The sequence below is a fragment of the Caenorhabditis remanei genome, chromosome IV (genome assembly GCF_010183535.1).
Source record: "Caenorhabditis remanei strain PX506 chromosome IV, whole genome shotgun sequence".
Taxonomy (NCBI): domain Eukaryota; kingdom Metazoa; phylum Nematoda; class Chromadorea; order Rhabditida; family Rhabditidae; genus Caenorhabditis; species Caenorhabditis remanei.
Window position 1 is genome coordinate 13,848,377 of NC_071331.1, and position 206,022 is coordinate 14,054,398.

A 206,022-nucleotide genomic window follows, 5' to 3' on the forward strand; every position below is an offset into this window, starting at 1 on the left:
CACATAGATATTCTCTCCTTTAGATCATAGAAACACAATGAATAGAACTGAAATTGTCAACGAATAAAGCATCCTAAACAGAGCCCTTTTCTGAAAATTGAGAAAAAGAAAACCCCCCATTTGAAACCAAATATATATATATATATGCGGTATAGTATTGGAGCTGGCTCGTCGAGCAAAAACGAGACGAAGAAAAAGGAAAAACGAGGCGTCGAAAGAAAAGAAAAAACGGAAGCAAGAATTTGGTTTAATTAAGCAAATGGTAACATTTTACGAATTCTTTCATTCAATAGATTCTTTCTTGTGATCCATCTTTTCTGAACTTCTGACTGAAAGATGGATTTCCATTGTCTTAATTTTCACAATTCGGGTCATCGAAGATTACAAAAAGATAATCTTTTCAAGAGGAAAATAATCGAAAAACAAGACAAGTTAATGAAAATAAAGGATTACTGGTGGCTTCTTTCTTCGGTTTTTTTGTGAAAAACGGCGGAAGAAGCCAAAAAATGAGGAAGAAGAAATGAGATGAGATGGATAAGGAAAAGTAAAGTTTTTCTCTTTTTTCTCTTTCTTCTGTCGGTGAAGAGACCCCAGGGCTATATAAATTGGATTCAGAAGAGTATTGGAGGGGGCGGGACAAATAGAAAAAGACAATAAAATCTTGTTTTTGAGAGAAAAAGAGAGAAATGTAGTTTCAGATGAATTGGAGTTTTCAGACGATTCAGGTGAGTTTGTAGTTGTACTCGTGGAACGAATTGAATGGGACGAGATGATACAAACCAGCTCAGAAATCAGAAATATACGAATGAGATTTCTTGAATTTTGAGAATTGGAAAGTCAAAAGAAAGATTGGAAAAACGACGGGGAGAATGCTGAGAATGAGAAGGTTCTAAAATGTCTTCCCAATTCTATCCTATCTAAAACAAGTTTTGGTAATCAAGATTACAGTAGTCAGGCTTTGAGTGAGCAAATGTTTCATCTACGTTTAGAAGATTCTTCCGATGGAGCCACTATATTCTAATTGAGATTTCAATTCCTTTCTGAAATTAGTATAGTCTGCTTTAAAAAACTAAAAAACCTTCCTGTTTCCGGTCACATTTTCACCGAGCAACGGGGTTTCAAATTTCCAGGTCAAAAAGAGAGAGTAGAAACATACTTTCTGGTGTCTCGGAAGAAACGGAGATTTCGAAACCATTTCTGATCGTTGAATATCAAAAAGAAAAAAGAAAGCCATATTTCCACACACACACACACGTGTTTTTTGTGTTTCCAGAGATCAATTTCCAATGACTTTCGTCTTATCCTGATCCGGATATATACGTCGTCGAAAGGAAATGTCTATATTTCCTTTTTTCTTTGCAAAAAAAGAAACTGAGTGGGAAGAAGAGAATCTCGACGTCAACTATCTTCAACTTTTTTGAAGAACACTTGAAACAACTCTCCTAGTTATTTATTTTTGCAAAATAAGTAATGACGTGGAACTAATTCCAGAAGAGATCCAAAACCAATTGGGAAAAGAGGAAAGTTACTTTCCGAATTCATGAAGAAATTGGTCTTCTTTTTCTCGTTTTCTTTGTATGCCTGACTTCAGAATACTTGATTCAAAAGCTCATTGTTGAGAAAGTAATGTGATACTAGAAATAGAAAGAAGAATTCGTGAAGAAAAAGAAGAAACAGAAGACGTTTCAGAAGAAAGATACATTGGTAGAAGACGCAATTAGGGCACCTAGGATTATATGTATTCACAGTGATGATGATGAAAATGATGGAAACGTCACGAGTTTTTCTAATTTTTCCTTTTTGTTCGAGTATGAGAAATGAAGAAAAAAAGAATTGAATTCTGGAAGAAAACTGGTTTTTGGAGAGTTTTCGAAAAAAAAACGTTTTTAAGACGGATTTCGACATGATTTAGTGAAAGAACTATTAGGACAGAATTTTGAGATTTCAGATTTCGAAGAAAGAAATCCGAGCACTTTCAAAGATTGGAATTATTTTTATTCGAAAAAAAATAGTTCTTTCTGAAAAATCTTAGCATGAAATTTCTAGGAAATTGTTAGCAGGACAGAGAGGAAATTTCAAGCTTTGTGATTATGCTGATCTTCTTTTCTGAAAAAAAACTATAACTTTTTCACACGTAACACTTGAGAACCTTCTTAGAAGAGTTGTGCTCATTGAGGTGTGACGTAAAACTGGAATTGGTTGAGTGAAGATTAAAACAAGAGGAAAAAGGAAACAAATGATTGTGAGAAGTGGTCTGGGAACTCTTCCAATGGTTCCAGACGACATATGTTTTTGGTTTTTTGGAAGGATTACTCATACGAATATGAGAGATTAATCGTTTTTCCGAGGACATCGGACATTTAAAAATTGGCATTTGATTTGAAAATGTTCAGAGATTATCTTCAACTAGAGAAGATTCTGAATTTGAGAACTCGAAAGAATATTCTAGAAAGTGTTATTTTTAAAAAGTGTAAAAAAGTTGGTTACCTAAATACATTTCATTTATTTATTCAAAAAGCTCAGAGTGCTTTGAACCACGAAAATTCAAAACACATAATTTGAGACTTTTCATGTTTACCTACGCTCCGTTTTCTGCTAAACATAAATTCAGAATCTCTCTGTTTCTTCTCGTAACATCATCATCCGGAAGTGTCTTACTTGAGTTCACAAGAAGAAGAAGAAGAAGATAAATGCGACGTACTTTACTATTCAAATGAGACACGGAAATAGTGGGGGAATCCACCTTTTCCAGAAGACACGGGCGGTCTCGTCGTGAGTTTTTGATGTGAAATTGTATTTTGTTCTTTTTTCATGGAAAAAGGAAAAAAGAAGAAAAGAGGCATGTCTTGTGGTGATTCGATTAGTCACGAATCATCATGAAAGTCAACGGAAAAATAGGAAACGGAGCAGTTTTGTTTTTGAGCTGCAATAGAATAAGGTGACTAACGGATTCAGTGGATGGTGTGGGTGGATAATTAAATTTAGATTAGATTCTGTTTTATATCGACTCCGAAACACGATCTGAAATTCAAGTCACGTTGCGACATCATACAAGACAAAGTGATTTTATATTTATTAATTCTTCGATAAAATACACAACTTCTTTTTGAAGCATTCAATATTCACGCTGGAATCATCTACCCAAACTTTTAAAAATCTATCCGGCAGAATTTGAATTATCACTTTATTCTGTCCGTCACTTGTCACTCCACTGACATTTTTGACAATATCTGTTATTTCATAACCAGGTTCATCGACATAATAAACGAATCGAGATCCAATTGGTACTCCTTCAAATACCCATTTCTGAAATTATATTGAATTGGAAAGTTTACAGTAGTCGTTACCTGAACAATATGATTAATTCCATTGACTGTGATATTTGCTGGTTCTAATTCTATATCCAAAGCTTTCAAATTCATCAAAATATTATCATCTAAGTCACTTCGGCGAAGTACATGAAGTGTGTCTAGACATTTGAGCTGGAATAAATAACAATTTATAACTTCAAAATTTTCGAAATTATTCAATTCGGACCTCATTTTCAGTGCCAGCTAATGTGATATTCTTGTCGTCCATGTAAACAGTCACCGATCGGATAAAACGTGGATTCATGTGCTTCAGCCACATGGCAACTGTCTTCGAAGGCTCAGAAGGTTCGATATTTTCAGGTCGAAATGGCTTATAAACATAAAGATTTCTTGCATTGATTTTCTCCGACTCTTCCAAAAAGTTGTCATTGTACCGATAGTTTGTCTCGAAACGATCACATATCACGTTTTTTCTGAAGACGATGTTTCGAAGATACTGTTTTTCGATGCTTCGAGAGTCTGAGTTTTCTGTTATAAACCTTGGCTCACTTCTGCCAAAGTCTCTTTCAGAGCAACAACGAATGAGTGTGACGTTCTCCTGAACCCTCGATCCCATAAAACTGATTTCGGATTCATCCAGATGAAGTTGCATCACGTCCATTTCAAGATCATCTGATTCAAGAAGATTAGTTGATTCGTCGAATTTGACTACTGCAAAATCGACGGGAGCTTCTGTAGATAACGTGAACAACTTCTTTGAGCAAAGTTTCAAACTTCGTCTGAAAACTGATGACAAATGAAATAAATCGAGAAGAATGCTGACCTTTCTCGATATGACAACAGCTTGATGATTTCAAACATGATTTCTGTTGAGAAATCTTCCAGAATCATAGTTTACCTTGAAACTGTACATCTACTTTTTTTTTGGTTTTTCTGGCCATTACTTCATGCTTGAGTAGCTGGTGACAAACCGTTGAAAATTTCAAAGAGGAACAACACAGTAAAAATACATTTCATTTGACCCATTCTGGGAGATAAAACTGAAAACTACACGATGGAAACGGGAAGAAGAGTGAGAAAGCGGGGGAACAAAATAAAGCAAAAGGATAGTATTATGACAACGAGAAATTGCGCTTTAGTATTGAACAGAAGTGAATAATCAGAATTATGAAATTATTATGAATTTTATGGCGTTGAAAAATTGATGAACTTGATACTCAAATATTTAACGGAAGACAAGTCGTGACGGGGTCTGGAAATTACGAACTTTAGATTAATGATACAAAAAATTAAGGAAACAATTTTACGATATTTTCTAATACAACACAACATCTCGCAACTTACACTTCAGTTCTCAAATTTCGACGTTTATCTAAATTAATTAACATAATTTCTGTTCAGAACCCTCTGAAAGCGCTATTTTTTTCTTACCGTGGCTTCAGAATCATCAAAGAACTGGCGCTCCCAATCGAGACGATCGGCAGTTGGGTGATCCAATGAGTTGAGTGGTTGACGTTGATTGTTCAGTGAGCGATTGTTTCTACAAAAATGTTGAATTGATTTCTATAATAAAGAAGTTTTCTCTCACCCTCCACGTCCCATTGGAAGATAAGTTGCAGATGAATTTCCACCATTTCCGCCGCTCGAAGCAGACGATGCGCTTTGTCGTGACGCGGAAATTCTCCATCTGGCCGATCCAATCAATTCGGCTCTCCTGTGAAGAGGAACAATTTTTATATTAATAATTATTTTCCACCTACTTTTTCTTGTGGCTAATCACGATTTTTGCAATGAGAGCACACGCAACTCCAAACACAACGAGCGAAATGAAAGCGATCGATGTGGCTGTTGTGTGGTCGGATGGTGGTGATACCGCTAAAATGAAATTTTAATCGTTACTTCTTTTACTTTTTTGAAGAAGCATTGCTTACTCGTAATTGGATCTTCTTCGGTCTTGACCAGGAATGTAGTAGTCGTACTGATTGATACAGTACTCGTCGATGAAGCATCATCGGATAAGTTGCCCAACAGTGTTGTGTTGAGGATTTCAGTGAGATTTTGCATCTGACCGCACAATACATGTTTACATTAATGAAAGCTTTGAGAGATGTCAAATATATAATAGAGGTAATGAACCTCTTTCTATGATAACAAATTCGTTTTGAATAATATAACACACAAACAATTTCATCGAATATCAAAACATGTAAAATAAAATAAGATAAAATAGATACATACATGGTACAGATTATCGACGAAAAAGAAAAAAAGCAGCGGAGCACGAGAATAGTATTATGTTGTAAAGCACGTCTAAAGTCCGGCCGAAAATTGGTGGGGAATTCGAAAAAACAATGTAATGGGATTTTTGGTTTTTTGAAGAAATCAGGTGAAGATAATGATGACCAGCAGACGAAAGAAGCAAAGGAATTGAATTATAATTATCATCTATTTACTTCATTTCTTGTCCAATTCGATAAGTTTGTGCCTGAAAATTGTTTGATTTCAGGATAACTCTTAAAGAACACTATTACCTTATTCCAGTCCATTTTAGCGCGAGTGACTGGCAATTGACGGCGAAGCGCTTTGAATGTAGTGTCGGACATGTTGGCATAGTTCTCTTGAACAGCATTCTGATACTTCGTCTCCTCTTCAGTAATAGCGTGGATAATGTCTTTGGCGGTTTTGTCGAAATCAGCCTGGAATTATTTTTATTTTGAAAAAGCATTCGTGTCATAAAACCGCGCACAAAATATGTCAATTATCAAACTAACCGAGACGTTAACTTTGAGAACTGGCTCTTTTTCCGAGAACAACTGTACATTCCCATCTTCATAATAGTGAACTTGGGACAACACCTTTCCCTTCATCTCTTGCGAACCCGATTTTCCATCACCAACTGGTACATTCCACTCCGAACGCCATCTTCCATTGCAGAAGTTTTTCGGTTGGAATTGATGTGACTCGATGCAAATCGTGAATGCGCCATTGCGAGCGAAGACAACTCCGGTGCCGCTCTTAGCGTAATGCTCATCGATATATGTGTCAAGTTGAGTTTGAAGAGCCTGACGCCATTGCTCAGTGATTCCAGATTCAGCTGGATGCGGTTGAAGATCACTAGCCTCTTTGCGAACGTGGTCATACTTGAAGCTTTTCTTCGAGACTTCGTCGTAAAAACGTCCGTTGCCCAAATCATTGTATGGTGTGATGAGAGTCTGAAATTTAAAATGTTTGAATGAATCATAAGTTATGGTTCATTTACTTATTTAAACTTTCCTAAAAATATTTATGTATTCAAAGATATTATTATTTTCAAAAAAACTGAAATTTCTTTCCTAACCTTAATAAAAATAACTCTCACCTGTCTGGCGACTCCGTCCAACTTCACTGGCACAAACTGCCCGACATTGTACTGTGCAATGGCTGGAACACATTTGTCTTTCAGGAGATCATCGTTTTTTAGAAGCATTCGAACCGAGTTGAATACCTGCAATAGTTTGATATTAATATTTTAATATTGCGAAATAGGCACTTTAAATAGATAATTTGTATAATTGACTGATCATAAAACTTATGAATCAGATTTATTAATTACCTCATTGAATTCTCCGGGTGGTGCATGCTTGATGAAATCCGAGGCAATGCGGACCTTTTCGGCATCAGTGATCTCCGACATCCTGAGAAAGAAAACAATTATATTGATTGTTGAATATTTCAAATGAAACGACACGTCCGAATCTAAGTTTGAAAACTAATAAGTATAAAAGGCAACAAGAAACGTGGTGATTCACTTGGATGGAAAATGTAAGAGAGAGTCAGGCACAAACAACACAGCGAGCGCATCGATTTGACCATGGGGCGCGCTTTCGTCTTTCAAGCCGTCAGCCGGAAAAATTCGAGAGAATTTTCCGTGAAATTTGAGATACGCTTTTAAGTATGTTGAGTGGGAAGCTTTAAAATGTTGATATTATTGAAAAATAATACAAAATCAATTGATTAATGATCAGTATAAATAGTGTAGAATGAACATAAACAAACTTCGCAAAACTAAACAACTGGCAGCTAAAAAATATTTAGAGAAATTTCTTTATTGCAAAGAGAAGCTGCACTGGGAGAGTGTTGGAAAAATTGATTTCAAATGAAGATTTTAAAGGCGCATCCGGTTTTATTGTTCTAGGTCTCGCCACGATACAGTACTTTGATTGTAACAGTGAACAAAAATACGCAAAAACTTTTGGTTGACTACTAGAAATTAACCCAAACTTGGAGCTAAATTTTCAGACTTGTCAAAAATCGGGCCGGCCCGGGCCGGGCCTCGGGCCGGGCCGAGATTTTTCTTGACCGGGCCGGGCCGGGCCGAAATTTCTCTTGGCCCGGCCCGGCCCGGTCGGCCCGGATTCAAAAATGGGTACCCATTTTTACCAATTTTTTTTTGAAATTTTTCGAAAAAAAAGAGTAAAAATGCTTTAATTATCATACATATTCACATTTTGATTCAATTTTAAATGTTTATTCAAAAACTATACTTTTTTCAAAAAAGTTCAAAAAATTTCAAAAAATTTCCAAAAAAAAGTTGAAAAACAAGAAATTTTTTGAAAAAATGTTTCAAAACGGGCCGAGCGGGCCGGGCCGAGATTTTTCCTGATTTTGGCCCGGCCCGGCCCGGCCCGTGACAAGTCGGTAAATTTTTCAAAACTGGGTGGAGGCTCTGCAAAAACTGAATAAAGACTCAGAATCGGGAAAACTTCAGCTTCCCGCCGATATACATGGTGATATGGTTCTTTTGTGTGACTTCTAGTGAGAGCAGCAACAAAACGGAAAGCATGATTTATTTGACGACTTCTGGATTTTTTACAACAAAAATGAATGTATAAAACATAATTTTTAACAATGACAAAATGTAAAAAAATATCCGAAAAAAATAATTGCAGGACCCTTCGCCTGAATTGAATTTTCTTCCGACTAAGCTCTATTCAATGACTCAGACGATTAAAAAAAAAGTCATTTTATGATGTTTGAATTACTATCCGTATTCCATAGAAACGTTTTTATAAAAGCAAACAATTCCACTCTTTTTTCGGAAAGTGTTCGTTTCCTCTTCGCTAAGAATAGCCTAACGGATTCGATACATTCTAGTTGTTCTCATCTAAAATAACTGGGTCAAGATGATCACGATCAACTGAAAATACTATAAAAGGATTATGGAAGATGAATCACAATATTCAAGCAAACATGTTTCTCAAATTTCTTATTCTTTTAACAATTCCAAGTCTGGCATTTTCCCGTAAAATACATATTCAAGTTAGGGAAAATGTGACCCAAAGTTGTCCAAATGGTTGGTTTTTCAAAACACAATTCTGGGATTAATTCAATTTAAATTTTAGTTGATTCTGATGTAATTGATGAGAGTTCCCTGAAAATCACGATGAAAATGCTGAAAAACGAGAATCCAGAAGAAGAAGACGATGAGAAAGATGAGGTTACGATAACTGATATCAATGGAGAAACTCGTCAAATCGATTTCCCAGGATGCTATCGAGTCAAAGTCAGCTTCAAAATGCTCAGACCAATAGAGAATCCGTAAGATTTTGTTTCTAGGTTTTCATACTTCAGAAGTAATTATTCAGATACATTGAAGCATTCATGCAACTTGGTCAAAATGTCCCATGTAAATCCGAAGATACCATCCAAAATCTTCGAGGAGTGGACAGCATCTGTGCGAATGTAACGAGACCAACTCAATGGTGTCCAGAGAGTTACAACTCTCAATTGAGAGAAATGCTTGGAGGAAAGACAACTTGGTTAGATAGATTCTAATTCTATTATACTAAATAATATGAAAAATTCCAGCAAATTCTGTTCTCTCTGTGAGAATGTGAAGGAGAATGTGAAGGATAACGAAAGCAAGTTGAGTAAATTGAAGAAGTTTTTGAGTAACGAAGGAAAAGAAGAATGCTCAACTACTGATAATATTCATAGATATACTTTCAAAGTGAGATAATTTCAACATTTTTCATCAAGTGCAAATATATTTATTTCAGATGTGCACCCCAACTCAAGATGATTTGAATAAAGAAGGAACCGATACGAAGGACAAAGTAGAGGAATATTGGCAATACCTCAAACAGGTTAAAATGGATGTTCGTCCCGTGGCGTGACATTTTCCCTTATCTCGTCTTTCTGAATAATCCAGCCCTCATGTTACTGATTTACTTCTCATTCATTTCAAAGCCAAAATAGTTTGTTTCCAGGGAATCATGACTACAGTAATCCACGTGATGGACCGTAATCCAATGAAATCTGGCCGTGCAGAACAATGTCAGAAGATGTGTGAAGTTTACGGTGATTCGAGCAAGATGTCGAATTCGAATTACAAACAAACCCTGACGAAATCAATTGAGAAGCTGTGTGCCCCTGTAGACACTTATGCAGCCTGTTTGTATCATACTGTCAAGTTCGATGTGAATTCTGATTTATAATTGAATTATTGAGTGATACTTATAGTTGTAATTGAGAATTGGAGGATTGTACATACGCAAAACAATGCTAATAAAAAGATTTTATTTGTTGAAAAATTAGAAGTTTGAGGAAGTGAAAATCACAAAACAAAACACTACAATGAAAAGAGGAAGTGAGAAGTTCGGAATAATGAAAACAAGGATACGGTAGCCTTACGAACATCTTTGTTTTCGAGTTATCTGCCGAACTAGAGTTGTGTCTCAAGTTTTATTTCCAGTTTCAGTTGTCTCTGGTTACTTCTTTAACTCATAGGATTTTTAGTGTTCCTGCTCTAAAAATTTGAACAAGATTCCTCAATTTTATTGTTTTTGATGGATATTTCGGAATTCCTTGAGGAACTATTAGTCACGTTGACGTCCTCATATTCGTCGATGAATTTCAAATGTTTAATTAATCAAATATGGTCATCCTCTTCGATCCACATGTCATTTCGTCTATTGTCTGTTGTCTTTTACCAAATAATTTGTGGACATTAAGCACTCTCTCTCTCTCTCTCTCTTCGTTCGCTACGTAATCGTATCTTTCTTGTACAATATCACCCCATTTTCTATCCACCGATCAAACCACATGGACTATGAAAACGAGAGAAAAAGATCCGGCTTTTTCTTCTCTCCGCAATAACCTGTTGCCCTTTCTGCCCACCTTTTCTCTCTTCTGATCCTTTCCACGCCCCATCAAGAATTGCCATCACCATCATCATCATCATTGCAAAAAGATTCGAAAACATATTGGCGGGCATCGAATCCATACGAAACGCACACTCTCTTTTTTTCATTCGGTTTCTCTTTTCGTTTCGTTCGTCGGGAGAGAAAAAGAGAGAGATGAAAGGATGAAAAATACACGGAGAGAACTATAAATCATTCTGTTTCCAGGACGAGTGTCGGCTACTTTTATTTGCAAGAGTCTGTTCTGAGTGTTTGATTATCAGATCCAATCGTGAATTCAATCCAACATTAATTGAAAAGATAATTTTAGTATTCCATGAAATTACTCAGTTTCTGACAACCTAAATTCGAAATAAATCTCTTCTTCTCAGATGAATACAGTTCTATCTTTACTTGTACCTAAGTTCGCAACAACATTTTGCATCTCAAGTCGTCCTTCCATCTTGATACGTATTCCAAACATCTCATCTATCTTTGAATGCATCTTCAATAGATTTCTTATCTTCAACGAACTTCAACATCATCCCACGGGAATCGAATCAATTTGAAAGTCTAGATCTAGAACTACTAGTTCGGACAACTGACTCATTAAACTTCTTCTTCTTCGTCTCAGTCGAGACAAATTGGAGAGTCATAAAAACGACCAAAGAGTCTATTTGACTGTATTTAAACCAATCAAGTTTACCAAAAGTGTCAAAAGTCGAAAGATCAAAATTCCATTTGATTGTTCAGAGAGTTACAGCTGGTTGCTGAACTCTCTAGTCTCCTTATAGCTATCTTCTTTATAGAACCCATTATATCTTCATTCGTTATATCCATCTGTTGCCGCCGTCTCCCGGGGGGATCAGGCCATTTTCTATTTGCAAGTAGTTGGGTTCAAAAGCTGGAGCTGATGTCTGCCTCAAAATACGCGTAAATCTTGCCGCCTCTTCCATCTTTCTCTCTCTCTCTCTCTCTCGTTTCCCATTCCCAGTTTCTCTGTGTTCTCTGTATCTGTTTCTGCTCGCTACTGGCTGGCGGCTGCCCCTTTTTTTCCACCAAACATACGGACTTTGCCCTTTTCTCTCAATTCTCTTATTTCTCAGTTCACTCTCTCTCATACTTTCTCGTTCGGTTAGCCGCAGACCCAAGAGAAGACGGCTGCTGCTGTCGCGCAACGTCCATTGCGCAGTCCGCAACTCGATACCCTCCCACCATTTGATACAAAAAATATGAATTAAGTTGTGTTGGTCCACGTCTTTTTATCACTTATATCAATAAGCAGAAAGCAGACACACACCTAGAGAACATGATTTGATAACGATTCGTTTGCTGCCCTTCTCTGACTCACTCCAATTCTGACTCGGTGTGCACAATCTCTGTTTGATTTAATGGTCAAATATGTATGGTTTGCACTCTTTCTGTGTCATATTTACCTTTTTGAATCTTTTTTGGGCCAAATGTTTCATCTTCTTCAGCTTAGTGGCGAAAAGTGTGCATTATCCCGTGTTGCTGTTTGCACATTCTACCGTAGTCATTCTGCCTTTTCACTGAAATGGCAAGACTGTCACCCGACTGGCTGGGAAATTTTATTTAGGCCAGATGCCAAACAATTTTGGTGTCGAATATTCCTTACCACACTTCCATGATTTGTGCCCAAACTTCTCAAAAATTTAGGCCAATCTTTTGAATGCACTTTTCGTCTGCTGTCTAGCGTACACGTATTATAATTAAATACCTATGTTTTCAACTAGATTCGCATTTTGAATCAACTCTCTCGAATTTCAACTGGATAGATGTCTATTGGAAACCTGTTAAACTTTCTGGATCATAAGTCTGTGTTTCGACGTGACGGTGTGTGCACAACGCCTACCGTAAGCCTAAAAGTTTGACCGCGAACCTACATTTTTCAATTTTGAACAGAATTTTATATAGTTTTTCTGATTATCCCTCCGAATGAATATTGCATAACCGCAATCAGCGATTATTCAACGTTATCTTCCAAAAAATGATTTTCGGATTTTTTTCTCTTTTCCTTGACTAGCGTAATAGCAAAAAGTCGCCGAATGGCGGCGGACGCGCACGCAATCCTCGGCACAAACGTGATCTTGCGCAAAAATCTGGTTATATAACACACCGTGTTTCATTTTTATCAATTGCCGGGAAGAGAATAAGGAGGAGGAGACGCTAAAAACCCCGTAATACATGAACGAGATCTTCCCCACTTCGTTTTGTGACGCTTGCTTGTTTCGGGCTATTCTCACTTATTTTCGCTCCATTTTTCTAGTCTCCAGGTTTTTGCATCAAGTTTTGTGGTTTACGGTTTTTACGGTTTTGTGGTTTTCAAAATATTTTGAGGAAAATATGAGTTTTAAGAAAAACTTCAAAATTGTTCGAGCTCCAATTTACGCCACACTCGTTCCTAAATACTTCAGCAAGTTTCTTATATTGTGTCTATTGTCCACACCTATACACCGTCACACCATCAACAAATCGTTTCGTTTTTTGTATTGTTTAGTCTCCTTCCTCTCTTCTTCCTCTTGTCCTGACATAAATGTGAATTCTTGTTCGCATACATATTCTCTTGTCTTTTCTTTCTAAAAAGAAGATGCAAAATATAAAGAACATACAGCAATTACAAAGAACAACAGCAGAGGTTTCTCCCCATCAAATAACGCCCATTTTTAGTTTCTTCGATCTTTTAAAGGCCTTTTATGTTCTCCCTCTTTTCAAAACTTCTATCAAACCTTCTAGTTCGCACGTCCCCGATTCATGAAGTTCAACTCAATTACGTTTCCGACCTTCTCGTTGTCATGGAAATTTCCAGGAAATTCCACCTGTCCTTTCTCGATTTCTCTCATTCTCTTGCTCCTCCCCTTTCTTCTTCCCTTATCGCCAGTTTCCCAACTTTATATCATATAATTTTTGGCGCAATGTGTTGCCGTCATCGTCATTGTTGAGCCTTATGCGTCATCGTTTTATTATTAGAAATTTTTTCTAAAAGTTATTATTCCAGAAATATGGCTAAATACGACTACAATCCAAAGTATGGGTTAGAAAATTACAGCCTCGTAAGTTAAAATCTTCCAGATTTTCTGTGAAAAAATAAACAATTTTCAGTTCTTGCCGTTTGAAACATCATTCGATGCATACCGGTCAACGTCATGGATGCAGAATCACTGGTATCAATCGATCACTGCTTCTGCTGTTTATGTAGCGGTCATTTTCACTGGAAAGAAGGTTTGTGTACACCTGTAATCAAAATTTTCGCAACAATTTTGTTATAGTTAAACTGATAAAACTGGGAGAGACGCTGGAAAAATGACATGATAATGACGGGTATTAGTTATCAAAGAAAATAGGAAATAAAAATCGCACCATCTCTTTGAAAAGAAAAATGCACTTCGTATCCCTGAAAACATTTATTCTAAGTAATAGAATTAGTTGATAAAAGTTCAGCAAAAGGGGTAGACTCTCAATCAAAAACGATATCTGGGAATGTTCGCTAGAGGAAAAGGTTCTCTCTCAAAATAATTTCCTCTCAAAATAACTTTAAAAATCAATCCGCCGACGGCTGACAGGTGGTAATTAAACTTGATTTCAAGGTGTTTTAGCTTGATGAATGTCATGTAATAATCAAGATCCGCACCTGAAAACCCAATAATATTTTTCTGATTTACACATTCTTCTCAAATGTCACACTGAAAAATAATTAGTTTTTGAAAAAAATATATCAAGAAGTTTGAAAATGCTGGATGATCAATCAAAAATCCTCGACATTTTTTCAGATCATGGAAAAGTACAAGCCATTCCAACTGGACACACCACTTTTCGTCTGGAACTCATTTTTAGCCATTTTCTCAATACTCGGGTTCCTCCGAATGACACCTGAATTCATTTGGAGTTGGTCAGCCGAAGGCAATTCCTTCAAATACTCCATTTGTCATTCTTCATATGCTCAAGGAGTTACTGGTTTCTGGACTGAACAATTTGCCATAAGCAAGCTTTTTGAACTCATTGACACCGTTTTCATTGTTCTTCGTAAACGACCACTCATCTTCCTTCACTGGTATCATCATGTTACTGTTATGATTTACACGTGGCACGCATACAAGGATCACACCGCATCGGGACGTTGGTTCATCTGGATGAATTACGGAGTTCACGCACTCATGTACTCATACTACGCTCTCCGCTCTCTGAAATTCCGTCTTCCAAAGCAAATGGCAATGATTGTTACCACTCTTCAACTCGCTCAAATGGTCATGGGAGTTATCATCGGAGTCACTGTGTACCGAATTAAATCGTCAGGAGAATATTGCCAACAAACATGGGATAACTTGGGACTTTGTTTCGGAGTTTACTTCACTTATTTCCTTCTTTTCGCAAACTTCTTCTATCACGCTTACGTCAAGAAAAATAACAGATACACCGAAGTCAAGAAAGACAAGAAGAAACAGGAGGTGAGTACATATATAATCCTGCATTAATTTCCCTTAACGACAGGCGTTGCTCATATTTTCAGAACTTTTAATTTCAGGAAGCCCCAATCGAAATTCTGGAGCCAAAAGAAGATATCAACGCAAACATCGCAGAGCCAATCACAACGAGGTCTGTTGCTGCTCGAAGAAAAGTTCAAAAAGCTGATTAGACAAACTCAAATTGTTATTTTTATTACATCATAATTTTCTGGGAGTTTCTCATATTTTTCCCTTTTTTCCATTACCTTATTTATATCCGCGTAGACAAAACAGGCCACGCAAGACTAACATATATATTCAGATCTCTCGTTTCATCCCCCAATCGTTTTCTTATTAGCTTAAAACACCTTCATTCTACTCGTCTTTTTCTGTATTTGCCGCAACACTTTGAAACTCGTGTGACACAGTTTAGTAGTCGTTTTTTCCCATTTCCCGCTTATTCCCCTTCGTTAACTCTATTTCTCTTGCCGAAACAAAAGAAATAATTTATATACTTTACACAGATTTTTCGATAAATTTCTAGCAAACGTTAAAACTAATTAATATATTTATGCATTTTGCTTCTTCTCTCTCATTGGACCTTTGAATGGCTCGGCAAGGAAATCGGCGACTTGTGGAAGACGATCGGATCCGAAAACAGTTTGAAGCACTTTTCCATGTCCATCGGTGATGTGCATCCATGGAGCACCAAAACACTGAAAAGATAAAAGAAGTTAGAAACAGTTCTGGTGATCAGAGGAAACTCACTCCATTTCCGATTGCTTCATCTGTATTCTCTCTTAAAATATTCTTGACTTCAGCTGAATCACTCATCATCACCAACTCTTCTGAATTCTTCACATGCAAGTCTCTCAACACTTCTGCCACTTGACTTTTTGTGAAAATCGGTTTTCCGTAGGCATAAAAACGATGCCAGAGAGCACGAGCGACGTCTTCCATCAGAGCATTATCACGAAGTTGAGCAGCGACAAGAATACGTTGTGGAATAATTGAACTTGTGGTCAACATCATATTCGTATAATCTTTTGGCAGACGGAATGGAATTCCCCAGTATTGTGCACTGAATAGAAGATCTTTGTGCATGTATTTCTCCTTGACTGGAACACGAAGTGGGAGTCCCGGGTTTTCTGAAAAATCGGATACAGTTTTTAGGAAGATTTCAGCCAAAGCTGCCTGATAAGTTTCTTCTCACTAACCAGAATGTCTAACGACTGCCGGGAAGAAGAACGGCTTCATGTGAATCGGAGTCTTCCAAACGGAACGATGACGAGTGATTCCTTCAAATCCAAAGTAACTGTACGGAGAGATGACATCGAAGAAGAATTTCAATTGTTTTCGGTGCGGCATTTTGAGAAACGAAGTCTGGAAATAAAAAACTAGAAGAAGAAAAATAGGTTGAACGAGAAAGTTTAGGAACTGCTCAATGCAAAATAAGAACAAAACAGAAAATAGGTTGAAAACCGCGAGTCACAATGATGGTCAGCTAATAATGATAGTGAAGAAGACGAAGAAAAAGAAAAGATATTTGTGTAAACACCAGGGGAGGTACCCCGAGAGTAGAGATAGCAGCACGTGGTATTAGAGCAATTGGAGCATCATTGGCAGCAACTGGGGACAAAAGACAAAAAAACAGTTGGCCTGCACGGCTGCCTGGAGGAAAATAACTTTTTTCGTTTCTCAGATAGCTCCGACCCTGCTAAAAATAAAAATAAGTTTCAGAGATTTGAGTTCTTTTTCGTTTAGCCACATGTGATTGACCAGATGTGCGGTTTTTGAGCAGTTATTTAGAGTTCGTAGGTAGAAAATGAGTGTTTTTGGATTCAAAATTATATAGGAAGTTGTTATGGTGATTGATGAAAATATAAATAATTGGCGTTTTGGTGATCATTCACTGATCAACTATTAAAGGATCAACAGTTCTGAGGTCTTGACAGAAATTGAAGTTAGTGGTGATCAGATTTATCGAAGGCAAGTCTAAAAACACTACAAAAGAGTAACAAAACGTGAGTTTTCGAACCGATTCTCCGGCGCTCATTGAAAACAAAACGGCAAAAAAAGATCAAAATGAAAGTTTTGTGTTTTTGAAAAAAAGTTCGTGGAGGTGAATGACATGAGGTAGTGAAAGGAAGTGCAAATGTACGCTAACGGGTTGGAGGACACAGAAAAATATGGGAAGAGAGTGAAGATGACAGAAAGTTATTTACATGAATTCAATGGCATGTGGAAACTAATAAAATTGTGGAAAAATAATTTAAGACACGTGAAAGTTCACGTATTTGAATATTCTATCGAGGAAATTGTCGATTAGGAAGAACACATAATTGCTGAAAAAAGAAAGAAGAGGTATTATCGTAGAGTTCACAGACCAAAGTTGATGACAAACAGAACTGTGATTTGAGTAGAAAATACATTTTGGATAAGAACTCGTGCCACTTTCAAACAATGAACAAATATTTGCATCTAAATGAAACTTCGATTAGAGTGCAAATTGTTTCTTTTGACTGACTGAAATCAACTCCTCGCCTTTTTAACTTCGAGAAGAATGTCAACGAAATCATAAGAAAAAAAAACAATAAAGGACAACAGTATCATTTTGCGAAAGGTGTCTTATCAAAATCAACAATCAGAAAGAAAGATATCGAGACGAAAAAGAAGAAGAAAAAGTGATATTGATCTAGAAAATAGCTGAAGAAAGGTCGATGTTTCCTTTTTCGGTCTTATTACTTCTTTCTCTTTTTTCACTTATTTTTCAGAAAATGGACGAAATGACACGTTTGTTTTCTCCTTCTTGTTGGGTTCCTGGCAAGACTCGAGATGAAGTAATGAGCGACTTCTTCGCCGGAATACAACAAGCATATTATTCATTGGAGAAGGATCAAACGATTCCCAGACAAGTTGAAGTGGTTTATGGTGAAGGTATAATAATATAGATAGGGCATTTTCAGAACAAAAATACGTTTTATTCAGAAGAGAACCAAAAAGTTGATATCTGGGGAGAGCCTGATGAAAAACTATTGATTTTCATTCACGGTGGATATTGGGCGGTACGAATCCAGTCAACTTGAGTTAATAATCCAAAAGAAACATTCAGGCTGGAACTAGAAAAGATTGTCTCACTCCAGCGAGGTGTTCTCTGAATTCTGGATTCGCGTTTGCATCTGTTGGTTATGGTCTCGCCACGAATGGTAGATCATTGACAGAATCTGTTGAAGATGTTATTAAAGGAGTTGATTTCATACTGTCAAAGTATCCGAATGTATCCAAAGTGATCATTGGTGGGCACTCAGCTGGAGCTCATTTAGCTGTGAAGGGTATGATGTTTTGAGTTTTTGGCCGCTGTTTTTAAGCTTTGCGAATTGAATTTCCAGCAGTTATCCGCCTTAGAAATCCAAGAATTCAAGGAATGCTCCTGTTTTCTGGATGTTACTTTCTGGAAGAACTTGTCGGAACTGATATTGGAAATGATATAAAGTAAGCGAAAAGAGCTGCACAATTTTCTCAAACATATATTTCTTCAGTTTAACATCTGCCCAAGCGCAACATAATAGTTGTGATCTATCATTGTTAGATGGGCTTCAATTGAAGAGTCTCGTAATTCTCGGTCTCCAAGAGGCACCAAAACTTGTTCAACAGAACCGAGATTTTGTGGAAAAACGAAAGGAATCATCAATTGCTGTAAGATTTTCCATAGGAATTGAAGTAATCGAAGTTTTTTTTCAGGAATTTCCATCTAGTGGTCACTACACAATCATGACAAACTTATTGAACGAGCAATCTGATGAATACTCTGCCGTAATGTCATTTTTGGAGAAAATCTGAATTCCTCTAATCTCTGATTAGTAAAAAAATGTTGATGAAAAATATGTTTATTATTAACAAAAAGTTCAATTGTAAAATCATCGTCTTGTTCCATCTTCAAAGAAAACTCCTCCATCGATAGCACAATATTTTGGACAGATTCCCTTCTCTCCAGCTCCTCCAGCAGATCCAGGTGGTCCCTTTGGTCCTGGTTCTCCATCGGCTCCTGGTGGTCCATCTGGCCCATTGGATCCCTTGGCTCCTCCCATTCCTGGTAAACCATCTGGTCCAGCCAATCCTGGTGGCCCAGGTGGTCCAGGAATTCCAGAATCTCCCGGTGGTCCTGGATCTCCTGGAACTGGTGATCCCTCTTGTGGAGCTGGTTTTCCTGGTTCTCCTGGCATTCCTGGTTGTCCTTCGGCTCCTGGTGATCCTGGGGGTCCCTTTGGTCCTGGTTCTCCATTTGGTCCGTCAGGCCCATTACGTCCTGGTTGTCCAGCTGGTCCCTTGTCTCCTGATGGTCCAGGACTTCCTTGTTCTCCTGGTGGTCCAACTGGACAAACTCTGCATGGTGGTGGAGATGCAGCCTCGCATGGAGCTTGAATTGTACTTTTTCCTGGAACTCCTGGCAATCCTGGTGCTCCTGGCTTTCCAGGTCGACCCGGCTTTCCTGGTTTTCCGTTTGGTCCTGGACCTCCTGGACAACAACCCTGAATAATTCTAGGTTCAGAAGAAGGTGACAGTTAGATAAACTCACTCCACAAGATCCTCCACCAGCAGCTTCTGCAACTGGAGGTGCCTCATTGTACTTTTCTCCTCCTCCACCGCCTGGAGCAACTTCTGGAGCTTTATCCTTGTATGCTTGTCTTGGGAATCGAGAAGTTCTATTAGTGAATGGAAGGTTCTTCATGATTTCAACCTCCTTCCAGATTTCTCTGGCGTGTTCCTGAAAAAATCATAATTTCTTTATAATTTCCAGAACTCCAAAGAAAAACGTTACCTCACAAGTGATAACTTCTGTATTGATGAGTTGCTTAACATGGAACATATACATGTAAATCGCGGGCATCGACACACAAACAGTGAGAACCGATACTATGGCAAAGCACATTGCAATGTTTGCAACCCATTGATAGGCTCGAACACGATGACACGAATCGTCTTCCATCCCGAAAGAATAAACGAATGGAATGTGGATTCGGAGATTTGCAAAACTGTTTTATACTTGTGAATTTCACTATTTAGATTTTTATCTATAACACGATTCTTTCCGGGAAACCAGTGTTGAAAGTAAAAACTTATCAAGATCGGAATTCAGATATGTGATCTTGTATCGAGTGTTCGAAGCTTCTTTGGGGACAAATAAATAGATTTATTCAGAATAAATATGTGACGCGAATACAAAGAAAGAAATCAAAGAAAGAAATTACTTTTTCGGATGACTGATTTGACTGTGAATTCCAAGAACGAGACTGGTGCCTCCATCAGCAATGATGTTCTGACCGATAATGTATTCAGAGGAATCTCGATCAGCCAAGAAAGCAATCGCCTTTGCAATGTGCTCTGGGCGACCAGAGAAACCAATAGGAATGGCTGATGGGTTATTACCCATGTCGTCGTAGAACTGAAAGCACAATATATAAATAACGACGTGAAAATCACGATAATTATCTTCATACCTTTTGAGATGCATCAGCCGACAATCCCGTTGCACTTTCATGGAATCCAGTTTGAACTACTCTCGGATTGACAGTATTCACTCGAATTCCTTCTGAAATCAGATCGATTGCAGCACTTCTTGTATACTGATCGAGTGCCGCTTTAGCCAGTGGATAGTATGGAGTACGAGCCCACTGTAAAATTAAAATTATGCAAATAACCACTGGATAACAAAATTAAACTTACTCCAAAGCTCAAAGCAACAATACTGGAAACATTGACAATATCTCCTTTACTTTTAGCCAAATGAGGTCGAATCTTTTGTGTCATTTCGATAACACTTTGAACATTCAACTTCATAACTTGTTCATATGTTTCAATTCCCTGATTCACTCCAGTTTTTTTTTTAGAATCTGGAATTGAAGCTCCTGCATTATTCACCAGAATATCAATCTTTCCAAATCGTTTCAATGTTTCAGCAATCAGAGAATCTTGTCCAGAGGAAGTTGTAATATCAGCAGCAACAATCAGAAATTTACTCTCTGGAATTCCAGCATCAATCAAAACTTTTCTTGTTCCTTCGAGTCGTTCTTCACTTCTTCCAGTTACTGTCACTTTGGCACCTTCTTTAGCAAATAAAAGAGCAGTTTCTCTTCCAATTCCAAATGAAGATCCAGTGATTATTGCCACCTTTCCAGAGAAACGTCCAGGCATTTTCATAGGATAAAGAAAGATAATAAGAGAAGAGGATAAAAATGCACATTTGTCTGCATTCTTAAATACGACGAGAATGATGACAATTCTGTTATTCTCTTCTAGTCACAAAAACTTGTGTTCTCTAATTGGAACTCGAAGCAAAGGGCAACTTAGATTTAGGGAAACACAAGGAACAAGAGCTCATATTCGAAGAATTCTGATTACAAGCACATAAATTCATTCTAACCAGATATGGAACTCGAGAATCATTCTGAGTATAGAGTAAGTTTCACAGAAAAGAAAATGATCACCAGTGAACAATTGCTTACTACACACTACAATGAATCCAATCATCTTAATATTTGAAGTGTTTTCTTATAGAAATCGCAAAAATAATGACCTCTTTCTGTCTATTTCTCTTCTATCTTTCCTTCTACCTTCAAGTCACAAAAAGTTGTGTCTTCGTCTCTTATTTTCTGACGGCTGTCCGTTTATAAAAGAGCGGTTGTTTGTTAACAACCTTCACTTTGAGGTCATTCGAATCAAAGAATACCTCCTTGAAAATGTCTCGTTTCGTTGGAAAAGTTGCGATTATTACTGGTAGGTGAGCGTCCAGTTTTAAACTTCCTTCAAACTTTCAGGGTCCTCCAACGGAATCGGACGTGCAACTGCAGTTCTTTTGGCTTCAGAAGGAGCAAAAGTGACGATTACTGGGAGAGATTCTGCGAGATTACAAGAATCAAAAGATGCCATTCTGAAGGCAGGTGTGTCTGAATATGACATCAATTCTGTAACTGCCGATATCACTTCCTCCGAAGGACAAGATAATTTAATTTCGTCGACACTTCAGAAGTTCGGTAAAATTGATATTTTGGTGAGTTTTTCATTGAATTAGACCATGAATTAATAATATTTCAGATCAACAATGCTGGTGCCAACATTCCAGATGCAAATGGAAAAACAAGAACTGAGGGAGGAATCGACACATTTCTGAAGATGTTTCAATTAAACCTTCAAAGTGTTGTCGAAATGACTCAAAAAATTAGACCACATTTGGCAAAAACCCGTGGAGAAATTGTGAATGTTTCGAGTATTGCAGCAGGACCAGCAGCTGTAAGTTTGAGGAAAAAAAACACAAAGAAACTCTCAAAAATTGATTATTTATTTCAGCAACCGCAAGGTCCATACTACTCCAGTGCAAAGGCTGCCCTTGATCAATATTCAAGAAGTGCTGCAATCGATTTGATCTCCGAGGGAATTCGTATCAATGTTGTTCAACCTGGATTTGTTGAAACTGGATTCTCCACAGTTGCACGTGGATTGAATGCTGAAGAATCATCTAAATTCTATAACACAATGGGAAGTCTACCTCATTGCATTCCAGTTGGATTCTGTGCTCAACCAGAACACATTGCATCTGTTATTGCTTTTTTGGCTGACCGAAAAGCATCTGAATACATTGTCGGACAAACAATTACAGCTGATGGAGGATCGACTCTTGTTCTTGGATTCCACGCAAATTTCGGACAGAAAAAGTAGATTGTGATTTTTTTTATTCTGACGTTGTATGTTTTCAAAGAGAATAAATAAAATTTTTTACAAGATCTTTAGAAATTTCTCTCTGAAAGGAATACCCACGCAATCCAGTAACTGAAGTTACAGTCCTCTTGCTAAACAACTTTCATAAATTTAGGACGGAAAAAAACTTGCGAACAAACATTTCAGAAACTCAACAGTTACGGTGCCAATTAAAAACATGAACTGCTGGTTTAGACTATTTTATACAATTAGTTCACAAAATATATGAGTTTTATTGCCACAAATAAGAGAAAATAAAATATGGATGACTCAAAAAGAGATCAGTATAAAATTCACAATGTGGTGATTTATTTCTTCTGTCCGAAGTTGGCGTGCATTCCGAGAACCAATGAAGTACCTCCATCGGCGATGATTGTTTGTCCAACAATGTATTCAGATGCCTTGCGATCAGCGAGGAATGCGATGACAGAGGCAAGATGATCTGGTTGTCCGCAGTATCCAGCTGGAATACAATGTGGAAGTTCTCCCATTCCGTTGTAGAACTTCAAGGATTCATCCGAACTGAGTCCACGAGCAGCAGTCGAGAACCCGGTGGATACGAAACCAGGTTGCACGACGTTGATACGAATTCCCTCGGAGATCAAATCGATTGCAGCGCATCGAGAATACTGATCCAATGCCGCCTTTGCACTGGAGTAGTAAACACTTTGGGGTTGCTGAAAAACATAACGATATCTATATTATATCATCCATTCGAAACTTACAGCAGATGGCCCCGCTCCAATACTCGAAATGTTCACAATCTCTCCACGAGATTTAGCAAGATGTGGACGGGCTTTTTGAGTGATTTCGACGACACTTTGAAGGTTCAACTTAAACATTTCTTGAAGATTGTCAATGGTACAGTCGACTCGGGTCTTTCCAGAGGGATCTGGAATGTTGGCTCCGGCGTTGTTGATCTGAAGTATAAACTATTACATATTGTTATTGTCCTAATTCCCCAGAACCAACCAAAATGTCAATTCTACCGAACTTCTTCAAAGTCGATGAGATCAAAAGATCTTGTCCTTGAGCAGAAGTGACATCAGCAACAATTGCATTTACGTTCTCCTTGGCAACTCCTGCTTGTAAAATCGCCTTTCTTGATTCGTCGAGTCTTCTTTCATCTCTTCCGGTGATTGTAACTTTGGCACCTTCTGAAGCCAAAAGGAGAGCAGTAGCTCGTCCGATTCCGCTGGAAGATCCTGTAATGACTCCAATAGAATCAATAGTTTTTTGGGTGAAAACTAACCAGTGATAATAGCAACTTTTCCAGTGAAACGAACCATTTTCAGTAAAAGAGAACCAGCTAAGCTTGAAGAATATAAGCCTGTTGATATATTTATCCTGCTGAGATATTTTCTCTTTTATATATTTTCAGAAGCACGAGAGAAAGAGACGAAGACATTGAAGTCACAACTTATTTTGTGACTACCTAGACGATGGAAGAGATGTCTAGTCAAGAACAAAGAAGAAATAGACAGAAAAGGTGTGAGAAAAACATAGAGACAGCGGAGAAGAAATGATCAGAAAATATTCTGTCTTGAAATCATCATGATATTGAATTAGAAAAATAGAAAATATAAAAAAGTCCACTCGGCACATGGAAGAGATGTTTTTCTCTAACCGTCTATTTCTCCACTTCTCCTGTCAAGTGTACACACAAAATTTTATGACTAGATCAAAGAATAAATTGTCATCGTCCCACTAGTGTACATAAGAAGGGACTCTGTTTCAAGGCACACCATTTTCTAAAACTCGTTCCTTCATTCAAAATGCCTGGACGTTTCTCTGGAAAGGTGGCAATAATCACTGGATCTTCATTTGGAATTGGAAGAGAAACTGCTCTTTTATTTGCTAAAGAAGGTGCCAAAGTGACAGTAACTGGAAGAAGTGAAGAACGACTCGAAGGAACAAGAAAAGTTTTGATTGATGCTGGAATTCCAGAGAGTAAATTTCTGATTGTTGCTGCTGATATTACAACTTCCTCTGGACAAGATTCTCTGATTGCTGAAACATTGAAACAATTTGGAAAGATTGATATTCTGGTGAATAATGCAGGAGCTTCAATTCCAGATTCGAAGAAGAGAACTGGAGTGAATCAAGGAATTGAAACATATGAACAAGTTATGAAGTTGAATGTTCAAAGTGTTATCGAAATGACACAAAAGATTCGACCTCATTTGGCTAAAAGTAAAGGAGATATTGTCAATGTTTCCAGTATTGTTGCTTTGAGCTTTGGAGTAAGTTTAATTTTGTTATCCAGTGGTTATTTGCATAATTTTAATTTTTCAGTGGGCTCGTACTCCATACTATCCACTGGCTAAAGCGGCACTCGACCAGTATACAAGAAGTGCTGCAATCGATCTGATTTCAGAAGGAATTCGAGTGAATACTGTCAATCCGGGAGTTGTTCAAACTGGGTTCCATTAAAGTGCAACTGGATTGTCGGCTGATGCATCTCAGAAAGTAATTAATTTTCTTCTGTACGGATGAAGACAATTTTTTTTCAGTTCTACGACGACATGGGTGCTAACCCATCAGCCATTCCAGTTGGTTTTTCTGGTCGCCCAGAGCACATTGCAAAGGCGATTGCTTTCTTGGCTGATCGAGATTCTTCTGAATACATTATCGGTCAGAACATCATTGCTGATGGAGGCACCAGTCTGGTTCTTGGTTTTCACGCACAGTTTCCGCGACCAACAGAAAATAAATGAGCTAAATTGATTCATATTTCCTAAAATTCCGAATAAATATAGTCTATTAGTCTATATTTTTGTTGTAATCTTCATCATTGATGCATTCGAATTTGTACAGAGAAAAAAAATTAGAAAATGCAATGCTATAAAAGAAGAAAAAGGAGAAAAAGATGAATATGAGATCAATAAATGTATGATTTGGGAGATGAAAAACCCGCTATATCTGATATTTCAGATGCTATGGTTACTGGCTGATGAACACGGAGAAGCACATTCAGTTTTTGGTGGCTGATGAGAGTCAGAATTGAGGGCTTCCTGAAAATGAAACTATCAAAGAACTTCGAATTGAATTCTCTAAACTGACAGCCAGAAATCCCTTTTTCATGTTCTGAATGATAAACTGAACAAACTTGAACCAAGCGTGAGTTGTGTGCTTCTCTACGGTCTGAACCTTCTTGAGACCTCCACAGATGACGTAGGTTCCTGTAGATCATTCTAGTTGATATAATCAAAAATCATACTGTGACTCACCTTTCACGTCTTTCAGAAGAGCCGACACAACTGAATCAAGAAGACAATTCTTGACGCAGAGCCAGTTCTCCGCCTGAAACCAAACTTTCATTCTGAAATGCATTGCACCGAGTTGAAGTGAGAGATCCTGAATCTCTTCGACATAGTTTGTGTCCATCAGTTTTGAGATAACCTGAATATTAAATTTACTTTTTAATTCAGATTTCCCATTTTAAGAGCGATTACCTTATTGAAGAAACAATTAACTCCATCGGCAACTGATCTTGCTCTTTTCATTCCGTTGACATCTTCTGTTGTGTAGTTTCCACTTCCCAAGAAGCTTCCTGATTTGCACTCTGAAAGTGTGAAAAATTAAAATGGAAGCAAAAGGGGATAATCTGTACCTAAAAGTGCACGGAAGCGAGTTCTGTTATCATTGAGAAGTCGGGCAACAAGTTCGCATCCGATATCAGACTGAGTTGATGCTCTTAAAACAATCATCATAATAAATACCTCTGAGAAATCATGACTCACTTCTCCCAGCTGGCACAAATGCATTGTCTCTCCGCTATACTCAAATTGATAGTTTTTGGCCCAACTGAAGGTGAATCTGGAGCTGGAGACGTCCGTCTGTGACTGAATGGATGATCCATTCTGAAAAAGGAAACGGAATGAATGTGGTACTGGAACTGAATTTCAGGTACAAAAGAGGAAGTAGGACGAGGGAGAACCTAATTAAATTAGGGAGGAAAGGCGACCAGTCAAAACAACGAAAAAGCGACTAAAATTAAGAATGAGAACAACATTAGAATACATGGAATTGTGTGGTTCAAAAATTGACAGGTTTCTCCGAACGAATAATATAAAAAGGTAATCTGGATACGAATAGAAGCACAAAAAAAGGAATTTCAGTAAAATTTTGAACGATCAAAGATGATGTTTTGGGTAGTCGTGGACTCTGCAAAACATATAAAGAGACCAGCTGAAAATGAAAACAAATCTACGGGTCTGAATAAGAGGAATCTAAAATTAGATCCATAAACCTATGACAAAAAGAAAAAAAAGAACACTGAATGAGAAAAAAGAAGAGATCTCCGGATATCTGTCTACCAATTCTCTATTCTTCACGCTTCAAGAACACACCGATTGTGTCTAAAACCGAATAAAGGATTCAGAATTTCCCACGTCACATACACGTTTTGATGGCAAATGCAGCAGAAGAAAAACTAGCAAAACATGAGAAAATAGAAGAGAACATTGAGTAATTAACACAAGTTGGAGGAGTCTTATTTCCAAATCTCACCAGAGAGATTCTTAGAATTTCGGGTGGGAGTTAGGAAGTTGATAACAGTCTGATTGTTTTGTTGTTTCTTCGAAGTACCTGATATCTAGAGAGTCTGTTGTGCCACTTAAGGGACTGTCTACACGGATACGACATAGATGAATTCGTTGTTAGTGTGGGAGGTTTGGAACAGAGATCCCATTTACGAAATGTGTTTTTTTAAATAAATGACCGTCAGGGCCTAAGGAAACGGGAATAAGATTAGATTTGAAGAGAAAATAGCAGAACGTGTGGGCGACACGGTTCTGAAAATCAAGAGGGGAGAATGGTTGGTTCAGATAGAAAACAAGATAAGTCAGTTGTATCTAGACAGTGGACTAAAAGATTACTGTAGTCTTTGCAGTAATCAGAAAACATTTTTTTCTTTATCAGATAGTTTCAAGAAGACGTTTTCAGATAAAACTACATTACATAGAAACTGCAATGACCTCACAAAAAAAGGAAAAAGGAGATCTTAGTTTCAAGATGTCTGGTATAGAAACGTGTCTGACCAAAAAGTGTTTCCTAATTAACATCCGAGAATTATACGGATTTAATCAACTTTTTCTCTATTTCCGGTAGGACGGGAAATCCCGATTTCTCACAGAATCTGGAAAAACATTTAGAAAACTTCTTTTGTTTTTTTTTCTTTTTTGCTCAATTATGTCAAAAGCAGGCTAGACGAATATGTGGAGAAGAATGCCAATTTATGATTAGTTTATGACAAAGAAAATTCGAAGACTGAGGTAGACTAGAAGACAGAAATTAGAGAAGGAAATGAGTGGTTGATGACTCAAAAAATGGAAAAAAGAAGGAAACTGAAATTTAGAAGACGTATCTCTGAGAACCTCCTGGATATTCGAAGAGCACAGGAAATGAACATTTAGTGAGAAGTTCTCGGAAGTCAAATGGGCCAAAAAAGAGAGAGGAAATGTGGAAAAGGATTGCAGACAGGTGGGTAGGGAACTGGTTGAAAATATTGAAAAATAAGGAATACGGATTTGAAAAGTCAACAAGGACTTTTGAGAAGCATATTATGAACTCCTTGTTGCTCAGGATACAGAAAGTCTAGACTTGGAGAACTCATGAATACGGGTGAAATCACACGGGAATTAATGGAAAATATGTACTGTCAAGGGAAGCGATGACGTCTGGTGTACCGCCTGTTTTCTAATGAAATACCGTAGACTTTTTAGTTTTTCAATTCATTTCAAGAGTCATATCAAAATAACTGACTCGGTTTTGTTTTTCAAGGAGTCGGATTCTCCATACATATTAATTCATTTTTCATCGTGTTAATTTGCTCCGACCGAACTTTTGATATTTTGGAATTTTGACGCAAACCGAACTAAAATGCCGCTCTTCTCGATCTCTGAATAATTTTTCTCTATTCAGAAATCAGAAACTTCAATCTGCCCACCAGAATACCCTATAAAATTCGACCACTTAATATTTACACTTCAAAATGAGATCTCCAGAATTCCTGTGCTCACCGGAAAAAAAGAAAAAAGATGCTAACAAAAGTTCAGTGAACATTCATTGTGGGTCAGTGAGCAACTAAAAACAAAACGGGAAAGAATAGAGATTTTTGAAAGAAAAGAATGTGAACTGGTCCACTGCCAGAATTTTTAAAGATTGGGTTCTTATTCTGCGGCATTAAAAATATTCTTATCTTCTATTCTTTTTCACAAAGTACACCTTATAGTCCATTAATTGTTCTTTAATTTTCTCTCACTTTTTACACAAAATATAATAAAAACAAAAGAAATTGGGATCCATTTGGAATATGGAATGACTAACGTCTTGTCCCTAAAATTCGTTTCTTTTGTTATTCTATCTCTCTGTTTTCAAAAAAGGGAACCCCGGAAGAAATTTGAATTTTAAATGACAGTTGGTGCCTAGGTGGTTCAAATGAAACCTCTCACTTTATAGGTTTGAATTTTGAACGTTATGCAAATGTGCTCCGTTGGGACAGGAATTGTGAAACGCCCCCGGAGAACAAAAACACTTTTATGACGGAGAAGTATTTCGAAAGTACTTATGAAACTTCTTGACTTCCGTGTAACAAACAATACGAGTTCATTCTGAGATCAGCACGAAGTCTGGAATCACTAAACAAGGAAATTCTAGACTGGATATGAGTGAAAGAGAACTCAAAATAGTCTAAATGAGAATTGGAGAAGCGTTTAGTCAAATTGAGACAAACAGAGAAAAGAGCGAAGGGGATCCGGATCTTTGTCATTCGAGAACTATTCATTGTTTCCTATTTTGGAAGTAGAAAAGAGGGAGGAAGGGATGAAGAAAAGAGGAGAAACATCAAGAAACTTAAAATTGTGAAATTTAGATTCTTGTATGATGAAGGTGAAACAGAGGGGATCTCATATCCAGTCTAGAACAGTTCCGATATTGTATTTTGAATCAAAACAAATCATCTTGATTCCAGACTGAAAAGACAAGGACTTTTCAGACTGGCTTTATATGAATCTGGTGTTGTGTAGACTAGACATCAGTTCTTTATAGCTGTCTAACACAGAAACAGGCTAAGTGATTCTCACAGTTTTTTTCTCATAGTTAGTCTTATATCGTTTTTCTAAAATCCTTTTCCCATCGTTGAAACACAAAAAAGCGAACTTGAAAACTGATTTTCGAGACAAAAGTAGTTTAGAAAAGGAAGAAAGTTGTCGTTTAATTGCCCGAGTGATTCAGACAAAGACCTGCGGGGGCCTCCGGAAGAATCAGAACGAATTGAAAAGTAGTCACTCTTTTCCTCTCTTCATCCTACAAAATGACCGAGACAAAAGTTCTTGGAATGGAAAAAATACAAAAAACAAGGATTTCTATTCAAACTACACATAGCTATTACTACAAACATGCGTTGATCTACATTTTCTCATAAAAACATGCAAAAAAGCAGGCGATTTCCGATCAGTTGATCTCTCAATAACAAACAATAAATCAAATGAAAAAAAGAAAAATGAAAAATGGAAGTGATATTGAGTCAACTGGGTTATAACTAATCTTGTCATAATCTACTCTGTCACTTATCACAATGATGAATTGTCTCAATGGGGAGGAGTTTTATTCATCTGAATTCTTTAGAAATAAGAAATTAATTCTGATTTGTTTCTTTAGAATTAGTCAGAAAGAAATTTGGAAAGAATAGGGATTCAAGAAAGAATGTTTTGAACTTTAGACCAAAAACTGAAGAAGAGAATTGTGACGTGTTAGGTGCAAAAGCCTGATATTTCCAGTAGAAGGATTTTTAACTTACTAATGAGAAGGTCCTTCGAAAACTACGTAATTGAATTTCAATCAGACTTCTTGATGACTCAAACGAGCATAAGGATACGGGAATATTTGATGAAGGAGAAATAAACTCGAACATTTGTTCAAATTTCAAGCAAGGAGTTCTATATAAACTTCTTTTTGAACTAGTCAAATGGAGTTCCCGCTGTTAAGCCCACACAAGATACACATTTTAATTCCATTTTTACATTTTAAAAATTCGAAAATTATGTCTTATCAAGTCGTCTCAACGAAAAAGGAAACAAAAAAAATTCAGTGAGTCTCCTTTATTTAGACCCGTAATATTTACTTACCAAGTTCTTAATATTAATATTTTCCTAAAACCGAAAATTTGCTAGTGTCTGGAGATGTTTGCAGTAAACTGAAAATGAGAAAAAGGAAGAATTATCAAATAGGCTCCACCCCTCGTTCAAACCGAAACTCCCTGGAGTCGGAGTTCCAGTTTCGAGTTTAAGACTCAATCTTTGTAATTATGAAATGAGTTTGCAGAACGAGAGTCCACAGGGAGAGTGTGTGGGTTGATTTGAGTGATGAGGCAGAAATATTGAGTGATGAGAAGAAGGAAGTGATTCATGAATTGGAAGACAAAAAATTAGAGCAGAAAAACAACAAAACGTTAGACAAAAGAGAAGCCACAAAACGGGTAATTTGGAAATTTGAGTAAGAGAAGTGACATGATACAAATTTGAATAAGACAGACACTCGAGAAGATTGTTTATGAAAAAGGGCGGCCTCGTCGAAAATAAAAAAAGGAGATGTAGGATCAGTTTCAGAAAAAACAGAAAGGTTATGGACTCTTATATGAAGAGGAATACAGCTCATTGGCACTACGACAGATTAAGAGAAAACTTTAAAACTAAAAATTTACAAAACTAGAGCAACTAGTTCCTGAAATTTCTAGACAAATGAGATTATCTCCTGCTTGAATTTATATGAACAACTACGTGCCTTCTCCTCGAATTTTGCCGGTTGAATCGTTACATCAATGAGTGATGAAAGTTTCACAAAATTTCGAAACTGAGTCATGCACCCAGACATTCGGGATTAAGTTTTCACTCGTAATCTTAAAACTATACAACTTCCATAAAGATAATAACATTCTCCAATGCCAACCTCCGCGCTTTCGGTCTCTGATCGGATATAAAGCAACTTAAATAAGTTATATCAAGACGTTTGATCCTTTGCGAATTTCGAAATGTTTATATTTCTCGACGAATGAATTATGATGTACGTCACAACAAGTTTCGATCCTATTTTTGAACTTTCCAAAAAGAAAATGAGTGGGTGGGGATATCAAGAAGTACATGTAGTATTTCGACTTAGTACGTAATTTTTCGTTTGTGTGGTACAAATTGAAAAACAGAAACAGAAACTGGATATAGGGATATATGGGGATATGAAGTTTTAATTCACGTCCAAAACAAAAAGTTTCCGCTAGCACTGAGGCCGAGATGCACCCAGAAGAAGAAGTAGAAGGGACACGGAATTAGATTTTTAGAATTTTCGAATTGTATTTCAAGTTCTCACTAATTCAGAAAGTACTTAAATTTGCAACATTCAGAGAAGAACGAACTGAAAACATAAATTACTAGTTAATGAATATTGGAATACGCGGAAACGACGAATACGTGTAATTTTCTAGAGCAACACATAGAGGTCATTCATCTTCTATGTGCAAACATGCAAAATGGATTCTGAATCCTTGGAACGATCAAGTCAGATGAGGTTTATGAGACCTTCTGGTTGCAAAAGACACAGAGAATCCATCTTTTCCAGATTTCACAGAATTCAGATGACGCGTCCTTTCGGTTTTCTTACCCCACTCAATGTGCAAAGAAATGAATGTTTATTTACTGGAATATGGAAAAAAAATAAGAAAAAATAAGAGCTTTTTCTTCTTATTTTACTCAAATTTTTATCTAGTCTGGTCTTGTTTCCTAGTCTCTTCCCGAAGCACTTTCTGATCAAATTTTAGATGATAGACACTATTTGATTGAATATTCAGTTCTTTGGGTTAAGGGGGACTTCCGAAGATTCAGAAAGAGAATTTGAGAAGAAGAAGAGATGAAAATGAGTCAAAAAAGTACATGTATGTAGAGAAAAAAACAAGCAATTACATGATGAGAGCATAGAGAGAAAATAGCAATTAGATTTGATGTGGGTGGCCTCATTTCAAGTTGAAATGTTTCCTTCTTCCATTTATTTGGAAAGAGATGCATTTTGGATGAATATGCTACAAATAATGAACCGAATAAAATGGAAATTGGATCATTAGAATACTAATGAAATTGCACTTGAGAGAAGAGAAGTGAGGTGTTCAATATATTCGAATATAAGCTCTCTCAATTCTTTGAAGAGGTGAATAAGGTTGTTCCAAGGCATCAGAAACCCACAAATTAGGTTATAAGGAAAGGTTTACGAAGGTGATGTGATGAATCGAGAGAGAGAGAGGAGAAAAGATCGGAGAATTTGTAAATTACTAGGTTCATCTTAGACAGACATACGGAAGTTTTCCATGAGAAAAGGTTCTGAATTCGGAATATCAGAGATCTCTAGGCTAATTGAGCATTTAAGAACGGGGTATTCCGAACTCAATGTTGTTCTGTCCGATGTTCGAATATTGTTTTTCAAGTGATCCAATTCAGGTTCAAGTCAAAATATTTTAATCCTGTTATTTCACTATCTATTCTTTTTTGATCTTGATCTCTAGCATTCAAATAATTATAACTTACAAATAACGGGAAGGAAATTGAACTTTATAAAGTGATGTGATACGTTGAAGGTATTTCTAAATCATAAACGAACCGATGAAACGACATTTCAGTCTGTAATCGTGATCAACTTTTTCGTGTTTTGTGTATTCCGAAATAAAAGATTATTTTCAAGTTTTTCCTGTAAGTTTCTCCTACCGAAACTGTGAATATTCAATGGGTTTCGGATCAAAAACAGAACAATAAATCAAGGAAAAAACGTGAGCACGACGAAAACACTATTTAGATCAATGATTGGTTCTGGAAAAAGCAACAACACAGTATCTAAACTGGAAATTAATGATTGCAGCGCCTGAGCCGCCTAAAATCTGAAAATACTCGAAAGAGAAATCAAAGTACCAACTCTAGACAATGAGGTCAACTTTGATTAAAACAGAAAATGAAGTGTACTTTCAATTTTGGTCTAATGAAGAATAGAAGACGTGACGCCTTCTGAATCGTTGTACTCTCGGTTTCTCATCTCCGGTTCGTCATTCTTCTCCCCCCAAATTTCGTCATTTTTGGTCACCCCCGTCCCGTTAAATGAATTTTCGGAACCGCCTGTGCTCAAAGCTCGGACTCCATATCTATCCTCTTTTTTCAATTCGAGATGGAAAGTCCCTTTCGATGGGAAATTACACTAATGCACGCAATGGAACACTCGTTAAATCGAACAGAAAACAAAAGAGTTGTGAAAAGAAAAATGACAAAAATAGAAGAAAATATTTGTGGAAAACGAGAAACTTTTTTTCGTGTGTTCCAGGTCGAATATCAAATTCCCTTGAGATGAAGAAGGAAGAAGAATGAGAAGACACGCCGATTTGTCAGATGAGATTATATACAAAAAGTGAGAAAAAACACTTCTTTTGTTTCCAGTGAGAATTGATGACGTGGCTGCAGTCAGATGCTATTTTTCTTGTTTTGAATAAGATGAGTAAGGATTCAGAGAGATACATTTTACCTGGATTAGGTTGGTTTTGTAGTAGCACATGATCAAAGATTCCAGACGAAATAAAAATAATGAGATTAATTTGAATGACAAATTTAGCGGGGGTGTTGCTGAGTTACATGTTTTTCTCCGGACAAAAAAAACAGTCTTCTCGGAAAACCATGTGTCGATGAATTGCACCTAATTTCCAGTTTTAAAATAGTTTTTCAGACCGGAAAACCCGAAAACCAAAAACATTCGTATGGCTGTATTCTACAAAGTAGTATCCACCAAACTCTATACAAAAAAAACACAAAAGTTACTAAAAATAAAATGTGGAAAGGTGCGAACGTCCAATCTCAAGTGTCTGATCCATCTCTTCGCCGTTCTTTGAAAATACCGTTTTGATTTGTTGACAAAAGGATTTTGTTTCGTTTCTTGATTGCAACCGATACAATTTGGCAGAAGGAAGTAGAAAAATAGATGATGTGCTCGTTGTAGTGGAATCCTATTGATGACATCTGAATCTATTAGTTCGTTCGAGTAGCAACAAAAAATGATTCTTCCGTTGCGGGGAATCGAACCCCGGCCTTATGGGTGAGAGCCATAAATCCTAACCACTAGACCACAACGGAGATGATTTCTTCTCTCAAACAAATTGATCGAATAAAAGATAGATGCTTCAGCTGATAAGTCAATCAGAACAAATATCAAATAGACACAGAAAATGATTGACATCTCTCTCGAGGATTGTACACTGAAAACAGTGGAAATCGAGAGACAACATGTTGGGATGCAGCATGATTCAGTAAAGGGATTACGGTACTCATTTCCTGCTGCAACTGGTCCGCAATACCTCGTAGGTAAAAAAATGTTTAAAAACTGTTTATTTCTCGTTTTCTCGTACGAACCTTATAAAAACAGTCTTCAGGTTGAATCAAGTTTTATTCACACATTTGTCCTTCGGTGTGAAAGAAAACTAAAATAACTTCCTAGTAACAATATAACACGTTCCATGCATTTTATACAATCACAGTCTTTGTTCTCTCTATTTTATTGTGGCAGTACATATGAAATCATCTAGGAAGTATAACTCCTTCGATGAATACATTTTTCTTTCCCAAAATAATTCGTTACTCCAAACTCAAAAACCCAGGAGACGTGCAACCTCGTTAGCGAAGGGGAAATTTCTGATACAAATTTCGACGGGAAACGCATCACAAGTAACTCAATTTGGACAGATTTCAAAGCCAGGTTGCCACTTTTTCAGCCGCATCTATTCGCAATTCCCACGTTATCTTTGCAACATTCCGCTTCTCCCGTAGTGTAAATGATGTTTGCCGCGTCGCTATTATCTCCGCAATATTGACGCATCTTCGCCACCGGTTCCATGGTGTAGCGGTTAGCACTCAGGACTTTGAATCCTGCGACCCGAGTTCAAATCTCGGTGGAACCTCTCGTTTTTTTGAAGTTTTCATAACATAAAGTTTCAGTTCATTTCACAGTACGAATATACGAACTCTCATAAAGCAACTAGGTTAATTAAGACAGCAGAATTACCTTATTTTTGTCACATTTCGTCCATTTGATGACCTTCTTTTATCACTTGATGGCGTCAACCAGTTAATAAAGCCCATTAAAGGCAGTGTTTCCCATACACAAATCACCAAATCATGTCGTAAAATAAAACTGAAGATGAAGGAGAAGAAGAATGATCACCTATAATAAATTGTCTCAGTCAGGCGGTCAGCTCTCGATATATAAATGTCATTTGCAGTGATAGATCTTCAATTTTCCAAAACTTGTCTCTCATAATTTTATTCTGAGACCATCGGCCATTTCATTTTTTTTGTGTGTGGTGAGAGAAATATAAACCCGACACTTTTCCACACGAATATCAGATTTCCTTTCGAACGAAGCACCATCTTTCTTGCCATTGACCGGTCCGAAAAATCCGAGTATCCACTTCTTTCCAACCAACTTAATTGTATCGTTTTCTCCTATTTTTTCGTTCTTATTTCATCCGAGTGATCCGGAACCAAGTGCATCGAAAGCTGTCAGAAAGCCATCTCATTCGACATTCATACCCATAACATGTAATGGGTTCCTTCTTTTTTCTGCCCGTTTTTTATGTTATGATGGAGAGATGATGTTGACGGATTCTACATTTTCAGAAGGTAAGAAAACATTCCAAAGCCTTTTTCCTTCTGGAAGTCAACACGGAATTTTCGAAAAATGTAATATGGTATTTTATTCGTCTCTCTAATCAGTTGAACTACTGGGCCCCGCTTCCTAGAATATACGAGTTTCAAGAAATTAATGTTTTGATTTTTTTTTGCTTATAGAACAAAATTTTCATGCAAAACACGCATCGTGTTAGGTGTTCCAAACAAGCAAGTGCTCCCGCTGTTTTCCCCATTCCCGACCTCTTCAAACAGGAAGTTGCACACTTGAACGGCGAGTGAATGAAGTGTATTATGGTATTGGGAAGTAAAAGTAGTATATGTACTTCTCCCCCTTCCCTTACCTATTCTTCTTCTTATTCTTCTCAAACAATTTATTCTCCGGTCAAGTTTTCATTCAAAAGTATTTACATACACATATTTCATGTATAGCCACCAAAAAGTGATTGGTTAGGTATAACTGTCGTTCTTCTCCTCCTTCTCCTCGTCAATCCGAATGTCCTTGATATGTTATGTTCCTCTTTTTTAAGAATCTGTTTCAGTTTGAAACCAGAAACCAGTTGGAGATGAAATCCCACTGAGATCTCATCTGTCTAATGCAATTTCTCATTACTTGGGGCTTTTGGAAAGTAAAACCAAAAGTTTTTCGCACTTTCTCCCATCTTCTTATTGACTTCCTTACTACTTCTGATTCTTCTTTTTCGGGTAGAAAATCTTCTTTTTTCAAGCTTCCTTCATTATATATTCACATCTGTCAAACTTCATTTTCCATTCTTCTCTCACTTTTCTTTCCAAATTATGTCACTTTCTGTCTGGTCAGTGGACCAACAAAACTTTTTTGGTCCGAAAACGGATTAGGTTTCAGGGAAAATTGTGGGATTTTGACACTTTTGCAGAATATGGTCCGTTTTTTGTTGGTTTTGGAACTCACTGGTGTCGTGTTTCCTGGAAAAGTCTGGGGAAGTGGACTTTGGTAGATCTTTAAAGCATTTAAAGTTGGAATATGAATGATTTGAACATTTGAACTAACTTTGCTTTTTTCATTCACTAGTTAATGCATGAGCTGGATTACTGTAGTTGAAGTCGGTGTGCATCTCGCCTAAATGCACATTTCTATCTCAATTAAATTCATCCAACCTCATAAAAATATGTTTCTAGTCAGAGAAATTCTGAATTCAAGCCAAACTCACACTCACGTCGGAGACAACTTGTCATGTATTATCTTTCATACGCGTTTCCTAAAACCTTTCAGAAGTCAAACATCTGAACTCCCAATTGCAATGTTCTATCCATTTAGTAACAATATTTATTTACATTTGAACCTTCTTCCATCTGCCATCTGCTCTCTCCCTTTTACCGATTTGTTTGGATTTCGGATTATACGAAATGTTGTTTCTGGAGTAAGGATTTGCCATTTGATTCATTTTAAAACTGGAAAAGAAGAACATCTCTGCGGAACACTCTCCATTCCAACTGATAATTTCCAGTTCTTACTGTTGTCTTGATTCAGTTTCTGTTCCAATGAAACGCTCTTCCTCCCACTCTTTTCACTAATATCGTTCATTCGATCTTCGGCTCTTACGATCTTCTTTTCTCACTTTCTCCTCGGTTTCCTTCTGGTAATCGAATCTATATATGTGTAATACGATTCCGTCACTTTCTTTCATACATACCAAAATGAATATATATCTCAGTGGTCAAACAGTTTTCTTTTGTTTGTCTCTTTTCGAGCCCTCCACTTGCTGTCAACTACACGTCAAATTGGGGTGAGCTCTCATTGAATCTGTTGATGCTTTTTTTGGTGAGGGAAGAAGTGACCCTTTGAGTACACATGATACCTGTGAATTGAACTCTTTCCTGTTATCAGTTTCCCGTTCCCTTAGTTCAGATTAGTTATATAAAGCTCGCGATGGAGCTCCTTCCCGAGAACTTATTATTTTCTAAACTCTAGTCTAAAATAAATGTTTTCATACACACATCTTTAATTAATCAGTCTTGGTAACCGACTGCTCTGAAATTCGAATTTTCTGAAAAGGCGTATCCCAGAGTATAAATTCGATACATGCTTCCAGAATGTTTCAATTGTATTCAAATGCCGTTTTTGATATTTGTCTGATACGCCGGGGTCAAATGAGTTTACACCCATGTTGCCCTTTCATCCGATTCTCTCTCATTTCATAGTTACCTTTACAACGGTCCAACAACACGAAAGGGTCAACTCCTCTTCTCCTTCTTCTTTCTATCTCTTTCTCTCTTCTACTTTTTCAATTGCCCTCCTACTTCTACCAGCGCAACCACTGTCCGGCGCCAATTATCGCTCCGAGTTGCAACCAACCGGGTGTCATTTTCTGGTAATGACTGACACAGAATGACTGAAGAGTGAAATCCTTTCAACTACTTTGCGATGAGGTTGTGACCTTTTGAGAAACGGAAATGTTGAATTTCGAATGATTCATTTGAATTAATGTTCCTGAGGGCTCATGTGAACGTTTTCTTGATAAATCTCGGAAATGGATCCAGTCTACACTTCCAAATGTATCTGCTTTGAGTCTGGCTTTTTGCTCCAAACTCGAAAATCCCGAAAAACTTTCAAGGATTTCAAACTATCAGAAGTCAACATCGTACTTTCGAAAACAAATCTCTCAAATTCCTCTTTTCTCACCGGATAAAGATTAGAAGCAGATTAAAGTACCAGTTGAATTTTCCTTTTAGTTTCTCAATTTTTCCTTTTTCTTGAATGAAGTCTTCGCATTTTTTGAGAAAACACAATTTTCGATTTGTGTGCTCTTAACGAGGTTTCGATTTTATAGAAAATTGACAACATACTCATTACATGTTCCTATTTTTGGAAACTCGAGACATTGATTTCTTGAGGAAAGCGAACTCTCAAAGTTTTCCTGGACAGTTCCCTAAAACTTGGTTCCAAGAGTTCCTCTGAATCTTCAGAATCTTTGAATCCAATTCTCATTTCTGCCACCTACTTTTTCTACCTCTCTTCCCAGTTTTTTCCCTCATTTCTGTCCATCCCCCATGCCTTTACCGTATAAATAATAACACGTTCTTCATCATCTTTCTCGTTTTTTTCTTCTTCTACCTACCTATTACTGTGTGTGGCGGCCATCTTTTTTCTCTTCTACAAGCCCTCATCGTCCGCTAAAGTTTTGGTCGGTTTTCGTTTTAAATTGGCGGCTTGACTTTTCTCCTCCTACTCTCTGACAATTCCCATCTCTACCGCTCCCGTTTTTACTATACATCCGGATGAAACAGAGAAAATTGAAAGAGTAATGAGAGAATTGAAAACAAATCTACAGTGTTTTCAACCATTTTCCCAGTCTCCTCTCTTGTAAATACTTATGCCATCAGAGTCTCGACCACATGAAAAAAAGGAGAGACTGTTTGCTCAAATGTTGATCTTATACTCTTGTTATATAGTCTTCGGCACAGAAAACGGTGCCGATAAAAACGAGATTTTGTCAAGTGATTTTTGATGTGGTGCCATGTCTTACCGATGTAAACAATGCTCCTCGCTTCATGGTTTGAGGATCATTTCGCTTTTTCTTTCGATGGTAGATAGGTTGAAGTTCTTTTAAAACGATTCCGTGGGAACTTCTCCAGTGGCGTACAGTATGATAAAAGTAGCAGTGATATAATGGCTCGATCTTATTTATATGGTAGGAATGTTTCATAAAGTTTTCTAGTTTTCCAACCATTCTCAAATAACCGTAGAGATTCAGAATGTGTAAAAAATGTTCTAAATGCCACATGTAACTGGATCAAGCTGAGCGTTTCAGAAGATGATTTGTTTGTGTCAGTTCATTTGTGAGTGAAGAAAAACTGCTCGCTCAACTTATTCCCTACTTGATGTCTTCCTTTTCCAGAACGATTTTCATGATTTGTCTGGAAGTGTTTTGTTGGTCTTTCTTTTCTGGAACCAATGTTTCCTTTCAGTCTGATTAAAATCTTTGGAAGTAAAATGCAACAAACATTCAGAAACTTCCTTGTCAACAACTTTGTATTTGAAGATTTAAGCCTACAATTATCTGAAGTTTTGACGACAGAAATCCTTTCATCCTCTTCTACTTTCCATGTTTTCCTAAAAACTCATAAATCTTCTTTTCTTTTAAAAATTCTGTGCAGGAGACCACCCTCTTACTAGTTATTCCTTTACTTTTCGGCTCTCTCTCATCAATTATTTATATTTTTGACTCTTCTTCTTCTACTTCTCCCAAATATTTCTCCTTCCCACGACAAGTCAACACAATCACGTGTTTCAAATTTCAGTTCAAAATGACATCGTTATCGTCGAGCATCCTGATTGTTCTCTTCACAATTCTTTTTGTTTCAATCAATGGAATTTCCACTTTAGAAGTCACAGAGTCATCCGGTAAGTATTGAGAAAAAAGTGTTTCCGAGTGGATGAATAGACTAAAAAGGGAAAGGATTTCGGTTTCGAATTGAAAGTGAAGTTTCAATAGAAAAAGAAAAAAGAAAAGGAGAAGTTCAATCAAAGTTCGAATGAATATGTATAATTGGGCAGACTATATATATACAAACTATACTTTCGATCGGTTTATGTTTTATTATTTTGAAAGCTCCACGAGGTGTTACTGGGTACCCAATAATAGTGAAGAAACATCTAGAACATTTTGATCAAAAGGAAATTAAAATTCATACCATATTTCCAAATTTCCAGACATAAAGCAGTCATCAGCCCAAGGAGTTGCTCCAACTCCATTCCAAGTTGCCACTTCGCCCCATCCATTCTCCCGTCAAATCGCTGCTCCGTCGAGAATTCAACGTAGATCAATCACTCCAGTCCCAATCCGTGCTCACCGTGTCTACCATCACTAATTCGATCTAAAATTTTGTATTTTCTCTTCATTTCCAGCAGGCTCTTTTTCGTTCCACTTTATGCATTCCTCGGGTTTTTCTACTTCATTCGTCTCCTCAGATTTCAATAAATGTTATTTTTGCTTTTCAAAATTATTTTATTTTCAACTTTTCAAAATCCACAGAAATATCAAATGAGTCAATTTCATCCCACAATAATTGTCTGATCGACTTTCGAGACCTCAGTTGACATAACGGCAATTTGAAGAATTGATCTCTGATTTCTCGAACTGTCTCTTGAATATGATCTATCCCTCGATCCATACAACTTTCTTCCTGAAAATTTTGATTCACGAAGTTCATATGGCATTCAAAAACTCACTTTTAGAGTCCAAAATGGAATATTTTTCATAGAATTCAATACAATTACCAATCCAGTTCGATACGATTCATTCATTCCCAATTCCACAAAATCCAAAAATGCATTGATTGATTCCAAAACTTCTTTCACAAGTTTAACATTTGATTTGTGCAATTTCAGTATGTAGTGAACTCTGTTCTAAAAATAATCAACAGAACTGAAATTCAAGGTTGAAATGGGAGTACTCACCAGCATACGATGTTCTATTTTCTCCGTATTTCTTTTGTGGTTTTCATTATTTTCATTAAGTCTTTTCGTGCTTTTCAAAGCTTCTCGCTGAAAATATTTTCCATGATTCCACGAGAATGAGATTAATACAACAAACCATTCCGAGAAGTTGGCTGAACACGAAATCTATATCAGTCCAATTTCTGACAATATCAAAAATCTTTTCGATATTTACTCGATTTTCTTTCTCTTTCCTATTAATTTCCATCAATTTCCTCTTCTCTTCTATCTTTACTTCCAGAAAATCTTCCAACTCTTTTTCCAGTTTCACCTTCTCTTCTTCGTTTTTCTTCTGGGTTTTCTCATAAATTTCTTCGTTTTCTTTTGTTTCTTTTTCCATTTTAACTTGAAACGCAATCAGATTCTCGATTTGAATCAGTTCTATCCTGAACACGGAGAAATATGATTTTGGTATTTAAAACAAAACACAAGACTCACTCATCCATCATTAGCTCTCTTGTTTCACTGATTTCTTCGATGACTTCCCCGGCTAGATCCATTAAAATCGAATTTTTACAATAAAGACTGAGACATCTGAAAACTGAAAAATCAGTAGACTAAACTGAAATTATCAACTCACTCGTCTTCTTCAAGTTCCTCAATAGTAACCATTTTCTTTGTCTTCGTTCAGTTATCGGAACATAATATGAAACTGTTCTAGTCAACCTATAAAATCAATCTCATATGACCAGAGAGAAAAAGAAATGAGTCAACTTTTGTTATCACTCCTCCTGACGAAATAAGATAACATTCATAGGAGAAACCATCGCATGATAACTAAAAGAGAACAAGAACGACAGAGAGAGAGAGAAACAGTTTTATTGACTTATTATTTTATCCAATACAGAGACAAGAACAATATTTTCAATAATCAATGGCATTCGAAGAAAGCATTAAACCAGTTTGATTTTGAATGAAGTTGTCGACCGAAATGTCGTAATTATTGATTGTTTCATCCATTTTCAATAACAAATTTCGATCGGTGCTTTTGTTTAATTTCTGGAAATATAACCCGAAAATTAATACTTTTTTTCTTCTCACCAAAGTTCTCCTCAAATTCGATACCATTTCTTCAATATTTGTAGTTGAAAGTAGTTCCAGATTACACTGAAAAACGAGAAATTTGAGTTATTGGAATTATAGGAACCACTCACTTGAACTTTCTCGAATTGTTCCTTGCTCGCAGTTTGTTTCCACTTTCCCAAGACTCCTTTAATTTAATTTAATTTATTGTGACTAAAAGGAAACCAAAAAGATACAAAAGACTAGAAACAATCCCTCACGAGACAGTTTCGAGTAGAAAATAGGGATGACATGATACATAGGAAACGGGGAATGAGAATAAATATAAAAAGGAGGGTAGGCAGACAAGTTGGCAAGGGGGGAAGAGATAACCGTAGAAGGCAAATTAAAGGAGAGAATAATGATATGTATTTAACAAAATGACCAGATGAGATAATAAATTAAAACCGGGTAATGGCAGAGTCAAGAAGATGTTCAAATTGGGAGGGGGAGAGGAAACTACTAACATTGGCAACAATGGCATTCCAGATGGGAAGGATAAAAGAGAAAAAATTGTCGGAGAGGGGGGAGACATAAATGAGAGTCATGGGTCTTCGTGGAGAACTTGACAGTCTGATAAAGGAATTGAGATTGGGAAAATGAGATGCGCCAGCTATAAATTTATACAGAAGGAGTAATTGGGATTTGAGTCTACGGTGTCTTATAGAGTAGATAGAGAGAAGTTCTAGACGATGCGAATAAGATGAGAAAGCGATATTGCATCGTTGGAGAGTTTTCCTAGAGTAAATTCGAAGAGTGGATTCAAGAAGTCTGGAGAGGGATGAGGAGGGGGCAAGACAGAAAATGACAGAAGCGTATTCAAGAATAGGAAGAACATATGTTTTGAATAGAAAAGAGTAAAATGCCGGATTATTAGACTTGAAAGATTTGAGGATTTGGGAAGAGCGAAGACGAGCTAGAGATACTGACTTTTTAATGTGGGCAGAAAACTTGAGGTCAGGTTCAAAGAGAATTCCGAGATCACGAACAGAGTGGGAATCTAGAATGGGAGAGCCAACGATGTGAAACCGGTGAGAGGGGTTGAGGGAACCCAAGCGGAGTAAACCCGTTTTGTCACTACCATCAGATGATTGTCTTTCACTACCATCAGATGATTGTCCAACTCCTCTTTCTTGTTCATCAAACGTTTTATATGCTCCTGAATCAATCGAAATGAGATCAATAAATCAACGATCGAAAGAAACTCACCAATATATCAGTTATCTCATCCACAGTGAAGCCTTCGTTGCTGTTTCTCATAAAGTAGACCATTTTAACCAAGTCATAAATCTCTTTGACTGAATTCCATTTGTTTCTTGTTTCCAATATGACATTCCCCGACGATTTCCTTTCTTCTCTTCTCTCGATATTTGACCGTAGAGCCATACCTTGATTCAACATTTCTTGAAGTTGATTGCCCTCCTTCTTGTCTAATTTCTGGCTTTCTTGGCTGCTTTCCTAAAATTGAGTATTCAAAAAGTCGTAATTCCATTCAAAGAAATTTAATAATTAGTGACTTACTTTGAGAAGTTTCATGTTCTTTTCTCGAAGTAGACGCTCTTCCTTCTCCTTTTCCTCTTCAAGTTTCTTCAATTCTGTTTCGTGTTTCCACTTAATTTCAGCTCTTTTCTGTTCGTACTGCATAACTTCCATTTGTGATTTCAAATGCTGTCCTCGTAAGTGATTCATTTCTTTTTCATGAGCCCTTTCCATTTTCAAAAATGCCACAATGTTAAACCAGTTTTCATAATTTGAAAAACTAACCTTCAATTCGTCCTGATACTTTTTATCCTGGTCCTGAAGTCTCATCATTCCATTCAATTGAAGTTGAGCAAGCTCTTTCTCGAACTCATTCTTCACATCATTCGCATTCATTTTGAATTTCAAATTAAGAGAAAATTCGAGAAATATAAAACAAAATAAGTGTTGTTATCTTTCATTTCAAAGGGAAACTGTGTCAAAAAATACTATTAGCAAGACAGGAAAAAAGGGAATAAGGGGGAAAGGAGAGACGCAGAATACTGATAGAAAGGCATAGCAATGCATCAATTGACCGCTTTTTGAGTTTCATTGCTCAGCAGAAAATCAACAAGTAAAGAGAGGATTATATTATAACAGAAGATTATCATAATTTGACCCGATGATCGAAATGCAGAGGACATCCACTATTGATGTCAATCGGGGCGTAATGAGCGATCTCTTCGAATATCTTCGTGTATCTTTTCTGATTTTTCTCCCAGAGAATTGTGCATTGGCACTTCGATCCTTTCTCCAAATCTTCTCCATCAACGCCTTCTGTGAATTCTTTCCATTGAGCTTTCAAGTTCTCCAACAGTTTGTCAATATACACACTATTTTCATTGAGTTGTGTTTGTTTCCACCTCGATAAATTCTTCATACTGAACTGAAGAACAGAATTAAGTATACGTTTTCGTGTTTTCAGCAATCTAATTTTCCTCAATTTGCAATCCAAAAATCCTTCAACTTCATTCGTCCCAACTTTCAGTAGTGCTTCAGCATATTTCTTCGTTTCATTCTTGATCGCGAATTTCCAGAATAATGGATTTTTGAGAGAACAATTCAAAGTAATGCAACCAGTTTTCGCCGGGTATATATATCCGAAAGTTTCCGCCGTCATTCCCAACAATTCGGCAACTTCTCCTTGGAAGAATAGTTTAAATTTATTCTCTTCTTTCTTTTCCTCACAACAGATTCCAGTATTCACTCGATTTAAGTAAACTAAACACTGAAGGCAAATAGACTTCGGACTCTGAAATGTTACATTCTATTATAGAAGAAAAGAGTAGAACAAACCATTTCATGTCTCCACCAATTCTCGAATATTTCAATACAGTTGTCTGTGTAATATTTGTAAAGTTCCATATTATCATCTTCATAATCTGAAATAACTTGTTGGCATTAACAGAATAAAAAGAAGCATTTACCAAGAAGAAGGCACAATGGACATTGGTTTTCATTGTTCACAGATGCAGTCAGCTCTCTAATTGAGCCCTGAAATCGTTTCTTTTAAACTGATCTCATCGCTTTCACTCAAACCTCTTCGTTGACTAAACCAAAAAGTCTAACACGATCTTCCGCATTCCTTTTAAAATACAACGGACATCCCAACATTTCGGTTTCAAGACAACTGAGAGCCATCAAAAAGAATTCATCGTCTAAGTTTTCAACCACTCCAGATAATTCCAATTTCTCATAGAGTAGAGTGCATTCACATTTAGATTCTTCTGATTCAATTTCGTTGAAGAAGTCTTTCAATTGTTTATCGAGACTCTGAATTCTTTTTCCAATAAGTTCTTTTTTGATTTCCACCAAAAGATTTCCACAAGAGTTTTCATCAATTGTGTTGCTCGTCTCCCGAAATAACTTCCATATGGAAAGTCCCGTTAGTTCAAATCTCATGTGACGTAGTTTACACGGAATTGATTTCCTTGAATTATTCATTTGATATCTGAACAATTCGAGAATAATGTTCGAACTTCTTGCTTTTATTTCTTCTGCAGCATATTTGATATCATCAAGTTTCATACTTTTGTGTTCTTCATGCTGTTCTTCATTGTGTTTATAAAAACAGTCTGAACAGAAAACGTGGTTGGCCAGTGTCAAAAGATGACTATCAAACCGCATTCTTAATCTTAGAGAATCTCCTTTTTGTTCGCAAAGACGAAGTTTATCGCATGTCAGACATATCCAAAGTTTCTTTGCTTCTTCAGTACACTTCGAACATTTGTTTTTTCTTGTATCCTGGAATCTAATATGTAATCTATCACAAGTCTATCCACTTACTGTCCCATTCCACCAATTTTTCAAAATATTCCAATAGTCTTTATGATATCCTTCTATTACTTCCAGACTCTGATAGTTTACAGTTTTACTGATGAATGATTCTTCTTTCTGACATAATGGACATTTCCCATTTAGACTTCTTTCAACGCATTCCAAACAAATCGAGTGACTACATGTTCCAGTACATGGTTTTCTTTTCTCTCCATCTGGAAATGAACTAGTTGTATCCAATCTATCATTTACTAACTCACCAAACAGCTTGACATCTGTGGAAGACCGTACACAAGCATGGCAATAGAGACAGGCTAGGTGAAGCATTTATCTCTGCAATTTGGAATGAAGATGATGAAGGAATAGATGAATCGAGAAAATAAGAATGAGCAATGGATTCAACCAACAATCGGCATGATAGTATCAGTTCAGTCAGAAGTGTTTATTACAAACTACATACAACAGAAATATAGAAACAGCCAAATGCAGACATTTGTCTCAATGATGGAACACATGACCGATTTCATGACGAAATAATTTAGAAGGAAAATTATGATAAGAAGTTGATCAACTCAATTGAAGATCTGTAATTGTTCAGAAAAATATTAAACTAGAAAATTTCATAAACAAATTACCCATGGAAGTATCGATTCCTCATCTAGATCATTCACTTCATTTTGGATATTAAAACACAAACATTCAGTTCCTTCGTGTTCAGAATCTCTCCATCCCAACTTCAAATTGTTAATCAAACCGGATATATCATCAGATACATGTTTGAGTTTTTCTATGTTTACTCCTTCCATTGCTCTCTTGAAATAGTATCGAGTTTGAGTTTTCAGTCGACCGTATATTTGCAATAATCTGATTTTTCTCGCTTTGCACACAATCATTTCTTCTATTCCTCTCTTCAAAATCTTGTGAACTAGTCCCATTGTGGCCACTTTCATTGCAAACTCATAGTATCCAATATCACTCAAAGCGATTGCATTATATTCACATTTATCCCCATGCACGTCATAACTTGAACACGTTTTTGTATTATACAGTCTGGTTATCACATGATTGCATCCACGATTCCATGTTCCTTTCCATTCATTTGATTTCAAATCATCGCAGTACTTATGTTCCCAATCCGCTTCAAGTCGTTTCTTACAATCAACACATTGCCATCGAATCGGAAACATCTCCATCTTATTATATTTGAAATATAAAGGCATTTTTTGTCTAAATTGAACATGACTTTCTATTCCAGGTTTAGTTTTCAATGCATTCATATTTGTGGTCAACTCGCAGTGAACACAAATTTCCAGCTGATTGGAGTATGAAGAGCAACTGACACAGAATCCGAGTTCAGATGCCTGGAAACATTCTTTCAGAATCGTATGGACTTTGGTCACTTACCTCACAAATCCACCATTTTTCGTACAAATCAACGCAATTCCTCACATAAAAATGAACAAGATTCATAACTTCGCTGTCGATTACACATTCATTTCCACTTCCCAGACCTTGATCCTAAAAAATATCTGAAAATAAGACCGACCTGACGTTTAGAACTCACAAAGAAAAGTTCTCCACAGAAAGAGCATTTGTAACTCCGATTACTTGTAACACAATCCAGACAAGTTGATGTTTTACAATGATAACAAATACATGGTTTCCGCTCGAAATTATCTGAAATGATTTCATGAATAAAACTGAATCAAACTTTTGTTTAAACGATTGTTACCAAACAAGCAGCAAACTCTTTTCTTCCCGAAATTCCAGCAAAACGCCTTGTATATTGCATATAGTTTGAGATTTGAAGCCTGTAAATATGAAAAATTTAATAACTTGACTCTTGGAAAAAATGCAAACCTCCAATGCTTTTTTCAGAGTTTCTTGAATTGCTTCAAGTCTGAAGGGACACTCGGAAATAATTGAATCTCCCAATTGATTGATTATTTGAATGAAATGTTTCCCAATTTGATTTCCAAAACAAAGTTGATTCATTTCATTCAAGACTTTGTTACAATCACAATTAGCCTGTTTATCCAAATATTTCGATTGTATTTCCAGATCAGCAATCCACGTGTCACCTTGTTCGATTGGAACCATTTCTAGATTTCTTCTTGGAAGAGACTCAAAAAACTTGTTCAATTCGGATGGATAGCGATCATGATAGTCGTCAAATTCAACTTTGGCATTTGGATCTGGATAATAAAAGGAGGCAAGATGTGCAAGTTTCTCGCAAGTCCGATGCATTCTCATTGTTTGAATCAAACATTTTCCTTTTCTTGAATTCAATTCTGATCGAATAAAACTTGTTGCAATCCAAGACGAAGATCTTTTCAGTCTCTCCTCGGTATATTCCAGTTCTTGCAGTGTTTTACAGACATGGTCTTTGTGATGATCTATTATACAATTAGAGCAGATCATTCGATTCAGAAGTATATAGAATGCAAATCGAAATCTAGGTCTCCAGTATTTTTCGTTAGGAAGTTCCAGTGGAGCACGTGTCGTATGATACGCTGTTCGAAAAATTATTATTCCTCAAAACTATCTGCAGACTCACATTTTTTCGATCTTTCCAAGTTCACTTCGTGTATTTTTCTTCTCAATTCTCGTTGTCCAAAATCTGGCCACTCGGTTCCATCTGTTTGAACATGATCAATTTCCAAATTATTCAGTGATAACTCGCAAGTGATGCATAATTTGAGTTTTCTTGATGGTTCGTAACAATTGGTGCATGTTTCTTTGGTACTAACCTAAATAAAAACTTGATTTTCTTGATTTGGAAATCTCTCACATTAGCCTTGAACCAACTCTTGAATACGGATATTGGATCTTTTCGAAGTTCTTCATATATCGCTCGAGCAGCATAATTCTCAATATTCACAACATCTTTTTTACAAATTAGACATTTTTCAAACTTCTTCACACAAGTTGAGCACATTGGATGACCACATTGAAGAAATAATGGACGCTTTGTTTCGACACCTGAACTTTTGCATTAAAATATCATCGACTTTTTCTTTCTTATACCGTAAAAGACATCACGGTTACCAGATGCTTCACATCCTGAACATGCGAGTGCTTTGAGTCGAAACATTCTATAAAACTTGAACGTTCAGCTGTTTGAGATCGAGAGAGAAATCGAAAAAAAACAAAATCAAAAGAAAAATTTAAAACTGCTGATTTGTTGCGACGTCTGCGTATCTAACATATGAAAAGAAAAGATGGGAGAGAAATTCAACGGAAGATTCAACAATTTTGATAAGAAACAATGAAAAATGAGAAAAAAATGTGAATGTGAAGAGGGAAAAGAATGAATATGATGCATGTAACCTTTTACAGAATGAACAGACTTTTGGACGCTGCATTCTTCTGTTGTCAACAAACGACTTGACACAATTTTAATCATAGCAATGATTTTGGACATTCAAATAAATCTAAGCAATAGATAGATAACCTTGTCATTTAATTTTTTGAAAGGGATTTTGATAAGGGAATCGTTTCAAATTGAAACAATAGATAAATAAGGCCTTTTTTTGAAAATTTATTTCAGAACAGTTGCAGTAATTTGATCAGCTTGTAACTTGTTCCGCAATTGGATCATATGTATACGGAAATCCGGATGAAAAGTCAAGCAACATTGTTACAACACAGCAGGAGCCTCTGAAACAATTTCGTACGTTTTTTGGAGGTCATGGACCTATCAAAAACCTCGATTTTTGCAAGAAAATGTTTCCAGTTTCCTGCCGCCCAGGAAGTATTTCATGTTCATATCCCATAATAGTATTATAAAAAACGACAAGACGTAGGTCACTTCCGTTTAGTCACCCCACCGCTTCTTCTAGTGACCCCTAGTTGTCCTCTCCATCAGAATAATGCTCATGACACGAAAAAAATGTAACGGCGTCGGAGGAGTGAGTGAAGAAAAGCTCCGTTTTGCGAAATTTCAATAATTCACGACCCATTGACACGTCCCTTCCTTTTGCCCCGTATTTTCGCATATTTCAGTGTCTTTAAATACACATCTGTGTCTTCCGCCTTTTGTGTTATTCTTCTCAGAATTTTTTGTGTTTTTCATATGTCTGCTGTCAAAATGTGTGCTCTCGAGGTGTCTTGAACTGCAGGAAACTTTGAAAAAATATTTGATTTAGTTACAGTAACCCATATTGTTCTATATGGATCGTTGGAATGCTACATCTTTCTCATTTCTGAATTTAAGGCATATTTTCGATTGATGAAATCAGGTACAAAAAATTTCTAATTTGCATACTCTCCAGCTATTTCAATACGTCAAGTTTACACAGCTGACAAGTGTTTTTCTCTCTTTGCTTTACTGATAAGGTCAAAGGTTTTTCTTTCTTTCACTTTAGAAAGTCGCGAAGTTTCTGATTTGACAGATCTTCAGGAGAATGCCGTTCCCACAAATCGTTTCATCTGTATTCTTTATGGAATTTCTGGTTTCAAAGGTTTCATTGTACATACACATATAAGTAAACGGTTTGAGTGAACATGTCATTCTTCGTTCTTAAAATGACTTCAGAATAACTTTTCATCAGAATTTTTAATATTATTTGTTGTGTTCCTGTCCTCTCTCTCTCCACTTTTTCTTCATTTCAGAACAATTTTTATGCAGTTTTTGTAGAGGAAATCGCGTGCACTCACGCACAATGACGTTAGTTCTGGTGTATTAATTTGGTAGAAAAGAAAAGCGAAGCAATCGAAAAATGGCACTCATTTTTCTGTTCCGGCAATTGCGGAGAACCTTATGAACCTCATTAAAAATGAATGGATCCACGAGATTTCTCTTTTCCGTTGTGTTTGTGAATCATCTGAATCCTCATCCTTTCTTCATTCTCTCTGCAATTCCGACGCTTTCGGATATCAAGCACTCTGAGAGAGTCCAATTAAATTTTCAAGTAAGAGAATAAGCAAAAATCAGACATTCATGGAGGAGGAGCAGCTGAAAAATTGATCAGGTGAAGATTGGGGCGGAGCTAACGGAGATGCTTGAAAAATGAGAAAAAGTTATCACAATACATAGAAGAAAAGAGACACAGTTTTCTGTTCCTTCATTTTCCGTTTCATTTTGAAATTCCCACAATCACCTGCCTCCATTTCCTCTATCATTTCTTCATTTCGTTCTCTTTTGTTTTCTTTTTCAATTCGTTCCTTTTCCTCCCACTAACTCTCAAAACCATTAGAAATAAATAAATTCTACTACCTCCACCTACTTCTTTCATCTTCTCACCATCATTTCATTTTTTCTTTCCTCAATTTCATATTTAACCATCTTTCTCTTGCTTCTTCTCTATTTGTGATCACTATTGTCATTCGATCTGTTGACGTACCTTTCAAAAAGAACTCAGTGTGAATGACGATTTTTCATTGTTTGTTTTTTTAGAGGAAGGGCGGTTCAGAGATACGATCGGAAAGAGATAAGAGAGCATTTCAACCTCAGGGATATGGTTTCGATACAGTCCATGGGGAAGACTCAGAAGAGTCTGAGTTCTTTTGAAGATTATGTATGCATCAGTTTTCCAGAATCCTTCTATTTTCGTAGTGTCCTATCTGAGCTTTGAATTTTACGACTTCCGTATTATTCCAACTTTTCTGGCAGTTTCCAATTTCTTTTTTCCATTTCCTAACGAGTTCTCGTGTTCATTTTATCCGAGCAGACATTTTCTCTGAATTCTCGACTCCTCCCTCTGAAAAGTTGGCACTTTTTGTGTCACCAGGGTCGTTCTCTTCTCGATTAGATGACTGACCCATCAACACATAACTCAAAAAAAAAACAATTCTCAAAAGGATAGAAAGAGTTGAGAGTGTATAGTTCTTCTTCTTTCAAATAACACTATGTCATTGTATTCGGAATCTCGTACTTCTAGACCTCAGAGATCAATTTCAGTCTGAATGAAACCAGAGAAATTCGATTCGATTCCAAATGAAACATTTAAATTTAGCTCTTCTTTTTGTCTGAAACCCCGCCCTCTTCCTGACGGGCATTGTCCCTACTGAAGGGACGGCCTGGAATATCAGGTTTCGATTAATGTTTCGCTTTTTTTAAGTTTCAAGTTTCGTGGTAAGACCCATCTCGACTCATCAGAAGAACCTTCTGGAAAAGGTCATTTTTGAACTAATTGATGTTTTTTGGCTTTTTTCAAGTGGAAGGTTTTAAAAGAATCTGCTCAAGTACTGGAAACAGAGCAAACAATTCGAAATGAGCAGTCATTGTCAGTTGAAAACAAGAGAAACAATTCTGTAAAAGCCTAGAAATCTGTTTGTAGACGTTGCGTAATGTTAATTTTTCCCCGTTCTGAATATTTATTTTTTCTTCCGAACATCGTTTGAATATGCATAGTCTAAAGGATAATTTGTGATCTTTTCCTTAGTATGCTCCGCCCGTTCTCACTCCTATCTTTCATTCGTTGAGCAAATGAATGATGTTTTCTTGTCCTTTTAGAGACTGAAAAAGAGAAAAAAGCTAGAAAAGAGAACACGAAAATTAAAGAATACATTTAGAATGAATCTGCCAGTCCTTCTTCTAGTTTTGAAAACAAACAAATTTTGGTTCGTAAATTACATTGAAAAGAAGAAGCACGGCAAAACTAGAGAAAAGTCCACTTTGAAAAATTAAAATTGCCCGTTTCCTGGTTTATTCAATAGTTCTTTTCTGCTGCATCTTCGTCTTTTTCCTCTTTTTTGCATAGGAAAAGAGAGGACATGATTGATTTGAACTCGGATTGAGATGTAGTTATTTTCTTTGAATACTTCTCGTTGCATTTGCTGAATCCTGCAAATGTACGTTGATAAGAACTTTGTTTTCTGAATTGATTTTTTTGTGAGGCCCGGGCAGTGTTCTGATGACTAGAATTGAACCAGTCGGTTAACGCAGCCTAACGGCTGCTCAACCTCCTTCTCTACACCACCCTTCTGGGTGCTACAGCGCCTGCGGCGCTTTTTAAATGGTTCAAACTATCGAAGTCTCAGAATTTTCTCCTTCTCCTGGATCGTATTAATTTTCTTCACTTGTCGGTAGTTTTTGTTAGCTAAACAGCCCGTTCCGGTAGAGAACAATTAAGAGGCACTATCTGTAAGAGTGAGAATGTTTGTGTTGGGCCTTGGCACAGTTGCAAAAAGTTGTTTCAATCCAAACTCTTTTTACAGAATATGTACCCCTATGGTAGTGATTTACAAAAAATATGTCACCAGTCCTCTATGACGTCATCATAGGAAAATATGGCCAATAATTGACTTTTCACCCAAAAATTCATAAAAATTTCAATTTTTCAAATAACTTTAGGAAACTTTGGCAACATGTTAGGAGTGATTTTGACTACCCCTACACAAATTTTTCAGCCCCTCAGACACCCCAGAAACCGTTCAAGTGAATTCCATTTTCATGTTTTTCCAACTTTTCTCCAAAAATCCCTCTAGAAGTACTCAAATTTCAAATCGTATTCGTATTCTCCGCAAAAAGTTCTATTAGGTCCAGTTAAAATCATCAGAAAACCATTGCACCATTTTGAGATTTTTTGATTTTTTCAAAAATCACATAAGGGTCCCCCCTTATGAAAAAAAAAATTTTACGAAAAATTCAAAGAAAAAGTTTGTTTCGAAAATAATCAGAATATTGAGAAAAGACTTAGAATAAACCAATTCCGAGATTATACATCTCAGAAATTGGTTTGAACCGATTTCGTTTTTTTCTTCATCGAAATTTTTTCCCATTTTTTGACGTTTTCATCAATATTTTGTACTGAAGTACACAAATTTCAAGTAATGTACTTGATACTCGCTACATTTAACAAATAATCAAAATAAGACAAATGAAAAACCATTGGACCATTTTGAGATTTTTCCATTTATTTCGAAAATCACATAAGGGTCCCCCCCATGGAACAAAATTTTTATCGAAAAAATATTTCAACATTATTTTGATTCAAAAACGTTCAAAACTCTTTTACAAAACGTCTTGTAATATTGGGTCAATGTTCTGAACGTTTTTGAATCAAAATAATGTTGAAATATTTTTTCGATAAAAATTTTGTTCCATGGGGGGGACCCTTATGTGATTTTCGAAATAAATGGAAAAATCTCAAAATGGTCCAATGGTTTTTCATTTGTCTTATTTTGATTATTTGTTAAATGTAGCGAGTATCAAGTACATTACTTGAAATTTGTGTACTTCAGTACAAATTATTGATGAAAACGTCAAAAAATGGGAAAAAATTTCGATGAAGAAAAAAACGAAATCGGTTCAAACCAATTTCTGATGGACCTATTCTGGGGTAGCAAAAAATAGTTTTTTGCTTATTTTTTGCTATTCAGAAAGTAGCAAAAAAAGCAAAAAACTCCTGGTTTGGAGGCATTTTTTGCTTGACCTTTTCTAGGCCAGCCCGCGGTTTTCTAGGCCATGTGTAGATTTACGGGAGAATTTTTTGCGATTTTTTCAGCATTCATGTACTTTATCGCTACTTTTGAACTGAATTCGTAATTTTATTGATTTATTCCATACTTTGCAATCGTTAAATGATTTTTTTCCGAACTTTGCTGAAAAAATCCCAAAAAAAGCTCCCGTAAATCTACACCAAACACAGGTCTTGCAGCGAATGGCCTAGAAAACCGCGGGCTGGCCTAGAAAGGTCAAGCAAAAAATGCCTCCAAACCAGGAGTTTTTTGCTTTTTTTGCTACTTTCTGAATAGCAAAAAATAAGCAAAAAACTATTTTTTGCTACCCCAGAATAGGTCCATGAGATGTATAATCTCGGAATTGGTTTATTCTAAGTCTTTTCTCAATATTCTGATTATTTTCGAAACAAATTTTTTCTTTGAATTTTTCGTGAAAATTTGTTTTTCATAAGGGGGGACCCTTATGTGATTTTTGAAAAAATCAAAAAATCTCAAAATGGTGCAATGGTTTTCTGATGATTTTAACTGGACCTAATAGAACTTTTTGCGGAGAATACGAATACGATTTGAAATTTGAGTACTTCTAGAGGGATTTTTGGAGAAAAGTTGGAAAAACATGAAAATGGAATTCACTTGAACGGTTTCTGGGGTGTCTGAGGGGCTGAAAATTTGTGTAGGGGTAGTCAAAATCACTCCTAACATGTTGCCAAAGTTTCCTAAAGTTATTTGAAAAATTGAAATTTTCATGAATTTTTGGGTGAAAAGTCAATTATTGGCCATATTTTCCTATGATGACGTCATAGAGGACTGGTGACATATTTTTTGTAAATCACTACCATAGGGGTACATATTCTGTAAAAAGAGTTTGGATTGAAACAACTTTTTGCAACTGTGCCAAGAGGAATCCTCATCTTACAGACAACGCCTCTTAAAACATCTCTGCTTTTCTGATACGATTTCGACAAATTTACTCGGTGACATTTCTATCCTGAGGAAAAATGGATTTCAATATGAGGAGTTTTCAATTCACTAATCGGAACTGTATTCATTTTTTCTGCTTTATCTAACATACTATTTCAAAAGAACAGGAACTTTTAACTCTCCTTTCTCCCTCCTCAAGAGGCGAGTCATCTTTCAAATATTAATGTCAAACATCGGCGACAATGCTGTCTCCCTTCTCTGAATATGGCAGACTGAGACCATGTATTAACAAATCCTCATCCTAGAAATTATTACCTTTTGAAGGTAACTGATCAACGACAAAGTTACTTATTCACAAATCACCACCACTTTTTGAGTAGTGTTTTTTCATTCAATTTATTTCTATTAAGCTTCTGACTGTTGCAACTTCTTTAATGATGGAGACATCCGAAGTCTCAGAATGAATTGTACTAAACACAGCAAATGACTTTTTTGGCTTCAGACTGAGAAAGCCTTACCAACTCTTTTACTGAAGCTTAGAAATTTGGAAATTTTCCTATTCACATCTTTGAAAAATTAACCTAAAGTACTACTTTTAAGTTTTTGACTGATCGGCAGCGATGCCGCCTCCCTCCCCAAAATCTTTCAAGATTGTTTCTCATATACACGGAAATCTCCTCTTCAGTCTGGTTTGATCTGAACTGTTCTGCTTTCTGATTTTTTTCTCTAAAAGACTTCAAAGCTATTCTACATATTTCTAAGTGTGAAAATTAGACAGCCGGTAAAAATGGAGTACAGTAATGCCCATAAATCAAACAACTTTGACCGTTTTTCAGTTAAAAATGTCCAACTTTGAAAGGGTGTCAATAAAGAGATTCTATTCCAGTTTAGATGTCCTTTGAAAACTCGAACGTCCCTTAAAACACCTAAACGTTCTTTAAAGGTGGACTAAACTCAACTCTGATATTCTCATAGAATAATGTATGAGTACCTGTGATTTCATTTTCATACCGAAAAAATTTCAAAAATCGGTCTGGAATCCGCTGAGAGCGATCGCCGGTGAGTTTGGGCATTTCGGTGGCCTAGAAATTCGACTCCGGCCATGTTGAATTTTTCAAATTTTAACGCTATTTTCGCTCATTTTTGTTGTTTTCTTTCAATAATTTTGAAAGTAAACGGCAAAAATTGATAGAATTATTACAAAAATGTTAGAAAAAACGAAGAAAACTCGAAAAAAACAACATTTTCGAAAAAGTTCTAGAATGTTCCACGCCCACAGAAATGCCCAAACTGTTTTGCCGCTCGTTCTTCGCAGGGAATGAACCGAATTGAAAAATTCTTGAAATATGAAGATGAACTCACGGAAATGAACAAATGAACATACGACTGAACTCGAATTACTGAGCCATACCGCCAATTTTCACCGGCCAGCGAAATGCCCAAACTCACCGGCGATCGCTCTCAGCGGGTTCCAGACCGATTTTTAAAATTTTTTCAGTATGAAAATGAACTCACAGGTACTCATACATTGTTTTATGAAAATATCAGAGTTGACCTTAGTCCACCTTTAAAACACTTAGACGTCCCTCAAAACATTTAAACGTTCTTTGGGGTCCGAAAAATGCTCAGAAATGTTTAGACGTCCCAAAACCGTTCAGATGTCCCTTGAAATCCCAAAATTTTATTTAACCAATTAGTCGTTCAAAAAATATTTGGACGTCCCTTAAACTTTCAAAACCAAGAGCTTGCTGTGACACCTGGAAGTAGTGATTGCCTAAAAACAAAAACGTCCTTGAATCTTGACATGATAATGGCTCAGCACCCGGGAAGTAGTGGATTCCTTAACACAGAGACATCCAGCATCTAGTTTAAAGTTATGGAAAAAAGTGCAAGCAAGCATCAGTGTGTCTATGTTTTAAGGAAACCACGTCTAAACATTTTATGGAACTTTTAAACGTTTTTTGGGACGACTAAATGTTTTTTGGGACTTTTGAACACTTGAAAGGAAGTCTTAACTTTCGGAAAAAATTTAGGGCATGACAGGGCGTTTAAGTGTTTTAAGGGACGTCTTAGTGTTTCATGGAACGTTCGAGTTTTCAAAAGATATCTAACATGGAATAGAACCAAAAAAATTGTTTAAAACCCACGCATTTTTCCTGACAATTTGAAGAAATGAATTCATTTTAAGAATGAAAAGTTTCTATAACTATTTTCCCCGTGAACTCCTATTTCCCTATTTCGGAAATGAAAGCCACTGAAAGGCTTGAAAACCACTTTTTCTCACGTAGCGACCTAAATTAGAACTATTTTAACTAAAAAAATAGACGGGCATCATCCGGGACAAATTTCCAATCGATCTGTGTAAATTTCATTGAAAACGGTTCAGTACAGAGGGCGCTAGAGTCGGCGACAAACGGACAGACGGACAGATCTGCTGAATATTATTAGTAAAGATACGGCCCTTTCAACTTTGAAATACCTTGGAAACACCACTAGCTTTCCCCCGCGTCTCTCTATTTGTCGCGATACTATTTTCAGTTTCAGTGGAGCGTAGTTGTGACAACTACGCCGTGTTAATGGAAATAAAAAAATCCAATCAAACACTTGAACGGAATATGTTGGATTTCAACATATCAACTCCTAATCTCCTTATAACGGATTTGTTTTTATTTATTCTTAGTTCATTAAAAGTTGTTTCCTAATGATTATAGATTACACTTGATTTCTCTTCTCGTAATGCACTTTTTGGCTTCATCATCCCAGATCATCTCGATCGAAAAACAATTAGAGCAATAAGACGAAGTGACATCTTCCTACTACCAATCCATTTCTTTCAAAGTCTAATCGGCTAAGGACAGTAGGCCCTTCTTCTGATTTTCCGTCTGTCTGTATTCTCAGAGAAAACAAAAACAAAACAAAACAATTACCCTTAGCCTTTTTTTGTTGGACAGACGATCTTTTGTTTTCTCTTTTCTTGCTATCCATCTGGCTGTTTTACACTTTTCTCATATAAATATTTCATTAAATTCAATTTTTTCAATGCGCTCAGTTGACTTCTTCAGTTGATAGATGTACTCGTACTATTTCGAAACTAGAGTTTGTTGTTTTCAAAAAAAAAACCTTGTTTCTCTTTTTTCCAACCAGGAAATGGTGATTAATCAAAACAGATTTCTACCGTATACCTTGCCTTCTCACTCAGAACATGAAATTAGACACGAATCTCGCGTGACTTGTCTTTTCGCCCAAATTATAGTTTTTGTCGAGGAAAATGAGTCGTTTCAAGGTGTGCATTTGGGATAAAAAATCTGAAAACGACTGGAATTCTGTCGCCTTTTCTATAACATCAGATTCTGAACGAGAGGAAATTTCTGACTCTTTTTCGGAAGTATTCTGAAAACAAATTAAGAAGAAAATACCTACGTAAGTTCTGATCCACCCATGTTCATCCCATCTTAACTTCAGATTTAAAGATATAATAATGGATTGAATGTTTTACGTCATTTTCGTTTACAGATGTTCTATATTTTTCTAGTTTATTGTTGCTGGAACTCTCATTCAGTATTTCAGCAATTTGTGTCTTGTTCCGAGGCTAATGAGTTGCCCGGCTTCACCAAAAAAATTAAATGTTGTTTTTCAAAGCACTTCTTTCCTCTAAACTTTCTCTCCATGACTTTTCAGATCTCCGAAACGGAGAGTGTAAACTTTTCCGAAAAACGAGAAAAGTTCAAACTCTAGACATCTAGACGACGTCGGTTGAAAACTCGTGAGAACCTTCAATTTCTCAACAAGAACCCATCATTTAAAAGTCTCATTTTCTTGTGACTGGGATATCCCAAAATTGGGAAACAAATAGACGAAAGTTATACTATGGATACTAACATTTTTGTTCGTTTTTCCCTCTATTTAATTCAGTTTCATTGCAAAATGTTACAGCGTTTCTCTTAAATTTATCCAATCGTATCACGCTTTTTCAGCTAGCATCTGAGATTTGTGCTCTGGTATTTAATATAAATATTTCTCAAATTCTGATCTGATTCAGACTTCATGAGACTTCTGATTCATCTGACTCAGTCTCCGAAACGTGCCAATTTTCTCAACTTTTCAAACCTAATTAAAGTCCATTTCTTTGTTTTTCCTTCAATATTAACAATGGACGTTACTCACTTTTTCGACGAATTGAATTTCGGAAACTTCCGAATTCTATTGCTGTTGTTTTGTCGTCGAAAAACAAAATGGAACGTCCAAAAACTTTTTCGAACACTTTTTTATCTTATTGATCTTTTTCGTTCTTTTTTTTAGTTTCTTTCTCAAAAGAAAATCAAAATTACACTCACAATTATCCTGACTCAAAAACTTATTCTTCTGCCGTCAAGTGCTCAAAGTTTTAGTTTAAAAAATAAAAAGATAAAAACATCTGGAGAGATAAAACTACGGAGATTCTGGCATGCTTACCGAAAGATTCTGTGGTGATCGTTAGTATGTTTTAATCTTTTCTAGGTGTGCTTACGATAACTCTATTATAGGTTAGAAAGTTATTCTTCGGTACTCCTGGGTACACTTATTCTTTGAAAATGTGAAAATAACCCAACACCGATGATCTTTTACCAAAACGCGTTTCTATCTCAAATGAAACAAAAAAGAGAGTCATAATATTAAGCCCCTATCTCTGATTTATTGCCTTCCCACCCTCTTTCGTTTTTCCCTATGATGCACTCATTGTCCTTCCAGGTCGACGTTTTTCTTTCTATTTTTGAATATTACCACTAATATAAACATGTTTTGAAAGCGGGGGTCTTCTGCTCGAAAAACCGACTTAATGATTCGCTGTTCGTGCTCCGTGTTCTCTATCTCTCGATATGTGTGTGTTCAGTAAACGCTTAATTATTTGTCACATCGAACACCGAAATCCACGTGGGAAAAATGTGTCGGGGCTCGTTTCGTTTTTCTTTCTGTTCGAGCAGTCGTATAATGTGTTCCAGCAGTCATATAGATATATACTTCCCTGTCTGCTCTGATTACTTCATTCTTAGTATAGTTTGCAGGTAGTTATCCTAGGAACTCACAAAATAAGATATACCTACAGTACCCTATTTATCAATTCTAAGATGTCCTTAAGAGTGGGATCTCGTCACTTTGATCTTGCTCTTTTATCATCAAAAATCACAGACGGATTAGACAAGTTTTTGTGTAGTTATGCTGCTTTTTTGCCTTTTTATTCTAAAAACTTTGTCTGGTCTTCTCCATAATTAGGTTAGTCACGAAGCATATAATTTGTCTGTTTTTATTTTAATTTTTGAACAGAACTCTTGATATTTCTTGTTATTTCGATTGACTTCATTCGGAAAAGGGTAATTGTTGGAATACTCTTCTAAGGGCTACAGACTTGTGTCCTTGTATGATCCTTAGGATTCAGTTCTCAAAATTGATTACACCAGACCGGTAAAAGTTGGTGAAATATGCTATTGACCAGAAAATAGAAACATCACAATGAAAATTGGTTTTCATTCTGATCCTCATTAGCCATGGTTCATTCAACTGTTTCTTTGTGAATTCCAAACATCATAGTCGAGAAAACACGACTAGACATATTCCCAGTGCTTTATCTTAACTCAACTCTATGGGAATTCATTCCGTTTATTTTTCAGTGGATCCTTCTTTACCTGAACATCTTCTGAAATTTAGACGGTTCGCTGCAAGATTCTGAGAATTATTCCACTAGTATAATTGCATTTTCGCCATTTTGTTGATAGCCATATGCATCATATTTATGCTTGACTCTTTCTCTTTTTTTCAGAAACCGAAAGGGCATTATTTGTTGATTGTCATCATCATCATTACAAAAAGAATAGAATAATTGCGTGGGAACGTCTCCCGATTTCTTGATATTTTCAGAAGAGACCTGCATATTTTTGTTCGTAAAAGCACGTCATCAGTCTGTGTGTTGCAATGATACTCTTTAGAAAAATTCAAGTAGAAGGACACTGTCAAAGAGAGAAAATTCGAAAACTCTCGAAAGTTCTCACGTTGAATATTCAGAAGTGCTTCCTTCTTTCCACGAGTTTTTACACTTTTGAGGTTGAAACCCCAGTGGAAAAGTTGCATTTCCAGGATAAAAGCTTTGAATTTTGAAAATTTTCAGTTTTTCTTTAGAACCAATCGGTATTAAAGAAAGAAATTGCATAACCCCTTCGGTAGAATCCAAGTAATTCTGCAGAGAATCAGTAGTAGAAAGACCACACATTCCAAAAGTAGAATCCGACAATGGATTTTGAATAAACGGAAATTGAATTTCTCCGTTTCTTCCCGGTTCTCAGCGGACTTTTACTCACTTTATTCCCTTCTAACTCTACTATTTTTTGCATTTTGTTTCCTCCAATCGGTTCTTTTTTTCTAAAAATGGATTCTATTCTTTGAGCTATCAACCTCATTTTCAACAACAACCTAATCCTTTTGTTCTTGATTTCAGTTTTCCCGAAATGCGATTTTCAATAGTCGCGATCTCTCTCAGACTGCACTACGATAATCTGGAAACAGACAAAAAACGGATTTCGGGCGAGAATGTAAATTTAAGTGGCTCATCTTGTTCCCTTTTTTGGTATAAAACCTAGCAATGAGAGAGAAAATTTGAATTGGAAAAACAAAGCCCACTGCCTTTTTTGTGCTTTGTTTTCGGAATTCCGAAAATTGGAAAGTATAAATTATTTCAGATAAAAATCAGAATGACACTACAGCTTTCTTCTTCTTATTTTTCCTCCAATTATAGTACGTCACTATAATTTTAAATGGGGATTACGGTAGTTTTTTGATTCTTCCTTCCTCTTCTTCTTCTTCTTCTTCTGATCATTCTTCTAGTTTTTGCTCCAAGTATTTCTAATTTTTTGTTGCATTTTCAGTTCTATTTCTAATCTGTGTTCACTCGTGAATCCAGAATCAGGATATTCATTTTCTCCTTATTCCTGCTAATTCACTTCTCTCCACTCTCTTTTCTGCTCGCTCCTTTTTCGTCCACTGAATCATTCATTCTATTGTTTTTTCCTCCTCTTCATGATGTTTTTCTTTAAGGGTATCCCTATTGTAATGGAGGGATTCTCCTCAAATTTCACCACGACTTCCTCTATTGAAGACGAAAGTTCAGAAGATGATCAACAGCCACGTGGGTTTTGGTTTTTTATATCTGAAATGGAATTCATAGAATACCGGAAAGGAGCATTTGAAGGCATCGGAAATTCTTCCGCCTCTTCGATTTGCAATTTTTCTGGAAATAATTTCTCTGCAACCGTTAAAATTATTCGCATCATGCATATAAGTTAGTTTATTTAAAATTCAAGAATATCGGAAAATCTGAACCTAGATCTAGAAGAAAGATACTAAACACAAGAAATCTGGTTCCTTATATCTCTATTTATCTCCATTTTCAATGCTTTTTTTCACTGCGGAACGTCTGAAAAACAAGAAGAAAGGTCCCTGGGTGAAAGACGAGAAAACATCAGGAATCATGGTCGGATTCCCCTTCAGATTACTCACATCCGCCACTCGTGTTCCTTCTTAATTCTTGAGTATCTTCCTCCAGTTTTAGCTAAATGCCATTTTTCATTTGTAGGTTTTTTAAAATTTTTGTTTCTGAATTGCTTACAGCCAGTGATACTAGAAACTAAGCGCTCTTAGAACTTAGTTTCAGAATTTTAGTGATTCAAAACAGTAAAGGAAATTTTCTATTCATTACCTATTCACTATTTTTTCAGACGTCGACATGTCGTTTGCCAAAGGGTTTATGACATTCGTCTACATTCTTGTCTGTCTTGTTGGAACACCGGGAAACCTATGGATTATCTATAAACTATTCCGTGCTAAGTGAGTTTTTGAAACCCGGCTACAGTAACCTAATCTTCTTGCAGGCTTTGGAGTGGTGCTTCAGTTCAATTGACTGTATCTCAAAGATCTCGAATCTATATTTTCGCTCTCGCCTGTTCAGATCTCCTCCTTCTTCTAACTCTTCCTCCAACTGCCAGTTACAACTACAACGGAACTTGGGTGTTCGGATCGGCAGCCTGTTACATCATTCGTTCGGTTGAAATCTTTGCGAAACTATTCTCGGTGATCCTGTTGACTGTGATGAGTTTGGAGAGATATATCATTGTTTGCACGAGGTTAGTTCAAGCACGACAATAATAACAATGAGTTAATCCGAATGCGGGTTGAATAGGAGTCAGATTATGTCGTAGAGAAGATGCCTGAATGAGAAATACCTAGGTCTTCCGTAATAAAATACATTCGAAAACAATCTTAAGGGATTCTTTATTACATTCAAACCATCTAATTTCCAGACTTCGTCATGTATACCGTGCCTGGATGTCTTTGGTTCCTCTTGGTATTGGCACAGTCCTCGGAGTTCTTGTCCCAACTATTATGCACTATCTATATCTTCAACATTTCACTGTCGGATACGAAGGATCAGAAGTCACTTGGGTTTGTCTTCCCATCATGACAAATGAGGTCTTCAACACATTCGCTCAATACACATTTGCCGTCGGTTTCATCATTCCGTTCGCCATAATGACTGCTTGCTATATACTGCTCGTTCGTCATGTCAAGTCGAAATATAAGATGCGTCGAGCTCAGCAGACAACAACATTGGCGAAATCGGGAAAAGAGCCAAGATATATGAGTGAAGTGAGGAAGAGCATTTGGAGAATCGCCGTCTTTCATTTCGTTTGTTGGGCACCGTTCTGGGGATTCACTATGTTGCCGAATTTCATATATCAAATTGATCAATACTTGAACGGAGATCATGAAGAAGAAAGTGGTGGAGAGAGCATCTTGTAAGATTTCGTTTTTTTCTTGTTCTTTAATTTAACTTTTTATTTTTCAGTTTGGTCTATTGTCGCTTGGTAGCAAACTGTCTTCCGTATATCAATGCAGCAGGTATCAAAATCTCAAACGAAAAGAAACCAAACTATTGCTTTTCAGGGAATTGGGTTCTCTATGCTCTTCTCAACGTGGATGTTCGTAAGCACATTTACAATCAACCAAAGAAGAAGAGAAAGTTCACTCTGAAATTCAATCCAGTCAACACATCGTCCAACTGTTAATTCAACGACAATTCATGTAGTGATAGGTCTTAAAAATCCCCAGTTAATGATCTCTTTCCGGGTTTTTGATAAAGCCAAAATGAATAAATTATTGATAACAAATTTATTTTACTTCTTTAAATAAAAACAAATCAAAGCATAACCATATCGTCGGAATCTCTTCTATGAGTTGTCGAATCTTCTGCAGCTAATTGACGGACACGGTCGGCGGCTGATGGGCCTCTTCCGGTGGTTTGTTGATTGGTGGAACACAGAAGACGACGGATTAGGAAAGTGGTGGCGGGAAGGACGAGACAGATTGGGAGTACGATTATCATTATGACAATCTGGAAACGCAGAATAGATAGCATTCGAAACACTTTCCCGAGTTTCCCGAACTTACCCAAACTCTCATATGGAAACAACATTCTTTGTTCAGATGGCCACAACATTTATAAAATGAAAGAAGAGTTTCTTCTGGGCATTGGTTTCCAACTCGGTTCGTCGGACACCATATCGCATCACTTTCTGCTTCCGACGCCGTCTGAAAAACTTATTTGATATCTGAAAAAAACACCCTCAAAGCCTACCGTAATCTCAATAGTTCTCTCTCTGTCGATGTCAGTGTCAACCAGATCATATGCCAATGAAAATGAGAAAAATACAATGAGTAATTGTAAAAAACAAGTAAAATATAATGAATAAAACGCTTTTCGACGAGAAAAGAGCATCAAGAAAGCGACAATCGATAGAGCATTTCTCTGCAGAGTTGAGAGCACGAGTCCACGGTCATTTCACTGTAATTTCAGCCAATTTGAATATGAAACGGCGATGGTTTTCTTCTCTTTTCTCGTCTTTTCGAATGGAAACTGTACGAAACATTTTTAATGAATCGAATGGAAGAAAGTCGGTATTTTTCTTTTCACTTTCAAATCAGTTCTTCAATTTGAAAACTGAATTTCTATTCTATCCCTCTAATTTGATTGAAAAAATAAACAAGGCATCAACAACAAATTTGGACGAGATCATCGGTTTATTTTGAAGCAAATCAAGCAAAAAACCGGGGGGAATAAGATGAGAAGAAAGAGACAAAAGTGAAGGTCATATATACAACACAAACCGGAATGCATTCTCGAAGTATATAATAATTACTACACAAATAAAGAATAAGACGAGACAAGATGTCAGAATTCTCAAATCACCAAACAATTACATTGGTCTGAAAGCATAGCATGTGACATCATCATTCGCCACTTGGCAGTAGGTTTCAGTGTATGCAACATATGAGAAGTCTCCCTTTGCGCAGATAACGTTGAATTTTCCGAACATTTTCTCTTCGGCAGCCTTTTGGATGGCACGTTTCGAGATTGTGGGATCACGGTTCATGTTCTGAAATTTCAAAGTTTCTCATGCAGATCCCGGCGAAATGAGCACTTACATTTTCCATCACTCTTCTGAGTTTCTTGCTGTTGCAGGTTGGATCCTCCTCTTGCTCTTCAGTGGTGAACAGCTGAAATAGTATTGTTTTACAACTGTATATCACCGTAATATCCGGATTTCCGGAAGTTATTAGAATATACCTTTGATCCGTGAGTTCTGTGTCTAGCCATGAATCTACATGGACTTCCACACCGACAGCAGCAATCATTGGCAGGTTGCATTGCGTATTGAGTGAAAACTGGAGCTGGAGCATACGATTGACATGGAGAGTACGCTGGTGGTGGTGGTGGTGGGCACATCGGTGGTGGCGGTGGTGGCGGTGGTGGAGGACATGGAGGTGGTGGTGGACAGAATTGAGGTGGGCAGATTGGAGGAGGTGGGCATGGAAGAGGAGGAGGAGCACACATCGGAGGTGGAGGTGGAGGACATGGTGGAGGTCCCATTGAGCAACATCCTCCGAAAGTGGATGAAGCTATGGGAATGATTGAGAGAAGAATTGAAATGGGAAGAAGCATCTGAAAATGAATATTCAGAGAATGATACAAACTACTGTAGTTCTTTTTCGACAGGATTACGAGAGGGTAATTGAGGGATTTTTGGATTAGAAGAAGAGATTGTTCGGTTCCGGTGAAAGAAGAGAAACAATATGAAGGAATGTGACAAGAAAACGGTTTGAATAGGTTTCTGATCGTCACTTGCCCTCTTCTCATCAATAAGATTTTGAATTGAAACAAAGAAGAGAAGATGGCATTCTCATGTCATCCCTCTTTCCTTTTATACCTATCCCCATTTTGACCCTGACTACTTCGCTTTTAGCACCGCCTCTATACCTATTTGCCATCGAGAATTTGACCCTCCAGAACAGGTTTCCGAGACAGCTTCTCCCTCTTTTTGAATTGGATGAGTAATCGTGTTACGTCACCTATTAATTATAGAGACGAGTAGGTGAATCCTATTCCTTTCTTTTCTGTTATTCTCCAATTCACACCGTGGTTCAACTTTTTGATTTCTATTCTGCGAAACCAATCTGGAAGTTTAGTCGTGGAATTTTTTTTACATGAAAAGATGATTTGAATTATGTTAATGAAAAGTGAACCTCCTTTGTTCGCCACCAAGGTTATCTATGCAGTTTGTGAAGCATCGTCTCAGGCCATTACTTTATCCACTTTCTTATTCATTCCCCCATCTGTCCCCACGGAACTGGTTGTTGAAGAATGAGTAAGCCCTCATATCATTCAATGTGTGATTCTGTCGGTGTGCTAATAATGCTAGTAACAATTTGTTTATGTTTTATAAAATAACAAAACAAGAAACAATCACAAAAAGGCATTTACTTGGCCTTCTTGGCACGAATCTTGCGAAGGTAGAAATCGAGTTCCTTTCCTTCGAGAATGTATCCGTTGGCTTGTCCGACTTGTCCTGGGGAGGAAGAGAGGCGAGCTGTAAATTCAGAAATGAAGACTAGGCATCTGACAATTAACGAAAATCGTATTCGTAGGAATTAATTAATGCTATCCTGACTTCACTTTTCTAACCGATCGTATGTTAAACCTAGTTCGAAAGAATATCTACATTTATCTTACCGAGAAGACGTCCAGTGTTGAATTGCTCGGTAAGGAGGGCATCGACAGCGGCGGTCTTTTGACGCTCTGTGTACTTCTTCAAGGTGTGGTTGGATCTCTTCTTGTTAAGGATGGCGTTGTCCTCCTCGGAAAGCTTGGCGTTCTTCTTTCTGGCCAATGGAACGGCGTAATGAGCCTCATACCATTGACGGAATGGAGCGGCATCAACGCTGACGATGGCTCCTTTCACAAGGGTCTTGGTACGGACCAACTCGTTGTTGGTAGCGTTGTACATAGTATCAACGATACGGGTCTTGCGAGTGGTTTCTAAAATTCTTCAATAATTTTGATGCTCTGATAATGAACAAAAAACTAACGCTCAGAGGCCCAGGAAAAGTTTCCAGTGTCGAGACGGAGTGCTCTGTACTTGAGGTTTCCTCCACGAGTGCGAACGAGACGAACGCGTTGAGCTCCAATCTAAAAAAATACTGTTGTTTAAAATATTGATCTTAGAAGTGAGAGCTATTATATCAGTTCATGCTAGAAATCACCGTTGTAATTTTCAGAAACACTAACCTTGGTGTTGGCAGCTGGACGTCCGAGCTCGAACTTCCTCTTCTTGTGTGGAACCGGGCGAGTAGCTCCGGTCTTGTAGCGCTTATGCCAGGAGTCGCGCGAGATACCCATGCTGAAAATATCAATTTTGAGTATTTTAGTAATTTTTAGAAAAAAAACGGGTAAGAAATGGGTAAGAAACTAAAAAAATGACATTCAAAAATTTTAGGCCACTTTTTCCTGTAAAAAATAACTCCAACTAAATAGAAGAGTTTCATATAGGTGTTTAATGATTCAAAATGTGTCCTAAAATATTATTCAAGAAAAAGCACAGAAAATAGCGGAAAAAAGATTAAAAAAAGAAACTCGGGCCTAAAATTCTCTGTGGAAAATAAGAGCGCCGCTTGCCTTGGGGGAGCGATCGTGGCGAGACCCGCCGCCCGCGTAATGCCATGTCCCTTTAAAAAAAGTTTATATTTCGCTCGTTCGCTCTTTTTTCTGGCTTCAAGGTTTCAGAGAATTTATTTATATTTGAGTTTTTCGGTCGAAAAAAAATGATTCGAAAATGATTTATTATTCAGATTACTCCAGAAAAAATTTATATCAACGGATAAATTTAATTTTTGATGTTTATTAAATCATTCAAAGGTTTTCTTTGCACGCAGAAAATGTTTCCACTCAAATGTGTTTGAAAACACTAGTTTTTACAAGTTCTTGTCACAAACTATCATTTATTATGCGAGAAACTTTGTTATAAATAGTTTTATTGTGAAAAATGTGTCTAGCTAAAAATTGCTAGCCGACTCAACTGGTTGACATAACTTTTAAACGAAAGTAACTGCGGGGAAACATTACGAAAACGGTATCACAAAATATGTAAAGAAGAGCTCTTGGACAAAAGAAGACGATAGGAAGAGGAATAATTGTTGTACAAAAGCGAACGGTACACGAAGTTCTAAAGAAACGACAGAAAAAAGCAAAAATAGGTCTCTACAAGCGGAATTTTCTTGTTGGTCATTGAAATCATTAGAAATTATTGAAATCGATTGTTTTAATTTGAGCGAGGATTAAAAGGAAGATGACTGGAGCTGTGCTAAGAATTTTGGTAGCTGTTGTAGGGAAATACATGAGTCTTCGAATGTTGAAGCTGATGCGACGATCTGAAAACCAGAATTATTAAAATGTTCCACAAAAAAATGAAATCGAACCTGTGCACCGAGGTATGCTGCGTTATACCGCCACGGACTGATGTTGACTTGTGTGTGAATCGTGTTTGGAACAACGGTTGAGAGTTCTTGCTCAAGTTTTTCAGCGAGTCCGGGCATCAGAGAAGCACCACCAGCCAAGTATATATTTCTGAAAAAAGTTTTTTATATTCGTAAGATAAATATAATAGCTACCTGTAAAGAGTCCTCCGACTATCAATTGGGCTTTGTAAGATAGCTTCGTGAATGAGCTGATGAAGTCCTTTGGTGTCAAGTCCCCACTTCTTTGGCTTGAATAGACCTTCTGTGCATAAGAATCGAGAATTGTCAATATCGAATCTCGTCTGCATTCCTGGAACTGGTGTGAATGCATCCAGTGAAATTCTAGCCTCTTTGTTCTCTGTTTTCTCTTCTTTTTGGTAATCCTCTGGTACATATGTCGTCTGAAAAAATTGTTAAGCTCAAAGAAACGGGTAACGAGGAAAGCTCACCTGTTCTAATGCAAATCTCAGAATCAGTTTCTCAACTGGACTCTGGAATGCATACAATCCTTTATTGTGAGCACTCAATGAACTTCTCAATGAATCTCCCATTTGTTGTGATCCATACGGAATGGAGCAGATTGCCGACTCGACGACATATCCATCAATTACTGGAACAATGTTAACTCGCTCTCCAATATCAACTACAACTCCAGTTGTGACGTCATAAGCATAAAGAATCAGTGATGGTTGACGAGTGATTGCTGCTGCCTGAAAAATTAATTTTTTACAGATTCATACAAATGTTTAAACTAACTTGGAACTTGATATCTTCCAAACAGATCTGCAATAGCTCTCCGATCAAAACAGTCGGAATATTTTGTGGAATTGAAAGAAGAACTTTATACTTCCATGGTTCCACTTTAAGTTCTTTTGTGATTTTTCCAATAACTGCCTTCAGAACATCTTTATCAATTGAATATCTCTCCACTGATGGGTCTGTGGCTGAAATTGGTCTCACGAAGTCTCCATTGTGCCGAACTTCAGGTTTGTAGGCATCTTCCCCAACAATAATCTTTCCATCATCAGTTCGAACTGCAATTGCTGGGAAGAATGCTTGTGGAAGTGATGGTTCAGTCGTAAGGACTCCAGCTCTGATTGAACAAGATCCCAATTCGAGGATCAAAACTCTTTCAGTCAAATGCTGGAAGGCACGGGGAATTGGTTTCACGTATGCATCGATCAAAGAAGATGCGCAATGTGAAAGAAACGATTGACGCCATTTATCAAACACTGCTGATGGAACTCTAAAAAAAACTTTACATAACTTCTGAATAGTTATTCTGAAAATAATCAAACCTGCAGTAATATTTGACATGTTCCCTTCCTCCATGAATCGTCAATGTTCTTTCATCCTTGTTTGCATCGACATCAGCTCCAGATAAAACAAGTTCTTGAGCTGCAGCTTCGCCGGCGTAGTGACTTGCGAAGATCTGGAGACGTCCTTCCTTCATTCTGATGTACTGTTTCATCCACCCTTCGTTGTCCAGCCCATCTGCTTTCGTTACCTCATCAGCAGGAACCTCAAATTAACTATTTATATTCTGGTACATTCAAAGAACGTATGAATCTATATATCTTCAAGAGAACTATTGGGTGAGGCTCCGCCCATCTCCACACTCCGCATAGAGAAACGCGGAACCCGTAAGGTGTCGGTACACAATCTGCATGACCTCCCAACAATCTACTCTTATGTTAACTCTGGTTCCTCTGCATTTGACCGTGAAAATCTTTCGCCTTTTACTAAAGATTTCCGTGCAAAGGAGCAAACTCTGAGTATTATAAACAATTTTTGGAGTCCCCTCGAAAGAGCGGGACAAAATGATCAGAATTCTCACCTCAACGTGGCCTTCCATTGTGACGAAACGATTGCGTTTTGTCTCAACTCTTGGTTCGTAAGAGATCTCATAGAGTGCTTTGAGTAGATGTTTCGGATCCCATTCACGTAGAGCATTAGCTTCTTCAGCTTTCAGACTGTCTGATCTTCCAACGCCATTCTCCATTTCAACACCGTTGATTTCCAAATCTGGCATGGGGGAGCTGGAAAAAAGAAGGAAAATAATATTTCAACTCGAAAGCACAATCAAAGCAAATAGAAAAAAGAGCATGCATAGAGAAAATTCAATAAAATATGTTTGTTTGGCTATAAAACAGTGGAAACGAAAAAGAAGAAAAAAGTATCAGTTTTCGACATCCGATGAAAATCGTACTAGTAAAAAAGGGCGTTCTTTTGAAAAAAGAAGAAGAAGAAGAAAAGTGGAGAGTGAGCAGAGTTTCCGGTTGCATTTTTTGAGACTTGCCGTTGGTTTTTTTGTGTTGGTTGGATGGTTTGTTTGGAGACAACAACGGAACGCAATTTGAGGAGAAGCAGATGGAAATTTGAACGGAGTCACACGATTCTAGAAGGGAGTTCGAAAAACTGGGAGAAAGATTTTGGGGATTACCATTCTTCCTTCTAATGAGGACGATTAATGTAAAGGATTACTGTAGACTTAGAGCTCCAAGAAGATTTCCCAAGATACTGAGAACTAGTGAGCTAAACCTAACTTTCCAAAAAAAAAAAAAGAGCCCAAAAAGATCGATTTCTCTTATTGCCTTCCGTCTTTGTTCCGTAATAAGATTATGTGCAAATAGGGAAAGAGAGAGTGAGCACAAGTAAACATTTCTCTCCTTTTTGAGCATTTTTTCGGAGCTTTTCAATGAAAAATGCATGTTATAAAAGTTGAAGGAAACCCATTAATCAGACTAGCAGATTCAGGAAGATCTTATTTCATTGGTAGAATTCTCTCTTCATAAATTCCAATATTCACCTATGAATATCGTGTGAATCTACGGAAATCCGAAATCCGAAACGTGTCTGTTTTGAAGAGAAAGATGAAAGCGAGACGCCGATCGGAGAGATTAAAACCGAAAAACTGGGAAAATAGTTGAGAAAATGAGGAGATTTCGAGAGAAACAAGAGAGACGATGAATTGTTTGGGGTTCAATGTGACGGCCTAATTGCCTTGTGGAAACGATGATTTTTCGTTCGAAAGTGAGAGGAAAAAAATATAAAAAAGAAAGAAAGAAGAAAAAACAAACATTTTTTAGGTTTCCTGTTGTTTTCCTCAAGATGGGCGGTCTTTTTAGTTTAAGATTTCGGTTTGAGTGACAAGTTGAAAGGGATTTTAGGTTTTAGGTTTCTGAAATATACAGTATGACAATGATGAGTAGTATCTACTAGATTCTTGTCCCTTAATTACGGTACTGATTGATGAAGACTAGTTGTGACATCTGGAAGTTCTAGGCCATAATTCATAATTAAATATAAGTTATGATGTGAAAACGACACTTAATTTCTCTAATTCCTCAATTCTGTCCTTTACAAATGGCTTCGAAAGCCCTCCCTTCACACTCGAACTTTTCCATTTTTTGTCATTTTTCTTGTCTGAATCCCTCGAGAATGGAAAAGGGAGGGGCCGCCGTCAAGCCCATAAATCAGTCACCAAATAAATCTTTTCCTCCATTTTTTCTGCAGAAAAGTTCTGGCATTATTTTTTGTTTGTTTATCTTCCTCCTCTTTCCTTTTTTCTTGGTCCCCTCACAGCCGTTTTCCAGCTTCATCATTTATAGATGAAATCGAAAAAGAATGTTTTTTTTTCTGGAGCATTTTCTAAGCTCTCAGGGGATAGAGAATTTAAAAATCAACGAACAAGAGGCGGGAAAATACAAAACAAAAATATTTACCATATTTCAATGGATTGAGCCGGAACGGGATGGTGACGAGTCGGTTGAATTTCATTTTGGAAGAAAACGAAGAAAAACGAGGGAAAATGTCAGCGGAAGAATGAAAGAATGGTGCTTTTTGGTAGTGACGCAACTCAAAAAACTTTGTTCAATTTTTATTCGATTCAATGAGTTTCAAATAGGAGAAACGTTCAACAAACTTGACAGGTCATTGACCTCCAAAAGAAGGAAAATAGTTCTGAAAATGAGGAATCAAGTGTTTGGAAAGTGGAGGAGGCAAATTAGAGATCAGTTGATTCACTATATAGAGACATTTCAATCTGAGCTGAGAGGTGAAATTAGAGATTTGGAGCCTAGGTATCTCGTGAGAATTTGCAAAAGGTTTTAAGGAATCAGAAGATTGAAATGGAGGACTAATCCATGTTGGGGACGGAAAAAGGGACGACACAAGTTGTTCTCTAGATCATTCTAGGATCAAGTATATTTCGAAAATGATATTTGATCACTCTTTCTATTATCACAAATCACTTATAGACGGACCACCAGGATGAGTAAAAGAGAAAGTGAAAAAGAAGAAGCTCAAAAGGATTATGCCCTTTTCGTAATGAAGAAGACATAGAGAGAAAAAGAGAAAAAGAAGAAGAATGCACTCAATTCATCAAGTCTCTCCTCCCTCGCAGAGGAACTAAAGAGAGAAAAGCGACCCAAAAATGCAAAGAGATAGAAAACAAATCAAGAGACGCAGTTGAAAGGAAGACAGAAAGAAGCCCCCCGCATCCTCTCATTTTCAGGCAGACCGACGGAGAGAAGAGGGCGCACACGCGTATGTTTCTGTTTCTGTTCTGTTTCTGTTGGGTGGGAGAGATGTGACGAAAAAGTTTGGGAATACAATAAGAAAGAGAAGAGAAATAGAGAAAAACATTGGAATATGGAGAAGAGAGCGCGCGCCGGGGCGAGGAAGCGGCCGTTGTTGACGGGGCCCCCGGAAGAGTTAGAGGTGAAAAAAGAGTGTGTGGGATGAAGAGAAGCAGAGAAAAAACAGAGAAAGAAAAGAAAGGCGCAGAGACTATGACACTAACAATGTATTTATATAAACATTTGTGTCGTAGTGGATAGCATGGATATTGGCAAAAAAGAGATGAAGAACAAGTGCATTTTGGTTGAATGGTCCTTTTCTGAAAATTTGAAATTCTCCGGCGTCCAAAATGTTGGTCGACGGTCTTCTCTTGATGAAATTGTATCTCTTTTTCATTTTCGATATTCTCTTTTCTCCCATTGATACTCTTCTGTCAGACACAAATAAAACCAAAATAAAAACAAGTAAAGTCTCCAGAATTCTGCAGATTTTCTGAGAATAAGTCTCCTGGGTGTCATCGGAAAGTCTTATTTTTGTCAACATAGTTCGTTCCACTGGCAAATCGAATAATATTTTCATTTATTATTAAAGAAGATTGAATAAAGCAGTGACATGAAAAAGAAACTAGACATGGGATAGAGTTGAAAAATGAAAGGATAGTGGCTGAGAAGAGTTCAATTTAAGAAATAAGATATTTATGTGAGTTCAATGAACCCCATCGGTTGGAATATCGTACATCGGTTCATCGTTATCTGGCATTGAAATTGGTGAGAGCATTGAAGTATCCTCGAGTGCTTTGTAGACACGACGCACACGGATTGTTGGTTCCTCGTCCACATTTTGATAGTGATAATGAGAATTGTGGTGAATGCTGTGAGTATGATGAGTCTTTGTGTCTGGAAATCCGGAGATTTAGTTCTGAATCTAAACTTCCAACTCACTGATTCCAGAGTTTTCATTAACAACAACTGCCACTCCACCACCGAGTGAATAATCGTGTCCATGGTCTTCAACAGGTGAATGAAGTTCTAGATGATGTCGTGTCAAATGATCTCTCTGTCCATGCTCATGCAACTCAATCTCATCCATTGGAATTGGTGGCATTGATCGTGGGCGCGGCTTAATTTCTGCAAGAAAAAGTATTGCTTCAAATAAATTGAAACCTGAGGAGTACCTTGCTGGAAGTTATGTCCTGGTGGAGCAGCCCGAACTCGGTAGATCACTTGTTCAGTTGTGATTGGCTTTTCGTCGTGCTTACTGAAGAAGCGTGGATTATGAATGGTCTCCCATATGAAACTTCAGGAACTCACTTGAAAAGTTTTGCCAAATTTTTAACATGACCGACATTAACTGGTTGGTAATCCAAAGAAGTGACAGATTTCGAGCTGTGAAGGGTGATGTTTTCAGAATTCTCGTTATCGAAGTGTACATGTTGATGGTGAACATCTGGAAATGCAACATGATAAAACAATTGTTTGATCCGAAAACCAATGTCATCAAAAACTCGTCACTCAAACTTTAGTAGTTTCCACTCACCATGATAAGAATCTGAATTTCCATTTTCAATTTTAAGTGGAGGCGGAATATTCTGACGATTCAGAGAGTTCGAATGATGAAGAACAGTGGTTGTTGTAGTTGTGCTGACTGAGGAGTTCACTGTCGACCCTTCCTTTCGGGTGAATGGAGAATTCTCAGGGATGTGTGCTTCGATATGCGACCTCTTTGCTGCCTGAATCTCTTTTTCTTCCCATTTATTGGATTTGCTCATCTGACGAATTGCTTGATTTGTTCTTGCCAATTCATATTGAATGTCATGTTCATTTTGTTGTGAGTGGTGATGCTCATGATGTCCGTGATGGATTGTGTCATAGTGATGTTCTGAAAAAGTGCTTCGTATTTTGAAACCATGACCCAATTCCTCACCTTGATCGTGTGGAACATCATAGACTGCTTGTCCGTGTGGTTCATCATAAACAACACTTGCTCGATGTCCTTGAGCTCCATGAACATGATCATACACATGAGAGTCAGAGTTAACGTGTTGAATTTGTGCTTGTGGATGGACATGAACTTCAGAATGAATGCGGTGGGCGTGGTCTCCATGAGCATGATGCTCATGAGAGTGATGATCATGAGAATGACTGTGAGAATGTGTTTGAGCATTGACGGTATGGGAATGCACATGCGAATGGGTTCGATTCTCCAATTGGGAATCTTGTTCTGCAGAAGCTGAAAATCGAAATGGTTATCATCTTTTTCATTTATCTAAACTTACCACCATAGGCATTGTACCGTTCGATACGCTCATGAACATAATCAACATGTCCAGCCGAATCACTGTGATCTCTTGGACTTGTTACACCTTCGAGACGTGGGAAATCGATTGATTTCACTTCTAACCCGGGAGTTGTTGGACGAGAATTAGCACGAGATACTGGATGACTGACTGGACGAGCCATATTCTGACGCTGCTCTTCTTCGAATTTACGACGAAGAATACCTTGTTGGTAGATCAATTCGTGGAAGATAACTGGTCCCAGTGGCTTATCAATGTGTTCATCGGATTCCTCTTCTGGTTTTGGAGGTGGCTGCCACGCTCTTTTTGGCTTCTCTGGTATCACAAAGACATCGGGAACATGTACTGGTTGAGGAAGTGGAGCTGGAGTGTTCTTGCCTGAAATCGGGTTTTGATGTATGGTGAAATGTGAAGCTTTTTCTAGCCTCTAACAACTATTTCAGCGAGGAATGACTATTAATAATGTCTAACCTGATCTTGACTACTAGCGTACTTACGATTTGGTTTCTTCCGTTTATCACACTTAATCTTACAAGGTGATGAAGGAGTGGATGACCCTAGTAGATTGTTTATTTCAACTTTTTTATTTGCGGATATTGTGCAAAACACACAAACGAATCCCCGGACAACCCTCACATGCGTATTATATACATATAATAATGATAATTCGAGCAATATAAAGTCCCATTTTATTTTTCAACTCACTCTCTTCAATTTCCTCGTATGCATTATATGCATGTTGCTCTTCAATCAATCTGGCTGCTCTGATTTCTTCTTGTCTTTCTTCATATTTCCTTCTCTTTTCTTCTTCCAAAAGTCGCTGTCTGTCTTCATTTCTCAATGATTCTTCCATTTCTCTCACACGATCATGAACACTCTTTTCAAGTCCCAAATTCTTTTGATGATCGTCACTTTTATTGAATGTTGGAGACACGGAAACATCCAGTGCTTCTCTTCCAATGTAGATCTCATCGTAATGACGTTCTGCTGGAATCGGAGGTTCTTCAACGGCTTGAACTGGGATCGCCACGTGGATTTCTTCAATAATTTGTGGTGGTGGAGGAGGTGGAGTCAATGGAGCACTTGGAATGAAAACGAACTGATCTGGATCTCTGTTATAATGAAGTTCAATGAGAGCTGGCTCATAAATTTCTTCATATTCTGGTTCACTATCAAAAGTTTCAATAATCTCTTGAGTTTCATACGGACGATAATGAGGATACTCTTGAACAAGTATTTCCATGTGTGGAAGATCTTCAGTTCTGTGAAGAGCCACATAGCGAGAAGCCAAATCAATATAATCTGGGAATTCTGGAACTTCAAACTCTTGATGTTCCAAGTCCTTCGTATGAGACAGCACGATACGTGTCGAGTTGTCATAGTAGTCTGGGTGCTTGAGAGCAATGAACTTGTGATGAGCCAGATCAGAAGTTCGACGAAGAATGATTCTAGTTGAGTGATCATAGTAATCAGGGAAAGAGAAAGTCAAATGGGTACTGTGCTGTGGAAGATCTTCGGTTTTTTGAAGGACAATGTATTCTGGTTCAGGAGTTTTTGGTGGGGGAATAGGAGATTGACGACGAGAACCATCGTAATCGGAGTACTTTTCAAGATAGTCACGAGAATAGGAATAGTGGAGGGGTCGAGTGATGTTGCCCTGGAATTGGTACGTTGGATCCTAAGAATATCTCAAAAAATATACCTGATAGTAGCCTTTTGGATCCAAGAACATGAACTTGCTGGGGTCATAATAGTCGTGATATCCTTCTGGCATTTCAACGCCGGGTGGGAAAGTCGATCTAAATATAAATTCAATTTTGATACTGCAACAGTAATTTTCTTACTTGAAATCATATTTTCTCTCGTAATGACTTGCGAAGTTCTCCACATTCGTTGTTGTTGTATGTTCGTGAGTTCTCCGAATCGGCTGATCATAAATGTGTTCTTCTTTCTTCACTGGCATCTTTGGCATTACTTCTTGATTTTTTGGTGGTGGAAGTGAATTTCCATAGTGACCGTAGCCTGACATGTATTGTCCATAACGAGAATGATAGTCGTGTCGAGTGTCAACACTGTACAAGTTGCTCAATGATTTGGTTGTGGAAGAGACTTGATCCAGGCGTGGCCGAGAGGCAACATGCGATGACGAGGACGTTCCATGAGTTTCAGCTGACCGTTGTTGAACTTGAGACGACTGTTGTTTAGTTTCGTGAGCCACTGATCCCATTGATTTTGAACGAGACATCCCGAATGAAGTGTATGCATCTCCGTTACTTTGATGGTAGACTGGATGAACAGAAAGAGACAATTCACGAGTTCTGATGTGATTCTCTTCTTTCTCAGAGAAGAACTTTGCAATTCTGGCGCTAACATCACCAGCAACTTCATTGAATTGATTCATTCCAAACGGATGATCTCCTGCTCTCAATGTCAATGTTCGATCTTCCAGACGTCCAGAAACACCATCTTCTTCATAAACTGCCAACTCATGATCCCATTCTCCTTTTCCCTTTGGAAGTCTCTGTGATACCATATGATGATGTGATTGATCTTCTTTAATGAGTTCATCTAAAGGTGCATCAATTGTCTCCACATACTCCAATCGTTCCTCATTGTTTGGTCCGTAATCTTGAGTGCAATCCTCAAGACGTTGCACCTGGTCAGGAGATGGGACAGATTTCTGAAAGCTGTTGTCATTTGATGTTTGACTCTCACGTCAAAACACTTACAGATCTATAAAACTTCTGCTCGACATAAACTCTTGTCAGTGATCTTCCACGACGTTGGAGAGAATTCTGAAATCCAAGTGTGCTAAATTATTCAATTATTATTATTCCCATGGACCAACGATAGTGATCTTGACACGTCATCACTTCCTACTCTATTTCGTTTTATGACACCTCCCTTCAATATTTCCAAACAATAGAGAGGGGAAATGGTTATCAGTGAATTGATGTTTTACTACGCTCAATGTGGCATTTGCCACAAAATTTTTGATGAGTAATTAAAAAAGAAAAGGATTAGAGAATGAGTCAAATGAGTGGGGGAAAGAGAGGTGAGAAATGTCAAAATTTAGCCTCTAAATTCAGAATGTTGCTAAGAAACAACTACATTTCAAAAACTACAGAATTCTCTAAACGAATGATTCGAGTTTGGAATTCAACTTCAGAATATACAAACCTCGTTGTGTTTTGTGGTCAATGCATAGATGTATCTCCTGACTCCCAAATACCCACGACCACGGTTCTCTTGTTTCTGAAATTCAGATTAACATTGTTTTATAAAAGATTTCTTCGAGCAACCAACCTCATTTTCTCGTCGAACCTTTTCATCCAAGTCCACACATTTTTGTTTGACTGCTACAAGTGCTGTGTTCAAATCGACTTGTAGGTCTCCCATGCTGAAAAACAAGAAAATGAATTCAACAATAAAACATCAAACAGCTTGGACACAATTTTCAAGAAAATCATCTCAGAGAACTGATGAAGCGAATAAGATGTAGACAACACAAAAGTTGTTCTAAAACAAAACGGAAACTATTCTGTAAACTACTTTTGCTGAAAATTCCAAAATGGAATTAGTCAATAAAAATGTTGGAAATAGTGTTGTAGAGAGTGGGTGCACCAAACACAATCAACTCTCAAATAGGCGCAATTTCTTTCTCTTTTCTTGCTCTACAAAAAATAGATAAGAACTCCGCTTTAGGTGCCTTCTATGCCACAATCTTATCAGTTTTTGGGAGAGAGAATGTGTGGAGGAGGAATGTAACGGGGCCGCCCGTTTTCGACTCCTACTCTTCCAAAATGTTGAACAAATATCAAGTTTATGACAGGTTGAAGGGGCTGGAATTATATGACACAATCTGAAAAAAAACATGAGTTGAACATGAAAAGAGATGGAACGGAGTTCGAGTTTTTAGATGAGGGGTTTTGTAGTTTTTTTTTCTGTTTGAATAAAATGTATAATGTAATGAGTAGTACTAAAAGGTTTCTACAAATAAAAATCTGTTTATTAGCAAACAAGTACAATAGTAGTTTGAGTCATGGATTTAACTCATATAATTGAAATCTTTATTGATAATTCAACAATTCGACGTTTGAATTCAATGAACAGAATAAACAACTAAATCATCAATTAGATATTTATAGAGTTGTAACAACTCTTTCGACATAATACCGATCTTCTGGAAATACGTGACGTGGAGCATTTGCAATAACATAATCTGGAATCCTTGTGGTTCTTGGACTGACAATTCGAAGAAGAGCATGCTCGAAGTGGATCAAATCTTTCTCACATTTCCCACAAATATCATAATCAGCACATTCGAGACAGTGATAACGACTTCCGTGAATTGGGAGACGACAATGACAGCAGTGGATATGGAAGTTCGCATGACTGCTGGCTGAGCTGTGTGCTCTCGATCTGTCATCAAATCGAACGGAATGCCGATGAGATACTTGGGATGGTGTTCGGATTATTGGGATCGTTTCATAGTAATTATTATGCAAACTGGATCGACGGGTCGTTTCTGAAAATCATGAAATTAAATGAGACATTCAATTAAACAGCGAGGGCTTACCTTCCAGTCGAATGTATAATTGAGGAAGGACATGATCTTGATTTTGAACACAATCCATTACTTGGAATGAGTCAGTGAGCTCATTTCTCGCTCCTAGTGTGCTATCTGAAAGTTCTGATTCAATTTTCCAATGGATACTTGGATAGCTTACCAGAGAAAAATCGATATGTTCTGTCGGATGGAAACATTTCGTGAGCAGCTTCAATAATTTTTTCCATTGCATTATACTTGTTTAGAAATAAAACTTTTGATCTCTGATAACTGTTGTTGTAAAATGTGACGTGGATATCTTGCGGGATTGTCTGAAAATAAACTAATTTCTCTGTCATCACCCAATAAACTCACTGAAAACGATCTACTCCTCCGGAAACTTCTTTCCACTGGAATCCGTTCCATCAGTCGTCTATAACGTAAACTACTCATACCTGAAAGCACAAAACACAATTTGGATTAAAATTAATAAATTTCACACAAAAAATATGCCGAAATACTTTTTTCGAAAAAAAAGAGGAAGGAAAAGTTAGGAATTGAAAAGACCGAAATTCAAGTGAAAACTGTTGTGTCAACGCTGCGTCAAACTATTTTGATAAGATAACATTTCCCTCACTGTTAGTCATTTGAAATGATGGAAAAAATGGAGCTTCATTGAAATTTAGTACTCGAGAATTTCAAGAATTTAAGAAGGAACAATCAATTTGTTGTTAGTGTGGCGGTGTTTTGATTTGAAATAGTTCGCTCCTTGTTTACAAATAAAAGCAGGCCTTCTCCTCTGATTCGTTCGGAGCTCTTCTCGAAACTTCCGACGATCTTCGTGCATTTTCTTCCTTTGACACTCAAATTCATCTTCCTGAAATGTCGAATTTTAGCTTCTCAATTTTCAAGATTCCAACTCACAGTCATTTTATCCTTCAACAACAGAACTAACTTCTCTCCGCCATCAAACCGGATACCGTATCTTCGTTGATACCGTAATCTTGTTGCTGGATCAAAACTCTGTTCCATCATCAAAATGATAGCAGACCATTGACGAAGCCATTCAAGAGAATTTCCAGAAACTTCTGTGTAAGTATTCGTCATCATGGCAATGAGCATATTAATTAGGAGAAGAGTTACAAGGAGCATGTAGACTACGAATGTGATCTGGAGAATTTCAAACATATGGGACACTCCTAAATGAATTACTAACCTTTCCTATAACTGTATGCTCACATTCCTCCAGTTGTTCAAAGAAAACAGTGAATTCGGTCAATGACATTATGAACATTCTAACATAACTTTCAGCAACATTACTCATTATACTAGGTTCTCTATTTCCAGAATCATTTCTTTTGTATCCCAGAAAGATGACATAAAATGCTTGAGAGAAACCAACAACAATGACCAAATAGATCAAGAAGAATCTCATTAAATCTCTGATTATGATTTTGTAAAGCATCAAAACGAATGGTCCGACTGACTTGAATCCTCTGAAACAGTTAAATCTCTTTTTAGATCGTCTTGACAAACCTACCTGCAGAAAAATAGAAACTTAAGAGAAGTAAGCAGAACTATAACTATCCAAACAATATCTTCTGCCTCATCCAAACAAAAAATTCTCAAAAAGAATGTGATGACCATGAGAATACAAGAGAATAGAAAGATGGCTTTGGCTGGGAATCCGGATAGACCGAGTACATACAAATGATATCCGACGTTTTTTATATGGAGTAGAGCTTGGACAAGGTATAGAGTTGCTCCAGTTACACAAATCAAATGGAGAAGGTGATAGATCTGAAAGTTTGAGAAGAAACGTCAGTACCAAAATATTTAAGTTTTAAGTTACAATTGTTGAAACTGCAGACTCATTGAAACTTCTTGTTTTGAAATCATAAAAACAAATAAGATCATTCGAAATATGTTGTTTTCTTTCAAATGGACTTGGACGAAGTAGGAAACAAGATGTGACGCAGACGAAATAAATACAAAACATGAAAAGTTGAGCGAATAATCTGAAATAATATAGTCTTCCACTTTTCATCCTAAGGTAATACCTTACGTTTTTCTTCCATAAGCGATCCATTTATGATGTACAAGTTGCTCCAGGAGGTGTGGAAGTAAGGATAAATGCTCCGCTTTTTCTCCGTAAACTGCTATTGTCAATACTGATTTCTGATTGATACTTCCACTTGTTGGCTCAATTGAATCCACGTGTTCAAGGGGATAAGCAGCCGATTGAGTTCTACCGTATGTCCAATTAACTGTTCTCTCCTCTTCAACTATTTTCTGCATCATCTTTAAATATTTTAGTTGAAAACGAACAACACCTACGCTATCTCTACCTCTTTCTTTGCTAGGAAAGCAGCAAGGGTCAATGGAGTTAAATTCTGCCGATTTTGAATGTGTAGATCAGCACCCAATGTCAATGCCATTTTGAACATTTCCTAAACCCCCTTGATATTAAATACAGCTATTCTTTTCACTGACCCAATTCTCATGGATAGTACAAATATGTAAAATGGTGTTTCCGTTTGTGTCCGCTGCATTAACATCTGCTCCGTGAGCCACCAACATTCGAATACATTCCGGTTGACTGAGACAAGCAGCAAATGAAAGGGGATATTCACCCCAATAAATATGGCTAAAAACGAATTGTAATAACTGAAAACTGGTAATTTTCACTCACCCAGGATACTTTGTATGTTTACTAATTATAGCATGTTCTACTTCTGGATGATCAGTTCTAGAGCCTTTTTGATCATCACAAGTAAAGAAATTTCCAGAACATCTTGCATGAACATCAGCTCCATTCTTCAATAAATATCTTACAAACTCTGCATTTTCGGACACGATTCCCATATGCAGTACAGTTTCACCATAATATTCATCACTCAAATAAAAATCATTGATTATTTTTGGAAAGATGGCGATCAATCGTTCAGCAAGTAGCTTCATATGATCAGGAAGGCCTGCTAAGAAGCATGTATGCAAAAGAGTTTCTCCAACTGCTCCACGAGAATTCAATTTCCAACAGATAAATCGACATTCTGTTGATGGATTAGTTACAGCAAAAGTGTTTCCTGTACGTTCTTTGTGTCTTTGAGCAATTATATCTGATAACGGTATCATTTCTCCCAGACCATTATTGTATAGCATTGGTTCTACTTTCTGAATCAGAACAACGGTAACAAGGTCTTTTGATAAACTCACCTCCAAAATCTGTCGATTCAATTCTTCATGATTTCCAGTTTTGACTGCTTCCATTGCCAAGTCAGCAAGAAATCCACGTCCACTCATATCAGCCAGTTTATTGATGGCGTTGTTAGATGCATTCACCTGATTCTTGATACCCGCTGTAACTGCACTTGAAGCATTACCCATTTCGAAAGTATCTTGTTAGAATATTCAACGATTTGTCGAGAAGAAGTAAGGTGGGAAGGAATGTTTTGAAACTCGTCGACACAAGGCAATGACTCTTATACCGGATATGTGACATTTCATACGACTGAATGAGTTTTTCTAATATTTTTCTAATTCTTTGCTGAACTCATTCTTTTGTCAAATTAAATAGTTATGAATCACTGCCACAATTGGAGTCACACAACACGTAAAGCAATTCATGCTGTAGTTTGAAAGTTTCTCAAGATTTAACACTACTTTAGTTAAGGTTGATTGGTGAAAGAATGTCGTCAAACGACTTCCAAGTTTGCTGACAGCATTCTTCGATTGCACACCCAGGCTGGAAAAATTTCCTTAATTTGTATTAACCATGAACAAACAATAATTCGGAATAAACGAGCAACTTTATTTAAAGGAACGTTGGATTATTGAGATTTGTGGCCCTAAAGAGGGCCGTTGGGTTCGGTTATTGGTTGAGATCAAGTTTGCTTGAATACCAAAAGGTATTTAAGCGCGCTCTCCTCGGATGCGTCTGGCAAGCTGGATATCCTTTGGCATGATGGTGACTCGCTTAGCGTGGATGGCACACAAGTTCGTGTCTTCGAAGAGTCCGACAAGGTAAGCCTCGGCAGCCTCTTGAAGAGCCATGACGGCGGAAGATTGGAAGCGAAGATCGGTCTTGAAGTCCTGGGCGATCTCACGAACAAGTCGCTGGAATGGCAACTTGCGGATGAGGAGCTCAGTGGACTTTTGGTAGCGTCTGATCTCACGAAGAGCGACAGTTCCTGGACGGTAACGATGCGGCTTCTTGACTCCTCCTGAAGCTGGGGCCGACTTGCGGGCAGCTTTGGTCGCCAATTGCTTTCTTGGGGCCTTTCCTCCGGTCGATTTACGGGCGGTTTGCTTGGTACGAGCCATTGCGTTTAGATAGAATCCGATTTGGGACTGCTAACTAATACGCACACTGATTTCCTCTTATAACTGCTTGCGGTGGGTGGGCGGGGTCAAACCTCGAGGAGGCAGCGCGGGCATTCGGTAACCATGAGGCAACGAAAAGTGTGTCCCCGCAGGGTGGTTCGAAGTGACTCCGCCTGCCCACCGCAGAAAGAACAAAACCATGGCATAATCTGCTTCATCTTCATCTCACTTGTGAGTCTTCATCAACCAATCGCTCAACAATGTCCGGACGTGGAAAGGGAGGAAAAGGTCTCGGAAAAGGAGGAGCCAAGCGCCATCGCAAAGTTCTTCGTGACAACATCCAAGGAATCACCAAGCCAGCTATTCGCCGTCTCGCTAGAAGAGGAGGAGTCAAGAGAATCTCTGGACTCATCTACGAAGAGACCCGTGGAGTTCTGAAGGTGTTCCTTGAGAACGTCATCCGTGATGCCGTCACCTACTGCGAGCACGCCAAAAGAAAGACCGTTACCGCCATGGACGTCGTCTACGCTTTGAAGCGCCAAGGAAGAACCCTGTACGGATTCGGAGGATAATTTCCTTCGCTTTCATGCAAACCAATAACCGAACCCAACGGCCCTCTTTAGGGCCACAAATATCCAATAATCCACATTTTTCTTGTTGAATAAAGATCTTTTTTACTTTTTCTTCGATCAAAAAACATTAACTAAATTATTCATATATCCTTCTGATCTAGTATATCCAACTCGGAGGATTGTAAAATCCTTTTCGGGATCTCTACAAGTCACTATTGAGTTTCTTTTGATCAAATCAGTCGAATAAATTTCGAAAACTTTGAGATTTTTTGTTATTTTCTCGAAAACTACCGAGCCAAATTTGGTCCCATCTATACAAAACGTGTAAAAACTTCTGATGCATGTTTTAAGCTATCATTCGTTTGATAATGTGGAGAAATAAAAACGCTGATAGATTATAACGAAATCAAAAATGAAAAATTGCCATTTCGACCTGAAATAAAATCTGAATCCAGGATTTTCAGTATTGAATGGGTGGATAATGCACTCGGAATAATTCTAAAACTAAAATTTCCTTACTTCCGACCTTATGCTTTACGCTAAAAATTAAAATAACAACGATTAAGACCTGCTAATTTCTCAAATGTTTCGTTTCATGACGGTAGATCAAAAATTTTCTTGCAGTTCTTTTTGGGAGGCTGGGAGACCGTGCAATGCTTAGTTTTTCAATTTACAGCTAGAGAACTACAGAATAACTTTCCGGTCAGTGTTCTGCTCGTCAATCTTTTTATACCATATGCGCATAGAGTTTTCGAGATTTTTTGTCATTTCATCTAATCGCGAATAGCCCCATTATGCCAATTAATGAAGCTCAACGAGGATTGCCAGTTAATTAAAAATGGTAGAGTACTTTTGTTCCTTGGGAAACGAATTTTTTCACGTCGGATTTCCAGATAAGATATGATTATTCAAACAATCTGAAAAACGAAGAAAATAAGATACGAATTTATTCAACTGGCAAATGTTGGATTATTGGATGTTTGTGGCCCTAAAGAGGGCCGTTGGGTTCGGTGGGGTTTGCTATCGGCCAAGTATTTACTTGCTGGAAGTGTACTTGGTGACAGCCTTGGTTCCTTCAGACACAGCGTGCTTGGCGAGTTCTCCTGGAAGAATCAGACGGACAGCCGTCTGGATTTCGCGAGAAGAGATGGTCGAACGCTTGTTGTAGTGAGCAAGACGAGAGGCCTCAGCAGCGATACGCTCGAAGACGTCGTTGACAAACGAGTTCATGATGGACATGGCTTTGGAGGAGACTCCAGTGTCTGGATGAACTTGCTTGAGAACACGGTAGATGTAGACAGAGTAGGACTCCTTGCGGTGAGCCTTTCTCTTCTTTCCATCCTTCGGCTTGGTGACGGTCTTGGCGGCCTTCTTGGCTCCTTTGGCGGAAACTTTAGGTGGCATGACGGAAGTTGTAGAATTTGATATTCTTGCTGTTGGGTTGTCGAACAATTTATTTATATGCGGCTGCGGTGGGTGGGCGGGGCTATGAACACAGGAAAGTGTGGAGTTTATTCGGTGTGCGTCTCTGTCGTCATGGTGTGTCCCCACAGGGGGAAAGCAAAAAACTCCGCCTACCCACCGCAGGAAAAGTATGAAAGGGAGTGCTGCGTTTGAATCGACAGATTCGTTCTAATCGACCTAATCGCTCATCAACCAACAATGTCTGGACGTGGAAAGGGAGGCAAAGCCAAGACCGGAGGAAAGGCCAAGTCACGCTCGTCAAGAGCTGGACTTCAATTCCCAGTCGGTCGTCTTCACCGTATTCTTCGCAAAGGAAACTACGCTCAACGCGTCGGAGCCGGAGCCCCAGTCTACCTCGCTGCTGTTCTCGAGTACCTCGCCGCTGAAGTTCTCGAGTTGGCTGGAAACGCTGCCCGTGACAACAAGAAGACCCGTATCGCCCCAAGACATCTTCAACTCGCTGTCCGCAACGACGAAGAATTGAACAAGCTTTTGGCCGGAGTCACGATCGCTCAAGGAGGAGTTCTTCCAAATATCCAAGCCGTTCTTCTTCCAAAGAAGACCGGAGGAGACAAGGAATAAGAACTTTCTTCCAAAAAACCCACCGAACCCAACGGCCCTCTTTAGGGCCACAAATATCCGAAAATCCAAATTACATGTGAATAAAGAATTATAGTTTTGTACCCTATATTGTCATGTTCTTCAGTTTACATTCTAAACGGCCGCTATCTCGAAATTTATTATGATGACAATGAAATAAGTCATCAAAAGCTGACATAAAATGTATGTGGTGTTTTTAACGAACTTCCATTTACTGTGAAAAAAATAAAGTTTGGCCAAGGATTTTCAAAAAAAAATTTCGCGCCCAAAACACTTTAGTGCATTTGTCAACTAAAGTGTTTTGGGCGCGAAAATTTTTTTTGAAAATCCTTGGCCAAACTTTATTTTTTTCACAGTAGTTGGAATTATTCGTAAATTATGTCCTCGAGTACTTCACAATTTTTTTTCTGCAGCCCGTTCTATTCAACGAACGAGACACAAAATTTTGTAGAAACGCAGACACGACGTGTAGTCTCGTAGCAGGCAGCAGGCAGTTCCTGCTTTTTCTTTCTAATTTCGGCCTAATTTATTATTTTTCCAGCTTAATCATGACTGTTAATGTCGTATCGAATAACGGGTCCTCTGGAATTCCTCCGTTAGTCTTCATCGGTGGTGGAAATATGGCATCCGCTTTAATTAAAGGTTGTGAGAAAAAAAGTGAGTTAGAATATTTCTTTATAGTTTATCAATAGTTTTTTTTTCAGATTTCGTGTCAAAAAATAATATTGTTGTGAGCGTTCAAACGGAAAAATCAGCAGAGAAATGGAGAAAGCAAGGATATGAGAATGTCTTCACGAATACCTTGGAAATGCTCGAAAAATACCCAACGGCAGTGTACATCATATGCGTGAAACCACAGGTCTTCGAAGAAGTTGTTTCGAGCTGGCCTGTGAATTCAAGACCGAAATTCATACTGTCTGTCATGGCTGGAGTTCCGCTTAAGACGCTAAGTGCGAAAGTAAGTTATTCCCGTCAGCAAAACTTGAATAGTTTTTATTTTTTCGTTCAGCTTCCATTTGTTTCCGGAAATACCACAATCATTCGTTTGATGCCAAATGTTGCCAGTTCCATCGGAGCTGGGGCTTCAACAATGTGCTATGAGAGAAGCAGCACAATCGAAAACCAAGAAATCTATATAAAATATGCTCGCGAGTTCGCTGAGTGTGTTGGAACCGTCGAGATTATTCCGGAACGTTGCTTCAATCCGGCTATGGCTATTGGTGGAAGCAGCCCTGCATGGACATTTATGTACATCGAATCGCTCGCTGATGGAGCCGTAGCTCAAGGTTTGGGAAGATCCGAAGCGAAAAGACTGGCTGCTCAGGCTGTACTGGGAGCTGCTCAAATGGTGCTCGACTCTGAATCAGGGTTCGACATTGAGACTCAACACTTCGGATTTCTCAAAGACAAGGTTTGCTCTCCTGGAGGCACAACAATCGAAGGTGTACGGACACTCGAGAAAAACGGTTTCCGTTCTGCCGTTATGGAAGCTGTTATCGCCGCATCGTCTAAGGCCGATGATATGGCGAAGGCGACAGCTAAGTGAATCTGTTTTACAATAATTTTGTGATTGTTGTTAGTGAATTTTAAAATAAAATAACTTTTTATAAAAGAAAGAACTAAACTAAAAAAACGATTAAAACAGTAACTAATGTGAAATCTTGATGTGAATTTTTTGAGATGTATTAAAGATGAGTAGAAGTTAGACTCGAGATCCTTTTTCCAGTCCTAGAAGCTTTTCAGCCAGTCCCACGTAATATACGGTTTGAGCGATACCGAAAAGGGGAGCCATCACCATCATCCGACAAATGGCTCCTTTGAAAAGAGCCTTCACACCTTCGTCGAGCCAAATTCTATAGAATGCATGCACAATTCCGGTATAGTTGGAGCATCCGGCTTGAATTCGTGTCTTGACAACATCCAACGGGGTCACAAGAAAGGATGCTGTTGCTCCAGCGGTTAATCCTGAAACAAAACTGGCCCAGAACACGGCATCTCCTGAAAAAGGACTAAATTAAAATAATTAAGAAACTTTTTCAATTACCCGAATCATCTTTTTTTCTTGGTCCTAATCCATCCAAATAAGCAAAAAGCGGGAAATATAGCGCAGAAAATGATACGTCTCTGGCCATTGTTGGTCCGAGTCCTCTGTACAAAGCTCGAATACCTCCATCTTTTGTCAAAAGATTCCAGATCAGTTTTGTAGCTTTTACTTTATCTTTGGACTGTTGCATGCGGATTTTCAAAAGTTCCATTGGTGTTGTGATTGCGACTTGACAGAAGCCTGCAGCAGCTCCGGCAAGCATTCCACGTGGTGTTGACAGTCTTTCTGCTTGATCTTTCATTAGTGCATGTCGGAAGAAGTCATTAGCGACCAGTTTGATTGCCTTTTCTGGAGTGATCAAGAAGATATTCACAGACGCGCCCTGAATTTGAATTTTATTTCGATGTGTTCAAAAATTGTCTCTCACCTGATACATCCCTTTCACTTGGTTCAGTCTTCCAGGTGCTCCTGCTAACCATGACTTTTTGAAACAATCTGCAATTCCGGTGTAGGTGGCAGTGCCTTTCTGATTTTGAAGACGTGTTTTGACAAGATCCATCGGGAAGACACATGAAACTCCAACAACTCCAGAGATTCCACCATTGAGCACCTTTGGAAGGTATCGAATTGGCTGCTCATCGCGTTCCTCTTGTAAAAGTTCTAACTCATCAACGTCCATTCTGAAACTTGTTTCCTTATCGAATTAGTGTTCCTTTCGTCTCTCGAAAAACATGAACAAGGATGTGAACCCGACAGAAAACCAAATGAAATAACTTTCTAATATAATTCATGTTTACTTAAAAATAGCTACATTAACACGTTTAGTTGGAATATTTCGGTTATTTGAAAAGAGTAGAATATTTTACAAAGCATAATCAATTATATTTTAAACCGAGTTGAATACAAATTCCAGTGATGGTTTGTCGATAGGTGTTGACGAGGAATGATGAGTTGCATACACTCCGAACATGTGTTGTCCGAGTGTCATGTCGTCATTATCGTTGCCTCGAGCGTTTTCGATAGGCTCTTCCACATCTCCGGCTGATTCTGTTCTGAGATCATTTAAGGGAATTTCTTCGAAATCTTTTTCTGATGATGGGCTGAGGTCGTCGTCTGGCGACTTCAGTTGGCTTCCGTTTTTATACGGTTTCAAAGTAACTTTTCCGTGTGTGATTTTGAACTTCGGAATACCGGTGGATATGGAATACTTGATGACGCTCAGCATCGTGGAAGCGATCACAACGAAAAAAAATACGGAAAGAATTGTGAGCACTGAAACATATGACATAAGAAACTTTGATTTGCAAGTCAAATGAAACTTACTAATCTCCTTGTTTATGTCATCTTTATTGCTACTCTGTTTTGTGAATACTAGTGAGTTTTTCACAGCCAGTACGAATAGAGTAGTGAAGATGGATAGTATTGATATATAAACGATGAACCAAGCCCATTTGTTTCTGAAGAATTGCATTGGAGTAGCAGGCTCGAAGCCGGAGTAAACAACGCTACATTTTGAACACAATGGTCTTTCTTCAATAAACGGACGGAGACAACCGTAATGAAATACTCTTCTGGAAAAATAGGTAACTTATATTCTCAACGTTCAGTGGTTACTACCTGCAGAAACATGGACTAATTTTGTAGCCGAGTTGTACTTGTAACTTCTCTTGAAACGGTTTGTATTGATAGTTTTTGTCGTGGCATGCCGTGCAAGGGGGTGCATTGTCAGAACAGCAGCTACTTATCCTGTCCGTTTTCTTCGATTGAAGCATTTTGGTTGATCGTGGAATCGTATTCCCCTGACCGCAGTTGCTGCATTTAGCTTCTCCGAATTTCTTTCTGTTCCGAGTTGCACAATCTACATGAACGAACATACTGAAGATGAAACATGTTACAGGAACCGATAGAAGACTTACAGTTGACAATCACATGGCTTAATATAATCGACGTTGTTGATAGGACCACTAATGTTTTTATAGCAAATATGACAATGTACTGCGGCAGGAAGTTTGTGTGAGCCCTAAAAATATCGGTAACAGCGTAGAACGAGATAGCGAATTATATTTACCCTATTTGGCGTTCGTCCTTCGCCTTGGCTTTCATCGGGATGTATAACTGACAATCCTTCTGGGAAGTATTCTTCCACATTCATTTTAAAAGTTAGTGAATACGAGTTTTAGTGGGATATCGATGATGAATATGAAGCACAGAGCTTCACGAAGTGTTGCGTCACTCGAATTTTCATGTCGTTTTACGGCTGCGGTCTTGCAACGAAAAAAGTTTTACTACTGTAACTGTCTAGTTTCTCTTCATTTTCCATTCTCTCTCGTCAGTAATTATGATTTCCAGTATATTCAAAACATTGATTTTTCATCTTAATTTTCTGTTTAACTACTTTTCTGCTCAACAAATATGTCTTTCTGTATAGAAGGACAGAATTCTGTCTTGCTCCCGTTGGGAGTCATTAATTACGTTACGTAACATGTCAGTTTTAAGTAATTAAACGGATTGACAGCCAATTCGAAATGAGGAAGTAGATTTCGACGATGATCACGAAGAGAATGATAAGGGTAGTATGCTTGATAGATCGGTAACGCGCGAGCGCAGATCATGTGATGACGTAACAGAGAATTCTTTGATCTCATTATAAGGTGAATTTTCATGTACAACCTTGTTGAATAATCTGAAATTAGCCGGTTCCCCGTTTAAAATAATTTTCAGAATTTCCGCAAAGAAAAATTGTTATGAAGGCTGATCATAGTTGCCATGTTTTTAGGGATAGAAACAGTAACTAGTTAGTGAAACCAGTGAGTGTCTGATAGAGGATCCTGAAAATGCGTTCGAATAAGCAGATATAACCACATCTTCTCTTTACGCATCCATTACTTTTCACGAGTATGGACGTTTTGATCTACAAGTTATCCGCCGTGATCCGTTTTATATGTAGTTTGATTTGTTTATCTTCCCAGTCTCATTTATTCCAGGAATGATTATTCGACAGTTTCATTCTCCTTCTCTACTCCTGCCTGATTCTGACGACGTTTTGCTTCCAACAATGACCTGTTTGTGAATTTTGGTGAGTTTGATTATATTTTCCTAGTTCTCGAATTCGAATTTTTAAATTTAAATTTTTTTTTCTCGAGGCTATTCCTAGTTTTCTAATTTGACCACACACCGAAACTCGCCCTCACCCCGAAGAGCAGATACGATCTTTCGCACTGTTTTTCTCCCAATCGGCATATAACAAGCATTAGAAAATTCTCGATTCCTGGTAACCAAACGGAACAAGTGTTCAGCTAATAGCCGAAAAGCAATAGAAATTGAAGATATGCCTTATCTCATTTTAGTATTAAGAACCATGTTTGAATTTAAGCATGAGAGGAAGTATTAGGTGAATAAGAAAAATTTTCAATACTTCATCTTTTAATCAGCCCGGTCATTTTTATGAAAACGAGTGGAGAATAAGACAGAGAAGCGACCTATGCCCATCAAACTGATAATTCAAATAGATAAGAAAATACCCTCAAACAAACCAGATGATAATTCGTTCTCATGGTCTTCAGAACATATTTTTGTGTGTTGATGCACTTTCCAAATGTCATTTTTCCGTTTGACCAATAAGTTTCTTCGTTTTCTTTAAGAATGGGTCAAAACACAAATTCTCACGCTTCACTCTGCATGTCAGGAGTCTGTGTTGTCTCGGCGCCGGAAGGCATATATTGTAGGCCTTCTCTCTCATTCTCCTTCTTCTTTTTTTCATGATAGGACAAGTTAGGGCGCGGTCGGAACAGGTGGGAACTTCTCCCCCTATTCTGATATCTCATATCAAAGAGAGTACGAAATGGCGCCTAGAATTCCGGCGCCGGCGGACCCCCAGATTCTTGTTGACTTCTTGGCTTTTTGGTTATGAACAATGTCAATGGTTTAGCTTCATGACATTCATTTTGGTATAAAACGAGAAATTTCTTTCTTTTTGCAGATACTCATGCTAGCTGTGCACAACAAAGATTCAAAGTTTCTTTTGGAAGTTTTGTCTTCTCTTGAATCGAGCCTCGACGAAGTCATATCACCGCCATTCTTCATAATGTCAGAGTAAGTTGCCCATCCATTTATTTGTTTTTCATAACAAAATATTATTCAGTCAACTCGACCGTCAAAATTCTATCAATTATGTGGTGGGACTCCTGCGACAAGCACTTCTCGATTCCCGTGTCGGATGGGTTGTTCGTATGATGTTTGGTCCACGTGAACGTGCTCTTACCGCTGAAGAAATTATCTCTCTAAACAGTCGCGCGTTTCCACTCAACGCAAAACTCCCGGATAATTTTCTTGAAAAATTCAAAGGTTTACCCCGGGTTCCAATGGAGACCATGCTTCGAATGCTGGGATGGAAGGATATTCACAATCTGCAATTAGTCGCTGGACCATTTGCTGACTGTATTGCGTGAGTTTACAATTTAGTAAAAATCAGTTCATAAAAGAAACAAAAAAAAGCTATGAAATAGTTTTAGGAATGAGTTCAAAAAACCTGAAACAAAACTGTGTTTTGCTCCTCTCCTTGATGAAGCAAGTATTAGTAAATAAGTAACATACTGTATCAGTATTATGTTTAAAATCCGCATCATCATATTTTCGTTTAGGGCCGGTCGTCGAAACTTCCCCATGCATGAGTTGGTTCAGGGAGCTGCTTTGTTGGTTGGTACGGAGAAAGTTATCGTCTATAGGTACAACGGAAAGTAAGTTAGAGTTCCTTCCGCTGCTCATCTTATCACATGTTTATTCAGAGTGGAAGTCAACCACGACCAGTTCGCGAGAAGTCTGCGAACAGTCCGAGTGAAAAACCTAACATTAAAACAGGAAGGAACACTTCGTGCTGTATCGTATCATATTCCCGAACTGTCATGCAATACTTTAAATCTTCGAATCTCTGATGCAGTTGACCCCGTGGAAGAAGAGTTAGTTCTGTAACAACAAAAGTAAATACTTCAAGTCTTATTTCAGGGAATTGGCACAAGTTGTGGAGCAGATTATCGTAAATCCACATATCACGGAACTCAGTCTGATCGCCAGAAAAATAGGTGACACACGTGCATTGATGAATCGTTTGGATGCTATTAAAGCTCGTGGTCAACATCTCAACCAAGCAAAGTCGACAATCGTCGTCATCAGCCCATAATAGTTTTAAACAACCAACTGTATATATTTCATTATCTCGTTCGTCAGTTACTATCTGATTATTCTTGCCCACAGAACTCTAACTTGTACTTCTGTAATTTGGTGATAAAGAGTAAGCAACTTCTTGGCATGGATGTTTAATGTGCAGGGAAGATCAGAGTTTCTTTAAATTTTCAGTTTCATGATGACGTCAAAACACGAATTTCCATTTAAGAGCTTGAACTAGTTTGTAAGCGAAAACTCGATTTTGAGTTTCAAGTAAAAACTCGATTTTGAGTTTTGTTTGTTCATGGTCCATCAAAAACTCTTATTCATTGTTTGAAATTCGAAAAACCATAAAAATGCAACATAAGATTTCTAAACAAAGAGAGAATGATGTGATCGTTATAGTATCCACAGTTTTTCGTCAAACAAAAAAGTAATAAAAATTGGATGAGCTCATCGGCCGTGATTCATTTTCCCTTATAAGGAACTGTCATATCGTTGTGAGCTATCAATTTTCACATTTTCACAGCAAGTTCTTTTTTTGAAACTTCACTTTTTCAGAATGAAATTCACTCTTTTGCTGTGGATTTTGCCCAGTATATCTGCATATCTTTACTCTCTTGAGGATGTAAATGTCAAGTGTCCGGCTACCCCTGAAAAAGTAGAAATACGAGCTGGCGGTCCTTTAAATGGATACACACAATTTTATGGGATTCCAGCCGAATCGGACGAAGACGCTTCCTTTAATTTAATAGAAGTTATAATTAACACTACCTACAACACTAAATTGTGAGTTAGGTGACATTTAGCTGGATTCGAAGTTTCAATTTCAGGGAATATCCTGAAAATGCGAAAATCAGTTCGTTTCCAATAGAAACAAGCGATGTACCAAAGTCCTGTTACGCTGCCACTGAGCCGCTAAATCTCAAGGGAGTGATCTATTTTGTAGATAAAAGTGAATGAAAAAGTTTGTATCTATATCCAAATATGCATAATTTTAGATTACACTGACATGGATGTTTATCAAAGTAGAGGAAATAACTATACTGTTGAGATCAGCAAGAACTACACGACCGTTTTCTCACGGAAGAGCACTGGATCTACACTTGGCAGTTTTGTCACAGATAATGTTAGTTTGAATAGAGTTTTGATATTCCATTTAACATACGTTTCCCAAACAATTTTGCAATTCAAAAGGAAGAAGCAAAGCATAAAAGGCAACTAATTTGATAAGAAAAACTGGATACATATCATGTATTGTTACTTTGAAACAACATTCATTCCTAATCGCATCAAAAATAATAAACACTTTCCGATTCCTCTTTGCATATATATTTTCAAGGATACTTCTTTCGAAATCCATTCTGGACTACCTGGCGATAATGACAACCTCATCTTCCAATATGAGTGAGTACAAGAAAAGAAACAATGATTTTCAAGAATTTCATATTTTCAGCTCTAGCCAAAAAGTTGATCAACTCTACATTGCTCAGAATTATTTTTATGTTCTGAACAGTGGCAAACCTTTCAGTTTCACTGTCTCGGACAAAATAGGTGACTTTCCCGGTGGTTCTTCTTAAATTATAACATATTTCAGTGGATCCCTCTACCACAACTTTTGGACTCAATGGATTCATCATGTCGCCTAACTTTCCAGCAGCACCACCTGACAGTTACAAAGATCTGAATGTCAAACTTGAGAAAAGAGAAGTTGAGAAAATGATAAAAGTGAAGGTATCTTAGGTGTCTGAATTGTCATGATAAATGGAATAACTACTTGAAGGTGTCAGCAATTCAATCACCAGATGTAGAAAAGGCTGGAGAAGAAGGCATTGTTCTGGACGAAAAACCTTCGGTCACTGTTAAATTCGGAAAATTTATCGGGTAGTTATCTGAATAATTTTCAAGCTAATAAAACCGTTCTTAGCACCATCGAGACCAATTCGAACGAGATAAGTCCAGGAGACTTCAGTGAAATTCTTCCAATCACGGCAAACACAATTGAAATAGTGTCTGTCAACTCTGCCTACACTGTTCAGTTTGAAATTGAAGGTATTTTGTTTCTTTCACGCAGATGAATCTATGATTACAGATGTACCAACATCAACAACAGCTACTCCTTCCTCTACTACAAAGCTAACAGTCACTCCAAAACCTGTGACTGGTGGAACGTGCCCACCAACTACATGTCCAGTTGTAACCTGTCCCGTTTCTACACCTTGTTCGTGTCTCACAACAACTACTGAACTATCTACCACTACAATGGGAGCTTCCACTTTGTCCGTGACTTCCATCATTACTATTTTCTTTGTTTATTCTCTCTTTTGATTTCGAATAAAATTTCAAGAAATGCTTTTCACTATCTGAAATGTTCGCAATGATCCCTCTTCGGTTTTCTTTCCGGATGATGATTTAATAAACAATTTCTGAATATCCGAACGAATCGATGGGTTGAAAATAATATAAACATAAGGAGGGAGACCTGAATGGGGACATATGCATTTGCATGGAAGTTTGATTATTCAGCTCACTATGATTGCCAATCCATGCCAAATGGCATACAACGCTCAGGAATTCGGGAACCCAAAAATATTGGATGTAGACATAAAGAAAGCATCCAATGAAATGACACGTGCAAACCGTGAGACATTGATAAGTGACCTGAAAATTGAGATTTGTTAGAATATAGTTCCAGTGATAACTCACCCTTTTCACTAGAGCTGAAGTTTGTTTCATTTGAATTTTCCAACTTTTCTTAAGAAGATACGAGCAGATAATCAGATAACAGAAACCAATGAAAACCATAACAAAGAAATTATTGAAAACATACGCTTCAACTGTATAGTATTCACTTGGAAAATTCTTTGTCACTTCAGTCATCGGATTCAGAAGAAATGCGGAAACCGATGAGTTAAAGAAAGTTGGTTTAGTGAAAAAAGCAAAATAGAAAAAATAGGGAATAGGAAGGAAAAGAAGTACTTGTAAACACCAGTTTTGGAACAAGAAAGCGCATTTTTCCGGAAAAATCAGTTCACAAACTCTGTTGAATGCCAAAAGAAGAACATACAAACAACTCATATGCCACGATCCTGAAAACTGATTAACTTTTGGATCTTGATGGTTTTATCTATATATAAAAAATTAACAAGGGTATTCAATCAGTCATAACTCGATTTTCTAAGAATTAAACCTTTTAATTCAGTCAAATAAGAACATCATGAACTTTCTCCAACGTACCGAATACAAGACATCCTGTAGTGAATGTGAAATTAATCGAATAACACGGATGAAGTCCCCTAATTGAATAAAATCCTGCGAAGTCTGCACAGAAAATCAGACTGAAAATATCGGGAATTCCCATGAAAAACATAATTTTGTAACATGGTAAAGAGAATAAAGTTTTGGAATTGAAAATTATGTAGAGAACGAGAAAATAGACGAATTGAGATATCAATCCAATCGTCATATAAATCAACCCAATTGCCACTTTCGATTCAGTGAAAGAAGAAGTTCCAGTACAATTATAGTAGTAGGGACTGAAACTTTGAGTCAATTGTGTCACACCAATAAATCTCACCTGATAACATTTCCAGATGTGAATATGTCATAGAACATCTCCGACAAAATGACAGAAAAGACTATCTAACTCTGACTTTTATTCACAGACGTGACGTTCATGAAGGAGCGAGAAATACCGATTACGACAAGGGTATTTCAAGTGAAAGAACTTGACAATTAGTGGGTAGCTCAAGAACTTTGTGTCTATTTGAAAACGAGTGAAAATGGAAAACAAGTTCTGCGAAAATCGAGAAAAAAGGAAGTAGAATTTGTGATTAATTCGACGAGCTTCCATGTGAAACAAACAGAAAAATATAGAAATGGACATGAAATTTGTTTGAACAGAAACAGACCGTTCGGTTCAAAAAATCTTTAAAAGGAAAACAGAACGGATAAACGATAAGCACATTCATTGGAAGTAATGGGAAAAGACAGGTGGATCGACTACTCTTTCTTGTCTTCCTCCTTCTTATCATCATCTTTATTCTCTTCATCTTTCTTCTCTTCATCCTTTTTGTCCTCTTTCTTCTCGTCATCCTTCTTTTCCTCATCTTTCTTGTCCCCATCCTTTTTATCTTTTTTCGACTTCTTCGACTTTTTCGATTTATTCGACTTTTTGGACTTTTTTGATTTCTTGGATTTCTCCTTTTCATCCTTCTTTTCGTCCTTCTTCTCCTCGTCTTTCTTCTCATCATCTTTCTTCTCCGACTTCTTCTCACCATCCTTCTTCTCTTCTTCCTTCTTTTCCTCATCCTTCTTCTCATCCTTCTTCTCTTCTTCTTTCTTCTCCACGTCCTTCTTTTCACTCTTCTTATCTCCATCAGCAGCGGCTGCTGGAGCATCTGCAGCAGGTGGAGCAGCAGCGGCCTCTGGAACAGATGGAGGTGGTGCCGGAGCTGTTGGTGGTGCAGTCATTTTTGACTTCGATTTTGGTGGTCTGGAATAGAATAAAAGTCAGCGAGTGAACGCTTTTCAAAAATTATCAGAAAATCAGTGTTACCCCTAATGAGAACCGCCCGAACCAGAACGTCCGTAATAGAAACTATCCGGCTCAAAACCGATTTAGAATATAAGAATCAACACTAATCGGTTTCTCTTTGAAACTATTGAGCCTACCTGCCAGTTCTGATTCGGGCGGATCTGAGAGAACTAGAAACTTACGGTGTCTTTTTCTTTCCACCACATCCAATTAACAACAAAACCGGCCCGAAAAGCATCACGAAGACGTGGAGAAAGTCGAAAGAGCTGATCATCTTTCTGTCGCTTCGTCTGGTTTCTACGATTCGGTTGTATTCGATTTCTAATTTTCGAACTGAAGATGTTCCAATCGATATGTACTTTTTATGTGGTTTATCTTATCGTTCTTAATATTTTTTCTCAGAAAAAATCAGTTTCTGAAAAAATTGTGACAAAGTTCACGTGATAAAAATATCAAAATAATTTCGTATGCTCAAAATTTATTAATTATCCGGACAACAATAACTTATTTTCTTCCCCATCCAAGTGGAGTTGGTGGACGATTGATGGTGTGAACATTTCCTGCATTCGGAATGAAATTGAAGAGTCCTGGCTCTTCGACTTGTGGTGGCTTGTAGAAGATTGATGGTTCATAGTGATCCGCTGGATAGAATGGTAAGAATTGCTGAAATTAACTTGTAGGTGAGATGAAGATCAACAGTGCTTCAGAATTACCGCAGAAACAGCGCAAACGGCGAGAAGAGCCAAGAAACAAGTAGAGAAAAATTGCATTGTCGAATGAGATTTCGATGATTTCGCTACGATTTCAGTCTCCTTTTAAACCATTTTTTAATGAGATCCCTCCGATTGAACGCAATGCAAAAAGTGATAAAAAGGGGTGCTCTCCGAGGGGAGATGACCCCTCAATACTTTGCAGAAAACTTTATTACTCATTGAAGATATTATAGTTTCCTTCTGAAAGCGAAAATGCTGTAACTAGCTATTTTTCAGTGAGTAATTGATTATCGGAATTCATTCAGTCATCGTTCCCCAAACATTCCGGAATCTTGATGACATCACAAAGGTTTTCCCATAAAAATATTCCAATTTATCATCACTCCCACCCAAATATAAACTTTTGAACTTTGAGTGTTTACTGACTCACAGTCAATACGACTCAAATATAAAACTGATTCTTATCATTTCAGACGTTTTTCTTCTTTTAATCGCTTTGTACTTATTTTCAATATTCTTAAAGAAAACTATATTCTTGAACAAAACTATGCAATTATACCTAGCTCTCAGCTGTTTATTACTAGTTGTAGAATCTAAAATTCATATTTTCGAGAGTAAAACTATTCCTGCCCAAAGAGGTACCAGAATCTATTTTTTAACGAATGGAAATGAAGAAGATTTGAGGGACATTACAATCAAAGCAGAAAAAAGTCAGATCGATACGAAGTGAGTTTACGAAATAATGTTTCATTCTACTCTGATGTTCAGTGTATCCAAATATTCTGTCCCACAAGTCGACGGTTCCTTGAATCCTCTCACGATAACTGCGGACAATGATACCGTTGTCATAACGAGACCAGTTGGAAATACAACTCCAGTGACTGTATATCAGGATAGAATAACTGATAGTTTGAACGTATTCCCTGTATTCTCGAATAGTGCAATTCAATTCAAAAGCGGAAAGAACGTTTTCTTTGCGGTCGACAAACCGAACGGAAAGATTATTACAATCAAGAATCTGAAAGTCGACAGACAAAACAATGGATTCCTGAGAGCTTATTCTGGTGTTCCTGGAGATCTAATTCCATCTCCGTACTTGTTTTTCTCTTCTGATCTATATGATGAGTGAGTTCATAAAGGAGAAAACATGTTCATCTAAAATAATTCCAGTGTGAACTTCTACCAACAGCTTGATATTCCACTTTCTGATTTTTCGCTGGACGTAGTATTCTCAGGAGTCAGTTACACTGTTTCTTTTGGCGAAGGCAAGTCTAATTTCTTCTATATCATGTTATTCCAGCTACAATCAGTGATCATGTTATTCCAGCTACAACAACCCTCCAATCTGCTGGTCTAGTAATGTCTCCGGGATTTCCAACAACAATGCAACCAAGTGATGTCTCGTATACTGTTCGTAGAACTGGGGATGAGCTGATATCTCTTCACATGAATGTAGGTTTCTATCAGCCAGTTCACTAATGAATTTCTCGTTTACAGCCATTCTTCTACAGAGAACAGTCTTATATGACAGATATCAATGTGAAGTTTGGGTTCGGAGTGGAACAAGGAAACTCGTATGTGTTTACGCAGTCTTATTCAGATACATATGCAATTGTTTCAGATTTCCATCAGAACTTAATGGAAGGTTAAGTGCATCGGGAGCTATAAATAGTGTTGAAGTGAAATCAATTGGTGCTTTCGCTATCCAGTACTATACGAATTCCACGGCAACTGGTGGTACGGTTCCAGTAGAAATCGGGACAACTCCATCAGTTCAAACTACTACAAAGTCTTCATATCTGAAACAAGCCAGTCTTTCATTTCTTACTTTATTTGTTTCATTGTTATTGAGATAGTTTTGTACATATTTTCAACATAAACGTGTTTTTGTTACAGTCATTTGCATCACAATAAAACGAGAACTTATTTTGTTTTGCTATTACGATTGAAGTATCAAATGGTTCACAAATATCATTGGTTCGATAATATTTGTATAGATTTGAGGGAGAAGAAGCGGATAAAAATTACGAGCAAATACTTGGACTGGAAGCATCTATATTTGTTAGATTCTGGAAACTTCCTTCAAAAACTTCTCATTGTATCGAATATTACTTTGATAAGCAACAAAATATTTATAACCAAAAAGCAAAATTCCGAAAAGTGAAATTACACTTTCCAATCAAAAGGGAGTTGTATAAGCTCAAAATACTCAATTGTATTCTTTCATTGAATTGAAAAAAAACGTGCGTCTCTCATACAAAAGCAGTAAAACAATCAAAATGTTTTTATTGACTTTCGACACGAAAATTGGTCACTTCTTACTTTTCTTTTCATATATGGATGAAATGGGAGAGTTTGTCCAGACGAAAGAAATGAGACAAGAATAATTGTTTGCCCACTTTTCCCTTTGATCTGTAATGGGAGTGCGGAAAAAAGTTGTTTCCCATGATAGCCCTGTAATAAAGTTTTTCTCTCCTTTGGTCCGTATCATCTGTCGGCTCTTTTATGGAAAATGCAATCAAAATGCTCATCGTTTTATTAGTGCGACCGACCGTAACCCGTTATCAATAATTCAAATACAAAGCAGAAAAACGGAAAAGTTTTGAAGAGGCGTAAAATAGATTTAGAATCGGAAGATGGCTGCAAGGAGTAGAGATGCAATGATCTGTGGGAAACTGGATGATTTTGTAGTCGTTTCGAATGGAGATGGAGTTGTGACTGTAGTATCTCTCAATGTGTATTGAATGGCAAATGGTCCATCAGATTCAATGAGGATTCTACTCATTGGACTGTTCGATGTGATGTTTGTACTTCCGTAAGAAGGAACTGGGAAGACGGTTGGGTCCATTGTTGTTGGTGTCATGAAAACAGTAACGTTTGTACTGTAGAATTGACGAGACTGGTCGAATCTTGGCTGAAAAGTCAAGATTTCAGAGTTTTTCAAGGTTTATGAGTACACTTACCACAAGGTATGCATCCACGTTGATTCCATTCTGATTATTAAGATTGAAATCTCTTGTTCCATAAGCTCCAGTTGGGAATCCATCAGTCATCACAAGTCCAGAAGATCCAATTGTCATTCCAGATCTAGTTCCAAACTTGATTTCATACTTCACGTTGGAACTGCTCGATGAGAAATAGAATCTGTCGAGTGGAAGTTCAAGTTGGTTGTAGTTTGTTACACTGAAATATTAGTTTCATTCAATTATTTCACATTATAAAAATCTGACTTACGTGTCAATGGAAGAACTATCGAAGAACCGAGAGTCACTTGGAAGTCCAATATCATCTGGAAGTCCAATGAATCCATAAAGTGGTTGATTCTTCTCCACAACCACATTTTGAGCAACTGGAATCTGTTGGGCGGGGCTGCTCAACTTGAAAAACACATTGGTTCCTTGTTTGAAACTGATCGAACTATTCTCCAGAAGTGGGAAAACATTGAGTTTCGGAGTCGCAGAATTCATATAGAGCCATCCGCTGAGAGGGGTCTTTCCAGTGAAAACAACACTGACCAAATCATTGTCTTGAGTTGGGACAAATGGAGTCAGAGAGCCATCGGTTGTTGGGGCAGCCAATGTGAAACCACTGAACACAAGAGATATCAGATTATAAAAATACTTCAAGAAAGTCTTACTTGGAGTTCTGAGCTGCATTGTTTGTAGTAATGGTCAAGAGTTGAAGATCTTCTTGTGGACTGTTTGAGATGATGTAGATCTGATGAGTCTTGTTCACTTTATACAGAGATTCCGTTCCAGTATAAGCGCTCAACGGGAAAATTGAGGCACTCGAGATTGAGGCGAGGGCAAAAAGAATGAAAAGCAGCATTTGATTTCCAGAAGAAGATGAGAAGAGGAGAAATGTGAATGTCTGAATTTGACTAGCTGAATAAATATATATACAATTTATAACAATGATAATAGGAAGAACCGCAAAAGATAACATGGGAGGAGAATGACACCCACAGCATAAAAAAGTGATAAATGATAAGAGAACAAGTAATGTATGAGTCACTGAGGAGGTTATGGGGTACGGAAATGGGAACGATTTGGGTAAGAAAAGAGAATACCGACCACTGCAAATGGCTATGGTGGTCACCAACCCAACACTCGTGTATTTGCATTTTCTCTTTTGTGTTTTCGGAAAAGAGTGAGTCAGGACGCACCTGGCGCCCCGGTCCGCTAGAGAGGAGCAGGTGTGAACGATTGCGCGTTGGAAGGGAATGGGAACGGAATAGGTGTTTCTGGTTGGAGCTAGATTTCAACAGATGGAAACAAAAAAATGAAGAAAAAGAAATGAGAAAATGAACGGAGGGATGGAGTGAAAGAGGAACAATGAGGGAACATAAAACTCTAAAACGTTCATTTGGCCCAGATAAAATCTGTTTGTAAAACGAAGAGAGATTGGGTCAAGTATATAAAATTGGAAGGTTCTGAATCATGGGGGATTAGAATGTAGAAGAAGAAAAAGAGAGAGCTGTAAAGAATTCTCAGACGACAAGAATGAAAGTGTGAAGGAATGATCTGACAAAAAGAAACCCAATAGTCTTCCAAGTATGTTTGCATATCTAAATGAACCATGAAGTTCAAATAAAATAAATTAGCATCAAACATTATCATCTAGTTCCGTTCCAATCAAATGGTTTCGTCCTTTTTCTCGGAATGTTGAGAATTAATGATCTGAAACGAGACAATACACTTTGAAAGTTTTAGAGAAAGGAGATGTGGATATCTTATAGCTTTTGCTTTTTATGCGAGCATTGGATATTTCTAATTTGCCCACATTCAGACTTTTTCCTTGTGAGAATATACAATTAGTTGTTGATGTTGTTGATGTTGGGTTACGGTATAATCTAGTTGTTGATGTTGGGTTACGGTATACACCTCCTTTCTAGGTCAAATGTTGAAACTTGAAACTCTGAAGCCCCCTTCCTTTATTGTTGTTTGTACAGTTTGCATGACTCAGTGACCACATGTTTGGGAATGCGCATTTGCGGAAGCTGACTGGTTTCTTAATTTTGATGTTTTGAAGAGAAAGAAGTGAGAGAGGATTGTTCAGAGGGATCAGTACAATCTACGTCTTTCAGAAACATCCCATTTTTCCTCTCACTATTGTTCCTCCAATCCAAAAAGAACTACGTCATTACCTGAGTACAAACATATCTCTTGCATGTTTTTTGTTTCAACAAACCCTGTCTACACACCTATTCATTCACTCCGGCTATACCATATTGTTCTTTTTCATTGTTTCTACTTCCTGTCACATCTTCTTTCCCCTTTCTCGTCCTCTATTTTCCTTCCAATTGCCTCATCAACCGTGTCAATTATGGTCCACTGTCCACATATGTTGCCACTTCACACCTTATCCTCTTTTCCGTTTCCTTCTCATTTCTTCTTCGTCTTCTCAATTTCTCATTCCGAACAAGTCTGTCACCAGATGACAATTCTTATCAACTGTTCGCATCTTCTTCTCCGATTTCGGACGCTTTCGAGGTCACTCTGATCCGGTAAACATTGCATAATTGAATATTCACTCACTAAACTTTCCATTTCTTTTAGTGATATCAGATCCTTTCCTTCTCTAGTTTTCTTGTCTTTTTTGCTTAATTCGGATCAAATTACAACCAGAAAATTGATATTTTTGAGTGTGTGACTGAAAGCTTGAATCAAGGAGTTTCTCCTTTTTTATTCATTCGTCTTCTTGTAAACTGCGATTGAATTCAAACTAGATTAAGTCCATAAAAAATCAAAAACCGTACTTCCAAATGTTATTTTTCGATTTCCTTGAAGGCCACATTACCCCTTTTTCTTTTTTTCTTCATCTCGTGCCGCAATAAAACAAAAATGTCTAACTCAATAGTGCAACCTTGTAATTATCCACTGAAGTTTAAATTCAAATATATCTACTCACTATGATGAAACCATATATGGACAATCGCTAAGACTGAGTATCTCATTAGCTTAATCAAGAAAGTTGTAATATGATACAGATCTCACAACTGAACTAGAACATCTTCCCATTCAGAACAGTACCGAGCCGAAAATGTACATTACTTCAATTTTTCCATAGACATTCACCGAGTTTTTTTCTCCGCTCTTTCATAATCCTCCTGCCAAACTAACATTTCCAAACAACTCCTTTTATCCGTTCTTATTAGTCTAAGAGTTCCCAATGACTACTACTACTTGCTCTTTCTCTCTCTATTCAATGACATCTTCTTCTTATTCTTCTTCTTCTTTTTCCATTCAGTCTTCTTGTCACTTCCAGGCAATTCCCTAATGCATTCCTCACCTCCTTGTCCCCTTCTCTTTTCCTCCTATCTCAACCAATTTCGTTCTCAAATCGAATCCGAAAAAGTGCTTCTGCTTCTTCTTCTTTTCCGTTGCACGAAATTTTTCGAATTGGGAGAATTTCTTAAGTCATCCAATTCTAGAGACGCAGACACCACAAAACCCAGAAGCAGACTCCTTTTAAAATGTGCACGAGAATGCTGCCCGCAGTAGTTTTAGTGTATGTTTGTAGTAGTCGAAGAAGAAAAAGAGAAGACGTCAGAACATCATCTTCCTTGTGTATTTCTTCTGCCCAATTGAGCATATTTCCGTTGGATTCATCTTTTCCCTTCTGCTGCACCCAACCATTCCTTTTTTCTCTTTTTTCAACAATCAAACATTTTCGTTTCCTCTATTCACCTAATCCGAATTGAATCGGTGTCACTGTCTGTTGACTCTTCGGACTTGTTCCAATGCAAAAAATGCTTCTTCTTCTTCAATTTTTTTCTACTTTTGCTCTTTTCCTGCAGAAAAAAAAACTAAAGAAGTTTTACTTTTTTTAGATTCCCAGGAGGAACAAAAAAGACAAAAAACGGCCAAGGGGTGGAGAGTGAATTATAGCAAGAAACGAATTCCCTTTCTCTCCGTTTTTGTTTCTTTGTCCAGCTCTCTTTTCTCAATGTGCTCTTGAGCCCGGATTAGGAGACACTCTTGTCTTGCATTTCGAGGTCAAAATGAGTTTTTGTCAAGATAGGGGAAAAGTGAGTGACATGACGATCCCATATGTTTATATATTTCATTTTTCGTATTATACACCACCAACAATTTTCTTTTCCGAAGTTTTCGTTTCTTTTGTTTTCCCGGTTCAAGTAACCTGTCCAAAATAGTGTTGGAAAATGATCTCTGAAGAAAATTCATCTCATTCCGGACACATGAACTCACATGATTCATTAGCACATCATCATTTTTAAATGTAAACTTGATGCTCCTTCTCATGCTTTCTCGAGCTCTTAATTGAATAATTCATCTCCACTTTTCAAGATATACACTTGACTCTTTCCTTCTCCTCTCCCCTCTTCTTGTTCTTCAGAATACCTATTCCGTTTCCATTCACTCAACTAGTACATTACTTTTACGATCTGAAAACGGAGGACTTGTCGACGTGGCGTCGTGCCAGTTTTGAGAAACCTCATTTTCATGAATTCGTAATCTTCTTTGTCTTCTCTTTTCCGTTGCATGCGCCTTGAGTACGCCAAGTTCGAATCGTTAATTACTTTTTCCCGCCTTTCCATTTTCTCCTCCCCCATTCTCGCTCCCTTCTATTTTCTTCCATTCTTCCTTAATCAGCTCCATTTTGTTTCTCTGCGTCTCTTCATCTTCCACACTCTCTCCCTCACATATATCCAGCTTCTTCTAATCTGTGTTAGGACCCAGGTGCCAACACGACATGCTATTGCATAAATTAGTTCCCGATAAGAAAGAATGTTTCAAGAGAGAGTGTGAAAGCTTCTAGAGACGCAGACACCAGACAACATATCCATTTTTTGGAAAGGACGCTCGAACGGCGTCATTACTTCGTTCTCTTCTTCTTCTTCTGGTTTTTGTCTGCTAGTTGTCTCATGTTTTCCGTTCTTTTCCTCCCTCAAATCTTCTTGCAACAAGTTTTTTCGTTCTTTTTGTGACTTTCTAAATGACGTGGATTATTGTGAATGGATTATTGAGTAAGTATGAAAGTGCGGAGGCGTCAGATCATCATGATCAGGTTAGCCAGTCTCCGGATTAGTGAGACTATTGTTAATACGTCTACCTTTTATTTTGTTTGCATTCCGAAATTGATTCGCAGATATTGTATAAATTATTGTAAAATCGAATAGCTGAAGCTTACAAAACAAGTTTTTCTGAATCGAGATTTCAATTCTGAATCAGACAACTTTCAACAGTTAAAGGAAATAAAGTTATGACATTTTTAGATTGAATAGTTCTGCTTCAAATTTTGGTGTACCCCAAATATGGGCAAATCTGTAACCCAATTCTTTTCTAATTTTTTACTTGATTTCTGGGAATAAAACCCGCAACGTCCTAGAAGCACACTCTGTATGAATCCTGGAAAGAACGGAATCGTTTTCGCAAGTTCCAGTCCAAAACTTATTCGTGTCGATTTCGTTGGGGATGGCAGCTGCATTTCGTGCCTTTCCTACGGTATAAAAACATTAAATAAAAAGGACGTTTCATTATTCTCTGTGTAACCTTTCCAACCCATACCCATTTGTTAATGTACTAAATTTCAACACGGGTGTGACCCGAGTGAGCACATTCTGTTGCCACCTGCCACTAAGAATGACTCATTTCAATTCATGCTCTCTCCCTCTAATACCATCGTTTCAATTATATTTTCGTTCTCACTCCACACCTTATCACCTGCTGACCGGAAACGTTTTCAGCCCTCGAAACTATCATGTTCTCTCTAGGAAAATCTTCCTATTTCATATTTATTTCCCATAAATTGTTTGTTTTCTTCCTCTTCAATTCTCTTTTTCTCATGTGAAAACGCTCACACATATATAGACAAAATCAATGTTTGCTCCGTTCATCGAAATTGTATTTTTATTGCCACCTCCTTCTCTTTTTCATTCTTCTCGTTTACATCTGCAACATTTTCCACGTTTTGTTTCTCCTACAATATATTTTCATATCGGCAAATATAGTATGATTTCCATTTTTCTTTTTCAGTCAAACATCTGTGAGCTGAAAAAATATAGTGAATTCAGGCGCATTGAAATAGAGAATAGACATTGAAGACAAAAAAGAATCGACCCATTGTGAATTATTCATCTTCTTCGTATTCTCGCTCGTTTTTCTCAACTCTTTCTTCTTCTGCAAACAACTTTTTATTATTTTCAGTGATGGCCGAGGTTACGTCTCCTGTTGTAGACGAGAAACCATGTTTCAAAGCGAATCCACAAATTTTCAAATTAGGATTAGCACGACAACATATTCTCGCTCATGATATTGGACAAGGATCCCAGTGTAGGAATGAGCCAACGTGTCGATGTGAAGGACTTGATCTACACTTTTGGAGAAAAATGTGTAAGAACTGTGGATGTCGGATGGATGAACATGATGTGGTGCTACCGAATGAATATGATCATGCCCAAATTGTAATCGGAAGATTATTTGGAGTCAAGGAACATTTTGAGAAAGTGTTGACAAGACCAGGAATGTATAAACCATCGGATCAAAATGATACAAAAGAGAACAATATGATGTCGAGTAGATCACAACCAACTGCAGTCTATAACTACAAAATGTCGTCAAGTGATTCAGAATCTGAGAAGGATGGACCAACTGTCAAAAAGGTGAGTGAGAGAAATTCTTTACAAAGCATCAAACCTCAGTTTCATTCCAGGATAAAGTTCAGTACGCATGGGCCCCTCTCCCAGACAAAGATCTAGTTTCCCGATACATGAAATGCCTTCCAGAAGAAGAGAGACCACTAGTTGGATCAAAAGGAGAGCAGAACAGAAAATCTAGGTTGCAATTCCAGGTGAGATCATATTTTTTTGATTCCTGATCCAAAAATCATGAATTTTCAGTTGCCACTCTACGACTGCAACGTGGAGGATGCTCGTTTTGTAGAAGAAAAAGACGTGAAAACTCTTCAAAAGTTCGTTGAAAACGTCCGAAACAATGTGATTGGAGTTGGAAGAGTTGTTGAAATCGGAAAAGATTCTGATAATTATGAAGATGATTCGAACGACTTCGAAAAGTCAATGAATGCAGCTTTGAAAGGATTGAAAGTCGGTGAAACAGATTGCAAAGATTGCAGTGAAATTATGAAAAACGGAGAGATTGGAGTCGAATGTCATCATCACACGAAAACGGAAACGTACCATCCGAACTGTTTCCGTTGTGAGACATGTCGACAGTTGCTGGTTGATAATATTTATTTCTTCTACAAGGATAAATACTATTGTGGAAGACATTATGCAGATCAGTTGTATCCAAGATGTGCTGGTTGTGATGAGGTATATTTCATATCTGTTTTCCTCTTTCTAATTCAAACATTTTCAGTTAATTTTCGCCAACGAATACACATTCGCAGAGGAGAAATCGTGGCATTTCGATCATTTCGCATGTTTCAAATGTGACTTCAAGTTGGGCGGTTCTCGATATATGACTCGAGATGAGAATCCATTCTGTTTGGAATGTTATCTGAAATTGTTTGCAAAGGTAACACTATACTTCTGTCTAATGTATACAACATAACTTTGTTTTCAGACATGTGACACGTGCCAATCTAAAATAGGCCCAGATGAGAAGCGTCTAAATTATAATGAAATTCATTGGCACGCAGAAGAGAGATGTTTCCAGTGTGTTCAATGTCACATGAATCTAATCGGAAAGAAGTTTATCCTCAAAAATCATAAACTTCTATGCTCCTCTCAGTGCAAAGCCAACTACAATTCTGCTCATCCGGATGCTCAATTATAATTCTCTCTCCGATCCCGTGTTTTTCTTCATCCACGACACAGTTTTTCTTTTTCTCTTCCCTCTTCTACTCAATTCATGTCATTCCCTTTCCATTTGATCCTACTACAACTACAGCTTTTTGCGCTTTTAGTTATGATTTTTCCTCGTGTATATTCTTTGTTTCTTGTGCGGGATTTTCACTTTTTCGCGCTTCATTCGAATGTTTTTCTATCAAGCGGAAGCATAATTGTATCTTTTTCTTGTCTTTTGCGAACAGACTTTCAAGCTTTCTTGACGAAAATAAAATAGTTGAACTGACAAGAGAACCTTTTGAGTCGGAAATACAATCAAAAAATTCTAACCGTAGAGATCAAGAAAACATAGTCTATACCCCATAAGTTCGTTTCCAAAGTCTGCTTACGGAACATCTGACATACTAAAATTTCACTTTGAATAGGCGATTGCCACTTCTGTACAGTAAATTTTCGAATATTTTCCTATGTGTTTCCAAAATTTCACTTTTTACCCAAAATTCCAATTCAACACAAATTTCTATTGAAATGCATTAGATAATTGTGTGAAGTGAAAGTCTCTCGGACCATACTTATCGATGCCCGAACCGAGGGAAAATTTTGAAAACCCGGCATCAAAAAATAACTATTTTTATAGAAAATGTAAACATTTTTAATGATTTTTCATCTGAGGTAGACATGCTGGCTGCTGTAAAAACGTTTTAGTAAACTTTATTATGCAATATTGAATCGTTTGTGCCACACATAGAAATGAAGGAAACCACAACTTGGTATGACATTAATAGTTGCTAATAATCCATCATGTCTCTCGAAATCTAATCCTTCCGAACAGTCCATAGCGTTGTGTAGTCTGTTAGCAAATCTGAAAGGAAGACGACAATGCTTGCCGATTCAGAAGTTTACTCACTCTTTCTCATAAATGTAACATTTTTCTCTTTTAGTTGGATCCCATGGTTTTGCATTGAATTCGGAAATGAATCGATCTCTGTTCAAAGCTTCTTGAGGTAATTCAACCATTTTGAGAGCTACCAGTGTCGTATTATTTCCATTTCTCCATTGATTGATGAATTCAATTATTGTTTCGATTTCAAAAATTGGGTGATTCAAAAGCAAGAGTTTCCCTTTGAAACCAAGCAAATGTTCTATTTTAACCCATTCCGCCTCATCAGAAATTAGTAAATCAGATTGGAAGATATTCAGATTTGGGTCTACTCGCCCCTGAACTTTTGAAAATATTCTAACATTTTTTGTCGGATTTTCTATGTTATTGAAGAATTCTGATAGTTTTTCAGAGGTCACAGTTTCAGATACAATTTCTATGTGGGAAACTGATTTAAGACATGTCTCAGTTATGAATCCTTTCAGATCATCAATCAAATTCAAATCCAACACGAGATATTTTAAATTTCCTCTTACTAAATCCACAATGTAGTTGGTTATTTTGAATCCACTGTTAAGGATATTACTGTATAAAATACTACCGTTTTGGTTATCAACACATCTGATAAAATGTAATTGTCTTTTTTCATATTGAGACATCGAAACATACCTGAAATTGTGTTCGACTCCATCAATATTCGCTGTGAATCTTCGCCCTTTACTCCCAACACAACTTTGATCAGACTTGAATGGAATCGATATTTGATGAGTTAAAGACACAAATCTTAATCGGAAAACCGGTACCTTCGATATGTAAACATTTGTGGAAATTCCCGGATAATCAGTATGAAAACGTATTTCTTTGATTCTTTCTTTTGACTTTTTCGAGCAGAATGAGAGAGAAATCACTTCCATCGGACACATTGAACTGATAATTCGAGAATATGCGAGGTACGGTAATGAGAATAATTTCATCGTGTCTGAAAAGTGTGGAAAGCTGAAAACTATTTACAAGAGTAAAGAATAAAGAATAATAAGTAATGGAAGAAAAAGGGAATGACGAAAAGATGACTGCGTGGATCGATAACTCAGAATTCTGTGAGTCAAGAGAACAACACACAATAAATGTGCAGTTGTTACACTAGGAAGACGTGGGAAGGTCGTGCAGAACAAGGCGTGCGGCAACGATTCGGCGGACCGAGAGAAGTTTTTTGTATAGAAAATATTTATTTTATTCAGATTTCGTTCGAGTTCAGATGATTCTTCCTCATCTTCAAACTTCCATAGCCGTATCAGTATCATCATCATAATCATCTAGATCATCGTCGTCGTAGTCTTCTTCCTCTTCCTCAAGTTCTAGAATATGATCGAACATTGCAGCACGAGTCCACGTATTGAAGCAATTTTCGGCAAGAAGATTATAGACATTGCTTGTGTCACTCCATAAAATTGACTCCTGGAAATATGAAATGTGGCAAAATATACTCAATGTCTAACATACCAAGAGCTTTCTCATTTTGAACTTTTCCGCCAACTTCACAGTGTCAACCGGATTTTGTCCTTCGTAAATTCGCTTTCTGATAACAAAATCTTCATATTTCGCCAGAACTTCTTTCATTTCCCAGAACAGAACCAATTCGAGAACCTCTCCCACTACAAGACACTTGAATATACAATACTGTAACTCATGAATCTTACCATTTTCTTTATCGAATGCGAACGGAGGATGCAGAAAATTGAACAGTTTGATCAAACCAGGAAACAATTTCGATGGAACGACAATCGCAGTTTCATTTTCTAAGCGTTTTCTCAAAACTGAAGAATTGAATGCAAGAATCTGAAAATTATAACTATCTGAAAGTAGAAAAAGGAAGAACTAACTCCAGAATTCGCGAACAATTGCTGTTTTCCATCTTTCGTACGAAACTCAGCATCGAGCCATTTGTTCTTCGAATCAAAGTTGATATAAATCTTTTCTGGAACTCCAACAGCTGATTTACGAGTAATTTTCAGTTCAAGTTTATTGTATTTTCGTGCTTGTTCAAACGGATCCATTTTCCAAAGAATATCTTTTCGTGAAAAGTCTACTTCATTCATGAACTCCTTCACTGGAGTCTGTCCTTCTCCAGTAAACTTCGTCTCGACAATAGAACAGTAGTGCCATTTATACGGCTCAAAACGTTTGGAATCCCCAAATTCCAGCTCGAATTGCCCCATTGCAGTATTCAAAACTGTCCAATATCCATTCCAAGTGATACCAAGAATCTCTCCGATTCGAACACGAACTCTTTCACCAATCGCCGAATCGACAGGCAGTTCGAGAATCTTGCTCATTACAGGAACTTTCCAGAAACTTTCACTCATTTTTAATTCTAAAATCAAGAAGATTTGTGTCCAAAAGATCTAAATCAATAGAGTTACCTGCTATCTTTTTCTCGTCTAAGTATTCTGAACAAATCTCGAACAATAATTGTTTTTTTCAATAATAGACTCCAAATGGAACATGGCGGATTTTTTTTGGTTATTGTGCTGCCACGTTTTCTCGTGAGATTTGTCTCTTTCTAAAGTGCAAAACCAAAAATCCCAGATGATAACCAATTCATACCCTCCTTCCAAAACGAATTCATAACTTATGAACATTCTCCGAAATTCTCTAAATTTGTACAAATCTCCGAATTCTTTCATCCCGTTTTCTCCACAATCCATCAACATTCCATTCATTTCGCTTTCTTTTGTTTCACAAAATTTCCGCCCACTTATCAAAATTTCGAAATCCTATCGAAACGGAAAACGATAAGAATCTGAACATAAGCTTCCTTTTCATTCCAAAAATTTCTATAAATAAGGTCAATCTTTTTCACTATTCAGGTGTTTGACGATTCACAAAAAAAAAACCGAATTTCCGAAATGAGGTTAAGAAGTTGTCCCCCTCTTCTCGTTTCCCTCATCTATTCATCTCATTTGCATTTGTTTTTTTTCCCTCATCGTTACCGTCTCTCCGTATTTTTGTGTCTTTTGATTCAATTTATGACTCATTTCAATATATTTTGTGAACACAAGAAGACAATCTTGTTCTCTTTTCTCAGCCTCAAGACACCCACAAAACAAACAAATAAACCAATGGGTTTCCTTCATTTTCTCTCTTTCATTCACCTCCAATTCTCGAGTTTCGTGTCTCCTATCCAAAAATGAAAAGAAGGAATCAAAGTTCTGTCAGTCAATTTTCAGATTAACATGTTTCAATTCTTCCATTTATTCCGTGTAGCATGTCATCCCTCTCATTTTCCTCAACTTCTGACTCATTTCTTTTCCTCCCACTCAGCTGTTTCACTCGGAAAAAATAAGAAAAAGTTCAGTGATAACAGACCGATAGGCGTGCATACCTCCATCAAATAAATACTTCCACCCTTCCCCTCTATTGACATTCCATTTCTTTCATTCCTGTCTTCTATCCTATTTCTATTTCCACCTTTTTCCAAATTTCAGTTCGATTCAAAATGCCAAACTGCCCAAATTGTGAGAAGCCAGTCTATTTCGGTTAGTTATTCCAGATCAATAGCGTTTCTAATTCTCAGTTTTTCTAGCTGAACGTGTGTCATCTCTTGGAAAAGATTGGCACAGGCCATGCTTGAAATGTGCAAATAAAGCATGCGGCAAGACGTTGAGTGCTGGAAGTCATTCAGAGGTAACATATTGTTGTTGTTTGGAAGTTTTTAGGAAGAAGACTGTTTTGATTTTCTGTAAATCGTAACGTTCGATAAGAACTATTCGAAAATAAGTTTATAGCGAAAATCATAAATTATTGACGGATTTTGAATACCAGGTACGGGAGTCTAGCATGTAAACAATACTTTTTCAAAAATATTTGGGAAATAAATGAGTTCTAACTCAAACTTCAAAAATTTTCAGCACGAAGGAAAACCATACTGTAATCGTTGTTATGGAGCCCTTTACGGACCAAAAGGATACGGTCACGGAGGAACAGAATCACACACTTTCCTTCATGGAACAACTGGAAAATAATTGATTTTTATGTAATTGCTGTTACCAAAGATGCTCCGAACCCTCCTACTAATTGCATTGCTTTCTGTTCTCAATTTCTCAAAATAAAATATATTTACTGTAAAAAATGGTAAAAATTTAACACAAAACATTTGTGGAAAGGACTGAAAGAAGAAATGGAGACATGTAAAAGTCATTGTTGACTAGGGAGAGAGGAAGAAAACGAATAATATCGGACACCCGATAGTTTCTCCATGCGATATTTACAAAAAAAGAATGACGAAAGGAGGGAATCGGTGAGCAATTTTAAATTACAAAAATGGAAAGAAATGTTTTGAGAAAAAGGGGAAAAAAGGAGAAATTACGATGGCAATTTAATAAATATTCGGATCATCGTACCAATGACGACGTTGATCAGTCAGACCAGGAGTGTATGAATAACGATTGAGAGCGCTGGATGTATCACGGGTTGTTGAACCTGGAAAGAAATAATTGAGAGGGAAAAAGGGAAGATGGTAATTAGAATACCTGGATATTTTCTGTATTGGGCAACATATGGTTCACGAGTTGTTGAAGTGGGATTTGAGGAAGTGTAAGCTCTGTAATAAACAAATCGATTTTTACTAACAGATGCAATCATTTGCAGCTCGACTTGGTATTCTGCCAAACCAGAGGTTGTTCTAAGATCTCATAGAACCCTCGTGTGGCAAAATTGTAACGTTAAACCGAGATCATGAGCTATTCTCTGGTTCAAATCAATTTCGTTTTCAAATATAATTGCACATACCTTGAAGAGTTATAATAGTCAGAATGTCCAGTTCCGGTGGTATCACTTTTTCTGAACAAAGACTTGATTCTATCGATCGGCGAACTTGGTCTCTTAAAATCTCTGCTACTTGGAGTGTCATCATATCCATTTGTAACCAATTTTCCATCAGCTCCCATTCGTACTTCACTCGTCTTTCTTCGATTGAATGACAGCAAAGATCTCTTTTTCTTTGGATTATCCAAAGCAGATGACGTGGTGTCAATGGCACGATTATGTGGCCCGACAGATGCAACCTTAAACAGATGGAGAATGTTTCATGAAGTGTGTTGAAATAAAAACAAATAATTAGGATGATTGTGTTCTGTTACTGTGAGTATTGAAAAATGAATGAAAACTGTATGAATGAATGGGGAGAGAATGCTCATATCACACAGTGGTAATGGAGATTCCATGCTGGAAAAATAATGGAAAAGAGTGTCACACTGAAAATTTTTAAAATGAAATTGAAAAAAAGCCATATTAGGATTGAGTACACAGCTTCTGATTATCTCCCCGACACCTTTCTCCCTATTACTTACACGAAGCTGTCTGCCATAAAATGAGGTATCCTAATAAAAGAGAAATTAATTATTTTAATAGAAGTTCCCAATAAGATTTCATTTCGAAAACTATTCAGAGTGCTTACCTGTCTTTGCGGCGAAACACTTTTCTCCAGAGACAAATGACGACGAAGACGTTCGAACACCTGGAGAATTGAACGCATGCTTAGAAGAGAGAAAAAGAAATTCATGCTGAATTTCGGTGGAAGGGGGGAATACCAGGGAAATAACATGAGGGGAAGAGGTGCTCCAGAAACTAGAGAAGATCGAGAAGGGGAAGAATGAATTGAGGGAAAAGAGTTACTTACCGAACGGACACCACTACTTGGTTCATACGAAGATTCAACGCGTGGTTCAATATCAGCACTCTGGAAACATACGGGTTATGGGTAGAAGTTGAAGAGAAGATCAAGAAGAAGTATCAGTTGAATTTGTTATAGATTTCATTATTTATTCAAGTGGTTATTCACTTCAAACTGACCTGCTTATTCTTCAAAATACTTCTTGGCTGACCATCTTTCTCCATTGTTACGTTAGATCTTCCATTCGAACTGTCATGATAGTTCACGTATGAATAATCACCAGCACCATGAGTATCAGGAGTGGTCAATCGAGTGAGCAAGTTACTTCCATACTCATAATCTACCTTGTTTCTATCCATGGATCTTGATCTATGATAGTTACGACGATCAGCGTCTGTCATAGCAGAAGCAACACGTCTTGCAGTTGGACGGAAACGATTTGCCATGCTTGATGCTTGATTGTCAGCCAATGCACTCGAGATGGCATAATGATCGTTGCTCGGAGTTGCTGAAAGTGAAAACAGTCACAATATCAACAATAAAACGATAACCCACTTGATCTTCCATCATATCTACCATAAGCAGTTGAAGACGATGTATAACTTTCTTCCGGACGTCTTAGACCAGTCACAGGTCTATCACTTGTTGATGTGTAATACGAAGAAGGACGGTATGAGCTTGAACCAGTACTTCTGAAATAGAATCGAATGTTCGAGAGATGATTTTTACGACTGAAATACTAACGGGTTTGAATGATATGTGTTTCTCTCGGCGTCCCGTTCAGCCCGTGTTTTGTAGACTTCAAATTTACGATCATTTGCCCACGAGTTTAGTGTTGGTTGCTGAAACAAACTGCGTAAAAACACATTTTTGAATAATTTGGATGCTGGTACTGAACAATATTCGTCTACTACCACATTTACAACAATTAGTTTGAAATACCAAAGTTATATTCTTGTTCGTGGAAGGCCTCGGAATAGCTTAAAATAAATTCACTGCTTGAAAAGTTAACATTTACGATAATAAAAAGAGAAACTCACTTCGTGCTCGAACTTTCTGGTATAACTGGGACTTGCATTTGAAGAAGTTAAATAACTTCTATCGTAGGACGGCCTGAAAATCAAGTTTCATTAAAAGTTAAAGGTGAATTTCAATGGAAACCTATAAATATATCTCATGTGCTTTTTTGAGTGCTGTCTAGGAATCGAAATGGGGAAGAATAAAAACGAGACGGATGCTCGATGGACTTTTGTTTTTTTCTCAATTGAGGGAACATCTTGTTCCACTTCTTTTTGCTTCTTCCCGTCCAATCTCCGTACAATCGGATTATGTTTTCTGTGTTGTTATTGGGAGTGTTGTCAACAGAAAAGAGATTCAAATAGTCTCTCTGATGCTTTTGTGTCATTAATCAGGGTGGTCAAAGTGATACGAACTGATAATGATGAGAGAAAGGAGGAAATGATGTTAAATGAAAGTGATATAGAGATAACCAAAATAATGAGATCATTCGGAGAGGAAAGTGATGAAAAACGCATTACCTGCTGGCATCGTGTGGATCATAAGATGTTGATTTGCCACGATCATCGCGGGAAACGGCGGCTGTCTGGAATTTCAGAGAATAGAATGGGATAAAATAGGGGTAACACAGAGCAGTGGTCTATATGAGAATTTACACGAAGTTGTGTATATCAAATGCTTAAAATTAAGCAGAAGCCAAATTCTTGAATACCAAGATTCAAGAGTCAGTAAACTCAAAAACCTATAACCGGCGTTTACCAAAAATTCTAAAACTTAAAAAAGAACAAACATACCCAATCTTGATTGTGAATAAGCATGAATAATAACAAAATGGTATACTCTAACAGTGATTTAAAACTAAAAAGCGACCACTCCTCTCATTCAAAGTACACTGTGTTCTTCTTCCTCTCCTCCCACCCAAATTCTTTCTCTTTCTCTCTCTTCCTTTTTTCTTTTTTCCTTCCAAATGCTTGTTCGCGCTTAGGCGTGTTCTTTTCCGATGCCATACAAAGTCTTTTTCTCTCAAACACACAAATGTATGTTTGACAGTCAACCAATTGTTCATTTGAACCACTTCATTTCGCCTAATTAGATGAGAGAAAGACAGCGAAGGAGGTATCGTTTTCTGTTTCTTTACTTACATATCGACTCGTAGGCGACATTGGACGATATTCACTATCACGATGAGTACGGTAGCTATCATCATGATAACGTGGACGAACATATCCGAGAGCTGATGGAGCAGTGACTCCAGATGAGTGATGAGAGTAGAACGGATCAGAGGAGATAGGCGAGAAGGCACGGTCTGAAAATTACTTGAATGATTTCAAGAAAATAATCTTGGATTCTCACCTTCATATGGATCGACAGATGGCCGTTCCAGAGCTCTGAAAATATACAATATTTATGAATCAATACTTCTAAACTTTCACAATGAAATCCTGACTCAAGCTTTTAGAATCAGAGAAAACTGAAAGTCAATAATAATTCCATTCAATTAGAAACTGAGTGAAAAGTTTCGAGTCAGTAGACGTCAAAAACAGAAGAAAACTGAACCGTAGTGCTTCTTCTGCCGTTCCAATCGTTCGATTCCGCTGTCTTCTTTCTCGATTTTTTCTTCTTATATAGGCCGAAGCACTTTCAAAAGTGTCTTTTCCGTCTGATTCTTGTGAGACTATTGACGACGGAGCAGCTCCTTTTGTCACTCTGGAAACAAACAAAAACGGCTCAATTGGGTTAGAAGAAGCCACATTCACAAAATGAATTGGGTCAAGAAATTAACAAAATAAAATAGACAATCACAACCACAACCACTGAACCAAAAATAAAAGATGGATGAGTGATAAAACGGAAAACAACTGACGCGTTTATCCGGCGGTACAGATCCGATGCCATATAGGCGGACGGACGGAATAGAAGGTTGGTTTGTGAGGTTCTGGAGAACGGTAAAAACTCAGAATTACAAGGGAATAAAAACAAAAAGAAGTTCGAGGAGGGGATAGAAATTTCTTGTTGTGTTTAATAATTAGAGCTGAAAGTTTATTTTCTAGAAGTATGCTCATAGTGGATAGGTTGATATCTCTATGATCCCTTCTCATGTCACAATTGATGAGATTCTAAACATCAATTCTGTTAGACTAATTCAATTGTGAACTGTAATAACATGAGGTTTTCTATGTGACTTACCTTCTTTCAGAATTGATTTCACTATCCTTCAGCTGATCTTTCAGTTGAGATTCTGTCTTAATCTCTTCTTTTTTCTCGGCTGGCTTCAATTTCAGTTCGGCAACAGTCACTAGATACTTTGCAGAAGCTCCTGGCACCGGTACTTTTTCTAAAAATGAGTATATTATTAGGTGTTCCATTAAAACTGATAAATATCTATTAGATAGTTAGCCAAAACTGAAATTAAAAACAGAAGAAACTGATAAGAATTGTTTCGAAAAAAACAAGAAGCACACACCTGGCGTCGCCTGTATAACAGTAGAAGTTTTTGGCGATGCAACTTGATATCTTGGATTTTGAGAATTGGGTGAAACAACAGCAGGTCGAGTAGTTGTATGAATCACTGGCACCACAGCTGAGATTTAGAGGCAACACGGTTAGGAAACAGAATGTTGAAGAGAGGGGGATAAGCTTAGAAGCTACTTGTCAAAGGGTATTGTATACTTACCACCGTCATCTCTTCTGACTGCAGCAATGATTGGTCGCTTGGGCTTGAAGTTCTCAAAGTCTGATCCTTCTCCAGAATCAGTCTCCTCAACTTCCTCTTCATCCTCATCCTCTTCTTCTTCATCGTCATCGTCAATATCTTCTCCATCTGATTTGACGACGATTGGAGGAGGAGTACGTGGTGGAACACTTCCGACATATCTGAACATACTCGATTAGTCCGGAAGCGTTTCATTCAGAATCAACTAACGAATTTCTCGGTTTGTCTCCATCCTTTGGCTGCTTCAATAAGTCTGCTTTCACCTTTTCCATTCTCAATTTTCTTCTCAATTCCACATCAATTCCACGTGCATCCAGCTTGTTGTTAGGATAGGTTTGAAGAATTTCCTTTGCCTGAATATGATTGAGTTAGTTCTAAATCTAATCTGTTCACAGATTTCTGACATCGATACAGTGCAGTCAAATTCAGAGAAAAAGTGAAAAAAGAGAAAACATGCTTTGTCAAATAGGAAAGGAGACAGCTCGGCCGAAGGTTGTGGTCCACCAAAGAATTTTCGTTGCTGTGTTGGAGATTCACATTCCGTTGACACACCACGACCATAGTTATTGATGAGAGTGTGCTAAATAACGGAAATGAATGAAGAGAAAGTGTGTGGGTGAGTTAAATGGAGAAGTGGAGGGAAGAAAAAGAAAAAGGAACTTGCAAAGAAATGACATTCTGATTTAGGTTGGGATCATTTGCATGTGTGCAAATTGAATCGATTTGGGTTCAAAGGAGTTGTCCCAAAACCCAAATCGACCAGAAGATTCTCCGTTCAAAAAAAGCAATCTATTTACCTGGTATTTTCCTTTACTCTGTCTCTTGATGAGTCCACGATCGAACGCATCCAAGAATTGTGGAGAACTTGACGGATCTGGTGGTGGATTGGCTTCGAGATTCTCAGAAGTAGGAACTCTTTTCATATCTTCAGGAGCCTTTTTCTCCACTTCATCTGCCAATTCTTCCATTTCAGCATCACTATAATCTTCATCTTCATCACTTTCCTCTTCGACAACAATCGTTTTCGAACTCTCTGGATTCTCAATAATCAGTTTTGGCGTCTTTGGAACCAATTCATCAGCCACTGGAGTCTTCTTTCTTCCGTCTTCATCAGAACTATCATCTTCAAATGATGTATCTTGAACGGTTACTTCAGTTGCATTGCTTGCAATTGATTCCTGCATGCGATCATGCTCTGGCTCCTCATCCGGATCGAATCCGACCTGAAATCAAACAACGGGATAAATGGATTTTTGGAATCATTCTAAAGGAATTCTCTAATCATTCACTGTATTTCATGCACACCTCTACTGAATGCCATGGTCTTTCTGTCATCTTTCTGGGGGGTGATGGTACTGCTGGAATCTCTTCTTCAGCCACTGGATCTTCTTTCTTCTTCCTCGTAAGAGTATTTTGACGGGAGAATGTCTGAAATGTGTTAGATTCATATCATTCAATGTTATAATTGAAGTTTCAAGTGCATAGGTATGATCAAGGGATTTGTGAGGAAATCGAGCACATGGAGCATCTACGCTCTACTGAACTGATATACTCAAAAATATGGGTTGATTACCAAAAAATGAGTTTTTCATTTTCAGAAATATTTTTCATTTGCGTTCAGTAGAGCGCACTATTTCATTTTCTAGCTAATCCAAAATATTACCTGTTGTTCTACAACTTTACTTGTCTGCTTCTGCACTGGCTCTGGTTGAGCAGCAATAATACTCTCGAGAAGTTCTTTAACCATTGGTCTTGTATCATACAATGGATGAGCCTTGATTCTTGCAATGATATTCAAATTGACTGGTCCTTTTTCCATTTGTTCAAGTACTTGGTTCATCAACATGTTCAACGAATCTGTCTCAATTCTATAGGCACTTGCAGTCATATGTGGACGAGTACGTGGTCTTTCTGGCTCCGAAGTCTCTGGTTTATCCTTAACAGGAACAAATGAAGGAGCACGTGAGTCCGCTGATTTCGACGTTCTGAAATTAGCATAGTGTTCAACATTATCCATTCGTCTGGCTGCTCGCTCGTTTCCAAGAAACCAAAAATAACTGCATCCCCCCGTTTCTCTGCTCAGTTGTTTCTCCTCCTCTCACGTCAAAAATTCGTATAGCAACAGCATTTTTTTGGACGTTGCCCTTCATTTCTCCCCCAGTCGGATTTGTTGTTGTGGGTATTGAATGTTCTTATTCTCTTGAAAAAAGGCCTCCTCTCACTCGTAAAAGAGATCAAAGTGTAACGGACACGGATTTACAGAAAAAAGAGTAGGAGAGGGGCCTAAACACTGTAATCTCTTTTTGAGCGGCCGCGTCCATTTTTCTAGTTAATGTACCTTTTCTATGATTTATTCTCTCTTCTTCTGCCCACTCTCATCACATCATTTTATTCAACTTCAATCCCCATTTGACACCTCTTTTCCAATTTTTAAATTGTTTAATGTTCAGTGGTGTAAACATCAACTGTTCAGTTTCATTTCTAACATTTCAGTCTTTTTGATTTACAATGTAGAGACACAATCTATTATGAAATTATCACAAAGTTCAACATCTTGTTATCCGTCATTAGCTTACATGCTTATTGGACTGGAAACAAGATTTTAGAAGACAATCTCATAGCTAAAGTATGTCATAAAGTGTAAATTATGCTCGTGGTCACAAAATTTTGAAACGAGTTGAGCATGATCTTTCAATTAGATTTCGGCTAACGATATATAAATTCCCTTGTTTCAATATTACAATATCCATATCTAAAGTTCAAAATAGTCAAAAGGTTGACTTGCTTCATATTTAATGTTCATTACCTAAAGTACACGATCACTGACATCAATATCAATAGCCCTCGTCTACACATAAACTACATTTTTCCATTAAATTTAACACCTGTTCCCTTGTGACTTTTCCCATTTCTCGAAAGATCAACTCCACTTACCCTCTAGCAGTTTTCGGGTCTTCCGGTTGTTGCTCTGGAGACTTTGCTTTCTTCTCTTCTCTTGTCTTAACCACTTCGGCACGTGCGGCTGCAGCTGCCTGAAATTAATTTGATGACAATTGGGTTTACATTTGTGATTCATCAATTTTCGAAATTATATTATGAAATCCATGAACCAATAGGATCGAATCATCTAAACCGTAAAAAACGTGACGTACTCAGGTTCAAAGGAGGATCAATTTTTGTCTAGTTTCCATACGAGAATCACTTTTTGAGACTACGTTTGGAACAGGTCATCTGAATCATTAAACACTCCCCCCAAATGCATAAAAAGTAGAAAATGTTTCGAAAAATGTCGTGTGTTTGTAGATATTCGAAACGGAAAGCAATTTCGTGGAATTTTCTGATTTATTATAAAAACTGTCAATTGGTTAATTTCTACACAAACCAGTATTTGAAAGGAAATTTTATAAACTTTTGATTTTATTTTGTTTTTTACTTCTCATCAAAAACTTCAACTATGCTTCGCCTTCTTTAACATCCCATACCCCTCACTCTTATACTGAAGATCAACTTTCATCCACATCTCATTATTCCGAGTCCAAAATATATCTGAATTTGCAGCACGTGATCCCCCTCTTCTAAATAACTTCCTCCGCATAATCGGCCTACGTGTTCGCTGACCCTTGCAAAACCAAACATGAAGTCTACAGTATTGTCTCTTCTGATTCTTTTGGCACTGATCTCGATCGTTTGGTCAGAGGTAATACCATTCAAAAGAGGGAGATCTCATTCAATTATTCATATATATGTTTTCAGATGACATGTGCAGAGCAGTGTGCTGAGAGTTACTTGGATACAGTACGACAACATCCAGAATACACATCAATTCAGTTGAAGACCTCATCATTGAAATGCATTCAAGACTGTCATGATGCATTCAAAAAGTGATTCCATTTCAATCGAAAGAAGAAACAATTCATCTATTTTTTCTATTATTTTTGTCTCATTTGACCCCATACAGGTTACTGCCAAATCAATAGATATGAAACTATTTTCCGATAAATAAACGAGCAAACCTCTTTTTCTTTTTTCTGTTGTCCGAGTCTATTCTCGATTTGACGAAGTCTCTCCAATGGATCATTTGGATCTACAACCTTTGGTTTTTCCTTCTCTTCCCTCACTCCTCTTAATGATTTCTCCGCAGTTCTCATCTCTGGTTGTTCTTTTGCCACTTTTCCAGTCAACTCATCAGTTTTTCTTGCTTTTGGTGGTTTCACTGGAGAGTTATCATTAAACTCCTCAGCCTCCTTTCGACGTCTTCTGAAGTCTTCAATCTTCCGGCGTGTTTCAGAAGACAGATGTCCAAACTCCATGAATACGTCTTGTTCATCTGCTAGATCCTGTACAACCATAGTCTCTTCCCTCTCAGTTAACGGAGTGTGATCTATGATTTGATTTTCAGGAAGTTCTTGAATGACTGGCATGTTTTCTTCGAGATTCAGCCACCAATGAGATGCAATGTCAAAGATTGTCGCTCTTCGTTCTGGATTCACTCGGAGCATATTTCTGATGAGCATTGAAGCAGCTGAAAAATAATTATCGATTGCTTGAGATCCCTGTTGAAATAGACTTACTTGAAGGTGTTTCTGGCTCAAAGTATGCTCCTCTCTTGATCTGTCGAACCATTCGATTGAAATCTCTCCCATCAAAAGGCATACTTCCATAAACTAATGTATAAAGAAGAATTCCCAATGACCAACAATCAACTTCTGGTCCTTTATAAGGAGTTCCATTGATAATTTCAGGTGAAGCATAAAGAGGACTTCCACAAAATGTGGTCAGAAGATTCTGGAAATGTCAGAGTTCAGAATTAGGTCATATGTTAACAAAAGCTCACCTTATCAGCAAAATAGTTGGACAACCCGAAATCAGCAATTTTCGCATTGTTATTCTGATCTAAGAGAATATTCTCCAATTTTAAATCTCTGTGCGCAACCCGATGTTTATGGCAATAAAGTACTGCAGAAGTGATTTGTCGAAATATTCGACGAGCTTCTGCTTCCGGAAGAGATCCACATCTGGAGACGTAATCGTATAGTTCTCCACCGCTAGAATACTCCATTACGAGAATGATTTTGTCTTTGTTTTCAAACACTGAAATTCACAATTCCAATCATTTTCCCATTCTTTTCAATTATAAATACCTTCATAAATTTGAATGATATTTGGATGGTTTAATGCACTCATTATACGAATTTCCCTTCGAATTCGAACCAAATCAGCCTTGCTCTCGATTGCACTTTTCTTGATAAGTTTGACAGCAACCTATAAAACAGAATACATCTCTTTTTTCTCAATATTTCTATTTTTGACACCCAAAAATCTGACAGGGCCTTGATTTAATTTTTGTTCGTTCCCACAAAGAAGAACGAAAAAGATTTCAATTTGATCCCAAGAGACGTAAAATCGACGACAATAAAAAGTAGATTGACGTCTTTGAGAATATGCCAAGTGTTAGAAAAAAAGCGATGGAACAAACCTCTCGATCGAATTTGTGATCGTAGGCCAACGACACTTTTCCATATGTTCCAGAGCCAAGTTTCTTTGTGATCTCGAATCGATGTTTCTCTTTTTTGGTGGGACTGCAAGGTTCAGCACCTGACATTGGATGGGTACCTACAAAAATGGAATATATTTTATTTGAATACTCGTTGAATTTCAGATCTTCTTACTGTTGTGAATGCTTCAATAACTTTTAAAACTTTGACAGTATCGAATCACCGTTTTTCTACACTAAAAACCCTTCACTCAGATTAGAATTTACCATAAATATATTTAGAGCATGTTGGTTCATGAGTAACAACGCAATGATTATTATTGCAATCATCGACACATCGATCAGTTGATCCTTGATCATTCGAAGAAATTGCTCTTCGAACACATTTGACAAGTTTACCCGCATTACAGAGAAATGAGCTCAACGGCATTCAGAAGACACTGGAGAAAAGAAAAGGATCTTCGGAGAGAACAAAAGTAAATCAGATGGAGCAAAAAAGACGAGAAATCCAAGAGGACAAGACCGATAAACGGCGGCGGTTTATGGGTTTTGAAACGAGAGAATGCTGAGACAAAACTCGCCATCAGTTGAAGGAGAAACGATGGAAAATGTGAAAATAAATGGCGAGATATGGCCATAAAATGATACACCATATGCCGATAGGTGATACACTAATTTTTGATTTTCATAAATATATAGTTTTATTGGAAAATCTTACTCATCAGTATTTGTGGAGTTTATTTGTAAGTGTCAAAACAACTCAAAAAGAAGTTGGTTGCAAAAAAGAGACTGAAAGTTTTGTTCCAAAGTTTGACGAATGAGGTGATGGATGAGCAAGTCGCCTCTGAGCAAACTTTCAAAGAAGAAAAGAAAAAAGAAGACGTTCCGAAAAGTCATTGTTGGAAATAAAGATGTCCAAAAATAAGTCGAGATAGTCCATGATGACGTTTGACCCAGTTTAGTTAAACTCTTTTTGACTCATAAACTTTTTAGCTGGTCCTCTCCGTTTTCCGGTCGGCCCTCCTCTTTTCTTCCGCCTCTTTTTTTGGGTGGGTGTCAGTTTGTCCGCAAAAAGAAACTTCTTTGCGGGAGCATCTCTCATCATTTTTGGCAGTAAGAAGAGCAACACAAGAGTTGACAATAAAACGTCTTTTCCTCAGCAACCGTCTTCTTCTTCTTTCTTCTCAAGGGAGTTCGCGCCCTCATCCGAAACCAGCACCCACTTCAGAAAAAATGACGACTAGAAGATGGGTGAAAAAGAGCAAAAAAGTTGGCTTCTTTTAAGAAAACGACTTCAAGATATATGTCACAAATTAGGGTCACATGTCGAAAAAGAAAAGACAAAGAAAAAAACGACCTTTTCATGGGTGTTTTGGATCGAAAAAGGGGAAAGAGTCGAAAGGAGAAACGATTTGTCTTTTCTTTTTCGGGTCGTGTGCCTAGGAACAACAGATTGCAAATTCTGAATATTTTAGCAGGTAACATTCGAAATTTTCATTCGAAAAATAAACAAATTGAATATTCAACTCTTGTATCTAAATCTATGGGATTCGGTACACCTTCAAAGAGTATGTCTGTCTGAGATTTCTGCAAAATCTGAGTCAAAAACCATTACTGTTGAAATTAGTGTTATCAAATCTCATTAAATATTATTCTCAAAGACTCATAGAACAAAAAATGCCAAGAAGCATGCTCATATTTCAGTATTTCCATACTCATTCTACAAGTGCTTTCGGTGTTTTCAAAACGTCATTTAGTTTGTTTTGTTCATTGCCAAAAGTAGATAATGTCTTACTAGAAAATGCATTCCAGCCGTCTGCGAACGTTTCTTCTATTCTCGGAACGAACCATCTTGTTTTCCAAAGTTTTCTTGAACTTTCCGGTCTTTCAACCTTCTCTTTTCCCCTCTTCTTCCAATACATTTTTTGAGGGATTTCGTGACAAGAAATATCTATTCTTCGTACTCTTTCATCTCATTCTACAACTCTTCTAACAATGATTTTGAGGGCGGAAACCACTGGACACGAACAACTGTCTCTCCACTCTCTCTCATTCATATCCTTTCTTCTTTTCTACTCTTTTCCAATACTCTCGCAGTCATTGATTTATCTGACACAGAGGTTTCGCGGGTCCCTTTTCTCTGAGTTTTTGAGGACTAAGTGTTTCGTATTACACTCAATTCTCACCCTTTCTCTCTTTCTCCTTCGACTCAGAAAATATCTTTTGACACTACTCACCGGGTCCATAACTGTTCGTAGCTCCACCACCATTTGATCCAAACGGTCGTATATTCGATTGGCTGATACGTGCCAGTCGACCCGATCGAGACCCCGAATTACCGACGGGCATTCGTCCTCCTGAAAACGATTTGAAAATTATAAAGAATGCAATCAGAAAGTTGGAAAAGTTGGAGAATTGGAAACGAGCTACAAAGAAAAGAGAGTTTCCGGTCACTCGTTCTCTCTTTTTTCTAACAAAAATGTGTACACATTTGTTATGTAAAAACATGGACACAGTCCCTATTCGCTACAATAATATTCTTTGGAAAGGGAGTCTCACACTTTACAGTTAGGAGGAATGAAAAAGAAAGGGGCTCTTTGTAGAGAGATGATGTCATGAGTAGTCATCTGATTGTCGGGAGGAACAACAAGTTCTGTGAGGTGGAAATCGATATCCAGATAGGATGGGACGGGGAGCAAGAAACGACGGGAAGGGGAGCTTCTCACGATCCGAAACTAAATGAAGAGAGTGTGTAAAGTGAGGAGAGAACAGTGATAGTAGAGGGCAATGGGTCAGACACCGATGAACAGAAAGATATGACTAACTGGTGGATGGGAAGCAGGTCCCCCAATCAACTGAAATTACGTAATTTTTAGTTGTCTGGAGGTATCTCATGTCATTCCACTTTATCAAGAATCAAAAGATTTTCTGAACTCAAGACACGAAGTTTGTTCAAATCAACTCGTGATGCTTTATGAACTTGTGGCTCAGTGTGAAATTGGTTCGGCGATTTGAAATCCAGAGAAAACCGAATATATCTTACAATTAGTAATTAATTTCAAAACAGACACAGAGTAAAGGACATTACGGAATGAAATCGTTTGATTTATCTATTTTTTTTAGATTGGGAGGCTCTGTTCGAGCCAGTTTCCTTCCAACTATGTTATTATAGCATCATAAAGTGTTTTTTTCTAAACTACAGTACATGACTCGAACCCCTTTTATTCTTAAAATAGTTAGATGATAATTCCACAAATATCAATAATTTCAAATACGACGAATCTTAAGTTTTGCATAAAATACCATACTCCAATGAATTCTAATCCTCAATGCTGTTTCAGACAGTTAATTGATAATTGGCGAAATGATTAGAAGTGTAAAGTGTTCCAATTGAAAGACGATCACTAACGAAATAACTAACAAAGAAAGAGAAGAAGATAAAATACTGAACGATTGAATTGGAGAAACAGAGATCGAGATCTAAAACACAGGAACCGGCCTTTAGGTTAAGAGAGGAACTCGACTCAATCTCACTATCCTTCTCTTCTTCTTGCGTGAAACTTTCTTCCTCTCCCTCATTTTTTTGCTTCCCAGTTGGCAAACACTATTGCTCTCTGCCATCACCACGCACTTGTATCAAGTATCCAGGTGTACCAAAGTGACGAGAGAATAGAAACGAACAAAAAATAAAAATTCATGCTTGAATTGAGTTCCGATAAAGAACGTCTTAAGGAAAGCGAGCGGGAGAGTAAAATGAAAAGATCTTCGAGTTTATGAATCACAATGGACGATTTGCGGGGACAAAAAGACATGCGTCAATGAGGGATGAAACGAAACGAAGAGAGAAAACTTCAAAGATGATGAGTGTAAAATTGTGGAAATGTTTTGAAAGATGTTTTCCGGAAAAGTAAAGAAAATGAAGTTTTAAACTCAAATTACTCATAAAATCTGTCTCAAAAGTAGTGAGGTTTGGTGGTTTTGGTGAAGATTTGGACAGATAGTGTTTAGAAAGATAGGGTTTTAGGTGTTTGAGAGTTGGAAAAGGCACACGTACTATCATAGTTACAAAAAATTCAAAAAAACTTGGTTAAAAAACTGGTAAAGGTAAAACTAGCAGTTTATTATTTCAAATTGTATTGGACTCTATGCGAACAAACCACCTTTATCAGAACTTTATTCGCATAAAAACTGAAAACTCATGTCAGACATAATTCTGGGCTGGATATTACAAAAAAAATTATATGAAAACAAAACAATTCCCACTATTTTTAAAATGAAGATATCCGAGAACAGTGATCTGGATGTAGGTGGTGCGCATTTCTAGCTCTATTATACAACGCGTTCTCTGTAAGACTCGAGCAACGCGTGCCCTAGGCTTAGATCTTTATATGATCATGTACTATGAGTGTTGTGCAACACGTATGCACAATATTGGGTCGCAGCTCCGGGTTACTGTAGTACGGTAGGTGCTCATAGGTCGAAAAATGAACTTTTTGAAAATTGATCGGGGAAAGCTGAAATTTTCAGCATATATTGAATAGGAATAGAGTATTCATTTCGCAAAGTATCAAAATTTTTGAAACTTTTCCAACCGAGTTATGGTCAAAAAACACACTTTTTTGACAGATTTTTTGAGAAAATCCAAAATTAGGATTCTTAATCGAAATTTCCCCATTCCAAAACTTTTATTTTCACATTTGTTATTATTTTTCCTATTAATCAAAAAAAAATTCATTAAAAAAAACCTCGACCAAAGGGTTGAAATTCGATCGAGAAAAAACCAAAAAAAAATTTTTTTTGAGATTTTTTAAATTTTGTTTTAGAAATAAGTAGTACTTGTAAATTGCAACATTTTTTGTATTAACACTTATGTTTTTACTCTTTACCATCACATAGAAATCTTGAATTTAGTAAAAATCTTCAATTGAGCGGCGTGTGATTTCCAGCTGTCGCGTAAGAGCGGCATACACAAAATAAGTGTTTTTGTTCGAGTAATTTTATGATTGGGCTTTGTTTGACAATAAACTGCTTACTGTAGAAGAAAATTCGGTACGTTTTTTCATTCACACAGTTGTGCATCAATTCAATTAATATCTCACATGAGAATCTCTTGCGTTGGGATCCGCAGATCTTGATATTTTTTTTGTAAAAGACATTACTTAGTCTTACTAAAAAACTCCTTAAGTAGTAGCGGCGTTCTCCCAAGTTTTGCTAAAAAAATCAATTTTTTGTTTTTTTGGAAATTTTTTTAGTCGACTCACTTTGGCTCTTCATAACTTCTCACATTTTCTATATTTTTAAAAGATTTTTTTTTGCAAATGATTGGTAAACCCATGTTCTTCATTTTTGCTCATTGAATTATAGTGCTACTACCTTGTCGGAATGAGATAATTTAGGAACTACTTTTATTTTGGAAAAACGTTATAAAGAGACCGAGTCCATTTGATCATTTGACGGATGATGCAAGTTCACACACTCAAATATAGATCAAATCAAAAAATAAGATTTACTTTGAATTTTAGACTCCTTTACAGGTTATTTAAGTATTACTATCCTACATATACTCTACTCAACAGAAGAATTTTTTTTCTTCCTCTAGCCCCTTCCAAAACCACTTTGCTTCGCCTTGGTTCTCATAACATTTCCCATTTTTATCACATTGACTCCTTTCTCATACCCGATTCACCCATTGTTAGAGATCTCGGTCTTCTTACCGACCCTAAACTCAAGTTCCGCTCCCATATCACCCGCACTGTTAATCTTTCCCTTCTTAGGTCCAACCAACTTTTTAAATCCTTTAAATCTCTCTCTCCCAAATTCTACATTTCTTTGTTTAAAACATATGTCCTCCCTCTCCTGGAGTACTGTTGCACTGTATATTCCCCTCCTGTCTCTAGTATCCTTTCTCACTCTCTTGAAAAACCCCTCCGTCTTTATTCTCGTAAAGTCCTTCAACGTTGTAATATTTCATATTCTTCCTACCCCCACCGGCTCGAAATCCTTAACTTATTCTCCCTCCGTCATCGCCGTCTCAAAGCCCAACCCCTTCTTCTTTATAGCTTTATTAGCGGTGCCACTTATTTCCCCAACCTTAAATTTCATGTCAAAATCTCTCAATCACTTCGACGTCCCATGACCTTAATTTGTTGCCATCCCTCTATCCCCGATTTTTTTGCATCCACCATTCCAACTTGGAATGCTATTACTGCTAATGTCCCCCAATTCCTTCCTCCATCTAAATTCGAAACTCTCCTTAACTCCTCTATTACCCGTTTTTAGTATTTTAGTTAATTGTCATACTCTCCTCTCCCCCGGTTTTCTTCTCTTCCTTAAACTTGCTAACTCCATTAATTTTTCTCCCGGTTATTTTGCCCCCTCTTCCAATTCTCACACATTTTCCTTCATTTTATTACTAGTCCATCTCGTGAGGGATGTATCTAGTCTCCCCTTTTTATGTATTCCTTTCGTTATTTTTTTCTTCTGTCAATAAATATATATAAGAATCGTTCGACCCTCTGTTTTTTTTCCAAAACTCAGATTTGGGTCATTTATTATTTTTTTAAAGATGTCAACAAAAAAGTGTTTTAAATTGAAATGGAAATCAGGCCACTGTGTTCTTTTTCCCATCACGCGACCTAAAAATGAAAAAATTCAGAAAAAATCGGTTGTAGGATAGTAATACTTAAATAACCTGTAAAGGAGTCTAAAATTCAAAGTAAATCTTATTTTTTGATTTGATCTATATTTGAGTGTGTGAACTTGCATCATCCGTCAAATGATCAAATGGACTCTGTCTCTTTATAACGTTTTTCCAAAATAAAAGTAGTTCCTAAATTATCTCATTCCGACAAGGTAGTAGCACTATAATTCAATGAGCAAAAATGAAGAACATGGATTTACCAATCATTTGCAAAAAAAATCTTTTAAAAATATAGAAAATGTGAGAAGTTATGAAGAGCCAAAGTGAGTCGACTAAAAAAATTTCCAAAAAAACAAAAAATTGATTTTTTTTTAGCAAAACTTGGGAGAACGCCGCTACTACTTAAGGAGTTTTTTAGTAAGACTAAGTAATGTCTTTTACAAAAAAAATATCAAGATCTGCGGATCCCAACGCAAGAGATTCTCATGTGAGATATTAATTGAATTGATGCACAACTGTGTGAATGCTGGAAATCACACGCCGCTCAATTGAAGATTTTTACTAAATTCAAGATTTCTATGTGATGGTAAAGAGTAAAAACATAAGTGTTAATACAAAAAATGTTGCAATTTACAAGTACTACTTATTTCTAAAACAAAATTTAAAAAATCTCAAAAAAAATTTTTTTTTTGGTTATTTCTCGATCGAATTTCAACCCTTTGGTCGAGGTTTTTTTAAATGAATTTTTTTTTGATTAATAGGAAAAATAATAACAAATGTGAAAATAAAAGTTTTGGAATGGGGAAATTTCGATTAAGAATCCTAATTTTGGATTTTCTCAAAAAATCTGTCAAAAAAGTGTGTTTTTTGACCATAACTCGGTTGGAAAAGTTTCAAAAATTTTGATACTTTGCGAAATGAATACTCTATTCTTATTCAATATATGCTAAAAATTTCAGCTTTTCCCGATCAATTTTCAAAAAGTTCATTTTTCGACCTATGAGCACCTACCGTACTACAGTAACCCGGAGCTGCGACCCAATATTGTGCATATGTGTTGCACATGTCCTCATAAACGTTCTTTGAAAGTTTCAAAGCTGTAGCTAACTTACACGCCCTAGGCCCAAACCTACAGTGACCATACTCGAGTCTTACAGAGAATACGTTATACAACTATTTTTTATCAGAACCTTCCCAGAACTGTATCTTGACAGTTTAATTAATTAGACATGAATTCATTCTTGTACTGATGCTCTCTAAATTTTGAAGGGATAACTTTTTTGAAGGTGTCAGTTTGTTCTACAATGGAGGATGCCTGAGTTGAAAAATGATAGCAGATATCATATACTTTTCATAAAGAAGCATTGGAATTAAAATGAACATGTCTACCTAAAAATACATGTGCGGTTTGAAAAAGTAGGGAATTCTAACAATACTTCGAAATTCTCTAAACCTCAAGCAATGAGAAACTGAAAAAATAGAGGAAACATGATCGAAATCATGTTTTGAGATGTACGCGGAAACGCACTGAGGATAGAATGAATCAATGTTCTCTGGACAAAAACAGGATAAGAAAAAGGGGAGGAAGAGCCGCAAGAAGAAGAAAAAACTGTGTAGGCTATTATCTCGTAACTGATCAAACCTCTCTCAGTCTCTCCAATATTTCTTCTTTTTTCTGTCTTTCGGCTGCAAATGTTTCGATTGCTGATAGGAAAGGGTGAAAAAGAAAAAGACAGAGTGGGTTCTTTTCTTATACTTCTTCTTCTTCTTCTCTCTTCTTTTCATCAAGGTCCCTTCCACCCTTCTCTTCTGAACAGCACAGGTGACACCCCCGAAGAAATCAGAAAAAATAGTATGCGGATCGGAGAGACCCAGGCAATTCAACACATTGGAAATCCCGATAGAAGGCGAGAGAGCTTTGTAAAACGTGCTCTGATGTACAGCTAAAGATGAGAGACGACTGGAAAAAGGAGAGAAATGAAGGAGACAATTGGAATCAGTTAGTCTGGTCAATAAAAAGAGAATAAGTGACAAAGTGTGATGACATATTAACAATGGTACTTTCTATCTCCGGGAGCACACAAATTAATGCGGAGAGAAAACAAAAGAAGAAGCTTGTTTCACTGGTACTCAGACAGAACTTTTGTGTACAAATGACGTGAACTTACCAGATGGATCAATGGTCACACTGAATCTTTTTACGGATGATGTTGGTTTCACTTCTTGATTTGTTACCTGAAAAATTCAGACTTTACTTTTAAAAAACTGTTCAAAAATGTGTGTACCTCCCACTTGATTCTCACATCACTGCCACTTAATCGTGCTTCTTTACAAGATTTGTTGTCCAGTGATCTAGCATTTCAAAATTTTATAAAAGGAAATATAAACTTCGTGAAGGCTCACCGAGAATTCTCATTTTCCGTATTCTCCATGGATTCTCTTCTGGATACGGTAGTTGAATCTTTGATTCGATGTGCCGATGAATTGTTGTTACCGTATCTTTTCATCAACGAATCAATTGTTGGTGACATTTCTCGCGATTTTGTTCTAGCTAGTAGTTCTTGGGCTCGTGAACCTGAGAACTATTCTTTTTTTATTATTAGATATTTAAATCCAACTCACTCTCTCTACTTTTTCTACCATCATCTAAATTTTCCTTCGATTTATTCAGATATTTATTCATTAATGCATCTATGGCCGTGTCTCTTCCAGTTGTAGTGGATGGAGGGATCACTGAAATTGTATTTATTGAGGTTTCCCTTAATCTCCCAACTCACTGTAAGCATTAGTTCTTCTCTCACTTATCCGATGTCTTAATCGTTCTGCTCTACTCCTCTGTGGTTGCTTCGGATCGGCAGGAGGTCTTGAAGCAAGTGTACCATTACTACTCCCTCCATATGCATGTGGTACTGCATACTCATGTGGTGGAGGACTACTGATAACTGATGTTGCCTGAGAACGAAGACGATCGATCTGTGACGTGGCATCAGGACGTGTCCATCCAACTGAAGATGAGAGTAATGCTGGAGATGTGATTGCACGGCCGTATGTCCCGTACCGTTTCTTCGAGGACATGCCTGTAGTTTGGGGAGATTAAGGAAGGGGGAAAACAATGAACGCGGTTCGAAAAACAAGGGTAGAGCAAATAAATAAAGAAATTGACAGAATCAAAACAGAGAAAGACTGTTTAGAGATGACTAGTACTAATTATACAACTTGAAGTCTAGAAAAATCATAGTCATGGCATATAAGTAAGTGTATTCAAGCTGACACAGTTGCAAAAAGAAAACTAACAGAAAAAAATCTTGATTGAGTAAACTACCAATCTTTTGGAATAGTTCTTACCGTAATCCCCTATTTCATTTTTATGAATGAATTAGGAGGCAAAAATATCAGTCATTTATAAATAAGTTTTTTGAATAAATAAAAACGTATGCCAATGTGAATCCAGACTTTCTGTTGATACAAATATTTATATTACAGTCAAAACCATATTTTAGCCATAAATCGTTTGGCTTTCAAAAATCGATAATAAAAATAACAGAAAGCGGCGGTTGGGAATTTGTTCCCGGGATGAAACATCGGGACAACCCGGATGGTTAGTCTCTTTCCGAAGTGCACACCCCAATTCCAACATCTGGTGTTGGTCGCCTTCATCTTTTTCCTCCATTTTCTCTATTCTATTTTTCTCTTTATTGTTCTCTTACAGGTGCCGTCGTCGCCCCCTGGGAAGTTCTTCTTCTTCTTCCTTCCCTCTTCTTACAATCCAAGAGAAAAGAGCATTCGAGATCAACAAAAAATGAACGACGGAAGTCAAAAGAAGAAGAAGAAGAAGTTCAAAAAACGAAGTAGATGAAGAACACAGGAGAATCTAGCAATGCGTACGATGTAAGGTGTGGTGGTGCAATGATGAAAAGCCAAAGGATTTTGGAGAGCTTGAGCAAACTTTTTGTGTCTCCGGTGAGCTCCCGCGCAGGAGAATCTCTTGCGCAAAACCTCGCACCCGCCTAGACAAGGCTAATCAATGTAACGACTTGTTTTTCCAAAGAGAGATGGAGAAAAAGTGAACGGCTCTCGAGGAGTTGAACTGTTTTCGATAGATCAAAAAGATCTGACAAATTATATATCTTTTGATAAAACCTCAAGATCAAAATCGTTTTGCTTTATTTTTGATATTGTTTTAAACAATTTCAATAAATGAAAAACTATATTCGAGGTTGGGTAGACCAAAATAATGGAATGTAGAACTTTCATTCAGCCGAACAAAAAAAATCCTTTTTATGAAAAACCTTAGCCCAAATACTTATGTTTTTAACAATCTACTGATAAAACTAGTGCTTGTGGCATAGTTGTCCATCTCAACTATATATCTTTGAAATATCTCTCCACGAGACATCTTTAAATATTTTGTTTGACTTTGTTTGAGATTCAGGTATTTCCTCCCTCACCTCTCGTTTTTTATTGCGCGATTCATACTCTCGTTTTCTGTATGTTTTTCAAAATCTCTCTTGCTCTTTCTCTCTATATTTAATAAATCTTCAACGGGTCAAGCACATAAATCGACTTTTTGAATCACCTACATCTATCTGGATCATGTATTCCGTAAACACCTTCTTCGCTCGAAAATCTGAAAATCGGTTTACCGAATGGGGGAGTCAAGGAAAATAGACAGATTATTCGGATGTCTTTCGAAATGTCATCAACTCTTTGGCCCTTCCCCGATTAGTTTTTCTTTTCTTAATGTGTAAAAGAACATGTGCGAAGGATTTTAAAAGACAAGGAAAGAGAAAAATGAAGTTTATATACATTCAAAAGACGAGATAAGATCAAAATGCGTTGTGGGGATTTCTAAATGCACTTGTTCGAGATAAATGACTTTCAGACACCGGACATTCAAATAAATGCTTGATTAAACAGAAAAAAAAACAGTTAAAAAAAAAGAAAAACAATTAATCCTGATAGTAGAAACTAACAGATCGTTCATTCCCAACTGGAACTCCGGCTTCTCCAGTAACGTTTCCAGTCATTGAATACCAGGAACCAAATGGATTCGGAGAACCATGTCTGTCGAAATGAGATGGGCCGTCTTCTGGTGGATCATCTGAATTTATCATTTAGTCACTGATATCTCTACTAAGATGACTCACTTGCACTCTGCCATTTCCTTTCCGTATTCTCAGAATATCGATTGAAAAGAGAGAATACATTTGCTTGGAAAGAGGAAAGTATCAAAATATGCCAGAGAGGTTGGAAGATAATAACAACAATCCAATATGAAACTCGGATTATATGGTCTTTGATTGATATCAATTCGTGTCCTTCGGTTGTTCGAGCAATCAAAAGAAGTGGAACATGTAATGAGATACAAGATAGAAAAGAACGAATGAAAATGGTCCCAAACAGCTGAAATGCGAAAAATAAGTTTTCTTTTTATAATTAAGAGACTATCATACCTGTTTAGTAGTTCCAGTTTGTTCCGACCAGTTATAACTCCATTTATGTTTTGACTGGCGAATACAATAGAGAATAATATTGAGTGAAAGTGCTCCAATACACACAATTGGACCCCATTGGATTGTCAGAATATGTCTCAAATAGAATTCTTCTCCAACAACTTCATCAAATCTGCACTGGCTCATTACTCGAATTGAGGTGTTGAATCGAGACTGAAACATTTCCAGATGGAAAAGAGTTCGACTGGTCAGAACAGTTTACCTCAATCGGGTAGGCTAATCCTGGAACTGAGAGACCAGCAGAAGCAAAACAAAGAACGATGAAGAGTTTCCAGTTGAGAAAATACGGATATATTTTCCCATATGAAACGGGAAAAACAATCTGAATCAACCGATCCACAGCATAAGCGGCAAGTAGAAGAAGGTGGAGATAATCAGTTATTAAAAATATTGGAATGTTCACTGCACGAGTCAGACAATCAAATGGAGTTATTGTCTGAAAATCAGAACTACTTTTTTCTGAAAAGAGAAAAATGAATGACTCACCTCTACAGTACTACCATAAATTGTAACGATGACTCCATAAAAACCATCAATTAACGTTCCGATCCCGGAGAAGAGATCTGAGAAATTCATTATTTAGTTATCTGAAACTAATCAGTCTCTCTTACCTGCAATGGCAAAGAAAAGACAGAAAATCAGTGTATCGTTTGTGTTTTTTCTCATAACAATCAGGATGAAAACAGTGCAAGCAACCATTGCAAACCCCACAACTGGAAGTATTTCGTACAAGAGATCCTCCAACATTTTCTGAAAATTAAAACGTTTTTTTCATTAACAACACTCGCAAAGTATTGGCCCTAATCTCAATGTATTCTATCTCAATATTTTTTGAAAAAACAATGAATACCCGCTAACAAAAGAAGGACAATTGCAAGCCTTCCGGTGAAGTACCATGCCGAGAAATCGAAGAAATCGTGAAATTCAGGAGACCATCTCACTTCTTTTTTTTTCAAACAAGAAGCACGTGTCGTCTGGAAACAGCAAGAAGACGTGAAGGAGCAAAAAGCAATATAATAGAGTGCGGTTTGGAAAAATTTTAGGAGAGAAGGAGAGATTTTAAGGAGGGAGGTGTTAAACTTATCGCTGGATTTGAATATCTTGATCGCCACTTTATCGGATTTATGTGCACTCGGATTATAAAATTTTGGTTGTTTTTAGAGAGGAAAAAAGAGGGATGAAATGGACAAGATGTCTCACAAATTGATGCTTTCTAACACGGTAAAAATGAAATTAGTGGTAAGACCTAGAAAGGGGTTGACGCATGACTTGAAGATCTGGATGGGAGCTGGTTTGGAGAAAAGATTCTTATGAGGACTTATCTCATTTTATAGAGTGTTCGACACGTGTTTTCCAGACAGAAGCTACTCAAAAACTGAATTTATCGAAAATGATTTCCTGATACAAAATGCAAGTTGTCTAAAAAGAAAAGTGAGTCAAAAATGATGGCATAACGAAGAGGACCATGATGATTTTACGATAACAAGTTTTTGGAAGCATCTCTAAATTGCGAACGATCTTACAACTAATTGCCCAACAAAACTCAAAATACATAAAGACAGCTCACAGATACACAATGACTCAACTGATTGGCACGTGTCGCATTATAGCATTATTTAGCAGATTTCTGACACAACACAGTCTACGAAAAGATCTTTCAAAATTCCTGCTTTGTGAGGGATGCTAGGTGATTTTTTCGGTATAAAGAGTTTGAGTTCTCAGTCAAAGATATTTTTCTCACTTCAAAACAGGAGTTAGACAAATTGTTATTGTAGGGCATTACGTTTGGTTATGTTTGAAACTCAATATATTAAAATATTCAGAATAATGATTTGGGCACTCACCGCATATCCAGTCGGCCGAACCATCGAAACTTGAATATTTCGTTTTTGTTTCAAACTTGTAAAATAAAGAGAATCTTCAGGTGTCCACATAGCAGCTTCGAATGAAATGAATATTGTAGAAAAAAGGCGAAATGGTTCGTTCCACCCTCGCCTAATCCAGGTTTATCTTCATATTTCCACTTGGATTTATAGCTTCTTAAATAACAGAAAACATCGATTCTGAAGCTTATATCAGGTGCCTTCTCAACCCTCAAAACAAGAACATTTATTTCGAAATAGTGTGGAAATAACAAGGTTTACTGGTACAATTCAAAGCATAAAAATAAGAAAAATGAATATTCTATTTGTCTTTTTTGTTCTCAATTCTCGTAGTTTCTTTACGAAATGGTCCTGTAATAACACGATTGATGACTGTTCCATTCGGTGAAAGAAGCTCTTCTTCTCGATAATATTCTTCAATTGTTGTCACTTTCACATCAGAATTTTTCGGTTTGGATCGAATTGTCATCGGAGAAGGAGTCGTCAACTGAGTCACATCTGTCTTCACCTGAAATATTTGTTTCAGTCTTCTCGGCTAAAAACTGTTTCCACTTACACTTGATTTCGAGGTGGGTTGTCTAGACACTGCAGTCCTTGTCGAATGTTCCAGTGGTTTTCCAGTTGATTTTCCTGTGCTGGCACGACTTTGAATCGTATTTTCTACTCCTGGATCTTTACTGAGAAGTTCGGAAATCTGTTTGTGCAAAGTGTATGGTGGAGTGAAAAACAAGAGGAATAACATCAGTTTCATCACATAGTAACAAGGAACACTCTCCAGATTACGGTCAAAAAGTGTGATTCCTCCAAATACTGGGAAGTAGATGTAGAATGATTCATCGCCTGGTTTCTCTTCCGGATAACAGAAAATTAGAAGCAATGGGACTCCGATAAGAATTGAATTAGCAAAGAAATGAGCCTAAAATGTATCATAAATATCAAACGATATGTTCTATTGCCACTACCTGATCACAAAAAGTCAAAATTGTAAACAAAAATCCGCAAAGAATCTTCGAAATTGTCTCCGATTGCATTCCAGATATATCAGATAAATGAGCCAAATAACGAGCAGTGAAATACTTTTTATCGTGGATTCGAATGTTGATCCATTCCAGAAATTCAACACTCATTATGGAGGAATTGGTTGGAAAATAAATTTATTTTACTTTTTTAAATTTTTTTTAATTCGGAACAGAGGATGATAATTACGTTTTTACCACGTTCCATTTTTTATGAGAGTACGCTACATTTTTATCGAAATGTTCGAATTCTTTTTTTTTTATCGATTTATAGTATTTTGAAAGCAGGTTATACAATCCACGTTCGTATCTATGACGTCTGAAATTATGACACGTATTTTTCAGTATTAAGTTGAAACCTAGGAGATTCGAAATCTACAGTTTCTTTGAGTTCAGACATAATATTTTCTCGTAAACGGAAAGCCATTTTTTTTAATTTGTAATTTGTTTTTATTAATACAAATATTATTAAACAATGTCATATGTAATCATAACTGATAAAACAAGAAAAGCACCACGAATTGTTGTTGAACATCAAAATAAATGAGGACTATAAAAATAAGCAGATACTGCGTAAGGGAGGGGAGGAAAGATGGAAAAATAGGAAATTGTGACTTAGAAAATATGAAAAAAAGGAAGAGATATTGATTTGATGAAAGAAAAGGGGGGAAAGAGACAAAATAACTCCAAAAAATATTGAGAAGAGACACGATTCGAAGTGAAATCGTAGGAAAGGCCACTGTTTTTGATGAGAAGAAAAAATTGGATAGGATTTAGAAGACTGCTGGAAATATATGCAAGTTGAGTTACGAAATGAACTCTGTGAGCCTTAAAACCACCAGTCATCTAGAGAATGAAACATTGAGCATTTTGAGAGGGAGCAGTTTGTTTTGTTTGGTATTTTGAGAGAAGTATACAAGAAACAAAAAGAGAAAACCAGTACACAGACAAGAGGGATCATCTACAATTGATAAGAAGGGGATGGTCGAGTTGAGGGGAAAAATGAAAACAATGGGAAGTCTAAACTCGTACAAATTGAATGAGGTGGTTGGGTGAAAACAGGGGGAAACAAGAGATTATTTGAGAGAGAGGGCACCTATTCAGTTCAATTTTTCTAACTCGTAATCGGTACGATATATGGGGGGAAAGTGGGGGGAAAAGTTCGGAAGAGAACGATGGATTTTTGTGGGAGAAGAAGAAGAAAAAGATTCTTATAGTGTGGTGACTAGTAGAAGATCTTCTTGTGATCCTCCTTGTGAATCATGTTGTCTTGATGAATTTTCAGCTGGTCGAAGTAGAGCGCTTCGTGAATTTTCATTGATATCTCTGATATCGTGCATTCCAACGTGTTGCATCAATGGAGCCAACGAGTCAGCAGCCATATCAATTTCCTGTTCTCCTAGTGAATATGCTTCTTCAATTTCTCGTCTTGCAGCTCCAACGACACGTGCATCAGCGTATCTGAAGCAATTCCTAATGAACATTACTGATTACTGTAATTCGGCTGAGCACCTATTTATAGGTTGGTTAGTATAGAGAGGAAGAGGAGGATTGGGGTAGAACAAGTTGAAGAAGAAGAACTGAGATCTCTTCCGACACACACCCGTTTCAATTGGTTAGCAGTCAGCCACTTTTCTGGTTAAAAAATCGTTTAAAATGGGAATCAGAATGGGGTGAAGGCATGAAATCAGTAGGGGAGAGTGGTTTGTTTAGAAGAAAAAAGGTTAGGATTAAAGCCATGCGAAAAATGAAAAAAAGAGTGGGAAAATGACTAACTAGAAGAATTAGTGTCAATCAAATTAGAGTTATTTCCAGGTGTGTGATTAAGTGCAAAAGGTAGATGTTTCAGAGCATAATCCCAGTGAAATTTGATTAGAAAGTGCTCTCCCACACGGACTCATTGCCAGTACCACACACATTTGAAAGAAAAAGTGTGATACCCGAACTAAGTCAGTGCTCCCATTAGTAGAAAACAAGAAATCAGAAATCTCAAAAACATAATTACAAATTCTAACTAAAAATACTTGTTTTGAAAAGCCAACTCCCAAAAAGAAACGAAAATTAAAAAGTGCAGAGGGGGATTAGAAAGAAAAAGAAGAGGGGTAATAAATAAAAAGAGAGTTCACTTCTCAACCAACCAATCCATGCTCACGGCCTCACATATTTGATTAACTTACCTTCCAAGTCCTAATGATTGTCCAATCAATCGATCTGCTGGTCTTGAATCTTCAGCCGGTCGGAGAACTGGTCGAGATGAAAACGGAAGTCGTACTGACTTTCCTTCTCCAACTGGTCTGTATGTACCTTCATATGCTTCCGATGACATTCCAGCAAGTGAAAGTGCTGCTCCACGAGCCATTAGAATTGGATCTCTGATTGGAAGATTCCTCCGATCGGATCGATTCGATGGTCCTCCTCTCATCCATTGTTCTTCTTCATCAGGATCCACGGGTAAACTGTAGAATGAAGAGTTTGAAAGCTGTATTACAAAACACGAGAAAACATTTCAATCTAAAAAACCTCGAAATGGAAATAAACGATAGGAAAGAGTGCATTTTATCACTAGAATGAAACCATAAGGTGACTGAAAACTAGTGAAATCTCGTATCTCATGTTTCTAACTTATTCAGAAGTTTCCTATTTCTTACATTTAGTGAAATAATAAACGAAACTCACTTTCTATTGGCAACGACCATTCGGTTTTGTGATTGATCGTATCCAGCTCGGTCGCCGGTATCCCGATACCTGGGGCCGTCGTCCGTCTCATCGTGAATATGATTTGCGTACGGCGGCAGGGCGGGAAGACGACGAGCTGAACCATTGACTGGTGGTAGATTTATTGATTGATTGATTGGAGCTCCACGATGCATTTGGGATGGAACTGGTGAACCTTCGGCTCCGGCAAGAGAATGAGTTGGTGAGAAAGAACGAGAGTCTGAAATTGACGATAGATGTTATTGGGAACGGAAGTTTTTAGGAATGAAAACTAATTGGCTAACAACTATACGATTTATCTCATCAATTTCCTGTAAATAACAAGAAGTTTTCTGAAATAGAGACGTACCGTATGGGAGAAGTTTCGCGCCTCTTTCCAATTGTTCGTGTTCAGTTGGAGATTTTTGACCGACTTGTGAGAGTCGATGGACCAAATTGTTGAAAAGAGTATGAGGTCTCTGTAATATTGGATACTTGAAGAAGAAGAAGAAAGTGGAGAATAGACTTGAGATTTTTTCAAGTGCTCATATGTGACGACATCGTTTCAAGTTTCCGTTTTCTTTATTTTTGTTTCTTTTCTATTCATAATGTTGTTCCTCTTTTTAATCAAATTGAGTGAGGATGAGGAAAAGAAAAAGATGGGAAATCTAATTAGTTTCTTACAAAATATTTGGTATTTTGAAGAAGAAAAGAATGGAATGAAGCGTCCGAGGCATTAATCAAGTGACAGTAATCACATTTGTTCGTCTTGTTTTGGATTGGGCTTTTTTTCAGAAAACGAGTGTTCTGGAGGGAAATGAGATATGTCTTTTCAACGGAAAGGAACATAAAGAATCTAGATGAGATCATTACTTTTTCCTATTTCCTGATTAGCTCATGCATGTCTACAGCCTATTTTCACGTCTATTTGAGTGTGTTGTTATTTCTTCGAAAGTACTTTTTTCATACCAACAAATGTCACAATGCATGTTTTCTCTGTGGGAGTTCAATTAGAAGAAAAGGACAAAAGAAAGCAAGAAACGCGTCAGGAAGTTTGCTCTGCTAGTCACAAAACCAACTATTTCTCTCTAAATTAGCTTCCCTTCTCAATAGTTTTTCACTCACTCTGTGTTGTGGCTCTGGCTCGTCAAAGTTGAAATCTGTTTCCAAGTTTCCAGAGATTGCTCTTTTTAGTTCTGGTCCGATTTCGTGTAGAGTACGGAGTCCGGCCTGAAAATGAAAAGGAATGAATAAGGCGGAAGACGTGAAAGAAGGCGAAGAAGAAGAAGCTCCGCCACTGATCGAACAAAAGAAGAGAAAAGTGGGCGGAGCATCCTGATGCCAGTGTTGGCTCATTCACTATTCATGAATGAAGTCAGTCTTTTCGTTGAAAGAAATTTCGGAAGACGGAGAAAAACGACTCTCAACTTTCTCCTCAAGGACTGGATTCACAAAATAAATTAAATTAAGCTCAAGAGGAGAAGAATTTGAAGACGATTTTCAAAAAAAAAAAACGGAGAGAGAATATTCGTAAAGGACATCGAGGTTGCACGGAAATTTGAGAAGCAGAAAAAAAGAAGAAGAAGAATCTTCTTTTTTCCACTTCTATTCCAATTTCCATCGAAGAAGAAGAGAAGAAAATTGAAGACGTCGCAAACCACTTCTTCTCATTTTTCTTCTTTCTTCCAACCAATATATCACATTTCTGTTCCGTACCTGAAGAGCCATCGCTTGGGGTGTTTGAGCAGGCAAGACACCCTTCGCTTCCATTTCTTTTCGCTTCTTGAAACGACGGAAATAGTCTTGAATGAGGAAGGTGGCGTAGAACTTTCCAACGGTCACATCATCTTCTTCTGCAAAAAGAAATTACGTGTGGGTGTTTGCTAATTTGAATAATCATTACGCGGCAATCTATATGCAAAATAGCTTTCACTACTTGGATGGAACTACGGAGTTTCAGTTTCGAATCGGGTATAGGAATGGGGATGAAAGATCTAGTTGGAGTTTGGTCGTCAGCAGAAATATAAACTATTTTTGGAAATTTCAGCTACAACAGTTTTTTCTTCCTACCAAAATTCAAAAACTTACTGCCTGCTGGTGGAACCACTTCGTCCAACAAATCTTTGTGTGTTCGTTTCCAAATTCTTTTGATTGCAGATCTCAATTGCTCATTTGCTTCATCGATGTTTCCTTCTGTAAAAAATTCTGTAAAAAACAAAAATATGTGAACCGGAACTCTCTCTTTTAATCCTATTTTTTCTCATTAGACACCAGGATTACTTCTCTGTAATCTTTACTAACCCCACTCGTAGGTCCCAGCTGTTTTTTATTTTTGTTCCCCGAAGAAAGAAAAGTCAAGAATAGAATAACTCACCAGTATAAATCTTCAAATTGGTACGAACAAGAGCAAAAAGAGTTGCATTGAAACAGACGGTACCATCAGAATTCAATGGCATGTTCATTGAAACCAATCTTTTACAGGCCAGACGATGTGGACAAAGCTTTCCAAATCCTAACGGTGGAGAGATTTTTCGAAGCAGTGTGACGACGTCAAGATGTTTGATTCTTCCTTTTGCATCTGGATCGTATTCTGACCATAGTCTGACAAACTCTTCAAGATGGTGAGGGCCAAGAATCGACCAATCTCTTGTCAAGTAATCGAAGTTGTCCATGATAACTGCGACGAAAAGATTGATAACGAGGAAAGAGCAAAGCATGAAAAATGAGATGAAATATGGATAAGCAAAGTTGTTTCCACATCTCGACTCATTAAATCCTCCTTTACTGTAGTCGTCGGACAACGGATCACATCGGACGTCTTCTCGATCTGAGCACGAGAGCATGATGTCCTGCCAAGCTTCTCCAGTAGCAGATCTGAAAATTTAGAATTTCAAATTTAGGCAGTCTGTATTCCAAATAAATTTAAAAACAAACCTGAATAAAACCAGAATTGCCGCAGGAAACGAATGAAAATTATTGTTTCTGTGTACAGATGTTGAATCATCCAATGCTACTTTTCCGAAGAATTGCATTCCAATTACAGCATAAATGAAAAAGAGCAAAACGATGAGCAGGGCGACGTATGGAAGAGCTTGAAATGATTTCATGAATGTCCATAGAAGTGTTCGAATTCCTTCTCCTCGAGACAACAGTTTGACAAGTCGCATGACACGGAAAAGACGGAAGAAATTGATTGAAATGAGATTAGTTCCTCCTGGATTCAACTTTCCATAAGTGATATCAATGAATGAACCAACGACAACCAACAAATCGAATACATTCCATCGATCCGAGATGTAGTTTTTCGGATTCAATGCAACTATTTTGAGAACTGCTTCAAATGCGAACACTCCAGTGAAAATGAGATTGAACACATCCAGAAAGTCTTCAAAGTTCCTAGAACTTGGATAATGTTTGCATGCCAAAGAAACTGTATTCATGACGATAATCAAGAAGATGACATATTCGAATGCTCTTGAAGTGACAAACCACCAAACTCTGTATTGCAATCGGTTCCTTGGAATATATCTTCGATGTGGCTTGGCTTTCAATGCGAATTCAATACACTTTCTTTGATTTTTATCCAATTCACAGTTCTCGTATTCTCTTTCTCCTTCGTTTTGGAATGTGACGATAACGAAACCTACGAAGATATTCATCATGAAGAAGGCGATGACAATGATAAATGCAATGAAGAACAGAGCAACTGCTTGTCTTGAATTGTGCACTGGTCCCTTATCTTCTTCATTTGAATCAATCGCCACGTATAGAAGTTGTGGCCATCCTTCGAATGTTGAAACAACGAAAAGTGATACCATTGCGTCTCCGACATTGTCAAAATTGAAGTCGTTGTTCGACCAGACCCTTTTCTTTGACACTGGTTTCGTTGGATCTCCATCTTCATAATGAATGTATTCTCCACGACATTCTGCTTCTGTCATCTTCGAAAGATCATTACAAAGGAAGAATGTTCCCTTGAAGAGTTGAACTCCGATAATGGCAAACATGAATTGTAACATGAATGTAACCAACATGATGTTTCCGATAGTTTTCACGGCTACAATTACGCATTGCACAACGTGTTTCAATCCTTTTGCTCTGTTGATTGCACGAAGTGGACGCAGAACACGGAGCACACGAAGAATTTTGACGACGGACATTGCATCTGTTCGGAGCACGAAAGATGTCAATGAGACAGCAACGACGAGAATATCGAGAAGATTGAATGCATTTCGACAGAATGATCCTTTGTGAAATACCAATCCGAATACGATGACTTTCAGAGTGATTTCTACTGTGAAGACTGATGTGAAGAAGTAGTCGAAGTAGTTCAAGACCTACAAAATTGATAATTTGTTTACTTTATTGAGTCGACTAGCCACTTACCATATTTCTAGTGGAATTCGCCTGTAGTGGATCTTCAGCTGCTAACATAGCAGATGATACCAAAATACAGAAGAGAACTGCGTTCGTGAAATACGAGTGATTGACAACCATGTTGCAGAAGACACTGAAAATTTTCAAGATAATTTCCAAAAGTTTGGAGTTTTCTCATCTGCTAAATAAAATAACTAAAAAAGCATACCGAAACGAATTAGTGTGACTCAAAATGAAGAGTGACGAGGCCTTTGGAATCGGTTTAACCGTACTTGCCGCAGGAACTTCACTCATTCTTCTGGGTCTCGCTGTCTCCTCTTCTCCTTCAGGTTCTTCTGCTCCATGCTCATCTCCTTCTTCTTCTCCTTCATCAAATTCTTCATCTTCTCCTTCAATTTCTTGTTGTTCTTCTTCTTTCTCTGCATTTGTTAAACTGTCTGCATCGGCCAAATTATCTACAGCAATAGCCAAGAAGACATTCAGAAGAATGTAGTTACCGCAAATAAACAATACAATATAATATATACAAACGATAACTCCGAGTGTTCCAACTCCTCCAAATGATTCAATTCCATGATACATGACAGTATTCCAATCTTCACCAGTTAGAATCTGGAATACTGTTAGAAGGGCTTGAACGAATGTATCGAAATTGGCTCTTGGCTTCGGTTGTTGTGGATTGAAATTGAATTTTCCTCCGAATACTTGCATTCCTAACAAAGCGAAAATGACGATGAACAGGAAGAGAAGTAACAGAAGTGAGATGATGGATCGAAGCGAATTCAACAAAGAAGACACCAAATTACGAAGTGATGTCCAGTATTTGGTGACTTTGAATATCCTCAGAAGACGTGCGGAACGTAACACAGAGACTCCAAGTGGTTTCATCAGATCGAAATAGACGAGAACGAATTCGAGAATTGAACTGATAACGACGAAACAATCGAATCGATTAAATTGTGACGTCGTGTACGTTGTGAATCCGAGTGAATACATTTTCAGAAGCATTTCCATTGAGAACAGAATTACGAAGAACAGATTGGCCATTGCTGAAAATTGAAGTTTTTAATTTAAAAACTGTGTAGCATCGATGATTTTAAGGGACTCCTATCAATGAATAAATTTGAATAACTCACTTTGGAAATGATCCAACCATTCGGATTGTCCATAATGTTCAGATGTCAATACTAGAGTATTCAACAAGACAAGAAGAATAACAAGCCAATAAAACGTTTGACTCTTCACCAATCGTCTACAAGCTCTTCGACATCTCCTATTCAATTTTTCTAATCGTTTCATTCTTGCTGCCCATTTACTCGGTCTCACATCTTCCACTCGTTCTTCGCCTTCTTCATCTGCTTCTTCACCAACAACTGTCTGTGTAACTGGTTCATCTTCTTGTTCATCTTCATTCACTGGTTCGATATCTTCTGCTTGTGTTATCCAGTCTAGATATCCTTTCAGATCTTCTTCCAGTTGCTGCTTTTCTCGAAACTTTTGAAACAGACCTCTGGCTCTCGCTTTCTCTCTTTCTTTTGAGAATTCTCCTGACAACACTCCCAATACAAGATTGAGTACGAAGAATGATCCAAGGATGACGAGAGTGACAAAGTATATCCAAGGCCATTCTCTTCCAACTGCATCATTGACCCAATACATGACATCTGTCCATCCTTCAAGTGATACACATTGGAATACTGTTAACATAGCCAATCCGAAGTTATCGAAGTTCGTGATTCCATTATTCGGACCAGGCCACGTTGTATTACTTGAACATTCCCATCGAACACCCATATTTGTCAATGAATCAGATGGTCGACACTTGAATGCACTTCCATCAGTACCGCAAGGCGTCGGATCTTTCTGTGCTAATTGGCCAGTTGCTGGATCTATACACGTGGAATGAAGTTTTCCACAGAACAACTCCAATCCAATGATAGCATATATCAATATAACAAAAAGAACTAATAAAGCAATATGGAGTAAAGGAATCATTGCTCGAAGGATTGCATTGAGCACGACTTGTAAACTCGGCACTCCTGATACGAGACGAAGAGGTCGAAGGACACGAAATGCTCTTAACGCTTTTACATCGAATCCTTGAATTGACATTTTTGATAATATTGTACTCACAAGTCTAAAAATTATTGGATTGCTGAAAAAGATTCAAAAAAAGAGAGAACTTACCCTATTACAACAATAATAAAATCGAGGATATTCCATGCGTTTCGTAGATATGCACTTGGATGGAATAGAAACCCCATTGCCACTATTTTGAGCACACATTCTATCGTGAATACAACAATGAACACGTATTCAATTGTTTCCTGAAAAATAATTAGGTCAGTGGGATATCTCTGGCAGAAGTCCTTGAATTCATTTTTTTAGGATAAATTTGGGATTTAGAAATGTATCATACATATTTCACATTCAGGTTATATCTAATTTCTTAGCAGCAAAATGATAAAACCGAGTGAAACCTTTTTTTTTGAAATTCAAGAATCAAGTTAGTTATATTGATTCCCTTTTCAGTTTTTGTTTTGTTTTATTTTTCCAAATTTCAAATAAAAACTCACAAGTGCTGTATTTTTGTAATCTGAATCTTGAGCAGGATAGGGTTGATAGATTGCTAGAGCGATACAGTTGGCACATATCATAAACAATATTAAAAATTCGAATGGTCTGTAACAAAAAATCTCCGTTTTGAGATCTAAACCTTGGAAAACTCACTTCCATTCAACAATACTGATGCACAATTTTCGGATGGGATTATTCAAGGAGAGGCAGAGAAGTGACCGTTCGGATCGCTCGACGACGTTCGTCTGTCGAAGAGGTTTCCGTTGTGCGGGTCGCTTTTTTGTCGCATCTTGTGATGATGACGCTGCCACGGCTGCCTGAAAACAATTCGGATTGATGGATTCATTTGACAGTTTTCATTGGGATACTGTTCATTTTGAATTCATTTTGTGTTTTGTTCCCTCATTATTCCATTTCCCTCTTCCATTTTTACTGTGTGTGGATAACTAGAAAAGGATGTGAAATCGGTCAATGGTCGGTTTCGAATTTCAGTTTCTTCTTCTTAAGAAGGAGCCCCCCGAAGCCACGAAGGAAAGAGCTTCTTTCCTTCTTTGAAAACCCATGAATACGATCATTTGTCAATTTGCATAAGAGCTTTTTCCGCGTCTCTCTTTCTCTCTTTTTTTTCATTCTATCAACAGCTTCATCATAATACACTAGCTTCTTCTTCATTCAGAAGCACCCGCCTTCTTCTTCTTCTTTTTCTTTTTATTGTTTTCTTACTTTGGTGGATGGATTCAGCGATCTCGGTTAATGAAAAAGAAAAAAAAGAAGGCAAAGGGAGAGGAGGAAGAGAACAAAAAGAGCAAGAAAAATCACTATTCAACTCTCGATAATCATATCCACATTGTGCATGCAACATCTTCTGCACGAGTTTTCTTTTCTTTTTCTTTTTTTTTTTCAAGATCAAAGAGTGATGAGAAGAGTCACATTCACAATATGAGAGAGATGAAAATGAGAATAATAGATATGGAGAATGAAAAGTAAAGAGACTGGTTTTTTTCAGAACGCTATTGTGTCCATATGTCTGATAACCTAAAAAACAGATACTCTGATACGGCTCCAAAGAATTTACAGACTTTCACGAAATTGTTTTTTGAATTACAACTACAGAACTGACTAAATTTAGAACTTGTATCTCCAGCTTTGATCTGAGAGATTGAAAGTCTTCGGAAGTGTCGCGGTGCCAGGTTATGTTACAGCTTCAATTCATATTTGGAGGAAACGAAAATTCTAGCACAGAACTTTTGTAGCTATAAACTCCTTCGCAAAATATTTCAAAATAGAATTTTAGTCAAAGGAAAAAACTTCAAAAGGAAATATAGCCTACATGAATGGGACAGCTGGAGGAAAACTATTCAAGCGAAGAATCAATTACTTAAGTTATGGTATGTTTTTGTATGGAAAGCAGGCACCGCTTCTCTTTTTGGAATAAGTGTAAATCCCAAATTTGGTACCAACTTTTACTATGGCAAATGTTCTCAAATTACAGTTTTTTGAAAGTGTTTCAGACATTCTTAGTTCTAGTGTTCTAAATGAAATCATCTATTTCGAAATTCACGACAAATCTATGATCTTTGTCAACTTTCCGCTTCTTTTTGTGCACTGAGGTGTCCTATATCCTTTTGCATAAAAAATCAGTGAATTTCAAAGATCGCTCCCTCTCTTTTCCTAAATTCTTCGACTTTTCAACTCGTCAAATCAACTTTTCTACCACCACCACCCTCAATTTTATTCTCTACAAGTATCTGCGTCTTGTTATCTGGCACCCGCACATTACACTATAGATGATGATACACACACACGTACCCGAAGACTTTTCTGTGTTCAATCAGAATGCACAAGAGATCAGAAGAGAGTGTTAGACGATAAAGTGTCTCATAACAACTCTCTCTTTTCTCCCTTCTAAACATTTCCGAAAGAGATTGATGAAACTGAATGGACGGATGACTTTTCAATGGTTCTCTTCGCACTTCCGATCAAATTATCACTTACATTAAATCTCATCCAAAGCAACGGTCCGAGACCATCAAAATATCCATAGATGTCAGCATAAAGCTCTTGAATATGGTATCTCAGAGTGGGCATTCTGGATTTGAAAACGAAAAGAATGATACCGTCAAGCACGACCTCGTTCCCTTTTATAGTGCTGGATCAGCATGGTGCTCAGGAAATTAGAAAAAAAGCAAAGAGCCATCAAGATTAATGGGCACCAGGCGCCTGTCAATTTCTGCGATTTACGGCATTTAATAAAGACAACCCACAAAATGTTCGAGATGGACATTAATCAGACAGGATGAATGGGTAAAGGAAGACATAAGATCTTGATTAGGGTCATGACTTCACATCTATGTTTAATTTGTTTTAACAGATGCACCGTTTTTGAAATCAATCTGGTTTCTTTTTTTATTTCGGGGGAGAGGTTCTGATCGGGCTACGGTACGTCAATCATTCAGATTTTGAATGGAAATTCGTGAAGATTCTTTTTTCCAGGGTTCCAAAATCAGAAAACGAAAAATTTCAAAGTCTAGTTGAAGTGAAAACATTATTTCCCTGGGATCAGAAATATTTTTTCGGATTGAAAATGATTTATCACGATATTCATCGAACTGTCTCTGTTTTCTTGGAACCACATACTAGCGACCTGATTTCTTTTTCTGTTTTTTGTATTTACTTGTTGATTTTTTGTCGGTATTTTTTTTCTTCATACTCCAGGGACTTTTTTTATTTTAAGAAGTGAAGAAATACCTGTAACGTCTGTTGCCATAAATCAGATCTCTCCTGTTCATCAGTTGCCGCCTGCTCCTCGTCCTCCCCCGATGACATCATACTCGCTAACACTGTAAAAATCATTTCTTTTCTCTCTCATCTCTTTTTCTTGAATTTTTGTATTGTTAAAGAGGAAGAGAGACGTTGCGCGAGAACTCAAAAACAAAAGCAAAGAGAGTGCAAATGTGGAGTGGTGAGTGGTGGCATCAGAGCCACTTGAGCCGAACCACCACATCACAAATCTAGAGAAATCACAAATGGAACGGTATCTTTTAGAGATAACCTGTTATTTTTCTAACAGTAAAAAGTGTTTTTTTTTGAGAAAATAAAGAAGAGATGGCTGCAAAAGTGATACCTGGGATCAGCCGAAATCATTTCCCAGATCGTAGAATAAGTTATTTATTGAAACATTTTTTTCAGATCAATCAAGGCGTATAAAAATAATTTTAGATCCGTTATCAAGCGGCATCAAGACGGTTTTCATGGCATGAATGCCACATCTTTTTGGGTCATTTAGCTTTCAGATTTTGAAAAAAAACCATACCTGACATGATGGACACAGGTTAACGCTCGTCATGCGAGCTTTTCACGGTCGAGCAGTGTCAGCGCACTCCTCCTTTTCCAAACTATCTCTCTCTCTTCCTTCTTCGTGCACCACAGTGCGTTCTCGTTCTTCTGAAAAAAAAGAAATTTGAGATCAGAAGAAATGGGCGAAGAAAAAATGGAAAACGACGACGACGAGGACCGACTTTTCAAAGCTTTTCTTCTTCTAGTTTTGCAGTTTAGTTTTGCATCCACCCTCACATTGAGAAGAAGGTGGAAAGGATGAAAAAAGGAAAAAAGAGCAATGTCCTTTCGAAAAAAGGAAACGAAGGAAGCAGAAGGAAGGACAGGAAAAAGAAAAAAGGAGTGACGATCAAAGTTTCGTTTTTTAAGAAAAAAAGGAGAGAAAAGACTTCTGACCACGATGAAATGACGGGAAAGAGGTGGAACAAATGAGAAATAATACGAACAGAAAACATTATGACGTTCAAAGGAGATTGAGTCTTGAGTGTTAAAAAAGGTGACGGGGGGAAGAGATTTAGATGTGAAAACTAGAAAATCTACGAATCGAAAAGAGATTAGGAACAAGAATTTATTGGTATCAACTGAACGAATTCAAAACGGAAATTCTGCCAAACAGGGTTAGCAGCTGATACAAAAAAGAAGTAAAGGGATTCTTCTGCTTTTCATCTTTTAACCCAAAAACAGACGGAAAAAAAAAGGAAAAAAAGAAACAAAAACAAATGAAAACGTTTGAAACTCGGTGTGTGCTTGTGTGGTTTTTGGGTGTGGGAGGAGGGGATAGAGGGTGCTAAACCCACTATTTTTCGTCTCCGTTTCCTTTCAGTCACCCAACAAAAAAAACGTTATCTGGACAACGGGCGGGCGTCGGGGGCCGTTCATCACCTCGCCGAACCACCCATATTTACGCGAAGAATTGCAGTTTTTGACGACGGAGACGTCCTCCTACACCACCCGGAGCCATCACAAATATGCACAAAAACTCGAGTTTTCTTCCTTTTTCTTTTTCTTTTTTTCGTCACCAAAATTGTTCTTTTTTGAAGAAAAAAGGAGCGTCCGAAGAGAGGAAAAATGATGGGTGATGTATGGGAGATTAGTTGTTTAAGAAAAGAGAAGAAGGAGGAAATGTTTCTGTTCCTTTTACACATTTTTAGATGTTTCAAAGATCTTAAAAACGGTTTTCTTAGATAGCAGAAATCGAAAATGGCATTCTTAACTTTTTTCGAGTAAAATGTTTCCAAACGAAGAAGAAAAAAGAAGAATTCGAGAGGAAAACGAAGAAAGAAAAGGAAAAGAAAAGACGAAAATTCGGAAAAGCCGGGGACCAGCAGCGACCCAGCAGTGAAGGGGAGAATTTTAAAACAGGACGGCGGTCGGCCGGAGAGCACACGATAATTCTATTCTTCCTCTTATTCTCACGTCTTCATATTAATTTGATGATTAAAATATTTCGTGTTTGGAGCGCGTGCCGTCTCCGTTTTTTCGAGTCACCACTTGAAACTGACACGAAATTTTGGAAATGATCATGAGGACAGGGTTTCCAGAAAAATACGGGTCATATTCAATTTGAGATCAGGGAATGGGTAGGGGGCCGAGATGAAAAGGATTAATTTCAAGCAGTCTGTGGAAGAAAATAACAAAATGTAGGTAGGACAATATATTACGGTATCGGGAAAGGAAATCTTGATAGGGAAAAAGTAATCTATTGTCATACATGTAATTTTGAATCACATATTAAATCAGGTTGAAAATCACAACTAATTCAAAAATTATAAAATTCAACATTTAAAATTAAAGAATTCAAGAAAGTTTTGCGATAAAAAAATGGATGGAACCTTATCAAAAGGATAATATAATTGAAAAATTGATAAATTTACGGGTGAGACCAGTTTTAAACTGATAAATTAGTATCAAAGACCGGAATAAAATCATCTAAGATCTAAAAAGAATAGAAAAAAGCATAAACACTTCGAAAATATCTGATTCAAAGTTAAAATTGAATTAATTAATAAAGAAGTCGAAAATCGAGAAAACCCTACCATTTGAACCAGAAAAATAGTTTTAGAGACGACTTGATTGAAATTCATTAAAATTGTGTTCTTATTCAAAAAAATTACTGTAATATTTATCAATATTACTTTTTGAGTGCAAATTAGTTCTTCATTAACCAGGTATTCTAATTTCGAATAAGTTGAAAACTTTTCGAGATTTTAAAAGACTGCGAAAAACATTCTTCCGAGTTTCATATCCTCAAAAACTAGTAGGAAACGAATGAAATGAAGTTTTGCTTTTAATTACGATTGCAAACTACCTAATTATTAAGTTATTAGATTAATTAGTCGAGTTAGTCTGAGCTGAAAATATAAAAGTCCAAATGAAGTACAAAAAGAAGTAAGCAGAATTAGAAAAGCAGAAAAAAAGTTAACAAAAAACGACGACTAATAAAAAAATTGAGTGAAAGGAGCAGGCGGGGGTGGGTGGAAGAAGAAGGAAGGAAAAAAAGAGGTCCATCAGTCCGTTCGTTCCGTCACACCATCACTCTCCACCAATCCATCCCCTTCCATCCGCCAAAACACGACGAGAGCAGCCGGGAGCCAGCAGCAGCACTTGCTCCTTCTCTCACAAAGATGTATAAAGCACTCGGGCCGTCTGCCGTCTCGTTCTCCGCTTCACCGCCGCTGGCTGCTGCCGCCACCACCACTGTCGTCGTCGTCGTCTTCTTCTTCTTCGGCTGGCTTCAGAAACTGCTGAGAGAGAGCTCCGATGCTCTCGATGGTTGGACGCAGAGACAGGAAGCTCAGCCTCGGATCGATACTGCATAGCGGGGCGGCTCTCGAAGTCTCACTAACTCTCTCCGTCTCGTTTTTCTCTTTGATTTCGAGACTCACACGACCCGGGAAAAGCTCACGAAGTGGGGTGAGAGAGAGAATGAGAAAGTGAGTGTCGACATTTGTATGCTGTTTCATCGGAGAAAAGAAAAAAACGCGGAACATATTGTGAATGACTCTTTCTCTCTTTTTCTTTATTTGGTGGTAAGTGAGAAGCTTCGGTTTGAATGCAGCAGTCACCTCTTTCTTCTTCATCTTCTTCGCTTTTAAAATGGCTTCTATTAGATTATGCGGATATATTCACAATATTTCTCTCTTTCCTTTTCCTGCCTTATCTTTGCTTCTTTTCCAGTCTCTCATTCTAGGTCAATACGAATTTCAATAACTGAAATCGTATCTCTGAATGATGGAACAAAAGCGATTGTTTCTACTCACGAAGTTGGTTAAAGAAGCTTGAACGGATATATCATTTCAGTTGTTAACTCATAATTTCGAAGTAAATTACTAGCGATAGAGGACTATGGAAAATTTTAGCAGTTTGTTGGATTTAAAGCATTTTATGTTCATATTTTCATATTGATTTTATATGTTACTTTGAAATTTATTAGTCATTTCAAATTATAAATGGAGATGACGCACGATTTGTTACCACTGATTAAGTTTTGAAAACGAACGGTTTTCTTTTAACGGCTTCAAGTAAGTATATAAAGATAACCAGGTCAAACACGAAGTTTCTAAAATTGAAGGTAAAGATAAAAGAAGACCATTCCAGTTACACTTTATCTCATTTTTGTATCAAGAGCCAATAAACCGAAACAAAACATTAAAAACACTTGGTTTTGAATGAAACAAAAAAAGTACTTTTTCTACAGTACTCAAGTCTCCACCTTCTACTTTTTCTAATAAATTCTAGTTTTCTGTCAACTCAAAAACTTCCAAAAAAGTTAATTTAGGGCTTATAATCTAAATCATGTCGTATTTTTCAAGTTGAGAAGTTAATTATTTGCTAATGGTTCTAATTAGTCTTCCAACTTGATTGAAAGTTGGCAGACTAATTGATTCAGTCAAAGTAACCTTCTGGTAGAATCCCTTGACTTAATTGTCGATTCCACCAAAAGATTAATGTTTTTTTTCATTCAAAAAATAGAGAACTGATCATCCTGGAATTTACTATCTATCAAGTTTTCTTTTTTCAAAATTCACATATTCGAATAATTAGAAAAGATACATTTGGAAATGGTGTTTTTTAAGGTTTCAGTGACAGAAAATTGCAGAAGAAAAATAAATGATTCATCGGTGTTACGTAGCTATTTTAGGATTATGAGCATGGTCAACGTCATGGTCACATAAAACGAATTAATTAAAAATGAGAGAAAAAAATAAAGAAAAAAAGAACATTTGGAAGAGAAAGTCAAGAATGAAGAAGCCCCCACACAGAAAAAGAGAAGCAAGATGGCCGGGCGGCTCCTCACTCGGACGGATATCAATGGTTTCAACTATAGTCGTTTTGCGAGTTTTGCTCTCTTTTAGCACCTGCGTCTCGAAAACTCTCGCCACCAAAAAATGTGGACACGGGGACTCTTTTCTTTTTTCTTTTTTCACTGAAGAGATGGATAGAGACCGCCTTTAAGCCAACTAGATGATTCTCAACGAGTATTCCGTCACGGCTTTCTGGATGCCGTCACGACCCATTATGTCTCTACATTTATGATTTTTACTTGACCATTCGGAATAATACAAAAGAGAAAAAAGGGGAACCACCCGGCTAAATGGATGAAATAAAAGAGAGAAAGGAATGAATGATGAAGACGTCCGCGTGAGCGGCTAATGAGATCAATTGAGAAAAAGAAGAATTTGGAAGAAGAAAAAGGAAGAAAAGAGCAGCTACAACTTCATCAAAAGAGAAACAAGAGAGATAAAGTTGAATGGTTTTGAGAGAGAAATTCAGAAAAAAGGGCAGACAGATTGAGAGTCATCTCTCAGTCACCCAGTCTGCTATCTTTTTTGAACACAGATCGTGGATGTCACTGCTGGAGTGGGTATATACCTTTTTGATTCTCTATTTGATAGAAGACAAAATAATAAAAATCAGATAAACTTCGTAAAGGGTGAAACGTTTCAAAGATTCCGGTTCATTCTTCGAGACAGTCGGTGGAGAATTCGTGAGATCGATACAACGTTAACATCTACAGTAACTCACTAGAAAGAGTTCGAAAAAAATTGAATTCCAAAATGCTCAAAAACTATTTTTAGTGATCTTGGTTTCAACATTAACACGTTCTTCGATTATTAAAAGGAGATGCACTTTCAAAGAGAATTGGTACCGTTTCGCTAACAGAAAATAACCAGACTTGCAAAATTCTGGATCTTTCGAGTATTTGAAAATTCGGGTGTTTGAATTTTAATTTTTTCCAATACAATTTTTTTTTGCAAAGTTTTTTTTCTGGAAATTTTCCATATTTTTTTAAAACTGTATTTCTCAAAACCTTTTGAAACCTACAGAAATCAGATTTAAGCAGTTGACTCCAAAAAAAAAGGAAACTTTTTACTTCTGATAATAAAAGTGTTAGACTCATTTAGAACTTGAGAAGCATCTCAATCTGTCACCAGGTTTTTATAACCTTGGAGAGAAAGGCTCATCCTGGATGATTCTCCGTCCGTACAGTCCGTCTTTCGATGATCTAGGTCACACCTGTTCCACCTCTACATGGACACCAATTCACCATTCTGAAGGTCATTTCCTTTCAAGAGACACAAAAAACCAGTGGAAATTAGCAGATGGTTGCTTCGGTTTTTTGTGGCATTGAAAATTAGAAAGGATAAAAGAGAAAACCAAAGGATTTTCGTAACGTAAATTATTTCATAATTCGTGAGGCGAGTCACTAGACAACAACGTATCCAAAATGGAAATGAGTGAACCTATTTGGAAGTGAAATATGATCCATTAGTTATGACTCTGCTCAACCAGAAAGGATAATCTTGGAAAGAGGAGAAAGTGAAAATGAAACTTAAATTTAGAATTCTGATTCGAAGACACTCGCACAAGTACACTGACGACGGGAAACGTGACAAGAAAAAAGAAAGAAAAAGGAAGAAGAGGACAGCTGAAAATAGAAGAAAAGACATGTGTAGAACCGAATACTTGGATATAAAACGAATGAAATATCACAGCTTCTTGAATAGACATTCTCTACTTTTCTTCTCAATTTATACTATGGTCCGACAGAGAGGAAGTGGGCGGAGTCGAAGAGAAGCGGTTCAAATGAAAAAGAAATTTCGAATACGGTAAATGAGAGCTCGTTAGCTGTACGAATTCAAAGGGGAGGAAAGGATACGGACCATTAAAGGAATGGGTGTAAAATGGGAATGAAAATGGGCAGATGCGGGGGAAAATGGGGCGGTACGGTAGTCGGATGATGTCACAGAATCTGTCGAAAAAAAGATAAATTTGAATTTGAATCTGAGTTGACTTCTTTTGATATAGCTGTATTACATACTACACAAATTGAAACTTCAAAATTTATTTTCTCTGATTCTTATCTTGCAGGCTCTGGATCAATCAAGAAATCCTTTCGATTCTTGGAAAGTTCCTCCTGCGTGGGAGCCGATTTGATCGATCTCTGCTCTGACTCGCGCAGCAGAAACCCCCTTTTGACCACACACAAACAGATATATCTGTTTTCTTCGAAATGGTTTCAATCAATCAGAGATATTACGGAAGTGAGAGAGATGGTTTAAGAAATCAAAATAGGTCAAACAATCCATTCTCTCTAATAGAACGGCGCCTCATTACTAAAATTCAAAAAAGAAAGTACTCTGGTCACAGGCATTTTGGTTGTCAGAAAGCAAGTATGTAATGTATAGAACTTTCAGAGAAAACTTGGGAGTCGGTGTCGGTCATTTAGATGAAAGACCTACTTTTAAGAGTGAAAGTATTGAAAGTCTTGAGTAAATGTGAGCCATCGTGTTTCTTCTCTTTCATAACGAAAAAAAGTAATGTTGAAATTCAAGTTTGTTGTTGACAATTACTTGAAAATTGATGAATCATTTTGATTTACAGCAAAAATTCAGTTAACAATGATGAGATCTTGGTGAATTTATGGCCAACACTTTGAAAATTGAGAAATGATTCCACTGGTTTCATACGAATAAGGATACATATGAGGTCGCAACCAGCTCGGAGTTATCTTGGGTGGGTGAAAGAGATTCAAGTTGAACCTGGATATTACTTTTGCTTATTAGAGAACTCTTTTTGAATTTGGACAATTCGTCGTTCTTTCTATTGTTTCTAGGTTTATCTAAGACTTTCTGTTGATAGATCGATTATGCCCAAAGCTGAAAAAGGATGAAATCCTTCACGTGAAATTCACAAAAAGCAGGTGGTTCAGATCAAAAAAGGAGGGATTCCGTTTGTCTCTCTCAGACATCAGGAAGATAAGTTTCGGAGAAAAAGGCAAAAAAGTCTCTTGTTGTTGAAAGTGTGCGAAATCGTACGGTTATGCGCGCGGATAGACGATTCAGTCAGTCTCCTCCGAATCATCATCTCTCCTCCTGTTTTGAGAGCTCGGTAAATACTGCACCCGGCGGCGCGAAATAGTACATACGAAGGTGGCGGCGACAGACAAATCTGTGCAACATCCATTCTTCTTCTACTCTCCATTTTGTGTGGAGGCGGCGAGGATTTTGCCTCATCTCTGAATGACGAACTGTATGTGAATGATTGAGATTGAGTATGAATGGAATTTACTAAAAATTTTATTGCCTATATGAGAAAAGGTAGATGATAAAACAATGAGAGAATGGAATGGGCATCATTGGAGAATGCACAGCCGGAGACTTCAATAGAAGTATCAGCAGTCGCAATCTCCAATCAGCCAAAGTGAAATTTCTGTAGAAGGGGGAAGGGAGCGGGACTGTTAAAGCAAAGAAAATCATGGGCCGGTATAGAATCAGTCGGGGTACGAGAAGGGATCATTGAATGTAGAAGGGGACAATTATATAGAGCTTTAAAAATTTGATAAAAAAGGAATGGAAAAGAGAGTAGAACGGAAAAGACACTTTTTTGCAAAGAAGAGCTTCACCGTTCGCGGAGGATTCTTAGAAAAAGAGGAAAAGTTAATTAAATATGAAATGAGGTAACAAAAAAGGAGGGGTGCGGAAGAGAAAATCAAAAATTAGCTGATCCTCGTATAACAAAAAATGGGAAAACAATAGAAGTAGGAGTGGAAAAGAAAAAAGAGGGAGCTTGAAAATGGGAGGGAAACAATGTCCTACGACGAATTAGGCGAAAATTGACCGGTAGCAGACAAAAGAGGTGGCTAGTTCGCTAAGGTTAAAGTATCCTATAGCTTTTATAAAATATAACAAAACAACTTTTTTTCGAAAAGAAAAATAACGAAGAATGGAGATGTGAAAAACCGAGCGTGAACATAACGGGTTAGGAGATATATTACGCATTCTAGTAATATGCAAAGAAAGTATTCAGATATAATAGAGAAGAGTAATATGAAAAGAAAATGGAGTTAGAAGAAACTACGAAGTGGCGAATTTTCAGGTTGACCGCTTGTTCCGAACGTAAGCAGTTGAAGAATTACCATGGTTCCACCGGAGAGAAGACCTGAAAAAGTGAGATGACGATTTGCGTTTTTACTCCATTCTCTACCCGGACTTAATTTTAACACGAAAACGGATTGATATACAAACGGGGAATTAAACCAAGTACAGATATGCGAATTGCGCCTCTGCTCCCGAAACAAGTTTTTTTTTCAAATTTCTAACTAAATTTTGGATTTAGATATTGAAAAAAGGCTGATGTATTTATAAAATAGTAAATCAAAAATCTAGATGAAGCATGATCCAGACATATCCTAACTTGACTTCCCGGCACCCATACTATTTATTATATTATGTATTTTTCTAGTTCAATCTTCCCGTGTCGAGTATACGTAAAATAATAATAATGTAAAGAATAGTATCTCACCAGCAACAGGAAGAGTGACTATCCATGAGAGCGAGATGTTTCGGAATACTCCCCAGTGTACTTGATGTTTGGATTGGAGCAAACCGACTGCAACAACCGATCCTACCTACAATTTTAATTTCAAAATATCAATTACGCAAACACTTTTTGAAAAACTTACCTTGCACTGAGTGGAAGAAATTGGGAGACCAAGTTTCGATGCAATCAAGACAGTAACGGCAGCTCCAAACTCCACAGCAAATCCAGAAGCAGGTGTAATTTTGGTGATGTTTTCTCCGACAGTGTAAATGACACGATGTCCAAGAATCCAGAGACCAAGGCACATTCCGGCGGATCCATAAAGAAGAAGGTACCATGGAGTTGACATCTTTACAGAATCTTCTAGTCCAGTACTCGCAATCAAAACGAGTGAGACTAGTGGTGCGATTGCATTGCTGACATCGTTTCCTCCGTGAGCGAAACCTCCGAAGCAGGCAGTCATCACTTGAAGAAGTGAGAAAAGGCGCGATGCTTGTGGATCTTCTGGTTTGCAGGAACGGAAGAACGAAGCGAGAGATGACGATGGTCGGATTGTGTTCTTTGGATTAGTGAAAGAAGAAGTTGATTCTCCATTGGCAGGGCAGGTGCTTACAACGATAGTTGGTTGATCGAGAAGAGCAACTTCTAGAATAAAAAAACAGTATTCATATCTAGACTTTTACAACTAAAACATACTCTGATGGTCTTCGTTGATAGTCATTTCGAGGCACTTTCCGTTTCCTTCTTCCAATTCAATATCCTTCCGTTTCGAACCATTCTTGTCGTGATGATGTCCATGTCGCTGTTTTCCGGTTATTTCAAGAAGTTCTTTGCCTAAAAACAAATATTTATTTGTAGTTTCGAACTTTATAACAGAACTTGACCGTCTGTAAACTAAATTTATTCTATAAAACCTAAGACTCCTAGTATTTTAGGGGAAAACGATAAGGCATCTGAACAAAAAATGCCAGTGCCTTATCGACAATGGCTAACCTCTGCTTCCAAATCTTAAACATACTCAAGATGTGATCCTTGAGATACGGAGCCAGGAAAAATGCGAAAACGAGAGCAACGACCAATCCGAAGACACCCGAAATAATGAGACATTCGACAACAGTGAGATTATTGAGGTACAGGACTGAAATATCATGTTGTGATTTTATTTGAGCATACTCAACATACATGAGGGTCCTTTGTAGACGATGGCGAATACGTTGAAAGCAAAACAGAGGAAGTAGAGAACAGGAAGGACTCGAATCCCACTGTGCAATGGTTCTTTCCGACGTAAAACCAGATGGTCAAGGGAGCTGTAGATCACAACAGACATTAATCCAGATAATAGTGGTGAGACAATCCATGAAGCAACTGAAAAAACGTTTTATCATTTCGAAATCCATAGTTCTGGCTTACAGATGTTGTAAATTTTTTCCCAGATGATTACGCGGGATCCATTAGCAACGAGAGCAAATCCGATAGTAGCTCCAACAATAGAGTGAGTTGTAGAGACGGGCAGCTTGAATGCAGTCGCCAACAACATCCACACACCGCATCCGGCGAGGATCGCGATTTGTCCCAACATGATGGTTTGGGCGAGTTCGTCATTGCTCATAACAGTGGTACCGTTTTCATTTGTACCGAGCAAAGACATATGGATCACGCCTTTACGCATAGTGTCCGTGACTTGATGACCTGAAAACGAAGTAGTTTAGCATGAGATGTTTTTTTAGAAAGCGCTTTATCATGTTTCAAAACGTTTAAAGAGTAAATGCTCACTCACCAAGAAGACAAGCTCCAAGAGTTTCGAAAATGCTAGCCAAAACATATGCTTGATGAAGAGTCAAAACCTGTAAAAAACAATGAGCTTAAGGACATATTACGTGTTGCAAACCTTGCTTCCAACAGAAGTTCCGAACGAGTTCGCGGTGTCATTGGCACCGATAGCAAACGCCAAAATGAATGCTATGACGGCTCCAATTCCAACGAGAACGGGAGCAATCATCTTCGAATTTGTTCTGAAAACGAAACAATTTTAGATACAAGCTTCATGTGGAGAGGCGGGAGGAATGAAGGAAACACAAAGGCACGGTGTTTATCAGTAGCGAATTTTTGCCGACAGCTGATGGTCTCTGATAACAGTCCAATTTTTGTGCCAGAAATAAACAATTGTTATCTTTAAGTCTATTACCACCAATTTCCTATCTCCCATGTGATCAATTTGGCGTCACTTATTTTTTAATGCTTTCCGGTGTAGCGTTTTTGACGTAAATGGTACTCTTGGAATGCTTTGTTTCAATGTGAGCACACTTCAATGAGCACAACTCTAAAAAGTACGCGAAACCGAAACTATCATCGTCTTTCTATAATTACATTCGCTAATATTTATAAAGAGAGAATCGTTCTTCAAATACATTAAATTAATCTAGTCAAACTCTGGTTTAACTGCAGCCGGAGAAAGATCGGAAACGCGGGCGAAAATTGAAGAATAGAGAATGTAGACAGAGAAATAAACCAGAGCTCCCGGAAGATTTAATATTGAATCGTAAAGTTAACTTCCTTGTTATTTCAGGTTCAAAGAATATTGGCTACAAGTATGAAATTATTATTGTTGTTTTAATGAACGGCACAACGCGATTCTTGTGTTGTTTTAATGATACGAGAGAAATAAACTCACCAGAAGATAACCGTTGTATCCGAAAGCAAGATAGAATAGACTCGGGTTGGGATGTGGAGTTGCGGTGGCTCAGCAGGGCCCTTCGCCTGTGGTTTAGGCGAAAACGGTGACAAGACGTGAGAAAACTCGCCGCGCACTTCACTATCCGTGACAATAATTACCCCTGAAAAAAATTATGTGAGACTATGAAACGAAAATTAGATAGAATGAGAGAAGACAACTGGATGGAGAAATAAAAAGGAGGAGTCAGGGAAAAGAAAGAGTTCAGAGAATTCAACAGACACATTATCAAAACTTCTGTCGGCGACAAAGTCTAAAACGTCCGCTCTCGCCCACATTCGAAGATTTATGTGACTGTCTGTGATAGATGTTGATACGAAAAAAACGGGCGCGAGAAGGTGAGAAAACGAAGGAAGGACACCTTGCAAGAAGAACAATGCTATCTTACTGGTTGTTCTTTAGTGAATGACGTGTTGGTCGTCGTGTTATCTCGAATCCTGGGTCAAACTCTAGATACCTCGTTAAACAAAAAAGACATCATATCTAATCACAAAAAAAACAAAAGTTTCAGTATTGACAGATAGGTTTAGAATACGATAAATGCTCAATAAACTGACAGCTCTTAAAAATAAGCATGGAAGTTACGCTTTTCCTAGTTCCAATGACATCATATATTTTTAGAGACTATCTGTTTCGTTAAAAATATTTTTGACTCGTGATTTTTCCTCGCAGATTTCATAAATGATCGCTGAGTCAACAACAATAGAACATTTCGAAACTTCGGTAATGCTGACATCACATCACATATATTGTTCGCCAAAAGGAACAATTCAAACGGCTGGAGGAAATGAACGAAAAACGATGCGCAACCTTCGCTTTCATCGGTGCGGATGCAACATTAAAAAAAAGTGTTCTTTGTTTGCTCGATGTGCTGCGACTTCAAATTTATTAACAGTCGCGCACTGTAAGGTTAGGCAGGGCAACGGGACGCAAAATGAAGAAAAAGAGCAAATTTGACAACGAGATTGTTCAAATTTTATTTCGGACGAAGCCCAAAAAAGCGTTGAAAAGGGTGGAAGATCATCAGATGATTGAGCTCGGGAAATGCCTGAGGATGCGGATTATCTAAAGTGGCAAAAGAGAGAAAAGACGGATAGAGAACTAGTTTACGAGTTTCGTCTTTTTTTAGGATTGAATTTGTGAATCAGAACAAAAAGAAGGACTTCTCAATCGATTTTGAAGGTGATATTGCATGGGGAAAAAGATGAGTCGGCCGTACTCTGACGCGACGGGTGGGGTGTAAACGGTGCTCTTTCCGTTGCTTCTCGTCAAATGTCAAAGGCGATGAGACGCAGATCCAACGGGTAGAAACAGATCCCTCTGACCTATTAGTGAAGTTCACGAAAGATGCACGGGAGAAGATAGAGAGAAAGGAGCAATCAATTTGAAATGGAAGACGAAAGAAAAGATGGAAAGAGAATCCTCTCATTCTCATTCACTCTCGCTTTGCCCTAAATCTTTTTTCCACTCCTAGATTTCAAAATGTTGGACTGGTGCCAAGTAGTGGTCGAATGGGAAACTGAGTGTAGATATATATGATTCAAATAAGGCGGCGCCTTTATGAGTGCTTTGAAGGTCACACGTTCCTTGCAGGCGCGCGCTCTTTCGCAATCACCCAAGCCGCGCACAAAGAACATGTATTGTTGCTCTCATGACGTCACGGAGTCTAGGATAAAAAGTTTTTCTTGACATCGAAATTCATCCTGACGGAATGTATGTGAACAGATAGCTTCTGAAGAATAGATTTTCTCTTCATCATTCTACCGACGGCAGAAGAAAATTAGATTCGGTGGAAGATCAAGAATCAACATATTCCTCAGGAGGTTGGAGCGAAAACACGAAATCGAAAACAAGAATGCATTTTTCAAATGCAAAACTCATTCGGAATGCTGTGAAAACTGAAAACACATGGTCACGGCAGCGAGTTCATGGGATCTAACGGACTCATCATTAACTAGTAGTTTGTATCCACATTCTTTGAAACTACCTATCTCTAATCAAAACGCAGGCTTACATTGAGATTTTGGGTCTAAAGCACATGCACATACATAAAAATTGTTTCCAGACGATAATATGCAAGATTCGTTGTGAGACCCAACATGACGCAAAATGACAAAGGTCAGAAGTGCGAAATGAAAAGTGAGAGAGAGAGGAGACAGCATACTACGGTAATATTTCATTCCCGATGCACTTTCTTTGTTCTCCAAATGTTACACTGCTAGTAAACGACAGTCGACTGGAATGAAAATAGAGGAGAGGTAAAATGGCGAAATACTGGATAGAAGGTGTACTTTCATATCTCTACAGAAGAAAAAATTCAGCATCTATTCTATTTTGTTCATTCATAAATTGGTTTTTAGCGTATTAGAATTTAGAGAAAATGTGAAAGAAGGATGGGAAGAAAATGTAGCAAGAACAGACAACTTCAAATGAAATCATTTTCGTCACATTTTGAAGAAGCAACCATTCTAGAACAGAATTCGGAACGAACATATTTCAATTTGTCAATATTTCGTGAAAAATAGGAGCTGATCAATGCCTCCAGAGTTTTAAGACAGCGTTTCATTCTGACAATTGTGAAAATGTTGCTTACATAAAAAAATGATAGAAAATAGACGATATAGTAGATTACGTGCGATTGAAGAAGAAAAATGAGAGAAAGGATGCAAAAAATGATACGAGGCGTTGCTCGAACAGCTGGTCGAACGGCACAAGAGAGCAACTATTGACGGGCGAGGTTTCGAAAGTTGGGGAATTTGCTAGAAATAAAAAAGTAATATCAAGAAGCTCTTTAAAAACGGATTGTCAAGATAAAATGTCGAGCATATCGCTTTCTGTTGGTTCGGATTCCTCTTTGTGGGCAAAGCTCAATGAGGTGCTTTCCCAGTGTTGGTGACTGGGTGCTGAGAAAAAGAGTAAGAGAAAAAAGGAGTGAGCTAGCTGGCATGAAGCCAAGTGCGATGGAAAAAAGAGGGAGCGAGGGAACTAGAGGGCGCGAGTTGTGGTGGAGAAGATGAGAGAGATGCGGAGACGAAGAAGAAGAAGAAGAAGAGCAGCTCGAAAACGATCCATTGCGAAGACGACGAAAACGGATTTTCCCACTTTCGAATTCGGAAAGAGAATCGAACAAGAAAAGAGCACATTGTTAAATGTTATTTTTAGAAGAGAACCATTTCACTTATATACCAGCAAAGTGGGCGGAGAAGAGAGATAGATGGAAATAGAGAAAGATGGGAATTCAATTCTGATGAGACGAGGAAATACCGCTGTGCAAGAAGAGTACATTAAGAAAAAGTAGTCACAGCACACTTTAAAAAAGTATTACATACGCACTATCGCGGGATTAAGCCAGGAAGCTATCCGAAATTCCGGATTTTTAGCTATCATGGAGAGAGGAATTCTCAGTATAAAGAAAAACCTACGAACAAACGGCAAAACTCAAAACATCCTATAAATATATTTCAAACAAATTTTACAGAAAAGAGTAGTTTTTAAATCAGAACAAAAATAATCTTCGCGAAAATTAGGCTGCAAAAATGCATGGGAACTTGGTTAAAATTTGCGCAAATTGTTTTGAATTTTTGGTCTGCATTATTTCGTGGGTTACTGTAGCTGCATGCGCGTGCACACGCACACAATTTTCAGCTCCTCCCCTTTTTGCGAGATGAAACTGAAACAAGTTTTTAACAGAATTTAATGAATAACATTATTATTTTTCGCTGTTTAGTTTTTGTTAGCACATGCTGGGAGTTGAAATATGTAGGAGCTGTATCTGGTTAACCCGTTATCCACAGTGTTTATGTCTCAAAACTTCAACGTTTCACGTTTCAGTAATTGTTGTCATTTTGTTCATTCATTGTCCTTCCAGGGTCCACTGAAGACGAAAACATTATAAAATGTCTCTTCTCAACAACAATATCTCGGAAATACTTCAACGTGGCGACACACCCGGTAAACAAAGGTTGGTTCCAGGTTCCTCGAATCCCACAATTATTCATATCCGACCCATTTGGCATTCTGAATGCAATGTCCAGTAGGCTAACATCCATTAATTTTTGCTGAACATTCGCCACCCGTTCCGTTCAGAATTACTTCGATTTTTCTTCCCGCTTGAACAACGACAGATTCTGACATTGACACCAATCCGCCTGTCAGTCAAAAACGTCACTACTCGTAAAATAGTGTCAACTGTTCTTCGTTTGAATTCCACTAGTTTTATTTTCTTCCAAGACGAAATTCACAAGATATATTTCATGCGCTCATTTCCTCAGATTGTATGGTCAAACGCTTCCTACAATAGTCTGTCCCATTGATAGGTGGTCTCAGCAAGTTATCGATATATTTATAAATTGGTTTGGGCGTTCTTCAATTTCAAATCTAAACCAAAAAGTACCAGTCTTCCAAAGGTCAAAGTGAAAGGTGACAGAGTACACTCACTTGATGTGTTAATGAGATGCTAATAAAAATGTCCAGTTCCTTGTTCACTATTCTCTTTTAAATGAACAGACTAGGTGCAATTAATGCGCTTTAGCAGGGGAAATTCAATGTTCTGCATTTTCCAAAAAACCAAGAAGCACTTCCTTGGCCGATACCGAAAGCTGAACCCATCACAGCTTTGCATAATTATCCTTTCTTTTGCATTCTTTAACATCTTCCGACCACGTAATGTGATTTTGTTTTATTTTTACCAGCAATGTACGAATCGTATTCTCTAGTTTTAATGTCTGGGACGGCAACGTTTTGCTCATTGGACAATGAGTAACCATGAATTTATAGTTCAAATAGATTTATTATTCGATGGCGGTCAACAAAGTGTCACCTCGGCATATAGCTTTATAAAAATAGTTTGTATGGATGGGTTGTAGCGAAAAAGCAAGATTTTAAAAAACTTTTTGATTCTTCCAAAATGTACCCATTAATTCATAATTTTCCGTCGAAATCTATATTGTTGTCGTCTTCTCCCACCCTCACTCAAGACTGCTCATTATCAAATCCTCATTGCCACACAATCCATGCCCTCTACTTCTCTCCCTCAATCTACGTCTCCACATCCCTCAATAGTCTATGACTTTCTCCATCCATTTCAACTGCTACCTATTCCACTCTGCGTATCCTCCATTTCTATATTCTTTCATTGTCGCTTCGTCCCCAACGCATGATGTTCATTGTGTGTGTCTCTTCTCTTTCTGTTTCTTCGGGGCCAACTGCGTGAGAGAGTGCCGCGCCAAAGCCTATCCATCATCGAAATTCGCTAATTTCCCACCAACCACCACTAAAAATCCTTTTATTCGTTTCTCGGCTTCTCTGTGCTATTTTATCCGATCTGGAAATCCAGGTAAAATCTCCGAAATATCTCATAAATCTGTCAACATGGCGTGTTTCTCTTGGGGAAACGGAACGGGAACCAGGAATTGGAAATTAAGGGCAAAGGGCAGCGTTATGCTACGATTTCATCACAAAATTTCGAGAATCCTAGCCTCTTTCGCAACTCTTCACGCCCATTTTCATCCATGCTGCTGGTATTTTTTCGCAGAAAAAAGTGAGCAAAACCCCACTCTTCGACTGCTGTCCTTCTGTTCCTCAACTAACACTTTTACGACTCATTAAAGGATTTCTCTTCTCATTTTCATTCTATTGCAGATCGGAAATTCTGCCATCCGCTCCACGAAGAACTACACCGCCTACGGGCGCCATAGTTGCTGCAAGCGGAGACGAAAAGCGAAGAGATTCCCAGCCGTTGTTTACAGTCATGGCTAGCTTTCTCGATTTTCTGCAGGTCAACAAACACAAGGTTAGAATTGGAGAATCTACAGAAATCGGCAAAAGTTTTGATGATTTTCCCAAGTTATACATTTAATTTTTGATCGTATTTCCAAAAGTTTATGTTAACTTTCTCAGGTTACAACATTGTTTGCAGACATTTCGACCGAAAAAGAAGTTTCCACAAGGCACTCTTCGCTACAGTCTTCACAAACAAGCCGAAGCTACACTGCATTCAGGAGTGGACCTTCGTCATGCGGTCAAATTGCCTCCTAGTGAAAATTTCGATGATTGGCTAGCGGTGCATAGTAAGTAGATTTCTAGTTTCACATTCGATTCGTTTTGTTTTTCAGCCGTGGACTTCTTCAATCGTATCAATTTGATGTACGGTACGATTTCAGATGTTTGCACTCGAGAATCGTGTCCAACAATGTGTGGAGGTTCTCGTTATGAATACTTGTGGCAAGATGGACTGGAATACAAGAAACCCACAAGACTCCCAGCTCCTCAGTATATGCAGGTTTGTTTTTGTGTTTGAAACCTGATATGTGTATTTCTATTTGCATGCTTTCCTCCTTCTCTTCAATTGTATGGTTTTGTAAACGGATACACATCATGAGATAAGTTATTTCAGCTGCTAATGGATTGGATTGAAGTTCGCATCAATGATGAGAGCATATTTCCATCAAGCACCAGTCAGTTGAATCCAAGTAAAACGGCAAAAATAATTGACAGTTGATTTGCAGATGTGTCATTCCCAAAAGATTTCCGTCAAATCTGCAAGAAAATTTTGACTCGTCTTTTCCGTGTTTTCGTCCACGTCTACATTCATCACTTCGATCGGATCCGAGAATTGGGTGCTGAACCACACGCAAATACTCTTTACAAACATTTTTACTTCTTCGTCACAGAGTATGGAATGGTTTCTACTAAAGAATTGGAAGCTTTGGTGAGTTTTCATATAAGTTAAATTTGAAAAAATCCTCATTTTTTCAGAAGGACATGACCGAACGTCTTTTGGAACCATCGAATCGTCGTGCTCCAATTCCTTCTGCAAATGCTTTCCGTCAATGAACTCTTCATGATATTGCTGTCGTATCCGTTCTCTCCCAAAAATCCCAGTCATTCTCGGTTGTGAAGAATCAATAATTTTATGAACGTAATTTTTTTCTTTATGAACGTAATTTTTTTCTCTCACTTCTATTATCGGAATAAAAAAGTTCCGACATTTTTTTACCGACGCGCAAGAGTCGCGGTACTGGTAGATCAGAAACGCCCACTCATCATAAACATTTCTTCTGCAAAATCAGGGCACGGTTTCATTGAATTCGCGGGTGAAGTTTTGTTTAAAAATACCACTTTTTAAAAAAAATTTGACCTATTTCCCTTAAAATTTCATTTCCACCATGAAGTTTGAGGAAAAAAGATCAAATTTTAAAGGAAATAGGTCAAATTTTATTTAAAAAGTGGTATTTTTTAACAAAACTTCACCCGCGAATTCAATGAAACCGTGCCCTGATTTTGCAGAAGAAATGTTTATGATGAGTGGGCGTTTCTGATCTACCAGTGCCGCCACTCTTGCGCGTCGGTAAAAAATGTCGGAACTTTTTTATTCCGATAATATTCTCATTAAATTGTCTAATATAACCGTAATCAGACCAAATCTCTTTTCTACTTGCCTTCACCTCTCGTTCTTTGTATTTGTTATACAAATCTTTCCTACAACCAACCAGAGTATTATGATTCATTTCTCTTAAGTACAATAAAGATCTTTATTGTAACTACTCGTTCGAAGACACTGGTGGAGATAATATTTGTTGAATTCTTGGAGCCAAATCCACTTCTGAACGCAGAAACCATTTCGCGACAAGACGAGAGAGGGCCAAATGAAGTGGGCGTGGCATTTCACGAATACATTTGAGAAGAAACCAGAATGTAGGAGACCAATCCTAGAAATTTCGAGCGTGGCAAACAGATTAAAGATATGATTGAAATCATACTTGTCAAATCACGGGCCGGCCCGGGCCGGGCCCGCTGAAAATTTCAGGGCCCGGGCCGGCCCGCAGGGCCCGGAACCAAAAAATTATTTTTGAAAAATAGAATTGAAAGTCTTGGAAATTAAATTTTTTCTTCGGTCTGTACTAAATCAAGGTCGGGGGATTCGATTAGACTACTTTCAGAAGCCTCCAGCAAGTTCTTGATCCTGATTCTGATCATCGGCTGATCATCACAGAGACTTTGAGAGGCTCAAAGTTTATAGTGACAAAATAACTTATTCTGACAATTTCCGTTTGCACTTGTTGTCTTTTTATAATTTCTAATCAATAATATGTTTGCCATAAAGTAGTAAACGAAAAAACAATGGGAAAACGACGAAAATTTTTTTTCAATATTTTGACGGGCCGAACGGGCCGGGCCGGAAGATTTTTTTAGCGGGCCCGGCCCGGCCCGGCCCGTGACAAGTATGATTGAAATACCTTTTCAGCTTGATCCCAACTGTGTAAAACAGCATAAATTTCTTCTTTATGAGTCAATTGATGAAATGTGGAATGGAAGAATAAATCAAGAAGACGTAGAATATCACGGAAATCTTCGTTCTGAAAATTATCAGTTATTTCAGAAAACAAAAAAAAACGAACCTGAAGTTGTCTATGGATTGTTGATATTGTCAACCCATTTTTCACTTGATCCGAATACCAAAATTGTGTTTTTTCGTGTCCTTCGTCATTGAGTTGGGCATCAAGAAGTTGTTCGTCGAGGGACTTGTTCTCTGGTAACGGATTGCCACATCGAATTGTCAATCGATAATCATCTTCGATTTCAAAACTCACAGAAGAATACATCTTTTGAAGTGTGATTCTCATAGCAGTATAAACAATCTGGAATTGAAATTTGAAATGAATTCAGAAGAGATGCAGTTACCTTCGGAACTTTCCCATAAAGTCTTGATTCAGGTTTACATAGAAATTTCTGATTGTAACTGACATATTCTGAAATGAGCATCATCTTCTGTTTCGGGATGATCATTCCTCCATTATTTCTTATCAATAGCTGAAAGTTTCAAAATAATTTCTTCTCAGCAATTCCCCTGAATCTTACTCTGAATTTATGCAAAGTTTCCACTTGTTCTTTACTCTGAACTGCTTTCGCCCTTCGACTTCTTACTGTATCCACAGCTTGACTAGGTGACATTCCCAATGCAAACATCATCCATCCAGCTATAACCATTCCAGTTCTTCCGTGTCCCGCATGACAATGAACTGCTATTTTTCCCAATGTCAAAGCGAAATCCACGACTTTTACTATATCCAGTAGTCGAGTGGGCGTGCATGCTTGGAAATCCGGAAGTGGAAAATTGAAGTGATACACTGAAATAATTTCGTGGTGTTTTCTTCAATTCCCGACAGAATTCCGTCGAAAGACTCACTTCCACCATGCATTAATTTCTCAGGATCATAGCTAAATCCACTTGAGAGATTACCGTTTCCACAGAATGAATGCTCACCACTCTCTTGAAGATTTATAACAGACACGATGTGATTTCTATAGAAATGAAAAGGAAAGAGATTCACACATTTGTTATTCAACGTACGTTTTGAATTTCTCAATTATGTCCAACTTCTCAAAATGTTCAACTTGTAGACGTGCCATTGCGAGAATATCCGAAGTTATCCACGTGGAATACAATCCATCGATAGCTTGAATTTCAGATTGTCCAGTCACAACGACACAGAATCTACATCGAGGACCACTACAATACAATCGACATTTTTTATCTCCAGGAGTCAAACTGAGAATACCAGTACGTATAGATGAATACGTGGCAGATGCTGAAATTTTCATTTTTTGAATTATCATGAATGAAAGATTACCTTTTTCATCATCTTCCAACTGATAGTCATTATTTTCACTGAAAAACCACAACTTGGGCATTTCGAATACACAACTATATTCTTCTTCTTCTGGTCAATTCAAGAGACGACGTCTTCCTCTTTTTCATTTTATCTAAGAAAAAGACTTCATAGAAATATGGGCGGAGGGAAGAGTATGTTAGTGTGTTTGAGCATGTCAGGCAGAAAAAAAGAAGAGAGTATCTATGGCAACGCTTCAAGAAAAATAGAGTCGACGGGAGCAATTCTCGAGAGAGAGACACACGTTTTTCGTCGCCAACAACTTCCGGTGAACATCCACTTTATTTCTAGCCGGATGGGTTTTTATGTGAATGTTTTTTTGAGTGTTACGTCATGGATTGGGTCAGAAAATAAGAGAAGAGCATAGGTTGAAATGGGAAAAATTCAAGATACACTATCTTATGAGATGAAAAGCTAAGAATTATGAAACACTAAAGTTAAAGAAAATGTCTAAAACTTTATTTCCGATTGAAATTCATAGTCTTGGTATACTAAAAAAGTTCAAAATATCCGTTCTTCTAGACAACTGATTTCTTATACTGTTCAATGAAGGCGTCATGAGCTTCTTGAACTCCAGCTTCCTCCATTAATTTCTTTTTTCGAAAATAGTTGAGAATCACTTGATGAACGAAAAGATATTGAGCGTCAGTCTGAAAATTATACAATTATTCTGATATTTTTTATTCTTTATAATCCAATTTAACCTGAATTGAGTTGTTTCTCTGCTCACGAATCTTGACCAAAATCTTGTCTCCATCTTCAATTGACTGCCCTGAAATTAGCTGATCCATCACGTATTCCAACATCACAACTGATCCAGTTCGACCGATTCCAGCAGAACAATGAACTACGATTGGTCCTCTGAAAATGGTAAAAATTTATAATGTAGGGAGAGAATGTCCTACTTTGAAGGTCTAGCTTGATCAAGTAACTCGAGAATAGCCATATCAGCAGCTGGAACTCCACGATCCGGCCAATCATTCCAGTGATAGTGAATAGTTTTCAATGAATTCCCACCAGGTCCTTCAATCAAAACCTCTGATGCTATAACTTTGGCTTTCGCATCGGGTGCTCTGAACTGGAATTGACTGGAGGATTCCAACTTGACCGTTATCTTCTGCCCTCCTTCTTCAAACTCCAGCACATCTTTTTTCTTGTTCGGATAGTACTCATAACACTTTTTTGATCCTTTTTCAGTCAGATTGCACAACATAAAAATGAATTCAACCCTCTCCTGAAGACACATATACCAGAAATCGGCACAAGTCTTTTCCAGTGGTGCTTGAGTACAAATGAAACGTTGGGGATTGGTTGGAACGGCCACATAATTCGCATGAATGTATTCATGTGGCCATGGAGAATTCAGTTTTACACGATTATTGTCAAGGCATCCGACGTCTTTGTATCGATTTTTCCCATTCTCTTGAGCGTTTTTAAATGCTTTCATTTTTTCGAAATCGTTATAACGCTTCATGGTTGAAAACTCAGCACGAAGACCTTGCGGCATTTTCTCAAGAGTTCTAGCCACGAATTTCAGTATCTGTTTCTTCTGTTGTTTCCTCTCAATAGTTGTTGGCTCATCGAGTACAGTCGACTTCTGACTACGTTCAGTAATTGCCGAGCGAGGTTTCTTTGATCGTTCTGTAGTAGAAAGGGAATATATATTATATGAGTGAAGACCAGAGACTCACTTATTTTGGACATTTCCAATCGCTTCGAAAGCTGTCAAAAATCGAGAACTGCCGATGTATGATTGTTCAGAATTAAAGAATAAACAGAATCCCAATAGATTTGAATTGATAAGAAAAGTGGGCGGAGCTGATACGTGAACTTATGAATTAACAAGTTCCACGGAAAAAATTATTGTCTAAGGGACATTCAAGATTTTTCGAAAGAGATTTTTTCAATATTTTTTTCAAATTTAGAGGCAGGGATTCATTTATAGATACAATGGGAATGAATAATCAGAAAAATGTATTCAGCCCATCAGTCAAACTGTGAATCTTCCAGAATAAGTCTTCCTGCTAGAAGAACTTCAACATTTTCGTCATCATCCACGTGAACATCATCCAAATTGACTCCTTTTGATTCTGGCTGGAAGAAATTATTCTGTTATTAGAAAATATGTATTCCCGAAACACTTACCAAGAAGAAATACGAAATTAACAAGTTAATAACTCCCAAAAGCAAAACAGTTGTGTTAACTGAATACGGCCACCACGCGTTAGCGTGAATCAGAATCGGAGCCAGAATTTTCCCGATACGAGCAAAAAGAGAACATGAACCAGTAGCACTTGCTCTCGATGAAGTCTCCATTAATTCAATTGCACAAAGATAACACGCATCCCACGTGTATTCGATGAAAACTGTTCCGAATAGATAGACAATAAGGACTCCTGTGCTCTGAATGATTTTAAAATGAGTTCTAATTTTCATATCTTATTTTCGGATACTTACATGGTAATCCTTTGCCATGAAACAAGTCAAAACAGTGATGCAAATCAATGATCCAATGAGAGATCCTTGGTGTAAAGTTCTTCTTTTGAAACTGGAAAAATGAGTATCTACCAGAAGAAGCAACATTTTAGAGAAGACAAGTAGAACTCCAAAGCATAGTTGATTCAAGTAGAGATCTCCTGCTAAGTTTCCAGAGTTAAGATCCATTGCTGTACTACAAATAGCAATAATGAACCACATTGACCACAATATTCGAAGTTTCTTGAACATTCCCCTCGTCTTTAATGTTTCTTTTAATGTTTTCGGACGGAGAGTTTTGTGTTCCACTGGAGTATATGGGACACCAGCGACTTTTGTAATGTGAATTTCACTTTGAGTCATTCTCGCTTTGAATCCTTTGCTGTGTAGCCAAATTGGAGATTCAGGCAGCACAAAAATCACAAGAATAAGAGCAGGAATCAGAGAAATTGCAGCTGTAAAGGAGGCAAATCTCCATTCACGAGTTAAATAACATAATATTGTTAATCCAATTCTGCTCCATCCCCAATTGAAGAATCCACGTAAAACCATTCGTTGTTGTGGAAGAATTACTTCCATTATCCATGCACAGAGAACGACGATTGTTCCACCGATGGAGAGGCCAACACAGAATCTGAAACAGAATATACCGTAAATACTGTATTATAACGGCACCTGTAATATAACGGCACCTGTATTATAACGGCACCCCATCAATACTCAGAATTCATGAATATCAATATACCGGTGTTTTTTCTTGTTTCTGGTTAGAAGGAGCGTGATTGATAACGTCTTGATCAGCCGATAGAACTCCCAAAAAAAGTTTTTCTGGTAAATTTTAATAAGTTTTTAAAACCTCAAAATTTCTCTGGGAGGCAGTTGAAAAATATAACGGCATGCCGTTATAATACAGTATTTACGGTATTTCTCAAGTTCACTTATGAAACTAACCTTAATGCAAATAAAATAGTCACATTCGGGGCAAGTCCACTGGCAAAAGTAGAACAAATTCCATTTGATAAAACAAAAATTCCAACAGGTTTCCTTCCAAATCTATCTGATAGATATCCGAAAAGTAATGTTCTGATAAGAACTCCAAAATATTGAATTTGAGTGAAAAATGATTGATTGAAAGATGAAGAGCCACAGATCCAATCAAATCTGGAGCAATTAAAAATCTTTTTTATTCTACAATAAAAATAAAACTCACTCGATAGCAGCCGAATAATACGCTGGATCCACAAACATCAACTTATTCTTCGGGCACGAAGAATACACTTTACAGTCTTTTGTTGGCTGCGAATCATTCCCGCATTTCCATTTCGGAACATGATTCGAATAGATTCCGAAAATATTCTGACTCCCGAAGAAGTTAGCAAATTGCCAAGTTATAAAAGCGAAAATATGGAAACGGTTAACATCATACCACATAACTGGCAATTTAAAAGAACTTATTACGTAATAAATAGTCAGTTGATCACCTGTCATATCTAATCATCGTCTTACTTTTTCTCACTAAACTGTGATAACTAATTGAATTCTCGTATCTCTTCTATTTCTGTTTTTTTCAACAATCGAAACCAATAAACTTGAATTTTATTTATTTTAATAAAAATAAAATTCTTCTAGTCACAATTATTCTCTAACTTTCTGCACCATCGCTTCAGTTTCTTCTAGAGTTTTGGAATCATTCGATGGAGTATCATCCACATGAACATCATCCAAATTCACACCTTTTGATTCTTGCTGCAAATTATTCAAGTCGTTAAGTTTAAAAAATTCAAAAAACATACCAAAAAGAAGTAAGAAATGAGAAGATTGGATGTTCCCAAAACCATTACAGTAGCATTGACCGAGTACGGCCACCACTGATTGGAATGAGTTAACATTGGAGCCAGAATCATTCCGACTCGAGCAGATAATGAGCAGGATCCAGTTGCACTGGCTCTTGAGGGAGTCTCCATTAATTCAATTGCACAAAGATAACAAGCATCCCACGTGTATTCTAAGAATGCAGTTCCAATGAGATAAGTTATCAATACAGCAATTCCCTAAAATACCGATACTTTTAGCTAGGAAAATCAATAAGGACTAACATGATAATCTGATGCAGTGTAGAATGTCATTATGATTACACAAATAAGAGTTCCAATTAGAGATCCTTGATGCAGAGTTCTTCTTTTAAAATTTGGAAAATTAGTGTCCACAAATAGAAGTAGCATTTTAGAGAAGACAAGTAGAACTCCAAAGCATAATTGATTCAAATATAGATCTCCAGCCAATGTTCCTGAATTCAGATCAATTGCACCTCCACAAATTGCCACAATGAACCACATTGACCACAAAACGAGCAACTTCTTGAACATTCCTTTTGTTCTCAAAGTCTCAATTAATCCTTTCGGACGAAGAAGTTTATGTTCAACAGGAGTATATGGGACACCAGCGACTTTTGCAATGTGAATTTCACTCAGAATCATTCTCGATTTGAATCCTTTGCTGTGTAACCAAACTGGACTTTCAGGAATCACGAAGATGACAAGAAGAAGAGCAGGAATCAGAGAAATTGCAGTTGTAAAGGAGGCAAGTCTCCATTCACGAGTAAAGTAACAAACTGCAGTCAATGCGATTCTAGTCCATCCCCAATTGAAGAATCCACGTAAAACCATACGTTGTTGTGGAAGAATTACTTCCATTATCCATGCACAGAGAACTACGAGCATGCCTCCGATAGATAAACCAACGAAGAATCTGAAAGTTCTTTGAATTTTTTAGAATTCACAGGAGTGATACCTCAATGCAAATAATACAGTCACATTCGGGGCAAGTCCACTTGCAAAAGTAGAACAAATTCCATTAGAAACCACCAGAATTCCAATTGGTTTTCTTCCAAATCTATCAGATAATGAACCAAAAAGTAATGTTCCGATTAAGAGGCCACCGAACTGAATTTGTGAGAAAAATGACTGATAAAATGCAGATGATCCACATATCCAATCGAATCTAATAGGAATAATTTCAGAAAATGTTCATTTCAAATTGAGAGAAACTTACTCTATTGCTGCCGAATCAAATGCTGGATCCACGAAAATCAACTTGTTTTTCGGGCACGAAATATACACTTTACAGTCCTTTGTTGGCTGTGAATCATTTCCGCACTTCCATTTCGGAACATGATTCGAATAGATTCCAAAAATATTCTGACCTGCGAAATAGTTGGCAAATTGCCAAGTGATGAAAGCGAGAACATGAAATCGATTTATATCATACAGCATAGTTCGCAGACTAAAATGAAGATTTATCACAAAAAATGGACGACTTCAACTACTGTCACAATTCATTCTCGTCTTCTCTCCCTGATCTATGATAACTTCCTGCGCCCTCTTTGGGTTCAAAGGACCAAGGTTTTGTCATCAGCAGAACAATTAACAAAATGATTTATAGTTTTATACTTCTGCAAGTGTCAAAATGAACTAAAATTATTTATTGAATTCAGAAAACTCGTAATACGTCGGAGACTAATTGAGCAGTATTAAAATGACTAGATTTTCATAATTTATCTACAAATCGGAACTAGACTTGTGCATTGGCATGTAATCAATCTTCTGTAGTTCATCTAAATGAGCAGCTTGCTTGGTGAGCTCTGGGTAGTCGGTTAGGATTGGAATGTGAAGGGTTTTGAGCATCCAGTGCATTTCAGCCATATCGTTTACTGTCCACACGGCAACACGCATTCCACGTCTCTTCTGATCAAGAATCAAGGCTCTGAAAATCGATTCGTACGTTTCATATTTTAAGAATTATAGTCTCACTGTGAAATATCCAAATTATTGGTTAGAAGAAGATCAGCACCAAGATACCATGGAGTCACTCTTTTCAATAACCAAACATGAGCGACATCTATTAATTCAAAAAGCGTTTGCTTCGGCCCTGAATATCTTTGACGAAGGTTTTCAATATCGTGGTAAGACCAGAACTTGAGACGCCACGTCAATCCAGTAAGTATACGTTGATCTCCTCTCTTGATACGATAGACAACCCATGGGAAGAAACTACAAACGATAGCTTTGTCGTATAGATTGTATTTTGAGAAAAGGTTTGCGATTTGATCAACGAGCTCATTATCCGAATCTTTAACATCAAATAGCATCCGAGTGTTGTTCTCAACTGCCCAATTCACAACATCTTCCATATCAGGAACTCTTTCACGAGCTACTGCTTCAAAACGACTGTGATCTCTGAAATCTAAACATTTAATTGATACATAATAGGAACACGATTACCCTGGAGCAGTTCTGATGAAAGTCGCTGAAATATTACAACGGTCGAGTTCAGCACGAGTTTTATTTCTGATCGGTCCAGTCATATCTGTAGTTCTATCCAAGTCATCATCATGCATCAATACAGCTCTTCCGTCTTTTGTCAACGCCACATCGAATTCAATTAGATCAGCTCCGTCTTTCTTCGCTTGTGCAAACCCGGCCATACTGTTTTCAGGGAAACTCTTCGGTGCTCCACGGTGGCCTCCGATTCTGAATCCAGAGAAGAACGTTTCCACCTAAAATAATATTCATTTTGTGCAAGATGAATTTAAAAAAAACTTACATCTGAACTCGAGCATTTCTCATTTTTTGTAGTGTATGCGAAGACAAAAAGAGAAAGTGGAATGAGCAGAAGTCCTGGAGGATAGATGACGTAAATTGCAGCAATAACGGCAATCGAAACTCCAAGAATTTTCGATGCCGACTCTTCTAAACTGAATCCGGCCATCCTTTGGAATTCGGATAATTACCTGCAAATTACATCACATTATTTCGGCGGAAAATTAGTTTGCGAAGGCCCGGAACATATGAAGAGACAAAAATTTCACAAAAGCTTTCAATTAAAATGCTATTTCGATTGAGAATAGCGTGAAAAGTCGAAATTAATAAATGATAAATGTGTTAACCTTCAATTTTCTTATCGTTACAATCATAAAACGGTGTGCGATAAGTCTAAAAATGTTGTAAAAAAGGAAATGGAGAAATTGTGAAGAGTCGACGAAAAGAGAACAAGGAAGTGAAGAGACGCAGACATTGAGAGAGTAGAAAGAACATAAATGCAGAGAACGAACAGAGAAACATTCGATTTGTAGGATACATATTCTGATGTAGAGGGAGCATTGTTCTTTTGAAAAAATAATTCAAATAATCATTGAACGGATCGAGTATCAAAAAACAAAACAAAGTATTCGCAGAAACTATTTGCCGACTGACAGTATCCTACAAATGATTGGGTTTATGCATAATCCGTGAAACGAATTCCAGAAATATTTGAAAAGAGTCCTCTTCTAAGATACAATTTTTATTTCAGAAGTATTCAAAAATACATCACTGATGTTGTTACAGACATTAAATGTTTTCATCCCCAGAATACATCCGAACTTAAAATTTGATCATCCTTCTGGAGATGCAACGTGGATTAGGTTAGAATGAGCGAGCAAAACAAAAAGAGTCAACATTTCGTTGTGTTCATCCATATTTCTTTATTTGGTATGTTCCATGTTCAATTTATCCCTTGAGAATATAAGAGGACAACACCTCCTCTCTCCGCTTCTTTTCGCTCTATTTCTTGTTCCGACCACCAACTCTTCTAGCTTTTTCCTCTCAAATGATCCAAAACACGAAGCTTTTTGGACCATTGAAAGCAACTAGTTACGTGCAAAGTACTCTTCTCATCATTATTCACCTAATTTATATGAAACCTTTTCCCCTAGTTTCATCTTCATTCCTTATTACTCATTCATTCTCGGGGCCACTATTTCACTTTTTCTCCCACTTTTCTTGTCGACTTTTTCTCAGTCAGGTCCTCGGAATGATGAATTGGGTTTCGTCTTTCAAAAAAAGAACAGTTGTTTTGAGTTGAATGGGGAAACGAAAATAGTGTTGAAGAGATAAGAATCGAGGTGACAAGTGAAAATGTTATCACTTGTTTATTTGAGATTTCTGGATTGATCTTGTTGATTTAGTGTCAATTTGTGATTTTCGGCAGGAATATATCAATTTGCTTGCTCTTTATATCTACTTTGACTTCTACTCTTTCTTCCGAAAATGTTGCTAATTATCAAATGAATTATATCTAAGTGTGATAAATAATTAATGATTCATGTGACAAACCTCCCAGCTCTATCTCGTCTGGAAGTAAATTTTCAGAATAGATTGTTTCACTTTTTCTCTCCACGAATCTCTGATATTTGTCAAAAATGGGTCTTTTTGAACTTTAAAAATGAATTGATCATTGAATGTTTCCACTCAAGATTCCTAGAATTTCTTTATTAAACTTTCTCCCTTCTCTCATAGAACATGCAACTTTTGTTCTTATTCTCTTTGTTCTAGTTCATTCTCTTAACCGTTCATTGATTGAGGAGACATAAATCAAAAATATAACTATTCAGATTTACAACTCTTTCTATCTCAAGCCTTCGTGCATTTTCCCAAAAAGAAACTCTTTCCTGTCCGTATTTACCCACCCGAGTAAACTCTAATAAAGCCATTTCCCCGCTGGCCCATTCCGTCGTATAAATACTTCAGTCTCTGACCTAAAAAAAGGAAGTATTTGTATGACACCCACTAAAGAATGTACAATTCTTTTATACATGTTAATTGTTTCCAGCTTTATTCAATTATCTAATGAGGGAGAAGAAGTGTAAAATGTGCCCACCCACTTCCAGAAATACCATAATCTTCTCCAAAATGAGCTACGTTCGGTTCTCCAATACCGAAGTTGTACTTATCCGTTTTAGCTGTTTGATTTTAACATCTTTTCACATAGTTGGTCACGTACTAGACTAATTATCAGTATACTTTAAATTTTGAATCTAAATGCAAATTTCTGTGACGTTGAAACGCTTTCTCTACTGTTATATTCTGGGCAAGTCACTTTGCTGATCTTTTAATTTCACAAATAGTTAGTTTTCATTTGAAGGATTTTTCCTTCTCACGTTTTTGATGAATCTGCAATATTGTATAGCTACCTTGCTATCGGAGAGAGAGACGATATCTGCATGCAGTTTGATGAATCTGCATATATTTGACTACACTTTCCCAGTATCTTATTTTCTAAGAACATTTACAAGACAGGATCGGTCTACGAAAGAAAATCGAATTGAGCTCTGGCTCTCTGAGTTTTTTCGAATACTTTTTCTGTTCACTTGCACTTTGAACTTTTCCCTTCTTCGATAACAATACTTTTGACATGAGATGAGATGAATACCTTCAACGACTTTCATTCTTTTCCCCCAGAAAAAAGAAACAAAGCTCGGACAAAAAAGTCCTTTTAATTAGATGATCTTCGACGTTGTTTCTGGTTTCATGATCTAATTCAACGGAGAAACAACTAGCAGTCTACTGTAGTTCTAATTCCCGTCTTGATAATTGAATTCTCGCCTGATTTTAAACTTTTATTCTGGCTGGATCGAAATATCAAAGTTTGTTTGGTGGTCATCCGAATCGAGGGACACCGTTTATTGCATTCTAACATCACATTCTGAACGGAGCTGTTTATCCGTACCCTTCCCACTTTATCAGCTCGATAATGTTCTTATTTGCAATGGTCGAAAACAAGTGATCAGCATCAAAAATATTATTTTAAAAAGTCGGAATGTTTTTATCATTTCCACCTGCTCCTGCCATCTCAAAACGAGTTCTAAATTCATCTTAAATTCAATTTTGCGGGCAAGAATCAACTTCTTTTTGTAGTTTGATATATTCGAAAACTTTGAATCATAACACAGCCTTGCAACTGGAATTCTGATTCTAAGAATCAGGCAAAGTTTCACTGAAAATGTTAAATTTGTTTTCAGCTGCCCTCTGTTGAAAATTTGATTAGAAACTCTAACGGACTTTAGTATTAAGTACTTTTAAGGAAATTGAGGATCAAAGATTAGCCAGTGGAATTTGAATTTAGAACCGTTTCCTTTGGTTGAAGCCCAGTTAATTTCTGTGAAAAAATAAAACTAGAATGTGCTTTAACCTCAGCCGTTCGACTGTGCCTTTTCTCATACTTCCTTATTTGTGTTTCAAGTGCCATCTCTCTCTTTTCATCTTCTTTTTTCTTTTCTTTTTCTCAAATCATTTTTCTTGAGATTTAGATATCAGTTCCATTTAAACCACCTTTATTCCCAATTCTTCCTAACGTCATCCTCATTTTCAGAACCCTCCTACATACATTTCTTCTTCCTCATCATTTCATTTCACTCCTTTTTCTGCAACATACTGATGAGTGACCCTTCACTGCCATCTGAATTATTAATTCTACCGACCTGAATATTGCAAAGTGACACTCTCAAATTTTGTCGAGACTAGCGAATTCTAGACTTTTTGTGACACGAATACCCCACGTGATCACTGTGTTACAGGTGATAAAAGTTGAAGTTTGTGTTGCTCTTGAATGAAATGTCGATTCTTTTACGTTTTGACTTCTGGTCCTTTATGACGTTGATGGAAATTTTAGGTCTTTTGAAATGCTATTTAAGGACAACGACTAAACGATTTCAGATGTTATTGATTCAAAAAACATTTCAGATTATTCATGATGAATATCCTCATACTTATTGAATCCTATGGAAATCATCGATTAAAATTGAAGGAATAGTTCAGGATTTGCAAATAGCATAAAAGAGACCTAGTTTTTTTTTTCAATAGAATTCTTTCATAAGGTGCACAGAATATGAACCTGTTCGTTCACTATAAAAGACTGAATACCATTCCTTTCAACTCATTTTTCTCATAAACTGTGATCATCTGAATCAACGAATAAAAACTACAATTTCCTCAGTACTCGATTAGTCTGTGATCTTTTTCCAATAAGGTTTCTTATTCTCTTCTTCCAGTTTATTTGCAATTGCTCCATGAGCATCATGATGTTTCACACCATTTGATAAATATGCCCTCCTTCTGTGCACCAACCACGTCATCCGTCCACTCTAAAATAAACATATTCAAAACATCGGAGATACACTTTTTCAAGGGTAACAACTTCTTCGTCTTGCCCGAGTTGTTTTGTCGTATTTCTCCACCCTCGATCATTTCTGAAATCTTAGTTACAAATGCATTCGATTGTTTATTATCTAGAATCTTCATATTTTCAGTACATAAAGTTGTACAGTAGTCTATGTGTCCTCAGTTTTTGGAAGAACCTTTGGGATGTTTCGAGAGTGCTTGAGACCTTTGATTTATGTTGTACCTTCCACAAAATATTTGATCAAACTAACGTCTCCCAACTCTTGAGACTTACTTCCCTGGCCATATTCATAATTTTCCGTATTCCAGGAACCCATATAAATTTCACTTTTTCTTCCATTTCGTCTGGTCCTTTCTCTGAAATAATAAATACTGCCTCAGGTACATCCGTTTTATTTTTCATCTCAGATTACTTTCTGGAAACTCTCCGTTTTCCTCTCTTCTCATTTCTCTCCAATTGGTTTTTCATTGCTGCTCACATAAATTATTTGTCTGAAAATGTGAGTGTGTTCCCTTCGAACACACGTGTACTACACATATGGGTCACCACAATAAATTCTCCCTTTTTCTTATTCCTTCTTTTTTTGCTTTTGTTTCAAAAAACGGATGTAGTTGCTTTTATTAACTAATTCCTTTCAGACTAATTGTTCAATTGTCAGCCAGTTTTATGAAAAACTGAGTTTATTTTTCTTTCCTTTTTTCTTACCACTCAATTTCAAAAAGCGGAAACATGACCAAAATCCAAGTCTGCGTAAGTCTCGTTTTTCTCTCCTCATCCACTCTTGTTTCCGGATACCATCCCTAATTAAGTTCTGTTTGTTCGAGTGGAAAAACTGAAATCAAGAGGTTTTACACTTGAATGCGTCAGTGTTTGATACAAAACGAAAAATACAATTTGTACTTGTCACTTTTAGATCTCACTCGCTGATTACTGTAGGTTTTGCAGAGAAATGCACTTAAGCTAGTTCAAAGAACCATCATTAGGAGGAACTGAAACTTCTTTGTCTTCTATTTTTATGCTCTTCTGTACTTCAACCTTCGCACTCCAGAAAATTTGAATGTATGTCCGAAATATCCAACTTTTTCCAATATGCAAAATAAGTTTATTCCATTTTTACACTTTCGGAACATTCTTCAGTTTGTTCCTTGTTCTTTTTCTCTCCTCATTTTTCTCAATTGTTTACATCTACCGTACCCTGTCCAGACGAACTAATTGTGTGTATTCCAATTCGATTCTGAGATTCTCAGAAAGCAAAACGTGACAATTAAAAAAAAGAGTTACTTTCGAAAATTCATATTTTCAGCTCAGTGGATTATCATTATAATCTATTTTATTGAGGGTGGTGTATCAGGTATATTTATGACAAATTTGTGAGTGGATTACCTATTAATCCAAATCAAACCTCGTTTCTTTTGAGTTTTTGACCTACATTCTCAGATCAGAATAAACTTTTCTCGGTTGGTTTAACCATTGAATTCAATTTATGATGTCTATTTCTTTCGATGCTTCTCGAGAACTTTCACTTTTTGTGTATTGATTGTACTGGACAAAAAACTGAGAAATTTCTGAGTTTTTTTCGTTTTATTAAGTGTCTTGCTGAATTTTTGGGTTACGGTAGTCTCAGATTAGTTGTCTATCATAAAGGGTTCCGGACCATGTTCTACTAAACTAACTACCATCAGACTCGACCCACAGAGTGTGAAACTAAACATTTTGCTCGAAGCTACAGTAACCCTCTTTAGTCTCTTTTAACCTACACTTCTTCTGATTTCTGATGATCTTTTTTCTTCTCGATTCCCCCCTTTGAAATTCGAAACTCGTACCGAATGTTCTTTTTTTTCTTCTGTTCAAACCTCTCTTCAAATTCTAAAATTTCCAATGTAAAGCTCTGATTTCTGTGTTTTTCACTCTATCCGATTTCAAGTTCTTCTCTGTCTTATGACGTGTTCAGTTTCTCTGCAAGAGAAAGAATAGAAGTGATGTCTGAAGAAGGTCTTCCCGTCCTGGCAACAAAGAAGAACCTCCAAAGACGTGAGAGGTTTCTCTCTTTGCACCAGTTACTCACTTTTCCTTTCTTAAATTCCTTCCCAATCTAACTCGCTTACTATTAGTTCTTTTTCTTCTTTTTGCACTAACGGAACAATTCGTTATTGTCCTTCCCCCACATCTCCACTTCTTACTCACTTTTTCGTTGGACCGAAACCAAAGGAAAAGGAGTTTCAGAAATCAGTCAACACACTTTGTCATCTTCAGAGAGATAGAAAAAGCTCCATCTTTCTGCTTCCATTTTTATTATGTATGTTTTTTTTTCGTCGCCTTCTTTTTCCGGTTTTCCAGCAAGTGAGAAAACGAACGGCCGAACAGAAAACACTTAGGACCAATTGGTCTCCTTCTCCTCATCCATCTCTAGTGTTATTCTTTCAGTTGACAATCTAAATCACAAACAGACATTTCATGTGGACAGGAGACATAAATGATTAATTTCATTTCTCTTCCCATCAGCTCTTCTCGATACTCTTTTATTTTCTCTTTCTACTCTACCTAGATCATGTTATCAACTCTTTCTATTTCTGATTGTCTCGTAAATACAAGCATAGCTTTAGAAGCATACGGTAGTCTCAAATGGTCATTCGGCTCTCTTTCGGAATAGGATCTTCCGACCATACACACCATTTGGGATCAGAACGTTTTTCATTTTTTTACCTCTCGGAGTGACTTAACTTTCAGAAACATAAGATTATTCATATACTTGTATGCTAGATACCTGAGAAAACTTGTTCATGTAAGATTTCTTTAAAATACTGTACAGACCACATCCCCAAACTCCAAAATATCTTTAAAGTATTCCTATTTCTGACAGAACATAATCCTTCCGTTGTCCCGAAAACATATGATTCTACGTACACGTCGTCTGAATTCACCTTCTAGTGCACCGGATGCCTCATAATTTGTGTTTATCTTACCAGAAACTGCCACATGAGTTGTGCACTTTCTTGTCCATCAATCCAGAACAAACTAGAAGAAAAAGAATTCATAGATGATGGACATGAATGAAAAAAGAAAAACAATCAGAAATAAACAAGTCACAACAATAGTTTTTTCCTTTCCAACTTGCACAAATTGCAATTAAAACTGAAATGTCTTCTCCTCAGATTTCGGATTCGTGGACTAAAATTGCTTAAATTATTATGACCTTTCGTTATGAAGGTAATAATACATTCGCCTTAAAATAGATTCTAATGTGCCCGGATCTTTAGAAAGAGACTATAGAATTTCTGTTTTGCAGAATAATTATTTTTCCAGAGCAAACGAAAAAGGTTTAAATGATCCGAACACTGATGCTTTTTCGTTATTCCATCCTAGACCAGCATCACAATTTTTTTCATTTTCCCATCAGAACCCATCAACTTTTCCCCCGTTATTCATCAAAACATTCCTGCTTGTCTCGGTATTTGTGTGTTGGTTCTCTGTTCCCACACTTTCTTGTTTTTGTTTTTATTCAAACTTTTTTCCCGTTTTTGACTGTAAATCCTCTTATCCCAGATAACTATCCCTGATAAGAGATGCAATACAGACTCATCTGAAAATCTGAAATTCTGATAATCCATATTCGTTATGAGCTCTGATCATTCCTTATAACAAGGGAGGTACATAAATGAGAGAGTGTGCTCTACTCTTCAAGTCAAAAAAAAGAAATCTGCGGTCATTTGTTTCTCATTCTGCTCTTTCACTTACTCGTCACCTCTTCTCAGTAGTAATTGGCATCATTTGTAGTGTGACCACACAATGTTTCTCCTTCTTTTTCCACTTTTTTTCTCCTTTTCGTCCTCACGCACTGATCCTCAAATAGATAACAACACTTCGGTGCTTTCTTTTTTTTCCCTCTGCCGAGCATCTAGTTCACTTCCGCTTTTATTTTGTTTCGTTTTGCATGGTTGTAGGAGATTCTAACTAGGTTAACAACGCGCACGGTAATGGAGGAAGAACTTTTGAAGATTCTCGGAGATTCTTTGAGCAAATTTTGATATAATTTTCGAGTTAGACTGTGGAATGAATCTTAGTGTTCAGAGACCGAAATAAACCCCGCTCATTATTAAATCAAAACTGATAAAATATTAATGGTTCCATATGTTTTCTGATATCGGAAAAACCAAAAGACATGTCTGACCTGTACTCGAAAACTAGTTCAATTAAAGTAAAAATAGTGAACTCTTGACATCTGAAAATTAAAATCAAAATGAAGGCGAAAGATCGGAAGACCTCCTTCTATAAAAAGAGAATGACTTCATAGAGTTCTCCCACTTTTTTTCTGCAAATGACTTCCTCGATTACGCCATTCGTCCATTCCATATGTTCATCACTTCTTTAAAGTTTTCATAAGTAGTTGTTTTTACCAGACTTTATTTCTTCTTCATTTCGTTTATTTTCCTCTTTGCTCATTGTGTTCACGTGTTTTTTACTTATTTTTGAACGGAAACTTCACAAAAAAGATCAAATTACGTCTTGATTTCCTTCTCATCTGGAACAGATATGTTTTGAAATCTTTATCTTTTTTGCTACCGGCTGAAAAGTGAAGAAGAAAGAAAAAGAAAAAGAAAAAGAAAAAAGATGCTGAATACACGAATCTCTTTTTTCTTGGACATTTCTTGACTTCTCCAATTCCGTACATCTGAAAACTCACCCTTGTTGACTCATATTCCATCAACTGCACAGAATCTAAACCAATGAAATAAAGAATCGAAATGATTTCATTCCGAGTACTTTTAACAGCTGAAATTCAACTCAAAAAAAAATTATTTCAATCCTAGTCTATAGTTTCTAGACAAACTTCCGCTTTTATATTCAGAATGAACTTCTAATTAGACATCCTTCTCCATTTTCTTTCCGTTGTCGTCATACATCGAAAGATCTTCTATTTTCAATTCTCCAATTTTCATTTATTTGTCTTTCTTCTATATTTTGTTTTCATTTGAGTAAAACTGCCAAAAATAAACGTCTCCTATTCCATTCTAAATATCGAATCACCAGAAATTTGATACCAGTTTGTGTAGGAACTCCAGACAAAAAGAGAAAGAAGAGCTGGAAGTGAAAGATTGATAGTTTTCGAGGGGAGAGGAATAAGTTTTATGTTTGTTGTAGATCTACCAAACTTCTCCAGAAAGATCTTGATTAACTTTTTTTTCCCTTTTTCCAAATGGAAGAAAAAGAAAAAAGAAGAGACGCGGAAAAACGTTTCAGTGTACTTTCATTAGTCAAGGAATCATTGGTTATGTATGAGTGCGTTGTTGAACTTTTTTCTCCGGATAATGAACATTCACACTTCTGATCACTTAGCTCGCTTCCAGACAAAAGTAAAAATAGAATGTAAATAAATCAGAGTTCATTTTCTATGATCTTTCAAAAAAGTTCTGAAACTAACAACAAAAACATAAAAGTTTCACCCAACAACTATGACAATAAGTTCTCGAAAGATGGCGTTTGCACCCACCTCCTTTGTCATTTTTCTCAGTCCTTTTTCAAAAATCAAAAATCTCAAAAAAACCTAATGTTCAGCACTTAAAACTAAACTCTTCCAGTTAAATATTTCTCTCACTACCTTCCGATTCTCTTCCATCACTTTTGAAGAATCACGTATTCTCATCACATCACCTCTATCTTAACTAACTCTTCTTCCTTTTTCTTTCCTTTTAATCCTAACTAACTCTATTCTTTCTTCAACTTTTTCCATTTCTTCCAAAAACTTTTTCCCTCACCTTTTGTCACAAAAGACCTATTGACCTGTCAATTGAAATAATTCACACACATTCTCCTCACCCTCATTTTCGAACTTTGTGCTGCAGACGTCTACGTGCACTCTTTCTTTTCGAACACTCTGTTTTATTGCTGAAATTGAAATTCTAGGTTTATGAATGGATAGCAACAACATCAGCTTAGTGGAGAATGTCTTCGATGATGCCGTTTCTGATGATTGTGAGTATTCTCCACCCATATTTCTCGAGTGGAAAATGGTATTCGTTGGGATCATCGGACTCATTGTTGCTCTCATCAGCATTATTCATAACTCACTTCTCTTCTACACCTTCAGTACCTCTACAGTACTCAGGAAACGGAATTTGACCTACTTAATGTGGATATCCGGTTGTGATGTCTTCATTTCCTTATGTTATATTGCAATTATGTGTGTACAGGTGAGCCACTTCTTCTATAATTACAGTCTGAGCCTATCTTTTCTAGGTCTATACTGACTATTTCGAATCATTCAATCTATTGGTCCTCTGGCATGAGTATCTTCGTGCTGCATTCACAGTTTCTCATATCACCTTATCTGCTGCTTCATTCCTTTTGATGGCTGCAACAGTTGAAAGATATCTTCAAAGTACAGCAGATAACCGGACACTGAAACTTTTCCAAATTCTGGCAACTCATCGGACATACGTTGTCTTCTGTTGTTTTCTCGGAAGTCTCATTTTCAGAGGAACTGTTTTCTTCGAGATTGAGGTACTTTATTTTAAGTTTGAATAACAAATTTATATAAATCATCAGGTTGTAACTCAACCGAATTGCACTGGATTCTCTTCAATGGGTCTGGCTGTTGTTCCAATGTTTGGAGAGAGTATGGATGTTGTCTGGAGATTCTTCGTTAGGAAAATTATCACGGTCTTCTTACCTTTTGCAGGTATTATTCTGAAGACGCCGGTTTTCTTTTTTACTTCAAAACTTCAGTACTTGCTTATTTCAATGCTGCAATAGTGATGAATGTGAGACGAACGGATCGTGATCAAACCGTGAAAGCATTGGTTCTTTTTATAACTGTTGGAACAAGGTAAGAAACTCAACAATTTTTTTCTTTTCAAATTTTCTTCTCGATTTTTGATATTTTTAAAGTTTTATTATTACTACCCCTCAAGTCAAACCTCTCCCATTTTTTATTCCATTAAATACCATTTCCCCTCATTTTCCCAATGAATTTCAGCCCTCTTGGAAACGTTCGAAGGTAATTTTGAAACCATCTCTATTCCAGTTATTCCACACTTCTCCTCTACATTTTCCCTCTCTTTCCCTCAGTTTTTCCCCACATTTTCCCCAACTCTTCTTTGGTTCAATTTTTTAATATTTTCTATGTAGCATGATGGGAACGAATAGCATGACGGTTATTTTTTTTAGATTCAGATTCAGATTTAGATTCAGATGAATGAAAGAATGCAGATGTATATTTAGGTTGGATGCAAAGGAGACTTTTCAAAGATTATTCAAGTAAATTCATGTGTGTTTTTTGAATAGAATAGATAGATCACTTTTAGAAAAATGAATCACTGAAATACGAGTGAAAACTATGAGTTGATTTAGTAGAAAGAAATACACTGAAACAATTGAAAACAATTGAAAAAGTCTCGATTCACACTATCCACACGGTTTGCTTCTCTCGGAACGAAAGAAATCTGTTCTTTATCACTTATCACTGTTTCTGCAATATGCAACCAATCCACACTTTCAATTCGAATATTTTATTGATTTTCAGAGGAGAAGTCACAAGACTGAGATCTCGTTTAAGAGCTGTCACACGGATGTTAGTGATGGTTGTAACCGGTTATTTGCTTGCTAATATTCTTGATATTATCATTGCATTTTGGGAGGTAACAGTTCATTTCGAGACACCATTCGTAGGATTTTTTCAGACAATAAACATTCAAAGTCTTCAAGAGCAACCATCACTCTACACGGTACTCTCTGATATTTCTTCATTCCTTCCAATTGCTGCATGTGCTCTTCGATTACCAATATACACAATTAATGACAGGCAAATTCGAGTGGAGGTAAGATCCCATCCTATTTTTTGTTAAGTTCGAAACATACAAAATATTTCAGGTTCGTCGTAAATTCTGTGACCTAATAACTCGGTGTTGTCCTTGTGTTTTATGTGATAATCACCAAAGAAAGAAACTATATGATCATCAATTGGAATCTGAAAGATTGTGGCCGAAGAATGAACCAACTCCAAAACTCGAGGTGTGTTTTTTTCGGTTATAGAAGAATTTATAGCAGATCAGAAATAGATCAAATATAGAGAGAATCAATTAAATTATCTTTCTTAATTCAATTCAGCTAGAAATGACGGAACTATGGACGAAGTCTTCCGAAAGACTTGACTGAAAACAAGGTTTGAATATAGTATTTAGTAGATCATATATATATTATTTCGCTTGTGATTCCCTTATCACTTCCACTAGCACTCTTGTGTGCTCTCCGTTGCTTACACTCGGTTCTTTATTAGTTTTCGAGAAGCTAATCCAACGTTTTTTATTGGAGTTTTTATAGAAAGAGTGATAGAAAACGATTTATTTATAGATAGAACACTGTTGCTAACATCAGAAGATTCAACTTGTGTTTGCTAATCCCATTTATTTGTTGTTCTTGTTTATCTTCATCGTTTTTTTTTCAGATCAGAAACTACGGTCTCCAATCATTGATAATGGCTCGAGCATCGCTTTCAACTAAAGAAATCTATGACATTCAACGGTTCCGAGAGTCTTATGATGTCTGAAAATAATAGGAAAGAAATGCAAATGTTTCGCTGAAAATCGGGTTTTCTTCTCTAATTACTTATCTTGCTTTTTACAAATAAAGAGTTTAAAGTGAACGGAAAAAAAGTGAAATTGAATTGAGAAACTGTTACTTTCAGGGCACAGATTTCAGAGATAAAATGAGTTTACTACATTCATTGGTCACAGTTGGTTTCACGATTTGACCAAATAAAGTTATTACAAAAAAGAGAAAACGAGTGAAAGAAAAGTAAATGATTCCGGTGTAAAAGAGTGTTCGACGGGTTTCGGATTGCGAGATTTCAGAAAATACATATATGAGTGGGGTCGATATCTCCGAATTTCCAGGTGATCTATAGAAATAGGCTCCATTTCAAACCTCAGTGTGAAGGAATTATCCGGGAATAACTGATTTCAAAAATTTTAATTTTTTGAAGGACAATACACAAAGAAAAAAGACGAATTTCCAGTTTTCTGTTCACTGAATGATCATATTTCCAGCAGACTCAATGATCAAATATGCTGGAACATCAACTTTTATGGTCATTTATCTTTTCTAGACAGTCTGATCATAAGAGATCAGAGAAGAAAGCATCAGAGCGATAGTAGCAGTTAAAAATATTTTGTGTATCTGTCTAGTAGTAAGTCATATCATGTTTTGTATCAGCATGAAACTTGTCAATCCATCAATCCTATTCACTGGTTGATAGGAGGAACAAAGTAGCGAAAAGGAAGAAAAAAGCGGTCAGCAGCTTAGTAGGGAACAGAAACAAACCATTGATAATATGTAGAAACCAGTCGGTAGCAATTGATACACTTTACGAGTTCTATTAGGCAATATCCTCCTTTTTGCTTATGACTGTATATGCATGTCTCTGGCAGAAAAAGATGACACAATCCTGATTTAATATGGATGAAGAATTAGAGGAAGAGAAGAGAAAAGGAGGTGGAAGAATCAGTATTTGGTTAGCCGATGAGGTAATTAAATGGAGACATGAATATAGAATAACAAAATAGAAAAAAGAGATCGAAAACACTTTCGATTACTTCGAGAATCGAAAAAAGATACGATTTTACGAATGAAAGACGATTTCGGAAGTGTTCCATGTGGACAGACAGTGGATCATAAAAAGTGATGCCACATCAGAAAGTGACAAAGAAGTCACAAACAGATGGAAGTCCGGAAAAAATGAATTTGCCAAACAAGAATACGCTTAAATAAATGGTGAAAGCTGGAAAGAAACTGTACTTGAGAATTTTTAGCGTTAGCCAAGTTAGGGATTACTGTATAAAAAGTATATACTTTCTATTTTTAGAAAATTTATTAGGATGACACCTGTTAAGGAATGCCTGGGTCTCCTGTAGCCTTCTTATCACAATCCTCCGGCTGAAACAAGTCTACCTGTATTTCTGTAAGATTTCTGGAAAACACTTTCCATCCCACAGAATCTGAATTGGTCCGTCGGAGTATCGTCAGAGCAGACTCGCATGCACTAGATATGGGTCTCAGTCTTCGTTGCTCTTTAAGTACCTGGGACTTCCGAAAAACTCTGTGCACGTAGCTACTTAAATCCACTCATTTCTAACTGATTTGTTTATCAACTGAAAAAAAAATTCTCCAGGATGTTCACTTGGTTCACTTGATTATTCATGTTGTTGTTCCATAAACATTTATCTTCTTTTTCTCTTTTCCTGTCAAAACTTTTTCACTTCAAAACCATTCGTTTTCTTCGACGCTTCCAAAAAAGACTTACTATCTTCTCGTGTCTGTTTCTCTCTCTGTCTGAATAGTCCCCTTCATTACAATATCGTCGCATCAGATCAGCAAACTAGTAGCATCCACAGCTTCTTCTTCTTCCTTCTCCTCTTCTACATGAACAGACGGAAGGGGCAGTCCACGCCCTCTCTCCTCTGACGGTCATTGCCTATCGCCCCCCTCTTTTGAAGCGTCACCTCCTAGATTTGCCCCCAACTGTAGAATCTCAAAGTAATATAAGCTAATTCAGAAGTCAAGGTGTTCCCTTCATTATATGAACATCTGAATTCAAATGCGTCGTCTCGTGCTCCTAACACTGACGGTCGCCGGTGTGGCGGCCCGTCAGTACTTCCAGCAGCAACAGCAGAATGCCGAGTACGTTTCCCTTCTTACGCAATAAACTACTTACTTTTTTATTACCCTCTAATTCACTCATTTCCTCGCCTTTTCTTCTTTTTCTACTTCTTATTCTTCTTCTATCCGTATCTTCTCAATTCTCGAGTTCTTTACTCCGTAATTGTCGAAGTAGTTTTGCATTTTCATAACCTTTGTCGATATTTTAAATCTTCATTTGACTGAAATTACTTTAGCTGAATACGAGTGTGTTTATGGAGTTGACATATATACTTCTTAATACTTTCGGAATAGAGATTCAATTATGCTTCAAAAAACTTGGGCCCGTCGAGTCTATTGCCAAACTGTAGAATTGAATTGAATTGTTTTTTTAATAACATGTTTATGAAATGATAGGATAATTTGCTGATTACCTTTCCGTTTCTACTTACATTCTGACTTTTTCTACTTTGAGCTTGTCTTCGCCTCCCGTTCTGAACATCCTTCTGCCCTCTATTCTAGTTTCGTATACCTAAATTCCTCCGTACTATCACGCGTGTCCAACTCTGTATAACTAGAAACATGTAGTTTTATCTGAACCACCGAAGATTTTATTTGACATGGCATGCGCGAATATTTTGGCGCCGATCCGAATACGATAGCAATGACGACTGTTGATCGGATATAGCGGTTTCCCCTTTTTTCTTCTTCTTCCTCTCATCCAAAAACTAGTAATTAGCCAAAACAACTCTCACTTTGTCTCCTCTTCGATTAGCCGTTCTCTTTAGTTAAGTTGGATTAATATATCGGAAGGAAAAAGTGTAACTTTTGAAAGTTAGAAAAAAGGAAACAATCAGAAAAGAAGGGTGACAATCCCTCTCAATAGTCAACTTCTCTCCGTTTTTCAATCTCTAGTTTTCAATGTGATGGCAAGAGAGTGTCCAATATTTCATGACTGCTTGGCGCAATGGTAGCGCGTTCGACTCCAGATCGAAAGGTTGGGCGTTCGATCCGCTCAGTGGTCAAAGTTTTGAAACAATTGAAAAATACTATGGGATGTGGAAAAAGTAAACAGTCAGTAATTGATTCTACATCCCTGCCCCTTCGTTTTGTTTTCTCTTATTCCCTTCATTAGGAAACATTGATCTGAAAGCGGAATGAGGATTCTAATTCATTCGACGGAACAGACAGGAAAAGAATGGCAAAACAGAGAAACATATATGCTTTTAAGTCAATGTCTTTCCGTCATTTTTCCCACCGATCATATGAAAAGAGAAGCACGACGGCGTCGTGCCATAAACAATCATGAATACTAATAATGACCTTTTTACTACTGAAATTCTCCTTCTTTTCAATCGGCCGCAAAACGGACAAAAGTCGCCTTTAAGTGGAATGTAACACGTATTGTAATCCATGTCTCGAAGCCCAAAGGGATAGCGGTTTTTGGTTATAAGCGATCAAGAAGCGGACAAGTATAAATTAGGAGTGACAAAAAAGGGTTTTGTCGAATAATTAGTGGTGGATTCTAGATGAAAACGATAGTAAGAAAGCGTTGAACAGACGGATTTAGTAGAGGTGGGAAATGGGATATACGTAGAGAATATGAGGAGAAATAGTTGTAGACTGAATAGAAAATAGTAACTGACTTGTTAATTCGAAAGTTATTAGATGTATTCCTGATAACGTCCTAGAAAATGGTAAAGATCTGTGGATTAGTGACAATGTTCAATACAACACAAAAGATCAGCCGTCAAATAAATATTAAATGTTCAGATTTCGAGTACCTCCAGCACAATATTCTTCAAATACAGTACGTTTTAAGTTTCCGAACTATTCCTTGAAATTTTCCAATTTTAGGCACATGGAGTATGGAAACCAAAAAGGTCAGCATGGTTAAATGATTCACCGCCACCCGACAGAAAAGTTGGCAGACGAGATTTCTCGGATTTGGGTAAGTCCTCTCAACTACATCAAGTTTACCATCTAATTTACTAAATCATTCTGTTCTATAACCTAATTAACTTAGTATTCGTTCTTGGCGCTTCTTCGGTTAACCGTGCTCGTTACATTTCGAGAAGTTTTGGAGATCATGTATCTTTGATAACAGCAAAACCTCCGATGTCACCTAACATTTGGTTGAGTGCCGAGGAAATAAAAGACATGACTCGTAAGTTGATATTAACAATTTTGTTTTTCAATAGAATCTCACTAATTCGAGTAATTTACGTGCGATCTGAACTTTCTGATCATTTTAAAACAAAAATTTCAGAACCAGTTGCTGAAGCGTCTATTGAAATGAAAGGTCAATCAGAAGAACTTCTCACTTCGTCGGAGAAACATGATGGAACAAAACGGATCGTGAAACATGTATGTTTCGAAATAAAATAAATTGGAAAATCTATGAACAAATTCAATTTTCAGATAACTAGTCTTGAGCCAAGTGGATATGAAGGAGGAAATGAAGGTGAGTGACTTGAAATAGTTGTTGTAATCAACGCCTCTCAACCATTTACTTTTTCTGCATGTATTCATTTTACAATATTAACTGAAACTTCAGGCAATAATCTAGAAGCATGGCAATCAGTACAATCTTCAAATCATGGAGGTGTCTTCCCAGATGGATATGATGGTATTTTGTTATCTCATACTGAAATAATAGTAGTTCATAACCTTTAACTCTAACCAGGTCTATCTGCTATGCCGAGAACACTAATCAACGAAATGGTAGGCTCTTCTTCTGGAGCTCCATTCCAACGTCCTCCACCTCCACCTCCTCAACCACCACATCCTAATCCACCAAGACGTGTATATCCGATTCCTCCTCCTCCTCCGAATCCCCATCCAAGATACCCTCCACCACCTTCCAGAAGACATGTTCCTGATATGAGACCACCTGGTTTCATACCACCAGATATGACAGCATTGTCTCCTTTAAGTGGAGATTTTGATGGTGAAATGCCTCTGGATAGGTCAGGAAGAGATTCTGGAGACTCGGGAGATTCCGGGGTGCTAGCTTCCACTACAGTGAGAGAAGAGCCGTCAACAACTACAACAGAAGAAATAAGTACCACAACGACTACTGAAACTACAACTACAACAGAGATAACAACTGAAATTACAACTACAGAATCGGAAGTAACGGATCCTCCTACGACACCAGATCCTCCAGGAGATCCAACAGATGACAATGAAACTGAAGACATTGGAGATAACATTGAAAAAAAAGAAGTCTCATCTGGTTTCACAGTTAAAACTCCATTTGCTCCTCCCGTCTTTGAGAACTCTGTGACCGCATTGTTTGGTAAATAACAGTTTTTAAATACTTTCTAATAGAAAACTTACAAACCTTTTTGGATCAACATTAATAAGTTTACAAATTTGTAAATCTGACTTTTGCACGTTTAAAACTTTGTACTCACAGTTTGATTCGTATTCTTAGATAATGGAAATGTAAACGTCTAATCGATTCTTCACTAAAGTATGTCGACATCAGATCTAATCAACATTTAATTAATCTAGAAGTTTTGATAGAAAATATAAAATTAGAACTGTTGTAATTCTTCCCACATCATTCCATTTCTTTTCCAGAAGAACCAGATGATGATGATTTCGAAGACCCACAACCATCGAAGAAGAGTACATTGCCAAATAGTAAGTGTAGATTTTGTTTTATTTTGGGTCGGTCCTTATTTTGAAATTTCTCGTTTCCTTGCTCTTTATCTCGTTTCGATAAGTTTCCTAGCTGGGGTTCTAGGTTCAATGGTGGGGCATGGTGCACGTGAATCATTAATTACAGGTAGCAGTGCGAAACGATCAACATCTTATGCCAATCCATTGACTGTTGATAATGCAGCCGCAGAGTCTCGAAACACTAAATTGATGTGTGTTCCATGTGCCCCTGGAACAGTTCCAGTACCTCCAAAAGAAGAGAAACTTCCTCCGATTGAGCCACTTCCATCGGTTGCTGGACCTTATCAGCCACCAAAAACCTTACCTGTAGCTCCAGGTGAACCCAAAGAACCAACTTTTGTGAATATACATGAAACGGAAAAACCGTCAGCACGTCCTCCTCCTCCACCAGCTTCTTCTACATCTTATTCACCAGCTCCTGCTCCAAAACGTCCTGTTGCTTTGCCTTCAGCTCCTTCCGTTTCTCCTTCAATTCCTTCTCCTCCTGTCACTATTTCACTGCCTGCTCCTTCTAGACCTGCAGCACCATTCAGACCAACTCCATTATCCCCCGAAACAAAGCAATCGGGACCTTCATCCAACAATGGAACTCCACCTGCCGCTCCTGTACCATCTGAGCCATCTCCACCAAAAGCTGAGCCTATTCCATCGGCCCCACAACCATCTTATGGTTCTTCGCCGTCAGTTCTGCCAGCTTCCCCATCTCCACCTCGTCCGGAAATGACGGAAGTTCCACCCTCAAGACCGACTGGACCAAATCCAATTGCCACTTCAGCACCTGTTCCATCCGGAAACTACGGACCGGTTCCAGCACAGCCATCCACATCAGAAACTTCGCATGAGACTGCACCTCCACCGCCACCATCACCATCTCAACCTTCCCCAGCTGCGCCCTCTTACGGACCTGCTCCATCAGAGCCATCAGAGCCAGTAGAGCCTTCACAACCTTCTGAACCAGAAGAAGGACCACCACCACCAACTCCACCATTAGGAGAAACTTCAATCCCATCGACTGAAACGGAACCAGTCCCTTCTGTGTCTGCACCATCCCCTGGACCGTCAAGTCCAGCTTATGGACCTGCTTCTGGACCTGAAGAAACTCCAGAAGGCCCTCCACTAGGGCCAGAAGTCCCTGTTATGATTGCCCTTCCACCACCGAAATCTGCTAATAATGGAGGAGAAGACAACGGTGGAGAAATTGATAACAGTCAAGAAGAAGTCAATCCTTCTGAACGTCGTCCCGAAATTAGTTCTATTTCTGCAGAAAAATCACTTGAAAATATTTCAAAAACAAATGTTCCCACAGGTATGGAATGGCACAGCTTTTTCTGTTTTTCAGCTTTTTCTTTTCTTTTCTTTTGTTGCTTAGCATCTAACTAGCTTTCTTCAGTTCCAAAAAGCACCACGACTGGCCGAATGCCATCTTCTGTTATTCCATCTGATAATTTGTCTGAAGAGGAAGAAATTGCACATAACCAAACACCTTCTGTACTACCATCTGAGTTTTCATCCAACGAAATTTCTACAAAAAGCATAATTCCGAGTAAACAGAGCCCTTCTCCTCCTGCTATTTCACCATCACCAATCGAACAAAAACGAATAAAAGAGACATCAGTAATTCACCCATCATCAGTCATTCCATCTGGATTCATATCTGAAAGTGAAGAAGAAGAACAAGTAGAAGATGGGGATTTAATCAGAACAAAGGGTCCTATTCCTCCACCAAAAAAACTACCAGCTGGCACCAGCACCAGTCAACCAACAGTGGCTAGTAAACCTGCCATTGTCCCACCGTATGCAACTTTGTCAACGAAATCTCCAAAATCTTCAATGAATCTCAAAGCAATCAAAACTACATCTTCGTCTAAGTCAACATTAGTTCCACCTTCCGATGAAACAGAAACTCCAGTCGATGAATCTCCAAAAGCTGTAGAATCGACCAAAACGTCTCCCCTCACTCCCTCGGTTCTATCAACACGAAAAGCAATTTCGAAGTCTTCTACCAAGAAAACTTCCGCTTCACCTGAAGTACCAACAACTGCAACTGAGTCTTCCTCAATTAGATCCTCATCTCTCAACCAAGCAACTGAATCTCAGTCGTCGTCTATAGCAACAATAGAGACTATTTCAACTACCAGTTCTCCTCCACCACCTCCGAAACCTTCACCAACATACCGAACATCATATGTGACTAAAGGACCAACTCACCCACCCTCTGCTATCCCTCCATGGGTCCCAACTTCAAAACCAACCACTCAACCAGAACCAAAGACAACTGTGGATGCTGAAATAGTTTCTCCAAGAACCGAAAAGCCAATAAAGGTTGAAACAGTCCAACCTCCATCTGGATCTCCGTCTTACAAAAATACGAAGACGCCACAAACAGGAGCAATGGAAAATTCTGGAGAAGTGATATCAGTTGAAGAGCCATCAGGGAGACCAGTTGCCCTTCCATCAAGTCCTGCTCCAACTAAACCAACACCCGGACCCCCATCATCCATCCCTCCATACGCATTATCTCCAAGTCCTCCGTCTCCTCCATCTCCTCCTGCACCACCTTCTTCAACATCTGCGGCTTTGTTAAAGTCCTCGAAATTCTCAACTGGATCAACAAAATCGACTCAATCAGAAAACGGTTTCATGAGCGCCTTTCCACCATCAGAGTTTGTTGATGTGTCATCTGGACCTTCGATTTCATTTGGTTCTGGTAATCAAGTACCTACGACAACTGATGGCAGTACTCCCATGGATCCTTTGGAAGAAGATTATGATGTTGATGTACCGATTCCGACAGTAGGAGTAACTAGTTATCCCGCTATGCTGACTTCTGAGAAAACACGTCAATCTTTGATCCCTTCGATTCCATCTGATGAAAAACCAGCAACCATTCCTGATTGGATCATGGCTATGTACACTACATCATCACCAAAAGCAACAGCTACATCGGCACCAGCTCCGAAGATGACAGCCACAAAGCCAACAGATTCACGAGTTGAGGTTTCGGCTTCAAAAATTCCGAACACAAGTCCAACATTTCGTACTTTGTCACCTGGACTCGGAGGCACTTCTCAAACTTCATCTCCAGCTCCTTCAACATTTTCAATTACAGTAGATGCAGAGTCAGGCTCATCAGAGTACCAGACTTCAACTGAATACGTTGATTCCGTAACATCTTCCCCATCTAGTTCTACACAAGGAACTCCGCCAACAGTTCTGAAACCGAAGCCGAAACCAAGCACAGCATCACCTCCATCAGCTATTCCTCCATGGGTACCATCTGCAAAAACATTGACACCTCCAGTTGCTCCTCCAACAGCTACAGTAACTTCTAGAGCAACTCAAACGTCAACATCTCGTCAACGAAGTCGCCCAACTACAACATCTCGAAGACCAGGAATTACTCCACCTTTGGCACCAAAAACTGTTGCCCCAGAGTCTATTCCCACTACTTCTTCGTCTCAAATTCCAGCTGGACCAACACCAATTCTAGTTGTGAGTGGTCAGATGCCTTCATCTGTTTTTCCATCTGGAACATTTATTGAAACAGATGATTCTTCTGAAGAACCAGAAGAGGAAAATCCAAGAATAATCACCGAAGAATCACTTACATCAGCGACACCAGGGTTCTGGACACCTGATATGATGTCAAAATACATTTCTACACAATCTA

At 37.4% G+C, this 206,022-nt stretch overlaps 57 protein-coding genes across 57 annotated transcripts; 21 read left to right on the plus strand and 36 right to left on the minus strand.

Annotated features, from left to right (window-relative positions):
- Positions 1 to 3,233: 3,233 nt before the first annotated feature.
- On the minus strand, positions 3,234 to 4,202 carry GCK72_013890 (uncharacterized protein; the record flags this gene model as incomplete). Its single annotated transcript, XM_053730047.1, has 3 exons — positions 3,234 to 3,482; positions 3,538 to 4,090; positions 4,135 to 4,202. The coding sequence occupies 3 exons, from the start codon at positions 4,200 to 4,202 to the stop codon at positions 3,234 to 3,236; spliced, it is 870 nt and encodes a 289-aa protein (XP_053584819.1).
- Positions 4,203 to 4,536: 334 nt separating this feature from the next.
- GCK72_013891 (uncharacterized protein) lies at positions 4,537 to 5,375 on the minus strand (the record flags this gene model as incomplete). Its single annotated transcript, XM_003107660.2, has 5 exons — positions 4,537 to 4,563; positions 4,743 to 4,851; positions 4,900 to 5,025; positions 5,072 to 5,186; positions 5,243 to 5,375. 5 exons carry the CDS (start codon positions 5,373 to 5,375, stop codon positions 4,537 to 4,539), a joined length of 510 nt encoding a protein of 169 aa, XP_003107708.2.
- Positions 5,376 to 5,760: 385 nt separating this feature from the next.
- On the minus strand, positions 5,761 to 6,984 carry GCK72_013892 (uncharacterized protein; the record flags this gene model as incomplete). The annotated part of the gene is made up of 5 exons (XM_003107928.2): positions 5,761 to 5,796; positions 5,843 to 6,007; positions 6,083 to 6,523; positions 6,670 to 6,795; positions 6,904 to 6,984. The coding sequence occupies 5 exons, from the start codon at positions 6,982 to 6,984 to the stop codon at positions 5,761 to 5,763; spliced, it is 849 nt and encodes a 282-aa protein (XP_003107976.1).
- A 1,556-nt stretch (positions 6,985 to 8,540) lies between these two features.
- On the plus strand, positions 8,541 to 9,787 carry GCK72_013893 (uncharacterized protein; the record flags this gene model as incomplete). The annotated part of the gene is made up of 6 exons (XM_003107941.2): positions 8,541 to 8,643; positions 8,693 to 8,888; positions 8,936 to 9,109; positions 9,159 to 9,300; positions 9,350 to 9,436; positions 9,560 to 9,787. 6 exons carry the CDS (start codon positions 8,541 to 8,543, stop codon positions 9,785 to 9,787), a joined length of 930 nt encoding a protein of 309 aa, XP_003107989.2.
- A 3,704-nt stretch (positions 9,788 to 13,491) lies between these two features.
- On the plus strand, positions 13,492 to 15,122 carry GCK72_013894 (uncharacterized protein; the record flags this gene model as incomplete). Its single annotated transcript, XM_003107847.2, has 4 exons — positions 13,492 to 13,542; positions 13,592 to 13,711; positions 14,260 to 14,934; positions 15,012 to 15,122. 4 exons carry the CDS (start codon positions 13,492 to 13,494, stop codon positions 15,120 to 15,122), a joined length of 957 nt encoding a protein of 318 aa, XP_003107895.2.
- A 378-nt stretch (positions 15,123 to 15,500) lies between these two features.
- Positions 15,501 to 16,299, minus strand: GCK72_013895 (uncharacterized protein; the record flags this gene model as incomplete). The annotated part of the gene is made up of 3 exons (XM_003107679.2): positions 15,501 to 15,647; positions 15,700 to 16,079; positions 16,149 to 16,299. 3 exons carry the CDS (start codon positions 16,297 to 16,299, stop codon positions 15,501 to 15,503), a joined length of 678 nt encoding a protein of 225 aa, XP_003107727.1.
- Positions 16,300 to 17,708: 1,409 nt separating this feature from the next.
- GCK72_013896 (uncharacterized protein) lies at positions 17,709 to 18,771 on the plus strand (the record flags this gene model as incomplete). The annotated part of the gene is made up of 6 exons (XM_003107927.2): positions 17,709 to 17,868; positions 17,920 to 17,996; positions 18,044 to 18,263; positions 18,321 to 18,423; positions 18,471 to 18,627; positions 18,673 to 18,771. The coding sequence occupies 6 exons, from the start codon at positions 17,709 to 17,711 to the stop codon at positions 18,769 to 18,771; spliced, it is 816 nt and encodes a 271-aa protein (XP_003107975.2).
- Positions 18,772 to 18,848: 77 nt separating this feature from the next.
- GCK72_013897 (uncharacterized protein) lies at positions 18,849 to 19,918 on the minus strand (the record flags this gene model as incomplete). Its single annotated transcript, XM_003107789.2, has 3 exons — positions 18,849 to 19,460; positions 19,508 to 19,696; positions 19,751 to 19,918. 3 exons carry the CDS (start codon positions 19,916 to 19,918, stop codon positions 18,849 to 18,851), a joined length of 969 nt encoding a protein of 322 aa, XP_003107837.1.
- A 258-nt stretch (positions 19,919 to 20,176) lies between these two features.
- On the minus strand, positions 20,177 to 21,123 carry GCK72_013898 (uncharacterized protein; the record flags this gene model as incomplete). The annotated part of the gene is made up of 3 exons (XM_003107925.2): positions 20,177 to 20,374; positions 20,430 to 20,603; positions 20,656 to 21,123. 3 exons carry the CDS (start codon positions 21,121 to 21,123, stop codon positions 20,177 to 20,179), a joined length of 840 nt encoding a protein of 279 aa, XP_003107973.2.
- On the plus strand, positions 20,189 to 22,644 carry GCK72_013899 (uncharacterized protein; the record flags this gene model as incomplete). Its single annotated transcript, XM_053730048.1, has 4 exons — positions 20,189 to 20,225; positions 21,747 to 21,979; positions 22,024 to 22,218; positions 22,276 to 22,644. 4 exons carry the CDS (start codon positions 20,189 to 20,191, stop codon positions 22,642 to 22,644), a joined length of 834 nt encoding a protein of 277 aa, XP_053584820.1.
- Positions 22,645 to 22,991: 347 nt separating this feature from the next.
- GCK72_013900 (uncharacterized protein) lies at positions 22,992 to 23,972 on the minus strand (the record flags this gene model as incomplete). The annotated part of the gene is made up of 4 exons (XM_003107706.2): positions 22,992 to 23,360; positions 23,409 to 23,603; positions 23,656 to 23,888; positions 23,936 to 23,972. 4 exons carry the CDS (start codon positions 23,970 to 23,972, stop codon positions 22,992 to 22,994), a joined length of 834 nt encoding a protein of 277 aa, XP_003107754.2.
- A 486-nt stretch (positions 23,973 to 24,458) lies between these two features.
- GCK72_013901 (uncharacterized protein) lies at positions 24,459 to 25,116 on the plus strand (the record flags this gene model as incomplete). Its single annotated transcript, XM_053730049.1, has 2 exons — positions 24,459 to 24,926; positions 24,979 to 25,116. 2 exons carry the CDS (start codon positions 24,459 to 24,461, stop codon positions 25,114 to 25,116), a joined length of 606 nt encoding a protein of 201 aa, XP_053584821.1.
- Positions 25,117 to 25,175: 59 nt separating this feature from the next.
- On the plus strand, positions 25,176 to 25,400 carry GCK72_013902 (uncharacterized protein; the record flags this gene model as incomplete). Its single annotated transcript, XM_053730050.1, has 1 exon — positions 25,176 to 25,400. One exon carries the CDS (start codon positions 25,176 to 25,178, stop codon positions 25,398 to 25,400), a length of 225 nt encoding a protein of 74 aa, XP_053584822.1.
- Positions 25,199 to 26,545, minus strand: GCK72_013903 (uncharacterized protein; the record flags this gene model as incomplete). The annotated part of the gene is made up of 7 exons (XM_003107788.2): positions 25,199 to 25,302; positions 25,631 to 25,697; positions 25,747 to 25,865; positions 25,914 to 26,085; positions 26,139 to 26,248; positions 26,297 to 26,379; positions 26,427 to 26,545. 7 exons carry the CDS (start codon positions 26,543 to 26,545, stop codon positions 25,199 to 25,201), a joined length of 774 nt encoding a protein of 257 aa, XP_003107836.2.
- Positions 26,546 to 40,667: 14,122 nt separating this feature from the next.
- On the plus strand, positions 40,668 to 41,231 carry GCK72_013904 (uncharacterized protein; the record flags this gene model as incomplete). Its single annotated transcript, XM_053730051.1, has 2 exons — positions 40,668 to 40,764; positions 41,074 to 41,231. 2 exons carry the CDS (start codon positions 40,668 to 40,670, stop codon positions 41,229 to 41,231), a joined length of 255 nt encoding a protein of 84 aa, XP_053584823.1.
- Positions 41,232 to 41,363: 132 nt separating this feature from the next.
- Positions 41,364 to 42,471, minus strand: GCK72_013905 (uncharacterized protein; the record flags this gene model as incomplete). The annotated part of the gene is made up of 6 exons (XM_053730052.1): positions 41,364 to 41,546; positions 41,593 to 41,769; positions 41,821 to 41,907; positions 41,957 to 42,245; positions 42,298 to 42,393; positions 42,440 to 42,471. 6 exons carry the CDS (start codon positions 42,469 to 42,471, stop codon positions 41,364 to 41,366), a joined length of 864 nt encoding a protein of 287 aa, XP_053584824.1.
- A 252-nt stretch (positions 42,472 to 42,723) lies between these two features.
- On the minus strand, positions 42,724 to 44,796 carry GCK72_013906 (uncharacterized protein; the record flags this gene model as incomplete). Its single annotated transcript, XM_053730053.1, has 7 exons — positions 42,724 to 42,858; positions 42,901 to 42,966; positions 43,014 to 43,069; positions 43,951 to 44,080; positions 44,131 to 44,379; positions 44,443 to 44,559; positions 44,686 to 44,796. 7 exons carry the CDS (start codon positions 44,794 to 44,796, stop codon positions 42,724 to 42,726), a joined length of 864 nt encoding a protein of 287 aa, XP_053584825.1.
- Positions 44,797 to 45,046: 250 nt separating this feature from the next.
- Positions 45,047 to 47,043, minus strand: GCK72_013907 (uncharacterized protein; the record flags this gene model as incomplete). Its single annotated transcript, XM_053730054.1, has 6 exons — positions 45,047 to 45,691; positions 45,736 to 45,821; positions 45,867 to 45,933; positions 45,979 to 46,683; positions 46,726 to 46,931; positions 46,977 to 47,043. 6 exons carry the CDS (start codon positions 47,041 to 47,043, stop codon positions 45,047 to 45,049), a joined length of 1,776 nt encoding a protein of 591 aa, XP_053584826.1.
- A 293-nt stretch (positions 47,044 to 47,336) lies between these two features.
- Positions 47,337 to 49,810, minus strand: GCK72_013908 (uncharacterized protein; the record flags this gene model as incomplete). The annotated part of the gene is made up of 8 exons (XM_053730055.1): positions 47,337 to 48,077; positions 48,121 to 48,234; positions 48,281 to 48,393; positions 48,449 to 48,527; positions 48,577 to 48,911; positions 49,274 to 49,422; positions 49,467 to 49,698; positions 49,744 to 49,810. The coding sequence occupies 8 exons, from the start codon at positions 49,808 to 49,810 to the stop codon at positions 47,337 to 47,339; spliced, it is 1,830 nt and encodes a 609-aa protein (XP_053584827.1).
- A 13,310-nt stretch (positions 49,811 to 63,120) lies between these two features.
- GCK72_013909 (uncharacterized protein) lies at positions 63,121 to 65,132 on the plus strand (the record flags this gene model as incomplete). The annotated part of the gene is made up of 6 exons (XM_053730056.1): positions 63,121 to 63,196; positions 63,786 to 63,894; positions 63,939 to 64,190; positions 64,368 to 64,862; positions 64,913 to 64,965; positions 65,011 to 65,132. The coding sequence occupies 6 exons, from the start codon at positions 63,121 to 63,123 to the stop codon at positions 65,130 to 65,132; spliced, it is 1,107 nt and encodes a 368-aa protein (XP_053584828.1).
- A 131-nt stretch (positions 65,133 to 65,263) lies between these two features.
- Positions 65,264 to 65,842, minus strand: GCK72_013910 (uncharacterized protein; the record flags this gene model as incomplete). The annotated part of the gene is made up of 3 exons (XM_053730057.1): positions 65,264 to 65,458; positions 65,515 to 65,655; positions 65,702 to 65,842. The coding sequence occupies 3 exons, from the start codon at positions 65,840 to 65,842 to the stop codon at positions 65,264 to 65,266; spliced, it is 477 nt and encodes a 158-aa protein (XP_053584829.1).
- A 2,039-nt stretch (positions 65,843 to 67,881) lies between these two features.
- Positions 67,882 to 68,800, minus strand: GCK72_013911 (uncharacterized protein; the record flags this gene model as incomplete). Its single annotated transcript, XM_003107862.1, has 4 exons — positions 67,882 to 67,991; positions 68,135 to 68,440; positions 68,491 to 68,590; positions 68,690 to 68,800. 4 exons carry the CDS (start codon positions 68,798 to 68,800, stop codon positions 67,882 to 67,884), a joined length of 627 nt encoding a protein of 208 aa, XP_003107910.1.
- A 935-nt stretch (positions 68,801 to 69,735) lies between these two features.
- On the minus strand, positions 69,736 to 71,947 carry GCK72_013912 (uncharacterized protein; the record flags this gene model as incomplete). The annotated part of the gene is made up of 7 exons (XM_003107807.2): positions 69,736 to 69,828; positions 69,877 to 70,024; positions 70,069 to 70,316; positions 70,365 to 70,625; positions 70,672 to 71,161; positions 71,214 to 71,437; positions 71,753 to 71,947. The coding sequence occupies 7 exons, from the start codon at positions 71,945 to 71,947 to the stop codon at positions 69,736 to 69,738; spliced, it is 1,659 nt and encodes a 552-aa protein (XP_003107855.1).
- Positions 71,948 to 75,201: 3,254 nt separating this feature from the next.
- Positions 75,202 to 80,191, minus strand: GCK72_013913 (uncharacterized protein; the record flags this gene model as incomplete). The annotated part of the gene is made up of 13 exons (XM_053730058.1): positions 75,202 to 75,392; positions 75,438 to 75,623; positions 75,671 to 75,753; positions 75,807 to 75,942; positions 76,033 to 76,374; positions 76,420 to 76,725; positions 76,772 to 77,170; positions 77,498 to 78,449; positions 78,495 to 78,591; positions 78,637 to 79,472; positions 79,522 to 79,587; positions 79,973 to 80,047; positions 80,099 to 80,191. 13 exons carry the CDS (start codon positions 80,189 to 80,191, stop codon positions 75,202 to 75,204), a joined length of 3,762 nt encoding a protein of 1,253 aa, XP_053584830.1.
- A 743-nt stretch (positions 80,192 to 80,934) lies between these two features.
- On the minus strand, positions 80,935 to 81,794 carry GCK72_013914 (uncharacterized protein; the record flags this gene model as incomplete). The annotated part of the gene is made up of 4 exons (XM_003107855.2): positions 80,935 to 81,320; positions 81,372 to 81,476; positions 81,523 to 81,673; positions 81,717 to 81,794. 4 exons carry the CDS (start codon positions 81,792 to 81,794, stop codon positions 80,935 to 80,937), a joined length of 720 nt encoding a protein of 239 aa, XP_003107903.2.
- A 253-nt stretch (positions 81,795 to 82,047) lies between these two features.
- GCK72_013915 (uncharacterized protein) lies at positions 82,048 to 84,728 on the minus strand (the record flags this gene model as incomplete). The annotated part of the gene is made up of 10 exons (XM_053730059.1): positions 82,048 to 82,218; positions 82,266 to 82,511; positions 82,558 to 82,837; positions 82,882 to 83,141; positions 83,194 to 83,359; positions 83,407 to 83,642; positions 83,690 to 83,791; positions 83,835 to 83,988; positions 84,034 to 84,515; positions 84,558 to 84,728. 10 exons carry the CDS (start codon positions 84,726 to 84,728, stop codon positions 82,048 to 82,050), a joined length of 2,268 nt encoding a protein of 755 aa, XP_053584831.1.
- Positions 84,729 to 85,253: 525 nt separating this feature from the next.
- GCK72_013916 (uncharacterized protein) lies at positions 85,254 to 85,664 on the minus strand (the record flags this gene model as incomplete). Its single annotated transcript, XM_003088416.2, has 1 exon — positions 85,254 to 85,664. One exon carries the CDS (start codon positions 85,662 to 85,664, stop codon positions 85,254 to 85,256), a length of 411 nt encoding a protein of 136 aa, XP_003088464.1.
- A 260-nt stretch (positions 85,665 to 85,924) lies between these two features.
- GCK72_013917 (uncharacterized protein) lies at positions 85,925 to 86,236 on the plus strand (the record flags this gene model as incomplete). The annotated part of the gene is made up of 1 exon (XM_003107719.2): positions 85,925 to 86,236. One exon carries the CDS (start codon positions 85,925 to 85,927, stop codon positions 86,234 to 86,236), a length of 312 nt encoding a protein of 103 aa, XP_003107767.1.
- Positions 86,237 to 87,271: 1,035 nt separating this feature from the next.
- On the minus strand, positions 87,272 to 87,640 carry GCK72_013918 (uncharacterized protein; the record flags this gene model as incomplete). Its single annotated transcript, XM_003088415.2, has 1 exon — positions 87,272 to 87,640. One exon carries the CDS (start codon positions 87,638 to 87,640, stop codon positions 87,272 to 87,274), a length of 369 nt encoding a protein of 122 aa, XP_003088463.2.
- A 258-nt stretch (positions 87,641 to 87,898) lies between these two features.
- On the plus strand, positions 87,899 to 88,282 carry GCK72_013919 (uncharacterized protein; the record flags this gene model as incomplete). Its single annotated transcript, XM_003107786.2, has 1 exon — positions 87,899 to 88,282. One exon carries the CDS (start codon positions 87,899 to 87,901, stop codon positions 88,280 to 88,282), a length of 384 nt encoding a protein of 127 aa, XP_003107834.1.
- A 566-nt stretch (positions 88,283 to 88,848) lies between these two features.
- On the plus strand, positions 88,849 to 89,846 carry GCK72_013920 (uncharacterized protein; the record flags this gene model as incomplete). The annotated part of the gene is made up of 3 exons (XM_053730060.1): positions 88,849 to 88,957; positions 89,005 to 89,258; positions 89,310 to 89,846. 3 exons carry the CDS (start codon positions 88,849 to 88,851, stop codon positions 89,844 to 89,846), a joined length of 900 nt encoding a protein of 299 aa, XP_053584832.1.
- A 156-nt stretch (positions 89,847 to 90,002) lies between these two features.
- GCK72_013921 (uncharacterized protein) lies at positions 90,003 to 91,023 on the minus strand (the record flags this gene model as incomplete). The annotated part of the gene is made up of 3 exons (XM_003107955.2): positions 90,003 to 90,298; positions 90,345 to 90,726; positions 90,772 to 91,023. The coding sequence occupies 3 exons, from the start codon at positions 91,021 to 91,023 to the stop codon at positions 90,003 to 90,005; spliced, it is 930 nt and encodes a 309-aa protein (XP_003108003.2).
- Positions 91,024 to 91,230: 207 nt separating this feature from the next.
- GCK72_013922 (uncharacterized protein) lies at positions 91,231 to 92,492 on the minus strand (the record flags this gene model as incomplete). The annotated part of the gene is made up of 5 exons (XM_053730061.1): positions 91,231 to 91,616; positions 91,668 to 91,915; positions 91,962 to 92,202; positions 92,261 to 92,364; positions 92,413 to 92,492. 5 exons carry the CDS (start codon positions 92,490 to 92,492, stop codon positions 91,231 to 91,233), a joined length of 1,059 nt encoding a protein of 352 aa, XP_053584833.1.
- A 1,837-nt stretch (positions 92,493 to 94,329) lies between these two features.
- GCK72_013923 (uncharacterized protein) lies at positions 94,330 to 95,520 on the plus strand (the record flags this gene model as incomplete). The annotated part of the gene is made up of 5 exons (XM_003107924.2): positions 94,330 to 94,436; positions 94,486 to 94,788; positions 94,985 to 95,080; positions 95,129 to 95,299; positions 95,346 to 95,520. The coding sequence occupies 5 exons, from the start codon at positions 94,330 to 94,332 to the stop codon at positions 95,518 to 95,520; spliced, it is 852 nt and encodes a 283-aa protein (XP_003107972.2).
- Positions 95,521 to 96,066: 546 nt separating this feature from the next.
- On the plus strand, positions 96,067 to 97,392 carry GCK72_013924 (uncharacterized protein; the record flags this gene model as incomplete). Its single annotated transcript, XM_053730062.1, has 7 exons — positions 96,067 to 96,293; positions 96,338 to 96,459; positions 96,506 to 96,633; positions 96,847 to 96,911; positions 96,961 to 97,058; positions 97,102 to 97,238; positions 97,288 to 97,392. The coding sequence occupies 7 exons, from the start codon at positions 96,067 to 96,069 to the stop codon at positions 97,390 to 97,392; spliced, it is 882 nt and encodes a 293-aa protein (XP_053584834.1).
- Positions 97,393 to 97,846: 454 nt separating this feature from the next.
- Positions 97,847 to 98,384, minus strand: GCK72_013925 (uncharacterized protein; the record flags this gene model as incomplete). The annotated part of the gene is made up of 3 exons (XM_053730063.1): positions 97,847 to 97,986; positions 98,036 to 98,165; positions 98,211 to 98,384. 3 exons carry the CDS (start codon positions 98,382 to 98,384, stop codon positions 97,847 to 97,849), a joined length of 444 nt encoding a protein of 147 aa, XP_053584835.1.
- Positions 98,385 to 100,545: 2,161 nt separating this feature from the next.
- On the minus strand, positions 100,546 to 100,811 carry GCK72_013926 (uncharacterized protein; the record flags this gene model as incomplete). Its single annotated transcript, XM_003107936.2, has 2 exons — positions 100,546 to 100,704; positions 100,755 to 100,811. The coding sequence occupies 2 exons, from the start codon at positions 100,809 to 100,811 to the stop codon at positions 100,546 to 100,548; spliced, it is 216 nt and encodes a 71-aa protein (XP_003107984.1).
- Positions 100,812 to 101,301: 490 nt separating this feature from the next.
- GCK72_013927 (uncharacterized protein) lies at positions 101,302 to 102,610 on the plus strand (the record flags this gene model as incomplete). Its single annotated transcript, XM_053730064.1, has 6 exons — positions 101,302 to 101,480; positions 101,523 to 101,879; positions 101,925 to 101,995; positions 102,055 to 102,206; positions 102,252 to 102,328; positions 102,376 to 102,610. The coding sequence occupies 6 exons, from the start codon at positions 101,302 to 101,304 to the stop codon at positions 102,608 to 102,610; spliced, it is 1,071 nt and encodes a 356-aa protein (XP_053584836.1).
- Positions 102,611 to 103,377: 767 nt separating this feature from the next.
- GCK72_013928 (uncharacterized protein) lies at positions 103,378 to 104,582 on the minus strand (the record flags this gene model as incomplete). Its single annotated transcript, XM_003107664.2, has 4 exons — positions 103,378 to 103,668; positions 103,718 to 103,937; positions 103,989 to 104,342; positions 104,392 to 104,582. 4 exons carry the CDS (start codon positions 104,580 to 104,582, stop codon positions 103,378 to 103,380), a joined length of 1,056 nt encoding a protein of 351 aa, XP_003107712.2.
- A 5,344-nt stretch (positions 104,583 to 109,926) lies between these two features.
- On the plus strand, positions 109,927 to 111,514 carry GCK72_013929 (uncharacterized protein; the record flags this gene model as incomplete). Its single annotated transcript, XM_003107817.2, has 5 exons — positions 109,927 to 110,379; positions 110,430 to 110,567; positions 110,617 to 111,048; positions 111,095 to 111,253; positions 111,302 to 111,514. The coding sequence occupies 5 exons, from the start codon at positions 109,927 to 109,929 to the stop codon at positions 111,512 to 111,514; spliced, it is 1,395 nt and encodes a 464-aa protein (XP_003107865.2).
- Positions 111,515 to 112,239: 725 nt separating this feature from the next.
- GCK72_013930 (uncharacterized protein) lies at positions 112,240 to 112,542 on the minus strand (the record flags this gene model as incomplete). The annotated part of the gene is made up of 2 exons (XM_003107783.2): positions 112,240 to 112,387; positions 112,433 to 112,542. 2 exons carry the CDS (start codon positions 112,540 to 112,542, stop codon positions 112,240 to 112,242), a joined length of 258 nt encoding a protein of 85 aa, XP_003107831.2.
- Positions 112,543 to 113,677: 1,135 nt separating this feature from the next.
- On the minus strand, positions 113,678 to 114,768 carry GCK72_013931 (uncharacterized protein; the record flags this gene model as incomplete). The annotated part of the gene is made up of 4 exons (XM_053730065.1): positions 113,678 to 113,860; positions 113,906 to 114,057; positions 114,103 to 114,241; positions 114,286 to 114,768. 4 exons carry the CDS (start codon positions 114,766 to 114,768, stop codon positions 113,678 to 113,680), a joined length of 957 nt encoding a protein of 318 aa, XP_053584837.1.
- Positions 114,769 to 115,901: 1,133 nt separating this feature from the next.
- On the plus strand, positions 115,902 to 116,427 carry GCK72_013932 (uncharacterized protein; the record flags this gene model as incomplete). The annotated part of the gene is made up of 3 exons (XM_003107865.2): positions 115,902 to 115,941; positions 115,989 to 116,089; positions 116,314 to 116,427. 3 exons carry the CDS (start codon positions 115,902 to 115,904, stop codon positions 116,425 to 116,427), a joined length of 255 nt encoding a protein of 84 aa, XP_003107913.1.
- A 353-nt stretch (positions 116,428 to 116,780) lies between these two features.
- Positions 116,781 to 137,015, minus strand: GCK72_013933 (uncharacterized protein; the record flags this gene model as incomplete). Its single annotated transcript, XM_053730066.1, has 33 exons — positions 116,781 to 116,884; positions 116,935 to 117,005; positions 117,194 to 117,468; positions 117,861 to 117,920; positions 118,083 to 118,142; positions 118,256 to 118,584; positions 118,632 to 118,768; positions 118,821 to 118,918; positions 119,117 to 119,189; positions 119,615 to 119,679; positions 120,236 to 120,399; positions 120,447 to 120,481; positions 120,958 to 121,029; positions 121,281 to 121,428; positions 121,558 to 121,674; positions 121,768 to 121,967; positions 122,017 to 122,159; positions 122,264 to 122,386; positions 122,604 to 123,029; positions 123,112 to 123,234; positions 123,470 to 123,791; positions 124,741 to 124,838; positions 125,820 to 126,328; positions 126,378 to 126,591; positions 126,641 to 126,897; positions 126,948 to 127,068; positions 127,283 to 127,419; positions 129,538 to 129,657; positions 136,109 to 136,175; positions 136,226 to 136,292; positions 136,344 to 136,515; positions 136,563 to 136,673; positions 136,718 to 137,015. The coding sequence occupies 33 exons, from the start codon at positions 137,013 to 137,015 to the stop codon at positions 116,781 to 116,783; spliced, it is 5,316 nt and encodes a 1,771-aa protein (XP_053584838.1).
- GCK72_013934 (uncharacterized protein) lies at positions 125,441 to 126,323 on the plus strand (the record flags this gene model as incomplete). Its single annotated transcript, XM_053730067.1, has 3 exons — positions 125,441 to 125,503; positions 125,560 to 125,687; positions 126,206 to 126,323. 3 exons carry the CDS (start codon positions 125,441 to 125,443, stop codon positions 126,321 to 126,323), a joined length of 309 nt encoding a protein of 102 aa, XP_053584839.1.
- A 1,874-nt stretch (positions 137,016 to 138,889) lies between the features above and the next one.
- On the minus strand, positions 138,890 to 140,200 carry GCK72_013935 (uncharacterized protein; the record flags this gene model as incomplete). The annotated part of the gene is made up of 6 exons (XM_003107983.2): positions 138,890 to 139,041; positions 139,088 to 139,343; positions 139,394 to 139,606; positions 139,656 to 139,889; positions 139,940 to 140,016; positions 140,065 to 140,200. 6 exons carry the CDS (start codon positions 140,198 to 140,200, stop codon positions 138,890 to 138,892), a joined length of 1,068 nt encoding a protein of 355 aa, XP_003108031.2.
- A 1,437-nt stretch (positions 140,201 to 141,637) lies between these two features.
- On the minus strand, positions 141,638 to 142,463 carry GCK72_013936 (uncharacterized protein; the record flags this gene model as incomplete). The annotated part of the gene is made up of 3 exons (XM_003107753.2): positions 141,638 to 141,844; positions 141,893 to 142,252; positions 142,299 to 142,463. The coding sequence occupies 3 exons, from the start codon at positions 142,461 to 142,463 to the stop codon at positions 141,638 to 141,640; spliced, it is 732 nt and encodes a 243-aa protein (XP_003107801.2).
- A 1,026-nt stretch (positions 142,464 to 143,489) lies between these two features.
- Positions 143,490 to 144,814, plus strand: GCK72_013937 (uncharacterized protein; the record flags this gene model as incomplete). The annotated part of the gene is made up of 2 exons (XM_053730068.1): positions 143,490 to 143,874; positions 144,585 to 144,814. 2 exons carry the CDS (start codon positions 143,490 to 143,492, stop codon positions 144,812 to 144,814), a joined length of 615 nt encoding a protein of 204 aa, XP_053584840.1.
- An 18,869-nt stretch (positions 144,815 to 163,683) lies between these two features.
- On the minus strand, positions 163,684 to 166,158 carry GCK72_013938 (uncharacterized protein; the record flags this gene model as incomplete). The annotated part of the gene is made up of 9 exons (XM_003107974.2): positions 163,684 to 163,778; positions 164,142 to 164,247; positions 164,302 to 164,804; positions 164,856 to 164,993; positions 165,178 to 165,297; positions 165,342 to 165,524; positions 165,570 to 165,848; positions 165,937 to 166,003; positions 166,048 to 166,158. 9 exons carry the CDS (start codon positions 166,156 to 166,158, stop codon positions 163,684 to 163,686), a joined length of 1,602 nt encoding a protein of 533 aa, XP_003108022.1.
- Positions 165,593 to 166,192, plus strand: GCK72_013939 (uncharacterized protein; the record flags this gene model as incomplete). Its single annotated transcript, XM_053730069.1, has 2 exons — positions 165,593 to 165,651; positions 166,027 to 166,192. The coding sequence occupies 2 exons, from the start codon at positions 165,593 to 165,595 to the stop codon at positions 166,190 to 166,192; spliced, it is 225 nt and encodes a 74-aa protein (XP_053584841.1).
- Positions 166,193 to 170,786: 4,594 nt separating this feature from the next.
- GCK72_013940 (uncharacterized protein) lies at positions 170,787 to 173,724 on the plus strand (the record flags this gene model as incomplete). The annotated part of the gene is made up of 7 exons (XM_003107849.2): positions 170,787 to 170,851; positions 172,531 to 172,681; positions 172,808 to 172,958; positions 173,004 to 173,170; positions 173,285 to 173,345; positions 173,397 to 173,599; positions 173,647 to 173,724. 7 exons carry the CDS (start codon positions 170,787 to 170,789, stop codon positions 173,722 to 173,724), a joined length of 876 nt encoding a protein of 291 aa, XP_003107897.2.
- A 707-nt stretch (positions 173,725 to 174,431) lies between these two features.
- Positions 174,432 to 176,583, minus strand: GCK72_013941 (uncharacterized protein; the record flags this gene model as incomplete). Its single annotated transcript, XM_053730070.1, has 8 exons — positions 174,432 to 174,599; positions 175,128 to 175,247; positions 175,290 to 175,529; positions 175,573 to 175,701; positions 175,750 to 176,018; positions 176,078 to 176,193; positions 176,243 to 176,480; positions 176,523 to 176,583. The coding sequence occupies 8 exons, from the start codon at positions 176,581 to 176,583 to the stop codon at positions 174,432 to 174,434; spliced, it is 1,341 nt and encodes a 446-aa protein (XP_053584842.1).
- Positions 176,584 to 177,079: 496 nt separating this feature from the next.
- Positions 177,080 to 178,265, minus strand: GCK72_013942 (uncharacterized protein; the record flags this gene model as incomplete). Its single annotated transcript, XM_003107818.2, has 4 exons — positions 177,080 to 177,211; positions 177,266 to 177,422; positions 177,467 to 178,202; positions 178,253 to 178,265. 4 exons carry the CDS (start codon positions 178,263 to 178,265, stop codon positions 177,080 to 177,082), a joined length of 1,038 nt encoding a protein of 345 aa, XP_003107866.2.
- Positions 178,266 to 178,547: 282 nt separating this feature from the next.
- GCK72_013943 (uncharacterized protein) lies at positions 178,548 to 180,467 on the minus strand (the record flags this gene model as incomplete). Its single annotated transcript, XM_053730071.1, has 5 exons — positions 178,548 to 178,655; positions 178,707 to 178,964; positions 179,019 to 179,670; positions 179,988 to 180,197; positions 180,247 to 180,467. 5 exons carry the CDS (start codon positions 180,465 to 180,467, stop codon positions 178,548 to 178,550), a joined length of 1,449 nt encoding a protein of 482 aa, XP_053584843.1.
- A 204-nt stretch (positions 180,468 to 180,671) lies between these two features.
- On the minus strand, positions 180,672 to 182,308 carry GCK72_013944 (uncharacterized protein; the record flags this gene model as incomplete). The annotated part of the gene is made up of 5 exons (XM_003090153.2): positions 180,672 to 180,782; positions 180,830 to 181,087; positions 181,133 to 181,784; positions 181,827 to 182,036; positions 182,088 to 182,308. 5 exons carry the CDS (start codon positions 182,306 to 182,308, stop codon positions 180,672 to 180,674), a joined length of 1,452 nt encoding a protein of 483 aa, XP_003090201.2.
- Positions 182,309 to 182,593: 285 nt separating this feature from the next.
- On the minus strand, positions 182,594 to 183,803 carry GCK72_013945 (uncharacterized protein; the record flags this gene model as incomplete). Its single annotated transcript, XM_003107894.2, has 4 exons — positions 182,594 to 182,798; positions 182,846 to 183,271; positions 183,317 to 183,591; positions 183,639 to 183,803. 4 exons carry the CDS (start codon positions 183,801 to 183,803, stop codon positions 182,594 to 182,596), a joined length of 1,071 nt encoding a protein of 356 aa, XP_003107942.2.
- Positions 183,804 to 193,942: 10,139 nt separating this feature from the next.
- GCK72_013946 (uncharacterized protein) lies at positions 193,943 to 196,184 on the plus strand (the record flags this gene model as incomplete). Its single annotated transcript, XM_053730072.1, has 8 exons — positions 193,943 to 194,221; positions 194,268 to 194,531; positions 194,577 to 194,709; positions 194,757 to 194,856; positions 195,553 to 195,667; positions 195,710 to 195,847; positions 195,900 to 196,040; positions 196,137 to 196,184. 8 exons carry the CDS (start codon positions 193,943 to 193,945, stop codon positions 196,182 to 196,184), a joined length of 1,218 nt encoding a protein of 405 aa, XP_053584844.1.
- Positions 196,185 to 206,022: the final 9,838 nt, after the last annotated feature.